The following is a 247,114-nucleotide window of genomic DNA, read 5'->3' on the forward strand; positions in this document are numbered from 1 at the left end:
CCAGCATCACGTGCCCACTCGCCACTTATGCTTCGCATCCACCCTTCGAGCTAAAAGCTCTCGCGACTCCACTCTGGCCGGCCGGTTAAGGCAAGCCAGAGGTGGGGGTCCTGTCCTCGTCAGGCTTCACTCCGACCGGCCGGTGAAGGCGAGCCGGAGATGAAGACAGGGGCCTCCCCCGGGAGCACTCGGTTCCCGCGGGGTCGCTACTCCCCGACACCCCGCCACAAGGTGTCCTGCGGGTTGACTGATTGCACGGGTGGAATATCTATTGTCACGTAAACATTAGATATTCCAACCGTGGGCGATGGGGTCGTCACATCCCTACGCCCTTATTATTATTATTATTAAACAAATTCGTCAAGACATTTTTTTTAAATAAATTGCCATTTTTCTGCAGTGGACTTTTGCATAAAATCTGTGTTATTCAACAATTCGCCTTGGAGTTCTTTTAAAATAATAACTTCTGAATATAAACTGTCCATGTATACTTTTTACATTCATACAAAATGTATATATAGGTATCAAAATATCTCCATACCAAATTTCATGAAAATTGGTTCAGTAGTTTAGGCGTGATTGAAGCGATTGAAGCGGTCAAATACAAGCGGCGCGGGCGCGGGCGTGCCATAAGCGCACCTCTTCAATCTGTTTTGCACCACGTACTTCTTCTACATTTTGTATGAAAGATCTTTGGAAAGGCGTTGAGACGGCACGCCACGGTTGTGCCACGGTTGCGCCGGCAGCACGCCCGAGGCGCGCCGTGCCGCTTGTGTCTGTCCCGCGCCTTAGCACGCTACCAATAGGCCACTGACCTCCATAACTATACGCTGGACTGGCTATCCCATAAAAAATGACAGCTATTTGCTGTGCCGATTCAAAGCGCCCCCGGTGAAAGTTCTGAGAACTAATAAGATTACAAATTTCGTCGCTTCGTTTTGTTTACACCGGTTAACTTCTGGATAATCTGAGTCTGAATCAAAAATAGTGTCGGTAATATTTCTATCATTGTAGTCGATATCAGAAAAGTTTTTATCGATAACAAACCATTTGTTTTACATCACAAGTATTAAAGCATCTACAGACGCTCCGATTTGGTTGGTGCCAACCATATCGGAACCGACAAGGCAACCATTCCAACATTGCTACAGATTGTCCGACGGTTGGCCTTCCAGCTGTCAGTTGACCATAGAGTAATATGTCAGTTGACCATAGTACGAAGATAATGGGCTAAATTCTACTATAGAAATAGAGAAAATTACAGTCATATGCGGCTCTTACAACTTATTTTTTAAGGTTTTTAATGTAGCCGCACTGTCAATTTTTTTTAATACTTCTAACATAATAAAATACGCTTGATTTCTGGCATCTCTATTTGCGTAATCTTTGTTACTTAAGTCCCACAAACAGGGAAAGTCTTTATATAGTTCCAGCAATTTTATTAATATGTCACGTTCGGTGACCGTAACTCCCTCGGCGTTCATGTTGACGTCCTACACCGGCGGCGTTGCGAATGTGAATGAGCCAATTACCTATATTACTCTATGGAATGAGCCGATTTGGTCGGAACAAAGCTTCCAGACGTTCCAATTTGGTTGGATCGGATAGGAAGTTGGTTTGGTCGGTATGGCCGGCGCATCCGACCACGTCAAACCAATATTAATAATAATTATGTCGGACCGACCGCTCTCTACACTTTCCGATTTGGTCGTGGTCGGATGGTTGGCACCAACCAAATCGGAGCGTCTGTAGATGCTATTATAGTCCTTTCCACCTAATAGCATCTACAGACGCTCCGATTTGGTTGGTGCCAACCATCCGACCACGACCAAATCGGAAAGTGTAGAGAGCGGTCGGTCCGACATAATTATTATTAATATTGGTTTGACGTGGTCGGATGCGCCGGCGATACCGACCAAACCAACTTCCTATCCGATCCAACCAAATTGGAACGTCTGGAAGCTTTGTTCCGACCAAATCGGCTCATTCCATAGAGTAATATAGGTAATTGGCTCATTCAGATTCGCAACGCCGCCGGTGTAGGACGTCAACATGAACGCCGAGGGAGTTACGGTCACCGAACGTGACATATTAATAAAATTGCTGGAACTATATAAAGACTTTCCCTGTTTGTTGGACTTAAGTAACAAAGATTACGCAAATAGAGATGCCAGAAATCAAGCGTATTTTATTATGTTAGAAGTATTAAAAAAAATTGACAGTGCGGCTACATTAAAAACCTTAAAAAATAAGTTGTAAGAGCCGCATATTATGACTGTAATTTTCTCTATTTCTATAGTAGAATTTAGCCCATTCTCTTCGTACTATGGTCAACTGACATATTACTCTATGGTCAACTGACAGCTGGAAGGCCAACCGTCGGACAATCTGTAGCAATGTTGGAATGGTTGCCTTGTCGGTTCCGATATGGTTGGCACCAACCAAATCGGAGCGTCTGTAGATACATTATGATGATTCCTGTGACACATCGATTTTTGACACGTGTAGAGATGTCGGTTACTGAAATCGTATCAATTGTTTTCGATAATCGATAATATTCTATATGGAAATGAAATCGATTTTAAGAAAGTACCAAAATTAGTTTTTTCGGCAATTCGCCAACAATTAACTAAGGAAACTTAGCAAACAACAGCAACAAAAAGTCAACAATAACAATTAGAAACAATAACAGAATACCACGTAAAGTATCAATATAAAAATACAACTTGTATACAAGGCTGACGCACTCGTACAGACGATTGACTCGATTGACAAACGATCACAAGATGGGCGCCGATTATATGATTTTCCAACTCTATGATTTTTCAACGATCCATTTCATGTACACGAATTGCGTAGGTATTATATTTTTGTGATATTTTATTTTATTTTTCATTATATTAAACTAAACAATACTGGTTTTGATTTATAAGCTTAAGATGTTTCATTTTTATATTTTTGGTAATAATGCCGCCATAAAATAAAAATATTATGCACTAAAATTATTTTGACTTTTTAAACATAAAATTCGTAATTCGGAACACGATGAAGTGTCACAGGAATCATCATAGGTGAAAAGGCTCAGAGGAATAAACCTATAGAGTACTTGTATCGAGCGTATACAATTTACATATATTTGTTTCTTTCTATCTAAAGAAAACGTCGTAAGAAAGAATGAGATAGCTATAGACTACAAGCTACGTTTCAACATAGTCATGGCACCATTTTTACTATAGGTACGTATTTAGATAGATAGAAGGTGATAGTGATGGGATGTGCTTCAATCGATAAAATCGTGAATGCATTTTGCATTTACGGTTTCGTGAAATAATAAATAATAAAAAAAAACAAAATTAATCATAAATTTCAGTTGAATACATTATTTGTTTAATCCTACGAATATAATAAATGCGAAATTATGCGAGAATGGATAACTTTCTCTTTCACTGCTGAACCGATTACAATGAAATTTTGTACATACACACATAGGATAGGTTTTATACCGGAAATCCCACGTGAACGGGAACTGTGCGGGATTTTCTTTAAAAACGCGGGCGGAAAGCTAGTATATTTTAAAATAAATTTTAAAACTTGAAATATAACTACATAATTTAAAATAAAGATCAATAAAGTTAAAGGAGTGAGGAGAAAGGCACAGTCAGCATGAATTTTAACAAGTTCATAAAAGGACAGTTTTAAAGAAAACATTTTCCTTACATCCTACTAATAAAGCGAAAGTTTGTGAGGATGGATGTTTGTTACTCTTTCACGCGAATACTACTAAACCGATTACAATGAAATTTGGAAAAATTACTTTTGATCCCGTAAATCCCACAGGAATGGGAACTATGCGGGTTTTTCTTTGAAAACGCATGTATATTAAGTATGTATTTCAATAGTAGTTTCTCATCTATGAGAACTGTCATTTAATCAACCGTTTAATTTTCACATAGTTACACATTTATAGTAAATGTGTAAAAAAATTTCCAAATAAAAATTCACTCACACACAAATGTATTTATTATCTAAAGGAACAAAAAAAAACGTAAGCGTAAGATTGCACAATTCTTCTAGAGTATCCATCTTGATAACACGCAGGCTCGAAATGCAGTGAACACAATCTAGCAAATTTCGACGGCGTCCAATCTACACGTCTCATGTTTTATACCCATTTCTTATTTAGCTCTGGAAATCTAAAACAAAATGAATTTATTAATAATCTAAAAGAGAAACAACAAACTAAACAGATAAGTAAAATAAAACAACCACGTGGTATTTTTTATTTTCCTGCTGTAGAAAATTTACATCAATTATTTGCTACAACAACTACATATAAATCTGATATAAGAAACAAAATAAATAAATCAACGTTAATATGAAATAGATTTTTTGTCATAAATCGATAATATACGCTAGATGTGTTACAACACTACGGTGGTAAACAAAATGCCAAACTTGATAATATTGTGACATTTTTTAAAAATTATTTAATTCTTTTGTATTCCACAACCCCATAAAGTGGGTAAATGTTACAGTTACAACATAAACTTATAAAAAAAGCGCTTGATATAACCTTCAAATAGGGTTAGAACATAAATATTTATCAATTTGCTGAAAATCACTTACCGATGGAAAGATATTTTTTCATTGTTTTCATCCAAAACTCCCATTCGACTAGTAATAGCCGGTAGCTAAACATACAATAGTCATTTTAGCACACTGACAAATAAAAAGAAACACTATACACTTTATATTTTCTAAATATTTCGTTAAAAACACTTGACGCACTGAGCCCACCAGCTGGTTGGAAAACAAACTGACTGCCGGCGCGCTACGTTTGAAGATAGTGCAGATACTCTATCGCTATCTCAATCTGACTTATGCTGTTATTGACTAAGAGTAAGTAGATTAGAAAATATGTATTTTGTTCTGTCTCAATATAAGAACTCTATAGGTTTATTCCTCTGAGTGAAAAGGACTATAGTTCCATTCCCCCTCACTGGCCTCACCTCAGAGCTAATAAGTGTATAATCTATGGTCTTTATTATCCCATGTCAAATGTCAATTTGACAAGTTCTTTCAGTCATTTGACACTGGCAAATAGTCATATCTTCTTGCCATTATAAAAAAAAAAAAAAAAAAAAGTTCTTTCAGTCGTGTTTGACAGGTACGAGAAGTACGATTTTGTGGTTTTACACAATTAATCTAAAAATATCAATGAAAAACTAGTGTTTTATTGTGTTATATGCATATGAATTCAATATAGTATTTATATTATTGTGAAATTGGTGTATATTTCATTTTATATTTGTTTTTTTTTCAGCCGGCCGTATCATTCTTCATCATGGTAAGGACAATATTTTGTTTTTACCGTCCATATCTCTTAAAATTAATATTTCTCTTTTAATCATTATAATATGAAATTACTTTGAGTAATATTTCGTATTATTTTTAAATTAGAATATCGAAAATATAATATGTTTATATGAAACATAACCAAAGATAATTCAATAAATTTAATGTTTATTTCAGCCCCGTGAAATAAAAGACATTAAAGACTTCCTGCTCAAAGCCCGCAGGAAAGACGCTAAATGTAAGTATGTATTTTATGGTTTTTGCATTTAATGCAACTCATTTGTTTTATGAATAGGTATTGGTTACATGTGATCCAATCATAGCTTCAGCTGTTGTGTACACAAAGGCACAAGCGGCAAGCCCTGCTTGAATTTGCTACCGAACTTGTTGAAAGTTAATATTCATTTCAAACAATAACGTAATTGAACAAATATATATATATTACTTTACTTATCGCTGTCCCCGGAGAAAAGTTGTTTTTACATTATCATTTTAGATAGGTAACTGCAGAAACGTAACTTTTCAGGAAATATAAAAAACCGATAAGTGACTACCTACCTATAACTTGCTAAGAATAGACATGGAGAGATTAATAAAAATGACTATGTTAAAAAAGAACTGACTTCAAAAGCAGAAAAGTAAAAAATAAAATAAGATTTGATATAATTATTAACTACTACATATTATTTAGATGTTAAAGTCGTTTTTTTTTTAACACATTTATTTTTATTAAATGAATTAATTACTGAGTTCCTATGGCCATCTTCTGATTCCACCATTGGGTCAGCTCTATGTCATGATAATTTTTCATCCTTATCCGATTTTCATACATATAATATACAAAATTTCAGCTCAATTGGTAACATTGCTTTTTTAAAATCATGTACAATTTAATTTTACATTATATGTAACTTATATCTAACTACAAATATGCCAAAGAACTGTCCTGTAAGTTCTTACGCTACAATGGATGGAACCCTCCATGGTTTTTCTGTAGTAGGCTCTCTGAACTAATGCATTTTTTAAATATAGGCCAGTAGAAATCGACACTAAAAAACCCTAAATTCGCAAAGCACGATGTAGTTCTGAATTTTTGGTACGTTTTTTGGATCAGTTAGGGTGATGAAAATCCCAATTTGCAACTTCGAAAAAGTTGTGCTCGCTGCGCACCACGTGATAAACTGCGAAAATTTTGGACTTCTTTCACTTTTTGCTCTAAAAGTCATAAACTATGCGTTTCCGACAAGTATCATTCAGTACATAAATTAAGGTTATTAAATTTGCAACAATTTAAGCCTAATTACAGCTCACTAAACCCTATAACGACTAAACTGTGGCCATTCAAAGATGGTTCATTTTTCCCGAAATATTGAAATTTTTAGTTTTGCTCCTGTTTGAAGCAAAATATTGGCAAAAACCATTGGCAACTGTTCTATGAGAAGGTCGTATAATAAAGTTGTAGTGCATTTAATTTTCTTTCATTAGAGCATAGAACAGTCTGTGAGACAAATAGTACACTCACAATATCTGAAAAACAAAAAGAAGGTAGAAATAGATTTTTAAAGAATTGAAACTGAGGGCATATAAAATCATAAAAAGGATAATACTTTTTCATTTGCAGGATAGGTAATTAACAAAATTACAAAGCTAATTAAATTTGCAAGAATTAAAGCCTAACCGCAGCTCTCTAAACCTTATAACAACTAAGCTGTGGCCTTTCAAAGATAGTCAGTTTTTCCCGAAAATTTCAAATTTTTAGTTTTGCTCCCGTTTGAACCAAAATATTGGCAAAACCGCTCGTTCTTCTCTTAAATCTTTGAGGCCGAATATCTCGGCCATTTTTTATTTTAGAGAAAAGTTGTTCGTATAAAACATGCTTATATTAGCGTAATCTTTACGATAAAACAATTATAAATAGGTGTTATAATGACACAAGTCCTGCGCCCCCTTTGCTTTAGTCCAACCGTTTATGGGACCAATTCGAAACCATTCCGCATCATAAAAAAAAGAATCACGTAAATCGGTTCAGAAACCTCGGCGTAATCTGTGTACATATATAAAAAAATATATATGCTGGCCGAATTGATACCTCCTCCTTTTTTTTAGGTTGGTTAAAAAGGCTCAGTGGTACCAAATATTTTAACCTTTTATTATGCTTAAAAATAGTTTTAATAACTTTATCTAAACTAAAGATAATTAAAATTAAAAAAGTTGTATCATTTAACTGCAATGTGTAAATTTACTAATATACACTTATCATTTTATTCTCGTTAATGTTGGACAAATGCATTATTCGATAATAGCCAATGAACTTTTATTGCACGCCTCATAAGCGAAGCGTTGAGGTGGGTACTACTGTCACTTCGCGCAAAACATCTGATTTTTCAAACTTAAAATGTCTTTATGTATCATACATTGCACTTGTAAGATAATACATACACACACATATTAAGAAAAAACACTATTTTTAACGTTCATGATATTTTTGATGTCATTTTTGTTATTTAAACTAGTTAAAAAACAGTTCAAAAAAGTTCTGTCTTGGACGTCCGTGTGTCTGTATGTGCGGATCCTTTTTCTTGTTAACACGATAGCGACCGAAATACTTTACTAATCGAGTCTTTTTTTTTTCTTACGCTTGAGTATGCTCAGGAATAGAACCCTTTCATTTTTCAGGGTCTGATTCGATGTGGTTTAATTGTTATTAAATAAACAAAAATAATAATTAATAAATAATTATTAAAAAAAAAATATGAGGCGTGCACTTTTGGATTTTCCAAACTATTGTGGGGTTTTTTGAATGAGAGAATGGAATATGAGAGTTATCAACTATTATTATATTAAAAATGAACACAGTTAAAATTAATAATAATCAGTCTTCCTGATCATTATCGTAATCATCATGTAGATGGACTTACCATTAGCGCGATATCATATTTTTACGAGAGTAAAATGATACTTGGCTTTCATCATTATTTCGCCAATTCGTTTTTTCACAAATATTATTGTAAAAGTTATTATCACATGAAGAGTAAGGAAACTTTTTCACTATCTTTTTTTTCTAGTATGAATATGTTCTGGGAAATAGCAGTGAATATTATTGTATATATTTGTAGATTAGAGGAGAAAAATTACAAAAATAATTGTATAGAAGTATTAGGCTAAGTAGGTAGGTTTCAGATATGGTATATTGCACGCCTCATAAGCGAAGCGTTGAGGTGGGTACTACTGTCACTTCGCGCAAAACATCTGATTTTTCAAACTTAAAATGTCTTTATGTATCATACATTGCACTTGTAAGATAAAACATACACACACATATTAAGAAAAAACACTATTTTTAACGTTCATGATATTTTTGATGTCATTTTTGTTATTTAAACTAGTTAAAAAACAGTTTAAAAAGTTCTGTCTTGGACGTCCGTGTGTCTGTATGTGCGGATCCTTTTTCTTGTTAACACGATAGCGACCGAAATACTTTACTAATCAAGTCTTTTTTTTTCTCTTACGCTTGAGTATGCTCAGGAATAGAACCCTTTCATTTTTCAGGGTCTGATTCGATGTGGTTTAATTGTTATTAAATAAACAAAAATAATAATTAATAAATATTTATTAAAAAAAAATTATGAGGCGTGCACTTTTGGATTTTCCAAATTATTTCAGATTATATAACAATAAAACTATGGTAATGGCAGTTATCATTTTATTCTCCGGGGACGGCGTTACGTACTTAATGACCATTTAAACCTGCAACAATTGAAAATATATCAAAATGATTTATTGTATTTAGGGACAACCTGAGTGTTATAGTGTTTACTTGAACTTATTAAAATTTTGAATTTCAGCGGTTAAAATAAAGAAGAACCCGGAGAATGTCAAATTCAAGGTCCGCTGCTCCCGCTTCCTGTACACACTCGTGATCACCGACAAGGAGAAAGCAGAGAAGCTTAAGCAAAGCTTACCTCCCGGTAACTACTTATTATAACCACTAGTGAATCATACAATTAAATTATAAATATGTATGGTTGACTAAGAGCGGGGGCACACGATGCGTTGCGGCGGCGGTGCGGCGCCGGAGCGGTGTCGCTGCGTCGTCTTACATAGAAATATCTGTGGCATGTCACACGATGCGCTCCGGCGCCGCACCGGACTTGTAACCACCAAGACGAGGCGGGGAGGGGTGAATGCGGTGCGACGTCGGAGCGGCACCGCTCAGTTGTTTTCGTCACAAGGAAGGACACGCTGTGCAACGCTGCTACGACGCCGCTGCGACAGAACAACGTTACGGCGCCGCACCACTCGTGTGCCCACTGACACGGTGAAATCTTTGCGGTGCGGCGCCGCAACGCATCGTGTGCCCGCGCCCTTACACTTACTCCACCATAGAACTATAGTATAAACTATTTAGTGTTATAACATTAATAGGCATTGCCCCGGTTTGGCAAAAAGCAAACCAAAACAAAATCTTCTTTCTTTTTAAATACCAGAGATGTTATTCTAAAATTTGAAATCTGATATCTAGAATCGAATGCAATTATAATACTTGAATGAATATCACCATAAATTATTTTTAGTCAATAGTTGATTTGCCAAATCTTTACCAACATCAGCGAAAAAATCATTAACCACATTTACCAATTTGCAAGGAGAAGAATACGATTTGAGAAGATCTTTACTGTGTAATTTAGCTGGTTTAAAGTTGGTAATTTGTCTTATCGATTTCTCTAATAAAATAAAACGCTTGATCGACAGACAAGAACAAAAACTATATTTTAAAAACCGAACATATCAAAACCTAACACACATCTTGCTACATGTCGCTACTAAATAGTTCGTATATGAGTGATATTGTCGATATAAAATAACACCCCTACTTATCACAATATTCACTAAACAATCATATACAAAATTATTCTATACAAACTATGCCAAGAAGCAACATAAATTTATAATGTTTTGCTGAACATAAACTTTTAGTAAGAAAATCAGCTGGCATATCAGCTGTTGGCAAATACAGCACCTTAACAATTTTATCTCTTACTAGATCACAACAAAAATGATATTTAATATCGATATGCTTTGTACGTTTATGAAATGCTGGATTTGCACACAGCTTCTGCGCACCTTGGTTATCATTAAATATGCAAATAGTGTACATCTTATTGGTTATTTCATATTGTAATTCCTTAAGATATAATGCTTCTCTACATGCTTCAGATAGACCAATATACTCTGATTCAGTGCTAGAGAGGGCTACACATTTCTGTTTTCTACACTCCCATGATATTACACCATCAGATAACAAAAAACACATTCCAGTATATGATCTCCTATCTTCAGAGTTAGAAGCCCAATCAGCATCTACATAGCCTGTTATTTCTGAATTACCTTCTTTACAATATTTTATTCCATAACATTTAGTTCGTTTTAAATACCTTAATACTCTTTTTGCATATCCCCAATGCTCTTTTGTGTGACAATTATTAAACTGACTTAAAAAACTTATAGAGTAACTAATATCTGGCCTAGTTAAGACTGACAAGTACATCAAACTACCAATTAGTTGTTGATAGAGCACATGACTATTTGCCCCTACTGGACCTTTATTTACATTTAATTTGACCTCCATCGGAGTATCAACAGTCTTACAATCACTTAAATTAAATCTGCTTAAAAGTTGATCAATATAAGCTTCCTGACTCAAAGTTACATATCCTTTATCTTTATTGAAGGTTACATTCATTCCAAGACATAATTTAGCTTCACCTAAGTCCTTAATGCTGAAATTATTAGATAAAATCTGTTTCAAGTTATTAGTTTCAATTATATCATTGGAAAATATAAAGAAATCGTCGACATAGACTGTCACAATGGTCTTACAATTATTAATATTCTTTGTATACATACATGGTTCTATTTTTGACCTTTTGTAACCATTACTGATCAAACAATTATCAACCTTTTTATTCCAAGCTCTAGAGGCTTGCTTAAGTCCATAAATGGCCTTTTTAAGTTTCAATACTTTATGATCTGAACTACTACTATTATAACAATCTGGCATTTTCATGTAAATGGTTTCCTCTAAATCACCATTCAAGAAAGCAGTCTTGACATCTAAATGGTGAACATCCATACCTAACTTTACAGACAATGCAAATAATAGTCGAAGGGTTGTATGTCTCACTACAGGCGAAAATGTTTCTGTGTAATCTACACCATATTTTTGGGTGAAGCCCTTTGCGACCAAACGAGCACGATAACGCACATTGTTTTCACTATCGTACTTTTTTCGTAACACCCACTTGCACTGCACTATAGTACCATCTTTTGGTACATCTACGAGTTCCCATGCACTATGATTCTCGAATGACTGTAGCTCATCCTGTACTGCCGCTAACCAATGTTCTTTCTCTGGACCTTCCAAAGCTTCCTGCAAGGATATCTCATCCATGAACATGTTGTCATCTTTTATACAAGCACTTGCAAATCCATATCTGTCTGGCTGCTGCCTACGCCGGGGACCAGATATTATGTTGACATTGTTCAATATAATGGAGTCTTCACTGTCTGTTGTACTAGTCTCAGAGCTATCTAATGTGTCTTCTTCACAAGGTACATATAGTTCACTGCTGTCATCTGTGTTCGAGCTCTCTGATTGTTCAAGTGAATCTTCCTGAGGTGTCAAGTCTTTTTCCTCCACTGGAACCATATTCACTTCATCTGAACAATTTTCCTGTACCTTCAGATCACTCTCTGTCTCCATCTTCTCCAACACTATAACATCTCGACTGGTAGTAATGGCATTAGTCTTCGGGTTGTAAATTCTGTACCCTTTGACCTCATTGGAATAGCCGACAAGGATACATTTATCAGACTTTCTGTCCCACTTTAATCTCTTTTGTTTCGGCACATGTACCATGACTGTACTACCGAAAACACGAAGATGACTTACATCAGGCTTCCTGCCTGTCCATATCTCGAAAGGAGTTTTATAATTTAATGATGCGGTCACAGTCCTGTTCTGTAAGTACACTGCTGTGTGTGCCGCCTCTGCCCAAAACCTTTTCTCGAGACCTGCATCAAACAGTAGACACTTGGCTTTCTCAACGACAGTCCGATTATATCGTTCCGAGAGGCCATTCTGCTCGGGAGTGTATGGGTTCGTTTTGTGATGTACGATCCCATGCGACTTCAAAAAATTGTCAAACTTACTGTTGCAGAATTCTGTCCCGTTGTCACTTCTCAAGATCTTTATGCTGCAATTAAGTTGATTCTCAACCTCTGCTTTATACTGTTGAAAACATGTTAATGCCTCATCTTTACTTTTCAAAAAATAAATGTATGTCATACGACTAAAATCGTCTATGAACAGCATAAAGTATCTAGAACCACCTAGAGATAGGTTTTCCATTGGTCCGCAGAGATCAGTATGCACAATATGTAGCAACTCAGTACTTCTGTTACCTTCTTTGGGAAAAGGTAAGCGGCTCTGCTTCCCCTCACAGCATGCAACACAAGATGACTTTGATATATCAGTCTTACTATCAAGTGTCAATCCCTGTACAGCATCTTGCATCTTGTTCAAATACTGGCTGTTGACATGACCTAGACGTCGATGCCAAACTTCACTGGACACCATCACTGCAGCCGATGAACAACACTCAGGCATGTTTAGTTTATACACACCATTCAACAGACTCGCTGTAGCCACTAATACTCCTGCTTGGTTGAAAATCTGACATCCATTATTGTTGAATGAAACTTTGTTTCCTTTTGATATAAGTTGACTAACAGACAACAGATTTGTAGTCAACTTCGGCACGCATAATACATCTTCCACTGTAATATCGTATTCACAGGCATGCGTCTTTGTCGTAATCTGCACATCTCCAGTACATACTACTGGTATTTTATCTTTATTTGCCACGACAATTTCTTTGATCATAACATCTCGCGACACATTTGACAACCATTCTTCGTTCGCGGTAAGATGAACACTCGCCCCGGAGTCAATATACCAGTCACTTTTACAAAATTCACCATTTAGGAACACGGCGCTAAACGCGTTACTTCTTGTGCGTTCATTTTTATTTGTATTCGACGCATTTTTGTCCGAAAATGTACACTGATTGCGATAATGTCCTGTTTGTTTACATTTGTAGCATCTAATGACTTTTGGTTTTGACTTTGACAAGTTTGACATCTGTTCAGTGTTACCAACATTCCGTTTCATCTTATAACTCGCAAATGCTCCACTGGAATTGGAAGCGCTAATGTCTTTGCCATTTCCACTTTCTTCCATGTCCAATAATTTTGTTTTAATGGCGTCTGATGTCAATGGTATGCCACAATGTTCAATCGCCATTATCATAGGGGAATATTTTTCTGTTAATCCCGCTAACAAAAGCGATGCGACCCACTCATCATTGATATTAAAGCCCGTACCGCTTAATTTTTGGCTTGTTTCAATGATTTGTGTCACGTACGAAGTCATTGAAGCACTATTTTCGAGTCGTATTGAAATCAAACTCCTCAGCAAACTGATTCTTCTCGTGAATCCTGAGTCATCAAATAGGTTCTTCAATTTCTTCCACAGCTCATGTGTCGTTTGTACACTTTTTATATGCACATAAAGCGACGAATCTATTGTCATGATCAGCTTAGCTCTGGTTTTCGCGTCACCTGCTGCTCCTATTTCTGCTGGTACAGTCTCCGACTTGATGCAATCAGACAATCCCTCCAGCACCAGAAAATTCTCAGCCGCAAAAGCCCATTCGCTGTAGTTTTCACGTCCTTTCAATTTAGGCACACTAACAAGAAAATTCGTCGTCATTTTCAACTAAAAAATCTGGGTCCATAACCTCTAATAAAATAAAACGCTTGATCGACAGACAAGAACAAAAACTATATTTTAAAAACCGAACATATCAAAACCTAACACACATCTTGCTACATGTCGCTACTAAATAGTTCGTATATGAGTGATATTGTCGATATAAAATAACAATTTCCATAATTCTTTTGAGTTTTTAGCTGCTTTACTTAACATTTCTCTGTCATAATTACGTTATAATTTTTTAATCAAGTTATTACAATGGTTTCTGTAACGTCTGTATGTAAGTTTTAAAATATGGTTTATAGGGTCCGCTTTAACTTTAAGTTGCATTTGATTTCTATTTCGGATACACCTGAGAATACCTGCTGTTATCCACGGTTTAATCGTTCTATATGGTATAACTTAGAAGAGATAATAGAATGCATAATCCTTATTTCATTATTTTCAGTATAGAAATAGAAAATTGCAGATTACGCAGACAAAGCCCCAGCGGAAAGCTAGCATATGAGAAATTAAAAAAAAATCTCTTTTCTAGTACAGACAAAAATCGATCGGCAGGATTCTAACCCAATCTTTTAGGAATTTCGTCTACTTTATTTCAATGATTTACAATATTGTAACAATGAAACGCGGCCTTTGTTGAATTTTATATTTAGTTCTCATTTATAAAGCATTTGAATGATATAATACCAAATATTTAACATGTTTATGAATATTAACTATTAAGTAATGAGCCAAAATAAGACTTGTGTAAGATTGAATAAATGTACTAGCTTTTCGAAAGCCGGCGCCGGTTTCGCCCGCGTCGTCAATGAAAAACCCGCATAGTTCCCGTTCCCATGGGATTTTCGGGATAAAACCTATCCTATGTCCTTCCTCAGGTCTCTAAGCTATTTCTGTACCAAATTTGAAGTAAATCTATGCAGTGCTTTTTAATCCACCAGTCCCCGGAATCACAGACACAATAGATAATCTATTGTGTCGCGCCCCGATCGGGGCGCTCGGTGGTCAATGGGTTGAGATTAGCCCGGACATACATACAGAGAAACAGACAAAAATTCTAAAAACTATATTTTTGGCTTTGGTATCTATTGTATATCACGCCCCAAGTATTCTTTTATAAAAATATTTAATGTACAGTTTTGACTTTCGTACGATTTTATTATATGTTTAGATAACATTATACATAATAATAATGCGCTAATTACATTAACAGACGTTTCTTTTATTATAGTCCGTTTTCTTATGGGAAAAGGTATACATTTTTGAGTAAAGCAATGCCATTTGGTACGAATGTTGTACTCGTCCACCTAAGCCCAAATCGCCTGGTAGCCAGTGTCTACTCCCCGGCAGAAGGGAGGGAGGGGGGGGTTATAGAACAGAGCGCCCGGCGCTCGGAAAAAAAATTCTGGCGGATTCATTTGGCCCTTTGAGTCGAGTTTGGTGTCGTTATCAGGTAACTAGATGATGCCCGATTCATTCCCCATACCAGTTTTTTAGGGTTCCGTAGCAAAATATGTCACAATCTTTAAAATAATAAACTTTTGGCAGTGGCAAAATCCAAACAAACCAGTATATTTTTATATTTTTGTATCAAACTTGGTTTATAAAAAAATACTGTCTGAAAGGCCATTTCATGCAGATTATAAAAACATTAACATGTAACATATATCTTACCATTTTCAATGTGAAATAAATTATAGAAAGTACAGGAACGTTCGTCAGCGCAGCGTAGGGGACGGCTAATAGACCCGAAAAATAAGCAATAACATAAAACAAAAACCAGTCAAGTGCGAGTCTGACTCGCCCATCGAGTGTTTCGTACTTATTTGTCCTATACCATGTTATCTTGTCTGGTAGGACCTGGTTAACTGATACACACACACTTTCGTCTTTATAATATTAGTGTGATTATTAATCATCTTTAAATTATAAATGAACTCAGGTAACATTGTTAAAAATAAAGATATATAATAATAGAACGTTTTTGTATTAATAATAATGACAACCACCTCCACAATTACATAATTCGGTACATTTTAGCTGGCGTATAAAACACTACAATCTGGAATTGCAAGATTTCACGCACCGACATCTTATCAATTCAAAGCTTCTCTTTTCTTTTTATTTCAGATGGGCAAGGAATATTTTGATTTTTTTAGGTCCCTAGATATATACAGCCTGTAAAACTGCCCTTAAGGTGTGTTGTTTAAGGGCAGCTTCTGTGGGAGGCAAATTTTCAATTTTCCTGTCCGTTTTTGTTAAAAATTTGTTTGCGACCCTCATTTACTGTCACAGCGGGGTACAATGTGAAAAACAAACATGTACTTATAAAAATAATAAAAAAATATAAGTTCTGGATAAGAGTATCCTTAAAATATCACGATATTTTAAGGATACTCTTGGAATACATGATATTCTGTACTAGCCATATCTGTCGACTGTTCTTAACATTATTTTGGCTACTACTACTATATCGTGTGTTCCAAAGCTAGAAGGTCTAAAATAACTATAGGTACACCTGCATTTGAGGTATGGAAGGCATATCCGAATGTCACACGAGGATTTGAAGCACTTTACAGTGGCAAATATGCAGACAGTGAAATTGAAAAGTTTGTGATTACAATGCATGATAGGTAAGGACGGTCACGATATTTTAAGGATACTCTTATCCAGAACTTATATTTTTTTATAATTATTATAAGTACATGTTTGTTTTTCACATTGTACCCCGCTGTGACAGTAAATGAGGGTCGCAAACAAATTTTTAACAAAAACGGACAGGCAAATCGAAAATTTGCCTCCCACAGAAGCTGCCCTTAAAAAACACACCTTAAGGGCAGTTTTACAGGCTGTATATATTTAGGGACCTAAAAAAATCAAAATATTCCTGCCCATCTGAAATAAAAAGAAAAGAGAAGCTTTGAATTGATAAGATGTCGGTGCGTGAAATCTTGCAATTCCAGATTGAAGTGTTTTATACGCCAGCTCAAATGTACCGAATTATGTAATTGTGGAGGTGTTTGTCATTATTATTAATACAAAAACGTTCTATTATTATATATCTTTATTTTTAACAATGTTACCTGAGTTCATTTATAATTTAAAGATGATTAAAAATCACACTAATATTATAAAGACGAAAGTGTGTGTGTATCAGTTAACCAGGTCCTACCAGACAAGATAACATGGTATAGGACAAATAAGTACGAAACACTAGATGGGCGAGTCAGACTCGCACTTGACTGGTTTTTGTTTTATGTTATTGCTTATTTTTCAATTTTCGGGTCTATTAGCCGTCCCCTACGCTGCGCTGACGAACGTTCCTGTACTTTCTATAATTTATTTCACATTGAAAATGGTAAGATATATGTTACATGTTAATGTTTTTATAATCTGCATGAAATGGCCTTTCAGACAGTATTTTTTTAAAAACCAAGTTTGATACAAAAATATAAAAATATACTGGTTTGTTTGGATTTTGCCACTGCCAAAAGTTTATTATTTTAAAGATTGTGACATATTTTGCTACGGAAACCTAAAAAACTGGTATGAGGAATGAATCGGGCATCATCTAGTTACCTGATAACGACACCAAACTCGACTCAAAGGGCCAAATGAATCCGCCAGAATTTTTTTTCCGAGCGCCGGGCGCTCTGTTCTATAACCCCCCCCTCCCTCCCTTCTGCCGGGGAGTAGACACTGGCTACCAGGCGATTTGGGCTTAGGTGGACGAGTACAACATTTGAACCAAATTTCATTGCTTTACTCAAAAATGTATACCTTTCCATACAAGCATGCCCATAAGAAAACGGACTATTATGGTTTAATGTAATGTGCCTGTGTTTGGATTACTTTTGTAGATGCAGTATATTGTTGTAACTTGTATTATGTCTATTCAACCAAAATCACAAATTTTAATATTTAATAAAACATTTGTTTGTTTCAGGTCTCCAAGTTAAAGAGGTTAAGTGATGTGACTTAGTTTAAAATATAAAACCATAAAAACCATTTTGTTTTTTATTACAAGATCCCCAAATGGCAGTCAACTTAATTATTTATACTTAGTTAACATAATTCAACATTTGAATATCACATATTTATTATTTTAATGGAAAAATAACGTTTTTTAAAACAATTAATAAATACTACGTTTGATATCACCATAGAAATCTAAATAACAAGACACTTAGTAGTCGTAAGCGCGCGTGAACTTGTCGCCACTCAGGTGACTCACGCCACCAATGCGTTCGTCGCTGTTCAGTTGCTCTCGAGACGTATGTGTGTAAACATTGTGTGTTTCAGTATTTCCCATTGCGGAAATTCTTCCACAAAATTTCATCAGTAAGTTTTTTTTTTTTAGAAATAAGTAATAACGCTCTTTTCCAAAAACATACAGGCGTCATTCAACGTCATATTTTCTTGTTACAATTTAATGGTCATAGTGCAATCTCCAGTGTATTAAATATAAGCTTCTTGGATTAAAATTATAGAATACTAGAGGTCCGCCCCGGCTTCGCCCGTGGTACATATTTTGCATTAAAAGGTAGCCTATGTCCTTTCTCGGGTATCAAAATATCTCCATACCAAATTTCATGCAAATTGGTTCAGTAGTTTAGGCGTGATTGAGTAACAGACAGACAGAGTTACTTTCGCATTTATAATATTATAGTCCTTTCCACCTAAGAGCTAGCGCGCACGAGCAACTTTGTCTCCGCAACTATTTTGTCTCTCCCATCAATTTGTATGGGGAGTTGCGTCGCTACGTGCGCGCACTTTCATACTAGCCCATGGGTGGAGAGACAAAATAGTTGCCGAGACAAAATAGTTGCGGAGACAAAGTTGCTCGTGCGCGCACTGTCTAAGATGATTCGACACATCGATTTTTGACACGTGTAGAGATGTCTTTACTAAAATCATATCAATTGTTTCCGTTATTCGATAATATTTTATATTATGTAAATGAAATCGATTTGAATAAAGTACCAAAATTAGTTTTTTCGGCATTTCGCCAACAATTAACTAAGGAAACTTAGCAAACAACAGCAACAAAAAGTCAACAATAACAATTATTAGTAACAATAACAGAATACCACGTAAAGTATCAATATAAAAATGCAACTTGTATACAAGGCTGACGCACTCGTACAGACGATTGACTCGATTGACAAACGAGCACAAGATGGGCGCCGCGCCGTCGCCGATTATATGATTTTCCAACTCTATGATTTTTCAACGATCCATTTCATGTACACGAATTGCGTAGGTATTATATTTTTGTGTTATTTTCATTTATTTGTCATTATATATTAAACTAAACAATACTGTTTTTGATTTATAAGCTTAAGATGTTTCATTTTTATATTTTTGGTAATAATGCCGCCATAAAATAAAAATATTAGGTATGCACTAAAATTATTTTGGCGTTTTAAACATAAAATACGTAATTCGGAACACGATGAAGTGTCACAGGAATCATCCTAGGTGAATAGGATATTACGAGTAGACTACAAGCCCGCATAGGACAAAAATATGGGTCAAATGAACCACCATGGGACATATTTAGAACGATAGCAGAGCAAAAAATAATAAGATTCATCACTATGCCGTCACTTGTAAGCTGTCCAACTGAGTGCAGATGAGAATTGAAAAGTACAGGTAGACTCGGTAAATTTTGGTCATATATTTTTGTACGGCATTCTTAACCATCGATAGATCCATTAAAAATAATAAGAAACCGCTCAGTGCCGTACAAAAATGGTGGTCCACCAAGTCGGAATTTTTATTTAATTTCCGAGAGTTACCGGGGGTAAATTTGGTCATTTGACCATGTACGGCATCTGTGTCATACTATTGCTTATACTGCTTTTAATCCATTATTCCGCAACGCCGTACAAAAATCATGGAGACAAGGGGAAAAAATCGAGAGATGCAATCCCCTCTCTTTCCCCACTCCAGAGGGTCATTTGACTAAGTACGGCTTCGGTTCCAAAACATTATCTAGCACTCAAAAGTACTATTAAAAGCAATGCCGTCAAAAAATAATTGTTCTTTTAAATGTATACCAATAATCATCTTAATTTCATCGAATTCTTGATATAAAGAGCTGTAAGGTCATTTGACCCTGTACGGGAACTTTTTTTTTAACATGATATTGTAAAATTCAATTGTTGTATAGTATTGCCGTTCAAAAGAAACCGTTCTAAAAAAAGTTATAGAGAAATGCAAAACCAGAAATTTTGTTAAAGTTTAAACATCGTAGATTAATGAAATATAATAGTTTTCTACACTTTATCCGTTGTTTTAAATAGTATTAACATAGATAAATTAGGAAAAAACGATGCCGTACATTTTTGTGCAGACAACATCTTTTAGGCTGATGAAAGCGACGAAAGCTACAATTTTAAGAGTGCTCTAAGGCCATTTGATACAGTACGGCATTAACATATTTTTATCCAACTACGGCAAAGCAAAAGGAGGGTTATGGTTGTTTACAGGTCATGTATGTATGTTCATCTATTCCCTCGTAACTTCTAAACTACTTATCAGAATTCGACAAATGACATATCATTAGAGGCGTCTGAATTGTTCACTGGATAACCAACGACCAGCTAGCTAAAGGCTATATGGGGTTTCACAAAATCTAATGTGGCGCCCTCTAGCGGACAAAACATACAGAGTAAAAAAATAAAGTTAAGATAAATATGCAGTGTTTGGTATCATTTGAAAGCGCTTTACTTGTACATTTTGAATATGTATATATTACTAGCATTTGCTTGTGACTTTACCTGTATTCATGGACTGATTGCATATAATTCACATCTTTTCGTTCATAGCTTTTTTATTAGTTCATCAATTTAACGGAGTCCATTCCACCTGACTCCGACTTTCCAAGGTGATAATTAACCACCTCGAGCTTCTTAATATTAATGTATATTTAGTTATATTTTATTATAAAAATATAAAGCAAATATTTCGTTATAACGTAACGGCACCAGTCTTGTACAGATTAAGGAAAAAATTGAAGTTTTTTACAAATTTCTCGTAGGTTTTTTAACTTTATTGGATATTGTTTAGTTATACCTTTAGTTCAATGTTAGTTTAACGTAACCAATGTTAGAAAAAAGATTACAATGCATAAATAATTAAGTTATTTATAAATTAAAAAACCACTTTTTTGCACCAGTGTTGGACAGTGAAAAATCTAATGATGGACACCCAGTTTTGGACCCAGTTATGAACACCCATTTATGGACTACCTAATGTCGTTTCTCCAGTTATTTACACTTGGAGAAGACTTATAGTTATCAATAGAATCTTGAAAATGATGATTGGAATACAATAAATCGGGGATGTATTTATAAAAAATAGTACTTATTAATTATTTTGCATACTTATAATATTTAAAACAGTCTTAATTTCCATTTTCTATGCAAAAATTGGACAATTCATCGTTAAATACGAGTTATGTCCGTTAAGAAACACCAATATGGTTTTTTTTTCTCAATAATTCAGGGATGAAAAATATAACTAAAAAAATTACTGCCATTCCATCCATTTTGGGACTTCTTCTTCGTCATATCACTCTAGGGGGGTAGATGTTACCCGCTTCACGATGTTCCGCCATATCTCTCTGTTTCCTGGCATTCCGCTACACTCGTGAAGTGAATCGCCAATCTGAATCCGCCAGCAGCCTTAATCTGATCGGTCCATCGATATGGATTCCAAATTGTAGCACGAGGCAAAAAGCTTTTTTTAAACTGTTGTCAAGATGGTGTGGATGAAATTTAAGCGTGTGTGCTATATGGTGGTGAAATTTAGCAGCAGACAGCGATCCAAACAGTTCATCAGAGAACTCTCTATGATAGATGCGTTACAATACGCATAAGTATGCGACTTTTCTACGCAGTGATAGAGAATGAAGCCGAGAACGAGTCGCACAGCACATAATGACCCATTGTTCTAAAATATATTCTTCATGTTTAGATAGATATTATGTTGTTGGACCCATTAGTGTAATTTTAACAAAAAATATCAATGTCCATTATAGGAACCAAAGCAAATCCAGTCATGGACAATTGTTGTTCAATATTGGAACCCTTTGTTTGAAATGGTCGTGATAGGTATATTATTAATCAGAAAGAAAAGACAATACAGAAAAGCGCATGTAATTAATACCTTTAAAAAAAGTTTATTTTCGACATATGTCCATAAATGGATATATCCATAGAATTAAATCCAGTTATGGACACTGATGAATTTTATTTAAACAACATAACCTATCAAGATACTAAATCGTGTAATATTTCGTACACTTAACTACTATAAATAAAAGTAATATAAGATTTTGCTGACATTTATACAAAAATTCTTATAACCAAAATTGTGTCCTCACTTCCTTAAGGATTTTCTTAGTAAAAACGAATTTCTTCGAAACGAGTCGCAGCAACTAAACATAACGTTCTGCCATCTTCAAACATTTTGACCGAATAAGATGAAATGTCGTATTTTGATAGCTTATGAACCAAACTTTTATTTTAAGTATTGCCAAATTATATAACGTTAATTTTGGTCTTAATATTTAAATTTAATATTTATTTTGTCCATTACTGGATGCTTGTCCACCACTGGTGCCGTTACCTGGATTTTTTTCTTTTTCAGATTTTTCCCCTTTGAACCAACGAAAATGTACGGCACATGAAAAAATATTATCTATGCATAAAATACTTTAAAAATAAATTTATTTCGTGTTGTGTCAAATGACCCCCTGGAGTGGGGAAAGAGAGGGGATTACAACTCTCGATTTTTTCCCCTTGTCCCCATGATTTTTGTACGGCGTTGCGGAATAATGGATTAAAAGCAGTATAGAAATAGTATGACACAGATGCCGTACATGGTCAAATGACCAAATTTACCCCCGGTAACTCTCGGAAATTAAATAAAAATTCCGACTTGGTGGACCACCATTTTTGTACGGCACTGAGCGGTTTCTTATTATTTTTAATGGATCTATCGATGGTTAAGAATGCCGTACAAAAATATATGACCAAAATTTACCGAGTCTACCTGTACTTTTCAATTCTCATCTGCACTCAGTTGGACAGCTTACAAGTGACGGCATAGTGATGAATCTTATTATTTTTTGCTCTGCTATCGTTCTAAATATGTCCCATGGTGGTTCATTTGACCCATATTTTTGTCCTATGCGGGCTTGTAGTCTAGAGTGTCACCATAGAAATCTAAATAACAATGAATGTCTCATTCGACCGTTCTTATCAAGAAGCTTATATCTAATTATAAGCTTCTTGGTTCTTATTATCACGTTAAACACAAAGGAGAATGAACAAAAGTGGTCCAAATATCCACCACTAACGCGGTTAGTACACCGACGCATTCGCGTGCGGCAGCGATACAACGAAAAATCTGTCAGTAGTGTGGCAGGATTTCGCATTTGATATGTCTCACTCTAGCACATAGATAGATGAAATAGTTGCGTTCTTGTCAGTATTGTTTCGCAAGGAACTGCGAAATGGCCATTACACAGGCTCATTGCGAAAAAGTTGCGAAAAAATTGCTGTGTACTAACGTTCCGCAGATATGTCGCTACGCAGTAGTTTCGCAGAGATTCGCTGCCGCACGCGAATGCGTAGGTGTACCTACTAACGGCATAACGAGACCTGTTGACTTAGTCCACTAAATATAGAGTAACTTTCAGTTTAGCACAAAAAAAAATAAGCTGTCAGTAAAAAGTTACGACCATATGAAAAATATTAATATTTGTACCCACAACACCGTGTATTCGTCATTCGTCTGCTTGCTTTCTTTACGTACTGTGCGAATTCTTATGTTTAATTCATTGCGACTTTGGCTATTGTAATATCGTTTACTGGACTTTTTCTGATTCTTTACTTGCGACCTAGGCTATATCACTTCGGACTTTCTGTTTTTGCTGATTGTTTTTATTTAAAAGCAAGTGGAAAGAAGAAACTGTGTTTGTTGCAATCATTCATTGTTACGAAGAAGGAATTATCAGTTAATTGAACAGTTTCTGGATAACTACCCGGGAACCGCTGAGCATATTTAAGAACTTTTGGCTGAACTTCCAGCTGCGAATCTAGACAATATTATTGTTGATGATGGTTGAGATAATTTAATCATGTGTTTTAATTAGACACGAATAAAACTATTGTGTTGCTAAGCATTCTTGCGTTTTATTTCTTCCGGGCCTTTGAACAAAGTCTATTTCAGCGAGAACCTAACATGGGACACCAAGCGGTATGACACGACATGTGTAGATTAGTTCAAAATGTCCAATGGACAGAATGATTTTTACGATATTTTTCGCATAAAAAGGTAAAAAAATATGAATTCTCACTCAGTCATAACTTTTAACCGACAGCATATTTTTGATTGCGGTCTGGTTATAATGAATCAGTATTTAGTAGACTATTTTATTACATAGGTCTCGTTAGTGGTGGACATTTGGACCAAGCTCCATACATTTTTGGTCATTCTCCTTTCAACCTTATTTCTTTACGTTTAGGTTTAAAGTAATTATATATAATATCCATTAAATTAACACTCTGTTGTAGAAAAGCCCAATTATTTCATATTGGAGCACAAAGAAAAAAGCAAAACGTCTCATGTAAATAGGGATGTTATTCTAAGATAAACCGTAAAATCGTACGTTGGGATACATATTAAAAGCTGAATTTAATATTTAAGCACACCCCGGACACTCCATACAAAATTATCGTTTTGACAGTCAAACTGTAGAGACTGCAAATTAAATGGTTGGCATGCATTTTAAGCTGGGTCCACATTTGTAGCATTTCGGTGTATCGTATCTCCACAGTGCACAGAAACTAAAGGGAGATATGGTTAGGGGGCGGGGCCGGTGTCGCAGCAATATGCCCAAAAAAAGAACACATGCTGTTTGTTGCATTCAGTTGACGTTCGACCGTCGGCCGGGTATTATTTGACAATGCCGTGTTGTTCCGTTAAAGTTTGTAAAAACCGAAGTGGAACCAGCAACTTGTCAAATGGAATCACATACCATCGGTAAGTACTGAAAATTATACGATTTTCTTACTAAAATTTCAAAAACAATATTACGTAGAGTGATTTCTTGGTTTCTGATCTAAATGTGTAATGTATGATGTAAATAGTTTACAATGCTTCTTCTGTACGTGACTCTATTCAAACGCGGAGTTCGAATACCGCAGTGTATAATGAACATACTAAAGCATTCGATCGTGTAGTACGGCCGCTGCTTGCGGTCGTAAGTTAAGGATGCGGGTCGAGTGTGTCCATGTCGATAAGATTCGGAATTTTACTACCTTACTACCTTATTTTTATATCATAATGTATAACTATTAGCTTAATATCTGATTGTATTATTATTATTTGATAGATACTCGAGCAATAATTTTATAGTAATTATTTTATAGTATTATAAGTAGTTAGTTACATGGATTAAAAAAAGAAGTCACTTATTTCATACTTATTTTACTTTACAATAAGTCAATAGGCAATGCTTTATGGACTTCATCACCATGAATGTTACCATCAAGGTGTCCATTACTACCTAGTTACTGTATTGCCTAAATTTTTTTTTAATTTTAACGTTTCTCATTTTATCGACAAGCAATCCCTATCATAAACGCATATCTTGCGGCTGTAGTGCTAGTGGGCACGTCACTTACAAAGTTACAATCTAGTGTGCGAACGAATAGTCGCTCTCAAATTTTTGTGTGATGACACGAACACAACGCGAAGTATTGTTTTTATTTTGTTTACTGCAGTTGTGTGCGTAAATTTGTAATGAGACACGGTTTCGTACTCAGCGCAAGCGATTGGCATCTCTCTAGATCTCTATGCGTATCTCCGTTGCGTGGCCTCGGCGCGTATCATGATCGCTAGTTTGGACGCAAGATGATACCCGTTGATGATACACGCCGTATCTGATACGGCCCGATCCGCACTAACCGTGTATCATGATATACCTCGTATATGATACGCGTATCACGATCGGTGGTATGGACGTATTTTGATACTGTATTACGATACGATATACGTGATACACCGAACCATCGTGTGTCGGGTTTTCCGCGATCATCAAAGAGGATACACATCGTATCGATCAAGTTTGGACGTGAATGCAATTGATACGCGATCATTGCCTGTGTTCCCGCCATTTCGTGGTTTGTGAAAGAGGAGTAAACATTGAAGATGAGCTGGGATAACGAAAGCGTTTATAAAACTAATCGACGCCTATAAAACAAAATAAGTTTTATGGGTTCCCAAGCACAAGAATTAGTTCAACAAAGTGTTGTAGAAAGATGCTTGGGACGAGCTGGAGGAAGAGTTACAGTTTTAGAGTAACAGAACCGTACGAGAGGGGAAGGTACACTGAAAGAAACGCGTATCAGGAAAAGATCCCATATCTTTTCCTGACATCCGATCCCCAGGATCGGATGAAAACTGGAGCGTCCATTGCCGCCGATACACTGACATGATACAGCATTTGATAAGTATGGACGCGTTTTTTTTCAAGATACGCCTTTATAATACGACATGGACAAACGAGCGTCCATATTTATGATACAAATACTCGATACGATACGACTGATCGTGATACGTCAAGATGCTACAAATGTGGACCCAGCTTAAAGCGCGTCACACACGGTGAAGATACTATAATATTTTATCTTAAGATACTGTTATATTGCACGCCTCATAAGCGAAGCGTTGAGGTGGGTACTACTGTCACTTCGCGCAAAACATCTGATTTTTCAAACTTAAAATGTCTTTATGTATCATACATTGCACTTGTAAGATAATACATACACACACATATTAAGAAAAAACACTATTTTTAACGTTCATGATATTTTTGATGTCATTTTTGTTATTTAAACTAGTTAAAAAACAGTTTAAAAAAGTTCTGTCTTGGACGTCCGTGTGTCTGTATGTGCGGATCCTTTTTCTTGTTAACACGATAGCGACCGAAATACTTTACTAATCGAGTCTTTTTTTTGCACGCCTCATAAGCGAAGCGTTGAGGTGGGTACTACTGTCACTTCGCGCAAAACATCTGATTTTTCAAACTTAAAATGTCTTTATGTATCATACATTGCACTTGTAAGATAATACATACACACACATATTAAGAAAAAACACTATTTTTAACGTTCATGATATTTTTGATGTCATTTTTGTTATTTAAACTAGTTAAAAAACAGTTTAAAAAAGTTCTGTCTTGGACGTCCCTGTGTCTGTATGTGCGGATCCTTTTTCTTGTTAACACGATAGCGACCGAAATACTTTACTAATCGAGTCTTTTTTTTTCTCTTACGCTTGAGTATGCTCAGGAATAGAACCCTTTCATTTTTCAGGGTCTGATTCGATGTGGTTTAATTGTTATTAAATAAACAAAAATAATAATTAATAAATATTTATTAAAAAAAAATTATGAGGCGTGCACTTTTGGATTTTCCAAATTATTTCTCTTACGCTTGAGTATGCTCAGGAATAGATTATAGAACCCTTTCATTTTTCAGGGTCTGATTCGATGTGGTTTAATTGTTATTAAATAAACAAAAATAATAATTAATAAATATTTATTAAAAAAAAATTATGAGGCGTGCACTTTTGGATTTTCCAAATTATTTTATATTACAGTATCTTAACGCATCCGGTATCAGCGTTCGGACCATCATTTTTCTTTTTGTAAGACCCCTGTAGAACCGCCATCCTGTTACAAATGACGCGAAATTTTGTGGGTCATTTGTAACAGGATGGCGGTTCTACAGGAGTCTTAGTACGCAATGACAAAAAGAAAAATGATGGTCCGAACGCTGATACCGGATGCGTTAAGATACTGTAATATAAAATATAACAGTATCTTAAGATAAAATATTATAGTATCTTCACCGTGTGTGACGCGCATCACGATCGCGTGGGGTGAGGTAAGTTTAATTTTGGCGGGAGGCGGAGAGTGTCCGTTCTGTAGCGTTTAGCTACTATCACAGCTACTATTATGTATTCTGTGATTTAAGTTAGTTTTCACTAAAATGAAGCTGTCCAATAAAAGGTTTACTTGTGTGTACTGTTTAGCTAACGGTTTAAATGTGTTGATTTTGGCGACAGTGGTTTTCATACTAATTATTATGAAATTATAGCAGTTCTAGTGTCTTGTTATTTAGATTTCTATGGATATCGCATTTGCAAAAAATAAAAACCTAATATTACCTAGGTACATATTTCATTTCAACAACTGTGCTTAATAATATTAACGCTATTAAAAAGGTTAAAATGTAAATATGTAATTATTAATTTATTTACTTGGATTATGGATAACATAAGTAGACCTGCATTACATATTTAGAATAATAATTATTAATTAGATTAATTAATTAGATTAATAATTAGATTAATTAATAATTATAGAAATTAGTATTGATATATAATACACAATACTTACAACCGATTTTTTTATCTTTTAAAGTAAAGTTGTATTTGTGGTTGTACCTACTCACATTTCATATCTGAACCAAAACTGGTTTCAAACTACGGAATGGATAAGTTATATTATACTAAGATACTATTTCGTTTTAATTATATTTTGTTAACAAAAATGGATATTTTTAATATTTTTGACATTTCAATACCACAATAATATTATATACTAGCTGAGCCCCGTGGTTTCACCCGCGTGGCTCAGCTCCTGTTGGTCTTAGCGTGATGATATTATAATATAGCCTATAGCCTTCCTCGATAAATGAACTATCTAACACCGAAAGAATTTTTCAAATCGGACCAGTAGTTCCCGAGATTAGCGCGTTCAAACAAACAAACAAACAAACTCTTCAGCTTTATAATATTAGTATAGATTATGGTCAATATTACATTGCACCTGTTTTCATGGTTATTTTAGAGATAACCAAGACCCAACTTAAATTGATAATAATATTTTGTAGGCCGCGTTACGATAATGCCCAGTATAATTTCATTCACGATAGAACGCCATCTATTTTCAAAATACGAAACTGAGCTACACGTAGGTATTGTGCCTAAATATTGGAAACAATCTGGGTGAGGCTTGGGTGAAACATCCAAACTTTCATAGATGACGCATATAAATAATTTAATGCTGGCTTTCTACTGCGAAGTGCGACACCCTAATCATTAAATTATTAGAAAAGTTCTTTCGGTGTTATCGAGGAAGGTTATAGGCTATGTATCATCACGCTAAGACCAACCTAGGAGCCGCGGGGAACAGCTAGTTCATTATAAGAAGCACGTGGGACTAACTACTAAAATTATGTTATCTATAATTTCATTAATTACTTAAGGTAACGGCACCAGTGGTGGACAAGCATCCAGTAATGGACAAAATAAATATTAAATTTAAATATTAAGACCAAAATTAACGTTATATAATTTGGCAATACTTAAAATAAAAGTTTGGTTCATAAGCTATCAAAATACGACACTTCATCTTATTCGGCCAAAATGTTTGAAGATGGCAGAACGTTATGTTTAGTTGCTGCGACTCGTTTCGAAGAAATCCATTTTTACTAAGGAAATCCTTAAGGAAGTGAGGACACAATTTTAGTTATAAGAATTTTTGTATAAATGTCAGCAAAATTTGATATTACTTTTATTTATAGTAGTTAAGTGTACGAAATATTACACGATTTAGTATCATGATAGGTTATGTTGTTTAAATAAAATTCTTCAGTGTCCATAACTGGATTTAATTCTATGGATATATCCATTTATGGACATATGTCGAAAATAAACTTTTTTTAAAGTTATTATTTACACGCGCTTCTCTGTATTGTCTTTTCTTTCTGATTAATAATATACCTATCACAACCATTTCAAACAAAGGGTTCCAATATAGTACAACAATTGTCCATGACTGGATTTGCTTTGGTTCCTATAATGGACATTGATATTTTTTGTTAAAATTACACTAATGGGTCCAACAACATAATATCTATCTAAACATGAAGAATATATTTTAGAACAATGGGTCATTATGTGCTGTGCGACTCGTTCTCGGCTTCATTCTCTATCATTGCGTAGAGAAGTCGCATACTTATGCGTATTGTAACGCATCTATCATAGAGAGTTCTCTGATGAACTGTTTGGATCGCTGTCTGCTGCTAAATTCCACCACCATATAGCATACATGCTTAAATTTCATCCACACAATCTTGACAACAGTTTAAAAAAAGCTTTTTGCCTCGTGCTACAATTTGGAATCCATTGTAGCACGAGGGTGCTACAATTTGGAATCCATATCGATGGACCGATCAGATTAAGGCTGCTGGCGGATTCAGATTGGCGATTCACTTCACGAGTGTAGTGGAATGCCAGGAAACAGAGAGATATGGTGGATCATCGTGAAGCGGGTAACATCTACCCCCCCCCCCCCTCAAACCTCATGTTGACCATGTTCGCTCTGACTAGAGTGATATAACGAAGAAGAATAAGTCCCAAAATGGATGGAATGGCAGTACTTTTTTAGTTAAATTTTTCATCCCTGACTTATTGAGAAAAAATAAACAATATTGGTGTTCCTTAACGGACATGACTCGTATTTAACGATGCATTTGTCCAATTTTTGCCTAGATAATGGAAATTAAAACTGTTTTAAATATTATAAGTATGCAAAATAATTATTAAGTACTATTTTTCATAAATGCATCCCCGGTTTATTGTATTCCAATCATCATTTTCAAGATTCTATTGATAACTATAAGTCTTCTCCAAGTGTAAATAACTGGAGAAACAACATTAGGTACAGTCCATAAATGGGTGTTCATAACTGGATGTTGTCCAAAACTGGGTGTCCATCATTAGATTTTTCACTGTCCAACACTGGTGCAAAAAAGTGGTTTTTTAATTTATAAATAACTTCTTTATTTATGCATTGTTATCTTTTTTCTAACATTGGTTACGTTAAACTAACATTGAACTAAAGGTATAACTAAACAATATCCAATAAAGTTAAAAAACCTACGAGAAATTTGCAAAAAACTTCAATTTTTTCCTTAATCTGTACAAGACTGGTGCCGTTACGTTACTCCTCTGACTTCAAACTTTCTGAAGATTTATGAAAGTATCCAATGAAATATTTTCAATCAATAAGACACTGGACACATGATGAATGATTAGAAAAAGATAATAAATAAACAAAATAGCGCAAGGCGCTGTATACAAAAGGCGTCGATCAGACATGGTTTATATAATGATAAGAGTATCATTAAAATCCCAAGTACATTAGGGGCTAAGGCTGACCAGTCCGCGGTTTAAATGCTGTCGTCGCTAGTCTGGACTCTGGTTCTCAGTTCAGTTTTCGTGCAGATGTCGGTAGTGTAAGACGTGTGTGTTCTAACCGATCGCGAGCTTTGAGTCTACGCGGTCATAAGTTGTGCGAGTTTGTCAAGTTAGTGAAAAGTAAATAAGTAACTACTTATTCATCTATTTATTATCTAATAAAATGGTAAGAAATTTGTAATTGATCAATGTTTTTTTTTAATTATTCCAAAAGCTTTGTAGTTAACTAATTTCGTTTATTTTTTATTAAATATTTCTCTACCTAGGTATATGATAAAAAAACGCAATAAGATAGCAAGTGGGTATCATTTTTTTAACGTGAATACTGAAATAACTGAAATTATATCGATTGAATCGTAATTAAAAACAAAAAAGTAATTTCGATTTAGATGTAATTGAATACAAAACGACACGTTCCAACAAAAAGGATGAACATGAATGAGAGATCAACAACATAATATCGCAAAGGTGTAACTGCAGCACACAGCACTCGGGCTGCTGCGCTAATTACCCGCAGCTAATTGCACGGCTGCAGTGATTACTTGTCGCCCACCGTCCGCGGTCCGCCATCCGCCGTGCTTTTTTTTTCTTTTTATTTTTAAGACGTATGTATCTATTTAAATATAAATGTTCACAGAGAACATTGGTAACTTATGACCGAACACCGAAATACATAGGAATGTTTATTGATGTCGCGCATTCGTCTAGCCATGAATTATGCAAGGCGCGTTGCACAGCGCTCTCCACTCATGTAATGCTTTCAAAATATTTACATATTCGCTTGTTTGTGGCGCGCTGGGCTGTTAAGAGCTTCAGCTTTTAAAGGATTCCGCGGAAAGCGCATCAAAAGATACTTAAAACCTAGTCAAATAACGCTTATTAATTGCAATTATGTTGCAATATAGGTATACATAACTATGTATTTTTAAAATTGTCTATAGCTCTGTTATGATATTATCAATTCAATGAATAAAATTAATAGGTTCTTTACAAACACAAAATTTAAAAATACATGTAATTAACTAGTACATACGTGTAATTGTGTAGACTTTTGACTGTAGAGCCTTGTAGAGTTATTAAATAAAAACGATCATATTGTGTTAAGTTTTAATCATAGAGCCGTCTGTTCCTATGGTAGAGTTTTCTTAGATTTTATAAGAATTAATGGCTAATTGCGTTCTAATTGGTATAAGAGCCCGTGGGAGATCGTCCTTCACCGATCTGATAACCAGATGAGACGTATTTTTTATAAACAAATATGCCTATAATTGCTTGCCTATCGAAAAGTGGTCATGGCTATTTTTAATTGAATTAACTTTTATCGATTTTTTTTCATCGCCTTCATACTTTTGATATTTTTTTATCATCAATTAGCGGTCCGCCCCGGCTTCGCCCGTGGTACATATTTCGCAATAAAAGGTAGCCTATGTTCTTTCTCAGGGTCTAAAGATTATCTGTGCCAAATTTCATCAAAATCGGTCTAGTAGTTTATGCGTGAAAACCATACATACATACAAACCTATCCTCTTTATAATATTAGAATAGATACCTACGTCGTCTGTTAAATACAGACAGATAGAAAATACAAAACACGACTTCTACTCTGAATGCATGCATGTCGAGTCAATATAAGACCACAGTTGACAGATATATACACGTACATAATAAGACGAAGGCGGGGTCTGGTCGCTACCAACTAAGCCCATCGGTCAGAATATATAGAGGAGCTGCAATAATTTCCATGCCCTAAAGTCTACCCAGTCTACCCACAATTTCGGGTCATTTGTAACAGGATGGCGGTTCTACAGGGGTCTTTATAGTACGCAATGACAAAAAGAAAAATGATGGTCAGAACGCTGATACCGGATACCTTAAGATACTATAACGTTTTAGTGTAGTTAGTGTCGCGGAAGAATTCCAACAAATACCCGCGGCCCCATCATTAAAGCGGCTCGACGGAACACAGTGGGGTTTTAGTCGGTAAGAATCCGACATAACCCACGGCTCCTTCCCCGGGGGCCGTGGGTATCTTTGGAAGATGGAAGAAAAAAAAAAAAAAAAAAGGGGTCTTATAGTACGCAATGACAAAAAGAAAAATGATGGTCAGAACGCTGATACCGGATACCTTAAGATACTATAACGTTTTACATTAGAGAATCTTAACATAAAATATTATAGTATCTTCACCGTGTGTGACGCGCTTTAGGAGTGTGTATAATATATGTCGCAGGCAAATTGTAATATTTCGCCGTTTACAAACGGTCGGCATTTTGTAATATGCCGAAAATTCGTAATCAGAAATTTTTGGTTTGGATTAGGTTAGGTTCGTGTTTTTTAAAACTACACAGAAATAGGCCCCACGAAGTGGGGCTCCGTCGGCTCGCGACCGTCTTTTTGTAAAATTTTGGAAAAAGACGAATTTTCGGCATATTAAAACAGCTAGCCGTAATTTAATACGGCGGATTATACAATCCGACTGCGACATATACATATATAAATGTTCTTGTTAAAAAATATTTAGCCGGGGGACAATTATTGACAAAGTGTATCATGAGATTGCCCGCGGCCTACAGCGACAGCGATATTCGCGAAAGTTTGCGGCCGTTGCGTTGGGACGAAGGCTGGGAAACGAGGAAAGAGGTTAAAGGAGGAAGGGCTTATCGTAGAGCGATACAAGTTAATTGTTCGTCTCGGGCCTGAGGACATCCTCCGGGGTACTTGTCTGCAAGTACCTTATGTATGCGTAAATACTAAATAGTAAGCAGTCTTACTTTTGCACAAAGTCTGTTTTATATATTATGAGAAGCTTTTGTTGTTTTTGCAATGAAATAATAAGTAATTTCATTTAGCCAAATGTAAAAGCGGTAATTGAGAAAAATAACGTCATTTTTGTCGCGCACAGGCGTGCGGCGTGCGGCTAGGATTATCGCATTTGAATTTCGAGTAGAAATGTGTAATTTAGCAGACAACGTTCTATGATGAAAATGTTATAAATTAACATGCGAATGTCGCGATGAATATAATGCGAGGTACGAGCGCTGTTGTAGCGAATTTGCATGTAGCTCGGTTATTTAGCCGCAACGTAAGCGTGTAGGTACCTACCCTTTTTATCCCTTGTCTAATAAACATCTCTATAATGATTTGTATCGGAACTCCATAATCTCTATTATAATCACAGAACAGTAAAAACAATTATATTTTTACTGTTCTGTGATTATAATTTCTCAAAAATCTCGTAAAAAGTTAATAGGTATGTAGTTAGTGCATCAATAAAGTTGAAGTGTCTGTTAGTAATATTAAAATAAAAATAACACATCTAAATAATTTTTAGTAATTCATAATATCAAATCTTTTTTATTTTTTAATTTTCCGTTTTTGAAGTCGGTTATTTTTAACGTAGTTATTTTTATTTAATACTTTTTTAGTGTATTTTTTCAACACGAATCAAACTCGATAAAGTTGAGTCAATTAATTACTGAGTTCCAATTCCGATTCCATCATCAAATTAGCTTCGGCCACCTTCGGATTCAATCATGTCATGATAATTTTTCATCGTTTACCAATTTACATACGTATACAAAATTTCAGCTCAATAGGTAACCGGGAAGTGCATCAAAGTTACTTGCTAGATTTTCAATTAAGTCATCGAGATCAGACAAAAATGCTCATAAAATAAAAACTACTGGGCCTACCCGAACTAAATTTTTATGGGACCAATTCGAAACCATTCCGTATCAAACAAAAAAAGAATCACGTAAATCGGTTCACAAACCTCGGCGTAATCGGTGTACATACATATAAAAAACATACTGGCCGAATTGATAACCTCCTCCTTTTTTTGAAGTCGGTTAATAACAACTGTTTACTAAATACATATGTTTATTTTACACGGTACATATACCAAAATAGTATTTTTTTTTAATTTTTGGATAACATTCGTTAAATCTGATTTAGTGTTGATACCACCAAACTAGTATCGTTAATAGATATTTCATATTGGACGTTACCGTCACCGTATAAAACATTATAACGTGAACATCTCTTCTTTATATACATTGAGTTAGCATGATCTGTACGTGCAGGGCGCGGGCGTAGCGCAGGGCGCATGGAGCGTGGTGGCGCTAGTGGCGGCGCTGCTACGCGCGGTCGGCGCGCCACGGGCCTGCGCCGCCAACGCGCTCTGTGTGTGTCGCGCTGACCACTTCGCCTGCGACCTCGTGCCCTTCTACAGGTTTCCCGATACCGGTATTCTCATTCAAACAAATATTATCTATGCATTTATCTCTGTATACCTACTTATTCTTTACTTAATATAAAGTTGTTATTGAAGCCTTATCTAGAGCTGAGATAGGGTGCAGCACATTGAATTCAAAGGATGTATTGTAGAGGACGGCGCGGCACACGTGTCGCTGTGGTCGGCGCGACTGGGCGCGCTGGGCGAGGCGGCGCTGGACGCGCGCGCGCTGCGCACGCTCGTGCTGGTCGCCGCGCGGCTGCACCACCTCGAGTCTAACGTCTTTACGTAAGTGACGAATACTTCTATGTATTCAACGACATTCTCATTGTTAATAAGATAACAAAATTGTAATTCATTTGTAGGCCCATGGTTACCACGCTTGCATCGTTAGATCTAGGATACAACGAGTTTACGGATATACCTATTGAGGCGCTTAAACATTTGAGAGTATTGAACTGGCTCAATTTACAAAAGTAAGTCGAGTAAGTGATTAACACCATTTCTATTTTTTTCCTATTTTCGATTGTATTCTTGTTATTAAAGTGAGATTTCAAAAATAGCATACCTTACATTTTTATTTAAATTTTTTCAGCAACTTCATAAGTGACCTAGATTCGGATATAGACTGGGGAGGGTTGTCGGATTCTCTGAGCAGTTTATCGCTCAGTAACAATCAAATATGCGTCATTCGAGAGAACGCGCTCTCGTCTCTGAGACAGCTGGTGCAACTGGAGCTGGATGGGAACCGCCTGAGGGAACTAGAGGCGCGCTCTCTACCACCGAGTATCGTTCTTCTGAGACTTTCTGATAACTTGCTGTCGGCCACGCCCTGCGAAGCGCTCGCTTCGCTTTCGCGACTGCGCCACCTGCACCTGCGCAATAACCTCCTTCGGCCGCTTTCAAATCACTCCTGTTCGACTGAACGCCCAAAGATCGACTCTCTAGACCTCAGCCACAACGAACTCACCGACAGCTCTAACTTTGACTTTAAACACGGCTATCAACTAAAACAATTAATTTTGGACTTGAACGAGTTCACAGCTGTGCCTCCGTTAGCTTTAGAATTTGGACGATTGGAAAAGTTGTCAATGTCTTATAATAATATTAGTGATTTATCGAACGCTATGGTGCACGCTTTGAAGCACAGCTTAGAACGCCTAGAGCTGGATCATAACAAGATTGCAAAACTTCCGCCAAATATCCAGGAATTGGGACGATTGCGATATTTTTCTGTCGCTTACAATGATTTGGAAGATATCGAGTATTTGCCACCGAATTTGCACTCTTTGTTAATCAGCGGCAACTTTTTGTCAAAGTTCCCGAGTGCGTTACAAAATATGACTTCCGCGTCAATAGTGTTCCTAGATCTGAGCTACAACGCGATCTCACAGGTGAGCGCCGACGCGTTCGGGCCGTGGGCGGACGCGCTGGCCACGCTCAGCCTGCGCGCCAACCGCCTCTCGCAGCTGCCCACCGGCTCCTTCCCGCCGCTACCTTTGCGAGAGCTCATCCTCAGCTTTAACGACTTGTACCACGTCGAAAAAGTCGTATTCGCCAATCTCACCGACTTAAAAGTCCTAGAATTGTCTTCCACATTTTTCAATGGAGATTTCCCTGCCGGATCCGGCTTGGAAACTTTGAAATGGTTGAAATTAGATAATAATAACATTCATTACTTTTCGTCTGCGGATTTTCAGAACTTTCCGTCGTTAGAATATCTTAATTTAGATTTTAACAAAATAATTGAATTCCCGAGCGAAGTGACGGAAGTGAGCGGCTTTTATAAATTAAGAGAGTTAAGACTGTCGTACAATTTTATAAGTAGAGTGAATCCGGAGTTTCTCGTTAATTTAGCGGATCTACAAAGTGTCGATTTATCTTACAACCGCATACACAATGCAAGCGAATCGAGCTTTGCAAATTTACCGAACTTGGTTTATTTAAGTTTGGCGGCAAACGGCATGGAGTTGGTCGCCGAGGGCGCATTCAGCGCGCTGCCGCGACTGCAGGCGCTGGAGCTGCAGAATAACGAGCTGGTCGAGTTCTCCACGCGCTACTTCCTCAATGTGTCCGCTGATGATGCGCAGCTTTCCGTAAATGCTAGTTACAACCGTATCGCTTCCTTAATAGGTGGACGTGACGCACACATTCGTGTTCTTGATTTATCTCATAACTTGTTAGAAAGTATTCCTAGAAATTTTTTTGATGCCTTAGGGGCGCACGTTAAACAATTATTTCTCTCACACAATAGAATAATGCATATCGAAAGCTACACTTTTTCATCTTTAATAAAACTGGATATATTGCATCTTCAAAATAATAGTATTAGTGCGCTACGCCGTCGAGCTTTCTTCGAAATGAATTCTTTACAAGTTTTGGATCTATCCCATAACAGCATTTCGCAATTACTCGTAGAACAATTCCACAATTTACAACAACTACGTCATTTAAAACTTAATAGCAACGTTCTACGAGCCCTGCCTCGCGACATCTTTAAGAACACTCTCCTTGAGTACTTAGACTTGGGAGAAAATCAGCTCGCTCTGTTTCCGAGCAGCGCGCTATCTCAAGTGGGCTTCACTCTGCGGCGGCTCGAGCTGCCGGGAAACAGAATCGAGTATCTCGACGTCGCGATGTTCCACGAGACTGCCTTTTTACACGAACTCAATCTAGCCCGCAACGCCTTGACCGTACTCTCGGATAACACTTTTGCCGGTCTACCACAGCTGCGTCGGCTCGACCTTTCTTACAACGCGATCAAAACTAACTTCAAGGAACTCTTTCACAACGCGCCACGGCTTCGCCGGCTTTTCCTGACCGGTATCGGTTTGAAGAGTATACCTCAACTGCCGCTCAATTATCTCACTGAAATAAATTTAAGTAACAATTATATCGCATCGTACGGGGAAACTGACGTGCGTCATCTGTTTAATTTGCGAGCGCTCGACATCTCCGCCAATAAGTTCACGTCCTTGAGACCGGCGATGTGGGCAGGATTGCCTCGATTGATTTCCTTAGACGTATCGCGCAATCCCGTAGTACGGATACAGATAAGCGCTTACGAAAGTTTGTCTCATCTTCTACATCTACGAATGTACGGTCTGCGATATTTAGAAGCGATAGAGCCTAAAGCGTTTCGACCGTTGGTCTCCCTGAGGTCATTGAGTCTCGAATCCCCCGTGATTCCGGGTCGTAATTTGCCTATCGCCGAAATAGTTTCTGCCGTTCCACACTTGGAGGCGTTAAATCTGTTCATACAAGACGGAACGCTGGACAAGCAACTGTTGGAAGTGGCAGTCCCGAAGCTGCGGTCGGTGGAGGTTCACGGGCGCGCCCTGCGGCGCGTGGCGGCGGGCGCGCTGGCGGGGCTGGGCAGGCAGCGGGCGCTGGCGCTGCGGCTGAGCGGCTCGGGGCTGGCGGCGCTGCCGGCCGGGCTGGCCGCGCCGCTCGCGCGCGTGCCGCACCTCGCGCTCGACTTTAGCGATAACCAGCTTACCACTTTTAGTCCAGCTGTGCTTTATCCGAACCATACGGGCTGGAACCGATACGCTACGAGACTGTTACCAGGTAATTGTACTTATAATTATATTATGGTTATATGTCTGTACATCAAAATGAATTAAGGAATACTATATAATGTAAAAAAGTAAAACAATAGAAAGGCAAATAACTTTTAATGTTTCATTAACATTAAATAAATCTTAAAGATTTTAAAATTGTATATGAATATCAAATATTAAGTTTTAACCAGGTGGTTTGTCTCTCTCCGGGAATCCCCTTCGATGCGGATGTTCCTCGTCTTGGGTGGGAGGTTGGCTGCGACGTTGGACTACGGAGGTATTATACTCGGACAATATTTTCCTTAAAATAATATTATAAAAGTAACCTTGCTCTTTTATATTTATAAATTTATGACATTATCCCGTGTTATATTAATGAGGCTGGTAATGGCAAGCAGGTGGGCGGGGACAGCCGCGGCGCGCGGGCGGCGGCCGGCGCCAGCAAGTGCACAAGCGGCGCGCGCTGGCTGCCGCTGCTGGCGCTGCACGTGGACGAGGCCGAGTGCCACGCCAGTGCCCTCTCCAGCCCCTCCAAGAGGACTTTCCCCTGCACACTTCTCTCTTTACTTCCGGTCGTGGTTCTCGTGTATTCCGTCAGATAATGAACAATCTACGTTCAATAGGGCGATAGCGTGCGATGTGACTCTACGCGTGTTCGTAATGATTAATCTTTGTGATAACTCTTTCCTGTTAAGTTTGAAATAATAATGCGTTTTCTGTAGCAAGTTCGTGCGGATTTTAAATTTATTTTTATCTGAATATGTTCCATTGTTTTTAGTTACTTTTTGCTTATAAACGCTGCCTTTCGGCTGTATCTGTATAATTATTGTATTTGACAAAAATTTGAATTGTAATTTAAACTATAGTACAATTTAGCATTTCTTCATATTTCTTGTGAATTGTATGAATAAATAACTTCTGAAACCGTTCTTACACTCTTAAACAAACAACGAAACGTTTTGAACGACATTTTACACAAAATATCACACAAAATCGCTTTTTGATGAGCCAATGATGCTGCGGCGCCGCTCGCGCGCTCGCAGTATTACTATAAATGTAAATAAGATGTAAATATTCAAATTGGTTATTATAAGAGACGAATTAAATATTTTCATAATAAAATGAGCTATTATTTATTGCATTACCTGGGAAACTATTTTATATTACAGCGTTCAAACTACACCTGACGACGATGTTTCGAAAACGATCGCAGGTTTTGTTTATAAATTTAAAAAGTTATTTTTAAATTTATAAACAAAACCTGCGATCGGTTCGTACAGTGAAATAGTTGCATAGGGGAGTGAGGGGAGCATTCAAATATGGCGAGTATATTTTCAAGTTTATGCCGGAAATAAAGGCCTAATACAAAAATATCGGTGTCAGGTCTTAGAATAATTATCCCTGCACTGTCGTTGTGTTTGACAGAATAAAAAATATGGCAGAACATTCTTGAATCAGCTTGAATTCAGTGAAAGTTGCGCCTTGCAATTTAAAACATTTTGTGGGGTCATCAAATCCACCACATACATATAGCTCACTTATATTATTATATTATGAACTATTGAATCGTAAAGAATGGACTATTGTTAATTATTTAAAATAATAATTTAAAAAATATATTCATGAGTTTTCAATCTATAGTGGTTTAAAGTTAACTCAAAAATGGAGCATTTTCCTAAATTTTCTAAAAAATCTTAGAGAAAGTGTACGAAATGTTATAGTATGCTATATATTCGTGATCTACTCAATAAGCTCTTTCATTTGATACCCCACACGGCATGTTTTGGAAATTTTTATTTTTATCTTTGTATGCCATATTTAATTACCGGGGTGGGGAGAGGGGGACCACAAAACTGGTTGGCAACATCTGTCTATAGGATGTCGGGGATCTATACAATATATATCAGAAGTCAGATTTAGGTCCGCTATTTTTGTAAACGAACATCTCCTTGGAGCCTGCTCTACAAGAATCTTAATCTGAAAGCTGCCAGTTACGCATTTAATTCAGAAAAACTTTACATAGCAGTTGTACTCTATAGTATAAATCTATGGTATATACCTATATTATTATATATTTATTTGAATTCAGTACATTCAAAAAAGTTAAAAAACTATTTATTGGTCATTTCGATTTTCTTATAATTTGTAATGTTAATATTATGTATTAGGTACTTTTACTTATCGCATTAATTCACCTGTACATTGTAAATAATATTAATAAATAAATAAAATAATAATAGAAAAGAAAATGGTAACCTAGTATAGTATTATATTATCATCTGTGGTAATACAATGTGTCATAATAATAATTAAGGTACGCAATCTTCCCCATGACTATATTTGACTACGCAGCCGCTACAACTCGCAGTTCGTAGCACGCCTACGCAGTACGCACCTGTCTATGCGTAGCGCGCCGGCCCACGATCGCGGAGAGCGCTGTTCACCGCTTTCACAACAAAGTGCAGTAATTACACGCTGACACGAGCAACCATTACTTACATAAAACGATCGATCATTAAGTCTCTGTCTGCTGCAATTGTTTGGATATTATTATGTTCACTATTTTTTGTTCCTCAATTATTTTAACATGAAGTATTTCAAAACATAAAATTGTTTCGCTGAGTTTTCAGATATTTAAGGGGGTTTTGTACAATAATTAATATATTTACTCTTTATACGAAATTCATGAAAAAATATTTATTCATTTTTACGTCAACCCGTATAAGTCAAATATAGAAAGAAAGAAAGAAAGAAAATACGTTTAATCACAAATACCTTAACAAATACTTTTACAAATTTTCACTTATACCTAATACACTTTTAAGAACAATAAACATTAAAATTTTTAAATCTTAAAATATAATAAATATATTAAAATATTAAATCCGTATTCGTGATTAGTAGTCCACTACAGCATATGCCTCTGTGTATTAGCGGAGAAACGCCGGTTTTTACTTTTTAGTAGTCCATTCGATTTGCTACGCTTGGAGTAAGAAAACTAGTTTTACACCTCTAGTATAGTCACCTATGTAAAGCAGGCGCTAGGTGAGATCGCGTGGGCGGCGCTGGACGCGACAATAATTATGCAAATGTGTCGCAAGTCGCCACCTCGACACCTCGACACTCGCCACACCGACCGCGATAACTGCTGTATTATACATTTTTTTTACATTCGAAATGAAAACGACAGCTCTTGAACGCTAATTAGGTATTCAACGTTTAAGTTAATAAAGGCAACTTTTTCTAACGGCGGTTTAACGTTTGATTTATTGCACAGTTTGAGTTTAATGCTAAAATTGTGTATTTTAGTAGCTTATGTTGCAGTCAGTGAAGGTATAAAGTAGTTAATATACGTAGTTAGGATTTAGTAAACCGTGGTTATACGTAGTTGTTTCGAAACACCTACGAATTACGATAATATCAAGTATATTATGTCGTGGCCATATCGTAGATTTCCTCATTTCATGAAATGATTGATCATTTCACGAAATGGTCGCATTTGGTGGCCAACATAGTTTGACCAGATCGTCAAATCGTCATTGTTTCACGATTCCATCCGCATTTGGCCAGATCGTATATAAAATATAGGCAGTCCATAAAATATTTAGCGGCCGCCATCTTCACACATAAATACCTACAGCGCTAGCGGCGCCTTTACTAATGATTAATGTAACTACTTTACGATATGATCAAATAATTATTATCGTTTCATGAAAAAACCGCGCGTTTAGATGCCCATATCGAGAAACGATTTCTTATCATTGATCTCGAACCACATAATGATGTGGTCAATAGATCAAACTACAATCTCATCATCAAACTACATCTAGTTAAAGTCTACCTCTGGTTATTAGATATAAATGAATGATTATGGGGTCAACGTATGAGTTTAGACAGAGAGGCTAGAGTATAGTCTCGTGGAGGTTAGAGATGTGTGTCAGGAGTCTGAGCGGCCGCAGTCCTCACTCACCTCACGCTCTGATAAGCTCAGCGCTTCCGCTGATACTGTACAAGCTGTTGCCCCCGACGTAGTCAGTGTTTATTTATTTTTGTATATTGGTTCATCAAAGTCCAACATATACAGATATTAGCAGTAGGTATCTATGTTAGACAATTATTATAGACACAGCATACATAAAAATATAATAAACGAGCAACAGATAAATAATTAAAAAGTAACCACTTTTGGCGCTCTTTTTTTCTCGAGATAAACGTTTGATTTTGTCACGATAAAAGTGGTTTATCGCAGATAAAACCAAAACTAAAAGTAATTACACAAAATGCTCTGACAAATATCTTGCAAATGTTTTAATATAATTGTTTATGAAAAAAAAATCATAAGTAATAAGTATTACCATGTCAAGTAGAAAACGTAAAAGTGTGAAAATTAGAGCTAACTTGGTGATTTTTTTTTATCGAGTAAATTTTAATATTTTATGTTTTTGATTAAACAGAATCGTTGAACATAATATCATCTAGTTTGATATATATTTTATTTTTTAGATTTGGTCTTGCATATTACACGTATCATATAATAGAAGATTGGTTATTTTGCTTTATGCGCCCCCTTAAACTTTTAAATTAAAGTAGTGAGATCGTTCGTTGTACATTTGTACTTATATAGTACCTCATAAAACACTTTTTTTTCATTTGTTCAATTACCCAACTAAAAACAATAATTCTTTAATTGTTTCATTCCTTTTCATGTAAGAATAGTGACTTAAAAGTATACACCTTAGATTTACAGTATCCTGTTTAATACATTATTCTATTTAACTACATAATATTGATATGTAATTCTTAATATTCAAATCAGATCCAGTCCAATGCAGAGCTTCACGGTCGCTCGTTAACAACGTGCAGCGTACGCTGCCTTAATTGCCTCTGGCAGCATTGAGTTACGATTAGAAAATATAATCCTATTACAAAAAATCAATATCTTAATTATAACTGATTTATGTACTTTTGGATCGCTATTCCTTATTCATTGTAGTTGAAAGCTCGTAGCTAGCGGAAGTCGCACGGCGTAGTTTCGGAGAACGGCGATACAAAGTTGTAAGTCGTAAAAGTTAAATTGTTTTTATCGGAAAGCCAGCGCTCCTGAGCTCCTGACCCTCTCCCGCATCGTACACATCACACATGTGTGTCTTATGAGGCGTTCGATGTATTATAAAGTGCTTCATAAAGTCCTCCGCAGTATTTCACGCGACACTTTAATGTGTTGGCCATGAATGCCATGATACAAGAAAAATATTATAGATAACGTAGTGACGAGGGCAATACATCGGGGTTGTATTTTGCTAGCTTATGTCCCAGGCTTCGCTCGCATTACTGCACCTTATATCACTTAAATATTATATTTCTACTTACTAAACATCAAAAGTCACTTCATATAATATTATATATATATATATTACGATATTAAATTTTGTATATTAAAACCAAACTGCGGTTACATATTTATATTTTATATACTTAGTTACCTTGACGAATTATCATAATATGAAATTTCATAACCTCCTTATGTTTACAATAAACATAATAGCCAACGAAGTTTTAAACATGAAGTTGTTAGGCTTAGCGGTGTTGTGTTTAATCTGTACACGAAAGAGAAAAGTTTGGCAAGGTACTGGTTGCGGCCGCGTCCGCTCCGGGCCGTACCCCTCTCGCACACACACACGCCCTGTATCCACATCAAAGATCACAATACTTCCTACGGTCTAATCTGTCACTATGATGAACAATATAAACAACACATACCTACTGTTTTTAAGTATCTAATTCGATATAATGAATGAATGAAAGCTTTATTGTACACACCAAAGGAAATTAAAAAATAATACCTATACAAAAAAAATCCTCTTCACTTTGTTGCAAAAGTAAAACTTGAAGCGGTTGAAATATACCTGATCGAAGTGCATAAGAATGAAACACGGGCAGAACTAGTATAAATTATCTCTAAGCTAGTATTTCAAAAAAGAAGCTCGTGTGTGCGCCGGCCGGCTGCCGTCGGTCGGGCTCCGGGCTCGAGCCGCAGGAAGTTTTTTAATAATCGCGCCATAAAACACAACAGAGCTCTCCACTTCCATTCCAACTATTTTATTTCTGGTGAGAGGTTACGCGCCAGTCGTTATGTCATGAAACTTATTAAAGTCGCTGTCAAAGACATGCTCAAGTACGAACATTACAAGATGAAACATTAAATTGAAAATCTAAATGAAAAATGTCATTAATTATTACTTCAATACTTATTACTTTACAATGAATTAGGTAATATGAATTGAAATGAAATGAAACGAATAGTATAATATAAAATAACCTATAATACTATCATTTTCGACATAGACACAGCAGTGGTTTGAAATAAAAAAAAAATAAGTTTACATTGATGTAGACAAATAAAAGAAAGTTAGAGCCCTCATGTTCGGCTCCTAGACGCCTGTGTTGATCTTGAGACGACTGCGACACTCGACACTCCTCAGCGCTCAGTGCTCGCAGGAAGCAGGCACTCGACTCGCGGACGGCGCTGGAACTCTCTTCAACTTTTACCCGAGTTCATTCTACACAGTTGTTTTTCTTTCAATTCACTTCGTAGCTTTCGAAGGGGAATGTCACCAATAAAATACGGTGATTTATGATGTTTGATAAGATTTAACTCAATAAATTAGACTCCAAGTTATGAGCGAAGTTCAACACGCAAATATTGTTGCTAAACTTAACTTGTTTCATGTGATAAGGAGGTATACGCTTACTTTAGCGCACATTGCTTAAAGTTTAGCGCCATTTTGTGTTTAGAGTTAACCTAACAAATAGGTAATAGATTTTGTTTTCACTGATGGGTAACTTCATAATATTATGAATTTCGATATTAAATTTTGTCCAGTGTCTCTCTGGTCTTTATTTTCGAATCGATATAAAATCCTATCCTACTAATATTATAAATGCGAAAGATGAAATAGCACGGATCAGCATACTCTGGAAAAAAATACTAACTGTGACGTTTCATTCTAGTTATAAAAATAAAGTCTCATTCAAATTATATCCAAAATGCTTGAATGTTTAGCGCCATGTTGCTCAGTTATAGCAACATGGGTGTAGACTGTAGAGCGCCAAAATTCAGTTTGTCGGATTGTTCGCATAAACAAACAGGCATATAACGGAGCGGCCATACGTTACAGTGGCGGTTCAATGGAGTCTGTAATATACGTAAATTGACCGACAAAACTGCGTCGTTACATTGTGTAGTCGGCTGCAGGCATGTTCCTACACGCTGCTTACAATCATTATCTGCGTGATGTTCGTTCATTAACTTTGTTGGATTCAATATCATCTACAGTTGCTGCAAATATAAGAGGTGACGTTTTCAAGAGGAAAGTAGCAGGTGATACGTTCATAAAATGGTATATTTTGTTAAGGCATCGCGCTACCTTGTTATGCATTAAAGAGAGCGAAGGCGGCAGATTTCCCCGGAGAGCGCGGCGCCCGCGATATGTCGCCCACTTTGTGACCGAGCTTGGCTGTCCGGTGCCGCGGCGCCATGCGGGTTCACTTCTTTGACGTTCATGGGATCTTGGACATCAATATAATAGACAAATTTTGAAATATAAATTTTTAGATAAATGTAATCTTAGCATAGTGATAGCAATAGTAGATACTTAACTACTTCAAAGAACTAGTAAATTATTGTATGAATTCTTCAAAAATTATGAAAGCTGTAAACAAAATAAACTTCAAAGTAGATAGAAGTTAGTACACATCGGTACACAATTATTTGCTTTGCACAAATATTACTGAGAATTTAAATCGTTCTTTCTATAAACTCGCAGACAATATTTACGGGAGAGAAATTCCGCAGCGGCGCCGGATGCCCGAGCGATGCACTCGCTCGAAGCAGTCTCGTATTGTCCGAGATTTGTGTTGATGTGTTGTTGAAGTGTTCCCAACTTGGAGGACTTTCAAGCGCGTTTTGTATTTACATTTTTACGTTTGGCAGCAAAATTATAAAACAACTTGACCACTTAATTGTAATCTCTACCTCTTAGTTGGTTCGTATTTTATAATATAATTCATTAATTAATACCTATGTATATCTGCGCGTGATTACTGTGGCGTTTCGGAAGTTAGCTGTGAGTGCAGGTGCGCGCAGGAACAGTCAAGTTGACAATCCCGTTGATACCTATAATTGCGTATTGCGCATCGGAACGTACGATGTTCCGAGCTACCATTAAGTTGGAATCGTACTGTACAAGCACAACGAACGAAATGGAGACATGGGGCTTAAATTCGTAACTTTAACTTATTTTACCGATGCACGATGAATTTTACATGATTTCTGGAGAGTAGATTTAGGGACTGCATTCAATTTGCAGTCTAGCTGGCCTTTCGCCAGACAACCCCCCCCCCTCTCCTCTTCCTCTGCAATGTATCGAATCTGCTGGTCGCGCTGTCACCGACCGACGTGTGTGACGCTCATTGTATCAACTTGCAATAACCTTGAATGCAACTAGGTAAGATAATAAGAACTGCTTGAAGTCACCGTGCATGGAAGGTCAAACCCCAAGGCCAATTCTATTGCAATAATCTATTCTATTACTCATCTAGTAAAAGTATTATTTCATGGCTGATAATCAAATTGAAATTAGATAGCTTTTATTTTGGAGCATTTCAAAATATATTTCGATATAACAATGTGGGTACAGTTAGTTACTCTATTTTCTATACAATACTTACGAAAAATTCTTTTGAGGCAAATAAAATTGAAACATAAATAATGGTGTAATATTGCGATGTCGCTTAATCATAGTACTTTAGTAATTTGATAAATTACTTTACCTTTACAAGCACTAAAAGTTCTACTTCATGTTGTAGTACAAGTCCTTGAAATTGTACGGAACATTTATCATCAAGCGAACAAAGAACCAGGCTAGAGTCAGTTCAGGTAAAAATACTAACTATTTGAACATAGCCTTCCATATTTACCTTAGGAAATTAAGTTTTGTTACGTTAACCTGTAAGTAAAAAGTGCAAAAAACCACTAATGTTTGAAAGTTTCAGTCAAAAAGTATTACACAAAAGCTATCAGTTTTACAGACTTCATCAGCAAGTCGTCAAATTATTGGCCTTTAACAGCTTGATGTAGGTATTTATAGAGTTATGAACCTTCTTAGTTGCACGTTGTTTATGTATGAACTTAACAATTGACTCATACGGAACCGAGATCGTTAAAAAATTGCATTACTAGTCGTGAATATGTTCGTGTTACAGCCAACAGGCAGGTAATTGAAAACGATCATGGTAACTTTATAAAACTTATGAATATGAATGCGGGCAAATTGCGCTTTGGTGATTCCGTCGGTGTGGAGGGTTTCCGGGGCGAGCGGGGCGGGGAGGAGGGGGGAGTGCACGTGCGGGGTGCGGACGTGCTACTAATTACATAATTACTTACAAATTAGCATTTACATCCAACTGATTTGTGCTGGTTTCTTACTCAACACGATGTCAACGTGAACACGAACGGTCGTTACCCTTTATATTTTGCCACATTGTATCACGAAATAATTGCAGGAAAATAAATGGAAAAACAGGTTAATTTTGTGCAACAACTAATTTTTTCAGTGAATTGAATGTTCAATTCAACCGTATTTTCTCTGAGTTTCTGATTTGGAATTATGGACAATACATGTAGAGTCGACTATGGAAATGTATAATGAAGTGGATGTGATAGAATTTTTACAGAAGTTTTAATCTTGATTCAATTACTTAATTGTCAATTTTAAACTCATACGAGTATAAAAAAAAATATAATATGGCTGTAGCAACAGCAGTGAGCACACGCACACATATACATTGGTTATGAATGGGAAGCGCGTTATTTTGAAATGAAATCTCAATTTTTGAATGCATTGGATTGAGCAATCATCAGAAACAAGGATAAACGAATTTCGGATGAAATTGAACGAACCAAATTAAGTTTTATGTTTCGTTTTTGCGTATACGGTGGTGTTTTTCTTAATTTACTATATAATTTAATACACAGCGTATATTTTCTTTTATTGTTTTATTTAGATAAAAGATAATTCTATTATTCATATTTTATTCTGCAAATTATAAAATAAGGCAGATTGTTTATAATTAATATTTACTCCACAGAATAGCTTTTACACGACGTCTTCTCATGCTAGGGCATTCGAGTCGACCATCTCATTCTGACGACCTACACCTGCCTGTATGTGTAATGTATGTTCAATGTTGTTATCTTAATGAAACAGTACAACTATGGAAACAATTTACACGCACAGCAATATTGAGTTTGCGGCTGAAACCGATCCGTCAGAATTCAGCGGGTGCCATGCGGGTGCTTCACATGACGGGTGTGTGTGACGTCAGCATTCAATTATGTTCAAGCTTAGTTACTGCCCCTCGCGAGTGTGCCTCGCGTCTCCGCCTCGCGACTCGCGCCTCGCGCCCGGCTCTGCGTGATTAAAACTGCTTTATACAGCTCCGCCTATCTGCATAACAATGACCGGACTTTATAACGGGAATTGTGTTTGCTGCGCTTCGTATGTGATGCACGTTATGCGGAAAATTATTAAAAAAACAGATACAATAGAGGGAATTGTTTGTTTTGTTAAATCATAAATTAACTAAACTTACATACAATATGCGAGTGGGCAAAAGGGTATCTTTACGTACTTTACTACGACTATTGTTCTTAAAACAAAATCATACCTAATTCTTTTGTGTTTTAATTCGTTTATTTTGCATGAGTGTAACTAATATTTTGTTCAATGAGTTTAGACACATATTGTAAAATAAGTGAATGTACATAAGAATTTATTACCTGATCCAATTTTATTTGAAAAAGAATCCTACTCTGACATCACAGTGACATCTTCTTTAAATATACATACTCACCCAAATTTGCATAGGTACACAGGATGTAATGTTTTTGGCAATAAATTTATTTTCTTATTTACTCGACAGTAAAAGTTAAAAAGCTAACAATAATTTAAAATGGGGTGTAATATATCTTGGGAAAGTAGAACTAATTCTCAACAAAAGAAAGCAATCAATTTGTAAGCAATAAAAAGCATCGTCCATTAAGAGGAGCACGATTTGTTATAGTGCGGGCCCTCTGCGCGGAATGTCGTATAAACGTATATTGGTGCGGAACACTGCGCGAGCATCGGTTCGACTCATTGGCCGAGTAAATCCTCTAGTTTACGAGCTTCCTGGCCGCTGGCAGCGGCGGGCGGCGGGCGGCGGGCGGACCGCGGCCCCGCGGGGCCTAGTGCGGCCCTCCAGTCCCAACCTGTGCTTTACGAAACCGTCAAACTTCCGACTGTACTGTGAAACTAGTTAAACTGTTGTGAATGCTTAAATAAAAATAATATTATCCCAGCGAAGCTTGTTAACTATGTAAAATAAAGAGAAAACTTTGTGTAAGCGAAGAAAATTATTTCTAATGGGAACGTAGTTAGAAGTCGTGTCATATTTTAAAAATGATATTTGAATATCTAAATGCAGTTTGCTTTAGCTTTGACTACGTGTTCTAGGAATTCTTGTTTGTATAAAGTTTCTCTGTGAATACATCGCAGTGTGTAAAAAAGGAAATAAAAACGTTTCTATTCTTTTAATATAATGAGTGACATTTTGAATATTCTCTAAAGAAATATTTCTGTATTATACCTAAAATATTTAAAAAAACATCCTTCATCTTACTTTTCAAATAGATTCGCTGTGTTTTAGAAGTGTGTGCCATTTGTAATAATATGAACAATGCACATTTATAGCTCTATTATTTTTCTATATCTCGACCTATTGGATCGGTGCCTGAAGGAGGCCCTAGTCTTTACAGAACAAATACGAGAACGAAATTCTTAGCGGGCGAGTGTGTCACAGCGGGCGAGGCTCATTAGTCGTTAATTAAAGTAGGGTAGACTGGGTACGGTTGAAACGATTTCACTTAAAACGACCATAACTTTGCTTTTTATAACCCGAGCGATGAAAAAAATATGTTAAATTAAAGAGCATGTATCTGTCTACTAATAGGCACTGTGGTTTTAGTTCCAGATGTATTATTTTAAACAGTAGATCAAATTAAAAAAATAAATCCGATTTGTTTCAACCGTCCCCATACCAGGGGCGGTTGAAACAGTGATTAGGGTCAGTTGAAAAATATGCGAATAATACAAAATATAGTATTAAAATATGTTTTATTGATTTTTTATTTTAAATCTAACAATAATTAAGTAACTCTTTTACAATAAGGTCTGCTCTCTCAATATGGTGACATACAAACAAGACAGAAGTACCACTCCTCATCTTCTGATGATATCTCCTCTGCACATTTTTCTTTTTTGCTTTTATGGTGTTTCTTTTACATTTTCCTCCATCAAATTTCTTCCATTTTCCTCTATCCAATCGCTTCTTCACTTGCTTAGCTCTTATTCGTTTCAATATTAATTCTTGCTCTTTTCTTATCTCTTCCTTATCTGGTGTGTCAGTGTAAATAGTAGACTTTCTGATTTTTCGCCTCCTATTATTATACCTTCTATTGTTATATCCTCTATTATATTATTATATTTATATTATTATATTTATTTTCTTGCTCGCCAGAGTCATCTCGCATTCGAATTTACCTTAGAAGCGAATAATCGTGCTTCTCTGCTACTTATCGCAATCATTTTCCGGTTTTCACCTCCTCATATGCGTCTTTGTACTTCGGTAAGTCTATTTGTCTTCCCGAAATCTCTCTTACACGTACTATCGGCATCTAAAAAAACAAAAAATAATTAAAACAATGTTTCAACCGTACCCAAAAAAAATGTTTCAACCGTCCCCAACTCCTACTTTCGGTAAAATACAGTTATAGTAATTGTAACAACAATGATACACAAAAACTATTCACAGTGTCATATTCCACAAGATTCACTTCAAACAAAAACGCACACTTAATACTGTCACTTAAATAGAAACGCCAATAATTTTAAAAATCTCCAAGCAAAAATACTTACTTTTGGTCATAAAAACACAATAGGGTCTTATAAAATCAGCTGAAGCGCGCGGAGATCGACGCAACATTGTGGTTCGTGTTTAGAACAGTTGTGTGCTTCATTTTCCCCTTGGACCCCTAACCCCCCCACCAACGGTTTGCGAGATATTCGTGTTGTTTCAACCGTCCTTTGTTTCAATCGTACCCAGTCTACCTATGTTTGTGTCGCCCGCCCGCCGCCCGCCGCCCGCTCCGTGCTCGCGCGCTGCTCACCGCCGCCGCTGCTGCAACGCTCGCTCTTGGCACCCGTGTAGGATTACAAGCATTTGCAGTAATTTCACTTGAGAATCTTGGCACTGTTTAATTATTATCTGCAACGAAATTTGCATTAGGGTTTAGATCTAAATCTTTGGCTTCTGATGAAATCAACATATACTTATTAAAAAGAGAAAAGGACGAAAGACAGACCCTACTTTATTAAAAAAATTAGTACAGACATTCGTTCAAGTTCCGATATTTATACAATTCAATTACAAGGCAACACAATTCAATTCAAGATGAACTACACGCATGACTCTGGTGTATTAATACTCAATGTTCTAGTCTCACATCGAATTTTTTCCAAATTCCTAAGCACTCAGACTATTTCCCTAAAAGCTCATTATATAATATCATAATGCAATAGAGCAGCGATTCCGGAGCGTATAACGGGTGCTATCTGTTGCCGCACGCCCCGCGCCGTTTCCATAAAGCTGTGAATTCCGTGCGGCCTCCACAGTCCACATGCAACGTGCTGAATGTTCTCTGCGCTCATAGATACGAGTTTTCGTTATTAATGCTTTTAATAAAATACTGTTTCCGGTGTCCGCGCGCAGTATGGAAGTTTGAAGTTATTGCGTTTATTCTTATGCGCGGATGTGGTTGACCTGTGTGCTTGTGTGTGTGTGGAAATCGATACGGGTAAAATCGGGAATGTGATGTAAATTGTCATTTTTCGTGTCGCGTGGACAACCGGCGAGCGCATCTGCATAGTCGCGCTACGCGACACGGTAGTCCGTAGCGCGGCGTAGTTGCCGGCTACGACAGCGGCATACCTAGCCTACGTGATATAGCTTACTATTTAACTGAATTATAATTAATTAACTCTTTGTACATTTTGAATTGTTGATTTAGAAGATTATTTTTCTATTTTAAATAAAGTTTATTCAAACATATATTTGTTATTACTTTTATTATAACTCCAAAATTTACACAATTATCGTCTTAAATAACGAATGGAAACAAATAACTTATATAAATATAATTATATTGAAAACCGGTTTACTATGAAATGCACGGTATTCTTCATACATTTATTAATATACGAAGCTAAGAATAGCACAGTTGTTTGAAAACATATCCAATAAAATTTACAATGAATTTGTAGCAGCGTCTCAGCTTACATGGCAGCCATAACGTATAGAATTTTAAACTAGTTATCGAAGCTGGACAAAGAATAGCTTCGATATTATTTTTGTAATATTATCCGTCCGGAGCGGAGACTTACCGGCTTACCGCCCGCGGCACCAGCTTTACAAACCAGTCACTATTGAAGGACTCTGGACTATATTCATCTATAGAATCCCAATGTTTTCAATATAAAAATGTGTTTTATACATTTATTTTAATCTCACATACCAAACTTGTACAATACATGTATAGTTTTCTGTATTATTTTCCGTGGCCCTAGGTAATCGGTAACATAAATGTTTCGTATTTTAACCTTCGAAATAATAAAAATTGTTCCTAATCCAAGCAACTATACGTACATTTTATAAAATTATGAGAAACAGCAAATGCATACTTAAAGACTTACTGTTACAAATCTAAATGGATGCAATGGCCGCTGGCTGCACAAGTACCCTCGCTGCAGGGAGGTCCTAAGCGCTTTTTGTGGTCGCTGAGAGGCGAGGGGGGAGGGGCGCAGTAACGGAGGAGGGGGGGCACAGCTAGATTTAAAGAAAACACATCGGTAGCGAGCTATTGAAAACTTTTAATTGCAACCTCGTCTGAATTTTGATCGTCTGGTAATTTGAAACACAAAGGTAAAGCTGAATGTTGACGTTCCTACTACAATACAGCTGTAATTGGCTCGCGAGTGTGGGCGCCGTTTGATAGACGTATTAATGAGCTAAGATAAATTGATAAATAACAATATTATTTATGGATATCTCAGCGTTGCGGCCGGTATATTATAATTAATTTACTCAGTCCTGCCTGAATCTCAATTATTTCATGTAGATGCTTGAAAGTCAGAATTTTTTTGCGTGTTTTTTGCGTATTATATGGTTCTATGTATTGATATTATATACTGAATATAAAAACTATCTTTATAAGAACATTGACGTTTCTATATAATAATTAAAGTGAAACTTTTATTACATCGTCTCAAACTTTTTGGTCTGTGTAGCGCATGTCGCGTGACGGTCGGCTGCCGAGTAGGTATAAAACAGTGTTCGGAGTCATTATCGTACAAATACGATAATTTTGTGCCTAAGTTTCACTTTTACCGTGGTTTCATAAAACCACACAACATTTTTTCTAATAAAGTTTTTAAAGTGAAACTTTTATTACATCGTCTCAAACTTTTTGGTCTGTGTAGCGCATGTCGCGTGACGGTCGGCTGCCGAGTAGGTTTAGGTTTTAGGTAAGTTTCACTTTTAACGTGGTTTCATAAAACCACACAACATTTTTCGATTTTAAATTGGAGACTAATTTGTTACCATTAATACTCAACATTTAATACTCAAGTTCATCCTGCCACATCTCCCGAGGATTCTGAAGGTTTCTCATAAATAGTGCGCCTGTTTTTCATTAGAGCACGTCGTTAGAGTGGAACATAATATTTCCACATCAAAGCGAGTCGATATGTTATTTGATTTGAGTGCAAGTGTGTGGGCTGCGGGATTTCCCCGCGGAACGCCGCAGATTACGCCGGGACTCGGGGACGCATTACATATTCCGGGAATGAACTCGCGACCGCCCTTTTGAGTGTGCACTCAAAAAATCATGCGCTGATTTCAAAAACGTATGTAACTCTATTATAACTCGTAACTGGCAAACAAATTCTTATTTCTCATAATTATATTTAGGTACTTAACTTTTAAAAGAATATTATAGTATACTTACCTAACTAGTACACAGGTAGTATATATTATATATGTAGTATATATACCTATCTAGGTAAATATTTATTCGTTAATTTTATATTCAGAAAAGCTCCGATTTGTAAGATACTCGTAAATACTATTAAATTTTAACACACATATCGTAATCATTTAATCTATTATAATTGAAAATGCCTCCGGCCATTTTTTATTGATGAATACTGCAGATCAGGAACTCGGCGTTCGCAGCAATTATTTATGCATTTTCATGTTTATCAATTTTGCTATATCTGATATTGGTTTTGTAATATTTTAAAACCTGGAAAGCTGGAAATATTCTGTTGATAATATAATCATTAATTATGAGTTCTATCATATTGACTTTAATATTTGTTCAATGAATGAAGATTACATTTTTTTCTTACTTTTATTTTCAATGTTGAAAGAAAGGTTTTCGACGAGGCTCACTTTCGCCAATTTAAAAAGTATATTTACTTAGTCATTTATATTTATAATATATTACTTATGTGTTTATTATATTTGTTCAATTTAGTTATAAAATCGAAAAGTATAAACATGAAGATAAAGTAATCTGTGTGAACAGCAACAAATTGGAATGGTGCGTGGGCGGTTCGTTAATATTGCATGTAGCAGATAATTAGGAGACGCGATCAAATTAGTATTCCGATATGTTTGTGTTAGGCTTAGTGAATTGGAACCCGCATGTAGAGCTGTACTAAGTAGAATTTATTACTGCACAAACGTATAATTTTGTTTTAATGTGTTTTCATTTATTCAGTCACTAAATTGAGCTGTATAAGATTATAAGGTTGCGCATATCATTGACTGTACGTAATATATATTTAATTAAGACATTTCAAAGTTATTATTTAATTATCTACATAAAAAGGGACACAAGACTTACTCTCCTCCAATTTACCTACATCACACAATATATTTTGATGACGTGTATTGGGGTAGCGAGTGTTTTATGACAGTATCAGTATTCAAAGTCTCCATTGAGCTGACTGCAGCAACCAGCTCTCCGCCGGCGAGAACAATCAACAAGTGATACTTGTAATCTGTCCCCCCCCCTCCCCTCCGCACCGCTTCCCGCACCGCCTCACACCCGCAGCCCGTGTGTACAATGTGATTTATCTCAAAACCTCAATCTAGTCGGACGCAGGTTCGGAATATCAATGTTATTCATAGCGAGCTTTTATTAAGATAGACGATGTCGGTAAGTGTGGCGGGCGAGTCATAAAATACGTCAGGCGGAAACGAATGGTCTGGGAAAGAACAATCCTATAGAAATTTGGGGAACAAGAGGAGAATTAAAATCCTAATTTTTGAGTACAATGTTCCAGACACATGTAAATTGTCACCACTTCGGAAAGCTTTGGAACAAGCTATATTTTCTTGTTATCTGTTGAAAATCGATGTGGCTATCGATATTCATTTGTATGAGATATTATTCTTTGTTTATCTTTTTTATTTTAGTATACATATAAGTAAAGATGGAAAATTAAAAAATGGTGGGACATATAGGTAAGTAAATATTTATCTTCAAAATAATTATATTTAAAAATTCATAAATATTTTAGATTATCCCTAAGCTATGAAGTTTAAAACTAGGCCATAAAATATCTCGGTAAAAATATGAGAAAAGTAAAAAGCCTTTTAATGGTTTAAAGCAATCCTCGCTCTTACATTTAACAAAACAATATCAGTTCGGAAAATCTGCGAAGCGACTCCGCGCACTAAAGTTTTATCTTCCACTTATTCTTAGAATTGGGATCCTCGATATCTCTGATAAAACACAGCCTTACTTCAAATTTATACCCTGAAATAATAAAGATAGAGTTCAGAATCAGATAGCAGATTGCGAGGTTGATGGTTTGGACCGCAGTGCCCCGAACGCACATAACGGGCACTTATGGGACGCGGGACAGTCCCCGGGGCCAATGGAGCGTTTTGTTTAGCCTTTACGTAGAATTATGCACTCTATTCTATTACAGTTTGGTTAAACGACTGAAAATTGTGTTGTTTAAAAATTGCTTATAGGTACTGGATTTCTTTTATCGCATTTTGCTATCTCTGTACATAAAAGTATTGCGAATTTGGGATAATATTATGTTCGAAATAAGCAATTGAGTTTTAATTGAAATACCTAAAAATATTTCAAAACTATTTCTGAAGTCTTTATATTTTAACAGAGGTGTCACTTATAATAATTTATATCAACGTAAATAGTGATCAAATGTTTACGTGTCCATTTGGGATCAAAGCCGGGACCGATTCTACGATTCGAATTTATTAACTAGATCTTGTTCTCAGGACATGGCATTAAACAATGTGTTCAAGTTTAAACGAAGAACATCACAGTGTAAACAACCACGATATTATCGTCGACGATGTAAAACGTTAAAACATTTATTGTGTTTTATGTGTATCACAGAAAATCCGCTGTGGAGAGAATTATCCAAAATAATGCATGGCGATTGTCCTGTCCGGGCGGGCGTATTTCCAAACTATACAAGGCCAGCACGCAACGGTGTGAAACTAATCACGTATAGTTTGGAAATAACTTTTTTACAAAGTTCTTCCAATCTATACAACAGTAGTACGCAAATACTCGCGTATACTTTGTAGTGAAGCAAGTAAGAATAGCGCTCCAAAAGATACAGCGCCAGTACGCATGCGGACTAATCGTGTATGTTTCGGAGTAAGCACGGCGTCTTTCCATTGCTCCCGTTTATATTATTGTATTGCTGTTTTTAAATCTATGATATATAGATATAGATATACTATGATGTGTAAAGTTTGTATCGTGGATGCTTGCGTCTTCGTTCCCGACTATATTACACGACTTACTTACAATTATTGACAATAGTGCTAAAAATTAAAAATCTAATAAGTCAGTTCGGTTGCCAGGCGGGGCTTCTATTTTTCTGTAGTTAAAAAAAACACGAACCTGACCTAACCCACACCCTTAGGTATCTGTTACCTATTTATTTGCCTAAGATTACCTAATAATTATATTTTTATTCCATATTTTATTGAATCAATAATAATCAAGAATAATAAAAGTAGATAGATGTAACTGTGTACAAGTCTTTGATTACCTATATACATGTTTATTATTTCGTTCAAGCGTAAGTGGTAAGTCGTAGTACATATTTTAGTAGTACATATTTTGCGTACTGATCGTGTATAGTTTGGAACGAAGACGCAAGCATCCGCGTTACAAAGTATACACGATCAGTACGCAAAATTCGTGTATATATTGTAATCACAGACTTAAAAACAGCATTACAATATAATTATACACGAGCAGTTTCCTATGGTTGCGTTCTGGCTATGTATAGTTTGGAAAGTCGCTCCGGGCGGTGCGGTGCGGTCCGGTGCGGCGGAGGGTGAACGGCCGGCCGCGGCGCCTTCGCTCGCGCTGACCTCGTTACCGGATTTCGGAGTTTTCAATTTTAATTCACCCTTTGAAGACTTCCGAAAAACTGCGCCCCAAGCGATATCCGAGCTGATCAGTCAATAATGGAATTTGAAGCGAAAAATTAAAGATTTAATTTTTTGTAGCTAGCTAGAGCTACCTCACTTCGTTTTATATAATTAATGAGAATGCTAATTACCGGCAAAAAATCTAGATGTTTGGACTTTTGGCTCTCTTCCATATTATTTCATTACTTAAAAATTATTCTCATTCAATTTTTTTGTTCTATACAACTGTTCGCCCCGGCTCCGCCTCGGTAGTTTCCTTTTTTATAGTTCAAAACTTACTAACTACAGAAACTACAGAACCGAAAATGTTAGCTTAACAATAATGAAAATCAAGGTTCAAGTATCAGCTGAAAAGATGAGACAGCGCAGTGGTGTGGTAAGTATTGCCAGTACATAATATGTATTACAGCATTTAAACTTTTCCGCTTTTCAGGCCACAAAGGCATAAAGTGACACAATTTAGTGCGTATCAGCCCGTGGTGGCTTATCGCACGTGGCGGGTGTGTGTGTGTGCGCGTGTGTGTGTGTGTGGGAGATGAGTGGCCACTCGCATGGCTCAGCACATTAAAGGAGCCCGCTTTTGTACGTTTTACACTTGTCACTGTATGATACGCTGGCAAAGTTATTTTGGGACTTTTATACTAAATGTATGCGGTTTGTTAGATATTGTGATACAGAGTGTGTTATATAATTTTGACACTTGAGCAGACACTGATAGCCTATTTACATGAAGCATTGAGTAAAGGCGAAGTTGTCTTTACAAAAGACGAAAATTTAATAACGCTTTCAACATTTTTTTACTGTAGAGCACAAGCAAAGGAGCAGGTGAGCCACCTAATGTTAAGTGTGCAACACTTGTTACACTGAAATGTAACAAATTTCACCTGTTTCCAATTAAGATTACAATGTTCCATTTGAATAATGTATTATACACAGCTATTTAAACTTTTTTCAATTAAATTGTTTAAAAACTTTTTTCTATAAAACAAAAAAAAATACTTGTACAATGATGTCCCCGTACCTCCGTGGCCCCGTAGCGCTGGTACCTATAGCTATAGCCAGTAATTAGCCGAGTGCCACAACGTACGACAGACGCAAGTTCGCAGTTCGCGGCGAATTACAACTTTTCCAAGCTCCCTTGCAGCTTCCGATCGGAACACAGGTTAACTTTAGATTATTCGAGCAGATCGAGATAATAAGAATGTTGCTGCGTGTTTAATTATGTGACCATTATTAACTTAAAATTGGCTGTATGCTCTTCGATATTAAAATCGCTCTATTATAAACAGATTCTAGTAGAAGACGAAAGATGGAGAAGTTTCGTTAAATTCCTCTTATTTGTGAGAATGAGACGGGGTAAATTTAAATGTGATGCTTTTCATGTGCACTGTCTTAATCTATGTAGAATATGTTTTGCATACATGTAATATATTAAAATATATCAATGTAATACGAGACAAACAGTGCTACGACGAGGCACCCGACGGCAGGGCAGCACCGCCTGGCGCGCCGCCAGCGCATCTGCGTGTATGCTGCATGCTTCGCGTTTATCTTCATCCGTTTCTTTTACCTTACCTCATTACCAGATCAAACCAACTATATAATAGTTTACTCCAATCCGCATAGATTAGCTTTGTAAAGAATTTGTTAACATTTCACCAACAAAGGCTAAACACTGAAGGAAAGAGTAGAATTATATCATAATATAAACTTCTAATTATTGAAAACTAGATTACAAAAATGACAAAATTCTTATATTATAATGAAGACTCATACTTTACAGTGGGACTGCGGAGGTCGAGGAAACCTTTTAAATATTAATTCATGATTAATTTTGCTTCAATCTGAAAGTACATTTTGTAACAATTTTTGCTTTGTGTACAAATTAGATTAATTATCAGTTATTTAATATTAATTTATTCGTAAACGAACAACATAATTAACTATACAAATTCTCTCATTCATGCAAATTACACGTATTGAAATAAATTTGGAACGATCTCATTACGATTCGGGCATAAAAGATAAATTTTAAAATGGCTGTTAAACTCAAATTCTCATAATGTAGCCGGTAAAGAGAAATATTAATTAAGCGACGTTATTGTTCGTGAAGTCGGGCCGAAATAAAGGAGAGATGCAATCAGTTCAATTGTGAACAGTGCCTTCCTGACAAACTAGGAGTTTTGACATAGTTGCGAAATTATCTCGACCGGAGGAACTTTGTCAAAGGCGCCGAAGAATATAAAGTTTCATATTTAGGGCTCCGGCGTACAGGCGGCTTGCAAACGACGACATTTTACATAATTGTAATATCTACCATGTCACCCAGATAAGCATTTTTGAAATAATGTAAGAGCAATAGTTTTTATTAAAATTATAATGTTACCTATCCTATCCATACTAATATTATAAATGCGAAAGTAACTCTGTCTGTCTGTCTGTTACTCAATCACGCGGCACGCCTTAACTACTGAACCAATTTGCATGAAATTTGGTATAGAGATATTTTGATACCCGAGAAAGGACATAGGATAGGTATTATCCCGGAAATCCTACGGGAACGGGTTTTTCCTTGAAAACGCGGGCGAAGCCGCGGGCGGAAAGCTAGTTTATTATAATCCTTATCCGTAACAAAATTCCAGTTAACTTTATAAATAAAGAACATTGCTGCGTAAATACCGAAAAGTCAAAACCAATCCGTGAAAGTATATTGTTTAAAGAAGCTCCATACTATGTTGTCGCTAGACCACTTGCAGCCTTAACGAAGTCTACAAAGTTTAATATTTCAACCGTCCTTTAGAGGGAATAAATTATGTGAACGTTACTTGGCCGCCGCTCAATTTCGCTGCACTTTATATTTTAAAGTTTGCTCTTGATGGAGTCTCATCTGCCCGCCGCCTACCTGCTTACCAACAAGTAACAACCTCCCCCGGAAACCCATACAGCTTATTAAAATATTCTTGAGATATTATGTTATTTAAAGTATTCCAATATTACTGTTGTGTTGTGTCAGTTACTTGTGCTAGCCATATAAATCTAGTTGATATGTATATGTTACCGGAAATGTATGTAATCCGTCATTGTATACAATTCCTAGGAAATGTATGTAATTCCTAAAATCGCACGGAAATGTGTGAAATAAATTGTTTTATACACATTTCCTAGGAAATCTATACATTTCCTAAATAGCTATCGGAAATGTAAAACATTTAAGATATTGATATGTCGCAGGCAAATTGTATATAATCTGGCCGTTTACATACGTTCGGCATTTTGTAGTAACTATGCCGATAATTCGTAATCAGAAATTTTTGGTTTAGATAAGGGGGTGAGTTAGGTTAGGTTCGTGTTTTTTAAAACTACACAGAAATAGGAGCCCACGAAGTGGGGCTCCGTCGGCTCGCGACCGTCTTTTTGTAGAATTTTGGGAAAAGACGAATTTCCGGCATATTAAAACCGTAATGTAACCATATTAAGCCGTAATGTAATACGGCGGATTATACAATCCGACTGCGCCAAATATACGCGGGGACAGCGGGACGAGGAGACTGATTACTTGCCAAAGGAATATAAGTTCATTATGTGATATTTACGTTAAAAGTTAGATAGTTGATTTTTAAAATATTAATTAGTAAGATACTAATATGAACATAATATTATTATAATTTTACGGTATGACTGTTACCCGATTGCATCAATAAGAGCTATAATAAAAAAAAAGACGAGTTGCACTCCGGGAGTGCCGGCAGAAGTGAAAACTTGATTATTAACGTTCAGCATGTTTGATATTTTGGAATGGTATCCGTCTTACGCATGGAATATAAGGGCTAAAAAAAACATCCGTCTTACGCTTTTTCGATCAGGCCACGTGTCCTGACGCGAGTTTAAGATTTTATACCCAACGCCGCTAAAGAAGTTTTCACTTCAAAAAAATAACAACGTGTTTTATTACAGAAAGCATTTACTTTATACATTTCCTAATACGATATTGGAATTGTATACAATTCCTAGGAAGATTATACATTTCCTAGGATATGCATGCATTAAATAGTTTTTTTAAATACTATTTTATACATCTCCTAAATGCTATCGGAATTGTACACATTTCCTAGGAATTGTATACAATTCCTTGATTTCATACATTTCCGGTAACATATACATATACCATTCAGTTTGTAACATTTTATATATATATCAATACGTTTTATTAGGTATTGGTTTATATAATTGAAACATTTTAATTAAAATTGAGTTAATCGACGCCATTTTTGTGTTTACAATTTGGTAATAAACGTAAGTCGTAAACGGTCTGCGAATCGATTCACAAAGCCGACCGCGGCCGCAGGCGCGCCGTAATTATGCCGGTCAGCTCATCTATTTGTTCATACGTGATATGTAATTAGTAAACGCGATTAAATTTGCCAATTTGTTAACAAAGGTGTAATATATCAAGATATTTCGACTACTGAAGCGATACTCTATACTACTTGTATAAAGCTCTAACTCGCAGTACCCTGTACACCCAACAGCTTTCCAACTTTTTCAATAGTTTTAAATCAGCCCAAGCACGCAGATTTTCTCTAAAGTCTAAACGTATATGAAATCCTTAGTGTTAAGAAATAAATGTACTATTTCTTTAATAAATAGAGGATTTACAACTAAATCGATTAGGCAGTTTGGATATTGAATCCTTAAATGTTTTAATAACTGTGTCAATTTAATTAATTTGAAATTAACAATATCCTAAAATTATAATATCTTCTCTCTGCATTCGTAACGCAATAAGCATCTACGGTACTTTTCTATGTTATTTTATATGGTTTCAAATTATGAACTCCAAGATTCAAAATATGTTTAGTATATGCAGCATGTTTTCCCGATATATTTAAGTAGGTATGTGGTAGGTATCCACCGCGGTATATTAGCCAGAACACCATACATGTACATATTAGCTGAGACAATGTATGCAAGTCGGCCGCAATATATTCATAGCGTTATCAAAATTCAGATGTATTCTATCCGATTACAGCGAGCTACACAAGTACACAACAGCCCAGCGCGGGCTTGTGTCGGAGACTGCAACCTTCGAGATCTTAACTGTAATCTTATTCCTACCTATACCGTAAAGAAAAAAATACAATGCAATTTATATTAAGTACAAACTAGAAAGATATTTTTCCAGATATAATAAAATGTACTATTGAACGTCGCAGAACTGCGGTAGCTGGTCGCCACTATCCATTTATTAGTTCCTTAATCTATAATAAACTCAATCAGGTTTTAAATATCTACCCACTCTGTAATTTTAAACTTAAAAATATAGTCCTTGATTGGCTTTTGTCCCGTTCGTATGAAGAAACTGAAGAAATTATTAAATTTACAGTCTAAAACTTGGAAAAACCCATACACACTGGCACATACTCACACACACACACACTCACATACTCACACACTCATATACTCATACACTCACGAATACACATCTTCAGTCTCACAAACACACCTGCTGTCTAGAATTTTGTACTACTTTTTTTTTTTTTTTTTTTTTTTTTTTTTTCTATTTTAATAGACTTAATTTGCATTTTATTGTTAAACTTGTTACATTATTAAGATGGAACTTATTTTATGTATGGAGGTGGGCGTTGGCATCCGTGCCACAGCTCTTATGCTTTTACGGATGTCATCGTAATTTAAGTTTATGTACAATTTGTTATTATGTTCCAAATAAAGAATTTTTGAATTTTTTTTTTTTTTTTTTGAATGATATATTCGGTACTGCGTCAAGCAAAAAGTAATTAGGCATATTATAATAATGTACAAATATTTTTTCGTGGAGCTTCATTTGTAAACGTTTGAATACATACAAGCGAAACGTGTAGATGTAGATAGTTTTATTGGGTACTTGGAAAGTGTAAAATGAAGGAAAGGAAACCGAGCAAAAAATATCTTTCACTAACGATACTATCTGATGCAAACTTTTTCTTTTAAAGTGTGAGGAAGTTAGTTACTTTTCGATGAAAAGCTTTTATAAAGTTTTATGTTTCCTCAAAAAGTGAACTTATAAGAATAAACTATATAGGAAATGTCCATCCATGCAATGCTCTACATTTTACAAAGATAAAAGGTATATAATAAAAAGAGTCATATATAAAACTAAATTTAATAATCTTTTAAAAAATCTGACTTATTAGGCTTAGGACATACTTACAACTTATTGTGAAAATAATTTAGTTTAGTTTCCATATGACTAATATATAATGAGAGACACAGCAAGTCATAAACTAAGATGGTCGTGCGAAGTGTTGCTACTTATTTCTCGTAATAAAACTCGAGCTGGCCATGACGGATGTCGCGTAATATATCCAGCAGATGGGTCGTTAGCTAGCGGCGACACAGCACTGGGGCACAGCCGGCGGCTGGCTCACAGCCACACACACACACGCACACACACAACCACACTTCATAATATTTGAATTCAATAACCGTATCGTTTAAGGCTGAAAGCTAAAATTCAGTTTTATAACCAATGGAGAATTTATTTGTTCGTAAGTTTTAAAGACATAAAATATATTGGTTTGTTTGATACTTGGATTGTGGCTTTGATGCACCCAATTCGAAGTCGCTACGGTAGAGTTTAAAATAGCTTAGACTTGAGAGTAATAATTTTATATGATGAAAGCATATGAACCTCATAAACTTTTGATTTGTGGTAGTATTAATATAGCGAAATATACATATACAAACTAAATTTATATTAAAACTGTGCTGTTTGACAGTGCAGTGGCGTGATAATCGTTGAGCAAGCCGCTTTCCGCATGGCCCGTAATGTGACGCGACTGCACGAGTAACGATCACGACACGATGTCGTCTCGACGACTTTAGCGCGCTGGGGTGGTGCTACAGCTGGCTCCTTCATTAGCAGGATTTATATGATAATTACTTGGGGATTATGAAGATACTTAACACGCTATAAGGTGTGTTATTCTAGTTAAGTTTATGAATAATGTTATAGTTGTTATTATAGTGTTAAACTAGCGACCCGCCCCGGCTTCGCACGGGTGCAATGGCGGCCGGCCGGTACCGCCGCAAACGCTACGTCCCGCAATTTTTAAATCTGTAAGTAATATCTTCGAAAATATTCACTTAAATCATACGGTGTAAAGGGCCATATAGATCTATATTAAATGAACATTGTATTCAAGGTATTTAATTGGTTAAGGATTAATGCTGTATTGGTTAAAATCGCTTCGAAAATTAGCCATTATTTGTCGTAAAAAGTAAATGACAAAAAAAAGTTATTGTGGGTTATCCATAAGAGATAGACATATACCATCACGGACTTTTCTGTAGACCTTTTCAATGTGTACAATATTTAGTACATTATTTTGATAAAACTCGTAGGGTTCAGCCTGCGTTTGCAATGTAAGCGGAAAAAATGTAATTATTTACGACATCACATTAGAAACCTCAAAAATAACAGTACTTCTCCACTATTTAATGGATGTTACTATACATATAAACCTTCCTCTTGAATCACTCTATCTATTAAAAAAAACCGCATCAAAATCCGTTGCGTAGTTTCAAAAATTTAAGCATACAAAGGGACAGAGAAAGCGACTTTGTTTTATACTATGCAGTGATGATAGTGATAGTGATCATGAAGTATTTGGAAAACAAATGAACTACCTTTTTACAGTAATGGAAATTATTACCTAGTTTCAATATGACCCATTAAACATAGGATAAAAAACATGAATGAATATTTTGATCAGTATATTTATACGTTTTCGCACGTGTTCACGGGGCACGGGGGTCGGGGCATTCAGACAAACACATGAAGTAAGTAATTACTGCAGAAGCGGCTCGTTGGCCGGGCGCGGGGCGAGGGGCGCGCTGCAAACGGCGCATCTGCCTTATTGTGTTACGTGTAGCTTTGTTTGCGCCTTCTTTGAGACTTCAGCACATGCTGTCGATGTAAAATGTTAGCTCAGGAAATTGTGTCTAACGGCGCTGAAACTACTTTATTAAAATGCAATGTTCTTTTAGGAATATTATGTTGCATGATGGCGAGGTTTTGGGGCGAAAGATTTATCAAGAAATATAGAAATAGGAAATAAATTCAGGACAAAATAGGGTAGAACACAAAAAAAATAATACAAGAGTGTCAGATAACGTAGTGTGTTACAGTGTTAAGTGTACTTGTAGAGTAGGAAGGTAATTGTAGAGTTTTTATTTTAGAAGGAATTATACTAAATAATACAATTAATAAAACGTTTTACATTTAATTAATTTCGAATAAAAATTACAATAAGTATGTATAAGTAGATGGACACAAAGCTTTTTTCAATCCAGACATTTAGCCTCTGTGTGTTGATAAAACACACTATTGTATTTACATTTATAAACTAAGTGTTTATGTAAATGAAAGATAATGGAGGCGTACTCGTATAAGTAATTACAGCTACTGTGCTAGTTGTATACTTATATTAACCAGAGAAGATACGTAACTTACTCTGTCGGGTAAATTAGGCCGATAGTCTACTCATTTAAAGTAAAACACTTATTATAGAACGTCTGATTCCATTAAATTATTCGTCGTCTTAAATGTGGCGAACATAATGTTGTAAAATAAAATTAAGTCCTATATTGTGATTAAGTTGTACGTATATACTTTGTACATAGACTTAATACTCTAGCATAACTGAAAGTACAGTAGAGCGGTGCCAATAAGAAAACTGATTCTTAATTTATCCCAGTTTTTTGGTGCGAGGAATATAGGACATGAAAACATCTATATTTCATCCATCCGAGTCATTATCTCCGCGCACGTTCACTTGACGCAGTCGCGCGGCAAATTTCCATCCGCTTTATCAGTCTCTTCATGTTTTATTTTCGCAAATGGAAGTTTTATTAAAAATAGTTCAGATAATTGGTCATGGAAAGGGAATAAATAATCACATTTTCGCACAAAAATAACAAAAATTGAACAAAATGAAGGATAATTGTATACCCTGAAAAAATCAAGTAATGTTGCGGGAAGGAATTCTTGGGAGTTCTCGCAGCGAGCGCCTGCAAACGTATGGAATGGTAATATTAAACTAATATTTGTGCAAAAGCCTGTGTTTTCGTAACATATGTGATTACATTCCGCGCCTTATGCCTCCTCGGTTTATCTTCGTTAAATATTTAGATACGTATAATTCCACGCCGTTAAGTGAAAAGAAATAAATCCAACATCAAATACAGTCTACGTCTTATTCATATTTCATAGGGCTTATCTTTATGGCTCGTAGTGTGAACTATAATTAATATCGTCGAGACAGCGTGTTTGTGATGGCTTCGAATTGTTTTATATTCTCTACATATAGCTTAAAACGGATTTAAACCACAAGGTGAAAGCAAATAAGGTTAAGGCTATACATTAATGAGCTAGGAAGTAGAAAACTTGATATTGATGAGATTTTGTTCAATTAAATTCTTCAAATAACTGCAAAAATCAATTTAATTTCCTGCACGCTCTACTGGTCTCGAACCCCCGTCTTATCGATTTGAAGTCTGAAGTCCTCACCACTGAGCCACCTGCCATTTGTATATGCAGTCTATTGTAGAGGTATTATGAATTATCTCCCCAGTTGGAAAGTTCTCAATCGATATAAGCCGCCGTTGCCGATACACGGTCGGAGATTGTTTTTTCTACTTATTTATTCGGCAATTTAGCCAGCCGAGTTGAAATTTTCACGAAAGCTTTTAAAGTATTACATAAGACTGGCGTTTATGGGCTTTTTCTGAACTTTTTAACAGATTTCGCCATAAAGTCGAAGATTTAAAGAATTAGTTTTGTATTTTGTTTATTAAATCTTCTTATTGTTATCGTTATACTATTATATATTATACTATTTATTTCTCAAAAATATGAAAGCTTTATTAAATACGTATAATATATAAATAGCTATAATGGTAGGTATGTCTGTGCGCTAATTGCAGTCGGTTTTCATGTTTATTTCCCTGTTCCTGGCGTATCGGGTCGGGCTCTAATTAAGACACGCGTCTGGGAAACGCAAACAACGAACGTGTTGGCGTACAAAGTGCTCTGTTGCTCTCTACTTCTCTACCACTCGCTACATTCTACAAGACACTGTTAACGGGTATGTTTCAGAAGTCTTATAAATTATGGTTCGCAATATTTGAAATAGACGAGATAATATTAATGTTGTTCGTATGGTTGCTTCTGTGATTGCTCCAAAATATAGTTGAATCGTTTAATGAATTATACGCTTTTGGTACAAGACACAAAAGATTTATTTATCAGATACGGATTTATACGTATGTAGATCTTCAAAGCAGCAATAAAACGTAATATTCGTAAAACTGAATAAAAAAGAAAAGATTAACATAAATTAAAAGAATTTCATACATCATGTAACATACAGTCGAGTTAAATGAGACGAAACTTTGCTAGTGCAGAAAATGTTAAATAAAATTCGCTTTGCCTCTTTGTAATTTGTTTAATCATAAATGTGAACATTTTGTTAAACAGTAAATTGTAAAATAGAATATATAAGCTTTAACATACACTAAAACAGTAAACGGACTGAATTCATATCTCTGCTAAACCGTTAAAGTTGGTCAATTAATATGTGATATGCATTCACATAGCTCTGGGATTTTAACTTTTTTGATACTCTGATAGTAAACTAGTTTTCGTGGCAGCAACTGCGCTACACAAGCGATCTAAGCTGTGGGATATAAGCTAGGTTTCGGAGCGCCCACGCGGGGATCCCGCCATTTAGCGTTCCGCAACTCCCCGTATTCATATTTGATCTCCCGCGAGACAGCCGTCACCCTAATTACGCGAACTTATTGTGGCCAAGTTCGCTCCCAACAACACTCGTTATAAGTTCTAAGAACATTCGCCTCGTTACAAAAACAGTTATTCAGCGTGCGGGAAGTTAATGTAATGCCATTTAATTGGGAAACTTTGCTTTCTTCAAATTAATATAAGTATAAAAAGTAAAAGGTTAACTCGAACGAAACGTGACTCTATCAGAATAGGTGTATTTTTATGCCATCTCTATAATTACTTTAAAGACTTCTAGCTTGTGTAAAATATATTTTTTATTTCCATCTAGGTATATTATTTTCGTGCAAAAATTTCTGTGGTTCTATATGTAAAGCGATAAAATACCTCCTCTTAACCTGCTTTCAAACAATTATTATTTTGAAAATGTGAGTTAACCTTTCGACCATATAATCTTAATAAAAATATTCAGAGAAGAATATCGTCTATGTAGGTAATATCGGTGAACCACGTCTGAAAATATTTGAGCATTCTTAAGTGACGTGTGGCATGTTAATCAGTTGAAGAGAAGCATGACTTGCATTTCTCTTTCGTAATCTTTCAGAAAGTACATTACAAAATATGCCGGCCACTGCTTGTCTAAAAATGTAGAGTCAATAAGACTAGTGTTAACAGCACACTCATTTCACACTAAAGCGCCTCGCACGGAGCGACGAAGTGCATAACTTTATGAATTTTACTACAAATTTAAAAACTTTAGAAAGTTTAAACGAAGAGGAAAATGATTCGTGCAGCACGCCCGCGCCGCACGCGGACGCAAGTTATCGCACTTCTGTCGCACAGTTTGATATTTGTTGCATGTTAATCACGCTTGGATTTATATTAATGTACTTTTTAATGTGGTCCATTCGTACGCAAGAGATACTAAACATTAATAGCATGAGTGCTCGCATAATTAATAACAATTTTCCAACTTTTATTTATACAAATTGCAATGAAACTTATTAGTTATTATTAATGCGTCCTCATTTTGTTCTGTGAAAAGAGCTTCAAAATTTTATAGAAATTGATGATGACATTTTTGAGTAATTCATTTACGCATATTTTGAAGTTACAATAAATCAAAATGTAAATAGTTGTGGAATGCTATTAAACTGTAGCAATACAACTGGATCCATGTGCTTCACTAACTCAGTGAACTAACACGGCCAGCGCTCGAGCACAAGGAGAGACACAAAATATTATGACTCAATAACCGAACCGAATCTTCAAGCGAAGAGTGAACGGGTACCTTCTAGGGAAGCGCGCTCGCTCCATCATAGGCCACATCTCAGCTTACCATCAGGCGAGATCGTGGTCAAGCGCTTCCCTATCACACAATAAAAAAAAAAACCATTTACCAAATTTAATACAATAAATAAAACCAGAATAAGTATAACAATAACACAAAATAAAATATAATAGATGCCTAACCACTTTACCACGTAAAGTGCTGACATAATCAGCACGGTCAAGTGACGAGCGGAAGCGATAAACCAGCGCGACTGTTGAAGTGTGTGTCCTGTCACGTGTGTGCACGAGGTAGAGTTGCGCCGGTGTGGGTACGCCGGCGCATGTGTGCAACAAGGTGTCGCGATCGTCGGCTGGATTAAAGTGTAGCGCCTTGCGAGTGTTATTTGTTTATTAGCAGCGACGGATACTGAGCCCCCCCCCCCCTCCGCCGAGCTGGCTTCGCTCCAGCACGCGAGCCTTCCGCTAGCTTACGTCCGGCTTAACTGTGCTTCCACTAAACGAGCGTGTTCATACTTATCTATGTTTCACTTGATAGAATTTTATTCAGATTAAATTGTTCGAATGGAAAGGGGCTTTTTACAATTTGGGTATTATTTACCATAATAATGTATTGTCAGCGAAGTGACTGCATATTGCAGTTTGGTTGAGAATAGCGATTGTATTTATGCGTGATCTTCCAATCTTATACCATACGATCAATAACCGATGAGTTTTTAAAAATGATTTCGATGATGATGAGATACATAGCGTTGGCAAGCTAAAGTCGCTGCAGCCGTGGCCATATCGGCAGAGAAATGCATTCGGGCAAGTTAAGCCGTAAGGATGCAACGGTTAAGCTATTGCAGCTCCCTCCCCCCGCGCACTCCTCTCACCGCGCACTCCCCCGCCCGGATAACTCTGGGAAAATTGTATCGCTTTGACGCCCGCCCGTTGTTTACGTCGACAAATATATTCGCGCTAGATACCTGCGCCCCAGCCCCGATGCCGGAATTTACAATTTAAGTACGAATTCACTTAGCCGGCTCGTGTTTTACGAGGATGCTTTAAATTATGCTTTGTGCTTAATCGTTTGCTGCAGGCTCTGCGCTCGTTCCACTGATTGTGTTTGTGCATAGATAATTGACTGTCTTGCTCCCCGCAGCAAATCACTTGATTTATTATTTCATCCAACCCTTCTTGGATTGCAGAATGCTGCTGTGATTATTTATTTATTTACTGTACAGCTGGTGCCTCAGACTATGTCACGTAGACTTTATGGTAAAGTTTTTTGACTTGGTGTTCCTATATTCGGTACTAGCTTTCCGCCCGCGGCTTCGTCCGCGTTTTCATAGGAAAACCCGCATAGTTCCCGTTCCCGTGGGATTTCCGGGATTGCGTCATTTTTCCGGCATAAAAAGTAGCCTATGTCCTTTCTCGGGTATCAAAATACGTCCATACCAAATTTCATGAATATTGGTTCAGTAGTTTAGGCGTGATTGAGTAACAGACAGACAGACAGAGTTACTTTCGCATTTATAATATTAGTATGGATGCTGCTTCCTGTATTAATATTTATATAAATAACTTATAATCATGGTGCGAAATAATCAAGTAGGACCTCAAGCTATATAATATTTATATTATCATATTTACATTTCATCAATACATATTTCTAATAAAAAGCAATTCTGGATAAAATCAATCAATTAGTAGTAAACACGAATACTCATAATAGTTGATAGAACAATATTTTTTATATCCTCTATTACTGGGAATTGATTTGAAAAAATGGAGGCAGTAAATACCCGCACAATAAGAGTTATTTGCTTTAAATTATGGAGAAATAAAAATAAGAATAGTTTAAACAAGCGATTTACAAGCTCGTAGCGAGCGTGGGAGCGCGCACCTGCCGCCGCGCGCACGCTACAAGCACATTACACCCTGCCTCGCCCACACTCACGATTTTCCAAAAATATCTATAAACACAACAAAATATAGAAAATTATAGGAAAAAAATTAACTCTATCGTGTTGTAGAAAATAAAGATTACACAACTGTTTTCTGCTGTACGCTCTTTATACAAAACAAAACCTTCACTGCCTCATTCGCATCTCTATTCTAAACTCTGTGTGCGGTTACAGGGTAGGTTTTTGTAAGTAAAATTTTAGAGCACATCGTATCTACACAACAATATAATTTTATCCTTTGATTTAAAAAATCTTTGCACACAATTAGGACTGAAAAATAGATAGTTCATTTTAACATCTCAATAAAGTTTCAAATCTATTTTAATGTATTAGTCTATTTTAAAGTTCGGTGAGAATGTAATAGAGGCATTATAATATTTTCGCGTCAGCAAGAAATTCGCGAATATTGCGGCGAGCGCGGGGCGGGGCGGTGCGGGGCGGGGGCGGCGGGGGCAGCGGGGAACTGGACATAAATCACTGTCCTAGTTCGTTTAACTTTAATTTACAGTTATTATCGATGGAGACTTCTTGTCGCAAACATTTTCAAACTTTGACCGAGCTCAGGAATTTTGGATGTGTGATAAGATGATAAGCTTACCCTCGAGCTTTTAATCAAGATTCTGAAACTTGCTTTACAATTATCAATAATTCTATTTCAGAATTTCATTCGTTAAAGATTGATTGAAAATTAATTAATAATTATTTTTAGTCCCAAATTCTAGTTTTATTATTAGGGCACTAAAACGTCATTAAAATTTTATTTTGTTAAATATTAATAACTAGCTTTCCGCCCGCGGCTTCGCCCGCGTTTTCAAAGAAAAACCCGTTCCCGTAGGATTTCCGGGATAAAACCTATCCTATGTCCTTTCTCGGGTATCAAAATATCTCTATACCAAATTTCATGCAAATTGGTTCAGTAGTTAAGGCGTGATTGAGTAACAGACAGACAGACAGAGTTACTTTCGCATTTATAATATTAGTATGGATAATAGGTAATTCCATAATTTATGAAAATAAACAAGCCAATTTCATACACATTCTATGACAGTTCCTTGATTGCAGCTTTCACAAATGCTGAATGCAACGTTTCAAAATATCGCTTCTGTGACCAGCCTACAAATAGCAGAACACCATCCTACTTAAATATCGATTGGCTCTAATAATATGTAAATGGTCTCGAATCTGCGTGACAAACGTTTATTAATTAAATTCAAGTATCGCAGTCGGGAGCCTAAACTTAGGACCGTAAAAATAGTTGGAGAGCTTCCAGCTTGCACGTGACAGTCTGACAGACTCTTCAAACTTGTCACTGAGTTCTCACTTTTAACTATTCGTTGTTTTATCCGACTATTAAACTACTACAAGCCTAACTTTTAGAAAATATATAATAATGGGATAATCAAAATGCAAGCAAAAGTTAGAGCCAAAAGGGTCATTAATCTTATGTCACTTATGTGAACACAAATTGGTTTCAATTATGGCTTATTTATTTCAAATCTTTCTCAATTATACACAAATTATACATCAATACATGTTTCGATTAACTTATGATTTGTTTATTCTAAAAATAGTCATATAAAACTCACTGCCATTTTTGTTCGTCCGAAAATTTGTTTGTATCGAGGCGGAGGCACCTGGGGCCGAGTCGGGGCAGTAACGAGCGCATTGTGTCGAACAAACACGCGACAAATTGCACTGCCCTACACAATGCGTGTTTAGCGCGACCATTGTTTCGCGCTCTTTCCGAAAAATGTTGATAAATGGATGTCCTGCATCGTTTGACGCCTGGCGCCGTGAAATTGTCTGTGAGCGATGATGCTTCACGTGGCACCCTCGTTATTACGTTCTTTGTTTCATAACTATTTTCTTTATTTATTATTTTTGAAATAACAAAATGAATTATGTATCTTAAAAGAATAATTTAATAAAAGAGGTTAAATGTAAAGATTCAAATCGCACCTCAATCCTCATTATTATTAAACGATGTCTACAATATAATATGATTTGGTCAATTTTGAGGTGCTTTTGTTCTTCATTATCGCTGTAAATTTAATTTCGAAGTCTTTTATCAAATTTTCTTAGTATTTATTTGTGTGGAAGTAATATTCGCAATCAAACAATGGTTCCAGTGTCGACTTCAAACACAGCAGCAATTAAGTTATAATTAATAGAAGGAGCTGACGTAAATGACCAATATATTGTCTTGTTGTGGACTGCGGGCCTGCGGGGCCGCGGCCGGCTGAAATACCGACGTCTCCAACCGCACTTATTGTAAAAATTAATGGGTGTATTGCAACGAATTATGGTGTTCACTAACTAGCTATTAGTATTTAAAATGGTATTAAGTATTTTATGTTTATGTAATGTAGAGCTTGCGTGTGCGTGTGCGAGTATTTTATAGAGATAGATATAGCATCCATCCATCTGTCACCGAGCTGTATCTCATTAACCGTGATACATAGACAATTGAAATTTTCAGAGAAATAACAAAAAAAATAAGCTAAGTAACGCAAAGTCATAAATTGGATGGGTAAAGAATTTTTAGGCAACTGCTCTTTAACTTATTATTTTGTCACTGAAATTAATTTCGTAATTATAAATAGCTTCATTGTTATAACTATAATTTACATCCGTACAATATTAAACGAGTTACACTATGCCAACACAGTTTTAACTTTGCTCCGGATCTCGTCGAACCGAAAAGCTGTTACATATTTCCCAATTTCCTCAAACGAGTTTCAATTTTAAATTGACGCCTGAGCGGGCGAGCGGGTGAGCGCCGAGCGGGTAAGCGCGAGCGGCGAGCGGCTGAGAGGTTGTCGTTTTGCAGAAAGTTAGCCCGGTCATCGCAATAAGTTTAGTTTTAAGAAGGGACATCCAGCAGAAGGTGGCGTAAAATATGAAAAATTAAAATATTTTTTGGTCCTATACTTATTTATTTATTTATTAAGCCAAACCAACAGTAAATACTTACAAATCTTGCAAGCTTAAATCTAGAAGTATATAAATGGTAAGGATGTATCCACCAATTATAGGTAAGGACAATTCATTTATAATATCATAAACTTACTTAAATTGTACCAACTAAATCAACATAGCGCTTCTTATGTTAATTTATTGTTATGACTAACGTCATATTAAAGTATTTGACTAAGTAACTAAAATGTATTTAATCATATTTAAAGTAATTAACAATATTTTTAGAAAAAAATGAATACGAATCAAAGCAAATATCCACCAAACTAGGCTTGAGACTACTTCAAACATAATGGTCACAAATTAAATTAAGCTAAATTGTTCAAGTAGTATATTACAAATAAACAGCCGAAATATGTGAAAAACATTGCTTCATGAGGCCCGTAGCCGCATACTATAGGTACTGCAGCCTACGCATAACTATTGTATACGGCATTATATATACCCTATGGATGGATGACTTCAGCTGAAACATAAATTTTCAACCAGATTGACCCGTAAATGCAAACAATGGATCATAAAATAAATAAGAGCTCGTAAAATGGCACATCGTTAAGTGTTTATATCGACGTTATAGTTCGGTTAATGCTACTTTTCTTAGAATATGGTAAAATAACTATTCTAAACATATTCTAAACGATATGACCCATATTATTTTTTTGTGTGTTGAATAAAAAAAAAATATCCTGGGTTGCAGTCGAAGTCCCTGGTGGGCTCCGTGCAAGTTTGTGCCGGGGCGGCCTGCACTGATTTATAGTGCCGCCCTCGCGCCGCATTCTTGTAATAAGCGATAAATTCGCTAACATACGCCTAGCTTTAAATTTTAACCTACAAATAAATGATACTATCCGCTAGGCCGTGCTTGATAAAACGCTTTAAACAACTACCTATTTCAATACAAAGTTACAAAAATATATTGCGATGGAAAAAATGGAAAGCCACCGCAAAGCGGCGTAATTCGTACTCGTATAATGAAAAGTGTGTGAGGGTTCCAATCAAATATATGTGTGAGATTAATGCAATAGTTTTTCAAACAAAACTTGCCCACACATGAAAATTATTAAGAGATTATACTATACTGAGGGTTTTACATTGCATCGTCATTTCCTCAACATTCCAAATTTAATTACATTATAGAAATACCAGCTGTTAACTACAACGTTATTATTGAGTTAATTTTTTGTATAAAATGAAATGAACGCACAAAAGCAGTGCGTCATAGTAATTCCAAACATAATAATCTCAACCATTCGCTTACCAATTTGCCGCTCACCGCGGCTTTTGTGCTCAAATCTATTTGGTACTTTGTATCAGTGCTAAAATGAATTCCGATATACAGGGCACTTGATGCCGTAATTCAATGTTCGCGTAACAAACGAGGCGCGCTCACGGGCGCTCCGCCCCCGGCCGCCCGATACCATCGATATATTAGCCGATATTGCGGTGATAAGCGCTCGCACCTTGCCCGCCGATAATCACCTCTGAGCCCAGGGAATAGAGCCGATAGAAACATATACCCTGCCCTACAAGCTCGCACCCTGTAGAGAGCTTTTGACAGGTCGAACGGAAGAGTACTAAAGTATTTTAGCATAAGAGCTTACCACGATAATAAGGTTTTATACTGATGAAGTGCTGGGTAGGGAAGGCGCTTTATGAAGCATTTCTAACAAAAGCATCTTAAATATTTGTTTAAAATTGTTTAATCGATAAAAATGTGCCCGTATCTGTACCTATAGAAGCAATTACGTACATTTCTTAAAGTTATTTGAAACGGGAGGTCTAACAAAGCTCTCTTGCTTACTGAAGAAAATATACTCATTTAAAATGTTTACATCACCATTTTAATTTAAATTCGCAATTTATATGAGCGTATTATCTTTAATTAAATGTTATTTATAAAAAAGATAACAATTACAAAACTATTAGCATCAAATGGAATATGTATTATCATAATATGACTAATTATAGCTGTTCGTAAAATACTGCTGAATTAAATAATGCGTAGTGTAGGTATAATGTTTTATTAATAGCTTTGTTTAATTTTCATAGATTATTTTTCCTTTAAGAACATGAATTTACGATATTTTTGTATTTCGTAGCAAATATCCATAATTGCATGTGGTACACAAATATTAATTTGTGTTTACAAATTGATCTTACCTATCAATTTTGTGATTTTGAATCATAATGAAAACAAAAACAAATATTGTCATAAACAGTAAGTAAATAAATTATCAATACTTGAATATCATAAGAAAGAAATATTAAGGGAAGAAACTCTATCACGCAGACTCTATGAGAGAAGGTATATCTCTAGGCTCTATGCTATCATAGATCCAAGATATTATGGAATATATGTACATATTCTAGAATCTCATAAATTACAATAATAAAGAACCTCATTGATCACTTTTTTCTTGTTTTGATTATATTTCATACACTTCTTCAATGTTAATGTAGAACTCTGACAGAACCTCTCCTTTACAGAGGTCAGTCATTTGAAACTAAAATCAACATTACAAACATTAATCGTATAATTAGCCTTGGTTTAATTACAATCATCAAACATGATTTATTAATGATTGTATTAAATTATTATTATTCATTTTAATTTGCATGAATCTACATGCAAATACAACTATTTATCAACTTATATTTTCTTTTAGATACTTATAGTTTCCTATCCACGAATCCATATTTTTATTTTACTAGCTGTACCCTCCATAAAAAAAAATAATTATAGCCTGTATTTTTCCGAGGTCTGATAGCTACATCACAAAAAAAGGTTCTAACCTATGCAGAACTTAGGTACATCAATTTACATTTTTTCTCATAAGTCTTCTCACTACTGTATACAATTCATAACTTATTGCGATTTAAAAGTAAAACTTGTAAGATCCATCATAAATATGAGCGCGGAAATTGAACGGCGTCGGTTCCGCTTCGCTTCCGCCCCGCTCCCGCCGCGGAACGCTCTCCTTCCGCCATGTCCACGCTTTCGCTTATAAATTTGAAGAAGACAGTTACAAAGTCGAACTCTTAATATAGTGATTTTATTAAATTAAAATGAATTTTGGGTAATCGATTTGAACTTATTCCTTTCTTTCATGGTAAGATAGCAAAACTAAATATTTTATAACGGTAGAGCAATAGAAGCAATATAACTACACTAGATGTGAATGTCCTGGAACCAATTAGGTTTTACTGCTTTAACTGCAAGAGCATTAGGTACCTATATTGCAATAATTCATATAGTTGTATTTCCTAATCTGTAACCCTCATTGTTATAGAACATAAGTTGTTTCATCTGTCAGGTCCCAAAGTAGGCCATGTTATTATACAAAAAAGTAACAAGAATTGTTAATCTATATGCTCTTCAACAACGCATGAGCTTATAAAACCACGGAAATATCTTAAAAGTTTTACATTGTTGAAAAACTTAGACTATGAAGATAGTTTCCCGGCTTGTGGCAAGTGGCAGGTACAGGCGAGCGCGAATTGAGCAAGTTATATTGTTGTGAGGACGTGATGTGCGAGATGCCTGAGCTGTGAACTGTGGACTGTGCTGCGAGATAAATCGTGCTACTCGATGTACTCTTATTGTTTTGCGTGTGCGACTGTACTGACTGCGGCCAGTCGGGTTCAGCATCATCCGAGCATTCGACAAACGGATATACAATATATTATGGTACAATATATTATAAGGTAATAAATATTAATTAATTTTAATCAGACTGCAAATAATATATAATTATAGCTTGGATCGGAAATATTATCTTTTTACATTAGGTACATAGATCCTAAAAACGAGACGTAAAAAAGGTGTATATTGTAGTTTTATATTCTGGCGCGTAATTCAACGGAACATCTATCTATTATTTATGCCCCGTCGGCTGCAGATTGATTTATTAGACACGAGGAGTAAACATTCGTGTAAAATTTTATTATATTATGGCTTTGCCCGTGCTAAACAAGTATCTTAAGATTACAACCCCTCCTTGTATGAAATATAGACCGTATAATGTATCTTTTTGTAGAAATATAGGTACACTTTAACATTTTATAAGTGACATAAAACAAACTATTTCACGATACAATAGTTTTTAGAATATTTAAACTCACGTAAATCAAATAGAAAAGGCCTTGGCTCATTATAATGAGAGGCTACCTATTAACACTAAGGTAGATATTATCGACAATAGAATAAGATAAAAATACTTTAATAAGTTTAGTAGGTACATAGAGTGAAAATAATAAGTAATTAACATAAGCAAAAAAAATTGAATATGACTTATTCGAAGGGTAAAAATACAATGATAATATCTTACAACTTTAAGATCTTTATAAACACAGGTTCAGTCGCTTCCTATTTTTTTAAAGTTGTTTTTAATTAAATTCCTATTAAAGCGTTATTGGCAATTTTCTCTCACTACTTACACGCTGTTGGCTGGATTCCTTTAAATATTATAATATTGTTCTCGTTTGCGCTCGAGCGGACGTGACGTCACTGCTGATGTCCTGCTTAGGATTGTGTTATTATAACGAAAAAAAAAAGATAATTACTTAACCTACCTATCTACTACCGACAGGGCACATTGTTTGTAGGTATGTTGCCCGGGAAAAAAATGAAATACCCAAAACCAACGTTCTGTGGCCAAAATTATTTTCGTCCAAGATTTAGAAATTACACACATTATGTTACGAAAACATTTTTTTTTCTTACTAAACCAGGGTATCCACAAGATCTTCGATAGCTTCTTAGAAACCAGTTATGGTAAAACTTTTTTAACAGCCCAAGATTATAAATGACAATAGATTTATCTACACGTTCAACAATGAAAATGGAATTCACGTACAAATTAGATACAGATTATGAACTAGCTTTTCGCCCGCGGATTCGCTCGATATCGTGATTATCTATATGATATATCGTGAATTTTCGAATTTCTGACAAAACAGAACAGTTAGAAATGAAGAAAAACAGTTATAAACGTTCATTTCTTCTTCTTCTTCATTTAATTACATAATCATGAAATTATTTTTTTATACCCCACATGTAGATAGAATTTTTTTTTTCAATTTTGCATTCATACCTAATAGAAATGTTAATAAGTATTTAAATATAGATCCAAAGTCTAGTCAAACAAGGTATTGGCAGTTCATTTACCGCAGATTATATCGTAGGGCTCATCACACAAAGCGGCCCGGTAACGACACGACTGATTCACGATAAAGCCTGAATTTTGTAATTCCGCTAAATAATCACTTTGATACAGCAAGACGTCGCTTTTCGCATGATCATGCTAAAGTATTTGCTAATTTGTCCTTCCTTCGTGCAAATTAATATTATCTAACCATGTTTTTTGTCAATAACGACGTAATAAGATTACGTTTATACCCTCTTCACTTGCAGCAAAAACTCATTTACAGTAATCATGAATACAGAAAGTTAGTTTGAAGATATTTTTTTAAATCAAAGTTCAAAATTTCCAGCTGTAGTAAGTTAAAATTTTGGATATTATTAAGATGATGATTTATGCCCATTATGTTAAACATGAGTTTTTCACTAGATCTGTCCTTTACACGTTTCGTGTGTTTTGTCACGTCGCGATCGCAATCGTGTTGTGTTCCGCGTCGTCGGTTTTGTCGCGTCGCGATCGCAATAGTGTCGCGTGCGGCGTCGTGTATCGTGTCGTGTCGCAGTCGTATCGCGTGCCGCGTGGTGCCGCGCGCTGCCACGGGCCGGCACCGCGCTGCACCGTGAATAACCCAAGAAGCTGAATGTTTTCAATTACTTTCGCGATCACCGACGCTGATAGCGGCTGCAATAAAATGTTGCCGTGCCTTCACGCGACTGCAGTCCTAACAATATTTGTGCGGTATTACTTATTATACAGGGTGTAATCGTTAAGTGTGCACAGGCGATTTTTCCGTAAGTATTACAGATAACAAAAAACTTTAAACTGATATCGAAAGTACTTAACCTAATGAGTAAAATGACCGTAATAAATTTTTTAAAATAAATCGAGAAATATCAAAAAAATTATCTTTACACCCTCCCATACATTAAGTATGAAATATGAATATCCCATAGACATTTTATATGAAAGATTTTAGCTTTCTTTTTCTTTTTTGGTTTTCTGATTTAATTACTTCGCAAATTTGAAGTGGCATTTCTCAGGCATTTTCCGGGGATTTTCCAGGCATTTTCCGGATATTTTCCGGACATTTTCACGCATGTTCCGGACATTTTCACGCATTTACCGGATATTTTCCGCACAATTTCACGCATTTTCCGGATATTTTCTGGGATTTTCCAGACATTTTCCAGGGATTTTCCACGGTTTTTCCGGAAATTTCCACGCATTTTCCGAGCATTTCTCAGGCATTTTCCGGTTATTTTCCGGGAATTTCCCAGGCATTTTCCGAGCATTTCCCGGGGATTTTCCGGATGTTTTCCAGACATTTTCCGGACATTTCCCTGGCATTTTCCGGGGATTTTCTGAGCATTTCCCGGGGCTTTTCCAGACATTTACAGGCTATGTCAGGGAAATGTCCGGAAAATGCCTGGAAAATTCCCGGAAATATCCAGAAAATGCGTGAAAATGGCCGGAAAAACGTGGAAAATGTCACTTCAAATTTGCGAAGTTATTAAAGCAGAAAACCAAAAAAAGAAAAAGAAAGCTAAAATCTTTCATATTAAATGTAGGTATATGGGATATTCATATTTCATACTTAATGTATGGGAGGGTTTAAAGATAATTTTTTTGATATTTCTCGATTTATTTTTTAAATTTATTACCGCCATTTTACTCATTAGGTTAAGTACTTTCGATATCAGTTTAAAGTTTTTTGTTATCTGTAATACTTACGGAAAAATCTCCTGCACACACTTAACGATTACACCCTGTATATTGCTGTCGTGCTATGCTCCAAGCCTCTCCCGTAGAGCGCGACAGGGACAACTGCAGCTTGGGCCGAAAATACCAAGGAAATTTACGCAAATTCGACGTTCCGTAGTCCCCTGGTTCCTCCTCCAATACTGGACCGATTTAATTACTTTTTTCATAATTTAGTAGAGAAAAGTATAGGCTATGTTCCTACGTTTTGCTTTTTTTATATAATGTTTTATGGAAGACGGAACATAACGGAAACTCTGTCCTATTTCTTACGTTTTGAAAGATTCATATATTTTTAATAATTAAGATATGACAAAAAGGAAAACGTAGGAACATGGCTAAAGTTACCATAGATTAATAGTAAAAAATATATTGCTCTAGTGGCACAATCCAGGGAGGAAACAGGGGACTACGTTTGTATGGAAAAACGGCTCTTTTGTTTGCTCTTAACTGACAAACATCTTCTATTTATTTCTGAGAATTGTAGACGTCGATACTCAGTATCTGCGTCACATAAATGTATTCATCGCTCCACCAATTACAATTTTATTTTTATTTTATTACCAGTAAAAATAAAAATATAATATGTACACTGTACAGATAAACATTATGGAGAGCTACTTCTCAAGAATATTAGCAACATTAAAACACTTTTTATTGTGTTGTACAATGTTTTTATCAATATCATTTGACAGATATCAGGTAATCGTCTCGTTAATGTACTAGTTAACACGTTTTATGTACAAATAATATAGACATGTAGACGCACATTTACATTTTAACCCTAGAACCGTACCCTGGGGTACAAATGAAAAAAAATTCAGAAAATCTTCTATATCTTTTTTTCTAAACAACGGTTTCTTTTGCGCGTTCGTGTATTTGTCGGGGATGAGGAGACACGTAGATACCGTATTCGATCAGTGGTCAAGCTATTGAGAACACGTCGTACGAACCTGTCGGGGTACTCCAGTACCCCTGGGTACTACGAACGTAAGTATTTTAAGGTTCATTTATTTTATTTTTTCGCCTTTTGGTCGTTTTATTTTATATTTTTTATTGATAAATTTAATGTACAATTATAAGTTTACTTTACATTCATGTTATATACATACTGTTATTGTTAAATAGTGTAGGAATTTGTATTTTCAACAAATTTATGATTTGCTGCATGATTTGAATACCTGAGTTATTCATTTTCTTTTTTTGATGGCAAATGATGGATGAATTTTTATTTTTTGTGGGAGGTGGAATAACAAGAAGAGCTGGTACTTGGTGAGGCATCAAAATATGAACCTGACGAAAAAATTTTAATTTTTTATTATAAAAAACTTCACCTAGAAGAACGATTTCAGTACATAACTTTGCCAATGTCTCTACAAATAAGTAATGGAGATATTTTAGGACAACAATTACCAATAACTGCAGGGACCACTGCTGTTTCAAAATCTGAGATGTAACTGTGAATATCCACGTTAAAATTCCGTCAGTCCCGCACACAGTGCAGGAAGTGAAAACTTTTAATACATTTTGATCACCAACGTAAAGTGTGTGTAAATTGTAGAAAAAATATAAAAATGCCATGATAAATTAAATTATTAGGACCTAAATGAATGTTAAGATGACCTTAATAAGTCAACATTTAATAAAAGTTAATAATCTTTTTGTAATCTTGTTTTTTTCATAGGGGTACACTTGTACCCCTGGGTACCGTTAATGAAATTTTAATATGGGTACGGTTCTAGGGTTAATTAAACTTTTTAACGTGATAATATTTACCCAAGTATTGTCGCAACTTCAATGTTTATATTATGTTAATAATGAATATACCTACGTATGAATTGTAACTACGGCAGGGAATAAAAGATTAAAAAAAAGAAATTTCATTTTTATGTCTGATTGGGTTCTTCGAATGGTATACTTAATTTGGAAAAGATCTGAAATTTTGCTATTTCTCGGGGTACCTAGTTTAGGCATGCCAAATGCTCAATGCCAAATAAAAATTACTTGTTTATAATAATCAGCTAAATATCGAAGATAAAAAATATAATGAAAAAAATATAGAGGAAGTATATATAAAGATGACACTACTTAGACTACACGTAAGGCCAAGCGCGCACCACGATTTTAATTTTTGCGACACGATTTCAAAATCGCGCTGTAGAAAATCGCAGAGAGTACGGTGCGCGCACAGCGATAATTTAATAGTGATTATTACTCACTTCATCATTGATTTCGTACAAGTTGCTTGTCTTTATTTACTACTTCTTCTATAAGAAAAAAAAAGAAAATTCGTCAATATTGGACTCATCCTTTTACAGCAGATAGAATTGTCAATGGTTTCTTTTATCAGAAATACAATGAACTTCGGATGTATCCCAAAAAATCCTTTGGCTATTATAGAATGAAAATTCCGCCAAAAGGCCGCCCATTGCGCTTTTTTTTATTATTGTAACCTTTATGTACTTAGTTATATTTTGTTTCTTGCACAATAAAGTGTTAAATAAATAAATTCAAACTTTTGACAGATTACTGAGTTCATGTTTACCAAACAGTACCTACCTATATAACTACGATGTTTACTGTTGGCCAGACGAAACACAAGTGAAGTGCCGGCCGGGCCCGAGTGTGCGATTTTATGATCGCAGTGCGCGCGGTACCATACAATTTCATATTCTGCATTTGATTTTCGCGACAATCGCGTCGCGAGCAGTCGCAGCAAAATGTGACAAATCACAATTTTAAAATCGCTGTGATTATTTAATCGCATGTGCGCGCATTGTCATAGTAACTCATACGTTGTATTTCTGCGATAAAATAATCACGCTGCAGAAAGTCGTGGTGCGCGCTAGCTCTAACAGCACGCAATAGAGTCCTATAACAGGCGACTTATAATTTTGGCTATCACTCTTTATAAAAGCTATTTCTTAAGTGTGAATTACGTGAGAATTTAAAAGAATTCTTATGCAACAATATATTTATTTATATAAATATTAGTGTCCGACCGAAACTGGTTTCCAGGCCGAAACCGAAACCGAAACCGAATGTTCGGCCGTGGCTTCAGTTTCGGCCGAAACCGAAACCGAAACCGAAACTCACGTGGTCTAGTATGAAATTTCTAAAAATACTGAACTTTGGTGCATTTTACCTATTATTTTGCCTTAATTAGGGCATGAAAGGAAAACACAGTATATTAAATTTGTTGTAATCATTTATTTTTATAAATTTATATTTGTTGTAATCATTTATTTAATATAAAATAAAAAAAATAATATTCTTAAAATATTAATAATAACAAATTTAATTTTTATTATTTTTTCAAATTAAGTTCTCGGTAAAATCAGTCATCTAAATCAAATCAGTAATTGTTACTGTTACTTTAAATACTAAGTTTTGGTATTTTGAGATCTTTCTCTTTATTAAAGAGTCTTTAATACTTTGGATTGGTATTTGTACTTAGAAGAATAATAAGTCTCTTTTAGGTACCTCTTATATAAAAATAATAATTATTAATTACAATTACACCCAGTTCCAATCTCAACATAGATAATCAAAAATTGTTTCCACCAGCGTGGGTCAACCAACGCTTTGACAGCGTCCGTCAAAGCGTTGTTCACAAAGTTCACTGAACTTGCGAAATAAGTTTCGGTTTCGGCAAAAGTTTCGGCCGATTTTGGCCGAAACCGAAACTGCGGCCGAAACTTGATTTTTGGCCGAAACTCGGCCGAAACCGAAACCGAAACCGAAAGTTCGGTCGGACACTAATAAATATATTATATCTTATACATTTTGACACATACTTGTATCGAAAACCTTTCTGCTCAGAAAGTCGTTTGTGAATACAGAAATTGACCTTTTATTTTACATCATCAAAGAATGAATCATTTGATGTATTATTATTTTTGTATGTTTGTACATTATATCTTTGGATAGATAGATAAATTAGATTGATAATAATAAATTGCGCTCTTTTCTTCATACACACAGAATCGAAATTAAGGATTTTAAAGTGTTTCAAATGAAGAATTATAAATTCCGTCGTGTTTTTTTTTTTAATTTTTTAAGCAGCACAATACTCAGGCATTCAATTTGCATTTTAATGTCCGTAAAGATTATAATTGAAGATAATACCTAATATAAATAATTGTAATCATTTGACCCACTTTTTTACAAAGTGAGCTCAGTCAGGTTTTCCATCCCGCCGAATACAATACATTGATCATTTATGATTTAAGTATAACCGACATAAAATATAACCAAATGTTTTGGCCAACTCTAGCATTTATTTGGGTGTTAGATTCAATTTAAGTTTATCTATTACCCTTGCGTCAGTAGAAACCAATTATAGAAGTGTAATAGTACTATTTTTTAATTATTTATGAACTATATCTTTGAGGAAGGACACGGACATTCGGTAAGTTAAAAACATTGTTTATACGTTATTACTTATTAAAATGTAATTGTTTCTTTTTTATTCGTGAAGTTCCGTGTCAGAAGTTTTATTAAAATAATAAAATTGTATGATTGTAGATATTGAAATAATTTTATATTTAACAAACTGTGCAAGTAGGTACTAATTAAAATATTATAAAACACAAGCACCGTCATTCTTATTATTCGAAATTTAATTAATCAGCTGCAATAACCTTTAAAAGTACTTATTAACTGTTATACATAATAAATTAATTATTTCACTGCTAAACCTCCGCTCATGAATTAAAAATGAAAATATTTAAAAATACAAACTTAAAGATGGAAATATGTCTTATCATATACCTATCGTATTAATTATTTATCAGATATTATATAAAGGGGTTAAAACAGAATGATGAGCAGCCAAACATTCAGACCATTAAGTCAATCCACGAAGCTGCGTTGCTAATTGGTGAGAAGGATCTCACGTATTCCAGGAAAAACAGACACATGTGTTCCAAGCTTAGCTTTGTCTACACTAATATTATAAAGTGGAAAACTTTGTTTGTTTGTTTGATTGTAATGAATAGGCTCATAAACTGCTGGACCGATTTTGATGAAATTTGACCTTTTATTACGAAATATGTACCACGGGCGAAGCCGGGGCGGACCGCTAGTAGATAATACTACGAACTACGAACTACCTATGACTAGAACACAACAATTAGAGACTTTCCTAATTTATCCTTATCATAATATATTAAAAAGGTGATACATTTGAACTTTGAAAAAATACTTATATGTTATAATATAGGCAGTGTGATTTGCAATATATTAGTTACTAATAATTACCATGATCTAAAAAAAGCTTACTGCAAACATCAAATCTTTCCACTTTAATCTTTATATTATAAATAAAACCTGTCTCTCCATGCTGATGTTGATTTATATAGCTATTAAATTTACTAGCTGCGCCCCGCGGTTTCACCCGCGTTGTTCCGCTCCTGTTGGTCTTAGCATGATGATAATTATATAGCCTTCCTCGGGCTATCTATCGAAAGAATTTTTCAAATCGGACAAGTAGTTCCTGAGATTACCGCGTTCAAACAAAAAAACCAACAAACTCTTCAGCTTTATAATATTAGTTATTATAGGTAGATAACAGTTAACTATCCCATCCGATTCAAGTTCAAGTTTTGAATATGATGCTCCTTTTAAATTTTGCCTTAATGACCTTCATGTAATTTTATAACATCAACGTAGTTAGTACGATATATGATAATAAAATAGATACATATAAATTAAAACCTTGAGAGATTGAAGAGTGTTTCCTTTGATCAAACTGTTACCACACCGTAAACAGCCTTGGATCTTATTACAATTATTCATTTATGCATTGGGATTACGATGTTTTTTGTATTAAATTAATGTGCATGTTTGTTTTTTCGGTTGTGCTTAATTTAGAGCTGTGAAGTAATAAGCTCACCATACATCTTGAAAAGTTACGATTTTTTTTATTAATTATAACATTGCTAAAATCTCGGATATATTACTTATATATATGTATTATTCATAATAACCGTGTTGACGTAGATATATTATTACCATACATGTTTTTAACTAAATTATTCACTATTCATCGCCCTATGAATAATTAACTCAGATAATTTTTATAAAAAAGGAAACCAAATATCCATAGTTACGTATAACTTGTCTCCATTAGGACAAGGCCTAAATAGTAATTAAGTACATGTCACACTGGACTACTCCGAGATTTGCAGATAATTAAGTCGTAATTTTTAAACCAGTTCCAAGTGGAGGCTTTTAAATCAAATCAGCTTCATTATCCCTTTCGCACTTGAATAACAATGGCATATATTTTGCTGGACGATCTTTATTTCATTTCGACGGTCGTTTTTTTGAACGTTCTTGTGATTTACTGCGCCTGCTGGTGGCGCGCGCGCAGTACTGAAAAACGTTCGCCGAAATGGGCGGAAATTACCGTATAATATTATTATCGTACGTATTTGATAATGATAGTTTAAATTGTTATGTGTTTCGACTTGGTGTGGCAGTGAAAGTGAAGAGGCTCTGATAGCACAACGCGACGACTGAAAAAGGTATTTAATAAACACTTCGTAACTGTAACACGTACCTATAGTCTACTGCACTTAATGCAATAAACAGAAAGTAATTAAAACATTTTCAAATAACTATTAATTGTTTATTATTATTTATAGTAACAGGCTTCCCGCAAGTAAAGATATCTTGTATCGTCAATAAGTGTCATGTTCTATTGATGTTAATTTTTATTATTACCTATATAATAATTATATTCCATATTTTATAATTTATACCTAATATAAAGGCAAATTAATAATGTTATAAAGTGTTAGTCATAACATTATTATTAATAATTATTTAATGATAATATTATGACTAACACTTTATTTTAAACTATAAAATATAGTAGTATACGAGTATAGGTAGTTCTACTATATTATCATAATAATATGTGCCCTAAGTTTAATGCGAATCATTTCGACCAGAAAATTTTAAAGACTTTCATACAGGAAATTGTGAGTGTTTTCTTCGTAGATGATTGTTATTACTCTTAAACAAATGTAAATACCGCAAAATATACTAACATAAATATGGAAAAACTCGTGTAATCCAAATTTATAAATTACTAAACCTTTTCTGTGAAAACTGATAAATTTTCACACGCCGCGGCTCTGCCCACTGCCTGCTCTCTTTCGTGGAAATCAGAGGCGGCTCGTGACAAAATTTTATGTGTGTTCACTTGAAATAAAACACTGAAAATACATGGTGTAAAGCAGTACATTTATCAAAAAAATTACTTATAAAGGAAATACATACGTCTTTCTTTTTGGTGTGCAAAAATATCTATAACTTAAAGCGACAAGACATTCGTAAATGTCTGTTGTTGCTTTCATCACAACCACACAACCACGGTGTTTTCACATAATATTGTTCGGATTTAAACACACGCGTATATGTTTTCGTTTTTGTCGTACATTTTTGCGTAAGGTCAAGTTCAGGCCGTGGCAGTCCCTTAGCTTTCAATTCAAGCCGAATTTGTAACGTTTTAACACACTTTTTAATGAACGCCACATTATAATTGTTCATTTTCACACTCACAAGTAATACTGATAACTACAGACTATTTCAACACGTATCTTATGATTTTAATTAGAAAATTCCTGAATTTGCATTCGCGCGCGTGCATTGAAGTTGACTCGAGAGTGGAGTGTTTGTTTAATGTTTATAATATAGAATTCGGTAAAAACGAACCGGCAACGTTTGCGGGAGCGGCGCTCCGAATTTTGCTATTTTTCCATAGAAAATCTTCTGTTTCACGCGCGCAGGGCACTGGCAAACCCTCTCTTTCACTCCTATTGGATTTCGTATTAGGAAATGTACTAAATATTTTTTCATTGGAGCGCAATCGTGAGCGCGCCGCTTCGCGTGTTACTGTATAATACAGTATTATTCAGGTGAATGGAATGATGGAATGATGGATATATTCATTGGTATTGACAGTAGTTTTTTACGATTACGATTGATTTTAAATAGTAATAATTAATATTAATAATGAAATTAAGGAGTATGATTTTATTATAATTATTTATGGGAGTTCACTGCACCAGCGCTCCTTAGGGCGAGCCGCCTCTGGTGGAAATTAAATACTCTTCTCAGTACTTGCTACTATAAAAGACCTAAATAAATATAGGACCTACAAACTAAAAAAAACGTTTAATAAGATAAGCACATTACATTATTATATTGTCACCGATTCTTGATTTGTGTTCCTTGAGTCTAAAGAAGTCGGTAACATACAGACATAATATGAAACTATAGCGTGTTAAAAAGTAACAAGGAGTCATAGATTATGTAACATTCTATTTTTTTGTGGATTTTTATAAGTATTCGATTAAATAACTACACTTACCTACTCTCAAGGATAAAAATAAAGATATAAATAATTGGAAAAAGTAAAAAAGTCATGGATATGATAACAGTTTCAAAAACAACGAATCGTATAATGAAAAAGGTAAATATTCTAAAACAAATTGTAAAATTTCAGTAGCAAGCACTATTTGTTTAATTGTCGTTTATTGACTATTACAAAGCAAGTATTTACCCCTCAGCTATGTTCACATGTTATAATAACAAATACTTAATAGAAATAGGTGTTTGCTCTTATAAATAAGCGTAATGGCAAATAGTATCATCTTTCAATATTTATTTAACCCATTGACCACCGTAAGGCCCGATCGGGGCGCGACACAATAGATTTTCTATTGTGTCTGTGATTCCGAGGACTGATGGATTAAATAAATATTTTCCATTGTGCAAAACATCAAAATTTAAAAATTATTTCGCTATGTTTACTCAAATGAAATTCTTTTATGTATATAATTATTGTTAAGTTGGAGCTCTCTACTTAGGCTTCTTTATAGAAAATCTAAGTAGAAAATTGATAAACAAATTGAAATAAAATGATGTCACTTCTTAAGACAAGAGTTTAGGCCAGCATAGTTATAGGTATATGGATAATTTTATGCACGAATGCGTCTCACTTATTTTTCGTGGTATGTACACAATCATTACTTATGAGTGAACATGCACTAAGCTTAACAGATTTTTTGTGCCTATTGGCTAGATCTGAGAATTGGCCAACAATTATTACTAATCACATAAAAAACTAGTGCAAAACTATGCGTCTGGTTTACTTTTGTTCCTACATATGTACTTATTTTATTAATTCTACTAGCTGTTGCCCGCGACTTCGTCCGCGATTCGGTCGTTTTTCGTCATTCGTCGTTTAAAAAAATACGTGACACTTTATTTTTTAATGTTCTTAATTGTCCCTTATAAAATTTAACTACATTAAAATTGAATACTCTGATAAGAAAATCTTAAAATCATCGAAAATCATAGACATCGAATATCTGAGGAAAACATGAATGAATGTGATTTAAATTCCACATTTCTTAGTAATTAAAATAATAATCTAAATTAAATGTATATTAACAGTTTGAGCGCACCATTTTAGAATATGTACCTAAGTAATAAATTACGTTAGTTTACATAGTAACTTTACTAAAAACACGATGACTTTCTTTCGCGCTCGGTACCACAAACTAAGCATGTTTGTGGTACGTGGCCCGCGTCACTTTACCCCCCACGAGTTCCCCTCCGTTGCTATGCGAAAATACATTCGTCGCCCTACTGTAGGAAAAATTGTAATACTGTGGCCTGGGCGTTATAACACGCTCAGGGAATTCCTGAGTGCTGATAGACTTCCGTCTATCGGCATTTATACCAATTTTATATTAATATCACCATCTTGAGGAAAAGCTTCTAATGTCGATTTAAAACGCATATATACGGATTAACCTGATGAATTAACATGTTCTAAAATTGTGAAATGAGTTCAGTTTTAAATTCGAGAAATATTGATTTCTTGTATTCGATTATTCGTCGTAGTCGAATACAAAATATATTTAAAGAAACTTAGGTTGGCCTTCAGGCAAAAGGGATCCTATCAAATGATAAACTTGACCTTGTATCTTAAAAGTAAGAATGAAAGGAGCATCTGATAATTGTTGAGCACCAAAGGATTATTTAAAACGCAATACTATAAGAGCTAATATTGTCTAAGAACTGTTTAGATTGCACATGTTCCTCTAAAACTTAAAAGTAGTGATTTCAAAGGTTCCGGCGTATCTTCAAACGAAAGCCGACTCCTTACTCCACTTTAAAGCATTACAAAAAGAACATACTACGTTAATATCGCCTATACAGAAGATGATCTGTAGGTAATCAATTGTGAGGTTATAAGCAAACCCACTTTTATATTTGTCGGACCACACCACCGAATTTGTAGATTGATCTTCTATGTTTACCTCTAAGTCATTAAGACTATGTCGAAATCTGTCTGCAGTAAGACGGGCCTCTCGCTATTCGTCCGTTTCAAGAGACCAATAGTTTCAATTCTTAATCTTTCATTAAACAAACTTATTAATCGTTCTTGTCTCAAATAATGGTAATATTCGCGTCCCTACTCTAGTCATTGCTTATGCTCATGTTCATCTTCGAGAGATCGAATAATATTATGGTGCACCCTATTATTTGTCAAACGATCTTCATATTGAGTAAAAGTTTCAGATTCTCGAGACAAAATATGACGATCGTGGTCAGCTGTGAGACGTAATTCCCTCTCAGTGAGGGTTTCGGTCTCACGGGATAGTACAATATGCCATTTGCGATCAGCTGTGAGACGTTATACCCTCTCAGTGAAGGTTTCGGTCTCACAGGATAGTACATGCCGTTCGCGGTCAGCTGTGAGCCGCAATTCTCGTTGTGAAGCGGTTTCAGGTTCGGCATAACACATGTTGTTTTCGGTCAATAGTAAGCCTCTTATCTCTAACGATCCTTGAGAACTCTTATTTCTCATTTTCTTAACTTTGCTCGAATTTCGATATAAAGATTTTTTAGGTGGCACTGATGCGGGTGAATAAAAATTAAGTTAAAGCCTGATTCCCACGACATGTTTGCTTCACAAATCCGACCGCGCCACACCACACCACATGCCATGGGAATCGGCGCGCTTGTCGCTCGCCAGTGCTTGCCATACGCACACATGCCGTGGGAACGCTCAGTTCAAATCGCGACGGATGGCGACAAGCGCTTGTCGTCTGTCAATGCTTGTGAAGCAATACATATAATAAAATTGTGGAAAAGTGATGTCTGTACAATTAAAATATGTAGAAAAAAATTAGCAGGTGTTATTATTATCGAGAAATCGAGAGAAACCATTTTTTTTCTCTTAAAAATAAAATAAAATAAATAAATAAATAAAAGCTCCCCCCCCTCCCACTTCCCGAACTCCAATTGACCGTAATTTATTTTTCCTTACATTTTTATCATATCCTTTTCTAATGGGTTTCATCCTACTGCGATTTTTTTTTGTTTCAAAAATTATGTACCCTGGTGTATAGGTAAATTTTCCACATAAAATGTCCTTTAAATTATGTCGTATTATATTTTTAACCCCCGACGCAAAAAGACTGGTGTTATGTGTTTGACTGCTATGTATTTCTGTGTGTGTGTGTGTGTCTGTCTATGGCACCGTAGCTGGCTAACAGGTAAACCGAATTAGATGCGGTTTTTTTTGTTAGGCAGAATATTTTCCGACGCTGGTTCTTAGATAAAGTGTATCAAAATTGGTTCATCGACTTATTATACCTACATAGGGGTAAAAGTGGGAATGAAAAAAATGAAAGTTATAATTTATTTTTAAAGATCGTCGGGAAGTTTATGAAATTATTTATTCCTTTTTCTATACACTTTTCTTCGTCTAAACGGTTTAGTTACGTGCTCTCTCTCTCTTCTCAGCCTTTAGTTACGTGCGTGAGACAGGAAAGATCTAATTTGGATTTGTTGCTGGATTTGATAAAAACTGAGTATCGATTAAGCTGATCAGTGGCTACACCATAGATTATTAAAAACATCCGTTTAAGAAAGGAAGGAAATAGAATTTGCTCCTCTCCCCCCCCTGGTTCCTAAAAAATAATATGACATAATTTAAAAGAAATTTTACGTAGACGTACACGTACGTAGAATTAGTTAGGCATTTCTTTTTTGATTTTCGATATTATATACTAATCATAATTTTTTATTACATTATGTAGTAACTATTTGGTATAGGTTAGGCATTTCATTTCTTGATTTTCTTTAATAATTTGGTACGTAAGTTTTTTAGCTCAGTTTAGTAAGAAATTTTAATAACAATTCTTTTAATTATTTATGGTAAAGTCCGGTCGCGGAGCAGGAAGAATTTCGTACATTAACCTGTCACTGTCACTCCCTTGTAAAAATAATGTGTCTTGCTCGCACAGGTGCAATGACCGCCGTCCTTAGGGATTGTAAACCTTTAACCTGAGAGCGTAAGGTTTGTGTTTGCTTGATTGGTGTCAGGTGTTCAATTATGATTTTGTGAATTCAAAATTTATAAGAATAAACCTCAAACTCTTTATGTCCAATCAAAATCCGCCTAAGTCGAAATTAGAATAACGTATTTCTGTAATATTGTACCTACATAGTAAATTATTTTTTGAAAAATAAGGTCATAAAGAAGTTTCACTTCTTATGTGTGTACACGCACACTTTTTTTTATATAATATATCGTTGTTATTGAAAAAGTTAAAATGTAACTAACTAATAAGTATTGTAAATGAATAGAGGACATTTATTTAATAAATTAGTAAAAAACATTTTCTCCTCCAAATATTTCATGTAAACTGCACTTCATTCAAAAATGTTTGTGACCACTGTCAGTAGGTAAAGAGGTCATTGTACGAAATTCTTTCTGCTTCGCGACCGGACTTTAGTACGTATTTACTCAATAATTGTATCTTAAGTAGTAATTCAGCATGGGCGTAGCCACGGTGGGGCTGGGTGGGGCGCTTACCCTGGCTTTGATCTGGTAGGTACTAATTGTGAAGGAGAGTGGGCGTGGGCGTGGGATTGGGACTGAACGTGGCATATGGCGTGGGAGTGCGAGTGGGCGCGGGAGTGGGAGCATGAAAATAAAAATGATTTTTTATTGTTGCCCCACCCTGAGCCCATGGTCATAGGTCCCATAGTCACTATTCCACGCGAAAGAAGTCGCGGGGACAGCTAGTAGACAAATATAATCGGAAAGCTTTGAACTCCTAAGCTCAACCATAAAAGATAGACATTTATGATGTCGGGAGATATTTTTTATATAATATGGAGAACATTTCTTTCATACTTGATTTCTGTGTAGCTTTAACCATTAAGATACACGCATTAAGAACGCACACGCGACGAAAGCTTAAAAATGGAGTTGCTGCTCTGCTCACGAATATGAAAAATAATAGTTATTTAGGAAATATATTTCATGTGCAGAATTGACCTCTACAGATTTAATATAAGTAGGTATACATATATTTAGATTCCAATTTCCATGTAACGTTAAATTCGACCATACAATAACTAACAGACAACGCAGATTACTCTCGTTTCCGTAAGTTGAGGCGGCTACATATTCGGTCCTAATAACATGACTTTTTGTGAACGAAACGACAGCGCGGTTTAATTCGATGGCAACACCATCAGAAAAAAGGAAATATTTCTAACTTTGAAAAAATATTATGATTTACACTATTATTAATACTATTTTAACATTAACACAAAATATAAGACTGTGAGGTGTAAAAATAAATCCAGCTAGTTTCACATCACACTTATGTTTATAATTAGGTATACGACATGAAAATATATTAATTACCAAGCAATAATCATATAGATAAATACTGAACAAAAGTATTAACAGTCAAAGTATATTATTTTTTACTAACAACATGTAAATGATGAAGGAATAATAATTATCAACGAACTAACCTTTTTGTATTAGAGTCCCGCCTCGTGATCGAATTATTAAAACACGAAGATTTTTAAAAATGTAACCAATGAACACAATCAATATTAGATTAACTGTAATGGTGTCTAGTTTGACTTAAAATAATATACATCTACCCTCACTTTTAAAAATGTAGTATATTCACACGAATTATAAGCGCACCTTATAGGGAAGGGAAGATTTATTATGGGTTAAAGAGTTAAATAAATAACTAACATAATTATATTTAAATTATTAATTTTTAACATTGTGTTCAGTAGTGTTAACATGTAAATTGATTTGATTTTTACGAAATCTCATAGATGGCGCTGAATCAAATTTGTCTTTATAGTACTAAGATTCATTAAACAGTTTCTCTGCCCAAATTACGTAAATGACGTAGTTTTTATAGTGTAAAGCTAGATAATAGCATGGCTTACTCAAAAACAACATTTAAACATGAGTCTTTAGATTGTACGCTGTCGTAGTACACGGAATACGTAAGAAAAGTAAAGGTTCACAGCTCCTCCCCCGGAGGTGATAGCATGATAATATGTTTAAAAAAACCTCACTCGACCTGTTAGTAATATTCATGCAAAATTTGAAGTCAATCTATGCAGTACTTTTCGAGATTAGCTCGGACAAACATACAGACAAACAGACAAACAGACAAACAGACAAACAGACAAAAATTCTAAAAACTATATTTTTGGCTTCTATATCGATTATAGATCATGGAATATGTATTCTTTTAAAAAAATATTCAATGTACAGTTTTGACTTTCCTACGATTTTATTATATGTATAGATAGGTAACGAAGAATGGACGCAGCAACCGCAGTCGCGGGCGTGCTAAAGTTGCAGAACGCATTCGCCCTGCTCTCCACATTGGCATTCACAGCATATCTCTTCCCTAGACAGGGGGAAGTATCGGGTACGTGTTAAATATACTAGCGATATTTTATTTTACGTAAATATCATCATCAGCCTATAGCTGCTGTTCCCACTGCACATGAAAGGTGCAGGCAAATGCACCTATTATTCCATCACACAGGTTATGATTGTACAATGATAAAAAAAGAATTTATCATGATATTTAGTAATTTACTATCGCTCTATCTAACGCTCTTCTATATGATCTTCACTGCACTATACCTAAATATTGCATTAAATAATATTATCATCTCGTTCTTAGATGATGGAAGTTCATTTGCAATTTTGCTATTCAATAAAGACTCAATGCGATGTCACCCATATTGAAACATTGCTAATTAGTAATTAAATGTGATACAGTTAATTATTCTTGAGTGAGAATACTTGAACAAAATCAATTTCAGATTCTAATAATTTATTTGAGGGATTGCTCTCATCTTCAAACAATCACAGAAAGTTATGATATTAATTATTGATTAAAAACAACGTTACTGCAACCGAGTAAACATATTTTCTATATGCTTTAGATCTGGATGACTTCGACTTCATAATAGTGGGCGCGGGATCGGCGGGCTGCGTGCTGGCTGACCGGCTGAGCGCGTGCGGCCGGCGCGTGCTGCTGCTGGAGGCCGGCGGCGACCCGCCCTTCGAGTCCGTTGTGAGTTAGCGCGTTACTCACGAGTTAGCGCCTTCTTGTGACGACATAGCTATGTATTGAATCCAATAGATAAGAATATAGCCGCTCTTTGTAAGTTTTTTTTGTCATAAGTTCATTCATTGTTAATCATTATATCATAAGTTATCTCAACCATGTAACAAACTGTATTTCTGTGTATGTACAATAAAGAGTATTCATTCATTCAACATAGGTTATAATAAGGCAATTAATTTTTTATTTTAATTTAATTTAGTCAGACAAGATAAATCGCTAACGATGACGATATGCAAATAGGTATTGGAGCAATAGGCCAGTAGAAATCGACACTAAAAAACCCTAAATTCGCAAAGCACGATGTAGATTTGAATTTTTGGTATGTTGTTTGGATCAGTTAGGGTGATGAAAATCCCAATTTGCAACTTCGAAAAAGTTGTGCTCGCTGCGCACCACGTGATAAACTGCGAAAATTTTGGACTTTTTTCACTTTTTGCTCTAAAAGTCATAAACTATGCGTTTCCGACAAGTATGATTCAGTACATAAATTAAGGTTATTAAATTTGCAACAATTTAAGCCTAACCGCAGCTCTCTAAACCTTATAACGACTAAACTGTGGCCATTCGAAGATGGTTCATTTTTCCCGAAATATTGAAATTTTTAGTTTTGCTCCTGTTTGAAGCAAAATATTGGCAAAAACCGCTCGTTCTATGAGAAGTTCGTATAATAAAGTTGAAGTGCATTTAATTTTCTTTCATTAGAGCATAGAACAAAGTCTGTGAGACAAATAGTTCACTCACAATATCTGAAAAACAAAAAGAAGGTAGAAATAGATTTTTAAAGAATTGAGACTGAGGGCATATAAAATCATAAAAAGGATAATACTTTTTCATTTGCAGGATAGGTAATTAACAAAATTACAAAGATAATTAAATTTTCAACAATTTAAGCCTAACCGCAGCTCTCTAAACCTTATAACAACTAAGCTGTGGCCTTTCAAAGATAGTCAGTTTTTCCCGAAATTTTCAAATTTTTAGTTTTGCTCCCGTTTGAACCAAAATATTGGCAAAACCGCTCGTTCTATGAGAAGGTCATATAATAAAGTTGTAGAAAATTTAATTTTGTTAATTACCTATCCTGCAAATGAAAAAGTATTATCCTTTTTATGATTTTATGTGCCCTCAGTTTCAATTCTTTAAAAATCTATTTCTACCTTCTTTTTGTTTTTCAGATATTGTGAGTGAACTATTTGTCTCACAGACTTTGTTCTATGCTCTAATGAAAGAAAATTAAATGCACTACAACTTTATTATACGACTTTCTCATAGAACGAGCGGTTTTTGCCAATATTTTGGTTCAAACGGGAGCAAAACTAAAAATTTGAAATTTTCGGGAAAAACTGACTATCTTTGAAAGGCCACAGCTTAGTTGTTACAAGGTTTAGAGAGCTGCGGTTTGGCTCAAATTGTTGCAAATTTAATTAGCTTTGTAATTTTGTTAATTACCTATACTGCAAATGAAAAAGTATTATCCTTTTTATGATTTTATATGCCCTCAGTTTCAATTCTTTAAAAATCTATTTCTACCTTCTTTTTGTTTTTCAGATATTGTGAGTGAACTATTTGTCTCACAGACTTTGTTCTATGCTCTAATGAAAGAAAATTAAATGCACTACAACTTTATTATACGATCTTCTCATAGAACGAGCGGTTTTTGCCAATATTTTGCTTCAAACGGGAGCAAAACTAAAAATTTCAATATTTCGGGAAAAATGAACCATCTTCGAATGGCCACAGTTTAGTCGCTATAAGATTTAGAGAGCTTTAATTAGGCTTAAATTGTTGCAAATTTAATAACCTTAATTTATGTACTGAATGATACTTGTCGGAAACGCATAGTTTATGACTTTTAGAGCAAAAAGTGAAAAAAGTCCAAAATTTTCGCAGTTTATTATTTGCGTATAATCTTTTTTCCTACTTTCCCAAATTTTGTAATTTTGTTAATTACCTATCCTGCAAATGAAAAAGTATTATTCTTTTTATGATTTAAATGCTCTCAGTTTCAATTCTTTAAAAATCTATTTATACCTTCTTTTTGTTTTTCAGATATTGTGTGTGAAATATTTGTCTCACAGACTTTGTTCTATGCTCTTATGAAAGAAAATTAAATGCACTACAACTTTATTATACGAACTTCTCATAGAACGAGCGGTTTTTGCCAATATTTTGCTTCAAACGGGAGCAAAACTAAAAAATTTCAATATTTCGGGAAAAATTAACCATCTTCGAATGGCCACAGTTTAGTCGTTATAAGGTTTAGAGAGCTGCGGTTAGGCTTAAATTGTTGCAAATTTAATAACCTTAATTTATGTACTGAATCATACTTGTCGGAAACGCATAGTTTATGACTTTTAGAGCAAAAAGTGAAAAAAGTCCAAAATTTTCGCAGTTTATCACGTGGTGCGCAGCGAGCACAACTTTTTCGAAGTTGCAAATTGGGATTTACATCACCCTAACTGATCCAAACAACATACCAAAAATTCAAATCTACATCGTGCTTTGCGAATTTAATGTTAATTTCCACTGGCCTACAAATAGTATTTTTTATGTGACCTTTGGACGTTCCTATTCTTAGTTGGATCGCATAATGGATTTTCGGCATGATTTTCCTTTTATCTTAACTAGCAGATCTCCTGCATCTACGTAGTTGTTAAAAAAAATAAAATAAAATAAAATAACATTTATTTGCCAAATATCTAATACTTAATAGAGAGTACGAATAAAATATTTCAATATTAACTAATTTATTTAAACTTTTTTGTTTCGACCAGTTTGGTGCTATTATATTATTAATTATTATATTTTGATTACAAAAGTGTTGCTAAACACAACGATAAATCCTAGAAGGCTCTATGTAAGTTTATATTTGTCTAATTAGTGTAATTTTTATTTCAGAAACCAGGATTATTCAATTACTTGCCTAGAACACCTTATGATTACAATTATACTTCAGAAAATGACAACTTTGCCTATCAAACTCACAAAATAAAAGCCCTGAACCTGACCAGCGGGCGTGTGCTTGGCGGCGGCAGCAGCGTCAACTACATGATGTACGTGCGCGGCTGCCCGGGGGACTACCAGCGCTGGGCACAAGCCGCGAAGGACAACACCTGGAACTGGAAAGGCGTCTATCCGTACTTCATCAAGAGCGAAAATCTGCAGAGTCACGATTTGCGCCACTCCCCGTACGCGCAGTATCACGGATTTAAAGGCCCTTTAAAAGTTACGAGAGAGACGAATCAGGACATTTTTAGATTTATAAACAGTTTTGAGGAAATCGGAAAACCGTCCGTCTTCGATATCAACGGTCCGTTCACGCAGGGCTACACGCCTGCCTTGTTTACTATAGCGGATGAAGTTCGACAATCAACAGCCTATGCGTTTATACCGAGAATGAAGCGTAGGCCGAATTTAGTGGTCCGGAAGAACAGCTTCGTTACTAAAATAATAATCGACGACGACAACGTGGCAATCGGAGTTGAGTTTGAGACGCAGGATGGAAAAAAGTTGCGGGCGTTAGCACGGAGAGAAGTGATAGTGTCAGCAGGCTCCTTCAACAGCGCACGCCTCCTCATGCTCTCCGGGGTGGGCCCGCGCGACCAGCTCGAGCCGCTAGGTATACCCATCAAGAGCGAGCTCCCGGTCGGGTACCACTTACAAGACCACGTTATCTCTGTAATATCGATTAAGACGGAGGAGTCCCATGCCCCGCCGCCTGACTTAAATATAAATAAGCTCCCGTTTCCCCTTTTCGCTGGCTACGTATCGCTCGACGATAACGAACGGTGTCCACAATATCAAGCCGCAGTTTTCGACGTGCCGAACGACAGCCCTGCGCCGCTGCAGCTGTGCGCGTTCAATTTCGGATTCGAAGATTACATATGCAACAATCTGTTCAACGCGAGCATCGGTCGAAACACACTCTTTACGAATCTCAATGTCTTACATCCAAGATCAACCGGTCGCGTGAAATTACGCAGCAAAGATCCAAAGGATCCGCCTATAGTCGAACCCGGAACGTTCTCAGATGAAAGAGACCTCGATGATTTGGCGCGATACGTCGAAGATTACACAAAAGTTTTAAACTCGACTTACATGAGGAGCATCAACGCGGAGTTCGCCGACTTGTCGTTTCCAACATGTTCGCAGTACGAGTACGGCAGCGCGGAGTTCTGGCGCTGCTACGTGCTGGCCACGGCGACGACGATGTACCACTACGTGGGCACGTGCCGGCTGGGCGAGGTGGTGGACGCGCGGCTGCGCGTGCGCGGCGTGCGGCACCTGCGCGTGGCCGACGCCAGCGTGGTGCCCTACCTGCCCAGCGGGAACATCAACGCGCCCGTCATCATGATTGCAGAAAAGGCGGCCGATTTTATTAATAGCGACCACCGTTGTTTGCATTAATTGTGAAGTTATATTCTGCGTATCATAAGTGATAATTTACCTATATTACATGATAATTTATATTTTACATATTTTAGTGATTACAGTATTATTTATTAAAATATGTTTTATTTTAAATCAGATATCTCACTCTTTTGTAATTTGAAATCCCTTTTTCCAATCACCAATGTACTTATACGCCAAACCTACCTACAGTCAACATTTTTAACTAAAGTAGTATATTTAAAGAAAACGTTCAGTATTATTATAACATTTAATACACTAAATATTCTAAAACAACCTACTCCACTCTGCCATAATATATTATATTATACCTATTACTTATAGAGACAAAACTAGATAGTTATTATTTATTTACTGCAAACTAATAAAATATGTTTCATTTTACACGTGCTATTAATACATATTATAAACAATAAAATAATAACAGTATAAAGCAAGGCCAATCGCAAAGTGCAGGAAATAACTGAAGAGATTATTACATTCTCTTAAATATGTAGGTATGTATACCATTTAAACATTTCGACAATAAAGGTTGAATTTTAAATGAACCTTGAAATTTGTTTACTTCGTTTTAACCTCAAATATTACTTATTGTATCATAGAATATTTACTTTATGATAGAAATAATTTAAATTTATAATACATATCTATAAAAATGAAGGTTTATTAAATAGATACGTTACACATATCACATTGAAGTAAAGTAAATTAAAGATATAATAAAGGGCACGCTCCATTTATGACCGTGATCTTTACATTGAAAGTACGGACGTATTTAGTATTATATTCATTCTTAATTAATATCTCAATAGATCGTGTTTAAATATATATTTAAGTATTCCTATTTCCTAAATATAAATTACATTAATGGTATGAAACCACAGAAGTAATATAATTTCCAATTTCAAATTCATTTGAATATCACGGGGAATCCCATATTATTATAGGGAGTAATAAAAAAAAAAGAGTGTTAAAAATTATAATAACACGGGTATATATACCCGCAAAGTAGCGAGGGCTCTAATATAATATTAAGTCTATTCGAACCACTGAGTTACTATGATTATACTCAGTTGTTCTAATGATTAGAAAAGATTTAAAAGTCAGACCGCGACCTAAACTAGAGCAACATTAAATCTACTTCAGCGTAGATTTATCGTATGATCCAAAATAATTTGTAAAATGATTATCTTTTAACTAAATTTTAATAAATCTGTATGATCCAATAGAAGGTTATTGTTGGTAAAAAATCACTGTAGGTATAGTGTATACGTATAACTTTAGTTAGTACATGCACGCCATATTGTATTCTCCGCTCGCGCCGCACTGTGAGCCGCAAGCCTGTTGGCTGTTACATCAATGTCTCAAAGTGTAAGCTCTACAGAGCTGTGTCAAAGACTAAAATTCCTGAATAAATAGGGCTGCTGATCATCTGTTTATAATTTAGGTACCTAAGTAATGAACTTTATCTACTTTTACGAAGCATTTTCTCTTTACTTACATTTCGCCGTTTGTTGAAGACTGCAGCCCTAAGAAGAAATTTGTTACATTTTTCATATGAACTGGGAAAAATGTCAATAGTTGCAAGATGTGGGCCAGTAACCAATTTTCGATACATAGTTATATTATTTGATTATTTCCCTATAATTACTATAGATAGCAGTAAGCTCAAACGTGAATTACATAATGTCATATATTAAATAAAGTTTTACAAGTCACATAGCGGTTTGCATGTTCTAGCAGTTGGAAGCCCTATAAATAGAGTATATTTATTTAGATTTCGGGTATAACCCCAACATCATACTTCAAAGCACAAAAGCCCGCGCTCGTGTCCAATAAAGGAATATATCCTCGGATTTTGTCATTTATTACTCAGGAAATAGAGGCGAGAGTCCTGTAGACACAATATCAAAAATGAGATGCATTTGAGATGCGATGTAATGCTTTGACGTAAACAAATCTTTAAGTCCGGAGCGCTGGCCATTTGTTTAGTAGAGTGTCTGTTCATTATGCGGCTTCACGTTGTCAGTTTTTCGAGCAAATTTGCGACTCTTGACCAGAGAAGATAAAAGATGAGCAGACTGCATTTTACTGTTGGTATTCCCAACTCTATGTGATAAACGCAACTGTATTATCTTGTGATTTAGAATAAAATGCACATAATATGCACTCAAGTCGTACTATCCTATAGTATTAATCATCGTTTTAAATGCCTCATTTGTAAGGCAAACATGGCGCTTGGGTCGTCCTGGTTACTGAGTTCACCATATAAAGTTAACAATAACGTCCCATTCATGTCCCATTTGTAACGATAAACCCCTTGAGATGAGATTATATTGAATATGTCTACATGGAAACACATCCCCCATTGTCTACGTGTTATGTAATAAAATTATGATTTAAATTATAATTTCTTTAAAAATTGTTGAATATAATAATTAGGAAGCAGATAATAAGATCTTATTGTAACAGGTACAGGTTTCAGAAAAACATCTCGACACACAATAATTGTTAAACAACGTTAACGATGATAAACTAATTAAGTTCAACCGAAAGCGATAAAGTAACAATGGCTCAGTAAACCAATTGTCGAAGCCGTTAGTATTGCAATCCGTGCACTTTAGCGATCGGCTTAATCTTAAGCCAGTGAGATAACTGTCGGAGTAGCAGACCGTTAAGTGCACATCTCGTTGCTAAGCGGGGCTTCCCCCACACCTGACTAACTGCAGGCTAACTGACTCCAACTGCAGCTCATGAATTCACAAGTTTCATAGTCCATTATGGTAATAGACTAAGTTTGCCAACCCACTCGGATGGAATCACAATATATCATTTTTCTGATCCTATTTGAAAAGGAGTTTTGGTTCCATGCCGATACACCGTGCTCTATATTATTATGATATGTTATTAAACTAGGAGTATGTTGAACATAATGCACTAGGATTGAATCAAATACAAACAGAATACAAATCATTTATTAAGTAACAATACATTGAAACATTACACGATAAAGCAGGTGTACCGTGTAGGCTATTCTTGATAAAGAATAAAAGTTTATGAAATATAGGTTAGGAAAAACGTGGGAAGAACATATAGCATATTGCAACGCAATTCGAACCCAATAAGAATCGTTAAGAAATCGTTTTTATATGTAATTCCTTGGACGTTACAGTCAATCTCCAGTATTGCATATCGATGAGATTGGAGATGTCGTTACAGAATGCAATTTAGGGTTTTCAAAGTGGAGACGAGCAAAAAGTCCTACTTTTTTTACGACTTTTTTTTGCTAGATTTACTTATTAGAAAATTCAGGCAATATTGTTATCAGAATGTATGGTACTGCGAGGCAAATAAATTATTAATAACGATATCCAAATATAGAGCCTCAATGAAATTTAATTCATCAATCTCTGGTAACTAAGTACCTTCTGTACGCGACTGTTGTACTGCAAAGTTATCAGCTGCATGCCACATTTCTCAAGAATGAAATCGGTGTCTCTTTCTATTAAAGTATTGTTCTTTTGTTTGTATTTATTTTCCTTGTTTGATAGCAAACAATATACATTATGTCAGTAACGACAACCCTAGCAGCGTCCGTATAGTACCGTAGAGCAGATGATTGCGCCCAATTGGACTGTGAACTGATTTACAAACTGTTGCTCCGAGTGGAACTGGTTGCCGGAACTGGCCTGGCGCACTGCATCACAGAGCGAGCACAACTTGCAAATTATATTATCATCAATCAGAACTAAGCTTTTGTTTGCATGATTGCATATATTTGTTTATACATAATATGCACAATTGCCATGCATTTGCATCTATTGTTAGAAGAATTACTAGAACTGCAAAAAAAATATTCTTAAAAGAAGCAACGTAAATTACGTATTGAAAAGAATAGAAAATTCGTCTGAGGACATTTTTTTTTTCACGTATAATTATGTCAACTATCTGCATGACGATTTTCATCAAGATAAATGCAGAAGTTTATGAAAATGTTATCGACTCAGACATACATTAACATTAGCATTAAAATATATCAGAGCTCACAAAGTAAAGGTAAAACAAAGGATCAATTAAAATTAAATTGCAAGCGAGGTTTATTATTGAAAGTTTACAGTGAAGTGTTTTTGTCCAACGAACAATACCGGCATGTTCTATCCTTTCACCCTTTAAGGACATGTGAGCCAAAGCTCTTTTATTAAATCTTATCCACGATCACGTATGCCTTTCACCGGTCCCGGCAGCCGGCGTGTGATGTTATTATCTGAACAGACTGAGGGCAAGATACAAAGGATGCGATTAAAATCCGCTTAGCTATCGACTCGATATCGATAGAACAATCGCTTCCGTGGTAGAAAACTTGCTGCGAGAGCGTTTTGCAAGAACGCTGCCCGGAACAGCCAGCTTCGGCGAAATTTAAAAATTGTGGAATTGGATAAACCACGTGTGAGTCTTGATAACCGGAGCTAAATTAGTTCTAGATGCATTAGGACTAGGCGGCTGAAGTTTTGAATTACATATTTATTAGTTGTCTTTCAGTTTCAAAGAAACGATCCGGCAAGTAAGAATATAATCGCACAAATTCCTATTTCAAATGACGCTTTGGTTACAATTTATTACACACACAATGCTTATTGAATATATTTTGAAAAAAAAAAATATACCTGCATAAATGAGCGAAGCCTCCTTACGACAACAGAAGACCTGTAATCATTAAACATAATATAAACATTGGAAATGCATTTTTTAGATAAAACATTTTTTATTTATAAAGAGGATGACATATAATAATTATGTTTTACAATTACTATAGCCGTAATAAACGATACCCTTTAGCACCTTCGGAAGAATTACGCAAAAAAAATACGATTCGTCAATAATTACTGCAACGCAATGACGCACAAACTGATAAAACGATTAAAGTTATTGTTCAATCAATCACTCAATATAATTCTATGCATTTTATTTTCTACTATAGCATTATTTTAATCACTTACATACAATAATACCAGTCAATCGTTGTGTTTACAATCTGTTTACAATGGACAATGTGTCTATATCCCGCCCCCGCCCCCGCACGTCCTAGACCTCTTGTTGTGCGTTTCGTGCGGCGCAGCTTGCGCGACGAACTATTGAAGGCAGCACGGGTACGACGCGGGGCAGACACATCCGGGACCGATATACCAGGAGAGACAAGGCGGTTTTATGTAAACGAACGTTTGACCTCCATTAATCGGCGCCTATTTTACCTTGCTAGGGAAGAAGCGAATATTAAAAATTGGCGCTTCATCTGGACGCGAGGTGGACGCATTTTTGTGAGACGCGATGCGAAATCGTCATCCCATTGGATACGGTCTGAAACTGAACTGCGCAAGGTTTTTTCCTCGTTTTCCAATTAGATTTTTCTATTGAAATTGAAAAACATGTAATAGATGTTAAAATGTTATGTATTACTTTTATTTTTTTAAGCAAAATAATAAAAATAGTGTTATTTTACTGTCTAAATATTTTTAAGTATTGTTTTTGTAATCACATATTTTGTGCACAAAAATATTTTGGTAATTTTAAAATTGAATTTATATGCCATATTCTGTATTTTAACTTAGAAACTTTGGTTGGAAACTTGTTTGTTGTGCCCTCATGTAACAATAGATTCAATTACAAGATTTGTCATTCTAACTTACCTAGTAGTCATAGTTTAATTGTCTGTAGCGTAATATGTGTGGTCGTGTGCCGGTTTGCCTTTATGAAAGCCCCCCCAAATACTTTCAATAAATATATTTGTATTTCCCCCGTATTTATAAATATTAAAAATGCGGTTTTAAAAGTATTATATTTATGTACTGCTTATTATATCTTAGTTACATTTATATATCTATATTTATTTAATGATGAATGGGAATAATTTGAAAATTGGTTTTCTCAATCCGGGTTCACTGGGAACGGGGCATGAAGAGTTTATCGTTGCCGTAGGGCGGCATAATGTAGATATTCTGGCACTTAATGAGACCTGGCTGCGTGCGGGAGAGGAGGGGCGAGCGCCGCGAATGCCTGGCTATCGGCTCAAGCACATCCCTCGACCAGCTTCTATACGAAATCGGGGAGGTGGAGTTGGGTTTTATATCAAGCGAGGTCTAGCAGTCGCGTTGCTCTCCCATCCCCCCAATGATCTTGTGGAACAGATGTGGATTAAGTTAGCTGTCCGGGGCAAGATCCTTGTTATTGGTACTGCCTATAGACCGCCTTGGTTGGATAGCGATACATTTTTTGACGCTATCAGCGAATCTCTGGCCTCGTTTGTGTGGTCCGATAAGGTAATATTATTGGGTGATTTCAATATCAATTATTTAAATACACAAACTTCTAATTCAAAAAAGTTATTACATTTTTTAGATACTATGAATCTTAATCAGTATGTTACAGAACCTACTCATTTTGTTGATGAAACCCAAACACTACTGGATCTAGTTTGTAGTAACTCTCCTATAAAAAAAGTTATAGTTGACTATATTCCGAGTCTCAGTCATCACGCTTTCATATGTTCTGTTATAAATGTCAAAAAGGAGAAACCAGTACCCAGATGGATTACTTTCAGACCTCTCAAGGATATAGACTTTGTGGAGTTCAACCGGTTCGTCTCCAATATAAACTTGGATTTCATACGTTGTCTATCAAATGTTAATGAAATGGTAAATGCTTTAACAAATTTAACACTTTCCATTTTTGATTACTATGCTCCTAATAAAACTAAATATTTAAAAGAAAAAAGCTATCCCTGGATAACATATAATATTAAACTGATGATGAGGCGGCGTGATGAAGCACATGCCAGGGCTAGACAAGGCGCTGAGTATAGGACATATTATAATGAGCTAAAGAAATATGTGAAAGAGGCTATTGTAAGAGAAAAAAATGTATATTTCGACAAATACATTAATTCCAATTTTGATTATCCTAAGATTCTATGGAAGCACATAAAAGATCAAGTTAATATTAAGGAAAGCAATGACGCTGATCTGCCATTAAATATTTGCGATCCTGATGAAATTAATAACCATTTTCTTAATGTACCGGGTAATAGAGATATCCAGCGGAATATTATCGATAATTTCATTGCAAAACGCTATCAGGACAGTGATACGATGTTTCATTTCACTAATATATCGGAAGAAAACGTTATTCAAGCACTGAAGGCGCTTCATTCGAATGCAATGGGTGTCGATGGTATATCGTTGGATATGGTAAAGCTAATATTGCCCATAATTATACCAGGAATGGTACAAATAATCAACACTTCTTTTAGCACAAGTACATTTCCTGAGCTGTGGCAAGAGGCGATCGTGCGACCGATAAAGAAAACCAGTAATCCTGTTGATTATTCGGGGCTTCGTCCAATTAGTCTGCTACCCTGTCTCTCTAAAATAGTTGAGAAAATTGTACATCAACAGATTACTGTGTTCTTGGAAGCAGAAAATATATTGCCTCATCTGCAGTCAGGATTTCGAAAAGGACGAAGTACAACAACAGCCTTAGCCGATGTTGTCGATAATGTGCTGGCCTTACAAGACCAGGGTCAAGCCACAATTTTAGTCTTACTCGACTACTCACGGGCATTTGATACCATTAATGTACAGCTTTTACTTTCCAAACTAGTTCATTATGGTTTTAGTCCGCAAGCAGTACTGTGGTTTGAAAGTTATTTTAGCAAAAGATATCAGTCTGTAGTAGTCAATGGAGAGGATGGCAAAGCGCGTTATTCGCAACGCAAACGGCTTACCCGAGGCGTTCCTCAGGGTTCCATTCTGGGACCGCTGCTCTTTATTCTCTATACGTCGGACATTACAAATTGTATACTTAACTGTAAATACCATCTTTATGCTGACGATATCCAATTGTATATTTCTTTCCATCCTGGAGACACGCAACTGGCTATTGATAGACTTAACTCGGACCTTGATCGGATAGCTGATTGGTCCGAGCAGAACGGTTTGTTGCTGAATCCGGGGAAGACTAAGTATATGATTCTTGGCACTCCTCTTCTTATAAATAGAGTAGAATTTTTGCTTCAACCGGTAGCTATAAAGGGAAGATCGTTGGAGCGTGTAAGGGAAGCCCGTAACCTTGGCATTATTTTTGATGAGTCTCTCAGATTCGAGAAACATATAAACAAAACAATATCTATGCTTTTATCGACTGAAAGTACTATATCGCATAAGAGATCACATTGCACCATCACTAAGGGTAAGGCTGTGCGATACCTTAGTATTATCGAAATTTAATTATGGTGATGTCGTATATGGTCAGCGAATGCTTGCGCGCTCAAGGAATGCAATCCAGCGTGTTCAAAACGCGTGCGCTCGCTATTGCTGGAACATACCTGCGAGGAGCCACATTACGCCTTACCTAAATGATGCCAAGGTGCTGAACATGGAGAGTCGTCGGAAGTTACACTTTGCGGTTTTGCTGTTCTCGGTTATACGTTCCAGGGTTCCCATCTATCTGTATGATAAACTTTCTTGGTTAGGTGACTCAGATTCAACTTATAGGACCAGAAACACATTTGTCAAATTATCTGTACCAAAACATCATACCGCAGCTTTTAGAGGCAGTTTTCGTTACAGCGCAACGAAATGTTGGAACAATTTACCACCTCCTCTGCGGGAAACAAAAACCGTCACTACTTTCCGGTTAAAATATAGGCAATTTGTTTTGAAACAGCAAGTTCCACAGCTTTCGATGCGTCTGTAACGAATAAACTAATAGTACCTAAGTATCCATTTTGATTACTTAGATTAATTCATATTATATATTCATATATATAATATTAATTCATATATTTTATTACATATTACATATCCATTCATATCTTTTATTACATGTAAGTTTATTTATTAAAATATTAGCGTATTCATTAAAGCATTATGGTATCTTATTTGTGTACTCCACGAATTATATTTATTTATCACTTTGTCCTTATTTATTATTATTATCCAGAACTTAAAGCAGCTGACATTCTGGATGTCATAAGGGGTCACTGAAAATCAGTGCTGAGGTATTATGCCTCAGGTATCCTGAGTGGCTTCCTTTTTTAGCGCATGCAACCACACATATATTTATGTCTTCTATTACATATTATTTAAAATTTACAATGCTATTTTATATGTGTGTTGTGTGTGTTGGAATAAATGTTTTTTCTTTCTTTCTTTCTTTCTTTTTTCTATATTTAACAATAACGGAATATACATATTATATACTCTATATTTTATTTCTTTAAACTTTATTTTCCTTGAGAATATAATATAATGAATTACAGTGATAATCTATAACATCATAAATACAAATGTGTCTCTTTCTCTCTGCTTCGCTTATACGGTTACTATCGATTTTCATGTAATTATGAATGAAAAGTAAAAAAAACCTACCTACGATCAAATATATAACAGTGGTCTTGCCTATAGATCAAACTCGGCTAATATGTAGTTCGAAATAGCTTAGTATATTATCATAATACATTAGAAGATCATATTGAATGGCATGTAGGTATGATATTACATGACGCAGCGATTGGGATTCAATATTTATTATTTACACTATCTATTACCAATTTTTTTTATAAAAATTAATGTATGATAATATGAATTATTTAGTAATTACTCCTTTAAATACTTTAATAATAGATACTCACAGTAATTTGAAAGGCGTGCCGCCGTCGGTGGATGTAAATACTTATGATAATTACCAATACGAAACCCTCATTCAATATCTATTATTTTAATTCTTATGTTGTAATTACGATTTGCTAATTTGCAGGCAAATAGTTATAGGTATTAGTAACGCAAGCAATAATAATTAATAGTTCTAAGATTTTATACATTTTAGCACAAGGTAAGTTACATTATTATCTTATAATATTTATTATTATATTCAGTCGTATTCCAAACGTAGTCTCGTCTCTTGTTGGATAATATGTATACTACGAACCAACATTCTAAGTAAACTTTTCTTCTCTATAAAGTTACCATTATGTAAGTTTAAAATTTTTAATTACCAACAGTATTAATTCATGGATTATAGTTTTTCTTATTCGTCCCATTAACTTCTTTAATTTATTGCCTAACAAATTTTTTATTTAAAAACACCGCTCTCATCGTCGATTTGTGTACGACTTTATGAACATCTTGTATAATTTGAGTCAAAATAACAATTTAATTAAAAACTTTGAATTCAAACATGAAGTCGGTTAAAAATAAAATTCTACAACTAATCGGGATAATAAATTGGCTTTTGTAGAATGAGTCTTTCCCTATCTGTGGTAAGTATGCATGAATATAAGTCCAGAGAATAACAAATGTGTAAGGTCGGCCATTCAGCCGCAGAGGCACGGCAGAGGTAAATCACATACGGCCGCGGTTTCAGACGGCAACCGTTTTTGTGTAAACCCCTGACCTGGAATATCCACAATTTTTCAGTCCAGCTATCAAACTTTTTTGTAACTTGTGTTTTTAGAAAATATTAAATTTTTCTGGATTGTATCCATTGAAATGCCCTGGTTGATCCGACCGGGAATATATTCCCAGATATATTTTTTTTGCTTTGAATGCTAAATTTTCAAATGACACGTTTAGACAAAGATAATCACTTATTCATAAAATCGGCGCAGTTAAATCAAAGCAAGTTCTCCAAACGCTACTTGTCTTAAAACAAACGATGCTGCATTCGATATTGTAACAATATTAGTATTCAAGATGCGCCGCAATTAGCAGACACAAACAGTAACGAGGTCCGTCGCACAAGTGCAAACAATCGAAACTTTTCTCGAATAAATTCGCGAGTTAACGACGGTGTAATATCAGTTAGGCGGCAGTTAAGTAGTTGGGCGGATGTTGCGCCTTTAATAAGTTTCGGTGCACTGGCGCCAGTGCTAAACTTGTGTCATTAACCATAGCTGCAGCGCGGTAGAGCGCGGCGGCGCTTGCGAAACGCGCGCCATGGGAAATGTTATGATTTTCTTTATGATAAAAGCTATGTCATTAGACATATAGAAAATAGATGCATAATGAAAGTTGAAGTCACAGTATTTAGATTTAAGAGTGCTTTCCCTTCAAAATTCCACTCAGTATTTTATGAATTTTAAAATTGTTATTAATAACAATTAAATGTACCATCGAACTTCTAAAACGTAAAAACTTATGACGTTACAAATTATTCACATAAGCAGATATGAGAAGGACGAGTCCGCCCGTAATGCCCGTAAAGAACCTTATATTTTCCATATTGCATTATTAAATTTAACTAAGTATGTACCTACTGTTTTAAAGAAATATTCAATTAACAATATTTTGTAAATTTCAGCTGAAGTTTAGACCTGTGCTTTATGGCCGCGAGGGCTGGCCCAGCGCGCAGCGGGCATCGCGGAGGCGAGTGCCGACTGCCGAGTGGACAAAACTATTGTTTTAAACGAATGTTAACTTTTCAATTGTGCGCCGATCCCCGCCGCTCTCCGCCTGCTAACGTGCTGCGAACCAACTTTTTAACTCGCTCTTATGAAACTTGTTTGAGATTTACGAATTCATGTTCAATTTTCTTTCACTCGAGAATTTCATTGTGTTTGAATTATCCTCTCCACCTCCTCTTGTAAAATTAAACTTTACGTGAGTTTTCAGAGCGGGATGCTCCGCATTCAGCTAAGTTTCAAACTCAAAATTGAAATTGCAACAGCTTTCTATCAGCATTCGTAATTGATAGCGCAAAACTTGAACAAAACTCAGTAAAATTAATATCGTTTCCGTGATGCAAAAGAGTCGTACTTTACTGAAGGCCTAATAGCAGTAAAAACATTATGATAGGAATATAATATAGAAAGACTGAACTATACGATTGATATTTATTCCTATATCTAGCATCCATTTTCTTGTTCTTGCGAAAGCTATCTCTTTAATACAAATTGTAGGATATAAACAAACGTCGTAGCTGGCAGACTTCCTTACTGCGAAATTCAAAACTTATTGCACAGTTATGGCCTCGTACACTTTATACTGTAATTTATTAGTGAGCATTACACGCCATGCAATATCGAACGGTCGGATATTCATAAGTGTATCTGGTTAGCTCCGATGGCTCAGACTTATGAGGTCAAAGTTCCCAGCTCAGCCGAGCAAGATTAACGTTTCCACACAATCAATGAAGATTTCAAATTAATGTACGATATTGAGCTTCGAGCAGATTCCCGCCATTACCGAGACATGAGGAGTCGATTTCTCGAGGGCATGTCGCTCTGCTGCGTCTCACAACATAATAGTTAGGTACCTATTGTACTAAATTAAAATTACTTGTCACAAAAAACAATTAATTTGCAAAAGACATGGCATTTTGTATATGATCGGTCTCCGAAACGTTTTAATTAATTTGTTAATTATTGTTAGCAAAAAAATATGTAATGCAAAATAATATATAAGATTGGTTGGTCAACTTCATTAACGATGACGATATTTTTATAAGAATTTACACGTATGATCTGTTGATACTTCACCAGACATGCCAACAGCAACTTTAATTGTTCCAGTTTGTTACATTCATGCAATTAGCTCAAAAAGAAATTAAAGTTCATGTTCAAATGCTCATAAGACACCAATCTGCATAGGTTATCTTAAAAAATACCTTTCGATGTTTGGTATAAGCTTAAATTTGTAATTGAAGATAATTTTCAATATTCACTTGCTCATAATATTTATTATATCTATTATTAACACTAACACAGCCTTTGCGCCAAATCGCAATATTTATAAACACGGTGGAGACAAGCTGGCCGGCGGCCAGGCTTTAACCAAATTGTTTATACAACATTGAATTTGATCATTTAATATGTGTTTAAGCTTTACAGACGAGCTAGCTAATGTAAAATGTAGCTACATTTTGACTTTAAAATTAACAAGCTTCAGAGTAACTGATTTATATTTTTATGCAATTTTTTTTCTTAATTTTTAAATTTACTTAAATTAAATAGAAAACTAGAGTAACAAAATAATATGGTCAAGTTGTTCGCAAACATTTACGTATTACCTAACGCCAGGGAACGTGGACATTTGCTCCTGTTTTTCTGAGAACGCCGCAAATGGCGAGCTGCGGGCGGGCGGCGGGCGGCGGGCGGCGGGCGGCGGGCGGCCAGAGGGCGACTATTCACTTTCTTTACACGTATTCCACGTATAAGTTGACCTAAATGGGCAAACCTGTATCCATTTAGGTTAACTTTAAAAGATTCTAAAATTCAAGCGGTCTTCTTTGTGATATTTTTAAATACATTTTAAAATGTTACAATTGTCTACTTTCAAAGGTAAAGAAAATATTAATTTCCGTGTAGACAATGAAAATTTCTAAAAATCCTACAAGAACCTAAGATAAAATGGAGTTTTGTATAGTCAGAACATATTCACATTAAAAAACGTGTAATCCAAACGATATTTTATCCAGCATATTACCGCTCATATTCATCCTTAATTATACACTACCACACAAAGCTTTCAAACAAATCTCTACAATTTGCAAAATACTCAAGTCCACAAAAGAACAAACAAACTATCTCGTAAAAGAGCAAAGAAAATAGGAACAGCGATTGAATAGAGCCGGATATTTACGAAGTACAGGCAGGTGCAGTCGGACAGTTTATTCGGTCTCCTGAATAAGGGCCATTAACCGGCGCGTCGATAAATCAGCAGAACAAAACATCGGCGGACTGCAGGCGAGCAAACACTCGCACTGCGACACAGCACTTTTTAAGCTGTCACTGCGTTTCCATTGTTAGTACAGTCGGCAGAAAGTGCCGGGTAGATTTGTTCCGCGCCAGCTTCGCGTATTTACTTGTTTCAGAATATTATCTTAGTTTGTGTTTACTACATAACTTTTATACAACCTCGTAGTCGTAACAGCTAATGTTGTTGTTATTTCGTTGTGAACCATTGAATTGATATTATCGATGCTCTTTGTTCACTAATTGTATTATTTCACATAATAGAATCAGCTATCGTCTTATAGGATAATGCTGCACACAAAAGATATTTTTGTATTAGAATAGTTTCTTATTGAAAAATATGAGATAGCGCAATGCATAAAATAATTCAAGAAATAGTATTATACTGTATCAGTTTTATTTGCTGACGGTCCATTTCTCGATGTTCAAAACGACAGCTTTATAGATTTCCTAGTTCTCCGTTGCGCTGTTTATATATTTACACTTTAGCTTCGGAACTTAATGTTGCTTAAATTATTAAATGTAAATTCGAAATAATATTTATTAGAAACGTTATCTGTTCGCGTGAAAATTCTTCTTGCAATAACACACTCGTTGGAAGTACCTACAGTAAAATAAACGTTGTAATTATTTCGAGCTAAATGGTCAGATACGTGGTCCGAGGATGTGTTAAATCTTGCTTGCAATACTAATCCTCGCCAATCCGGGAATATATTAGAGCGGTTACAACAATTAGAAATTTAAATTGCATATCTATTGCTTTGTATCTAACATTTGCAATCGATTATATAAAACAAAGTCAGGTGGTTTTCTCCGCGGTACGAAGTTCGCCGGGTCAACTAGTAACTCAAGATTATAAATGTGTTAATAAACGTTTTTTAAATTAATATTAAAAGATAATTTTTTTATTAACTTTTATATTTATAATCCAGTTTATAACAATGATGATAATCTTAATATGGGCTTCTTTTTTATAAACTGTCTGTAAATTATGTCAATCACTAAAGGAAACTTTTTATCCGTCCTTATTGGACAAAACAGCAATATAAATATTATTTATTACGGTTAATCGCATTTGCCAGCGCCCAATCCGTCATTCGCCCAAACATAACCGCCGATAGAGCCTATTATCCGGAGATATACTCTGTACTCTGTCCCCATTTCGCCAAGATATCCAAAGTCGTAAAGAATATAAGAATCGTAAGCCCATAATGCGAAAAGTACTTAAGTGGTGTACTTATTATAGACAAATTGAATTTTTTCGTTGAAATTAAGTCGAGAAAGTTTCCCACGAATGGTTTGTTTGTGTCTCCGTGCGAAGTCGAAGATGATCTACTGAAGTTTTCTCAATTTATTCATAGACATAACATTGTGAGCGCGAATAATGAAATATGAATTTGTAACTTGGAAACGTTTTTATTATTTCGTTAAGTGTTAGTGTCTTGGGCGCTTTCTTTAATTCTTACTTTTGGTGGCTCCTAACTATAAGCCAAGTAAATATGTCTAGACGAGAATTGAATTTTAGTAAGTAAAAACTATTTAAGTACCTCTGTGAAGTACCTCTATAGCAATTTTAGTGAATGTAAATTGACATTTTTTACACAACAAAGATGACAATTGCAAAATGAGTAATTTACTCAAATCTAAAATTCAATTTAAGACATGCGTGTTGACCTTATGCCGTCTCAGCGGAATTATTTTCGCCTATCTATTTTTAGCATATTTAACTTACGAATTAAATTCGCTCTACCGAAACCCCTTGTACGGAATTCCCGGTAAATTACAAAAGTACGTTGTGTACACACGTCTTTCAGATAACATTCAAATTAATGTACATAAATTAAGAACCAAATTGGAATTGCTAAATAAGGAGCGATATATCTTCAATTCGGATAATTTTCGAAGCGTGGAAGACGACACGCCCGTGCTGGTGGTCCAAGTGCACAGAGACATCCAGCGGCTGCAGTACTTAGTGCTGTCGCTGGCTCGGGTGCGGGACATAAAGGACGTCCTCGTTGTTTTCTCACACAGCTACTACGACGAAGCCATAAATCAACTCATAAGGAGCATCGACTTCTGTAAAGTGATGCAGATATTCTACCCACATTCCGTTCAATTACATCCACACAAGTTTCCAGGTGTAGATCCGAACGACTGCAACGGCAATGTCACAGAATTCTGCCAGTACCGCGACGCGCGAATAGCGGAGAAGAAGCAGCACTGGTGGTGGAAAGCGAACTTTATTTTTGAGCAGATGAAATGGTCAAGTAAATATGAAGGTCTCGTTTTATTTTTGGAGGAAGATAATTATGTGGCACCTGACTTGTTACACGTGCTACGATATATACAAAAGTCGTTCTGGTATTTTCCTCACGTAGATGTAGTGTCATTTGGAAAGCCGTATAGACGGGGTTCGAGAAGTGATCTATTAATACTAGAGCCGTGGCAGCCCCCGTTTCACGTCGGCCTGGCTTTCAACGCGAGTGTCTGGAAGCGAATCAAGTTTCAAAACGGAGATTACTGTATGTATAACGATTACAATTGGAATTATTCGCTCCTTAACATGTTCCACAAGTTTCTGAAAGGTCACTCGGATATGATCGCTTGTCAGACTCCCCGAGTGCTATCGACGAGAGAATTCGAAAGTAAAGAGCACTTCTTGAAGAATATTAATCAGGTTGTGAAGAATGTGGAATGGTTTCCAGAGAAGATGCAGGTGGTGTACGTGTTCGGACCGAAGGGTCGCGTGCAGCCGGAACTGTCGGTGCCGCGGCGCGGCGTGGGCGGCTGGGCCGACATCCGCGACCAGATGCTGTGCCTCGATGTGCTGGCCGTCACCACCACTGAAGAGTCGCGGTTTTATGAAGAACATTATGAGCATAAATCAAATGGAAATGAAACTATAATGTAATATTGTCGTAAATAATTATATATTTTATAATATGAAATATTTTTGAATATTTTGTGAATAATCTGAAAAGTTATCTCAGATTAAAAACTTTTTTATCATACAGGCTACTTTTTAATTAGGATGTTTTTTTTTACTAATTTTTAATAATACTTATTTGAAAGTTTTAAAGTACCTACCTGTACATTTCGACATAATAACAACATAATATTATAATATTAAGGTCTTACCACAAAACAATTTAAACACAGTCTTCACAGTCGTCTCACAGTCACACAATTTTAAACCAGTAATCTGTCACTTTAATAGTTGTTTAAATAGTTGTTTGTACACCACGATCAAATCGTGTCGATTTATGTGGTGTTTCTTCTGTATGTATGTTTATTTTTTTTCTATCAATACTTAAAAATGGTTTAAAAAAAAAGTGAAATACGACAAAACCAGATTCAAGAGAACCGGCGCTTAAAGTTAAACCCTGTCTAAAGTTTTTTGTGCTAAGACACTAAATACTTAAACGAATAAATAGTGCACTAAATAATATAATTAATTTCACTTGCACGTTCAGGTTTCACTAGCGCCACCTAGTTGAGGTAAGTATATATTAAAAGCGCACATGAACTAGACTAGTAATTTCAAACAAAAAATGTACCGCAATGCATAATAATTAAATTTTTGTATCATAATCATTAATCAATTAAATTAAATTTAACACATTATTACAAAGCTTATCAAGTAAAAAATTATTATGTCGAGAATTCAGACGAGATTAGATTCTAGCAATGAAAGTATTAATTATTCAACTTCACAAGAATTTATTCGTCCTAGACAGCAATTAAAACAAAACGCGGCCTTTACCCATGTACTTGTCAAGTTAGGATCTCGCATGAGGTAGCCGGGAGCGTGTTAAACCTCGGATGAAAAGGGTCTACCTGAAATCGACCAAATTCTGTGTCTTATTATTTAAAGTACCAAATCATTTTACAACCTTCTCTAACAGGCTTCTAAGGTATACGTTGGCGTAAAAAATAAAACTAATTTATTATTAAATTTAATTTTAGTGTCGACTTGGCTTCCACTCTCGCCACGTTATCGCGTGTTAACCGTTTTTCATTAAATTCACCATAAATTTAACATCATCCAAGTATTATTTCAGCCTTCAAGTAGTATTCACGACAAATAGTACTATGTATAACCTTTGCTTATGTGAAATTGTATCAAAATCGGTTCGGTCATTTGAAAGCGGAAAAAAAACAAATCTTGTCGGAATAAAAAATCTTTTATGCTAAAAAGTACCTGTATTATTTACTTAAGTACCCAATAAACAGAATATTAATAATTCGTGCTATCTAAGTCTGCATTTATGTAGTTAGATCACAGATAATAGGTACTTTCATACTATTGGTTTTAATAATAATAATTAATAGCGATGTACACTTCATGATATATTGTATAACACCATAGAAATGTATATACTTCGTAAATATAACACTTTAATTTAATAAATTAAACTAGATTAATCTACGTAAAGTGTTGCAAAGTGCATACTTAACTATATTATTTTATATTTTAGTACAAGTTGCTGTTTTAATTTTAAGTAAAAAGTAGTATTGTTTCAAATGAATACTAATGAACGTAATAAGAGTATAAAATAAAATAAATGATCAAGGATCAACTTAGAATAACACAGTAAATTATTAACCAACACACAGTTTTAATATGGCAATACTTTGTACTCGTTCGGAAAACTGCGTAATTTGTTTACAATATAAAGTTGTCAAAATTATTATTTTTACTTTTAAAATATTCCACATTTATATGTTTAGTATTCATATCTTGTAAAAGCTATAATATATAAGAATTTTATAACGATTAGTTTGACCTAAAAATTGCATGTATGTATTACCTAGTTATTGTTGTATTGAACTGATATCTGTCAGCTGTATGAACTATGAAGGGAGGGATAACAAGCTGTCAGATGGTGAATAGCAAAGCGGAGCGGTAGTGAGAATTATTTTAACAAATATGTATTTTTATTTTCAATATCATACACATAGGTAATCGCCGCACCTAGTATTAAGCTTTAGGGTAATCAAGAACGGGAGCCAGTACCGGAGCTGCCGCAAAATGGGCTCCAGGGATAGGGACACTAAGTCCCTTCACGACAAGTTGAAAGTGTTATTCAAGAAAGGGGGCTCTGGTACGTATTCTTTATGTGTTTTATAGAACGGTTGAAGTAGATATAGCACAGAAACAATGTCTTTAATTACGCTTTTTTTGTTCAATATGCAGCGCCCGTAGCTGCACAAAACGAGCTGGTGGTAACACCAGAACTCCGACGGGAACTCAGCTCTGAGGTCCCGTTACATCGACGTCTCCGTGCTATCAAGGAATTGTGTGAAAAAGTGCTTCATATTCGTGTGCAGGAAGTAAGTGTCTGCTGACTACATTGAGTGTTGCCTTTGATGACAGAATATTTTTCTTACACCATAAAATGTTTCTATATTTATATTCCAATATTGTGGAGCTATGGTACTAATATATGGAATAAACAAAGCACTGCAAATTATATGTTAAAAATATCTTCTAGTACTCTTAATTGCTCCCTAAGTTTTCTATGATGAGCCTTGCGGTGATACTATGAATTCTCTTCTTTGTCCCCTTTTATTAAATATTGTATTACATGTTGCTTTGCATTTTGTACATAATTTTCCATTTGCCTTTTTAACATACTCTTGCTTTCATTTTAATAAAGTGTATGTATTCCTGAAAGTATTTTTGAATACAAATTTATTATATATTTATATATTATATATTTAAGATTTTATAATATAATGTACACAGCCTTTCTTTATGCAGCATTATGCTTTATTGTTTTAACATTTTTGGTTATTTAGGGCTCATGTTGTTGCATATAATGTATCTATGAAAAACAACTGCTAACATTATGCAAGGATTTGTATGTATTTCCTAGATTTATTCTACTAACTATCATAACTATGCTATCTTTCATCTACTACAATAACTAATACTACCTCTTTAATAATTAAATATTAATGATGTTGTTAGCAGCATTTAGATTCTATTATTTAAATAGGAGTCTTCTCACAACCCCCACATTTAAACTACCTCATCCTGAATATGAAATTTCAATTAAAAAAGCAGATGCAGTCTATGCAGTACAAATACAAATACACTGTATATACAAGCAAATCATATGTTGTAGTATATTTTATTTTCATAAAACATGTAAGTTGACAGCTATTTGTTTGAACACTGTATTCTATATTGAATAATATGTCATACATGGACATTGTATAAATCTTTCAGGGTGGAGTAGAAAAAATATGGTCCACCACTAGAGACCTCCTAGAGGAGCCATCAACGGAGGCTCGGCACGCAGCACTGGGTCTCCTCCGCTGCATCGCCGAGGGGCAGACAGAGCTGCTCATCATGCGCACCATCCTGTTCCGGTACCTGCAAGAGACGCGACCCTCGCACCACCCAGAGGACTACCAGCTACGGTTCAAGCTGCTACACACTCTGACTAACACTGGCAAAGATATTAAGTGCTTTGAAGAAGAGGTTACTAGTTTTCTATAGTTCAATCTAAAAATATATTAAATAGTAAAGCAAAGCAAGGTTAACATATGTGTTTAACCTATTCTTTGTCTGGATAAAACATTACCTTACACTAGGATATCTATAACACCTATACCTACTGCCACACTAGTGAATAATTTGATTTGATTTTCAGATTGGTCCCTTTCTCCTGGAGTGGTTGCCGCAGCTGCCGGGGCCCGCTCAGATCATAGACTTTGTACAGCTCATCACCAATGTTGTCAAGTTTAACGCTGTGTATCTCGATGAAGAAATTGTGCATGGAATTGTTAAGTATGTATAATTTATTAATTTATTTTACAAATTGCTTTGTAAAATTCCTATTTCGTACTATTGCTTTTTAAGTAAATTCTGTGGTCATTCAATGAACGCGCTCATTCAACAATATGCCGAGAGTAATATCTGTTCTGTCCAAAGGGCTATGTTACAATCTGCTAACTAGATGGACAAATCATTGTTCGGCTTAATCATTTAATCGAATGTTATTCAATGAATGCGCTAGTCATTCAATCAAATAGCAGATTGAACCAAACGACGGCGACATATTAATACTGGTTGCGTGGTTCCCAGCAACGCGTGCCACCTGTGCGTGTACTCGGCGGAGGCGGGCGTGGTGCAGGGCTGCCTGGCGCTGCTGGAGGCCGTGCTGTCGTACTCGCTGCTGCCGCGCGCCGCGCTGCGCACCTTCGTCGCCGCGCTCTGCCGCACCGTCAACCTGGAGCACTACTGCCAGAACAGCTGGAAGGTGCGTGTCATTGTAAATAACGAGGTTTCCATGGCATACACATTTTGCCAGTTTAACAATATCATAGTTATGTGTTTTTTCAGTTACAAGTTTGTATACACTTCTGGAAAAATGTGGTATTTTTTTATTAATAATGGTTGTTCTTTACACTGTGTTTATGCAAAATACCTCAAAAAATAAAAATATATCATTATTCAATCATCAAAAGGTTTCCAATAAGTTTTTTGTTTGTAACAACCACAGACATAGATAGACTACGCAAGTACCGCGATCTGTATGAAAACCAAGCGTGTCATATTTTTTGTACTGACCTTGACGCGTTATGACGTCACGAGCGCTTTTTAGTGATGGTAATTTCATTTTACGCTAAATCGATTAGGACGCCACTCGCGCGGCGATTCTAGTATCGTCCTATCCCATCGAAGTAAATCGAAAGAAATCAGATCAAACTAGATCTATGTTTAGGAGGTAATTAAATAAATGAATCGTAATCGATTACTAAATCGATTCAAGACAGAAAAATGATAATTACCATAGACAGAGGAATGATAAAATAAATTTATAAACCTTTTAATATTCTAACAAGTAAACTAATGTGTTTTAGCTTTTTCTTACATATGCCCATTGAGTTACCGTGTACTACGTACTAGAGAGGCCATCGAAAGAAAGTAATGAAACTGTCAATCAATCAATCTTTATGTCCCGTTGCATCATATATCTTTTATCTTTATATCTTTTATGTTCGGGTTACTTGGAAAACTGAAAAAACAAACATAGTCTAAGCAATAAGGAGTTTTGACAAAAAAATCTATGCCTTTTTTTTCTGAAAAATTGCTCCTTCAAATTATCATTTTTCTGTTCGATTATAAAATCGATTAGAATCGAGAACTGTTGCATCAAATGAACATCACTAACCACAAAATTGGACAGAAAAATGAGAAGACGCTATTCATTGCTTGTTATCATACGACTCGATCTTTACCGTGCCAAGTAAAAGCCGCAATGTATTCCGAATCATTTCGTATGATTTGGTATCCGTGTTTGTCACGATCGTTTTCCACAGATATTCTTTATTTGATTTTAAAATAAATAGTGCATATTCTGATTAGAAAATTACTTACCGGTGGAAGGAAACATCTCTGCTAACTCGGCCACTCACAGCTGTGGAGTTTCTACAGTTTATAACGGCGTAATTCGGCATTTTACTTTATTCAGCTTCACGTCTTTCCTTGGCGAACTGCAAGCGCGGACTGAGTGTAGGCCAGCGTCAAGTAAGTTTCATAAACTTAGTTTGGACACGGGAAGTACATACACTCGCTTAGTCTATCTTGATACATGTCTGTGGTAACAACCCTACTAAAATTAGTTAGAAATTTACACGTTGTGAAGAAGCTTCGTCTCTGTACTATTTATTGACTCATGTGACGTGTGTCGCAGCTGATGCGGTACGTGGTGGGCGCGGACATGGGGCACGCGGCGCTGCAGGCGATGGTGGACATGGTGCGCGAGGCGGGCGAGGTGGGGGGCGCGGGGGCGGAGGGCGAGGGGGACGCGGGGCTGGCGCGGGGCGCCGTGTTCTACATCAACATGGCGCTGTGGGGGCCGCGCCGCGTGCTCACGCTGCACGTGTCGCACCTCGCCGTGCTACCCGCCTTCCTCAAGGTACTCCCACACATAAATGTACACATAACAATAAAAAAAAGATCAAATTCTGTTCATTGAAAACATTGAATTTTTTTTAACACCAAGAAAAAAAATGCTGTTTTTTTGCTTTTCTATTGTGACCACAGAATTTTTTTGCATATTTTAAGAAAAAATAAATGATACAAAAGTGATACTGGTGAAGTTGTTGAGAGTTGAGGAATAAAAGTGCTTTTGCCTATTTTTGACAAGACAAAAAACAAAAATATTGTGACATCTGTATTACTGTAAATTTTACGGTAACATTATAAGCTGAATAATTTTATGTGAATAAACTGGAGGTAAAAGTATCCGAAAAGACTTGCGATTGACTATGATTATGATTGATATTGAGTATGTTTGGCCTGGGTTAACTATAAGGTTCCGCTCCACACTGGCAGGCGCTGAACGGGCGGCAGCCGGTGGTGACGTACGAGGTGGTGGTGGCGCTGCAGAGCCTGGTGTCGCGCGCGCCGCTCGACCTGCACGAGGTGTCCTGGGACGTGCTGCTGCGCATCGTGCGGGAGATCCTCGACCAGGATAGTGAGTGCACGTCATATTTGAAATATGGTGTTTCATGGATAGGAAAAATCTAATTTTTCTGTTAAATATTGATGGTGATTTTTTAAGCTAATACTATTAACGGAAGTAATTTCCTTCACAAAAAAATAATTGTCAAATTATTACTATTTTTTTTTTCAAATCAAATTAATTTTATTTGATGAAGTTAGTTGTCTAGATAGTAGATAAAGTGTTCTTTACATCCAACCAAATGACTCAGTCAAATAGTCAACATGTTTGTCGAGAATAATATAGTTCTATACAATAACGTTTCAACAAATTTGCAGAGACGCTGGAGCCACCGAACGAGCTGATCCACAAGCAGGTGCACGCGCTGATCACCAGCATCGAGCAGCTGCAGGAGGCGGGCCAGTTCCAGGGAGACCCCGACGCGCTGCTCGACCTGCTCGACTACTGCGGACACGACCGACCGGTTCGTAGCATACACACGCGCGCATACATTGAAATTAAAAACAATAATCATATTGCAAAGATCGCAAATGCGTAGCTATTCCTATATATAACTTGGAATTTTGCAGCCACAAATGCACTTTGCCATAAAATAGGATTTTAATTTAGAATGTTTGCTATGTTTCCACCGATATTCCCATTGGTCCTTCGAGACAGTAAAGTTTGCACGCATCATGTCCGCAGGAGGCGTCGACGATGCGCGTGATCACGCAGCGCGGCGCTATGCTGGGCGGGTGCGGCGAGGCGGGCGCGGCGCTGGCGCTGGCCGAGCGCTACCTGCGGCTGGAGCCGCGCCTGCCCGTGCGCCTGCACACGCTGCACACCGTGCTGGCCTACATCCGGCGCGCCAGCGTGGGCGGCGACGAGGCGCTGGAGCGCGTGGGCGCGGCGCTGGCGGCCGCGTGCGCGGGCGACGCGGAGTGCGCGCTGCGGGCCGCCGCCGCGCGCGCGCTGCCGGTGCTGGCGCGCGCCTGCTCCGCCGACGCCGCCATCGACCTCGTCGACCAACTCGAGAAGGTACCCACCACTCGCACACTGCCCCGCATAGTACAACACAATGTGTGTCGCATACCACACTACACGACATCATACCGTTACACGCTATAACACGCCCTCTCACGCTATAACACGCTGTCATACGTTATAACACGCCCTCTCACGCTATAACACACTGTCACACGTTATAACACGCCCTCTCACGCTATAACACACTGGCACACGTTATAACATGCTTATACACGCTATAACACGCTGTCACATGTTATAACACGCCCTCTCACGCTATAACACACTGTCACACGTTATAACACGCCCTCTCACGCTATAACACACTGTCACACGTTATAAAATGCCTATACACGCTATAACACGCCCTCTCACGCTATAACACACTGTCACACGTTATAACACGCCCTCTCACGCTATAACACACTGGCACACGTTATAACATGCTTATACACGCTATAACACGCTGTCACATGTTATAACACGCCCTCTCACGCTATAACACACTGTCACACGTTATAACACGCCCTCTCACGCTATAACACACTGTCACACGTTATAAAATGCCTATACACGCTATAACACGCCCTCACTCGCTATAACACGCCCTCACACGCTATAACACGCCCTCTCACGCTATAACACACTGTCACACGTTATAACACGCCCTCTCACGCTATAACACACTGTCACACGTTATAAAATGCCTATACACGCTATAACACGCCCTCTCACGCTATAACACACTGTCACACGTTATAACACGCCCTCTCACGCTATAACACATTGTCACACGTTATAACATGCTTATACATGCTATAACACGCCCTAACTCGCTATAACACACTGTCACACGTTATAACATGCTTATACACGCTATAACACGCCCTCTCACGCTATAACCCACTGTCACACGTTATAACATGCTTATACACGCTATAACACGCCCTCACACGCTATAACACGCTGTCACACGTTATAACATGCCCTCTCACGCTATAACACACTGTTACACGTTATGACACGCCCTCTCACGCTATAATTCACTGTCACACGTTATAACATGCTTATACACGCTATAACACGCCCTCACTCGCTATAACACGCCCTCACACGCTATAACACGCCCTCACACGCTATAACACGCTGTCACACGTTATAACACGCCCTCTCACGCTATAACACACTGTCACACGTTATAACATGCTTATACACGCTATAACACGCCCTCACACGCTATAACACGTCGTCACATGCTATACTTAACACGTCGCCACACGCTATAACACGCCATCACACGCTATAACACGCCCTCACACGCTATAACACGCCCTCACATGGTATAACACACCGTTACACGCTATAACTTGCTGACACACGCTATAACACGTCGCCACACGTTATAACACGCCGTATACGACTCACCGCATTACATGTTACAACACAATATGAGTCGCACACTACACTACACGCACATTTATTGCACTGTAAGTTCCCTGCGTTTAGTGACGTAAGTGGTTGCTTGTCGCAGATCCTGAACCGGCCGTTCGAGATGTACGTGTCGGACGTGCCGATCCCGGCGGAGGCGGACACGAGCGACCTGGCGGCGGCGGCCGGCGGGCTGCTGGAGCTGCTGCACGAGCGGCTGCTGCGCGCGCCCGCCGCGCCCGCCGCGCGCGCGCTGCTCGTGCTGCTCGACCACCTGGACCTGCACTACCGCCGCCCGGCGCTCTGCCGGCACCACCCCGACATCCGACTCAAGGTGCTTGTTCTATAATGTCACTCTATAATGATCATCATTATTCGTATCGTTTCTTTTAATAATCGTTTGCACGTGTCCGTCTGCAGATCTTCGACATGCTGTTCGGGCTGCGCGCGAACGCGTCGAACTGCGTGGGGTTCTGCTACGACTCGCGCGGCGCGTGCGTGTGGGGCGCGGCGGCGCTGCGCGTGCGGCCCACGTGCTCGCCCTTCCTGCTGGCCGAGCCGCCGCTGCCGCGCGGGGCCGCCGCGCCGCCGCCGCCGCGCGCCGACCTGCCGCCGGTACCTGCAGCACACACACACGCACACGCACACGCAGCAGACACACACGTAACGCTCGGGTTGTTGTCTGTGCAGGGCGCGTGCGTGATCCCGGTGGGGCGGTTCGCGCGGCTGCTGACGCTGGCGCTGACGCGCGAGAGCGAGTGGGGCGTGCTGGCGCACGTGCTGCGCGCGCTGCCGCAGCTGCTCACCGCGCGCGCGCTCGTGCTGGGCCGCCGCGCGCACGACATCGACCAGCTCGCCGCCACGCTCTGCTCCATGGTAACATTCTTTAGAATAGATGCTGGATGACATGCCACGATCCACACATATTAAAAATAATTGAGTAAAATACTTAAGATTGAAATGTATATGTAATAATTTCGTTAACCCATTAAGCCCCGAACGGCCCGATCGGTCCACGACACAATAGATTTTCTATTGTGTCTGTGATTCCGGGGCCTGAGTTATTAAAAAGATATTTTTAATTTCATTTAAATTTGATTTACAAAATTACTGTATCATAAATCTATAAAATGTGGTATAACTCGTCGGTTTGCGTGGCAGGTGTCGGACCGCAGCGCCACGTTCCCCGAGTGCTCGCGCGCCAACAGCAAGCTGCTGGTGTCGGAGTTCCACGCGGCCGTGCTGCCGCCGCTGGCCGCCATGGCGTCCTACAACGCGTACCTCGAGCCCAACACGCAGCGCCACGTCGTGCGCTGCCTGCTCAAGCACGGCATGGGTGAGCCGCACACACACACACACAATCACATTTTTACTAAGAAAAAAAAACAAATATTATTTACTTACCATCACTCGAACCGAGCTGTTCGGTGGCCCACTTTGACATAAAAAAGCTTTCAATTGTATATCTAGATTCATAGACAAAGCGATTCGCAAAGTGCAACATTGCTCACACTTCTTACTTCCCACCTAAATTAGTTGTTTAAAATGAATGAAATAATGTTTGTTGTCAGTGCTCCGCACGCCGCAGCCGTACATCAACGCGCTGACGCTGTTCACGCTGGAGACGCGCGAGACGATGGTGCGGATGCTGCCCGAGGTGCTGCTCGACCTGTCCAAGATCTCCGACACGCAGGCCATCGCCAGCCCCATGCTCGAGTTCCTCTCCAGTGAGTGCAATGCCAAAAAAACCTCAATAATCTCAATTTCATTTATTTTGGTGTAGTGCACTTATTTGTTTCAACTTTCAATCTCTTCACTACATTATTATAACAAGGCATTGTTCAAAATTTTTAATTAGAAATTTAGTTTACAAATACAACAATAAATGTTTCTATTTAATTGTTGGTAATTTAATCGATAAACATTCCATTTAATTGGTAACAACATTTGATTTCAAATTCCATTATAACAAAGTTGCTAGTTGTGTTCGAACTGGTCCTTCGAGCCGGATGTATCTGTAACTGCGCGGTGGGCGGTGTTGCAGCGCTGACGCGGCTGCCGCGCGTGTTCGCGTCGTTCGTGGAGGACCAGTACATGTCGGTGTTCGCGATCCTGCTGCCGTACACCAACCCGTCGCGCTACAACCACTACGTGGTGTCGCTGGCGCACCACGTCATCGCCGCCTGGTTCCTCAAGTGCCGCCTGTCCTACCGCCGCAACTTCGTGCGCTTCATCATACACGTGAGTGCAGCTGCCGTACACCAACCCGTCGCGCTACATTTATTATTTTAAGATCCCAAGTACTTTCCCACACTACCCACATATTTTCTATTTCTCAACTTTTTTATGATCATGTTTTTGTTAACAAAAAGTAAATCAAAATCATCGTGGTTGTGACAAATAATTATGTTGCCTCAATTGATAAATCGTCAAATGTCAATAAACTTTTTATCTTGCAGGGTTTACACAACTACATAATAATGCCGTTCGAGGAGCAGCTTCAATGCAAAACGAACAACTTCCACCAGAATTCTGTTAACGAAGACTCGTCGAATAGGCAACGAAGTTCCAGTTTGGTGAGTGCTTGTGATTTATAGATTATAGAGATGCGGTTGTGGTGCATAACATGTCAAAATATTAACATTGACAAAAAAAATTTGTCTGAAACTTTCATTATTATGACAACACCATCGAATTTTTTTTGTATTGACTGTTATGTTTTTGTTTTCTTAATTTTTTAAATGAAAGTTTGATTTTGCAACCCTATTCATTTTTAAGGGTTGTGTCCGATTGAATTGTCATTTTTAGTCGTAATTAAAGTATCATACAAGCAAGACGTATTTTTCTTTATAAAATCATCGTTCAGTATATCGCAATCTAAATTGAACCCTAGTGACCGAACATATGGCCTATATCGAGCCGGATAGTTTTGCGATAACGAGAACAATAGTGCATCGGCCGGTGAGCAATCCTATACAGAAAAAGTTGTTTACGAGTTACAAGTTTGCGACGCTTTGTTACAATTGATGTCAAGACAAAAGAAGTTATAATTAATTATTAAAAACCGAAGATTTTGAAGTGAATCGTTGCATTTATAAAGAAGATAATATTTTAGAATATAATTAACCATAATGGCTACTTCTATTACTTCCGAACAAGAAAGTTATATTAACATATTAGAAGATTTAGCATCGAAGTTACAAAAGACACAAATTAACTTTAAAAAATCACCTAAAGTCAGATTAACGGAGGGCTATATTAAAGCACGTTTGGAGTGTATGGAAGACTATTGGAAGTTATTTAATGAAGCACATTTACAATTATCGAAACGTACGACGAGAGATCAGCGCGGCGTGATTCCTTATTTTTTAAACGAAGAATATTATAAATACGAAGATGTGTATATCAACTTTAAAGCGGACATGATAGATTTATTGGGTGCGAATAAAAACGTGATGCAACAAAGTGAAATGGGTGTTTCAATGGTCGAACCGTATATTTCGGGGGTGAAACTTCCACACATCGAGTTACCTACTTTCTCAGGAAGATACGATGAATTTTTATCATATCAAGATTTGTTCACTACACTTGTGCATAATAATTCGTCATTATCAAAGGTACAAAAGTTACATTATCTTAAGTTAAGTGTTACCGGTGAAGCCGCATCTTTATTGAAACATATTAGTGTAACCGAAAATAATTATGAACAAGCTTGGGACACTTTAAAGAATCGTTACGGTAATAAAAGGATTATTATAAACTCCATATTTAAAAGATTTTTTGGCATACGTAAGGTAAATACACAAACATCCATACAAATTAAATTCATTTTGGACACAACTAATGAATGTTTAAATAGTCTACAAAATATGCAAATTTGTACCGATACATGGGGTCCAATTTTAATTTATATTATACTACAAAAATTAGACCAGGAGACACACAAATCATGGGAAGAATATATTTATCAACAAGAATCGGAAGAGTTGCCTAGTTGGAAAGATTTAAATAAATTCCTTGAGTTAAAGTATCGCACCTTGGAAATGATAACATCGAACAATCAACAAACGATAAATAAAGATAGATCGTCAACACAAAAATCATTCCATGCCGCTAAGAATATTAAGAATTCACATTTAATAAGTAACAATCAGCCGATGTGTATCTTTTGTCAACAAAATCATTATATTTATCACTGCAACGAATTTTCTAAACATACTATTGAAGACAGACATCAATTTGCACTCAAGAATAAGCTTTGTTTTAATTGTTTAGTTCCCAATCACACCGTTTCACATTGTAAACAACAAACGTCTTGCAGAATTTGTAGAAGAAGACATCATTCCCTATTACACTTAGACAAGAAGCAAGGGATTGATTACACAAGCACAACGACTCCAACAAGCGCACCAACATCAGAAGCACAAGTCACAGCGCATTACTCAAGCGAAGCACAATCTAGTAGAAGGGTTCTACTTGCTACGGCGATAGTCTACATACAAGGCAAGTCAGGTGAACTTCTCCGTTTTCGTGCACTTGTAGACCAGGGATCAGAAGCATCTTTCATCACGTCAAGAGTTGTCGATTTACTAAACCTAAAGAAGAAAAGAGTACATGGTACAGTTTCGGGTATAGGTGAAGAAAAACAAGATTTGAAGTATAAGGTACAATTGTCATTAAACACTAAGTCGTCGCCTATTGAAATGGAAGCTTACGTGATGAAAACAATATCATCGATTCTGCCTGCCAAAAAGATTTCACTGCAGATGGAAATAGAAACTATTGATTTAGCTGACCCTACTTACGGAACACCTGGCAGCATTGACCTTCTACTAGGTGTAGAAGTTTTTACAAGAATTATTGAAGACGGCATCATACGCCTACACAACGGTTTAGTAGCCCAAAAGACTAGTCTGGGTTGGATCTTGTCTGGCCAGACTACACATGCTGACCGTAACAACACGAAAACACTAAGAAGTATGTTCATCAGAGAAGACAATGACTTACTTAAATCTTTTTGGGAAATAGACACGTTCTTATACAACAAGAAGAAGATATTTACAAAAGAAGAAGAAGAATGTGAAGATATATATACAAAAACAACCCAAAGAGATCACGAAGGAAGATATATAGTACAACTACCTTTAAAGCAAAGTTTAGAAGAAACAATTGAACGAATAGGAAATACTAAGGATACTGCAACAAAGAGGTTCAAACAATTAGAAAGAAAATTTGCTAAAGACAAATCACTAAAAGAAGAATACGCTCAGGTTATAAAAGAATATATTAGTATGGGTCACATGAAGAAGTTAGAAGATGATGATGACAAGAACACTATATACTTACCTCATCATGCTGTCATTCGACAAGACAAAGAGACTACAAAGGTCCGTGTAGTCTTCGACGCTTCAGCTAAGGGCTCCAACGGTTTATCACTGAATGATTTAATGCGAGTAGGTCCTGTTCTACAAAGAGATCTTCGCAGTCTTATTACTTTATGGAGAATTAATAAAATTTGCTTCATTGGAGACATAACAAAGATGTACAGAATGGTTAAGATGTCTGAAGACCACTCAAAATTACAATGCATTGTTTGGAGAGACAATCCAGACGAGGTATTAAGAAGTTATAAACTTTTAACAGTGACGTTCGGAACGGCCGCAGCACCATTCCTCGCCGTCAGAACACTGAAACAATTAGCAAATGATGAAATGCTAGATTATCCTGAAGCTGCTAATGCGATTCAAACATCATTTTACGTTGATGATCTAATGGGAGGTCATGAAGATATAGAAAAGGCAAAGAAGCTCTGTGAAGAAATAAAGATTGTATTAAAAAGGGGAGGATTTAACATGCAAAAGTGGTCCAGTAATGCTGAAGAAGTCATACAATACATAAAAGAAGATGATAATACAATAAGAGAAAATTTAGAAATCAAACTAGATAAAATAATAAAAATATTAGGCTTAACATGGGATAGAAGAAGTGATACATTTAAAATAACTATAGACTTACCTGAATTAATACTTCCTGTGACAAAAAGGTCTATTCTTTCCGATGTTGCACGTTTGTTTGACCCTTTTGGGTGGTTATCTCCTGTAGTAATAGTGGCAAAGGTCATGATGCAAAAACTTTGGCTTTGTAATAAGGGATGGGATGATGACTTACCCTGCGACATAATAGAAGAATGGAAATGCTATAGAGATGACTTACTTGAATTACAATCGCTTGAAGTCCCACGATGGTTTCACACAGCTCCAAGAAGTAAAGTGGTGGAGATACATGGTTTCGCAGACGCTTCAACGAAATCATACGCAGCTGTCGTTTACCTTAGAGTCGTCGATGAAAGAGATGATGTCTATGTTACCATGATAGCATCTCGCACAAGAGTTGCTCCGTTGAAACAGCTTACCGTACCTAGACTTGAGTTATGTGCAGCAGCCCTTTTGGCAGAAGTCATTGAAGAAACATCAAACCTACTTAAACTGGCGAACACGCAGATATACGCTTACACAGATTCAATGGTAGTTTTGTCGTGGCTGCAGTCTCACCCAAGTAAGTGGAAGACTTTTGTCGCTAATCGAGTGGCAGATGTTTTGAGAGTTGTGGACTGCTGCAGATGGAATCACATACGATCCGCTGAGAACCCAGCAGATATCGCGTCAAGAGGAATTAAAGCTTGCGAATTGAAGAGTGCGAATCTTTGGTGGAATGGACCAGAATGGCTGAAAGATAAAGGTAACACTATCACAACAAAAACGGATATTCCAGAAACAGATTTAGAATTGAAGAGTTTATACAACACAAAGGAAGAAGATTTTGAAGTACCAATTTGGGAAAGATTTTCAAGTTTATCGCGGATGAAAAGAGTTTTGTCGTATTGTAGAAGATTTTGGAGACCTAAGGAAGAATGTCAGAAAGAAAGATACATACAAGTAGAAGAAATGGAAGAAGTATTAAAGATGTGTATTAAATACTATCAAGGACTTGTTTATAAAAAAGATTTGGATGATATAGAGAAGGAAGGAAGAGTTAAACCCAGAAGTACACTAGTCAAACTTTCTCCATTTTTAGATGAAAATGGGATCATGAAAGTTGGCGGAAGATTACAGAAAGCAAATATAGAGGAATCTACAAAACATCCCATAATCATACCACAGAAGGTGCATTTAGCTAAATTAATAATACAAGATGCTCATGTTAGAACGTTACACGGTGGTATACAGTTAATGATGTCCTTTATACGTACCAGATTTTGGATCATTAACCTTAAGGCTGCTGTAAGGCAATGCATTCGAACTTGCAAAATTTGCATAATTGATAAAGCGAAGATTAGAACTCAGAAAATGGGAGAACTTCCTGCAATGAGAGTCAATCAAAATAGAGCCTTTTTGAACTCAGGTGTTGACTACGCAGGCCCTATTTATTTAAAAACATCGAGAGGACGAGGTCATCATTGCACGAAAGGCTACATCTGTTTGTTTGTTTGTATGTCGACAAGAGCAATACACCTTGAAGCCGTTACAGATTTAACTACACAAGCATTCATTGCAGCATTTCGTAGATTCGTGGCTAGAAGGGGTCACTGTGAAAATTTATGGAGCGATAACGGCACCAATTTTGTTGGTGCCGCTAAAGAGCTTAGAGAATTATTCATTCAAGGACAAGCTAACATTACAAATGAAGTAGCAGCTATATTGGCAAATGATGGAACTATATGGCACTTTATTCCACCGAGGATGCCAAATTATGGCGGTTTATGGGAAGCTGGTGTACAATCTACCAAGAGACACTTGATAAGAGTAAACAAAGACGCAAAACTAACATATGAAGAAATGTCTACACTATTGGCCCAAGTAGAAGCGTGTCTTAATTCTCGCCCACTTTGTCAACTAGACGAGACTATCGACACACTAACACCACTCACACCTGGACATTTTCTTATTGGCGAACCATTGATTGGTGTTCCTGATGTTCATTATAAGCAGGCTGATGCTGGCCTACTCACAAGATGGCGATGTATACAAAAGATGACTCAGGATTTTTGGCACCGCTGGAAATCTGAGTATTTAAACACATTACAACAACGAAGTAAATGGCACACCAACATTCAGTCACCAAATATTGGAGATGTCGTTGTAATTAAGGAAGAGGATTTACCACCTACTAAATGGTTATTAGGTTGCGTGAAAGAAGTCCATCCTGGCTCAGATGGTTTAGTACGAATAGTAACAGTAAGATGTAAGGGCAATAAAGAGTTAAAAAGACCTTTATCAAAGTTAGTTTTACTTCCAAATAAAATTGATTAAAAAGAATGAGTTACGTATTTACAAGCTAAATTAATATGTATTGTTTATTGTTATTATTGAAATTAAATTATTTTTCAATAAAAAAGCATAAAGAAGATATTAAATTGTAAACACATTAATTTAAAGTTATTTCTTTGTATTAGTTACTTTACAAAAGGTTTGAAAGTTATGCTGAGAATTGTTTAAGTTTTAATTGTTTGAAGATCTAATGTATGAAGTAAAAATGTTTATTTACCTAAAGTTAATGTAAGATTTTGCATAATATTTTGTTACTTTCTTCAATGTGAAGTTTGTAAAACACTTTGAAATGTATTCCTGCCAAAACATAACATAATGTTATATAGCTATGTACAATCAAGTTTTTAAGTAAGTAGTTAATTATTTATAGTTTTACAGTTATACAGTCCACTGTACTCAATCATAATTGTTAAGTTAAAGTTTTGTTATTTAAATGCTATCGTTTATTTTTGTTAATGAATTTAAGTTGAAAACAATATGTTTTGGTGGGCGGTATGTCCGATTGAATTGTCATTTTTAGTCGTAATTAAAGTATCATACAAGCAAGACGTATTTTTCTTTATAAAATCATCGTTCAGTATATCGCAATCTAAATTGAACCCTAGTGACCGAACAGGTTGAATATTTTCTTTTCTGTAATTTTGAGTTCTTTTTACTCATATTATCTGATCATTATTGGAAATTTGTTCACGCTGTTTATATTTGCGTACAGGGATCGAAGGCGGTATCCCGCGCACCACTAGCGGGTCGCGGCGGGGGCTCGCGGGGCGGGGCCGTTAGCGGGGCGGGGGGCGGGGGGAGCAGTGCGCCCGCCGCCTTCCACGTGGAGCTCACCGAGACGTGCGTCGACCTGCTCGCCAGATACACCTTCACGCCCTGCAGCGTCAAGCCGCAGAGGTGAGCCCACTAGTCACTACTTGCAAACATAACTCGTTCGAACTTTGCAGTAGAAAAGATCACGCTGTGTATAATGTTATGTGTGACTATTAATTATTATTGCAATATTATTGGAATTGATTATAATTTGTTAACGAATATAGTCAAACGAAAAATATGGTACCCAATGTGAATTTAGCTATAACTGACTCGATCCATTTAAATTTTAATGAAAATTTCGATCATAATTTGGCAAAACGAACAAAACTTGAGATATTATTAACTTCATAATATGTAAAACCAACAAAAGTATATCATTAACGATTGTTTCAGAAGCGATACGGCAGAATTCCTGTTTAAAGGCGGACAGTCGACGACGTGGCTGGTTGGTCACAAGCTGGTTACCATCACTACTTCTGGCTGCTTACAGAACTCCATCAAACAAGGACTTTGTGAAAGGTAACACAATACATGCTTATATCACACTAATATATCAAGAGGTAATATTTCATATGCATCTGCACATGCATATGAAATATATTACCTACCAATATTATAATAGTTTTCACATTGTTTTAATCGTTTGTTTAATAATTTGTTGTGTATTCATTTTTTATAGCAAATTTCGACAGGACACAGACATTCTGGTTTTTACAAATTTTATCAGACAGAAGATATTAAATATTCAAATAGAAAGTGACAAGTATATAATATCATAGCGACATGTATCGGATGTATATTGTCACGTAGCCTGTAGATCGCTACAAATATAAATGTGTGTGTGTGTGTGTGTGTGCAGGTGCGCGTCGCTGTGCCGGCAGCACGCGGAGAGCGCGGCCAGCCCGCTGCCCAGCGCGCCCGCCCCGCCCGCCCCGCCCGCGCCCACCGCACCGCCCGCCTCTGCCGACCTGCCGCCGCAGGTAACCCCCTCCCTATACACATAAATGATAATTCTAAAATATTATTTGCGTTTAAGTCAAAAGAATCCCCCATTTTTATTACTTCAGTATCTATCAAATATTTAAAAAAAAAATCAATAACTGTGTGTTCTCACAAAAAAATATTGAGTAGAAAATTGAGTATAACAAATTATACTCTGTCCATTATATTATTTGCTTTTTGACAGCTTCACGCCTATGTATAATTGTATTGTCTATGTTAAAATGTCATACAAATAATTATCGTACTTCATGGACAGGTCCCGCCCACTTAGTGATGCCTACACAGAATTATTCAATGATGGGTCGATAGATTAAAATAATCGATAGAAATACTCTGTAAAATATATCCGATACAGAAAAACTCTTCTATTGTGTTATATAATTTAAACGTAAAGACAACCAAATTGTAAGATAGAAACCAATAAATAATAAAATATTAGTTTAGTTTAGTTTTAACATACAATGCATAGATATGTGGTCTTATTATTACATATCTTATTAGTACGTTTACGTTGTAATTATTATTTACGTACCTGATTCGATTTATGATAATATTTTGAATTTATAATTGAAATGGTATCACAATCGATAATCTTTTGAACATCACTGCTGGTATCACCCGTCGAGCTGTCAAAAAGCAATTCTTATAGTGGACAGACTATAAGACAAATTTTTCACAAAAAGGAATGTCGAACTACGTTGAAAAGTAACTAAGTTCCATATAAAACCATTTCAGGTACAAATTAAAGACAGTTCAGAAAGTAATTCTTCGTCGTCGAACAATCACCTGCAAGTCAATTCACACGGACAGAATAACCAACCGGAAGTCAAAAGGTATAATTTTGTATTTTATAAAATTTTTCTAAAATATGAAAATACAAAAACACTTGAGGTGGGGATCTATATTGATTGTAAACCTGAATCATCTCTTTTCCAGCCATTTACTATACAACATGTTATTTAAAAAACGCAATCCTTTTTACTTATACCGTTTACGTTTTAAAAGAATAATGTAACTAAAGTTTATTTCGATTGGTAAATTATTATCAACTAAGAATTGCGTTCGATACTTTGCACGTTGTATATTAAGCTTCGATGCTTCCTGAAATAAAATTAATCAACTTGTTTTTATTAAAATTTATAGCGAGGACTAATCATGAACTAACTTGACTTGATTTTGTTTGCTTACCAAAAATAATACTTCCAAATTTTGGCTTGAAAACTAACACGGTATGCTGGATTTTGCCTACTAACATGTATGTGAATTGTGCTTTGAGCAGTGTGTCCAATGGGGCAGGTTTTCGCAGCTATACCCTTTTGCCGATTAAGCTAGCGGGTAAATAATGATCACTTGAAAGCTATGATTAAAAAAAAACTTTAAGAACATTCCTGGAAGCTTATAAAAGGTCTGGTGACTGACAATAAAAAAGTATATATATATAGATATCACTGAAGATCTTCGCATCATTCATCTTAATTATAAAAAAACAAGGGGTTAACAAAGAAAAATCGTACGTGTGTTCTGTGTGGCCTGCCCAGCCTATAACAACCACGCTAATATACATAACTTATCAAATACATGCACGTTATGTATGGTATCAATGGGCGGGTGAGTACGCGAGGCTAAGAGCGCGCGTGTGCAGGTACAGCAAGTGGTCGCTGCAGCACAGCCGCTCCACCGAGACGTCCTGCTCCTCCCTCTCCATCTCCGAGCTGCAGCCGCCCTCCAGCGGACACGTCTCCAGGTCTGACCCCAACTCCGAAATGTCCTCCTCCGAAATATCCTACTCTTTTTGTTTATTCCCTGAATATTATTCTCTACAGTGACTGGAAAATTTCGAGATTTTTTTCCTTTTAGAGGAGAGATTTTATCGTTATTCCGTTTTTCAAATTATTTTCTAGATGCAATATCACATACAAACAATTTTATGTTCACTGTAAAATAGAAAAATTCTTCTAGTCATTCTTTAAGCATCCTGCCCATCCTTTCCTCCAAAAAAATGTCAGCTACGTCTATGTATGCCTACTAACGCTAAGCTTACTGCAGCTATAGTTTTGCCTTCGCTTGTGTACCTGGTGGCTTACGAGTGTATGTGTGTATGCGCTAAACGAACTCTTCGCTCTGCATATCAGTGGTCTTTCTAGTTCGATGTTACTCACCGTGTATCTCAAGTGTACTATAAATTTGTATTAAAACTATTTTGATTTGAAATGCGAATGGAATAAATGGGTTATGTTCGTCCAAAAGTGTAAAATAATTATTTTCTTAATGTCCACGTTTGTTTAGATAATAATGCACTATTTATGTTTATTAGCTACGTTTATGTTTATTTGCTAAAGAGTATAAAATGTAGATTCAAAAATGAACACTGAGCTTTATTTTTATAGCAAATAAAATTGCAGGCAAAACTCGTCAGAGAATAAGTCGACAGACCCCCTAGCAGAAGTACTCAATCAGTTCACACAACGAATAGAAAGGATATCCAAAGAAGTGGTAAGTGAAGACAGTTTGGGAAAAGAAAAAGAATGTTATTTATCATTTATTGTGATTTTTGTTATAATTTTTTTGAGATAGGATAACAATAAATATTGTTTTAAAGTTACCAATTAACAAAAATGGAAAATAATCATGAAAATTTAGTTGGCATGGATAACTGAGTGTATGTCGTGTCGGTTAGGAGAGCGAGGAGGGCTTGTGGTGGCGCGTGGGCGGGCTGGCGGAGGCGGGCGCGTGCCCGTGCTGGTGCGCGCGCTGGGCGCAGCTGCACGTGCGCTCGCCCACCGGCGACGTGTCCTGGCTGCTGCGCATGCAGAACCACGTGCGTACACATCACTCCTCGAACATTATATACACACACCACATGTGACAGAACACAACTTCTCCTTTTAACATTAACGTTTGAAGTACAGAATTAATTTATTTTGTGTTAAATTATGTTATTAATTTTATTATTACAACACACATAATTTCTATGTTTAGACCACAGATACTTTTCAATGCTAATTGTGACTACAACATTGTAACGTGTACACAGATAAACTCAGCGCAGCTACAGGAGTGGCCGCTGCAGGACGTGCTGGCGCTGCTGTCCCCGCCGCTGGCGACCGGCCTCGACCCCGGCGCCGCACTCGGCACGCAAGCCGCACACGCCTCACAAGCCTCACATGCCGCCTCCGCTACTGACCTGGTTAGTGTAGATGAGATTACTACTTCGATCTAACAAATAATACTTACATTTTTATTTAGATTTTTTTCATGAAACAAACTCGTAGTAAAACGTTATTTCAACTTTCAAATGTCCAATTATTTCCTCATTAACTTACTATTATCGTATACAGGCTTCAGAAGAATCATCTCGATCGAGTCGGTCGCAACACGCAGCCGACTTGCACAAATCCAGGTTCGTTCATATTTATACATATCTAGATGATTTTATATATGTAAACATTTCTTTCTATTTTCTTATCTGTTATACACTATATTTATGGTACATTATACAATTTTAATAAAGAATACAAAACAACTTTATAGTATAACCAAAGTCTCGTTAATTCCGATAGGATTATTGATAACAGATCGTTGGATGTGTATTTGATGATATCCGTTAGTAAAGTCCAAAGTGAGCAATGTGTGTGTGATGTAGCTCGGACACGGTGGTGGCCGGCGAGCGGCGCGCGCCTGCGCACTCCGCACACCAGCCCGCCAGGTAACGCTGCGAACGATCTACATTTACAAATATTCTCATCCATACATTTTCTAACTAATAAATCATCGAATAACTAAATTTTAAAATTTGCTTACTATATCATTGTTATTAAACTTATGCTTCTACTAGCAACGGATATGTATAAGATCTGAAATCGATAATGTTGGTCGTGGGGATGTTACTGAATTTGAGTGATGAGAATTTTTATCAAACTTTAACACCAAAAGTAAAATCATACCATCGCGTCGTGATATAGTTATTTCATGTTTAACAAAAACATTCAACTTTAAATACGGCTTTTCACACTGTTTTGTTTTAATTTTTGGCCTCAATCATTTTTTAATGTTACAACGAACGGTAGTGAAATGACAAAATTATATATAAAGAACAAATTTTATCAGAATGAGCACACAACCTATAAACATCCCGGGGTCGCCGCAGCGACAGAGCTCGTCCAGTACGACAGGAGATGATGATATGCTACTTATTGTACCTGAAGTGAGTTTTTATACCATCAATAAAAATGATTCTACTGAATTTGATATTTTAGTTTTACAGTTTAAAATGCTTTATAAATAAAAAAAAATAAAGAATAGAAAAAGTCGATTACGGGACGGGAATTGAACCTGCGTCTTCTGCCTAAAAAATAATTGGTTCAATACATTGTTGAAATAGACCGTTTTGTAACACATGTTTTAGTACTGCTTACTTTTATATCCATGACATCATTTGGCATTGTTGTAGGTCAGGATATCTTCTTATATATAAAAATGAATCGCAAAATGTGTTGGTAAGCGCATAACTCGAGAACGGCTGAACCGATTTCGATAATTCTTTTTTTATTATATTCCTTGAAGTACGAGGATGGTTTTTATGTAGAGAAAACGTAAATATGTACCACGGGCGAAGCCGGGGCGGACCGCTAGTTTTATATAATATAAGGTCCGTTATATCTTCAATCAATCTAAATTTATAAACTACCTGTTAATATTATTACCAGCGTAATCTTACGGACTCTGGTATATAAATACACTAATGTCTTCAAAGTGTACCCTTATTGCTATAAAATAATGTATAAATATGAGCGTGTGCCCCCAGCAGGGCAAGAGCCGGCACCCGGTGCGGCGCTCCAACTCGTCGCCCGAGATGTCCTCCTCGTGGAAGGTGCCCGTGCGCGAGCCCGCACCGCCTGATGATGAACTGGCGCCAAATGTGGATGAGATGATCCTGCTGCCCGTTTGTGAGCCCACGTATGTTGACCAATAACACGTTTGTTAAAATAAATCTATTGTCCGTACTTTGTAGATCTACCTTATCTGATCAAAACTTCTTTTAAAGCCGGTCAAAAGCACTTCATTTTTATTTTTATATACTCGTAAAAATCCTAATTCAGTAAAGAACGATTTTTAATCACGTGATGTAAACTTTCTAAATGTTGAACGGCTTCCTATTACTTTAGTTTAATTTACATATGCAATAGTTACAAAAACGGCAAATAGTTCTAAAACATTATTGTTTATTTTTACAATAGGAGCACATCAATGACAATGCATGCGAATAAGAAAGCAGCCAAAAAAAGCGACATGCGCGTATCCTGCGAAGCCATCCCAGAAGAGACGGGCACATCACCACAACCCCACCACGTGGCGCCGCACAACCCGCAAGTGCCACAGAACCAGCAAGTGCCGCTCAACCCGCCGGTGCCGCATAACTCTCAGACGCTGAACCAGCAAGCGCCGGTCGAGCAGCCTCAGGGAACACAGAACCACCACAAGCCGCACCTCATAACTTACAATTCAGATCCAGGTAAGATTATTAGATGGACCTTATCCGTTCAAAATATGTAATACATAATATTTCATCACTACAAATATTTTGTGTTCTAAAATCTTCTAAATATGAAATAATCTTAAAAATTTTCAATCGTCGATAGTTTTGTACATGGTCCTTCGAGCCGGTTATAGAACAATATGTATTAACACTTCAAAAGATTGTACTGTCGTAGGTGCGGTGGGATCAGACACAGAAGTAGACGATAACTCAAACTCGGACGGACTGAACGTTGTACACGTACACCATCAATTGCAGAAGGTCAATAACTTTTCTTTTTTAAAAGGTCTTTTGAAATATGTAGTTCTTGTTATGGCAATAATTTTTCTTCTCTCTACTCTTTTACCATAATTTTCACCAGAATCAAAGTATTTTCTTAAGAGCAGTGCAAAATTTGATTTTTTTTTTTTCATTTGTAGTAGAACTGTCTTATAATAAGCTAGTATGTAAACAGACAAGCAGCGACAGCACGGTAACGACGGGCGCGGGCGGGGCGGGCGGTGCGGGCGGGGCGGCGCGGGACGAGCTGCCGCCGCTGGCGCGCTCCAAGCGCTCCAACACCATCTCCGTCATGAGCCCCACCGAGCGCGCGCGCTACCAGACCGCGCGGTACGCGACCACACACGCGGGCTATACGCATATACACCAACACATACTTAGACATACGCATGTACACAAATAACACGCATATTCATGCATACGTTGTTGATGATATTTAAAAAAAAATATTTATTTATTTATTTCAGATTAATTTAATATCCATATATTTGCTAGTAAAATGGCCTTAAAAAACTATGTTAGTATTATAATTCTATTTAATATGTGTGATGTATAAAATGTGAGATGGGTAAAAAAAATTGGTTGTTTGTAAAGTAGGTTTACGATCAAGATGTTTACATGATAACATAATGCAGTGGCAAAGCTCGAGATGAGACGGGAGATCAGTCCGTCTCTCTCTCGTTATACCTGCGATCGCGCTCGTGAGGTTTTGGTGTGACACAAGTTTCTGAACATGTCACCCGACTAAAACGATTTTAAAAACGTTATCACGTTAAAAACATTTTTTTTATATTATTTTTAACATTTACATTTTATTTATAAGCAGGGACGGTGCAGCTCGCGCGAACAGCAACGCGTCGAGCGGTGGAGGGGGTGGGGGAAGTGCCGGTGCAGGGGGCGCGGGAGGGGGGGTGTCGCCCTCCTTCGTGTTCCTGCAGCTCTATCACAACATGAGCACCTACCCCATCTCTCCGCCCGTGCCCGGTACGCATACACCACACACACACACACAAACATACGCACAATTCTTTATTCATGAGAGAAAACTTTTTCTTTCATGAATAAGTAGTTTCAGTAGACGGTGATAAGGTAGAAATTCACAGTTAATGAAAATTTTAGAAAGTAACAATAATGAAGGCAAAATTTTATCTCAAATCAACTCGACAAAATATAGCTGAAAGTGAAATATGACGTACTTCTTATAATTTATATACAAGATTTTGTCCGCGACTTCGCTCGCGTTTGAATAGTAAATCAGAATAGAAAGAAATGTACTCAAATAATGACAGCAATAAGTTATGCTAGAAGTTCTGTTCTGTATATGTACAGGGGAAGTGCCAACGCAGCTGAGCGCGGGCTGCGAGCGGCCGCTGAAGGTGTGCGGCGCGCAGCACGAGCGCACGCTCAAGAACATCGACCTCATGCCGCCCTTGGAGACCTACAAGGTATTGGGGATTCTGGTCCTTCGAGCCGGATCTTGCATAGTTTTCAATGGATGGGGACGTAAGGTTGATTTAAAAAAAAATGAAGAATTGTACGAAATGTCTTCTATGTATCCCTTATTGTAGTATTGTATTGTGTGTGTTTTGAATTGAAACACAATATGTATGTATTTTTTTGTTCAGGTTGGCGTACTATACGTAGGGCCGGGACAACAAGATGACGAGGTCGCTATTTTGAAAAATGAATATGGCAGCGTCAGGTAAGTTTTATGTAATTTCCTTTAAAATAATTATTCTTCAATGTTTGTTGACATTAAAACTTAATTATTTTTACAGATATTCAGAATTCCTGCGCGCTCTTGGTACACTAGTACCGCTAGAAGGCGCGGATGAACCTAACTTATTTCTCAACTTAGAAAAAGGCGGTAAAGACGGCCGCTACACTTACGTTTGGACAGACGACATTATGCAGGTACCTACACGTTTCTTAATGTCATATAAAAGAACGAGTGTTAATTGTATAATATTTCAAGATTAAAAAAAAACAGTATCTCTTGGGGGTGAAACCTTGTGAAATGCACCTAGAATTTATTTATTTGTGCAGGTGCAGTTCCACGTGGCGACGGCGATGCCGAGCTGTGCGCGCGACCCGCACTGCAACGAGAAGCGCAAGTACATCGGCAACGACTTCGTGTCCATCGTGTACAACGACTCGGGACACGACTTCAACATACTCACTATTAAGGTCAGCCACTAAATACTTACACTTATACACACACTAATTATACGCACTCCAATTTTTTATAAAAAAAAATCTCATATATGATGGAAATGGAAGTTATAAATAACCAATCAGGGACTCGAAGGACCAACAATGCTGAACTACCATTCGAGATCTTGTGTATAGTAATAATAAAGATAAAAATGGTGTGATTGTGGTGTTGCAGGGTCAGTTCAACCTGTGCGTGGTGGTGGTGGAGCCGATGGAGTGCGGCATGAGCCGCGTGCTGGTGAAGACCAAGGACGAGCGCATCCGCAGCAAGTTCCTCGCGCACCTGCAGCCCACCGCGCTCTCCGACACCAGCGTGCCGCTGCTGGCGCGCCAGCAGGCGCTGCACTGCGCGGTACGCACACACACACACACACACGCCTCCATAGACCACTTCAATACGCAATCAATTTATATATATTTGAGGCTAAAATGCAAAGTGATGACGCGGCCCGTATGTTGCAGCTGGCGTCGCAGATCAGCCAGTCGCTGGAGACGGCGGGCGGGCAGCCGTACGCGTCCAACTGCCTGGAGCGGCTGCGGCTCATCAAGCGGCTGCGCGCGCGCATCGAGGCGGAGCGCCGCTCGGCCGCCGCCCGCGCGCCGCCGCCCTACCACGCCTCGCCGCACTCCGCGCACGCCCAGCGGCGCGTGGCCATCGACGACTTCAACGACTACACGTAGCCGCGCCCCCCTCCCCCCCACCACCACCACCACACACTGGACGAGACACACGCGCGATGACGACGCGGCATAACAAACTGTCGTTGCTATTGTCACTATCGGAGTAACAAATTGGAAACGCCGGCTCTAATAGTTGTAAACTTAACGCTAATGTACAGAGTGAACTGAATACAGATACACATGTGACACCCACACACAGCTGTAAACACGTATGTGGTGTATAAGTGAGAACATCATAACAATGATTAAAACTAAAATAATTGTTTCAACATGTATGCTCTCTTTAAATTAATTTTTTGTTCACTTTATAGGGTGCGTTCAATAACAATTATGAAAACAATAAAAACATAGACACTCTTTGTCTATATACATATATTGAAAACTTAAATAATTTAACAAAATTATACAACTTTGAATTTCATTTCAATGTTACATCAGTATGAAATGAGGAATAATATGTTAAGGTTATAAAATCTCTAATGATTTAAATAAAACTTATAAAGTAAGCATAATACGTCATTGTTAATCATTGTGTATCGACTAAGGAGTATGCAAGATCTTGAATTAGATCGCTAAAAAACGATTATTTAGAAATTTTTAAAATTTATAGCTTAATAAATACCAAGCGGGTTTGAAAAGAAGGTTATTGTATATGTGACTGTGATTTCTCCTTTCTTTGTTAGTTTTTTTTTTTATTCATCCTTCATCATTGTTTTTACTGCCTTTTTCCAAAGTATGTAGGTATTATGTTTTCAATTTCAATTTTAAGCTGTTATAAGATATATTCGCAAATTTTATGTTACAAACATCCGTCATAGGGCAGCTAAAGTATTAATTGTTAATATTAGACTGAAGTCACATATACAATTAGGATAGATAGTTATGTATTTGCATGTATTATACGCTCGTTGTGATTCGTAGATCTGTGGCTTATCTGCTATCGGTGTTTGAGTACAAGTGAGCCGCTATGGCGCTCACACTCCCGACTGAACTAGCGGGACATTCTCAGTCTTACTGCTACCGTATATAAGGGCACCTTCACCGCAGTAGGGAACGTTAACGTGACACTGTTTGTTAATATTCATCGTGTATACACTCGTGTAAATTGGAGAGGACAGGAGTCCGATAAATCAACGACATATGTTACTTTAGTGTTTATGATGTAATTAATGTTGTAAAGAGTAAGTGCGCCGCCCGAGAGACGCGCCGTGCGGGTGCAGTCGTGCCGTGCTGTCGCGGTCACACGTCCCCAGCTGGGCACCGGCACACGTCCCCAGCTGGGCACCGGCACACGTCCCCAGCTGGGCACCGGCACACGTCCCCAGCTGGGCACCGGCACACGTCCCCAACTGGGCACCGGCACACGGCACGACGCCGGCCGGCTCTGTTCCCAAACTGTTCACGCGCGAGTAGCGCTCGCTCGACATCTCGTACTCGCAGACGCACACCGTCTCCGCGACGATTACATAATTTTTTATAAATTTTTGTGACATGTGATAATAGTTTAGCGATAATTCTATATACATATAATAAATTACTATAAAGCTGACAGTTTTTCTACGATTCGCTTAGCCGGTTTTATTGGCGCTACGCTTGTACAGATAGGTCGAGACACGCAGTGGCCTACCGGAGGCGATAGACTGGCGCTCACGCCTCACTCTGAATATTGTTCGCGAACGGGTGGCCTTGCGAGTTGACGAAAGTGATCTGGAGCTTACACTGCACTAATTTTTATTGAATGTTAATGAGTACACATAGTTTTCGGTTTGTTGTCAGAGTTCTCTGTGGCTTAGGTGTTTATTTTTATGTCAGATATTGATATTGATGTGTAAACGAGTCTTGAGTTTCTGTACTGCCTTCAGACTATGTATACACATTGTTGCCTATTATTCTAGGTATAATTTGATGATATACAGTTAAGGTTTTAAACAATGTCCTATTGCCATGTCGGTCCCATTTCCAGAAGCAGGTGTTTTTAATTTTAAGTAATGAAATGAAGTTGGTAATCATGGCTGTATTGTCTAGTCCAGATTCGCAGCTCTTTTGGTAACACATAAAGTGGCCTGCTTGTGGAAATGGTGTCGCAGTTTGTCAAAACTTGAGCTAGCGAGAGTGCTTAGCTCCTATATTATATGTAACAAAACAAAGTATATGGCAGAGAGTGGAATTCAAATGTTGAAAATATTAGGAGTTTAACCTCAATTAGTCAGTAAAATATCTACACTTGTGATGGAAAGGTGCATAACATTTAATGGTTATGATGTCACTCTCTGCCGTTTGCTTGTAAAGCATTGAGGCATTTCTTGTTAAAATATTTTATGTAGCAATTTATTTCCTGACAAAAGATTTTGTAATCAAAATAAATGATGGCTATTATTATTTTTTTGTTTTATTTTAATATCTCTACCTCTGCATAAAACTATCAACTATCTCTGAAAATAACATTTGATTTCCTAATGAGCAGAAAATGCAGATTCATAAAATTAATGACTGTTTTATTAAAAAGATTAAACCACCACTATATTTATCTAATTATAATAATCTTAGGTCTGTCGTCAATAAAAATAAACATTCATAAAATTTGTTTATTAGACTAATGCTATTAACTAAATTTATAAATAAAATTGACATTATTCCTTATTTTCATTGTTCATATGTCGCCTCCAAACCTTAACTTTTCCACGTAACGCGCGAAGTCGCTTCATTTCCTCCACAAAGTCTTGATGCTCGTCTCTGAACAAACCATACTCTCGCAGCTTCAACATGAGTGCGTGTGTCTCTATGTGGCGCGGATAATAGTGGAGGATCTCTTCGTTTGTATGTAAAGGTCGAGCCGCAAACATTTTTACTACCTTTAAAGAGCTAGGGTTCGTTTGCGTCGCCACTTCTCCGAAAATACGATTGGATAACCTCTGCATTCTTCGCGCATAGTTACTAGTGCCTTTTATTAATTGGGCATATTTTACGTAGTTCGTTGCCATTTTAATATTCAAAGTTTATATATTAATTAAATTTTGTTTACACGATTTCTTTGCTTTTTTCTTTTATACCAATTTTATACGAATCAAAATTCTTTGGCGATATTTTGACACTTGAATTTCTAACTGACAGATGAGTTTACACCCAAAAATAGAATGAAAGAATCAACGTTACAAAATATATCAAGTGGTTAGTAAATAACATAAAATATAATCTACCGAAATTGCCTAAATTGCTTTTACCCACCTGAAAAAGCTTCTTACACGTCATTATTCAATTTTTTTTACTACAGAAAATCTAAGGCAAAAATGTATAATATTTTTTATATATTAAAAAATATATAATTTTCGGATTAATTTAATAATGTCTAAATCTAAAGTTTAAAATATGTGACTATCACAGAGCAACGACGTTGATGTAGAGTGCTAGATCTGTGATGTAGAATAATTATTTAAGCATAATTTAGGAAAGTTTGATTACCGTCCTAAAATTTGAACTGTGATTTCAGATTTGTGAACAACACTCAAAGAGTATAACAATATATAGGGTAATCAACACTTGAACACTGGACATCCCTGATTGGTGACGGTCCATAACTCCCTAGAGTATATTTGTTCTGTGGTCCATAATAATAAATCAATATTGATTTCATACATAGCATCTAAGCATAGCATAAATATAATGCTGCATACACCTACACCTACGCTTTATCGGCAAATATAGACATCGTTTCAGTTTTTCTCTGGATTTACTGCATAGAGAACTTCTCGGTCAAAACAAATTTGTAAGTTTTTATCAGCCAACAATCACAATGAAAATCGACATCGGCTTGAATTTGAAAGCTCAGAAAGAGTTGGACGATGTGGAGATTATTGGAAAGAACGTGGAAAAGGAGCTTGAGGCGAATAAGCTTCCTGAAAAGCAAGATATTGATAAGATGGAAGTCAACGTGAAACCTGAAAAGGCGGTGGTTGAAATTTATGATCCTTCGAGCCCAGTACCAATACGAATAGTAAGTTCTATTTATTTCTAATCTTTGTTTATTGTTTTTTTGTTCATACGTTTGAAGAAAATATAGATGTACATGTAGATAACAATATTGTTCCATATATAATTCCAGGACATGAACATAACTCTGACCTGGCAACAGAAACTGAAGCTCACTCTGCTGATAATATTTGTTATCGTCTACATCGGCTTCCTGGTCAGAGGCCTCATCTATGAGATCAAGAGAATAAGGGAGGTCCAGCACATGGTAATAATTGTTATTGTTACAGCTTTATCCTTTACTTGTATGTTAATAATAATTATACATGAACAAATATCGTAATTTAAGTATTATATTTTGTTCAATAGATTAATCGCATGAAGCCCATCATTGCTGCATTATATGAGATGGATAAAAACGTCGCCAAAAAGGTGGAGATAATTGTTAACTCATACAGCTTGTACGACCGGCCCATGCCACCAGAAGATCAGCTTTATGACTAAGCATTCCATAATTTTAATATGTGTGTCTAAGAATAATCTAAATCGTCGAGAACTATAAACTTATTGATGTCTGTCTTGCAGCTTTTATATGTATTTCTTATTGTTATTTGAGAAAAGGCAACAACATGATAAGTGGGTGATTGAAATATGTACAGCATGATTATTAATTATAGTCAGTATTAATTTTTTTACATGTATATGTATACCTTGCTGGTCTTGGGGAGGCAGCTGGCTGCCACTTATTACTTATTAGTTATTTTCTAAATTAGCCATTAGGCTGGACTATTGCCCTGGTCCCAAATTATACAAAAGACAACAGGGTTACATTTTTAAAATCATAAAGGCAAACATAAGTCTATATTTATTGCCAATTATATGAGGTGCAGTACTTTACTATTGTACACTTTTGTTAATATTGATTTGTTATTCTTGAATGTGGGATGCATACAAATGTATTTTATGTAAAACTAGGTGTAGGAACTAGAATGAGAATTTATAAGACTTGAAGACTCGAATGACTTGAGAATACTTTGTTTACTTTTTGCATAGTTTTATAGGACTTTCTATTTTGTCATTTTGTGATATTATTTTAAGTAAGTACAGCTTATTAACAAAGCAAAATGGTCTAAATGTGGTTATGTTTATGTTAGGCATCTTTATACGTAACTTATGCACAAGGATATTATTTTACTGCTACAATATTACATTTACATATTATTTCTAAATTAGATATATTTATATTGATCTCATTTTTATTGAAGGTTGTGTTTGCTTTTTGGATTACCTATGTTAAGAACAGCTGTCCGCAATGTACTTGATGTATGATATTGTATGTAATCTCAGAAATAAATAAATGAAAACTCACACTTGTTTTAATTATTTAACTTTATTTAATTTCATGATAAAAAGTGTTAACAATATAATGTTGAATACTTATTCTAATTAAAATTTGAGATATATATCGACTTATAACAATTAACAATCTTTTATACATATAAGTAGGCGTAGGGTACGTAATTTTTCCAAATCTATAACAAATTCGCATAAAATAAAAAATACAGTTTGTTTTAAGCATAGCATTTTTAACAATGGGAGCAAGATTTTAATGAATTACTTGGGTTATGGATAATATGAAACTCCATATGTTGATAATGTAAAAAATAAAATATCTTACAACCATTTCGTATCTCCTATTTTCAAAGTTAATTATTTTAAATCTTATTATCACAATAATTATTTGTGGGTACATTTTATCCATATAAAGTGTTTTTTTTCTATAAATACCTAAATAATTCGACAAGTCTTTTAACTGATATTTAGATCTTTTGTTATTTTCATAAGGAATTGAATAAGAGATAAAATGTCCACTATTCTTATGAGTAATAACTTATTACTATTCTGATTCAACATGACATAATATTATATCAATGCATCATCCATAATTCTAATTATTTTAATAGATTATCTATATATACCTATCATAGGTACCTACTCTTATGGTAAATACTAAATATATAAGGCACCGATAAATTCGGTCACCAATTAAATTATAATCAAGGCAAGATAGAGTTTAGAACGTGAGGTATAAAAACATACCAGTCATTTCGAAAATGAATTGGTGTCAGCAAAAGCTAAGAAATAAGAATACTATACACATAACACACTATAATGTAGTAGGTATATTATTAAGTATCAAATAATGAGAAAGTCAATACCGTTATTTCAAAATAATAACTACATTCTTCTAATATGTATATTTGAATCAACGATTTACTAAATTACATATCTTAAATCTTGTTCACCTATCACCATAGTGCAAGTTTGTAAAAATAACTCTACATTTGTGCATCAAGCAAAATTCCTATAAAAATGATACATTTCTTTGAGAAAAAGTCCTAAATAGTCTTAGAGAGTGATTGTAGCTGCACAATGATCAGTGCTTGTGATAGTGCATGAGTCCGTTGTCGAGCGCGCGGCAAACAGCGCTGTCCGCGTGCTCGGGCGCGGCCCGCTCGAGCACGGCGTCGGGCGAGCACAGCCACGGGTCGCGCGAGTCGCGCTGCCAGCTGTGCAGGCGCTCGCGCAGGGTGCGCTCCAGATCCGCTACTGACGGCTTACCTGCAGTAACGTTAAAGCGATTCATTAAATTACGGTGATGTCTTCACTGCAGGCAAACTAGCTGGTAGGTCACCTGATGGTATGAAGAGAAACTTACTTGTTTAGTTTAATTGTGTATTGTTATAATACAGAAATCAGTTCGTAGAAATAAAAAAAAAAGTACTTACCACTGATTCTATTATGAGGTAGGATTAATAATTTTGGAAATATTTATTAAGTAGCTATGTACATGTAATTATATGTCGATTGCTGACAAAGAGCGATCATTTAGAGCGGTGTGTTACCGTGCAGGTTATGCAGCTCCTCGGGGTCGGCGTGCAGGTCGTAGAGCTCCCACTGCGGCCGGTAGTAGTGCTGCTTCAGCGTCTTGTACCACGCCAGCGGCTGCTTGCTGCGCGTGCGGTTCAGGATGTCCTGCGCCAAACGGAATTATAAATTATAATATTATTCATTCAAAAATTCTAATAAAGATATTTTAATAATTTATATGTTTTCATTTATCGTGAAGCTATCCCAGTGAACAAGTTAAAATTTATATGTATTAAGTACCAAAAAAAATGAAGTTTCTGCGCAAAAATTTAATTTTAGTTTGAATGAAACGAACTTGCCAAATACGTAAATTTTTAGTAATTATACGTTATTCAATTTTTATAATTACCTCTTTTCTTTATATTATGTATGTGTGTGTGTACCTGGAAGGTAGGTGAGACGTAAAGGTCCTGGTCGATGGGGAAGGGCATGGCGAAGTTGAGGTTGTGCAGCAGCTTGTGCGTGCGCGTGCGCACCGCGCGCATCGGGAAGTACATCGTCACCTCGTGGTGCGTCTGCGACAGGAATACCGCCTCGCTTGGGGACGCTGGTGGCTCTACACGATGTTTTTTTTATTTAAATTAAAAAAAAATATTTATTCTGCCATATTATTTTTATTTAAAACCAAATTATATGCAATATATTATGTTTTATGCACGTGGTCAAACATACAATTTTTACTGAAAAAAAATTTATATGATGTGAATGGAAATTTACTGCATACTTATATTAACTAAGTTTTGAAAGGGAATATATGAAAATACCTTTTTCCAATATAGGCAGCAAGCTCTTGGGTTTATCATCGTGCCAGATATCGTTAGTGCTATCCTCCTCCCAGGGGACGCCGAACCAGTCCAACACCGTGGGGAAGATGTCCAGTAAGCTGACCATGGTGTACGAGACCTGATTCTTCCTTGCACCAGCTTCAGGCGAGGAAATGAGCAGCGGCTCTCGGACACCAGGGTCGTAGAAGTTGGTGCGACCTGACGGGAACGGAATGCCGTTGTCTGACGTGTATATGACTAGAGTGTCGTCCGCGTGACCAGCTGCTTCTAGTTCTTTGAGGATCAGCGCTACTCCTGTTGTAAATAAAGAAAATATATATATTTTTATAACGTCAAATAACAAGCTAAATTTTTATTTCCTTGTATCAGTAATAATTAACAGCTTACCCTGATCGAGTCTTGACATTGTGGTATACTGCGCTGCAATATCACGCCGAGCGGCTTCCGTGTCCTGTAACAACAATACGGTATATAACTTTAGCATTCATTTAACAAGTTTCGTGACATGGAATTGGTTAACGTCGTGGACCAGTGAATAAAATTTACGTGAAATAAGAAAAAAAAATATGTTTTCTACTTTCTGGAAACAAGAAAATAATTCGAAGATTCGGTACAAGAGCGTGTATCACCTGAACGTGGTAGGGCAGCTGCACCTCGTCCCACTGGTAGTACCAGGGCGTCCAGTCGGCGATGCGGCCGGCGCCGGGCTCGCCCGACCCGAAGCGCTCGCAGAACGCGCCCAGCTGCGGCTCGCTGTGCCCGCACCGGTGCGGGTCGTGGAAGCCCACGTATAGGAAGAACGGCCTGACAGACATTCATTGATTAGTAAACAATGTTTGCAGTTTGCCACACAAGTCAAATTACTTTAATTTAATACACTAAGTACGCACATAATGGTGACACAGATATTATTTAATTAGGAGAGTACGGTAGAGCAATGCAGCAGGACTCCGCCCGCTATACCAACAAAAATACGAGAATTAAAAAACTAGACAGCAAAAATAGACCATCCATCACACAAATGAAACGAAATAACTTATTTAAGAAAATCAAAAGAAAAAGAAAGGAAAGCAATTTGGCATTTCCAGCAACAACAGGTACTCACGTGTTCTTGTCATTGGCTTGCTTGAGGAACTCGCGCGCCAGCAGCTTCATGTGGGTTATGTTGCGGCCGACCTGGTTGATGTGGTTGTTCTCCTCCGTCTGCTCGTAGTCAAACCGGTACACGCTGCCCGGCCCCACGTGCTTCTTGCCGATGATGCCTGCAGTTTATACAAATACTTCATCCTTATACCTACTTTATTTCTTCTTCTTAAACTGTATAATCACGTAGTTTTTTTTTATTAAGTGCAACTTTGTCCTTAACATACCGCTGTAAATTCCATGATCCCTGAGCAAATTCGGTAAGCTGGTGACGTTGTCGAAAGAGCTGAAGTGGTGGATGCCGTGGTGCAGCCCGTACATGCCATTTCGGTGGCTCGGCTGCCCAGTCAATAGAGCCGCGCGACTAGGAATTCGAATAAAATTTAATAAATATATAAAGAAAACCTTGTTATCACATTTTTTATAATTTTTATGAAACAATGCGACATACCTGGGCGAGCAGCTGCTGACAGAAGTGAAAGCATTGTTGAAGATGACGCTGCGCTGCGCTAGAGCATCGATGTTTGGTGTCTGACAAATTTTGTTACCGTACACTCCTAATTCGAACCCACCATCGTCCGCTGGAGAAGAAATTCAAAAAGCATTTAGAGCCTATACATTAATTATTTTTAGGTACTTATTAGAAAAAAAAAATTAAACACACAATCGTGTTCTTTATTCTCTATATTTTTTATAATATAATATTTTTCAAATGGTCAGAATACCTATAACATAGAAAAAAAAGGATCATCAAAATCCGTTCAATCCAAAGAGTAAGTATAGTAATATAGGTTCAATCTGTCTCACTGGTTCGATTTGAAAAATTCTTTCGGTGTTAGATAGCCCATTTATCGAGGAAGGCTAGGTATAATAATATTATAATCACGATAGGACTAATGTGGGACCAATAGGAGCAGGGCAATGCGGGTGAAACCGCGGAGCACAGCTAGTTAAAAAATATAATTCAGATTCAAATGTTGTAACTGCATTCTTTCAAAAAAATATAGGTACCTAATTATAATTTAAATTAAAAAAAATTGAAGTGATAAGTATAGAAATAAAAATGCCGAACTTACATTTTGGTCTCTAGATTTGGTTACACCGAGTTGTTGTACCTATCATTAAACAGACAATAATAGTACCGGTAACTATCACGGGTTTGATTTCCTCTCAAAATCAGGGCAAAGACTGGCATTTGCAATTTGAATTTTGAACGTGATTTGAACAGCGAGCTGCGAGATGCTTAGCTACAAGAAGACAAGTAGTTTTCACAGAGCAAGTGATATAGTAGTTTTCATTTTTAGTTATTTATTTGTGTTCGCTATGATTTTATGCTTTCTCTTTTATTTATGTTAGACATATGTCTATTTTAGAATATCTAAAAAATATAAAAATATGTAGGTCTACTTAATGGAGGCACATCTCTTATCATTAATTGATAAGGAAAGTCATTGCGACTATCAGTAATGTCAGCAAAATATATTATTGCTTTGTTGATAAAACATAACCTCCCAACTGTCAAATTGCATTGTCCACAGTTTGCGATTAATTTATGAAGGAAATATACATATTTTAAATACAATACTTACCCAATAGTATAAGAACATTTTTACTTTTATTGGAAAGTACAGTTCTTGTGACAAATACATATAATAAAAGCACATAAACGACACTCGGTACATTCGCCATTCCTAGTACTAACTACTAAGTATCGATGCCTGACTTTCTGTCAGTTCGCTGACTACGTGTACGTGTCATCGAAGTGTTAGCACTCGAGGAACGCACAGTCGCACACACGAGCTGCTATACACACCACAGAGCAAGTAATATAGTAATACACACTGACTAGTCACAGCTGACTAGTGACTACAGAGCTCACAGCGGGTGCCGGCTTCCTGGTTATTGACCGCAAAGCGCAGTGGGAGCAACATTATTTCTCTGACGCAATCGGTTTAGCTCCAAAATTCAAAAGTAAGCATTAAGAATATAATTATTTTTCTCTTGACAAACGGAAAATGGCAAATCGGAAAAATACTTTATTATTATTTGATGTCGATGGAACGTTAACGAAACCCAGACAAGTAATAACAGAAGACCTAAAACAATTTCTTCTCAAAGAAGTTAAGCCGAGAGTGTCCTTAGGAGTCGTGAGCGGCTCCGATTATGAGAAAATTGTGGAACAAATGGGCGGCAAGGATGTCACAGACCAGCTGGACTATGTATTTTGTGAAAATGGAGTCATGCAGTACATGCAAGGAGTGCTGAAGAGTGAGCAAAGCATCCTCAACTACATAGGAGAAAAAACATTACAGAAAGTTATTAACTTTGCGCTCGGTTACATGTCCAAATTAGAGTTACCAGCCAAGCGAGGCAATTTTGTAGAGTTTCGCAGCAGTATGATCAACATCTGCCCCGTGGGCCGCTCCTGTACTCTCGCTGAAAGAAATGAGTTCTCTAAATTTGATACTGAACATCAAATAAGAGCAAAATTTGTTGAAGCTTTACAAAATGAGTTTAAAGACACAAAGTTAAAGTTTGCTCTGGGCGGACAAATATCTGTGGATGTGTTCCCACACGGCTGGGACAAGACATATGCTCTGGATCATGTTGCAGATGCAAAATTTGAACAGATACATTTCTTTGGTGATAAAACTATGGTAGGAGGAAATGACTATGAAATTTATAATGATGAGAGAACTATCGGACATAAGGTGACTTCGGCTGAGGATACCAAAGAACAAGTAAAAAAGCTCCTCAGTATAGAATAATAATTTATTAAAATAAATTGTAAATAACATGTTTTTTATAAAAATATAATTATCATTGTTGAAATGTTTATCAGTTTTATTTCGAGTCAGATTACAGATATATTATCACTTGAACTATAAGAAGACTCAATATGATGCAATCATTTATCATATTTCATGAATAACAAATTATCTTATTACACAAAAACAAAATGTCAAAAACATTATCAGTAGTAAACTTGTACAAATATAAAATATCCATAAAATTCTTGAATGATATTATAAAAAATGTTTATAAGACTAATGTCCTTTGTATTGTGGCTTTCTTTTCTCAATAAAAGACAGCATCCCCTCTTGCCGATCCTTAGTTGGAATGTTTATTTCGTAGCACTTCTGTTCCACCTCATATCCATCTTTGATGGTGAGCTGGATGCCCTCGTTGATGGCTTGTTTGGCACATCTCAGAGCGATGGGGGCATTAGAAGTAATTTCGCGAGCTAAGCTTAAAGCTTTATCATAAGCTGCAGTATTTGTGCTGTTCTGTGGTACCGAGTGGTTGACTACACCTGGAATATTTTAAGACAATGCAGTTATTATACATATATCGTTTTAATTTGTACATATTTTAATGTGTAAATATTATTTCAAATCCATAACTAACCTAGTTGTTGAGCTTCTTTTCCACTTATAATTCTAGATGTGAATATTAGTTCTTTTGCAATATTAGTGTTAACGACTCTTGGCAGTCTTTGAGTGCCCCCAGCACCAGGTATGAGCCCTCTCCCCGTTTCAACGAGACCAATCTTTGCAGTATCTGCTGCAACTCTGATGTCACACGCTAGGGCTAGTTCCAACCCTCCTCCAACAGCTACTCCTTCTATTGCAGCGATTGTCGGCATCGGAAGATCCTCAACATCTATGAAGACCTGCCTCAGTCCCCTTACAAAAGATGCAACTTCATTATCACTCATTTGAAACCGCTCTTTCAAATTAGCACCTGCAAAGATATTTATAATTTTAAACAAAATCCTTTAGATTTCTTGATTACCTACACCTAGAGATTATTACTAACCAGCGCAAAATACACCTGGAACTAGGCTATGCAGTATCACAACTGAGATTTTTGTATCTTCTCTGAGAATCGAATTCACTTCTCTCATAGCAGAGAGGAGTTCAAACCCGAGCGCATTCTTTTGCTTAGGGCTGTTCAAACCGTATATGGCGATACCCTTGTCTTCGCCAGTCAGACGTTGGAATACAACTGGCCCTACATTTTCTGCATTCTGGAATTGGGTAGACAACCTTCTCAAACTTTGAGAGTAAGTTAAAACTCGCGAGCTAAATTTTAACATTTTCTCTAAAGCACTTTAATTAAAATCTCATCAAAAAACATGCAAAAAACTTGAATAGAAATCTTCAAATTATTTCATATATAACTGTTCAAATTATCTTATCGCGGATGTTGCGTTATCATAATATCATGTGTACATATTTTTGTATCTAAACTAAATAAAAATAAAATTGAGGCACTTGTGAATTACTAAGTTCTATTAAACATGTTCATCAATAAATAATTCGATAACAAATGACGCACTAGTTCAAATAAAACGCATTGTCACGCTACGAGTGTTAAAAGTTAAAACTCCTATTAATTTAAAACTCCCTAGCTACTGCCTAGTTTCAAACACAGTTTCAAAAACACTGATTATTATTTTGTGATTGAAGTTTGAACTACATGTTCCGGTGTTATATTATATCCATACATATCCATATATCAGGCGGTGAGGCGGGATACATATTACATTTAACAATAAAGACGAATGATATTGTACTTTATTCACCTGCATTAAAACAGAAAATTGTATAAAATTTCTCAACTCAAATCAAAGTCAATTCAGACATGACATTATTTAAAAATTACTTTCTTCGTGGCAAGAAGATTAAAAAATATACACCACATTTTGAAAAACTTTTTTAAGGCTATTATGGGGTGATAATGGGCTATAACAAGTAAAAATAATAATAAGTAAGTAGGTAGGTAGTTATTTTTTCATTCATACTCAGCAGTCAGCTGTTGTAAATGCAATATGTCAGTTCACGCCTCACTGCCTCACGGTTGTCAATTGTCACTGTAATTGACATTGTTCTTTAGAGGTTATGTTGTCAATAGAATCGCTTGATTGTTTACATCTGTTTATTTTAGCTTTTTATTAAATATGGGAGAGATACGTTCATATTCCCTGGACTCCGATACAAAAATGAATTTGAAAATATCTCTCTTTAAAAACGTTCAGAATGTCGACATAATCAGAAATAATATTGTAAAAGGTGTGTGGAATTGTGCAGCCATCAAACCAAGTCTTGTAGTAGATCCTCTACAAATTGCCGTGGCAGCAAACCGTGCTGTGGTCGCCGAAAAGGCAGGAAGTATGGTTACGAGAACAGTGTATGGCGAAATTTTGTATAATTTATCACTTTCAAAAAACATATCACAGAGCCTTAGTAAGTTCGGCGTGGAAAAAGACAATGTTTTATTAATGTGTTTCCTCGTAAACGAAAAAGATGAAAGTGAAAATATTATAAGCCAAATACAAGGAGAGCTATGTCCCATTAGCGATTTACATAAGTTTACCAATATGAAAGAAGTAAAAAATGTATACAAATTAAACACAATAAAATCTGATTTTGATTTATTAGATATAATTGTGAGCCGTATGGTAACAAAGAATTTTGTAACCTACTAGTTAGCTGATATTGTGAAGGACTAAGTTTTTTCATCCAATATGTTTTTATAGTTACAAACTTACAAAACATGTTAATGTTATGTTCATTTTTTATATTGTGATTTATATGTACATGGAAAGCAATATTTTGTTTTGTGTTTTTATAAGAAAATACCTGCAGTCATGTTTAAATGTCTAAAATATTGTAATAAAAAATGTTGCTCTTTTTATGAGGTAAGTATAAAAAATAAAAGCCATACAATTTGTGTACTGTTTTATTTAACAACAACAAGTAATTATGTAAAATGTACAATTAAGTTACTATATATATCATATGTAAAAGCAATCAAATTATAGACAAAAGTCATTGGACACATTGCCCGAGTCACCGCTTGGTTCCCACCGGCCGGTGAGGACCAGCTCCACACATGTATGCAGACACAACTTACAATTTGTTCATCTCTGGGTGACCATATACACGCGATTGTCTATCACATGTCACATTTATATTTGTGTCACAAGAAACCTGCTAGACTAACTGTGGCAGGTTTGAGGTTCTGTTCCGTATAAAATCGTTAGCGGGCAATCGCTTCCCGCTTTATTTACTTCAATGCCGATATACATACTTACAAATAAAAGCAAGATAACCGCTTATACACAGCCACCCCGCTGTATTACCATATACTTATATTCAAACAATGAAACCCATGATACAATAACATTAATTAATCTACAATTAAAGAACACATTGTCAGCTGGTAAATAAAAACTAAATTAAACATAAAAATGGCATCTACTAACTATTGAGTGTTAGGAACTTTCTGATTTCTACATCACAATCTATACGAAAACAACTTGAAACTGTGTCGAAACAAACTTACAAGTAACTAATAATAAATAACTTAACCGTTATAACATTTCATGCACGTTAAGAATATTGCTCTCTGCGGTAATTGGATATTACTACATAAATCTTGTCAAAAGTTTAAGTAGGTATAAACTAATTTGCTTAACTTATTTATCAATTAATTAAATCATAATTTCGGTCTTATTTGGAATCATCATTTCATAATGTTAAGTTTTCCTAATTAATTAATTAGAACGTTTTATAACATGGTTTTTATACATCGAATTATATTACTAATCCAACTACCGGAGGGCAAACAATCGAGCGTAGCTGGGAGTAAATCTAAATCGTATAATATATCGTGTAGCACCTCTTGAACACCTGATTGAGACGTGCCACGTAGCGCTAACGTTCGCTATGTTACGTACATACGTCACTACTCGTTTATCTACTCCCTTTCAAATATGTTCACCGCTTATTGCGAATTTGTATGTCTTACTGATTATTAATAAATGCTGCAATGTTTCAAAGATAGTACATAAACGACTGTACCGATATTAATATTGCGAGACCGGTACGCCGACGCCGCGGTATGTACACAGTATAGTTACAATAACTTAAAGCGTAATATAAAATATTTCGTTCGATTTATACTTTCTATTTTAATATAAATGAGAAGCGGTTTCAAATTTATACCCCACGATAATATATGTATGTACTTTAATATTTGTACAGATGTGTATATTTCAATATATTTAAATTATTGTTAAATATGAAAATTAAATAAAATTTTAAGAATAAGTGGAAGTTTTATTTATTTTATCATGTAAATTTGAAACATCTTCCTCGGTGATACGACATGATAATGAATTAGTTCTACAAGCATGAATTACAGATTAATAATAACAAATTCCGTCTTAAACATATTGCAGGATATATATTATTATGTTGTTACTAGAATGTCCTTTAATAATGCTAAATAATGTTGCAATATATTATAAATAATTATAAGTACTATGTGGGAATTATTTTGTGTTAAACAATATAAGAAATACCGGGTCATGTCTGCTATTTTAAATGTAAATAAAGGAAATTTAAATGGCACAACTATTCGGTGGGAAGTTTGTAAACGACTGCAGAAAACATTGAACAAGTAATAAACGCACAGACCTCAGTACTTCAACACAGGGCTATCACAATTCGCTTTTGTATCAACAGTTAGGGCTGCCAACAAACCTCATATATTTCGCGATGTCGAAATATCTTTTCTTTCATGTCTTAACATTTTCGTTCAACCACTGTATGTATAGATACACAGATAAAATAACGAACTAACAAACAGACAACATTGTAAAACATTTATATAGTGAACAGAAACAAACTTTACTTAAACGTTAAAAGCTTTCACAACCATAATATGAAAACGTTTAAATTATAGCAAATAGCAGACATGAATTAGTAAATAGGGAGTTATGAACAAAATCGCTTATGCCTTTAGCCACAAATTAAGGGTAAGGGTTGTACAGGAAGCGATACTATGGTGAGCGACTAGTGTATTTTATATTATATACGTATTTATAGTTGATGTAATGATCTCGCTCCACTATCGAACTGATGGTGTGTTTAGCACAAGCTGAAAAAAATAACTTTTTTAAAAATATGTTCTTTAATAAAACAAATCTTTTAGTCCTGTGCCTATTACTCTACAATACAGTTACATTAATTACTATTCAAAATATGTATGTCCAAGATGTAGTAAATCGTATTTTAATAATGCAAAATTACTAAAAATTATTTGTTATACTTGCTTGTATCAAACTATACAACGCGGTAATCCCGCTCTATTATACAACATTGGCTGCTCACTCTGCTTGCGCATTTCGTCCTCGCTGCGGGCGCGCGGCGGAGCGAAGGCGTGGCGGGGCGAAGGCGTGGCGGGGCGAAGGCGTGGCGGGGCGAAGGCGTGGCGGGGCGAAGGCGTGGCGGGGCGGGTGTCAGTGCGAGAAGGGCAGCGGCAGCGCCAGCCCGTACAGCGAGGGTCACCGCCGCGCCTCCGACACGTACACCGACACCGTAGAGTCCTTCGAGCCCACGCCCATCGCGCACCTGCAACACACCGACGTTATTACTGTGTTACTATAAGACCTCATTCACACGAGAGTTAAAAAAGCGTTGCGTTAAAACCCGGCGTTGGCGCTTTTTAAACGTTCTCTCTGTGGTTGTTCATACTAACGCTTTAAAATCACTCATGTCTCGTCTCTGGCTTCAGTAAGACGTGGAAATGGTTTCTGCTAAAATAATTACGTAATGTCAGTTGCGTAATATCTTTATGATATTTATATTATTATATTTGCTTAGAATTCCTCGGAAAGTTTGTTCTTAATAAACCACTTGTAGGTACCTACTTAGGTATTTGTTCAAACTCGTCATCGATAAACATGTTACTTAAAGGAATATGATAAAAATACCTACTGTTTTAATTTTTATATGTTAGGTATATTTGAAAGAAAGAAAGAAAGAAAGATTGGCACTAGCGATTTGTGTTATTAAAAGACGAAAAAGAAAACAAAAGGCATTCTGGGTACATCCTCTGAATGAACAGAGATATACTTAAAAGGGCAGTTTGTGACACTGTACGAAGAGTTAAGGCAATACCCCGGAATTTTTTTAATTATTTTCAAATGTCTATAACGATTTTGAATACAGGAACGGACGAGACTCCACATCTATAATTAATAGTTCGGGATCAACAATCCACGACATCGTATCGATTTTCTGATGATTATAAGCACAACAAACACGTGCTACCGCTGAGCGAGCGTGCGGCATACTGAACGCAGCGCCGGCCGCCGGCGCTTTTTTAGCGCTCGTCTGAATAGTAAGAAGTTTCCTGTGGTCTATTTTATTTAACGCCCAACGCCGAGCGTTGAAAATAGAACACTGCGCGATAAAAAAGCGTCGCGCTTTAAAAGCGCTGACGTGTGAACATATACTTGGGAATGCATTTGTTCTATTTGGACGCTTTTTTAACGGACGTTAAAAAAGCTCTCGTGTGAATGAGGTCTAAACGTTTGTGTGGGTAGCACGAGGTTGATAAAATTATTCAATTAATTTTATATATAAAGTATAACAGTGATACAAATATTTTCCTATGTCTAATTGAAAACGTAAATATAACAATTTGGGTAAGTTTGAGCTGTAGTATCCAAATAAATAGTGTAACTAGTATACCTGAGCGGGTGGAAGGTGAGGCAGGAGACGGGCCCGATGCGCGCGCCCATGAAGCCCTCGTGGAACTTGATCGTGTTGAGGTGCGCGGGTCGTAACTAGTATACCTGAGCGGGTGGAAGGTGAGGCAGGAGACGGGCCCGATGCGCGCGCCCATGAAGCCCTCGTGGAACTTGATCGTGTTGAGGTGCGCGGGTCGTAACTAGTATACCTGAGCGGGTGGAAGGTGAGGCAGGAGACGGGCCCGATGCGCGCGCCCATGAAGCCCTCGTGGAACTTGATCGTGTTGAGGTGCGCGGGTCGTAACTAGTATACCTGAGCGGGTGGAAGGTGAGGCAGGAGACGGGCCCGATGCGCGCGCCCATGAAGCCCTCGTGGAACTTGATCGTGTTGAGGTGCGCGGGTCGTAACTAGTATACCTGAGCGGGTGGAAGGTGAGGCAGGAGACGGGCCCGATGCGCGCGCCCATGAAGCCCTCGTGGAACTTGATCGTGTTGAGGTGCGCGGGTCGTAACTAGTATACCTGAGCGGGTGGAAGGTGAGGCAGGAGACGGGCCCGATGCGCGCGCCCATGAAGCCCTCGTGGAACTTGATCGTGTTGAGGTGCGCGGGTCGTAACTAGTATACCTGAGCGGGTGGAAGGTGAGGCAGGAGACGGGCCCGATGCGCGCGCCCATGAAGCCCTCGTGGAACTTGATCGTGTTGAGGTGCGCGCCGCGCAGGTCGTAGATGCTGATGCACTGGTTCACCGACCCGCTGCAATATGATACACAATATATTAGCACGCAACGTCAAGTCTAACATTATGCGCAAAACGTAGCCGTCTTAGCACGTGACACGCAAAATGACACGTTATACACGCAAGACGTTAGTATAAAGCAGCACATTTTTATAATACCGTGAATTACATCCACATCACGACGGTATAATAAAATTGATAACAGCATCAACGGTAAAACATTATTATCGTATTGCACACACAACACATTATAAGTGTATGTTAAACAGATCAACATTTACCAGGTAGAATTATTTAAATTTAACTAAATCAGCTGTAGTGTCATATGTAAACAATATTATACGAAACGGTCAAAAAAACATAATAAGTACGTTTAGTGAAAGATATACGACTGTTAGGCGTCGGGTATATGATACCGGTTTAGAAATCCGAATATTTATATCGTGTGGAGAGTATACAGTGGAATCTATAGTGGTAGAGTGTTATGTGTGGTGTAAAGTGTATGCTGTAATCTGCATCTGTTTGGTGTAACTATAGAATGATCGGTATAAAGTGCGTGTTATATCCTTATATCGTATACAGTATGCGGTATATGCTACTTGCTACTAATATTGTAAATGCGAAAGTTTGTGAGGATCTGTGTGTGTGTGTGTTTGTTATTCTTTCACGCAAATACTACTGAACCGATTACAATAAAATTAAGCACATATACAGGGTGTAATCGTTAAGTGTGCACAGGCGATTTTTCCGTAAGTATTACAGATAACAAAAAACTTTAAACTGATATCGAAAGTACATAACCTAATGAGTAAAATGGCGGTTATACATTTTTAAAAATAAATCGAGAAATATCAAAAAAATTATCTTTAAACCCTCCCATACATTATGTATGAAATATGAATATCCCATATATTTACATTTAATATGAAAGATTTTAGCTTTCTTACTTAATTACTTCGCAAATTTGAAGTGACATTTTCCACGTTTTTCCGGATATTTTCCGGGAATTTTCCGGACATTTCCCAGGCATTTTCGGGGGATTTACCGTACATTTCCACGCATTTTCCGTACATTTTCACGCATTTTCCGGGTATTTTCGGAAATTTCCGGAAAAACTTGGAAAATGCCTGGAAAATCCCTGGAAAATGCGTGAAAATGTCCGGAAAATGCGTGAAAACGTCCGGAAAAAATCCGGAAAATGCGTGGAAATTTCCGGAAAAACCGTGGAAATGCCTGGAAAATCCCTGGAAAATATCCGGAAAATGCGTGAAAATGTCCGGTAAATATCCGGAAAATGCCTGAAAAAACCCGGAAAATGCGTGAAAATGTCCGGAAAATGCGTGGAAATTTCAAGAAAAACCGTGGAAATGTCTGGAAAATCCCTCGAAAATTCCTGGAAAATATCCGGAAAATATCCGGAAATTGCGTGAACATGTCCGGAAAATATCCGGAAAATGCCTGGAAAATATCCGGAAAATGCGTGAAAATGTCCGGATAATATCCGGAAAATGCCTGGAAAATCCCTGGAAAATATCCGGGAAATGCGTGAAAATGTTCGGAAAAACCGTGGAAATGCCTGGAAAATCCCTGGAAAATATCCGGAAAATGTCCGGAAAATGCGTGGAAATTTCCGAAAAAACCGTGGAAATGCCTGGAAAATCCCTGGAAAATATCCGGAAAATGCGTGATAATGTCCGGAAAATATTCGGAAAATGCGTGAAAATGTCCGGAAAATGCGTGGAAATTTCCGGAAAAACCGTGGAAATGCCTGGAAAATCCCTGGAAAATATCCGGAAAATGTCCGGAAAATGCGTGGAAATTTCCGAAAAAACCGTGGAAATGCCTGGAAAATCCCTGGAAAATATCCGGAAAATGCGTGATAATGTCCGGAAAATATTCGGAAAATGCGTGAAAATGTCCGGAAAATGCGTGGAAATTTCCGGAAAAACCGTGGAAATGCCTGGAAAATCCCTGGAGAATGCCAGGGAAATGCTCGGAAAATCCCCGGAAAATGCGTGGAAATGTCCGGAAAAAGCGTGGAAAATGCCACTTCAAATTTGCGAAGTAATTAAAGCAGAAAACCAAAAAATAAAAAGAAAGCTAAAATCTTTAAAATAAATAAATAAAATAATAAATAAATAAATAAAACATTTATTGATAACAAACGAAAAAAGAAAAAGATGTACAAGCCACACAGAAACAGAAAAAAAGTAATAAGAAAACATGGTAAAAAAACTTAAAACTAACACAAAATAATTACACAATTAAAAACTTACAACCTAAAAATAAAAAACAAGTACTGTGCGGCAACGTCTGTTATCAAAAGGGGCTTCTCAGTATAAAGCTGCAGTGACTTTTGAGTCAACTGGCAGCACTGATTTTCAGAAACCCCTGTTGACAGTCGGAGTTACAGCCTGTGTGATGTGTGTGCGTGTGTGTGTGTGTGTATGTGTGGGTGGGTGTGGGTGGGTCGGTGCGTAGATATATAAATAAAATAAACGTAAACATATAAATAAGTACGAACTATATAGGATTCAATACGACAAGAAATTAAAAATAGATATATATCAACTATAAAATACTTACTATACTTACAATATTATCAGAGATGAAATATGGTGACAGACACTACAACGGGTACTAAGGCTGATTCGTAGAATTTAGGATGTATTTTCGATACTTTCATATTAAATGTATATGGGATATTCATATTTCATACTTAATGTATGGGAGGGTTTAAAGATAATTTTTTTGATATTTCTCGATTTATTTTTAAAAATTTATTACGGCCATTTTACTCATTAGGTTGAGTACTTTCGATATCAGTTTAAAGTTTTTTGTTATCTGTAATACTTACGGAAAAATCGCCTGTGCACACTTAACGATTACACCCTGTATGTATAAGGAGTAACTTGGATTAACACATAGGATAGGTTTTATCCCGGAAATCCCACGGGAACGGTATGCGGGTTTTTCTTTGAAAACGTGGGCGAAGCCGCGGGCTACATCTAGCGTGGTATAAAGTATAACGTGTTTGGTACCAGGCGAGCAGCGGCGCGCGGGGGTGCACGTCGAGCGCGGCCAGCGGGCCGGGCGCGCGCACCACCACCACCGCGGCCGACACCTTGCGCGTGTCGTAGATGCGCACCGTGCCGTCCATGCTGCAACACACGTTGTCACACGTACAGTGTTCTATTCTAATTTATAGCTTTTTATTGTAGTTTCATAGTAGATGCGAATAAATGTTTCGTATCCATACTTCATAATTTTTTTACGCGTTTTTCTCACTAATTGTTAATTGAACACTAATACAGGTTCATTTATCGAATAGGACCGATCGGAACACTATCCTTAGAATAGAAAAAAATCATCAAAAATTTTGACGTCACAAACCGAATTGAGAATTTTTTCCTTTTTTTGAAGTCGATTGAAATTACTTAAGGTAAATATGTTCTAAATATTCCAATAAAACGTGTATACCATCCGGTGACGATGGCGTGGTGGTCGTGCCTGGGCGCGGCGGCGAGCACGGGCGCGCTGTGGTCGCGCAGCGCGTACAGCGCGTCGCGCGGCGCCCGCTCGTCCCACGCGCGCACCGCCTGCTCCCTATACACACACATACCAGCCCGTGACGATGGCGTGGTGGTCGTGCCTGGGCGCGGCGGCGAGCACGGGCGCGCTGTGGTCGCGCAGCGCGTACAGCGCGTCGCGCGGCGCCCGCTCGTCCCACGCGCGCACCGCCTGCTCCCTATACACACACATACCAGCCCGTGACGATGGCGTGGTGGTCGTGCCTGGGCGCGGCGGCGAGCACGGGCGCGCTGTGGTCGCGCAGCGCGTACAGCGCGTCGCGCGGCGCCCGCTCGTCCCACGCGCGCACCGCCTGCTCCCTATACACACACATACCAGCCCGTGACGATGGCGTGGTGGTCGTGCCTGGGCGCGGCGGCGAGCACGGGCGCGCTGTGGTCGCGCAGCGCGTACAGCGCGTCGCGCGGCGCCCGCTCGTCCCACGCGCGCACCGCCTGCTCCCTATACACACACATACCAGCCCGTGACGATGGCGTGGTGGTCGTGCCTGGGCGCGGCGGCGAGCACGGGCGCGCTGTGGTCGCGCAGCGCGTACAGCGCGTCGCGCGGCGCCCGCTCGTCCCACGCGCGCACCGCCTGCTCCCTATACACACACATACCAGCCCGTGACGATGGCGTGGTGGTCGTGCCTGGGCGCGGCGGCGAGCACGGGCGCGCTGTGGTCGCGCAGCGCGTACAGCGCGTCGCGCGGCGCCCGCTCGTCCCACGCGCGCACCGCCTGCTCCCTATACACACACATACCAGCCCGTGACGATGGCGTGGTGGTCGTGCCTGGGCGCGGCGGCGAGCACGGGCGCGCTGTGGTCGCGCAGCGCGTACAGCGCGTCGCGCGGCGCCCGCTCGTCCCACGCGCGCACCGCCTGCTCCCTATACACACACATACCAGCCCGTGACGATGGCGTGGTGGTCGTGCCTGGGCGCGGCGGCGAGCACGGGCGCGCTGTGGTCGCGCAGCGCGTACAGCGCGTCGCGCGGCGCCCGCTCGTCCCACGCGCGCACCGCCTGCTCCCTATACACACACATACCAGCCCGTGACGATGGCGTGGTGGTCGTGCCTGGGCGCGGCGGCGAGCACGGGCGCGCTGTGGTCGCGCAGCGCGTACAGCGCGTCGCGCGGCGCCCGCTCGTCCCACGCGCGCACCGCCTGCTCCCTATACACACACATACCAGCCCGTGACGATGGCGTGGTGGTCGTGCCTGGGCGCGGCGGCGAGCACGGGCGCGCTGTGGTCGCGCAGCGCGTACAGCGCGTCGCGCGGCGCCCGCTCGTCCCACGCGCGCACACAGCCGTCCGCGAACCCGCACACCGCCTGCCAGCGCCCGCGCCACAGCGACGTCGCCGCCGCCTCGGTGCCTGCACACTCACACATGTGTAGTCACAGTATATTAACAAAAAAAAAAGACGGGTTGCACTCCGGGAGTGCCGGCAGAAGTGAAAACTTGATTGTTAACGTTGAGCATGTTTGATATCCATCCGTCTTACGCTTTTTCCATCAGGTCACGAGTTTATACCCATTACAGAAAAAGTGCTCAACGCCGCTAAAGAAGTTTTCACTTCAAAAACTTGAAGGAATGGAGCGAATTTCTTTTATCTATGAGAAAAGAAGAGAGACACAGAGAAACACGCGCACGCTGCACAACAAAAGCAAAAAGTGTCGATACAACTATTCCGTCTAGCCACCTTTCGCAACGCGCGATAAGATACTTCATTCCTATATTAGCTTAGCAAGAAAAAATATAAATTAATCAATTGATAAAGAATACAATCTTTTATTAAATGATATTAAATATCAATACGGTCACATTTTTAAAGATAATAAATTATAATATGTTTGAAATGAGTAGGTAGATGAAAAAAATAGTTCGATATACCATATTATTGGCACTATTTATTTAATATTTTATCTGTCACCGACTATCTGTCATCTCACCGGCAGCAGCACACTTACCCGTGTCGATGTCGGCCTGCAGCATCTCGGCGACGGCGTCCCACAGGCGCACGGTGGGCGCGGGCCCGGCCAGCGCCAGGCTGCAGCGGCGCGCCGCCCAGCGCAGCAGCGTGCCCGGCGGCGGCGCCGACCAGCCGCCGCCCGAACCGGTACTCACACCCACTGCGACACACACACAATACTTTACTAGTTGATTGACTATATAACAATACTATGATTAGTAGAAATCCAACTCGAAGGACCAAAAGGAAAAGATATCAATATTTTTTGGTCTTTCATCTTCATCATCAGTGATTTATTCATGCCATTAAAAATGCATAAAATTTTAAAACAATAAGCAGTGATGGAATCGAGTTGTATTTATAAAAATGAAAAAAAAAAAGATAATTACATATCATACTGCAATCATGAATGCACTTATCTAAATGCTAAATTCTAGTTACTCTTTTGAGCCGTTTACTACGAATGCCTACACTAAACTAATAGATGATAACTAATTTAATGAACTAAACTACACGCTAATAATATTTATAGTAATACGCAAAAACAGGAAGGAAGTGAGGAAGCCAAAGAAATAGAACAGCTGATATCACGCACTACAGCAAACAACGTAAAATGAATCCTACTACATGCAAAACATGCAAAAGCACAACTACCCACATTTTGTCAAATCAATCGGAAACCCGAATATACAGTTTTACATAGTTAACTAATATCTGGCCAAGCGTATCCAAGAACAATACAAGCTTATAGTTCAGTCAGTAAGTAAGTAAGCTTGCGAGTGTTACGCGTGGGCACTCACGCTCGGCGTCTGCGCGCGCCTTGCCGGCCGCGAGCCGCTCGTCCGCCGAGCTGAACTGCTCCGACACCAGCTGCGCAAGACCTGCACACGCACACCACTCACCACCCGGACTGACCTAACCTAACTACCTAACCTAGCTTTATCAGCTAGGTCCAAGCTGATAAGGTGCCCTAACACGTCCCCCTTTAATGCATGGGTAGTAGCTTACTCACATCAATGGCTTTAGCCGCTATTTGTACTATGTGCATGTATTGTTTTTTTATATAAAATACTCTAAACCTAAAGTCTAAATCATGACCGATGTTTGTCTAAGATGACTTGTAACTAAATCTATGGAGAATAAGTCAAATTGCGTTTGAATATGAAATGCTCATAACTTGAACTTTGAACAAATATTTGTGGTACATATAAAATGTTGATCAATGCGTTTGTACATTCCGATTAGTGAGAAGCAAATGAGTACGATCACAATGCACACCCCACAGGCCACAATGTTAACACAGTACACAAATATCTTACATTTTGATAAAAAAAAAATTGGTTTAAATATTAAATACCCTATTAGTAAAAACATCTATGTGAGGAACATAAACAAAAAATCACGAAGACTTCAAACATTTAAGATTACGAACAAACATGCTTTATCTTGTGTTTCTAAAAAAATGTCAAAATAATAACAGGACGAGTGTGTGCAACTGGATTCTTTTAATTTGAATGAACAAACTGTGCGTAGTGTATGTATGCTTGTGCACTTTGGTATGTGTAGGTTCTTGTGTGTTTGTGTGCGTAATTTTATCCATCTTTTTATGTGAATTTTTATTTTTGTTTTTGTTACCATATGAGTAGGTGTATGTTTGCGATCATATTTTGATTGTAGACTGAATACATGCCGTACGTTGTATGCGTGCGTATGTGTATATACCGACTGTATTAATTGCACGTACGCGCGTGTGTGTGTGTGTATGTGTGTATATGTTACAGTCAAGACCCTGAACCAGTCAATAACCTTATTGACCGGTAAAATTAGTCAATAACGTTATTGACTAAGGGCGTCGGTCAATATCCTTATTGACTGATTTTTTACCTTATTCAGTCAATAAGGATATTGACCGATTTTGTCAGATAAAATCAGTCAATAAGGATATTGACCGACGCCCTTAGTCAATAACGTTATTGACTAATTTTACCTATCAATAAGGTTATTGACTGGTTCAGGGTTTCGACTGTAGCATATATAGTATACTGACTGTAGATGGGCTGCGCGGGCGGCGGGCGGTAGTCGGGCGCGGGCCGCACGTCCAGCGCGCGCCACGCCGACACCAGCTGCGGCTCCATGCTGCTGCCCGACGACGACGGCCTGCCACCGAGCACAACAACACGTTATTTTACATGTCAGCTGAAAGAATTACTCCAATAACAAAAAATGGGCTATCTAACACCGAAAGAATTTTTCAAATCGGACCAGTAGTTCGTGAGATTAGCGCGTTCAAACAAACTCTTCAGCTTTATAATATTAGTATAGATTGAATATTGGAGTGTTTTTTGTATGAATTGAAGTGGATCAATGACGTTTCTACATATTATTTGCTGAAGGGGGCTGTTACCGGTAGATGGCGAGGTTGCCCTGGTGCGAGGCGACGGCGAGCGCCGTGTGGTGGTGCGCGTTGAGGTAGGCCAGCGCCGTGATGCGGCCCCACGTGCGCCGCCACGTGCCCACGCAGAGCTTCGCCGCAGTGCCCCAGTCCCATATCCTGCAAGAAATATGTATTATTAATTAATTATGAAGATCCTTCTCATGACAATAACGACCATATCTAAATAAGAGTTATCGAAATCGGTCAAGCTATCCACGCGAGATGCCGTGATCAAGGAGGAAATAGTCATTTATTTTTACATACAGACATAAATTGCATAATTTTCGAAACTATTGTCTGGGTGTTAATTATCTATAAAAGTATTTATTTAAAATTATATAATATGTATGTTTATCTGCCATCTGGTTTCCATAACACAAGCGAAAGCTTAATATGGGATGAGATCGTGCCGTGTGTGATAATTGTCCTGAAATTGATTTGCTAACGTTACTATCGTGTGGGCCTCACCCGAAGTTGTCCTTGGAGGCGACGGCGGCGTGCTGCTCGTACGGGTGGAACAGCACGACGGCGGGCGGCAGCGGGCAGCGCGAGTGGAACGCCTGCGTCTCCAGCCGGGACACGCGGCTCGTGCGCAGCGCTAACACACACACATTATATCGTTACAATGTGGTGTGGGCCTCACCCGAAGTTGTCCTTGGAGGCGACGGCGGCGTGCTGCTCGTACGGGTGGAACAGCACGACGGCGGGCGGCAGCGGGCAGCGCGAGTGGAACGCCTGCGTCTCCAGCCGGGACACGCGGCTCGTGCGCAGCGCTAACACACACACATTATATCGTTACAATGTGGTGTGGGCCTCACCCGAAGTTGTCCTTGGAGGCGACGGCGGCGTGCTGCTCGTACGGGTGGAACAGCACGACGGCGGGCGGCAGCGGGCAGCGCGAGTGGAACGCCTGCGTCTCCAGCCGGGACACGCGGCTCGTGCGCAGCGCTAACACACACACATTATATCGTTACAATGTGGTGTGGGCCTCACCCGAAGTTGTCCTTGGAGGCGACGGCGGCGTGCTGCTCGTACGGGTGGAACAGCACGACGGCGGGCGGCAGCGGGCAGCGCGAGTGGAACGCCTGCGTCTCCAGCCGGGACACGCGGCTCGTGCGCAGCGCTAACACACACACATTATATCGTTACAATGTGGTGTGGGCCTCACCCGAAGTTGTCCTTGGAGGCGACGGCGGCGTGCTGCTCGTACGGGTGGAACAGCACGACGGCGGGCGGCAGCGGGCAGCGCGAGTGGAACGCCTGCGTCTCCAGCCGGGACACGCGGCTCGTGCGCAGCGCTAACACACACACATTATATCGTTACAATGTGGTGTGGGCCTCACCCGAAGTTGTCCTTGGAGGCGACGGCGGCGTGCTGCTCGTACGGGTGGAACAGCACGACGGCGGGCGGCAGCGGGCAGCGCGAGTGGAACGCCTGCGTCTCCAGCCGGGACACGCGGCTCGTGCGCAGCGCTAACACACACACATTATATCGTTACAATGTGGTGTGGGCCTCACCCGAAGTTGTCCTTGGAGGCGACGGCGGCGTGCTGCTCGTACGGGTGGAACAGCACGACGGCGGGCGGCAGCGGGCAGCGCGAGTGGAACGCCTGCGTCTCCAGCCGGGACACGCGGCTCGTGCGCAGCGCTAACACACACACATTATATCGTTACAATGTGGTGTGGGCCTCACCCGAAGTTGTCCTTGGAGGCGACGGCGGCGTGCTGCTCGTACGGGTGGAACAGCACGACGGCGGGCGGCAGCGGGCAGCGCGAGTGGAACGCCTGCGTCTCCAGCCGGGACACGCGGCTCGTGCGCAGCGCTAACACACACACATTATATCGTTACAATGTGGTGTGGGCCTCACCCGAAGTTGTCCTTGGAGGCGACGGCGGCGTGCTGCTCGTACGGGTGGAACAGCACGACGGCGGGCGGCAGCGGGCAGCGCGAGTGGAACGCCTGCGTCTCCAGCCGGGACACGCGGCTCGTGCGCAGCGCTAACACACACACATTATATCGTTACAATGTGGTGTGGGCCTCACCCGAAGTTGTCCTTGGAGGCGACGGCGGCGTGCTGCTCGTACGGGTGGAACAGCACGACGGCGGGCGGCAGCGGGCAGCGCGAGTGGAACGCCTGCGTCTCCAGCCGGGACACGCGGCTCGTGCGCAGCGCTAACACACACACATTATATCATCATTTCCTAAATAATAAGCCTAAAATTTAGTTTTTGTTGTGCTCTTCGAAATGTAATGAGATACTTTGATAATTTATTATTATCAATGTTTGTAAACAAATAAACAACATGAAATTAGTTTTCTTTCTACCTTTTAGTAAACGACAACCAGTTAGTTATAGTACATTTTTAGTTACATCCGACCCCCAACAGACCAATCTCTTAGTCTCATCAAAAAAATTTTTTTTTTCAAATAAAATAAAAGACACGCTTTAGGCATCAAGAAGATTACACATCGTATATGTTTTGCTGACCGATCTCATCTATCCAAAACAATGAACAAAATATAATTATTTTATCATCGAAATTGTCATTTTTCCAGTAACATTGAAACCAAAAACAGCGCTTCACTAACCGCGCGCCTCCCTGCGTATGCTCGTGTTCCGCGCGCGTCGCCACAGCCGCTCGTGGTGCGCGCGGCACTCCACGTCATCATCCCCCCGCGCCCCGGCCCCGTCTCCCCCCTCCCCCTCGCCCACGCCCACGCCCACCCCCTCCGCCGCGCCCCACGCGCCGCGCGCGAACTGCGCGCTCGCCCACTCCACGTACTGCGTGCTCACTATCGGCTTTTTAGCTGATTGACCTGTAACGCACACAATACACATGTTATTGAAGTTATTTTACAGTTAACACAGTTTAATGCATCGTATTTCACAAGAAAAATGTAAAAAAAAAATATGCAAAATAGCTATAATACGTAGAACCAGCTCGAAGGACCAAATATTTTGGTCATTGATAATGTTTTTTTACAGAACAATAAACAAAGATAAATGAATCCCCATAATAAATTGCCAAATTATCATTAGAGAAAATTTCTGGTATTCAACATAATATACCTTTCAATATTTCAATTTATTAACTAACAGTTTGAATCCACTTCTAATAAAATCATAACAAAATTAGCATTTTTTTACAGTATTCGGCCAAGATTGAAAATTAACCCCTTGACCACCGAGCCAGACACAATAGATTTTCTATTGTGTCTGTGATTCCGGGGTCTGAGGGATTAATACTCACTGGAAGTAGAGGAAGTGGAGTCTCGGTCTCGATGCGCCACAGAGTCCTCAGAAATAGTGTGCGGCAGACCGGACTTGCCGCGGCGGTGACCTGCAGATAACATAAATTTTTACCATCCAAAGTGTGTTTAGTGTTTAGTGTTATGAAATGAACATATACAACAGGCTGTTAGTTTAAAAACCGTTATCTTTGAAACCAGTCGTTTGGTTTCGCTTATAAGAACGTAAATTCAATTAATATTTTTTTTCGTCAAAATGATTTCACCCTATTGCGTGCAAGGAGACGGAGCGCGGGAAGCGGCGCTTGATCAGACACCATCACCGATCACACACAACAGGCCGAGCCTGGCTGTAGCCTCGCTTTCGAGCGCACGTAACGCTTTAATTCACAGCGCAACGCCGCACAATCGTCAGCATTTCATGTATCTTGAATTTACGGACGGTGCCGGACAATTTTTTTTTCGTTTTTCAAATAAAATAACGTTTGGATTATTGAAATTTATCGAAAATTTGAACTTATTCGCGTATGGCATGGTATAGTTGTGTGTACGCACCGAGGTGCGGCGTGTGCGCGTTGGGCGGCGGCGCGGGCCGCGTGTTGGGCGACGGCGGCAGCGAGCTCGACCCGCTGCTCGAGTGCCGCTCCGACACCTCGCGCCCCACGCTGTCCACCTGTGAACCGATCAAGTACTTCAAAAAAAATACAACAACCAAATTGATTGTAAAGGTAGGTAAAAAAAATAATTTGACAAAAAACAACCGCAATATTTCCTTTTTTAATAATAATTGATGAACCCAGTGTCACTTTCATAATCAAACAAAAAAAATTCACATTTACGCCATAAAAACAAAATATCTTCTATGTCCAGAGATATTAAAAAATTTAAGACACGAGATCATTCATTTTCAGTATGGAATTAAAACATTTCGTTAAATTATTTCAAAATGTAAACAAAATACAAAATCCCGTTACCTGATTGGCTATATACCCGATGACGTCATTGGCCATCTGCGACAGCGTGGGGTGCGGCTCGCGGCACATAGCGCACACGCAGCCCCACAGCTTCATGTACACCGAGCCGAAACCTGCAAAATAACGCAAGTGACAATGTACCTTATGTTCTAGGCGTTAGAGTTTATATAAGCATGTCTTTGTTTGTATATTGTGGTCTTTTTTCTGCGTGACTCAACATTATCATCGATTATACAGTTTGAATAGAAAAAAATCTAAAACTTTTACAAACAAGATAAAGGAAATCACATAGCAATCAGTTTTTAGTTTGATTATAACAAATTAAATAAAGAGCGTTGCGTGGTGTAGCGTGGTGTGGTGTAGGGTCGCGTGGTGTTTCATCAAATAAATTCTTTATTTTCTGAAAGTGGTGGAAAGGTAAGTGTTAGTGTAGTGGTGGTGGTGCTCACCGATGGCGGGCAGCGCGAGCGAGTGGTGCGGCGAGGAGTGCCGGGGCGGGCGGCCCCCCGCCAGCGCCTCCTGCCCGCGGTCCACTTGCCCACCTCCCGCGCCGCGACCAGACTCCCTGCACACATACACGTTATTATAAAGATAAATTTGACGAATTAAAATAAATACGTACATATTATGTAAATGAAATTAAAAATTATATTTTTTGTCATTGTCGTAAAAATTCAAGTGTAGAACATTTTGCAAAACTTACCTATCACTGCGTCGCATTCGCTCTTGAATATAAACTGCTATGAAGTGTTGCTCGAATATAAGTACCACCCATTGTAATGCTGAAAATGAAAAGTCACAATGAGCAAGGCAAAAATAATTAAAATTAATATGATAAGAAAATATTTTTTTTTCTAATAATTGTATTATTGTGCTGCACAAATATAAAATCCAAAACTAGTTTATGGCTATGACATTCGACTGTGCAGATTTATAGATGTATTATTGTGCGTACGGTGCGTGCGTATGCATGCATGTGTACGTATGGGGTGTCGGCTCACCGGCGAGTATCTCGGCGCGCGGCAGCGGCGAGGCGTCGAGCGCGAGGCGCCGGGCCAGCAGCACGGCCACCTGGTGGTCGAGCGCGTTGGCGTGGTCGGTGCGCGGCGCGGCGGGCGCGGCGCCCACGAAGCAGCCCAGCGCGAAGGCGGCGGCGGCGCGCGTGTCGGGCCGCGCGTGCGCCAGCAGCGGCGCCAGCTTCTCGTGCGCCAGGTCGCGCGCGCCGGCCCAGCGCGCCGCCTCGCAGCCGCGCCACAGCCGGCCCAGCCCCACGCAGGCCCACTGCTGCAGCACGCCCTCCCCACTCCCACTACCAGCGCCCTCCGCCTCGTGCAGCTGCTCCAGGCACGCTGATATCATTGAGCCCTGCACACATACAATAGACATCAAGTACCCACAAATAAAAAAAAAATATTACACATGCAAACAATAAAAGAAAATAACTTGCCCACAATTAAGGCACTTTAATTATTATTCTTTTATTTGAAAATTAAAAACAAATTTTATTTTCACTCTGCAAAACAAGTAAATACTACTACTTATCAAAATAAGAGACGAATTTTTTTCAATCTCCAAAAAACTTAATATTACTACGAAAAAACCATTAAACAAACCTGCAGCGCAGCCTCTTGACCCGCAGGATAATTGTCCACAATCCCCGCCAACACGAACGCTGCTAGCGTGCGATGTTCCGTCTGAAATGTAAAACATACATATTATAGTCAAGTCAAAATAACAGCAAAAAAAATAGTTAAGTGCTATGTTAAACTTACATCAACAGACGGGTCTTGAAGAATTGCAAGGAAATATTTATGACCTTTTGCGTTCACCAGATCTACTTGACAACTCTGTAAAATAAAGTGATCCATAGATAATGCAAAATGATGACACATAATACTTATTGTTACAAACACCAAATAAGATATTATAAATTATTTTTTATTAATAGTGACAAAGCAGTGTTATGATATTAAGTTTCGTATTTTGAGTATTTATACAATTTTTTATGTTAATTAACATATCCCTAAGTATGTATATTACATATATTAAACATATTTAATCAAGTTTATAATGACCGGATCGACGGCAATAATCTTGGCCCATATGTAGAGCATGGCGGGGCGCAGGTCGGGCGCGGAGGCCTGCAGCAGCTTGAGCATGTAGGGGAAGATGCCGACGGCCAGCACGGCGCGCACGGCCCAGCGGCCCAGCGCCAGGAAGCGGCACAGGATGTGCAGCGCGCGCACGCGGTGCAGCGTCGACAGCAGCACCTGCAGCACCATGGGCAGCTGCTCCGGCGGCGCGCGCGACACCGACCCTGCCGCCGACACCACACTCAAATATTAATACTATTTAGACCGGGAGATACTGACACAAAATTTCGAGTCATTTGTAACAGGATGGCGGTTCTACAGGGTTCTTAGTACGCAATGACAAAAAGAAAAATGATGGTGTGAACGCTGGTACCGGCGGCTTAGTCGCATGGGCGTTAGTCGAACTCATCGGAAAATAGCGAAAGTCAAACGATTTGTAACAGTATGGCACTTATTTTTCCTGTAAGTTTGAGGATCAACGAATATAAATACAAAATTTCAAAGATCTAGGTGTTGGAAATCTTCACTTATATAAATTAATAATAAATTTATTTTTCAAGTATGACAGCACTTTTTCCCCCTACTAGAAGTATGGCAAATATAATAATGGTCACATTTTATCAAATACTCTCCAAAAAGCCAAATGCAATACTGGTACAAAAAGATAGGCGAAATAAAAAAAATTTGCAGATTTTCGGCGGTATGGCGACCATTTGGAATCGTCCGAAAAGTATGGCATGGCGACTTTCGTAAATGGCTGCACGACGATGGTTACCTGTGCAAAAGTTAGCTTGGTACAAATGGTTGAATAATTGTTTTTTTTAAATCAACACATTCGCGTCGGTATGGCGGGCTGTAAGTCATACCGGAAAAGTATGGCATGACACTACCGCCTACTTCTTTTTTATGGGCTATCGGTAAATTCTAAAATTTTTGTGTTACAAATCGTTTGACTTTCGCTATTTTTCCGACGAGTTCGACTAACGCCCACGCGACAAACCCACCGGTACCAGCGTTCACACCATCATTTTTTTTTTGTCATTGCGTACTAAGACCCCTGTAGAACCGCCATCCTGTTACAAATGACTCGAAATTTTGTGTCAGTATCTCCCGGTCTAATTATAAAGGCGAAAATTTGTAAGTATGGATGTATGGATGTTTGTTACTCTTTCACGTAAAAACTACTGAACCGATTACATTGAAATTTAGCACACATATAGAGGGTAACTTGGATTAACACATAGGATAGGTTTTATCCCGGAAATCCCACGGGAACGGGAACAATGCGGGTTTTTCTTTGAAAACGCGGGCGAAGCCGCGGGCGGAAATGTAGTATTTATTAATTCAATTACACTTCTTCTAGAAGCACTTTCGAATCGTCATTACATATTTTCAACATTTACCACCGATTCGTTAGCAGTATCTATGAAGAAGAACCGGCAAGAAATTCCATAGTTGCTCTTTTGAAAATGTAATGAAAATGAAAAATTATTTATTTCAGCAAAAACACAGTTACATAAATTTAACAATATAAGAATTTGCTGTCGCTTATTATACACTAGCTTTTCGCCCGCGGGTTCGCCCGCTTTGTCTAAAACTTAATAAATTATATACTAAAATCTTCCTCTTGAATCATTCTATCTATTTAAAAAAAACCGCATCAAAATCCGTTGCGTAGTTTAAAGTAAAGATTTAAACATACATAGGGACATAGGGGCAGATAAAGCGACTTTGTTTTATACTATATAGTAATTATAATAAATAATATAATTATTATTAGGGGGTACACGTACACTTGCCCAGGTCGAGCCACAGCTGGAAGGCGGTGAGCTGGTCGCGGAAGAAGGGCGAGTGGCGGTAGGGCGGCGCGCGCTCGGCCAGCAGCGCGGGCAGCTGCGCCAGCGCCAGGTCCAGCGTGTGCTCCCACGCGGCCCACAGCGGGTGGCGCGCCAGCGAGGGCAGCGCGGGCGACGACACCGGCGTGCAGTTGTACGACCTGCAGCACACGTGTAGCAACGTGGAGCACGTTCCAGTCATTGCAGTGCATACTAATACTTGTTATAGGAACAAATTAAAAGAAAGACGGGTTGCACTCCGGGAATGCTGGCAAAAGTGAAAACTTGATTATTAACGTTGAGCATGTTTGATATCCATCCGTCTTACGCTTTTTCGATCAGGCCACGTGTCCTGACGCGAGTTTAAGATTTTATACCCAACGCCGCTAAAGAAGTTTTCACTTCAAAAAAAGAAGTTCAAATTCAACTGTACAAGCAGACCAATTTAAATAGGTACGCACTGCTAATGACAAATCGAAACTGGTCGTTTAAAATCGATGCAAGCTGCACTGCAATGAAATGAAAATCTACAGACAAATCATTTACAAAAATTAAATTAGGAAATTTCAAAAATAGCTCAGAGACAATCGACATAATTCCAAAGCAACATAGTAAGACTATATTATTAATATAATGACCTCATGATCCTATCGGCGAGCAGGAAGTTCCTGCACAGACTGGCTGTGAGGAGATCAGCGCGGAACAGCTGCTGGAACAGCTCGGCCGGCAGCGAGCTCCACGCGATCGTGTCCGTGATAGCCGTGAAGATCCAGTTCAGCTCGCCCAGCATCGTGCGCCGGTCCGTCACCTGACCGGGGATTCTGGAACGACGCACGTAATAAATGCTAACATTTTGAAAAATATATCAAGTGTATCTGTAAATATACTTGACATTCTAGTAAAAGAAATTAATATGACTTTACTGTTTTATGAAAATTTTTAAACCTAATTCAATACATATTCAGCTAAACTATTCATGAAGGTGATCAAATTGGAAATTTCAACAATACTATAAAATAATTAAAAAGGTTATTTTAAAATTAAATAATTTTAAAATTATATTATAGTTAACAGAGTGTGTAATTCATGCCATTGCGTTGTTTAATGATTTCAATAGAAATCATTTTATTTGTTTTATCTAATCAAAGCTACTTTTAGTTCAAACATAATATAATTAAAGACATCCGGCTCGAAGGACCATACTTACTTGTCTATAAGATCAATCAGGTCCGCTCTGGCCGAGCGCAGACGGCTCCGCAACACGAACCACTTCATGGCCATCTTGACGGGCGTGGTGAGGCAGGCGGTGAACAGGTCGGCGGGCAGCTCGGGTGACATCGGCAGGCTCTGGCCCGCCGCGCACGCCGCCAGCTGGATGCAGTTCTTGTACGACACCGGCGGGCCGGTCGCTTCGCCACCCTTGCTGCTCACTTGCATCTGGAAGCAATAACCGGACACAGTATAATATTTGTTCATACAAATCGAAAGGCAATACAGAGGACATATTATTCAGTGTAACATGATAACATACACATGCTTATGTTATTTATATTAGAAAAAACACCATAGAACAAAAGTAAGTACTCAAAATTACCTGTTTTTTTTGTGTTTAATCATAATTAAAAATAATCACATCAAATAATTCCTAATAATTTTCATAAAATAATGCCCAACTTGCATAATTCAATATTTTGAGATCTATAACTATTTTTCTAAAATATCAATACAACATTAAGCCAATAACACATACCTCATAATCCCGCTCATGCTGTTCAGCAAACTGCTTGAAGTTCTCCACAATAACTCCAGCATTGGAGCAGTCGTACACGTAGAGCGAGGGCGCGCCCATCCACGTTTGTAGGTCGTACATCGATAGGGGGATGTACTGTGTGTACGCCTATAAGAAATAATTAAGTTTTTAATTTTTTATTAGGATTATTTAATTAGAATTATTCTTTTAAATGAAAAATGTTACCTACCTTATTAAACACCCATATCTCTCCCTGCGTGGTCGGCTTGGGCACGCCATGCCCGTTGTAGTGGAACAGCACGCGCTCCTCCTTTGCGTTGCGACGGAGTGAGCAGCACAGCTTCTTGATCTATTAATAGCGGAAATATTTTATAAGATCTTATAAGACTTTTTATTTTTAAAGTGAAACTTTTATTACATCGTCTCAAACTTTTTGGTCTGTGTAGCGCATGTCGCGTGTATCGCGGCTGCCGAGTAGGTATACCTACTCGGCAGCCGACCGTCACGCGACATGCGCTACACAAAACAGTGTTCGGAACCGTTCGAACAGTTTCACTTTTACCGTGGTTTCATAAAACCACACAATATTTTTGAATTACATAATTATGTTAATTAATTTTGCAAAATTAAAGCTGAAGCTTTTTATTTTAACCCAACATAAAATTGGAAGTCATATTTTTTTTGTATTTATGATTTGGCTATGATTTGTAATACATATTATTATGTTATATTTAAAAGCATGCTAATTTGTAGTAAACATAATAAACACATAACTATCTGGAATACATACACTGAAAAAGGGAAGGATAAACTTTTAATTCCCATTTCTGTTTTTCGCGTTTGACGTAAATTTAATTTAGGTAAAGATGTCTGCATTATTTATTATCTATCTCCAAATTATCTATATCATTTTGCAGCATTTAGATCTATTGACTATCCAAATTTGCATGTCAAATTAATATAAAACATACGAATTTAATGTCCTAACAAAACTGATGACATCAGCGGATGTACAGTTAAATTAGGCGAAGTGAGCTAATCCGACATTGGCCCAATTCGCACTAAGGTCGCACTGGCCGGCATTCAGTGCTTCAGTCTGAGCTAATTACCTCATTTGCGTTACTCATAGCCATTCAATACAGCTGCTGTCTGATTCGATTCGTTAATTATACATTTGTAAGAATGTTGTCTAATTTGTTTACTTTATGTAATTGATTGATAGCATTTTCAGTAAGGTTATCATTTAGGTAGCAAAATGATAACTTAGCACAGCTTTAATTGAACATAAAATAATCATTATTCAGAAAAGTCGATAAATAACTACTGAAATAAAAAAAAAATACATTTAAATTAACTTACGATACGATGTTTACGCACCAAGCACGATTTACGCTATAAGGGCAATTTCTCTCTGTATTTCATGTAGATTCTTTACAAAAATGCTTTACGGTAAATTATAAATAAGGGTCCGTAATCAGTAATCCTTACTGAAAATTTTATGATTATGAATGTTTGTTACTCGGGCACACAAAAAATGTGTCTACTTTACACATATCTTTTATTTGTCAAAGCATTAATTCCAACTGATCACCTCATCACTCGTAGGGTCGAGCGACTGCTTGTAGCGCGCGCGCGGCTGCCAACGCTCGTACTGTGACTGCAGCGCATGACCAATTGTCTCCAGAGCTTTGGTTGGGGACAGCGAGTTTGGATCTGTATATAAAATTCAAATTCAAAACTTATTTATTTTTCACAATGTATAATATAAATTGTAAATCCGTGGAAAATAAAAATAATATAAAATGTTCGATCACATTTCAAACTAGATGAGGAGACATTTATAATATTGATAATAAATTAATCCTGTATTATTTGGTCTATCTGCTTCATAATATTAACAACTGAGTTTACTGCAATTAAAAAAAATGAATAACAAAATAATAGAAACTTCACATTTACTGACAATTTCCAAAAAAAATCATTTAATTTAAACTGCTATATAAGTATGTAATATCTCTAGTTTAACTGTGAAAAAGTAAATGTTTTTCTACATTCTTGCATAAACAAAAATAATAGAAGGACACCATAACATACCAATCCAGCACTCAAGTCTCGCACAAGGCTGTGTCTTCACAACATCTGGTGGGTCCACACCCACATTGAGGCACAGGACCAGCGCCACACAGTGTGTTTTGTACTGTAAACATATTCAAAGCAATGAATCCTTCATATATTCTTAACTGGTTCTTCAGCACAGTAGATACTGTAAAGTATTAAGCCTGGGTCTACTTTACAATTGAATTAAATATAAAATATTGAACAGTATTCTTCACCCTGGGCTTGAAAATGATGCTGTGGGTTATGTCACATTTCAGATTTTTTTTATTTTGGCTCATCAAAGAAAAGTTTACCTTGAATTGTAATTTATATAATCCATACTAATATTATAAATGCGAAAGTAACTCTGTCTGTCTGTTACTCAATCACGCCTAAACTACTGAACCAATTTGCATGAAATTTGGTATGGAGATATTTTGATACCCGAGAACGGACATAGGCTACTTTTTATTGCGAAATATGTACCACGGGCGAAGCCGGGGCGGACCGCTAGTTTATTATAAAATTAAAATTAATATAATTTAAAAAATTAATGTCTATATTTTAATGTGCAATGGATTGACATTTCATCAATATAATATTATATCAAGGTAAAGGTAATTTTTAGGGTTCCGTAGCCAAAATGGCAAAAACGGAACCCTTATAGTTTCGTCATGTCCGTCTGTCCGTCTGTCCGTCTGTCCGTCTGTCACAGCCGATTTACTCGGAAACTATAAGTACTACAGTGATGAAATTTGATGGGAATATGTGTTGTATGAACCGCTACAAAAATATGACACTAAATAGTAAAAAAAAGAATTGGGGGTGGGGCCCCCCATACATGTAACTGAGGGATGAAATTTTTTTTTTCGATGTACATACCCGTGTGGGGTATCAATGGAAAGGTCTTTTAAAATGATATAAAGTTTTCTAAAAAACATTTTTCTTAAAGTGAACGGTTTTTGAGATATCAGCTCTCAAAGTCGTAAAAAGTATGTCCCCCCCCCTCTATTTTTATAACTACGGGGTATAAAATTCTAAAAAAAATAGAGGTGATGCATGCTAATTAACTCTTTCAACGATTTTTGGTTTGATCAAAGTATCTCTTATAGTTTTTGAGATAGGTTGATTTAACTGTAATTTATTATATTTGCTGCTACGGAACCCTTTGTGCGCGAGCCCGACTCGCACTTGGCCGGTTTTTGATTTATAATGTATTTGAAGGACATCGTAACACAAGGTGGGACTTGTGTGATTGTGGAGGTGAACTGCCACCAGATTACAGGTATATTTTAAATATTTATATATTTATTAAATTATGAATTACTGAGATATTTTGTAAATTACTTTTTATAATCAAACAAGAAAAAAAAGTGTTTTAGCTTACATTAACAAAATCATAACAAATTCAGACAAACTTATAACTCTAGAATATTTACATTAACCCATTGACCACCGAGCGCCCCGATCGGGGCGTGACACAATAGATTATCTATTGTGTCTGTGATTCCGGGGACTGATGGATTAATTGCATTCTACACTCCCATTAATTTAATTGAAAATGATTGACAACAATCAATGTAAACAATGAGAAATAATAAACAAACTTTTTAAATTTATAAATCATACCTTACATTTATCTGATTATAAGTTTTTAATTTTTTATAAATACAATACACAATTAATCTTTTCTCACTGTTACTCATTTTAATTTTCTATAAATACATATATCCTTTATTTTATTTCGAAAATAAAAACAACTATACAGTAAAATTTACATTTATTGAATTATTTACAAAGTTATAACCAATGTTATAACTCGAAAAAATATAGGTGAAGTTTTTTATTGTTCTCCAATAAGATAAATGTATTATTCACTTGTTTACAATTAAGGCAAACCACAAAACATTGGAGCTCCATGTGCGTTTGTTTTCATGACATCGTGAACCTGCGTGTTTTGTTATGCAGCTACGACGCAGTAACCACATCTACTACTGGTTTCCTACCTTCTCCTTCACTCTCCACGTGTGTTCTTCTCGTTCAGCACCTTTTATTGGCTCCGTATGCCTGGGCTGGTTAAAACATAAAGGTAAATCATCTTCATAATCCGAGGAATCACTATCAGTCTGATCACTGTTATTCTCCTCATCATTAACTGCGAGATAAGGAGGCATTTCTGTCATTTTCACTTAACACTTTTAAACAATCACTTGAATTTTTAACCATTAACGCATGTAAACAATAAAGAAAAACATTTTCAAAACCTTAGAGAATCATGTGCGCGTCCATTTTTCGACACCACATGGGAATAAACAATAAATGCGCGTTTCAATTTACGCACAAACAGTCACTTCAAGATTTGTATATAGATAAAAAATATGTCATAACGCGACAAATATTTTATTAATTAAACTAATAAATTATTTATACATTTAATCTATTGTATTTGTTATTTATGAATGAATATCAAACCTCGAATATTATTATTAGGAGATAGCTTTAGCGTGGCTCTAGAGTCTAGGTTACCATATGCGGGCGCGCTGTCACTGTCCGTGTGTAACACATTATATTATTTTGAAATTCGCTGGAATTTTTTAAATGTAAATTGCTAATTTAATTCCATCTCCGTCGCATACATGTAAATCATCACTTTTATTCTTAGATCATTAAGTAATGGATGGAGTACGCTGGCAAATGTTCTAACTAAACTTTCTGCTGATTTTGGTGCGGGGAGGGCAACTCACACTATTGAAACACAATCACACATTCACAAAAATAATTTGTGTCACGAACTTGTCACGAAAGTCGTAAAAATTTACGACCTTTTAAGCGACGAGTTTTTAAATTCAACTCTATCCCTAAGTTTATAAAGATTAAATTTGTATTTCATTCCAAGTTGTCTCGTGGGGAGTGCGGTACAATATCGCGTTCTAAATTCAACTTTATAACTTAGCTCATAAAGATTAAATTTGTATTTCTTTAAAAGATAGTCTCGTAAGGAATGCGGTTCATTATCGCGTTTTAAATTCAACTTTATCTCTTAGTTCATAAAGATTAATTTGTATATTTTCTTTCCATGATAGTCTCGTGGGGCCGCATCAATGATCGAGTAAACATGACTCGATTATTTGTCTTTATCATATCGCTAAACGATACATCGACGATTATAAGAAATTGCATTTAATTAGAAATGTACGTTAAAAAAATAAAAAAATATACACAAATGAAAGGTTATTCCATCTTTTTTAATATTCGACATGTTTGAATTGCTTCTACAAGACTTGACAGTGCAAAACGGCATTTTTAGCGGAGCACTCGCAGACGTCCTTTCTATGTTTTACGAATACGCAGAGTGTTTGTAATCGATTACGCAAGTAGTTTTTATGAAAGCATAAGATTTTTCGATTCGAATAATCTTATACCTCGGCAAAAGGGGAAACGCCTGCGAGTGTTATCCATTACTTAATGATCTAAGCTTTTATTTTTACTACTGATAAGAACGGTCGAGATTTGAAATATACCTACATATTTTTTGATAATCACTCATTTTGGGTAAACTCAAACAACTTTTTAATTTGATAAGGTTTATTTTAGTTTTTAATGATGTTTGTTGAGGAAAAATATACAAGCCACCTCATTTCATTACAAAAGCACCATAATTTAAGATAATGTTTTATTTGAATAAACTAAAATTAACATAAATATTGCAATAATTAGGTACATTAATGGAAAAATACTATTTTATATAATTATATGAGTCCTAATTAAGTTTGAGCAGATTGTGGGTCACATTTTAACAGCACTGCAAACACTACAGGTGTTGCATACACCGTCAGGCAAGCATTCTATATGAAAAGAATGTCTACAATTATAAACAACTAAGTCTGAAGCATTTGAAAGGTCCCGCATTATGATTCTTCCCTGGCAGACACAGCACATAAACTCGTCAGTTACAGATATACCTCGCTGTTGATTCATGATTAATTTTTCATGCAAGTCAAAATAATTCCTCAACGTAATTACTTTACAAGCCTCTTGTACAGACATTTGTAAATGGTAATCGCACATCATTTTCACAAGTGACTCTTTTAGATCCTTTATCTCACATCCAGGTTGTATGTTTTGTATGAGCATCCTGGGATCTACGTAATTACCTATCCTCTTTAGCAGCAATGTAACACATTCTGGTTTATCAACAGTTTGTTTTATCAGATCAGTCCAAAGTTCCTTATCATTATGTTCCTGGCAGAAGTTGATAGCTTGATTTATGTCTTGTAGCTTTTCAATAATAATTTGTAATGCTTCCCTCGTATTTCCTATTCGGCCGAGTAGAAAAACCATTTCAGGATAGAATTCATTGCTTTGACAAACGTCTAGAGCTTCTTGGATGGGATAGTTATCACTGCATTTAAGAAATGGCAATAATTTTTCTCGAGCATACTTAGCATACAACTTGACAAGCTTTCCGTGATAACGTCCGTTTGGTTCTACTTTACTGTAAGCATCCAGGTATTTAAAAAGGTATAAATCATGATTTTGGAGTTGCTTCTCTACAACTTCAACGGGTACCTTTGTCTTGTCATATAATAAAAGTGGAATAGCAGTATCACAGTCAAGGTTCATCAAGTCTAGAATTTTGTCATATATCACAGAGTACATGTCGTGTTTTATAATAAGCTTAAATACGTCTTTGTGCTGGATCTTTAAGTATGCAGTTAATGCCTTATCATACTTCTTTTGGTAGCAATAAAGTAGAGCTAATGCTTCCAAATAAATATTCTTATCAACTTCAGTTGTCAACAAATGCTCCAAAACTTCTTTTATAATAACCCCAGTTTTATAAAGGCAAGGATTCCATTCTTGTACTAATTTAAGAAATCCTTGAGGATCGACTTTTAAATACTCGTAAAATATTAATTCGTACATGTGCGAACTTAAGGCTTGATCGGGATTTCTAGGCACATAGGGACTTATCGTACGGAGTTGATTGACTTCTGCAAACTTAAGTATTTGGTTCTCCCATAAAACTTTGTCATTTTTGCATATTCTTGCACACAAAATTGCAGCTTCTTCATACATATGCTCAAACATTAAATGGTCTAAATACTGGACTCCAACCGTCACCACTGAATGCTTTGCGGTCTTCCCGCCGACTTCCTCCAAAACGGTAATCGCTTTTTCAAATCTTCCATGTTCTGTTAACCAGTTGACTCTGTCATCAATATCGTAAGGACTGGCTATAACAATGTCTTTTGGCGATACAATGAAAAATCGGTTCTCTTCGATCAAAATATCCAAGTAATAGTCATTACATGAGTACTCTTCATACCCCCGAATATTTAAGCTGTCCGTGGAAACTTCACAGAAGTCACAATCCTTATAATCTGCAACTGACAATACAGGTCTTTGAGCTTTCCCACTTTCAGCGTCGGGTTCTTTGGGCACGCCTAATAATACGAGTTGATCTTCGAGAGGACCCAGGCCACTGATAAAATAGTCCGTTTGAAATGTGTAAACAGGATCAACTAAGTATTCAGTTACATCTCGTGTTTGTAGCTCAATTTGGCTTCTTTTTCGTATTACACATATGCGTACTGTATCCACCCAACCTATCATGAGGGTTTTTGGTGCAGACCATAGTAAGTTACAGCGAAAGTCTTCTATGGATCGATTTGGAGCTTTCTCCCATTGGATGAGACCTAGAGAGCATCTCGGCACTAAGTCGTACACACGAACACCAACCTCGCTGGCCCAGGCGACGAAACGATCATGCCATGCGATGGCTTGCACATATCCTTCGCACTCACAAAGGACAGTGCTACGTAATCGGTTCAAGAATGTTTTCTCATAAAGTGTTAATTTATTATCACCTGAAATCAAACAAATACATATATTTAATAACAAAACAAGTTATACCTACCACATTTTTTATTTGGTAGACTCTCTGCTATATTTTCATGACTGGATCAATGAACAAAATTGTTAATACATATGAAAGGAATATTTGTGTAGAGCATGTTTTTACTGTGAATACAAAATCTTGATTATTTAAACTAGAAATATTGTAATGATTATTGTACTTATTTTAATAAATGGATAGAGATTTGAATTAAAATGTAGATAAACCATAACAATTCAATTAAAGCAAATAATATGAACTAGTGAGTCATCTAATCGGTCAACTAAGTGAATCATAAGACTTTTTTAAGTTTCATTGAGAACTTTAACAGATAAAAGTATGAATGTTTAGAATTATTCTCATATTAATATGTTGAAGAATTTTTCTTCTGTAAAATTCAGTTTGTAAGTTAATCTTCTGAATATCAAGATATGAAGAACCCCAAATTATTCTTAGATATTATAAAGAATATCAATCAGTTTTTTTTTTTCATAAACAAGAGGTTTTTTTGTAAACAAGACATTAAAATATATGGATTTAAATTGCTGGATTGTTGTATAAATCTTATTGGAAAAACCACATTATTACTTACTAGCTTTCCGCCTGCGGCTTCGCCCGCGTTTTCAAAGAAAAACCCGCATAGTTCCCGTTCCCGTGGGATTTCCGGGATAAAACCTAGCCTATGTTACTCGTGGATAATGTAGCTTTCGAATGGTGAAAGAATTTTTAAAATCGATCCAGTAGTTTATGAGCCTATTCATTACAATCAAACAAACAAACAAACAAAGTTTTCCTCTTTATAATATTAATTAATAATTAATAAAAATAATAATAATGTAGATGTACATTATTATAACAAATTATAGTAGAATTGTTATGAAATACAAGGTGATTTTTTCTACTCTATCTTATAGGAAATTATATTTATTTTTTGATTGGCTAATTACCAGTAAGAAACCTTCTTCCAGAGCCTGATTTGAAATAATAGGGGTCTAAGGCGACAGACTTGACTACACGACCGAGGGTCAAATTATGAGTATTATCATCTGTGTATAACCCATACACCAGCACTTTGCCGTCGTCGGAGCAGCTTGCGATGTAGTCTCCATTCACATCCACAGATATTTTGTTCACGGCGATCGCGTGAGCCTGTAAATCTTTCTGATTGTTGTCCATGGATATCGGCACTGTATTTCCTTCGTGATCCAATAGGTGTATTACGCCCCATTGCGTACCGAGACATATAAACTTTGTGTGCACACAGATACAGCTCACGGCATCTTTTAATAGTATATTTTGAACGTCATTACCCATTCTATCATATTTTAACTTTGGCTCCTCGTCAGGAGGCAAGCTGTCGCAACTTTCCAGGTTCAACGCCATGTTATTTCGTATATGTATCTAAACAGTGATAATAATTACATATTTGATTAAAATTATGCGTTTGCTTGAACGATCTAGTTTCTGTATTCGCCTTTGTATTTCCACATAAATATGACATTTAACGCTGTTTGCTAATCAGTCAATCAGATGGCATTTGACACTTGACATTACAATGAATTATTGACAATTATCAAATACCTAATCTAAGCTACTGACGGCCTTCGTTTCGATTTACTCAGTGTACAGTGTAAAATTCTTTACGATTATTTTACTTCAATACCTCTTATGGAAAAAACTAAGGATGCAATATTTATGCAGTTTATTTTGCACGGTCTGTAATGAATAAAATTTGAAGATAAAATTTGATGTTCATAATATTATAATCTTAACAACAATAAAAAAAAACATTGACAAAAAAAGCGGGAAAATCAAACGTTTTATTTTATTGCAATTGCTTGGACGCATCACGCAACTGGAGGTTTCAGCAGAAGTTAAAGCCCATTGATTTACGAATATACTGTGCACCGTAGACAGAGCTGTGCACCATCTGTGCACCTTTAATTTCATGAAACATGTATAAACGAAATAATATGAGAAATAAAAATTTTACCTATTATAACGAATATTTGTCAGCGTTTGGTCAAAAAGTTTTGTCTAATTTAATTGATTTTCAAACTGGTAGGGACATGGTTTTTGTTAGATTATGTGATAAATTTAATTTCTCACTATAAGTTATTCATTTTTTTAGAGCGCAATCGCAGATTACGTCCGTATGCTGAAGAAACTCTAATTGGAAGACAGACGCAAACCCAAACGCAAGTCCATAAGAAACGAATTATTACGTAAGTTACTTTTGTATTTTATAGTTTACTAGCTGAGTTTTAAAGCATTTTAGTTCTTATAAAATTATAAATATGTATATATTTTTTAGCTTAGCGGCCTGCACCGTACCGCTAACCGCTTAGACAGCCTCATGATAGTAGATACATACTAGTCCTTTCCACCTAAGATGATTTCTGTGACACATCGATTTTTGACACGTGTAGAGATGTCGGTTACTGAAATTATATCAATTGTTTCCGATAATCGATAATATTCTATATGGAAATGAAATCGATTTGAATAAAGTACCAAAATTAGTTTTTTCGGCATTTCGCCATCAATTAACTAAGGAAACTTAGCAAAAAACAGCAACAAAAAGTCAACAATAACAATTAGTAACAATAACAGAATACCACGTAAAGTATCAATATAAAAATGCAACTTGTATACAAGGTTGACGCACTCGTACAGACGATTGACTCGATTGACAAACGATCACAAGATGGGCGCCGATTATATGATTTTCCAACTCTATGATTTTTCAACGATCCATTTCATGTATACAAATTGCGTAGATATTATATTTTTGTGTTATTATATTTTATTTTTCATTATATTAAACTAAACAATACTGTTTTTGATTTATAAGCTTACGATGTTTCATTTTTATATTTTTGGTAATAATGCCGCCATAAAATAAAAATATTATGCACTAAAATTATTTTGACTTTTTAAACATAAAATACGTAATTCGGAACACGATGAAGTGTCACAGGAATCATCCTAGGTGAAAAGGACTATAGATAGATACTAGACTTGTGGAAAGTCTAAGTAAAATTATAAAGTATGAAAAATGTAACATATTCTATACTAGCTGCGCTCCGCGGTTTCACCCGCGTGGTTCAGCTCCTGTTGGTCTGGTTGGTCTTAGCGTGATTTAATAATATATAGTCTAATGACTAATGCCTTCCTCGATGAATGTGATAATATACTAACACGGAAAGAATTTTTTAAATCGGACCAGTAGTTCCTGAGATTAGCGCGTTCAAGCAAACAAACAAACTCTTCAGCTTTATAATATTAGTATAAATTATCATCAAAATTATGAAAAATAACTTTGTAAATAAATAATAGATTATTTTAGATTCAATGATGGACGTGACTCTCAACAACAAATTCACGAATATCAACATAATACAATTCAAACGATTAGTCCCATTAAAGAAAAATGTACAGATGTAGTACCAATACCTACGAACATGGAACTAATAGAACCAGCAATTGGTGTAGCCATTCCTGAAACTTTTTCTATTCCACTGACCACGAGTAATGTTTTAAGTGACAATTTAATAAATAATATCAATGGAAAAACAAATGAAGTTGATAATACAAATACAGTGGATTGGAATAATTTCATTGATACTGATCTATTATCAGAGTTTAATATAAATTCAAATGCATATTCGATCACGGATATTCCTAATAACAATGCTCCTCTATTTAAACTTCACTTTACTAAAGATAAGGCCCGTACAAACATTAATTCTGAAAATGAACAAAATGTGAAAGAAAAACGAACTAAATGTAAAACTGCAGTAAAAAATTGTGATACTAATAAAAAAACAAAAGTCGAATCAGATGTGGCATTAGTTAAGAAACCAAATTTTAGAAAAAAGAAATACACAACTGCAGTTAAAGACTGGTTAAAAGATATTGATTGTGGTAATGTTGATGATCTCGATCGTGGTTTTGATCAAAATATTGCAATGAATACTCATGATGATCATGATGATGGTATTGAAAATGTTACAAAAGAAATAACAATAGAAGAAGTACCTAAAAATAATAAGAAAAAGAAAACAATTCAAGCACAATTAGCCAATAAAGATGGTATTATGAAGTATTCAAAACCGAGAAATAAAACAAATAAAAAGGTCGTTGAGGACACTATCAGTACGATAAGTGATAAAAATGAAGTAGAAAAAGAAAATGATGTTGATAAACAAGTGAACGTTAATGTTACAAAAACACCTAAAAAGTCTAAAGATGATAAGGTGAAAGATAGAAATATTAAAGCTAAGTTTATAGCGCCGATAAAATCCCAAATTCCTGTAAAAGACATTACATATGACATAACTATTGTAAATGAAAACAATTTAGATGCATGTTCAATTCAGTTTAATATTATAGAGACACAAGAAGTTGTAGTAACTTTACTATATGGGTAAGATAAACATTTATTACTAACAAAAGATATTGCATTACTATTGTTATATTTATGCGGTAACGGGTAAGGAATTTGTCCATAATATAGGCATCTTTATTCTCAGCAATGGATTTTCTCAACTGAACAGTCACCACACCGACGATAGTTGCACAGCTGAAGGACTCATGTTTTTGATTAATGACAATTTTTACTATTTCAAAGGAAATGATAAAAGCTTTATGTATGTTTCGTGGTTTGTTACGTTTATTGTTGTTATAAGTAATCTACTTAATACATTTTGTTTTCAAATCAGTGTTTTTAATTTTTTCAGAAAAATTATCAATGAAATACTGAATACGAAAATAGTCAGCTATGATGCGAAGCATGTGTTAATTTACGTTATTTCAAGTTTCGATATTCCAATTGGAAAATTGGATTTAAATATATTTGATACTAAGGTTAATACTACATTCTGCACTATATTTTTCAAAATCAAAACATTAGATATATTAATAGTCGTCATAATGATTTCAAAATAGATTGGTGCGAGTTTAATAGAACCGGACAATACCCCGGAGAACTTCTCCGACCTGCAGAAGGTACTAAACTTCAAGGCAGAGTACACGATCGCGACAGACTGCGCTCTGCAGAAGTGTGCGTGGTACATGACGTCACTGGCGCAGTGTGCGGAGACATTACAGAGGGATCTCGTTGAGAGAGAGCTTTGGAAGCTCTTTGTGGATGTGGAAATGCCTGTCCTTTCTGTTATTGCAGGTAGGAATAGAAGAAATGGATAGATTTCAAATATAGGGACGTAATTAAAAGTAGCTTGTCGAAATGACGGCATATTTTCAGATTTCTTTGCTTAGTAGCAATTGGAGTTAAAGATAATACGGATTTTTTTACATATTGATTCAATCATAATCTCTTCCTTTACCGTCTCAAGTTAGTTTGGGGATCATTGTTTTATTTTTATTATTTCATTATGTATAATGTAACGTTCGAATAAGAATACTAATTATGATAATAATTCTACTAAGAAATGGAACATCGCGGTGTCTGCGTGGATCTAGAGAGGCTGAAATCCATGGAGGGCGTGCTACTGAAACAGATGAAGACAACAGAGCTGGAGTGCCACAAGGCAGCTGGGAAGAGCTTCCAGGTGAACTCCGCTGTGCAAGTCAGAGCTATACTATATGATGAGCTCAAGTTGGACACACAGTGCAATGTTAAGATTAGAGAGACGATATGTAAGGGAGCTAAGTCTACTTCGGAAACTATGGTGAGTGATACTGATACGACTTGAAATAGGCGTGTTTTTTTTGTTAATAAAGTCTTTTAAAGTTTAAACATCAGTTTTGGTTTTGGATTGACTACAATACATGAAAACTGAAAAGTTTATAAATTATAAAAAAAAAAAACATGTTTGCAATAGAATTTATGGACATTTTTCATCACGAGTCGTACATTCGTGTAGTAATCAAGTATTGGCTTGGCTGTTATAGTTACGCAGTCTGATGTCAGTACACCCACTGCCCCGGCTGATCCTGGAGTACCGCCACCTACACAAGGCACATGCCACCTTTTTAGCTGGTATCGTGCCGCACGTTAGAAATGGGATCGTTAGACCTACTTGGTAGCGTTATTTATAGTCAATTATTTATTCCTGATTCGATAATTTTAGACAATTTAAATATATATTCATGACCCAAAATAAATTTCTTTTTATTAATTTTGGCTGTTCGTTATTACCAAATTATAGGATACAAACAGCAGCAGCTACGGGTCGCATCGCATGCAGCAATCCCAACTTACAAGCAATACCTAAAACACCTTTCAGTTTAGTTCTCTTCCCGCAGGAAAAAGATTGTGGTACCTACATAGTATTTCATATTTACTGTAACTTTAGTTCCATAAACTTAATTTCTTATCAAATATTTCCTAACACAACTGTCCCATTAAATTAAATTGTTCAAATTTATTTCAATCATGTTAAATTCCGTTACCAACTAGACAATCTTAAAACAACCCTATGAAATTCCTCTATTCATAAGATATCGAGACCGACACGCTAAAGTTCCGCTCAGTATACACGGCTCGATCTGGCTGCACACTGCTAGTGGCTGACTTCAAGCACGTGGAGTGCCGCGTGTTCGCGCACCAGGCGGCTGACACTGGCCTGCTGGCTGCACTCGCTAGCCCCGATCTGTTCAGGGAGCTGGCTGCTAAGTGGTGAGATTTATTACCACACGTCTAGGTGTGTGGTATATTTGTTAATTATTATTTAAAATATTGATTTAAAGTTAAAGAGAAGATTGATATTGATATTTTCTATAACTAGAAAGTAATAAGCTATTCGTTCGTTTAGTGTTCACTTACTTCAATACTTTATCATTATATATCAACATAAATTCAATATTTATATAATTTATAAAGGCTAAACAAGTCACCAGAGAGCGTGGTCGCGGAGGAGCGCGAGCGCACGAAGCGCATCGTGTACGCGAGCCTGTACGGCGCTGGCAGCAGGAAGCTCATGGAGATACTCGATGTTTCCTATGACCATGCGCTCTCCATTGTTTCAAGCTTTAATCGTAATTATAAATTTAATAAAATTTAAGGATATTACCACTTTTATACATAAGTAATAGTTAGTGCCCTAAGGTTGATCCCTGCGGCACTCCAAACACATTTCAACAAAAATTAAACGATCAAACAAGTAAAGGTTAAAATGACAAAAAAATAGTTTCATTAATCTAATTATTTTACGGATGTATGATAATTACGTTAATACAACCTTCCAAGTCTGAAATAAAGTTTATATTGAAGCTATCAAACGCTTCACTCTATTCTTGCTACATATTTGAATTTGTGATAGTTCCAATTTAGATGATTAAATAAGACTGGTTCATATTCTCTCCCTAATTAGTTGTAACTTCTTAAACCTATAATTTAATTATTCCAGGCACATTTCCCGCAATGAAAACATTCGGCCGATGGGTAGTAAGTCAGTGCGAACAGAATAACGGTCGCATACGAACCGCCAGCGGTCGGACTAGAACCTTTCCCAATATTAATAGCAAGGATTTCGCGATCAAGTCACATGCGGAGAGACAAGCTATTAATTTTGTAGTTCAAGGTAAGGAAAAGTGTTGCCATAGGTAGATGAGAGTGGGATTGGTGGAAGGGAAAATATAGCTGTGTCGATAAGAAAGTTGTTTAATTTATATCTGACCCCTCCATAATTTTACTGTACAATAAAAAAAACTTTAATAAATTTGGTTGGTGAAAAATCTAGTACTTCCATAAATAAACGGATCTGCATTACTAGCAAATATCCATCATACTACGACCGAGAAATCTATACTAACATTATAAAGCTGAAGAGTTTGTTTGAACGCGCTAATCTCAGGAACTACTGGTCCGATTTGAAAAATTCTTTCGGTATTAGATAGCCCATTTATCGAGGAAGGCTATATATTATCATCACGCTAAGACCAACAGGAGTGGAGCACTGCGCGTAGGGCACAGCTAGTAAATAAATAAATGACACTAGGGCTAGCGGCAGACATAACCAAGTTAGCGATGTGCCGCACGGCGCGGGTCGCGGGCGCGCCGCTGCTGCAGATACACGACGAGCTGGTGTGGGAGCTGCCGCACCACCACGTGGCGACGGCTGCTGGTTGGCACTTTTTATTTAAATATATTTATTTGGTATAATAGGGTGATATATAAGTTGATTTTATTACTAAAAAAGGTAATTAAAAATTGGTAAAAAGATAAATGGTAACATAAAGTTTAAAATTGTATTTAGAAAAAAGTGCACAAAAACAAAAAATTACATACTTAATACTCATAAAATAAATTCATTCATTTAAACAGTCAGTAACAGCATGGACCAATATATATGAGTATATTGGTCCATGATAACAGTTGTATACGTAGTATATTATTATTAGTCTGTGGTAACAGTAACATTTTAATATTCATTCAAAAGATTTATTGGCATATCTATTTTTGATAAACATTCACTAACATATATTTTTTATTACAGCAATAATAAAAAGCACGATGGAGGAATGCGGTCGAGAGTTCGGCATTAGTGTACCTTTGCCTGTCGCATTGTACCATGGGCCAAGTTGGGGAGAATTAACCGAATTCACACTCGATGATATTAACCACTAGTGAATAAATTTATTTTATACAAGTGAAAAATATGAAATAAAAAACAATTGACTTTATAATGTATTTTATTTCTCACTCAAGGGGATTATGCAACATGATTATGAATGGTTATACACAAATACAAATATTCCTGATTTATGTAAAGAAGGCATTACAAACACTACAAATATAATCAGAGTAACGTCGGAAAAATGTAGCATACATGTATTGATTCGTAATTCGTATTCCATTAATAATATCAAAAATTATACTTTTAGAATCACAAGTACATTCTTCCCCATTCCTATATTTCGTTCAATTCATTTACACGCTATACAAAATCACTTAAAAGCAAATATTTTAAAAACCTTTACATGGTGTAGAATAAATAAATACACACTTGAAAATATGAAGCTAAGTGCATTACATAAATATTTTTACAAAATAGTATGCGTTACAATATAGGCTTGATATCTATGATTAAAATGTATCAAAAATGTAACATGCTCTAAAAAGTCACCATCTTATTTTAATTTCATTTAAACAAAATCACTTGATTTAATTGCCAATTTCAATAAATATTCCGTAAAACGGTGGGACTAAACTAAAATAAAGTGAAAACGATTTATTCCATTGTCTACTTAAACTAACCTGAGCATTGAACAATTAGCTCCTAAACCTTACATTCTAATAGTATTTCTTAAATACGATTTTAGACTAGAAAGCTATGAGATTATGACCGTTAAATTAAATGTAGAAGCCAATAATGTTATGTGTACTTATTTGAAGTACTAAGTTAAAAATATTTTATATAAAAAAATCAAACTTGGGCACAATTTAAGTATCAAAATTAAGCTTAAGATTGCAAGTTTGAAAAACTTGAAAACTATGAGCTGATTCAATAAAAAAAATAGTTAAAGAGTATTTGTACAACAGCTGTTATGTTTAACATTACGAATTAAATTCCCCTAAAGACAACACTAAGATTGTCTTCCATTTCTTAAAATTAAAATAAATAATAAGCTAACTTAATTTAAAAACATTTCGATTTAACTAGCTGTGCGAAAGACATCACAATTACAAAAATATACATATAAAAAATCAATACAAAAACACATTTGATTGAAGACATGCACCTAAAAACGTTATTCAATAATTTCACTTGATTTCATGTTTTTGGTAAGTTTTTAACTAAAAAAATAAAATTTAATATTTAAAATAAAATTTAATAGTGAGCATCTGGGCACTAAGTCGTACACACGAACACCAACCTCGCTGGCCCAGGCGACGAAACGATCATGCCATGCAATGGCTTGCACATATCCTTCGCACTCACAAAGGACAGTGCTACGTAATCGGTTCAAGAATGTTTTCTCATAAAGTGTTAATTTATTATCACCTGAAATCAAACAAATACATATATTTAATAACAAAACAAGTTATACCTACCACATTTTTTATTTGGTAGACTCTCTGCTATATTTTCATGACTGGATCAATGAACAAAATTGTAAATACATATGAAAGGAATATTTGTGTAGAGCATGTTTTTACTGTGAATACAAAATCTTGATTATTTAAACTAGAAACATTGTAATGATTATTGTACTTATTTTAATAAATGGATAGAGATTTGAATTAAAATGTAGATAAACCATAACCATTCAATTAAAGCAAATAATATGAACTAGTGAGTCATCTAATAGGTCAACTAAGTGAATCATAAGACATTCATTTTTTAAATTTCTTTGGGAACTTTAACGGATAAAAGTATGAATGATTAGAATTATTCTCATATTAATATGTTGAAGAATTTTTCTACTGTAAAATTCAGTTTATAAGTTAATCTCCTAAATATCTAAATGTGAAGAACCCCAAATTGCTTATATATATAAAAATTACTTTTAGATATATAGAATATCATTCACAGCTTATTTCCTAAACAAGAGGTTTTTTTTGTGAATGAGACATTAAAATATATGGATTTAAATTACTGAATTGTTGTATAAATCTTATTGGAAAAACCACATTATTACTTTAATGTACATTATTATACCAAATTATAGTAGAATTGATACGAAATACAAAGTGATTTTTTCTACTCTATCTTATAGGAAATGAATATGTATTTTTTGATTGTCTAATTACCAGTAAGAAACCTTCTTCCAGAGCCTGATTTGAAATAATAGGGGTCTAAGGCGACAGACTTGACCACACGACCTAGGGTCAAATTATGAGTATTATCATCTGTGTATAACCCATACACTAGCACTTTGCCGTCGTCGGAGCAGCTTGCGATGTAGTCTCCATTCACATCCACAGATATTTTGTTCACGGCGATCGCGTGAGCCTGCAAATCTTTCTGATTGTTGTCCATGGATATCGGCACTGTATTTCCTTCGTGATCCAATAGGTGTATTACGCCCCATTGCGTACCGAGACATATAAACTTTGTGTGCACACAGATACAGCTCACGGCATCTTTTAATAGTATATTTTGAACGTCATTACCCATTCTATCATATTTTAACTTTGGCTCCTCGTCAGGAGGCAAGCTGTCGCAACTTTCCAGGTTCAACGCCATGTTATTTAGTATATGTATCTAAACAGTGATAATAATTACATATTTGATTAAAATTATGCGTTTGCTTGAACAATCTAGTTTCTGTGTTCGCCTTTGTATTTCCACATAAATACGCTGTTTGCTAAAATGCTAATCAGACATCAGTCAATCAGTCTATCAGATGGCATTTGACACTTGACATTACGACGTTTCGATTTGCTCAGTGTACAGTGTAAAATTCTTTACGATTTTTTTACGTCAATACCTCTTATGGAAAAAATCTTGGAAAAAAATAAGGATGCAATATTTATGCAGTTTATTTTGAACGGTCAACGAAATAACGAATAAAATTTGATGTTCATAATATTATAATCTTAACAATAATAAAAAAAAAAATAAGAAAAATAGCGGGAAAATCAAACGTTTTTTTTTATTATGCTTGGACGCAACTGGAGCCTGGAGGTTTCAGCAGAAGTTAAAGCCCATTGATTTACGAATATATTGTGCACCTTTGATTTCATGAAGCATGTATAAACGAAATAATATGAGAAATAAAAATTTTACCTATTATAACGAATATTTGTCAGAGTTTGGTCAAAAAGTTTTGTCTAATTTAATTGATTTTCAAACTGGTAGGGATATGGTTCTTGTTAGATTATGTGATAAATTTAATTTCTCACTATAAGTTATTCATTTTTTTAGAGCGCAATCGCAGATTACGTCCGTATGCTGAAGAAACTCTAATTGGAAGACAGACGCAACCCCAAACGCAAGTCCATAAGAAACGAATTATTACGTAAGTTGCTTTTGCATTTTATAGTTTACTAGCTGAGTTTTAAAGCATTTTAGTTCTTATAAATATATATTTTTGAAGTGAAAACTTCTTTAGCGGCGTTGGGTATAAAATCTTAACCTCGCGTCAGGACACGTGGCCTGATCGAAATAGCGTAAGATGGATTTTTTTTAGCCCTTAAGTATATTCCATGCGTAAGACGGATACCATTCCAAAATATCAAACATGCTGAACGTTAATAATCAAGTTTTCACTTCTGCCGGCACTCCCGGAGTGCAACCCGTCTTTTTTTATTTCTGTCTTAGCGGCCTGCACCGTACCGCTAACCGCTTAGACAGCCTCATGATAGTAGATACCTACTAGATAGATACTATCCACAAGTCTAAATAAAATTATTAAGTATGTAACACATTCTATACTAGCTGCGCTCCGCGGTTTCACAAATAAATAATAGATTATTTTAGATTCAATGATGGATGTGACTCTCAACAACAAATTCACGAATTTCAACATAATACAATTCAAACGATTAGTCCCATTATAGAAAAATGTACAGATGTAGTACCAATACCTACGAATATGGAACTAATAGAACCAGCAATTGGTGTAGCCATTCCTGAAACTTCTATTCCACTGACCACGAGTAATGTTTTAAGTGACAATTTAGTAAATATCAATGAAAAAACAAATGAAGTTGATAATACAAATACAGTGGATTGGAATAATTTCATTGATACTGATCTATTATCAGAGTTTAATATAAATTCAAATGCATATTCGATCACGGATATTCCTAATAACAATGCTCCTCTATTTAAACTTCACTTTACTAAAGATAAGGCCCGTTCAAACATTAATTCTGAAAAAGAACAAAATGTGAAAGAAAAACGAACTAAACGCAAAACTGCAGTAAAAAATTGTGATACTAATAAAAAAACAAAAGTCGAATCAGACGTGGCATTAGATAAGAAACCGAATTTTAGAAAAAAGAAATACACAACTGCAGTTAAAGACTGGTTAAAAGATATTGATTGTGGTAATGTTGATGATCTCGATCGTGGTTTTGATCAAAATATTGCAATGAATACTCATGATGATCATGATGATGGTATTGAAAATGTTATAAAAGAAATAACAATAGAAGAAGTGCCTAAAAATAATAAGAAAAAGAAAACAATTCAAGCACAATTAGCCAATAAAGATGGTATCATGAAGTATTCAAAACCGAGAAATAAAACAAATAAAAAGGTCGTTGAGGACACCATCAGTACGATAAGTGATAAAAATGAAGTAGAAAAGGAAAATGATGTTGATAAACAAGTGAACGTTAATGTTACAAAAACACCTAAAAAGTCTAAAGATGATAAGGTGAAAGATAGAAATATTAAAGCTAAGTTTATAGCGCCGATAAAATCCCAAATTCCTGTAAAAGACATTACATATAACATAACTATTGTAAATGAAAACAATTTAGATGCATGTTCAATTCACTTTAATATTATAGAGACACAAGAAGTTGTAGTAACTTTACTATATGGGTAAGATTTGTTTTTCGTTTATTATAAACATTTATTACTAACAAAAGATATTGCATTACTATTGTTATATTTTTGCGGTAGCGGGTAAGGAATTTGTCCATAATATAGGCATCTTTATTCTCAGCAATGGATTTTCTCAACTGAACAGTCACCACACCGACGATAGTTGCACAGCTGAAGGACTCATGTTTTTGATTAATAACAATTTTTACTATTTCAAAGGAAATGATAAAAGCTTTATGTATGTTTCGTGGTTTATTACGTTTATTGTTGTTATAATCGAATACATTTTGTTTTCAAATCGGTGTTTTTTATTTTTTCAGAAAAATTATCAATGAAATATTGAATACGAAAATAGTCAGCTATGATGCGAAGCATGTGTTAATTTACGTTATTTCAAGTTTCGATATTCCGATTGGAAAATTGAATCTGAATATATTTGATACCAAGGTTGATACTACTATGTGCACTATATTTCTCAAAATAAAAATATGTATTAAATATATTAATTATAGTCGTCACAATGATTTCAAAATAGATAGGTGCGAGTTTAATAGAACCGGACAATACCCCAGAGAACTTCTCCGACCTGCAGAAGTTACTAAACTTCAAGGCAGAGTACACGATCGCGACAGACTGCGCTCTGCAGAAGTGTGCGTGGTACATGACGTCACTGGCGCAGTGTGCGGAGACATTACAGAGGGAACTCGTTGAGAGAGAGCTTTGGAAGCTCTTTGTGGATGTGGAAATGCCTGTCCTTTCTGTTATAGCAGGTAGGAGTGGAAGAAATGCAAGTAACGCAATTAAAATTGCTTGCCGAAATGTTGGAAGATTCAGCTGGCATATTTTCAGATACCTTTGCTTTGCAGCAATTAGAGTTAAAGATAAACAATAAATGATGCGGTTTTTTTGTGTATTGACACAGTCATAATCTTTACTTACTTACTTTACTTTACCATCTTTATTTAGTTTGGGGATCATGGTTTTATTTTTGTTTATTTCAATAAGTTTAATAAAACGTTCGAATATGAATATTGATTATGATAATTCTACTAAGAAATGGAACATCGCGGTGTCTGCGTCGACCTAGAGAAGCTGAAATCCATGGAGGGCATATTACTGAAACAGATGAAGACAACAGAGCTGCAGTGCCACAAGGCAGCTGGGAAGAGCTTCCAGATGAACTCCGCTGTGCAAGTCAGAGCTATACTGTATGATGAGCTCAAGTTGGACACACAGTGCAATGTTAAGATTAGAGAGACGATATGTAAGGGAGCTAAGTCTACTTCGGAGACTATGGTGAGTGATACTGATACGACTTGAAATAGGCGTGTTTTTTTTGTTAATAAAGTCTTTTAAAGTTTAAACATCAGTTTTGGTTTTGGATTGACTGCAATACATGAAAACTGAAAAGTTTATAAATTATAAAAAAAAAACATGTTTGCAATAGAATTTATGGACATTTTTCATCTCGAGTCGTACATTCGTGTAGTAATCAAGTATTGGCTTGGCTGTTGTAGTTACGCAGTCTGATGTCAGTACACCCACTGCCCCGGCTGATCCTGGAGTACCGCCACCTACACAAGGCGCATGCCACCTTTTTAGCTGGTATCGTGCCGCACGTTAGAAATGGGATCGTTAGACCTACTTGGTAGCGTTATTTATAGTCAATTATTTATTCCTGATTCGATAATTTTAGACAATTTAAATATAATATATTCATGACCCAAAATAAATTTCTTTTTATTAATTTTAACTGTTCGTTATTACCAAATTATAGGATACAAACAGCAGCAGCTACGGGTCGCATCGCATGCAGCAATCCCAACTTACAAGCAATACCTAAAACACCTTTCAGTTTAGTTCTCTTCCCGCAGGAAAAAGATTGTGGTACCTACATAATATTTTATATTTACTGTTACTTTCATTCCAGTTAAGGTGGAGTCTTGTAATTGCAACTAAAAATATTGGAGTCATTACTTCATCTCAACATAATTCTATAAATATACGGAAAAAAATATTTCTTAAAAATTTGTGAATAAGTAAATTTAATGCGGATATTATTTCACCGTCATAATCACGAAAAACTGTGAAGAATATAAAAAAGTATTTCCAAAAGTTCTTAAAAAGACAGCAATAGTTGCAATTACACGTCCTGGCGGGTAATTGCAACTAATTGCTTGTTTTACTTATTTTTCTATGTGTGTTTTCTGCGCGTGTATTTTAATAACAAGCTTTGAAACATATTCATAGGATTATGATATCTAGGCTCTTGAAATAAAGACCAATTTCGCAAAAAAATACTTTTTAGCTGTGGGGCGGGATATTGCAACTATTTTCTCAAAAATAGTGATGGGAACCTTGTCGTAATTTTATCGACTGCCATGGTAGCAGAATTAAAACTCAGGGATATACTGTTTTATATATATTTTAATTAGAATATATCTAATCACATAACAAATTCTTAATTTATTTAAATTAACGAAACATTTTAAACACAGTAGGTACTTAACAATTATTTAGTAATGAAAAAGTCTGAAGAATTTAGAAATAAGAGTAAAAACTCTTATTTCTAAATTCTACACTATTTTTTTAACTTTATTTGAAACACACTAAAAGCCTTTTAGTTATCAAACAGTCTTATTTTACTCTTCCTTTGAACTCTTTACTATTTTTCCTAGCTTCATTTTAATTAATTAGAATAATTAAATCTCAATCAGAATACCTAATCAAATTTCCCAACAGAAGAACTCCAAGTACTTGTTTACTTACATTCAAATATCTCTACCTTGTAAGGAAAGATTACCATGTCTTCTTCATTTATCACAGCATCGGGTAATCGTGAGATCACATCTTCTTTTTCTATAATGGAAATACTTATATCAATAAGTCACTGAGTAACAATCATCGAAAAATAGCAATCAGGCGTTTTATAATTTAAGTTTAATATCATTGGGTTGTATCGACCTCATCGACATATTTATGTCCACTGTCACATCACTAACATTTTCATACTTCATACAAAAACTGTCAGATAATTGCAACTAACCTAAAAATAAAAAAATAGTTGCATTAATAAGACTTTTCATATTTGGTCTGGTAAATGTAACTGCACAGAAAATTCGGAGTAGAAGCATCGTAGAATAAAACAAGCACGTACAAAACGACTTACCGTGGTTGATTAATACACTCCTTGTAAAAAAACCCGCGAAAAACCACAAAAAACAGTATTTTTGATCAAATTACGCACCGCGTGCATTCAGCGCTGGCAATAACAAAATGGTGGAATGACAAAAAGCCCTGTCACTCACACAATTCTTGACCGATGAGCGCCATATATATTTTTTTATTAATATTTTTACTAGCAGAACAATATCACGCCTGTTGTTGTGCAGAACAGCAATCCTAGAGGGCGTTATTTAAGATAGTTGCATTAACCAGATAGTTGCAATTACAAGACTTGACCTTACTTAATTTCTTATCAAATATTTCCTAATATGTCCCAATAAATTAAATTGTTCAAATTTATTTAATCATGTTAAATTCCGTTACCAACTAAACAATCTTAAAACAACCCTATGAAATTCCTCTATTCATAAGATATCGAGACCGACACGCTAAAGTTCCGCTCAGTATACACGGCTCGATCTGGCTGCACACTGCTAGCGGCTGACTTCAAGCACGTGGAGTGCCGCGTGTTCGCGCACCAGGCGGCTGACACTGGCCTGCTGGCTGCACTCGCTAGCCCCGATCTGTTCAGGGAGCTGGCTGCTAAGTGGTGAGATTTATTACCACACGTCTAGCTGTGTGGTATATTTGTTAATTATTATTTAAAATATTGATTTAAAGTTAAAGAGAAGATTGATATTGATTTTTTCTATAACTAGAAAGTAATAAGCTATTCGTTCGTTTAGAGTTCACTTACTTCAATACTTTATCATTATATTATATCAACATAAATTCAATATTTATATAATTTATAAAGGCTAAACAAGTCGCCAGAGAGCGTGGTCGCGGAGGAGCGCGAGCGCACGAAGCGCATCGTGTACGCGAGCCTGTACGGCGCCGGCAGCAGGAAGCTCATGGAGATACTCGATGTTTCCTATGACCATGCACTCTCCATTGTTTCAAGCTTTAATCGTAATTATAAATTTAATAAAATTTGAGGATATTACCACTTTTGTACATAAGTAATAGTTAGAGCCCTAAGGTTGATCCCTGTGGCACTCCAAACAAATTTCAACAATAATTATACGATCAAACAAGTGAAGGTTAAAATGACAAGAAAATAGGTTTCATTAATCTAAATATTTTACGGATTTATGATAATTACGTTAATAAAACCTTCCAAGTCTGAAATAAAGTTTATATTGAAGCTATCAAACGCTTCCCTATTCTTGCTACATATTTTGAATTTGTGATAGTTCCAATTTAGATCATTAAATAAGATTGTGCCATGGTTCATATTCTCTCCCTAATTAGTTGTAACTTCTTAAACCTATAATTTAATTATTCAAGGCACATTTCCCGCAATGAAAACATTCAGCCGATGGGTAGTAAGTCAGTGCGAACAGAATAACGGTCGCATACGAACCGCCAGCGGTCGGACTAGAACCTTTCCCAATATTAATAGCAAGGATTTCGCGATCAAGTCGCATGCGGAGAGACAAGCTATTAATTTTGTAGTTCAAGGTAAGGAAAATTTGCCATGGGTAGATGTGAGTGGGATCGGTGGAAGGAAAAATATAGCTGTATCAATAAGAAAGTTGTTTAATTTTTATCTGACCCCCCATTATTTTACTGTACAATAAAAAAAACTTTAATAAATTTGGTTGGTGAAAAATCTAGTACTTCCATAAATAAATGGATCTGCATTACTAGCAAATATCCATCATACTACGACCGAGAAATCTATACTAACATTATAAAGCTGAAGAGTTTGTTTGAACGCGCTAATCTCAGGAACTACTGGTCCGATTTGAAAAATTCTTTCGGTATTAGATAGCCCATTTATCGAGGAAGGCTATATATTATCATCACGCTAAGACCAACAGGAGTGGAGCACTGCGCGTAGGGCACAGCTAGTAAATAAATAAATGACACTAGGGCTAGCGGCAGACATAACCAAGTTAGCGATGTGCCGCACGGCGCGGGTGGCGGGCGCGCCGCTGCTGCAGATACACGACGAGCTGGTGTGGGAGCTGCCGCACCAACACGTGGCGACGGCTGCTGGTTGGCACTTTTTATTTAAATGTATTTATTTGGTATAATAGGGTGATATATAAGTTGATTTTATTGCTAAAATTGTAATAAGGTAATTAAAAATACTTGTAAAAAGACAAATATATATGGTAAAAAATTATCAAACTACGCCTACAATGTGTTCAGTGGTTCAAAATTATATTTAGAAAAGATTTTTGATAAACATTCACTAACATGTATTTTTTAATACAGCAATAATAAAAAGCACGATGGAGGAATGCGGTCGAGAGTTCGGCATTAGTGTACCATTGCCCGTCGCATTGTACCATGGGCCCAGTTGGGGAGACCTGACCGAATTCACACTCGATGATATTAACCACTAGTGAATAAATTTATTTTATATAAGTGAAAAATATGAAATAAAAAACAATTGACTTTATAATGTATTTTATTTCTCACTCAAGGGGATTATGCATAGTGACATGATTATGAATGGTTATACACAAATACAAATATTCCTGATTTATGTAAAGAAGGCATTACAAACACTACAAATATAATCAGAGTAACGTCGGAAAAATGTAGCATACATGTATTGATTCGTAATTCGTATTCCATTAATAAGATCAAAAATTATACTTTTAAGTTTTAGAATCACAAGTACATTCTTCCCCATTCCTATATTTCGTTCAATTCATTTACACTCTATACAAAATCACTTAAAAGCAAATATTTTAAAAACCTTTACATAAATAAATACACATTTGAGAAAATGAAGCTAAGTGCATTAAATATTTGTACAAAATAGTACGCGCATTATAATATAGGCTTGATATCTATGATTAAAATGTATCAAAAATGTAACATGCTCTAAAAAGTCACCATCTTATTTTAATACCATTTAAACAAAATCACTTGATTTAATTGCAAATTTCAATAAATATTCCGTAAAACGGTGGGACTAAACTAATATAAAGTGAAAACGATTTATTCCATTGTGTACTTAAACTATATCTGAGCATTGAACAATTAGCTCCTAAACCTTACAATAGTATTTCTTAAATACGATTTTAGACTAGAAAGCTATGAGATTATGACCGTTAAATTAAATGTAGAATCCAATAATGTTATGTGTACTTATTTGAAGTACTAAGTTAAAAATATTTTATATAAAAAAAATCAAACTTGGGCACAATTTAAGTATCTAAATTCTAAATTAAGCTTAAGATTGCAATTTTGAAAAACTTGAAAACTTCGAGCTGATACAATAAAAAAAAAACATATAGGTTAACGAGTATTGGTACAGCAGCTGTTATGTTTAACATTACGAAATTAAATTCCCCTAAAGACAACACTAAGATTGTCTTCCATTTCTTAAAATTAAAATAAATAATAAGCTAACTTAATTTAAAAACATTTCGATTTAACTAGCTGTGCGAAAGACATCACAATTACAAAAATATACATATAAAATATCAATACAAAAACACATTTGATTGAAGACATGCACCTAAAAACGTTATTCAATAATTTCACTTGATTTAATATTTTTGGTAAGTTTTTAACAAAAAAAAAACTTTAATAGACGAGAGAGACATAGTATACAAAATATGATTAATTTTTAAAATCATACTAAGGCCTATCGGGTTCTTTAATCGCCTACATTAGATTTACTTGCACTTCATTATTTTCGATTCACACTGCTTCATTATTATTTTACAACTGTCCAAGAAACACTTTATTCCCAAGATATTCACATAGTGTTTCACTTAAGCAACAATCAAGTCTTGACACTAATTCTCGTGAACAGCGGATGCGCGTGAAGCGAAGCGAGGTGGCGTGCGGGCGAAGCGAACCCGTCGCGTGCCGGCTTCGTGTGCGCCATGATGTGGTGCCGGTCCGTGTTCTTGGGCTCTTGCTTGTGCACTAGCATCGTGTAGCGCGATATGTCGGGCGGGAATCTGGAAGTAAATATCATTTAATTTATAATCATGTTTTTGTAGACCATAAATGCAGATTTATTGGGGACAATAATGTGTATTTGAACTTTTAAACTTAAAATTAAAACATTTATTCATTCACTAGAGATTGTTTAGAAGTGCTTTTGAATCATCAAAATAAATACAGAAAAATAATAATTTACTACCAGTTCGGAAAACTGTTTCTACGCAGAAGAAATTAACAGGATAACAAAATGATATTTTAAATATTCTTTTTTACTTTAGTGAATCTGTGAATAAAAAAACTTGTCAAATGATTGATAATTTAATTAAAGTATAGATAACATACTGTGTAAGTCATGGACTAGCATGGTATGGCATAGAAAACATCTACTAATCAAGTCATCCATATATTGTGAGCAAGGTTCACAATGCATATTAAATACTTTATTATATTATTGTTGTTATAGTGCAAGAATAGTTCATATGTGCCATATTTTATTGATATTCAAATATTTGATAGGTATTAAGAGGTATTGTTTAAAATATATATGTTTATGATGCAAGAATATACACATACACTATCAGAATTTAAACAAATAATAATTTGCTAAGATAGCAGTTGAATTGTACTTATCTACAATTACAATATATATAAATTATAAGTATTGTGAGGCATATTAGGCACAATAATCATTTGGTATCATCATAATAATTTTCCAGAGAATATTGAATAACAAAATAATTTATTAAATTTTCTACAGATATTTAAAACAGCATTCAATTAGAAACAAGTAACAACTTTAAAGTAACAAGCAACTTAAAAGTAAAAACATATTGCATTTTAAAAGTAACCGGTGAACCGATAAATAAAATGCTTACCTCAAAATATCAAGATTATGACTCTTAATCCTTGCAGCAAATTCATCATCCTCTCCTCCCCATCCCTTGAACTTATTGGAAAATCCATTGAGATCCACATATTGATCCGATCTAATTGCCAGCACGCCTCCAACCAACGTCTTATACGGCAGAACAAATCTGAACTTATCGATAATAGCGCTCATGTGCCGAGGTTGTTGCAGACAGACATACAGATTTGCAGCATTCAAGGGTAATAGGTCCACATCATGGTGTATGAGGCAGGGGAACTTGTCTGCGATGGCCTGTTTAGCTCCAATGTTGTATAGGAGACCTTTGTTGAATGGTTTGTCATCTTGCTGTTCAATTATGTAGATTCTGAAATTTTAATGCTGTTATATGAACTTAATTCATATGAGCTCAGTTAAAACAATGCTATCTTTTAAGGCCTAAGGTGAAAGTTGTTATTTCTTATGCTTTTGTGCAAATGAGGAAAAAAGTTAACTATAAACAATAGCAAATATTTATTCTCATGTAAGTGACTTATTGTCTTAATGGGAATAAATGTCTTTAAACCTTAAATATTAAAAATGTACATAATTTAAGAAAATTTGTAAACAATACATAATCTCAAAACAAATATTGTATGGGAGACAGTATGAGAAAGCATTAGTCATGTATATTAATCCATCAGGCCCCGTAATTACAGACACAATAGAAAATCTATTGTGCCGCGGTCGGATCTGGCCGCTCGGTGGTTGAGAGGTTAATTGATTAAAATGTGCATATTTGCATTTTAAAGATAAGGCTAATTTTATGTTTATGAAAAATATTAAAAAAAGTTGTTTTGATTAATTATTATCTATACAGTCTTTTGTGTTCTCTCAGTAAACAATGATCAATGTGTACAAAACATATTTTTAGAATAATATGTCCTTCCAGCTTTCCAGTCCAAAATATCATTGATGCCAGTTTTTTATATTTTCTATATAATTATAAAATATTTTTATTTAGTTAACAACATGGTGACGAAAATAAAAAAAATAATGATTTTATTTTAATTTACCATGGAGCAAGATCATTCAAGATGAAATAAGCATGAAATTTAAAACCAGTAAAAAAACTTACATCTGCTCCACAGATGTTAGCTTTTCAATACATGTGGAAGCCGTTATATATATTATATTGATTTGAATGTAGAAAATGTTTTTTTTTAATTTAGTCCATTCAAAATTCCTCAGTAAAAGATCAAGTTGTGAAATTGTTACATTTTTATGAAAGAATGAAAACATTATGAGAAGGCATACATCATGAAAGATATCTTAAATTTTAATCAATTTATTACAAATTCAGCAGATACTTTTGGCAGAATATTTAAAACTCAGATTAATGTTTTATTATCTCCCAGAATGTTTTATAATAGGGAAATCCCAATAAGTCAGAAGGTGATATTCATTATTCTAATGTTCACAAACAGGATGGAATAATCATCAACAATTACTCCTAATTACTTATTGCTTGTTTATAATAAAAACTAGCATAAAAATACTCACTTATAATGTATTTTCTGTTTCCTCAAGAAATTGTGTATAAAGGGGATGAACACATCCAGCTGGCTCTGTCTATTTCTATATGTAACCAGGATAGCAACACTGAACAATGGGTGACAATCTGTCGGCACAAAGCTCCCATTTGCAATGCCGCTGGGCACAAACTCATTTACTTGCTTCCTTACATCCCAGTTGTCTGGGAATACCTTCTCATATATACTCACATACTCACAATCAGTTTTTGACTTCCTCACCAAATTTGGGTTCACATGTTTATAGAGATGCTTATCTATCTCTTCCTTGGGAATATAATCATATTCATAATATCCATAGTAAGCAAACAACTGGATGATAGCGATGAGACATAGTATAATTATGATATAATTGCTGACGCGAATTTTTTGTAGCCTGTTCAGAGGCAGCCATTTAAGCATTTGGTTGTTAGAACCTCCTCTGTTAGATTATATAGATTACATTCCTTGTAAACCTGAAAGTAGAACAATCAATTTTGAAATTTAAATTAGTTTTACACATAACAAAGAATAATATCTTATTCAAAATTATTTGTTTGATTTTTCAAAACATTAATGTTCTGATTTAGTTACGGCTATAGGACCGCCTTATAGAAATCACGAAATTGCAAAATTAACTGTAAAAGTGTTATTTATTGTCCGTTTATTAATAAAGCACGACACTTAACGAGAATCGGATGTGACCTGATTGCTACACCTGTATAATGCGCACAACTTGTAAAACACACCTTTATAAAAATCGTAGGATATCTCCCGGCACTAAATTTGATTAGTTGATGAGTTTTTCATATATAAATGATTTTAATTGTTAAAAATAAAAAATATGAAAAATTCACGAGCACTATACCGGCAGCAAGTTACGAGACAACTGTCAAGTGTCATCTGTCGAGAGTCGCAGCTCGCAGGTCGCTTTGCGTGACGTTCGAAGACAGTAATCGATTGGTGTGTTGCCAGAAATTGCGGCTGATTTCAGTACAAGATTAATAATTTATAATATGAGTTTGTAAAAACATATACGATTAGTATTTCGAGCAAAAATAGATGATCGAAAATAAAATTTGGTAGAGTAAGGGTACAGTGATCGATTATAATCTGGATGAGCAGATAATGCTACTTTTTATCTGGGCACAAAGTGAAAGCTAGTAATTACGTAATTATAATAACAAAAAACACAAACAATAGAAATACGTACAAAAAGGTGGGCTTATCGCTAATACAGCGATCTCTTCCAGGGAACCTTAGGTCAACGATCACGAGAATTGTAGACATTATGTCCACAAAATCTAGTTTAGTTTCTGATGGTATAACACACAGGTATAACAGTTTAATTGCCTGTTCAAACAGGATAATAAGGAATGATGGAAGTAAACTTAGGTCATTATTATGATGGGAAGACTTTCATGTTATTTCAAAATAGAATATACTATTTTGTATTAAATAGTTTAAAGCAACACAAAATATAACACTGAACTTTTCTGCAGTGAGGCTGTACATTCATTCTTTATAATTATTTCTTGTATATTACCATGACCTTAAGATAATCTTATACTTACATAATTATGAATAAAATCACAATTAATATGTAAGTATACGCAATTTATTATTTTTAAGTGTTTTAAGTGTGTATTTTTAAGTGTGTATTATTATTCAGATCATAAAAAGCAAAGTATGTAATAAAATTTAAATACTGATTTAAATGGAAAGGAACTGAATAATTTATTTCTTCATATTACCAGCATCTCTCTTGAGAAATTGTGGATGTAAGAAATTCTTTGGATATACTTAGTCTCTGGAAATATTATAATATAATGTCATTAGCATTGTACCTCTTATCTAGTTTCATTTTATTGTCTAGTAATCCTTGTCCCATGGGAAACAAGTGCTTTGTTGCAGTACAAACGTTATCAAATGTTGCACACTTCCTCAGCCCTTATCACAACTAGGACAAACTAGTGTAACTAGTGCTTTGTTCCATGTGTTGTGTTTACATAAATACCAATAATAACAGGATCAGCTGCAGTTTCAAAGAAAGACAGCTTATGTTCAAGTTTTATTTTATTTATTCATAAATTTCCCTTAACAATAGTAAGTGTTATTTTAATAGAAGTAGGTGGGTACATAGAAAAATTAATACTTATTGAAGACTATGGTGATATTAGTGCTATGTAAACCGGTTGAATAATTTAAAAGGTACTTATTATGCTAGAAGTTGATTATAAAGAACAATGATTCATTGCAATTATTTATATTTATGCATGTTATTTATTAATATTATTTTAAACCAAAACTGAATGGTAATAAAGTCTCTAATATTTGTATGTTGTGTGCCAATAATGAGTTCGTATAATCATAAATAATTGTGAGTATGATTATTGCCCTAAATCTGCAAATGATTAGCATACATTATGAATTTAGAAATTGAAATTGGCAGTCGCGTTTTTATATTCCCGCCTTTAGTTATTGTAGTTGTCAATGTCAGTGATATATGTAAACAAGATAAAGTTTAATTTTTATCTGAATAAGTTTTAACTATTTATAAATGTAAGCAGTCTCCTTTGATATATAGTTAAAGTGTAAGTACCTGTTTTATTTATTAGAACAACACTAACACAATGGCAGAGAAGAAAATTTGGATGCAGCGAGAACTAACCTGTAAGCCACTTGATTCATATGAAGAGATTTTATTATTCTTACAAGATCCACCACCTTGGAGAACACTTTGTAAGGAATTAAAGCCGCATAGTGAAATAGCAATAAAGAACATAAACATCAATAAATGTCCGGAAAATAATATTTTGCTTGAAAGTCCACAAGCCTTCTGTCATTTTGATCCGGATGCGGAAGATGTCAAGCGCGAAGATAAAAAAATATTACCAAAGACACTGGTGTGCCATGATATGGCCAATGGGTATCACGATGACAGGTTTGTAAATTGTATAATAATTATAATTAATATTTTTCAATAATGTTTTATCAACTTTTACATTTTTCCTGTGTTTTTTCCTAATTGACTTCTAAATATTTTTTTTTACCTATTTTTTAACACTTTGTAAAAAAGCTTAAAACTTAGTTGTTATAATAAAGTAGCTATGCACTGTGCTTAAGAAATTCTCAAACGTTTATAGATTTTTTATTTTGTTTTATAGTATTATCGATGGCACTGGTAATTACGAAGCTTATACATTTTACAACTGGGCCGGGATAGACATTTTTATTTACTTCAGTCATCATTTGATCACGATTCCACCTCTCGGCTGGATCAATGTGGGTCACGCGCATGGAGTCAAAGTACTAGGTGATTATTTTTAATTTTTTCAACAAGCAACATCGGAGCTATAAAAAAAGATATTTTTTTTTAAATATTCCTTTTTCAATTTTTAAATTTGGAGTAAATGGTAAAAATGCAGTTATCAATTGGATTTGCGGGTGAACAGTTTGTTTGAAATCAGTACCTTTTTAATTCATTAGTCTTCAGAATTGGGAACCGTAGTGTCTTCGACGTAGTAAATATAACTTGTTCACATAAAACTTTATACATCACGTTAAAGGTACTGTTATAACGGAATGGAGCGATGGGGTCGTGTTTTGGGATCGGGTGCTGCAGTCCGAGAGTGAGTGGCAGAACCTCGCCAGCGCGCTCGTGGCCATTGCAAAGACGCTAAAGTTCGACGGCTGGCTGCTCAATATTGAGAATAAGGTTATTTATTTTCCGTACTTTAGAAAATTTGTCACACTTATTACAACTTACCATAAATAACTTTTTCCGATCTACCCTCCATTACCTAAGCGAAGAAACAGGGCCGGATTTAGAGGTCCAGAGGCCTCGGGGCAACAAAGGAGTGGAGGCCCCCCCGCCCCAAATTATTTTCCAAATAAAATGAACAATTTTTCTCAGTCGAGTTTTTCAATAAATAATTTATTGTGAAACCAAGTAGATTCTCTTAGTATTTAACAAACGCATATAAATATAATCGGAAACATGAATTATCTGAACTAAATTTTAGTGATAACGAACGGAACCTTTCGAGCTTTTTTTGCCGAAAAACCGTTGATGATTTCGCTGAAATCCAGTTCTCGGAGTATATCGCTTTCAATGCTCAGGAGAGAAAGCTTTGATAGACGGTTTTGTCCCATAGTGGTTCGAAGCCTATTTTTTATAATTTTCATTTTTGAAAATGAGTGATAGGGTCGCTATGTTTTCACAGTTTTTCTGTAGTGTATTTAGTATCAGCATTGCACCCGTGCGAAGCCGGGGCGGGTCGCTAGTATCTTTATAAATGGATGAATCAGGATTCGCTTTCATAATAAGACTAATCAATTCAAATAATATCTTTAGAGTAAAAATAGACGATTGAGGCAATTTTGAATATAACGTTACTAAAGTCCGGTCGCGGAGCAGGAAGAATTTCGTACATTAACCTGTTATTACCTGTCACTGTCACTCCATTGTAAAAATAATGTGTCTTGCTCGCACAGGTGCAATGACCGCCGTCCTTAGGGATTGTAAAACTCAAACTCAAACATTTATTTATTCAATTAGACTTCTTCTAGAAGCACTTTTGAAACGTCATTAAGTACATGTTTTTAACATTACCACCGATTCGGAAAGCAGTATCTACGGAGAAGAATCGGCAAGAAACTCCATAGTTGCTCTTTTTAATCATGTCAGATTTACAATTTTACAATTAATTACATAATATGTAATATCATAATATATTATCATAATATACCAAAGAACTGTCCTGTGGTTTTTACGCGACAACCCTCCATGGGTTTTTATCTTCCATATATTCCTTAATACTGTAATAGGCTCTCTTGACAAGTACATTTTTTATATAAGATTTAAATGTAGAACTACTAAACTCTTTAATATTATGAGGAATTCTGTTGTAAAAGCGTATACCTTGGCCCATAAATGAATTTTTAACTTTAGCTAGCCGGAATAATGGCATTTCAATTTTATTTCTGTTTCTTGTGTCATAACAATGTCTATCTCCTACTTTTGTGTGTAAGTAAGCGTTATTATGTACATATAAAATATTATTAAATATATACTGCGACGGTACAGTAAGGATACCAGTATGCTTAAAGAGATCTCTTAGTGAGTCTCGAGCACGCAAATTATATACAGAGCGTATGGCTCTTTTCTGTAATATAAATATAGTTTCTATATCTGCAGCCCTGCCCCATAGCAGGATTCCATAGGACATTATGCTATGAAAGTAGCTAAAGTAAACCAATCTAGCCGTTTCTTCATCGGTGAGATGCCTTATTCTTCTAACTGCATATGCAGCTGAGCTGAGCTTAGCAGCGGTGGTGGTAACATGGGCCCCCCATTGAAGCTTCTCATCTAATGTCAAACCAAGAAAAACAGTCGATTCCACAGGGTATAATACCTCCCCGTTTAAAATAATATTCCTTTGCACCTTTTTTACATTTGGGAGGATAAATTCTACACAATTTGTTTTTTTTGTATTTAATAGTAAATTATTAGCATTAAACCAATTGGATATGCGTAAAAGAGCAGAGTTTACTTCGTCAACATTTGTGTCATGTCTATCCACATTAAAAATTAATGAGGTGTCATCTGCAAACAGTACTATTTCACACATATCCTGCAAATAATAAGGTAGGTCATTAATATACACTAAGAACAAAAACGGTCCTAAGATAGATCCCTGCGGAACACCTATGTTAATCGGCGCACCGCGAGATTTCTCTCCATTAACGACAACGGTTTGTACCCTGTTCTGAAGATATGAAGCTATGAGATCCTGAGCTAAGCCTTTGATACCATAAAAATTTAGTTTCCGTAATAGAGTGGAATGTTCTACACAGTCGAAAGCCTTAGAAAGGTCGCAGAATATCCCCAAAGCATTCTTTGAATTTTCCCATGCTTTGTATATACAGGGTGTCCCAAAAAGTAGTGATGAACGGAAGCTGGGAGGTAGAGGACCTAGAGAGCTATCCGAATCACCCCCATGTATGTTATGCGATTTTTCGTATTTTCGGAGTTATGACATTTTTTTCAATTTTTCATCTATCGCTGAGTACGATGAGATTTTTATTTATGGTGACGTGACTTATTGCGCTAGATGCTTGATTTTTTTTTGTGTGGTAAGCTGAAAGATAGGCCAATTCAGTATGGTAACATTTACTATCGTTAGATCTTCGAATGGAATAAAAAAAGAATTAAATGCCAAGAAAGATAAAATTACCCAGTATGTTCACAACTTCAAGGGCCCATAAAAAAATAAAATCACATAAAAAAAGTTTTCCATTTGGCTTTTAAAAACTCGCTCTATCTATCAGGTAGCTACCCTAAAAATTTCATTTTATTATTCAGAAGGCTTCAATCGAAAAATTGAAATCTAAATGTGGTAAGTGCAAAAATTTTATTAACATGATGATCATTAAAATCAAATTAAAACCCATAAATAGGTGTTTAATTACCAGAAATTTTTAAAATAACCCCGCTGTTGCTCAATGCAAGTGCGACATCACCGTAAAAAGTTGTCTTTTAAATGTCTGAATGCCCTTTTATCATTTTTAATGGTTTCTTCTGCTACTATGAATTTCCGGGTTATTTCGTCCAAATTGTAGCATTCTCTCAAGTAGCCGAGGTCTTTTTAGTATCCCCATTGAAACAAATCAATGGGGTTTAGGTCGAGGGACCGTGCAGGCCAGGCTTTAAGGCAGGCGTCACCAGCGCATGCGCAGGCTGCAACGACCAATCCATCTTTCAGGGTATCTTTGCCCTTTAGCCTGGCCTCGACGGTCCCCGGACATAAACCCTATTGATTTTTTTCCGTGGGGATACTACAAAGACGAGAGACTGCCACAATTTGAACGAAATAACCTGGAAATTCATAGTAGCAGAAGAAACCATTAAAAATGATAAAAGGGCATTCAGACATTTAAAAGACAACTTTTTACGGTGATGTCGCACTTGCACTGAGCAATAGCGGGGTCATTTTAAAAATTTCTGGTAATTAAACACCTTGTTATTGGTTTTAATTTGTTTTTATTAATCATCATGTTAATTCAATTTTTGCACTTACCTCATTTAGATTTCAATTTTTCGATTGAAGCCTTCTGAATAATAAAATGAAATTTTCAGGGTAGCTACCTGATAGATAGAGCAAGTTTTTAAAAGCCAAATGGAAAACTTTTTTTATGTGATTTTATTTTTTTACGGGCCCTTGAAGTGGAGAACATACTGGGTAATTTTATCTTTCTTGGCATTTTAATTCTTTTTTTTATTCCATTCAAAGATCTAACGATAGTAAATGTTACCATACTGAATTGGCCTATCTTTCAGCTTAGCACACAAAAAAAATCAAGCACCTTCCGCAATAATTGACGTCACCATGAGTGAAAATATCACCGTACTCGGCGATAGGTGAAAAATTGAAAAAAACGTCATAACTCCGAAAATACGAAAAATCGCATAACATACATGGGGGTGATTCGGATAGCCCTTTAGGTCCTCTACCTCCCAGCTTCCGTTCATCACTACTTTTTGGGACACCCTGTATGTGATAAAAGAGCTACTCCGGCATCAGTGGTAGAGCGCCCCTTTGTGAAACCATACTGTTTGGCGTGCAGTAAACCATTTGATGCAAAATGACTATTTAATTGGTTTAAAATTAGTTTCTCGAAGACTTTGCTCAAAGTTGGTAATATGGAAATTGGCCTATAGTTATTACTGTCTTCTTGGTCACCACTTTTAAATAAAGGAATAACTTTGCTAAACTTTAGTAAATCAGGGAAAATACCACAGTCGCAACACTGATTAAATATAAACGCTAGTTGATTGGCAATGTTTTCTATGATATTATTTACTAAATTTACAGACATACCCCAGAGATCACATGTTTTTTTTAAATTTAATGTTTTAAAAGTTTTAACAATTTCATCAGCAGTCACGTGTCGCAATTCAAATAATTTGTTACACTCAGCAACGTGATCCCTCAATAAAGACTCTGCAAGCGCTGAAGACGAATTTAAATTCTTAGTTAAACTAGCAGGGACACTACTAAAGAAATCTTCAAAAGCAAGCGCAACATCAGCACTTTTGTCAATGACCCTACCAGAGTTGACAAGTTTTATGGTACTATCGTTTGATCGGATTTTGCCCAATTCACCATTAATAATTGTCCAAACCGTTTTAACTTTATTGTCAGAGTTGCGTATTTTGTCTCTGATATACAAACTCTTGGCAGTGAAACAAACTTTTTTAAATGTTTTTGAATAATTTCTAACATAACTAAGAAATGATAAGTCTTTGTTATATTGTTTCATACCATATAACTCGTAAAGAACGTTCCTGCATCTGTGTATACTAGGAGTTGCCCATTGGCTGAATGGTAAATCCTTGGTAATAGTTAAAGATTTAATTTTAAATATTTTTTCATATTCACTATGAATTAACTTAAAAAGATTTGTAAACATTTCACAAGGATTTTTATGAAAGGATTGATTATTCAGGTCAGGTAGTTTATTATCAATATTATTTCTAAATGTATGAATGCCTTTTCTAGTTATAGGCCTAACATTAATTCTTTTGAATGTAGGTATGCAATCCCATTCAAAAACTACTTTCTGGCCACAGTGATCCGAAGTTAGCGTGTTGAGAATATATTTTTCTAAACATTTGCAATCACAGTATATATTATCAATACAAGTTGCAGAAGTAGGTGTTATTCGTGTAGGCTCATCAAAAAGTTTATACAGATTAAATGAATGAAACAAATTAACTATTCGTGTTGCCGTTTGTGTGTGTGAAAGTAAATCAATATTAAAATCACCACATACTATTACCTTCTTTTTACTCCTGCCTAAACGCTTTAATATTTCTTCCATGACTGTCTCAAACAAATTATAGTCACTGGAAGGAGGTCTGTATACGCAAACAATAATGTAACGCTCAAGCTCAACACAGGACAGTTCAATGGTGCGTTCTACAGAAAGGCTAACAATGTCAGTTCGTTCCTTGCATTTTAAACTATTGTGTACAAAAATAAGAGAACCTCCATGAATAGCATTTGTCCTAAAGTATATACTTTTTAATTTATAATTATCAATATTTATTAACAACTGACATTGTTTAAGCCAATGTTCTGTTACACAAAATATTTTAATTCTATTATGATTTAAAAATAATTCTATTTCTAATAATTTGCTAGCCAAGCCTTGAATATTTTGATGTACAATGGAAAAAGGCTGCTTAGCTGTTGTCTTACATACTAGTTTAAATCTAGCTTAGGGCTAGTTTGTCTATCAACACTTAACCTAGGTTGATGTATATAATTACTACTACATAAAATTATAGTAGATCGATGGTCTGCTACTGAACATGTATCAGACTGGTTAATAATTTTATATGCTATTATCATAGCAAGTTCTCTCTTATATCTAGATGGCAGATACACTGTATTCTTTGTCAAACAAAAAGATTTTATACAAGAATTTATGTCAAAATATATAAATGCATCACTATGATGATTTGTTAAATTATATAATTTTAAATTGATATTATAGATAAATTTGTTTTGATTTTGTGTCAAACCAGGCAAATATGGCAATGTACACAACATAAATTTGCATTTTGTCTCACTACTAATTTTCAACATTTTTTGAAATCCTATATCAATGTCATGTTTTTTTAAATTAAAACTATCTCCGTATAATATACAGTGCGACACAAAAGAGATGAAAATAAATGAGGGCGCCACCGTCGCTCATATAGCAACACTGATACTGCGACGCAAACGATCTTGATACTATAGAATAAAAATCCAAAAATGTATATAATATAATCTAAAATAAATACCGCGATTTAAACCGTTATAATTGTTTCAGTGTAGCAATAGTGTAATTTAAGACAAAAATACATTAGTATTTTAATTGACCTACCTAGGTCAAATTTTACTTAAATGTATTTGGAATTAGTTATTTTATAAAAATCGGTCAAGTGTTTAGACTGCAGAGGCGCACATAGAATCAAACATACAAACAAACAAGCATACATGCAGCTCAAACACATTACCCTCTTTCTGGGTCCGTCGGGTAGAAAAAAACAAGGCGATTTGAAAACCACATATTTTTATTTTTTTGTAGATAAATTTTGTACATTAATATAATTCATCAAAATCTAAATATTCTACTCCTTCAAAGGACTGATCATCACTCTGTTTCGAAGTACTGGCAAGAGGGTACGGGGCATCTTCAGTATCTGTAAATATGATACAGTAAATATGATTTTTTTTCTTATGGTTTGATTGATTAAAAGATAGATAGCTGTATGAAAACAGTTATCACTATACTATGTAGTAAAATCTAAACTAGGTACTTTATTTGAGGCTGGTTGGATTGGATATAACTTCTTGACTCAAATTGTGCTGGTCGCACTATAAAAACTAGTTTTTGTTTACATACAAATAACCTCAAATTAATTTGCGAAAACGTAATAATCGCCATACATACGTACATTAAACACTCGTTACTAATGGAATATTCTATTTTACGTAGTACTGAGCAAAAATAAATGGAATCTAACCGGTATATTCTGCTGTACGTTTGTAAACGTTTTCCAAATCAGTCAATAAATTTCCAGCTTGAAATTCGGACAAACACCGAATAAAAACTTTATACACCACATCACGGACACCGCTAGGTTTAACCTTTTTCATGATGTCTCCTTTTTTATTTAAATTTCTTGTTCTAAATAACAATTTTATCTCAATAATTCTCCACTTCACGAAAAAAACAACAAATTTTTATTCAACTTGACAGCTACATTGCCAATTCAGGGTTGCCAGGTAATGAAAAATGAATTAGTTCCAAAATAATTAATTTCATCTCTTTTATGTCGTACTATAATAACAATACTATTTTCCTTAAAACTAAAATTATCTAACGAATTCATGATATATGTAAATGAACTATTAGGAGTGCAAAAATTGGTTACTTTATTAATTATTTATACTTAATAAAGTAACCAATTTTTGAAATATATTTAATATTTATACATTCTTCTTTCGATCTTCGAGAATTTTGTAGTAAAATAGTTCCGGCGATTGATCTTTTCCATAGTCCTTTTTGTATGAATCAATCAAAGACACAAATTGAACCAACTCATTACCAAGACTAGGCTCTAAATCATCCGTATACACTTTCACCAATGCCTCTGCTGCAGCGTGCAAATTTTCACGGAATCGAATACCCAACCTCCGAGGTTGCGGGCAAGTACCACCCCACTGAGCCATTGAGCCATTGGGGTATTCCCTCAAGATGGGTAGTAAATTGGAAGTGCTTATCAGGGCCATTTGAGATTTTGATATTTCACTGATTGCCTGATTAGAGTGAACAAATATAGATCAATGATTTCTGTTAATATTTAAATTCAAATTCAAATTTCATTTATTTACAAGAATGTAGTTACAAAAAAGGTGTTATTACTATGTTAACGCGCTAATACATTCTACCCACTTTCTGGGTGTGCAAATATTTAAATGGAAATAAGTTAAATTACACTACACCAACACTACGCAAATTCTTCGCGTCACTAATCACTATTGTTAAACGTCACTAATTTTTCCTTGTCACAGATTCTATATATATGTATGTATATTCAGTACAGAATGTAAGATTTATATAATTAAGATTAATATAATCAACTAATCATGTACTGTAGGTAAAGGTAAAAGTGAAAAAAAATATCAAAGGAAAAGATGTTGTTTTACTAGTTGGAATTTGAAAGATTTTTTTTCCGAAGTCTCTATTGTGGGGGCCCCCTGCTTGTGGAGGCCCCGGGCCTTCGCCCCGTTTGCCCTCCCCTAAATCCGGCCCTGCGAAGAAAGCGGTAAAATTTAAAATTCAAAGCGAACCCATCGTAGTTGCTGGCTAGCGATTAGTCCTTGATGCTATAACATAAGTAAAATATCTGTCGAATAAACTGCAATATCGCAATTATACTTGTTATAAATACGAATTAACTATTAACTATTGTTAATACATATTCCTTTAGATATCAAAACCAGACGTGCTGCTACAATTCGTGCGGTACCTGCACACCACGCTTCATCAGGAGCTCGACGATCCGGTCCTTATTTGGTACGACAGTGTTACTGTTGAAGGGCATCTCAATTGGCAGAATGGACTTAACGAGAAAAACAGGTATTTTTTGTTCTAGAATAGATTTTAGCTTGATGTTAACTTACGTATAAAATACTGTTTGTATGGTGTTGATGGGATTCTATAAACGTGTTGTTACCTTACTAATACGTATTTCATTTTCTATGAGTTTTAAAAAATATCAGAAAATTCCCGCTTATTGTTAGGTGGAAGTCTTCTGTATTCTGTTGTTTCATTTGTAAATAAACATAATAACTGTGTATATTATTTATTTTCATTCATCCTTATCCTCTCAAAACTTAAAAAAAACGATGTGGGTATTCCAAAAACACTTGTCTATCGCCAGAGCGTTCTTCGACGCATGCGACGGGTTATTTACGAACTACTCGTGGCGCGAGGAGGACGTGTCGGCGAGCGCGGCGGCCGCGGGGGACAGGCGGCACGACCTGTATGTGGGGGTCGATGTGTGGGGCCGGAACTTCTATGGCGGGGGGCAGTTTAACACACAGGAGGTGGGTTGGAGACAGGGAGAGAGAATTCTTTTTTTTTTTACTTGAGAGAAAGAGAGAGATAAATGAAATTTTATAAGATATTAGTTGGGGATAAGGGCAGCCTTTTAATAAATCACATTATACAACACGTTTTATCTTAATTATTTTTCAAATAGTTGTATATTTATTACTTCTGTAATTGCAGGTAATCGCTAAGTTGGCTAGGCACTCGTTTGCTTTTTTAATAATGATGAATGATTCCATGATGATAATTTGATTTTTTATGATTATCTGTAGATTTGAAAAAAAAGAAGTTTCTTCTGTAGATAAAAAATTACTCTTTATTTTAACCAATAAACTAAATAATTCTATTTCATTCCCAGGCAGTGCAACTGATCCACAGCTACGACTGCTCATTAGCCATATTTGCACCCGCCTGGACACACGAAGCCATGTCCGACGAGGAGGGTGACCCCAACACAGTGGCTGATGCTGCTGAGCTGGAGGTCTACCAGCGGTTCCTGCTGCGGGACAGAGCCTTCTGGTGCAGCGTGTGGCCCTTCCTCAATACAACGCTGCCGAGTTGTTTGCCCTTCCAGACGAGCTTCTGTAGGGGGCAGGGGAAGAAGCGCAGGATGTATGGAGAGGTAATTTACTTGGCCAACATTTCATAAAAATTTTTGTTGTTGTTACGTACGTTAAATAGCGATATATTGGGAAGAAAGATAATTTGTTTTCCTTTGGTAGACCATTCATATTATCATGATTCATGACGTTCAAATTTAACATATGAATTATATGTATAGTAAATTATTATTTAGAAAATTGTTTCTTAGTCGAATTACTTACAATAACGAATATTTTGCACTTCACCACGATATGTTTGCAGGTGATATGTCCAGTACCGTGGTATAACTTACGGCATATGCAATACCAACCGAACTCATCCCTGGGCCCGCACGGCTACCTAATCTCCAGCGCCGCTAATATTGCGGGGCTCTCGCGTTTAGGGCTCCTACGCACAAGGGACGGCATCCTCAGATATCGACGATCGGTTGAAGAAACCAGACAAGACACTGATGAATCCACCCAGGAAATAGTCCTAGCCCTTAAAGCGGACAGCGTTGGGGATATACAAGAAGAAGTGGTCGAAGAAACAACGGTTAACGAAAGGAAATCCGTCAAAAGGAAAATGACCAGAGTGCTCCGACATTTCTTCAGGATAAAGTCGCCGAAGACAGAAGATCGGGAACATACAGCAGTGCATGAAACGGAGCAGGATTCGAAGCCCAGCAGTAGCACGATGGAAGTTAGAGGCCGGTCTATGGTGCAGATGTCCATTAACTTACAGCTTGGAAATAAACAAGTGAAAACTAAATACGCGCTAGGCTATGTGGCCAATGAGCTGGAGTGTTTGGAACAATTCTATGAAGACAGCTTTATTGGTGGATCCTGTCTTAAAATCAATCCTTGTGATGAAGTGACACCAGAACATAGGTTTTCTAGATTGTTCTTCAGTGATTTCTACGTGAGGAACTGTTTGATAGCATGCGTCGTGACAAAGACGCTGCCTGGACATGAGAGCCAGTTTTTGAATGTCATTTTGAATGTTGAATGTGGCGGTAAGAAAACAAAGGTAAGGTTAAGTTATTTGCGTTATTTAGAAAAAGTTATGGTTTATCGTAACTACACTGTTGATAATATTTTGTTATCGTAATATAAGTTTAAGAGAAATCAATTGTAAATGATAACCGATAACAGTTTCCTTGAAATGTATCTCACTACGCTACTTCACATTCAGTATTTTTAGGCATGAATTGAGTGGCTTGTAGTAAATATTATTTTACTACGCTAATAATAATAATATTATACGAACGTTATAATTTGAATAAAAAAATGCTTTCTGAAATACTTAGTACACTTATTCATAATTGTACCTATTGTAATTTGTATGCTATATGACCATTAATTAATCTATGAATATATGTCGGATATTTAATCCGACAGTCTGATCCGAATGTCTGATCAGAGTGTATGAAGGCACGTTCCATACATTTGGTAAACATTTAGCCGTTTATTGCACGCATACGTAGAGATTTTACATTTTCTTACAATTTATCCATATACGTAGGTGAAAAAAACTTAATCTAGTAGAACGTTTCTATCCTTAGATGTCGCAATAAAAAAGTTGACTTTATTTCTTCTTAATCTTTTATTATATTATATTTTACAGGTAGTTCTAGTAGGCAGAAGTATCCCGCATCACCACGAAGCATGGTCTGGTTCAGAAGTGGTGAACGAGTACCCACTACGCGAGTCGGAGCACGAGTTGCGCAACTTGCAGCGCCACTTGTTGCTCAACCAACCCGGATTTTATGTACCCGTGGAGAATGCGTATGGATGGGTGGTTAGGTACATTATATTGAGATTTTTTTGTTGATAGCAGCTATGCGAACTAAGAATAGGAACGTTAATTTATGTGTCAATTACGTGGCAAATGTCATTTGAGAAATACGATTTAAGTACTTAGAAATCCTTTTTTGCACGGTTTATTATTTTCGTTTGAATTAATAACTATGGTATCACAAAATGGCGCAGAATCGATCCTATTTTGTGTTTCTTAACTTTAAATCTTTAAACTTTACATCTTAACTATACGAAGCAGTTCCATCAAGAGGTATAACACATATAAATTAGTTGGTAGGAAACTAAAACTTGACTTTTCTCGCTTCTCCAGTTATAATCAAACTGATTTTGACTTAATATGAAGAAAAAAAAAATATCACTGCAGTATTCAGAATTCAGAAAAAATTATAATACTTGAACTTGATGTTGTGTAAATGATAATTTTCTATTTCTCTTAATTTTTTCTATTTAATTTTTTTATGAATGTATTCATCTATATCTATCTTCCAGGTACTATGATATCGAGGTTCCAAATTCGTGTGTGACGTCAGTGAGTGTCCGCACCGGGCTGGACGTGGGGCCTGTGCTACTCGGACACTTTGGCCTCTGCGACAAGTTGATAGAATAAATAACAAAATTGTATTAATAAATTGTGTTGAAATTAAAAAAATGTCCCAAAAAATCTTTGAAAACGGAACAAATGGTCACCCTATTCATGATTTTATTATAATATAAGGAAACGTAAAAAACCTTTGTTTGAAAAGTTATAATGTAATTTGATTAAGGGCCGATTTTTCAATGCTTTGATAAAACTTATCCGTCCAATAAAGTAATACACGATAATACTGTCAAATACGGGCAATTATACCCGGCGCGGCGAATGATAATCCCTATGACAGTTCGTCTTAGTGATTGCTCGTATGGGTCGTGTCGATACTTTACTATTTTATAGGCAAAGGCGTCGTTTGCTTTCAGCCACGTCGGTAAACATGTTTTTACAATTAATATTATAAAATTTTTAACGTCTAATATTATGTTGTTGTTGTATTAATTTAAGTTTTTTAGCATAGATTAAGTAGGTAAGTAAAACGAAAGTTTTCCAAAACATAAAAATGTGCCTTATCATTTTCACGTCATTTTAACCCGTTTAACACAGTGTATATTATTTTATCATGAAAATGGAATCCCCTATATAATTTGTCTAAAAAACTTATATTATCATAGGTAAGTAAATTAACGCGAACGGTAATTAATTAATTAACTATGCTGCGATCTTCTGTTCCATTCAATAGTGTATGAACTAAAGTTTAAGCATGGAACAAATGTGAACTCGTTTGCATTATCGAAATTTGTTTATCGATACTTTCCGCACTAGTCGATAAATGCCAACGATGTAAGTTTTGAAGGAAGTAAACGTAAAGTCAAATTGATATAATTTCTCGTAAATGTTAAGAATTGATATAATTCCAACGGAATATCATTGTTATGGCATAAAGCTAAGTAAAAAATAATAAATGCCATTTTTAGACGCCTCCAATACGTTTCTTATTTAATGGTGACGCCATTACAAGTTTGTCTCTTGAGAATAACTGTCAGTGTCATAGGAATCATCATTCGCCGCGCCGGGCATAGAATACGTTTTTAAAATGGTAGCTTTATACATTACTAGCTGCTCCGCGCGGCTTCACCCCCGTGACTCCACCCCTGTTGGTCGTAGCGTGATGATATATAGCCTATAACCTTCCTCGATAAATGGGCTATAACACCGAAAGAATTTTTCAAATCGGACCAGTAGTTCCCGAGATTAGCGCGTTCAAACAAACAAACTCTTCAGCTTTATAATATTATTATAGATTCGACGAATAAGTTTTATCCAAGCATTGAAAAATCGGCCCTTAAGAAATAAAAAAACGTGAATAAATGTTTTAAAAAAAGCTATTACTGAAATATCAAATCTCCCTGACAATATCTAATTAATGAACTGACAAAAAAATTACCTTAACCTTTTCGTTAGCGTTTTTAAAAACGCAGTATTATCAACTATCGTTTTAAAAGGTTTTAAATATTTTGTTTATGGCCAAATACCTACTGATAATCTTTTGATCACTAACCAAATATAAAGATTTTCAACTATATAAACAACGATTCAACTATAATAATACGAAAAGTTATGATATATCCACCTTAACTGTGGATATATCATAAGGGAATCCTCAAATCGTTCGTCAACCCGTTGCAACGACTGACCCACTCTTCGTTTAACCGATAAGTAAGTCGCACAGTAAATTATAAATATGACCGATTGCGAGCGACCTTAATTACAATACGTAATTGTTTTTATCAGTGTACGCTCTGTTATGTTAAATATCAGTTTTTAAATAGTTTTTATTTTCTATAATACGTAGGGGATATAATTAATATAAGCTGTTGTTACTGTTTACATAGCAATCTTTTGCAGGCTTTCTATTTTTTTTAGTGGGGCAATACATTCTAAATGTCTATGGTTATCAATTTTTTTGGCAAAATTGCCAGATAATGTAATTAGTTTAAGAAATTGATAACTGTTATCGTTAGGATTTAACTTTTTTTATAAAGTTGTAAATGCGTCAGCCAACATAAAAACACTAAAAAGTTCCTAAAATACTTACAAAAAAAAATAATTATGATAAAATGAAAGACTCATTGTTTACGATTGTTGCTAATTTAATACGAATTACGAAATTATGTGTAAGTAATTACTACTGTCGTGTTTATGTCGAAGTATTATGTAAGGACAAGATACATGTAAGAGAGATTGTAATATTTAAAAGAATAAAAATCTTCAAATGCATTTGTTTGTTTTTTATTTCAAAAGATGTTATCATACACATTTGTCTACAAGAGGGTCTAGAGACCCCACCTTAGACGCTTACCATCCAGCGACCCACACAATTTTATTTATCTTATACCTACTTGTAGAGCTCACTTGGACTCTATATTTGTAGAGTTTGGATGCCTATAATATATGCGATGCGTACCTCGCAGTACGTAGTTGTAGAAGTGATCAAGTAATTAGAGAGAGTGCTAGAGTACTTATTTTAGAATAAACTAGTATGGCATAGTGATTGAGTGATGACTGATTGATCCTTTTGGTCTTAGGATGAACTAGTTGGTCCTGAAATCGGGTTTGGCCGGTAACATATTGTGTATTATGTAATAATGAATAAAATGATTTACAAAGGTCTTAAAGTCACAATTCACAAAGTTTCATAATCTCTCGCATTATCTAATGATCGTTGTTTAATAGGGTAGGAATTACAAATCGATTTTGTATGCAAATGCTTAGAGAGTAGTATGTGTATATTATGGTGCATTTACACCATATATTTCTAGCGAGGCAAATAACTAACACGCATATTACCTACCAAAACAGAGCAATCGGCTTGAGATTCGCGTTATGGTGCATTTACACAAGTGCGCAAACAGCGAGGCTCATGTGTAAGCAGTGCACACTGCACATGCAATTCGCATTGAAATTCGTGTAATCGTGTTCAGACAACTTCTGCTTTTCAGACCATCATGTGTACAAAGGTTCGCGACGACACTCGTATAAGAATGTTTTATCTAGTGACGAAGCGAAAGCGAACACGAATGTGTAAATGCACAGCGAAGTTTAATATTTATATTGTTTAAACCTGGTTGTAACAAAATGTATGTACCTGCAAATTAGATCTGTATATTCCATGTGTTTGTGTTTCTGACTCAAATAAATTTTATTTTATTTATTTACATATTTATATATTTTAAGGCTTTAGGAACATTTGCAACCCCGTGTCTTCTAGCTCTTTTGCATAGAAAGCAGGTGCAACACGTGACCGACTTGACCCCAATACGAACAGCAATGCCCTTAAACTTGCTATCGGTCAAGCCCCTCTCGTCCCCTTATGTAAAATCGATCAAATCTGATAACGCGATTTTCTTGTCTCGTTGTGTCTCGTGACTTTACTCTTTGCATTTTACGGATAAAGGAGATTGTTTAATGTTGAGCCAACTTTGTTTTGTTAATGTTTAGTCAACATTTGGTCAATGGAACAGGGATTAAAATTGATTAGTTTATGTAATGGGAAAAGGTCGACTAGAGTTATAAATATATATTAAGCTCTTTTGCTCTATAGCTCTTCCTCTGAACGAAAAAATTACATTATAATGTATTTTTTAACGTCCTTTCTGTACAAGAACATGCCTTACTATCTATCTCAACGTCCAAAACAGTGGAAAAGAGAAAATCATTGTTACTTTACAATAATCATTTTAACCGTAGATTATTTATTGTCAAGAGAACTTGTTCTATATGGATTGACTTGGTAAAATTTACAGTTTTTCCTTATTACAGATGCTTAGGGAAATCCGTTACAAAACAATTATTTTTCTATACGGACACATGGACAATTTTCAACAATTATTACTGATTAAATTACGATAGAAATATTGTAGCGTATTACAAACTGCTAGTAACGTAGAGTGTTTTGACTTGTGTTTGGTATTTTGTTATGATGATTTTTAATTTTAGGTAAGTATTAGTATTATTTCGTATACGTTATTTGTTTTCGGAGCACGATGCACGTTTGTGCGCATTTTGGGACGTTCTTGGCCGATTAAAACAATTATGATTCATATGTATAATCACAAAAACAACAAACAAAAACACAATAGAATCATTCCGTGTGCATATAATATTTTTCCCACTTGCCATAATCGTATAGATAAGGACGATAATGTGACTGCAGGTTGTCTTACATATAAGAGAGCAGACTGTTAACATCTGTTGTTGTTTTCATGAAGGTGCATACGTACCTACTGTGATAAATATTACGTAAATATTACATTATCGAACGTGTTGGGGTAAGTGTACACAATATGTGGTTGTATTCTAAGAACTATTTATAAAAGATTGCTTTTATCGTACATTCCACAATGTTACATAAATAGATATACTAATGAATTACGATAGTGTTTTCCGATTGTGGAACTATGGAATTAATGAAGGCATCATGATTGTATGGTTATCTTATATACTTCTAAAATAAGAAAAACTAACTAAAAGTTATAAAAAAACATGTGCTATGGATAGGAATAAACTTTAGGTATTGGTGCAGACATTCATATCCTATGATTCGAAATCGTTTGAGATAAATATTGTGAGACGTTACAATTAAATAAAGTGGAATTTGTTGAATGTGGTAAAAATAACTATTACTCAAACGTATCATTAAATCAATAAATATACAGATTACAGGATGATTGAAACATCTTGTATGGGACTAGGGAGTGGCGCGGTGGGTGCAACAATCACTGCCACGTTGCAATTCTTTGCAGCCTCCCAGTGCCTGCTGCAGGACTCCTGGCCGGAGCATGCTAATCTTGAGAGTAAGTTCATGTTCTAAAAGTATTGGGATAAGTGTCAGAAAATAAATACGTTAAGAAATAAGAAAGTGTACCTCTGTGTACCTTATTTTTGAGAATTGCGCTTCAATTTTTTTAAATTAATTGGCGTATTGATAAGATTCAATACTTTAAAAATGTAAATACGTTTCGATCGTATTAAATTAGTGAATGTCTGATAACGACATTGATATGCCAATAAGTCAAGCTGTTTTAGCATAACATAGGAATACATGTTTGCTATTCTATTATGTAGGCGTGAAAAGTTTGTAGTCTGTGCGACAAGTTTTGAATGTTTATACTTTATAAGTATACAAATAATGTTTCAGATGGTACCAGTTTTGACTTTATCGTTGTGGGAGGAGGAACTGCCGGAGCTGTGGTAGCTGCTCGACTCTCCGAACTTCGCGATTATACTGTCCTTTTAATTGAAGCTGGAGGGGATCCACCGCCAGAAAGTGTTGTACGTAAAATTTTACTACCTGCAAATAAATTCTTGATATCTATTAAATTTCAGTCACACATGTAGCGCACCAATTACCTATATGTTCTTATATTTACAATTTTCAGATTCCAGGCTTTAGGAACTCGATGAAAAATAGCAAGGTGGATTGGAACTTTACAACAACGAATGATAATTATTCTAGTCAAGCTCTACAACATGGCAGGCAGCGTCAGCCGCGGGGAAAGATGCTGGGCGGTAGCGGATCTATAAATGACATGATTTACGCTAGAGGCTTTCCCATAGATTATGACGAGTGGGCGACTACACTCGGAGATGAATGGAGTTGGAATAACGTACTCGAATACTTCAAGAAAACAGAATACCTTACGGATGAAAGAATTATAAATGATCCACTTCTTACTGAACTCCACGGTTTTACAGGTGAAATAGAAGTTACAGGATCTTTAGAATCTACGCGAACTACTGACAAATTGCTTGAGGCTTTCGATGAAATGGGTTTTAATATTGTTAAAGATATGACAAATCCATATGTTATTGGAGCTGGAAGGTTCTCTCACACAATACGAAGTGGAAAAAGGGAAAGTTCTGTGACAGCCTTACTAAATAAAGCTTCAAAAAGAGATAATCTATATATTTTAAAAGAAGCTGTGGTTACTAAAATTCTCGTCGAGAAAAACAAAGCTTATGGAGTTAAAGTTCTAATGGATGATGATGTGTTTTATTTCTACGGAAGTAAGGATATAGTGATATCTGCGGGTACATTTAATACGGCAAAATTGTTGCTATTATCGGGTATAGGTCCCAGAGAACATTTAGAAGAAATGAATATAGAGGTACACGCAGACTTACCAGTTGGTGAAAACCTTCATGATCACGTTATGGTTCTAACGTTCTTAGCGGCTGACGAAGGTACTTGCACCGTAGATGAAAAAGAGAATTATTTTGAGATGATAAAATATCTCTATGATAAAAGTGGATTCTACGTAAGATCAAGTGACTTAGCTGCCTATATTTCTTACAATAGCTCTATGAAGAACGTACCTGATTTCGGCTTGTATCCTACATGCATGGGGATAAATGAGGGGTTTTACGACCCATGTGTAAAAACATTAGGATTTAAACCTTATATTTGTGAAAAAGTTGCGGCAGTGAATCAAGAAAAGGAAATATTCATTTTTCCAGTAGTCAATTTAAAACCTAAATCAAGAGGCAAAGTTTTATTGAAATCAACAGATGAATTAGTTGCACCATTAATATATTCCGGCGTATTTAGTAATCAAGAAGATTTAGTTCACTATCCTGAAGCTATGCGAACTGCGTGGTCTATAGTAAATACAACATATTTTAGTGAAAAGAATACTCATGTAATAGATCTTAATGTAAAGGAATGTAGAGGTCTAGGTGGTGATGACTTATTGACATGCATTGCTCGTTCGATGGCGACATCTGCTTGGCACGCGGTTGGGACGGCTTCAATGGGGACCGTGCTCGATTCCAAACTTAGGGTTAAAGGAATAAGAGGGTTAAGGGTGGCGGACGCCAGTGTGATGCCCGATGTTATACGTGGAAACACAAATGCTCCAGTTGTGATGATTGCAGAAAAGGCAGCCGATTTTATAAAAGAAGGACTTGTATAAATGTATAGACATTGAATATAGATTACAAATTGTACAGAACAGTATTATTTATGTTACATGGTGTTTGTTCTATTGAATAAATTATGTGATATTTAAAGGCTTTTTCGTTAATTTGACCAATTAGAAATCACTAGGATGTATTGATGAGGCTTTATCGCTAACGATAAAACTAATTGTATAATTTCCTCCGTTTACAAACGGCGTCCGTCACTTTACTGACGATTACTTTTTCCAAACGTCCACAAAATGACGGTCGCGTAATGAAGGCCCCGAGTCTGTGTAGTTAAAAATACAACGAACTAACCTAACCCACCCCCTTATCCCAATCAAAAAATTCATATTACGAATTCTCAATACAATGAAATAAAACAAACAGTGCATTTACATCAAACGAACATAGAGCTACAGCCAACGCTAGAGCAAAAGTATTCTTTCGTGGATTTTTTAATGTAAACGAAAACTCGTATTTAATGTTATTCAGTATAAGAACATCCATACTAATATGTATTATAAATGCGAAAGTAACTCTGTCTGTCTGTCTGTTACTCAATCACGCCTAAACTACTGGACCAATTTGCATGAAATTTGGTATGCAGATATTTTGATACCCGAGATAGGACATAGGCTACCTTTTATTGCGAAATATGTACCACGGGCGAAGCCGGGGCGGACCTCTAGTTGCATATATAATCTTTTCGAACGCACTAAGGACAACGAAAGAATGCTATTTTGTTGTACAATTTACCTGCGACAGATTTGATATAAGATATCTTAGGATTTTTCCTCCTGGTAGATTTGTCATAGCAAATTATTGTATGCTTATAAAAGCACTACCACTTTACGAGATCCAATAGTTTTTCACCAGAAAATATCAGAAGTACGAAGAAACTAGTCAAAGTAAATTATTATAAACTAATTTATTGAATTCATCATTGCAAAACCATAATAGAACTATTACAATTAATAGCATGCAAATTTTTTGGTCCCTTGTAAGCAGGAAAAGTTACGCATATTATACAACATTATTAACAAATCAAATGAACAATCAATGGTGTCAACATCACTTACACGGGACATCGATATATATGGTTTTCACCCCAGGAATGGCGCGGTACCTACGTAACCGCGACGTGGTCGTAACGCGACCGTGTCGCACGTGCTGTGTCAACGACATGGGGTGTCGGTTATTTAATATTGTGTCCCATGTATGATACAACACGTTTATGGCTGTATGACACGGAGAATTCTTAGTCTTTTTTTAATAATAATTAATAATCAAGTAATTACGATTATTATACAAATTTTTTGGCTGGTGGTAGTGGATTGCTATAAAAGGACATTTCTTGAACTGTACACATATAAAACGCTTATGCGTGCGGAAGGATAATCTTAGCTAGGAATTAATTGATTACCAGTTAATGTTCTCTGGGTAATAAATAAACCACGTGATATTCGACGTTTTCGCGGAATTTTTAGTGAAATCGAGTAATAAATTATCAATAAATACAGTGATAAAATCGACATCTTCTTCCATACACCCAACAAGCTCCGTTCTATAGTGAAGGATATATACAAAAATTGAAACCTTAAATTATTGTTGTCATCATCCATTAATTAAAAATTCTTATTCTTTTAATAATAAAAATAATTTTGTATTGTACTCTTAAGCGCGTCACACACGGTGAAGATTTTATCTTAAGATACTGTTATATTTTATATTACAGTATCTTAACGCATCCGGTATCAGCGTTCGGACCATCATTTTTCTTTTTGTCATTGCGTACTCCTGTAGAACCGCCATCCTGTTACAAATGACCCACAAAATTTCGCGTCATTTGTAACAGGATGGCGGTTCTACAGGGGTGGGTGGTACGCAATGACAAAAAGAAAAATGATGGTCCGAACGCTGATACCGGAAGCGTTAAGATACTGTAATATAAAATATAACAGTATCTTAAGATAAAATATTATAGTATCTTCACCGTGTGTGACGCGCTTTAAGATATAGTTAGCTCTGTATAATTGGCGCATGCTGTGTTAACCTCTAATTATTTGTTACTTTATCGCAAGAACTATATGTTATATAATAATTATATTTAAGAATAAGTAAACAAATGTTGGTTGACCAAATCAATAAATAAATAAATAAACTTACATATATCTAATATATAAAATTCTCGTGTCACAGTGTTCTTTGCCATACTCCTCCGAAACGGCTGGACCGATTCTCATGAAATTTTCTGTGCATATCGGGTAAGTCTGAGAATCGGCCAACATCTATTTTTCATATTTACCACGGGCGAAGCCGGGGCGGACCGCTAGTTTTATATAAGTTATATTGTAGGTGTAGTTACGATATAATCAGTAAACGTATAATATCTTATTTCCAAGATGAGTCAGATGCATTTCACATTCATTCATTTATCACTTATTGATCAATTTTCTTTGCGGTTACTCACATCGAGTACAGATAAATAGGTAAACATACTTATTAGCTTCTTCTGTATTTGCTCTACCAGAACAAAAACATACCTTACTACTAGGAGTCAATCAGTACTAAATATGTGCTGTTTCAAGTGTATATTTTATATTCATATACTTATAATTTTTTAGCATTTCGTGTAACGAAACACTAGAATTTTATTTTAACTGCACAGGAATATTATGCAGTTACTAAGATTTCAATAACAAATATCTCTCTCTCTTTCGTTTTCAATCAACGTTAACAGAATAGTCCTCATCATCATCATCATCATCATCATCATCAATCAATACATATAATAAAATTCTAGAAAAGTGGTGTCTGTACAATGAAAATATGTAAAAAAAATTTAGCAGGGGTTATTACTAAATCGATCCCAAACCCAAAACTGTCGTTAAATTTTTTTTGTCTGTTTGTCTGTTTGTCTGTATGTTTGAACACGCTAATCTCAGAAACGGCTTATCCGATTTAAATGCGGTTTTCACTAATATATTTTGGTAATCTTCATTTAACATTTAGTGTTTATTTCATGTCAATCGGTTTATAAATAAAAAAGTTATTACCATTTAAGTATTCACGGCGAACATTTGCTAAGGCATTCTATGGTACACTATTATACAGTGTACGATAAAACGTAAGTTATCTGTTATACGCTACAGTTATTTCTGATGGTGGGGGTGGGGGTGAGGGGGTAAGCTGAGGTAGTAGGGGGGGAGGGGCAAATTAAAATTATGCTTATTTTTAGGTAAATTTTATACATAAAATGTCCTTTAAATTATGTCGTATTACATATGGTCCGGGAGCCAGCAGCAGATTTTATGACCAAGTTCCTCTCAAGCGGTAATTAGTAAAATGCATCAAAGTATAGTATTATGAAGCCTCGTGAACGTCAGCTGGAGCTCGGTTGGGGGGAAGAGCGGTTGTAGCCTCCCGTATCAGCTGAAGGTTTTTCCACCAAGATACAGCCAGCTGACATATATATTTATCCACAGATACATATAAGGTATCATCAGGTAAATTTTTGTTTGAGAGGAAATAACGGAAAATAAATTTTTATTTAAATTTAACTTTCATGTTCGAGACACCAGCTGACGTATAATACACCATGTTGTAACCAGCTGACTATTTTTTTTCGTTGAGATATTGGGTTAGCTACAATTTGACAAATTTTTAGCTGAGAGGAAATGAATGAATGAATGTATTTTTTTTCCTATGTGCGTGGGAGGCACCCCCCCAACCGAGCGCCAGCTGACGTTCACGAGGCTTTATAATACTATACTCTCATGCGTCTGACGAATTATCTCTTGAGAGGAAATAGTTAACCAAATTTGCACCTGGCTCCCTAACCAATATATTTTTAAGCCCCGACGCAAAAAGATGAGTGATAAGTGTTTGACCGCTATGTGTGTCTGTGTGTGTGTATCTGTTTGTTCCACCGTAGCTCGCTAACAGGTAATCCGAATTAGATGCGGTTTTTTGTTAGGCAGCCTATTTTCCGACGCTGGTTCTTAGATAAAGTGTATCAAAATCGGTTAATCCATTTATTATACCTACCTATAGGGGTAAAAGTGGGAATGAAAAAAATTAAAGTTGTCGAATCTAAGTCATATATATTAAACTAGATTTCCGCCCGCGGCTTCGCCCGCGTTTTCAAAGGAAAACCCGCATAGTTCCCGTTCCCGTGGGATTTCCGGGATAAAACCTATCCTATGTGTTAATCCAAGTTACCCTCTATATGTGTGCTAAATTTCATTGTAATCGGTTCAGTAGTTTTTACGTGAAAGAGTAACAAACATCCATACATCCATACATCCATAAATCTTTACAAACTTTCGCCTTTATTTAGTATTAAGTATTTAGTATTAAGATTAAGATTAAGATGAAAGTGAACGTTTTATCAAAATCGGTTCATCCATTTATTTGATATAGGGGTAGAAGTAGGAATAAATAAATGAATTTTATCTGAGGAAAATTCGTATAAGTCAGGAAAATTTTTCCAAGTCCGGAAAATTTCCATACGCCAGGAAAAATTCTATACGTCGGGAAAATTTATACAGATGAGGAAAATTCGTATAAGTCAGGAAAATTTTTCTAAGTCCGGAAAATTTCCATACGCCAGGAAATTTTCTATACGCCAGGAAAATTTCTTTATGTCGGGAAAATTTAAACAGATGAGGAAAATTCGTATAAGTCAGGAAAATTTTTCTAAGTCCGGAAAATTTCCATACGCCAGGAAAATTTCTATACGTCAGGAAAATTTATATAAGCCAGGAAAATTTCTATACGTCAGGAAAATGTTCTATAAGGTGGAAAAGGATAGGTTAGGTTAGGTTAGGAAAATTTTTCTATGTCTGGAAAATTTCCATACGCCAGGAAAATTTCTATACGTCCGGAAAATTTATATAAGCCAGGAAAATTTCTATACGTCAGGAAAAATTTCTATAAGGTGGAAAAGGATAGGTTAGGTTAGGTTAGGTTAGGAAAATTTTTCTAAGTCCGGAAAATTTCCATACACCAGGAAAATTTCTATACGTCAGGAAAAATTTCTATAAGGTGGAAAAGGATAGGTTAGGTTAGGTTAGGTTAGGTTAGGTTAGGAAAATTTTTTTAAGTCCGGAAATTTTCCATACGCCAGGAAAATTTCTATACGTCCGGAAAATTTATATAAGCTAGGAAAATTTCTATACGTCAGGAAAAATTTCTATAAGGTGGAAAAGGATAGGTTAGGTTAGGTTAGGTTAGGAAAATTTTTCTAAGTCCGGAAAATTTCCATACACCAGGAAAATTTCTATACGTCAGGAAAAATTTCTATAAGGTGGAAAAGGATAGGTTAGGTTAGGTTAGGAAAATTTTTCTAAGTCCGGAAAATTTCCATACGCCAGGAAAATTTCTATACGTCCGGAAAATTTATATAAGCCAGGAAAATTTCTATACGTCAGGAAAAATTTCTATAAGGTGGAAAAGGATAGGTTAGGTTAGGAAAATTTTTCTAAGTCCGGAAAATTTCCATACACCAGGAAATTTTCTATACGTCAGGAAAATTTATATAAGCCAGGAAAATTTCTATACGTCAGGAAAAATTTCTATAAGGTGGAAAAGGATAGGTTAGGTTAGGTTAGGTTAGGTTAGGTTAGGTTAGGAAAATTTTTGTAAGTCCGGAAAATTCCCATACGCCAGGAAAATTTCTATACGTCCGGAAAATTTATATAAGCCAGGAAAATTTCTATACGTCAGGAAAATTTTCTATAAGGTGGAAAAGGATAGGTTAGGTTAGGTTAGGAAAATTTTTCTAAGTCCGGAAAATTTCCATACGCCAGGAAAATTTCTATACGTCAGGAAAATTTATATAAGCCAGGAAAATTTCTATACGTCAGGAAATATTTCTATAAGGTGGCAAAGGATAGGTTAGGTTAGGTTAGGTTAGGTTAGGTTAGGTTAGGTTAGGTTAGGTTAGGTTAGGTTAGGTTAGGTTAGGTTAGGTTAGGTTAGGTTAGGTTAGGTTAGGTTAGGTTAGGTTAGGTTGGGAAAATTTTTCTAAGTCCGGAAAATTTACTATTTTTCGATAATATATTACCCATGTTTTATACCTAACCTAACCTTAACACACGCACACACACACACAAACAGAAACCTAACTATTAGTACATTGAGGTACCTATTTTTGTTGTTGAATAGCCGAATTTTTTTTCGAATTTTCTGAGAAAAGAGAAACGAAACAGCATATATATAGTTTTAAAAAATTACTGACCTAACCTAAACACAAACCTAACTAATAAATCGTAACACAGAAACCAAACTATTAGTACATTGAGGTACCTGTTTTTGTTGTTGAACAGCCGAATTTTTTCGATTTTGAAAAATTTCGAATTTTCCGAGAAAAGAGAGACGAAACAGCTAATATTATATATATATAAAGCTACACTACCACTGACTGACTGACATCGCTTTTCTCGGAAACTACGTGGAAAGTGGGGGGGATAACGACGTGATCGTGTAGAGGTGCGCCGAGCGACCAGAGGAAAAATATAGCGATTTCGATCATCTTCGAAAACCAAGTGGACCCCTGGAGGTGCGCAAAAACGGTGGTACCTGGAGGGGGGGTGTCTGAACAAAAAATGCTCGGAACTGGTGGCGATTACCAGGGGTGGTGGAAAAATGGGGATTTTCGCGAAAACAAGATGGCCGCCGTACTTTGCCAAAATCGCCGTTTATGAATCCTTACGTCTCAAATTTGGCACACGTGCTCTGTTCGAGCCGGCGAATCGATCGGTGCCCCGTTCGAGTGGCTCCGGGCCCCAGTTTCCGACTTCCATACAACGTAAAATCCAACGGCCCGCGGAAACGGTGCGAGTTGGGTGGGGGGACCGGGAACTAAAAATGATCACCACCCTGGGACGCTACCAGGGAGCCATAGTGGGTCGCTCGATTTTGGAATTTTTCCATTTTTGGCGCAAACATAAAAACGTAAATTTAGACGAGGTGGCGCAACGGAGAAACACACCAATGATGCATTCATACTCGCCCAGCTCCCAGGATATCCAGAAAAATCCGAAATTTTGAACTTTCTCACAGCCCGCGGAGACGGTCAACGGCCCGCGCAAACGGTAGCAGCTACATCTGGGGTGCTCAAACTAAATGTGTAGTAAACCTCGAGCAATTACCACGGATAGTGAAAAAAATTCAAAATGGCGGAAAAAATGGCCGCCGCCATACAAATGCTAAAACGGCCATCGCTGGTCCGATCGCGCTGAAACTTGGCACAGGGGCTTTAATCGAGCCTCACATTACGTTGGCATACTCATCATCGAGTTTCCATCGCTGGTTTCCGAGTTTCATACAACGCGAAATTCGACGGCTCTCCGAAACGGCGCCAGATAGGTGGGGGGTGTAGAACTAAAAAATGATCAGGAAGATGGGGTGCTACCAGGGCAATTGAGAAATTTCAAATTGGACGTAATTTTTTTTTCAAAAATGGCCGATTTTTCGAGGCAAGATGGTGGCGCCGGTTACTTTACGATCGGTCTGAAAATTAACTTTTGTGCTCTGATCGGCCAGATTTACAAAACTGCATACTCAGAATTTCTCTCCGACCCCCGGTTTCCATTTTCCATACATCACATAATTCAACGGCTCTCTGAACCGGTGGCAGGTAGGTCGGGGTCGCCAAAGTAAAAAATGCTTCAAAACCTGGTCCGCTTCCAGATATATAAAAATTTTTGTTAAAAAGCGAATTTTTTTTTTCGAAAATTTTGTATGGAAATTTCCATAGTAGGAAGGGTAATAGGAATATAGCAACGGAAAAAGATGGCACCGCGGGCTGCTTGCTGCCCGCGCACCGCGCAACCTCGAAGGTCGACAGCCTCCCGGAGCAGAAAATATTTATTAACTTTTGAACTACCGCACGAGCCAAGCGAGCGAAGCGAGCGAATCACGGCAGCGGCCGGCGTAAATATTCAAAGAAGTAGCGAGGAGCGAAGCGACGAGCGAGTTAGGTTAACTTTTGAACTACTGCACTAGCCAAGCGAGCGAAGCGAGCAAGTCACGTCAGCGGCCGGCGTAAATATTCAAAGAAGTAGCGAGGAGCGAAGCGACGAGCGAGTTAGGTTAACTTTTGAACTACCGCACTAGACAAGCGAGCGAAGCGAGCAAGTCACGTCAGCGGCCTGTGTAAATATTCAAAGAAGTAGCGAGGAGCGAAGCGACGAGCGAGTTAGGTTACTTTTGAACTACCGCACTAGCCAAGCGAGCGAAGTGAGCAAGTCACGTCAGCGGCCGGCGTAAATATTCAAAGAAGTAGCGAGGAGCGAAGCGACGAGCCAGTTAAGTTACTTTTGAACTACCGCACTAGCCAAGCGAGCGAAGCGAGCAAGTCACGTCAGCGGCCGGCGTAAATATTCAAAGAAGTAGCGAGGAGCGAAGCGACGAGCCAGTTAGGTTACTTTTGAACTATCGCACTAGACAAGCGAGCGAAGCGAGCAAGTCACGTCAGCGGCCGGCGTAAATATTCAAAGAAGTAGCGAGGAGCGAAGCGACGAGCCAGTTAGGTTAAGTGAACTCTTTAACAGTTTATTATGAAAAGTCACTGCCCGCTATCGATTAGACACCTCAAAATGATGAAATTCGGGGATCACGTTTCAAGAATTTAACCAATATTTGAATAAGTAATTTATAAACAGTTTCGACTGACTGTAGAATCGCTGTTAGCAGATGTAACAAATGGACAGGAAATTCAAATGCATTTTCAAATGACTGAAGATTTCTGCCCTGGGATGAGCCGCGAGCTGCTTGCAGCTCGCGCACCTCGCACCCTCGAAGGTAGACAGCCCCCCGGAGTAGAAAATATTTGAATGGGAAATTTATAAGCACTTCTGATTGACTGTGGAATCGCTGTTAGCAGATATTAACAAATTGACGGGGAATTTTTATGCATATTCAACTGACTGAAGATTTCTGCCCTGGGATGCTTCGCGGGCTGCTTGCAGCCCGCGCACCACGTACCCTCGAAGGTGGGCAGCCTCCCGAAGTGGAAAATACTTGAATGGGGAATTTATAAGCATTACCGACTGACTGTAGAATCGCTGTTAGCAGATGTAACAAATGGACAGGAAATTCGAATGCATTTTCAATGACTGCCCTATTGCTTCAACCCAGAGGCAAAAGAGGCTCGCGGGCTGCTTGCAGCCCGCGCACCACGCACCCTCGAA

The 247,114-nt window shown here is 36.5% G+C and overlaps 19 protein-coding genes, 1 long non-coding RNA gene and 1 pseudogene across 30 annotated transcripts; 13 read left to right on the plus strand and 8 right to left on the minus strand.

Moving 5' to 3' along the window:
- Positions 1-4,002: 4,002 nt before the first annotated feature.
- LOC149906199 (uncharacterized) lies at positions 4,003-4,948 on the minus strand. The gene is made up of 2 exons (XR_016457033.1): positions 4,627-4,948; positions 4,003-4,193 (listed from the first exon to the last, which is right to left on the minus strand). It is a non-coding gene; the product is annotated as an uncharacterized LOC149906199 (long non-coding RNA).
- Positions 4,949-5,144: 196 nt separating this feature from the next.
- RpL38 (ribosomal protein L38) lies at positions 5,145-18,202 on the plus strand. The gene is made up of 5 exons (XM_090104818.1): positions 5,145-5,167; positions 5,324-5,347; positions 5,533-5,593; positions 9,201-9,323; positions 18,141-18,202. Exons 2-5 carry the CDS (start codon positions 5,345-5,347, stop codon positions 18,164-18,166), a joined length of 213 nt encoding a protein of 70 aa, XP_089960944.1. The 5' UTR covers positions 5,145-5,167; positions 5,324-5,344; the 3' UTR covers positions 18,167-18,202.
- A 216-nt stretch (positions 18,203-18,418) lies between these two features.
- On the plus strand, positions 18,419-40,430 carry LOC149906201 (uncharacterized; the record flags this gene model as incomplete). The annotated part of the gene is made up of 7 exons (XM_090104394.1): positions 18,419-18,535; positions 35,626-35,788; positions 35,930-36,065; positions 36,143-36,253; positions 36,373-39,347; positions 39,532-39,617; positions 39,739-40,430. Coding segments are annotated over 7 exons (3,792 nt in total), but the record flags the coding sequence as incomplete, so codon positions are not given.
- A 38,624-nt stretch (positions 40,431-79,054) lies between these two features.
- LOC149906202 (ecdysone oxidase-like) lies at positions 79,055-102,856 on the plus strand. 5 transcript variants are annotated; one of them, XM_090104279.1, is made up of 4 exons: positions 79,055-79,116; positions 97,582-97,703; positions 98,230-98,360; positions 101,310-102,856. In XM_090104279.1, the coding sequence occupies exons 2-4, from the start codon at positions 97,592-97,594 to the stop codon at positions 102,816-102,818; spliced, it is 1,752 nt and encodes a 583-aa protein (XP_089960405.1). In that variant the 5' UTR covers positions 79,055-79,116; positions 97,582-97,591; the 3' UTR covers positions 102,819-102,856. The 5 variants fall into 5 exon arrangements, with proteins under 5 accessions (XP_089960405.1, XP_089960407.1, XP_089960404.1 ...); XM_090104281.1 differs by lacking the exon at positions 79,055-79,116 and adding an exon at positions 79,558-79,694; XM_090104278.1 differs by lacking the exon at positions 79,055-79,116 and adding an exon at positions 87,089-87,316.
- An 18,574-nt stretch (positions 102,857-121,430) lies between these two features.
- On the plus strand, positions 121,431-149,714 carry gig (TSC complex subunit tuberin). Its single transcript, XM_090104209.1, has 38 exons — positions 121,431-121,670; positions 121,763-121,899; positions 122,801-123,055; positions 123,228-123,364; positions 123,662-123,836; positions 125,274-125,498; positions 125,918-126,059; positions 126,365-126,510; positions 126,732-127,064; positions 128,584-128,814; positions 128,901-129,095; positions 129,171-129,356; positions 129,642-129,816; positions 130,052-130,207; positions 130,525-130,721; positions 130,940-131,056; positions 137,520-137,704; positions 138,017-138,142; positions 138,483-138,603; positions 139,361-139,458; positions 140,268-140,369; positions 141,028-141,118; positions 141,303-141,443; positions 141,660-141,812; positions 141,964-142,025; positions 142,269-142,331; positions 142,733-142,829; positions 143,430-143,581; positions 143,863-144,137; positions 144,337-144,422; positions 144,616-144,770; positions 145,267-145,424; positions 145,770-145,885; positions 146,066-146,142; positions 146,219-146,354; positions 146,487-146,627; positions 146,830-147,006; positions 147,117-149,714. Exons 1-38 carry the CDS (start codon positions 121,598-121,600, stop codon positions 147,333-147,335), a joined length of 5,811 nt encoding a protein of 1,936 aa, XP_089960335.1. The 5' UTR covers positions 121,431-121,597; the 3' UTR covers positions 147,336-149,714.
- On the plus strand, positions 132,416-137,417 carry LOC149906204 (uncharacterized). The gene is made up of 2 exons (XM_090104302.1): positions 132,416-135,754; positions 136,469-137,417. Exons 1-2 carry the CDS (start codon positions 132,524-132,526, stop codon positions 136,787-136,789), a joined length of 3,552 nt encoding a protein of 1,183 aa, XP_089960428.1. The 5' UTR covers positions 132,416-132,523; the 3' UTR covers positions 136,790-137,417.
- Positions 149,715-149,906: 192 nt separating the features above from the next.
- mRpS33 (mitochondrial ribosomal protein S33) lies at positions 149,907-150,510 on the minus strand. The gene has a single exon (XM_090104208.1). The coding sequence runs from the start codon at positions 150,314-150,316 to the stop codon at positions 149,966-149,968; it is 351 nt and encodes a 116-aa protein (XP_089960334.1). The 5' UTR covers positions 150,317-150,510; the 3' UTR covers positions 149,907-149,965.
- A 476-nt stretch (positions 150,511-150,986) lies between these two features.
- LOC149906206 (uncharacterized) lies at positions 150,987-152,669 on the plus strand. Its single transcript, XM_090104210.1, has 3 exons — positions 150,987-151,326; positions 151,435-151,569; positions 151,671-152,669. Exons 1-3 carry the CDS (start codon positions 151,126-151,128, stop codon positions 151,803-151,805), a joined length of 471 nt encoding a protein of 156 aa, XP_089960336.1. The 5' UTR covers positions 150,987-151,125; the 3' UTR covers positions 151,806-152,669.
- Positions 152,670-153,544: 875 nt separating this feature from the next.
- Sgsh (N-sulfoglucosamine sulfohydrolase) lies at positions 153,545-157,858 on the minus strand. The gene is made up of 10 exons (XM_090104212.1): positions 157,750-157,858; positions 156,612-156,741; positions 156,388-156,524; positions 156,123-156,279; positions 155,647-155,821; positions 155,405-155,468; positions 154,997-155,311; positions 154,616-154,788; positions 154,208-154,337; positions 153,545-153,923 (listed from the first exon to the last, which is right to left on the minus strand). The coding sequence occupies exons 1-10, from the start codon at positions 157,847-157,849 to the stop codon at positions 153,739-153,741; spliced, it is 1,566 nt and encodes a 521-aa protein (XP_089960338.1). The 5' UTR covers positions 157,850-157,858; the 3' UTR covers positions 153,545-153,738.
- A 120-nt stretch (positions 157,859-157,978) lies between these two features.
- Positions 157,979-158,992, plus strand: Pmm2 (phosphomannomutase). Its single transcript, XM_090104223.1, has one exon. It carries the CDS (start codon positions 158,176-158,178, stop codon positions 158,926-158,928), a length of 753 nt encoding a protein of 250 aa, XP_089960349.1. The 5' UTR covers positions 157,979-158,175; the 3' UTR covers positions 158,929-158,992.
- Positions 158,993-159,059: 67 nt separating this feature from the next.
- LOC149906209 (enoyl-CoA hydratase domain-containing protein 2, mitochondrial) lies at positions 159,060-160,639 on the minus strand. The gene is made up of 3 exons (XM_090104222.1): positions 159,980-160,639; positions 159,569-159,904; positions 159,060-159,473 (listed from the first exon to the last, which is right to left on the minus strand). The coding sequence occupies exons 1-3, from the start codon at positions 160,257-160,259 to the stop codon at positions 159,208-159,210; spliced, it is 882 nt and encodes a 293-aa protein (XP_089960348.1). The 5' UTR covers positions 160,260-160,639; the 3' UTR covers positions 159,060-159,207.
- A 406-nt stretch (positions 160,640-161,045) lies between these two features.
- On the plus strand, positions 161,046-161,896 carry LOC149906210 (EKC/KEOPS complex subunit Tprkb-like). The gene has a single exon (XM_090104225.1). The coding sequence runs from the start codon at positions 161,124-161,126 to the stop codon at positions 161,649-161,651; it is 528 nt and encodes a 175-aa protein (XP_089960351.1). The 5' UTR covers positions 161,046-161,123; the 3' UTR covers positions 161,652-161,896.
- Positions 161,897-164,385: 2,489 nt separating this feature from the next.
- raptor (regulatory associated protein of MTOR complex 1) lies at positions 164,386-188,727 on the minus strand. Its single transcript, XM_090104227.1, has 27 exons — positions 188,426-188,727; positions 186,417-186,519; positions 185,914-186,035; positions 184,552-184,671; positions 184,323-184,469; positions 183,780-184,009; positions 183,211-183,393; positions 182,531-182,733; positions 180,720-180,961; positions 180,417-180,491; positions 180,258-180,338; positions 179,646-180,009; positions 179,348-179,426; positions 179,094-179,209; positions 178,645-178,757; positions 178,226-178,343; positions 177,673-177,762; positions 177,011-177,238; positions 176,464-176,593; positions 174,391-174,537; positions 174,034-174,143; positions 172,787-172,867; positions 171,985-172,128; positions 171,203-171,389; positions 169,486-169,605; positions 166,333-166,461; positions 164,386-164,583 (listed from the first exon to the last, which is right to left on the minus strand). The coding sequence occupies exons 1-27, from the start codon at positions 188,600-188,602 to the stop codon at positions 164,517-164,519; spliced, it is 3,906 nt and encodes a 1,301-aa protein (XP_089960353.1). The 5' UTR covers positions 188,603-188,727; the 3' UTR covers positions 164,386-164,516.
- A 1,351-nt stretch (positions 188,728-190,078) lies between these two features.
- lt (vacuolar protein sorting-associated protein light) lies at positions 190,079-193,838 on the minus strand. The gene is made up of 2 exons (XM_090104215.1): positions 193,266-193,838; positions 190,079-192,289 (listed from the first exon to the last, which is right to left on the minus strand). The coding sequence occupies exons 1-2, from the start codon at positions 193,699-193,701 to the stop codon at positions 190,206-190,208; spliced, it is 2,520 nt and encodes an 839-aa protein (XP_089960341.1). The 5' UTR covers positions 193,702-193,838; the 3' UTR covers positions 190,079-190,205.
- Positions 193,839-193,910: 72 nt separating this feature from the next.
- LOC149906213 (DNA polymerase nu-like) lies at positions 193,911-211,419 on the plus strand. Of its 2 annotated transcripts, none has more exons than XM_090104213.1 (14): positions 193,911-193,948; positions 204,156-204,249; positions 204,711-205,784; positions 205,909-206,025; positions 206,108-206,234; positions 206,323-206,557; positions 206,842-207,083; positions 207,305-207,435; positions 207,565-207,674; positions 209,385-209,562; positions 209,770-209,924; positions 210,303-210,476; positions 210,891-211,037; positions 211,239-211,419. In XM_090104213.1, the coding sequence occupies exons 3-14, from the start codon at positions 204,826-204,828 to the stop codon at positions 211,367-211,369; spliced, it is 2,706 nt and encodes a 901-aa protein (XP_089960339.1). In that variant the 5' UTR covers positions 193,911-193,948; positions 204,156-204,249; positions 204,711-204,825; the 3' UTR covers positions 211,370-211,419. The 2 variants fall into 2 exon arrangements, with proteins under 2 accessions (XP_089960339.1, XP_089960340.1); XM_090104214.1 differs by having other exon boundaries at positions 210,891-211,016.
- On the plus strand, positions 197,260-198,113 carry LOC149906214 (uncharacterized). The gene is made up of 2 exons (XM_090104226.1): positions 197,260-197,503; positions 197,770-198,113. Exons 1-2 carry the CDS (start codon positions 197,395-197,397, stop codon positions 198,033-198,035), a joined length of 375 nt encoding a protein of 124 aa, XP_089960352.1. The 5' UTR covers positions 197,260-197,394; the 3' UTR covers positions 198,036-198,113.
- Positions 198,247-200,911, plus strand: LOC149906215 (DNA polymerase nu-like). Its single transcript, XM_090104402.1, has 7 exons — positions 198,247-198,365; positions 198,492-198,601; positions 198,784-198,961; positions 199,166-199,320; positions 199,692-199,865; positions 200,283-200,408; positions 200,781-200,911. The coding sequence occupies exons 1-7, from the start codon at positions 198,247-198,249 to the stop codon at positions 200,909-200,911; spliced, it is 993 nt and encodes a 330-aa protein (XP_089960528.1).
- On the minus strand, positions 202,078-203,589 carry LOC149906216 (vacuolar protein sorting-associated protein 41 homolog pseudogene; annotated as a pseudogene). The gene is made up of 2 exons (XR_016456986.1): positions 203,039-203,589; positions 202,078-202,289 (listed from the first exon to the last, which is right to left on the minus strand). The product of XR_016456986.1 is annotated as a vacuolar protein sorting-associated protein 41 homolog pseudogene (transcript).
- Positions 211,420-211,422: 3 nt separating the features above from the next.
- On the minus strand, positions 211,423-218,153 carry LOC149906217 (beta1,4-N-acetylgalactosaminyltransferase B-like). 2 transcript variants are annotated; one of them, XM_090104221.1, is made up of 4 exons: positions 218,020-218,153; positions 215,341-215,824; positions 213,809-214,165; positions 211,423-212,947 (listed from the first exon to the last, which is right to left on the minus strand). In XM_090104221.1, the coding sequence occupies exons 2-4, from the start codon at positions 215,769-215,771 to the stop codon at positions 212,767-212,769; spliced, it is 969 nt and encodes a 322-aa protein (XP_089960347.1). In that variant the 5' UTR covers positions 215,772-215,824; positions 218,020-218,153; the 3' UTR covers positions 211,423-212,766. The 2 variants fall into 2 exon arrangements, with proteins under 2 accessions (XP_089960347.1, XP_089960346.1); XM_090104220.1 differs by lacking the exon at positions 218,020-218,153 and adding an exon at positions 216,098-216,251.
- Positions 217,228-231,186, plus strand: ENGase (cytosolic endo-beta-N-acetylglucosaminidase). Of its 4 annotated transcripts, none has more exons than XM_090104219.1 (10): positions 217,228-217,479; positions 217,967-218,292; positions 218,516-218,664; positions 218,918-219,066; positions 227,401-227,549; positions 227,854-228,019; positions 228,382-228,645; positions 228,888-229,634; positions 230,232-230,410; positions 230,915-231,186. In XM_090104219.1, the coding sequence occupies exons 2-10, from the start codon at positions 217,982-217,984 to the stop codon at positions 231,030-231,032; spliced, it is 2,232 nt and encodes a 743-aa protein (XP_089960345.1). In that variant the 5' UTR covers positions 217,228-217,479; positions 217,967-217,981; the 3' UTR covers positions 231,033-231,186. The 4 variants fall into 4 exon arrangements, with proteins under 4 accessions (XP_089960345.1, XP_089960343.1, XP_089960342.1 ...); XM_090104217.1 differs by having other exon boundaries at positions 217,228-217,454; XM_090104216.1 differs by having other exon boundaries at positions 217,229-217,559.
- A 4,034-nt stretch (positions 231,187-235,220) lies between these two features.
- Positions 235,221-237,928, plus strand: LOC149906219 (ecdysone oxidase-like). The gene is made up of 4 exons (XM_090104499.1): positions 235,221-235,285; positions 235,673-235,810; positions 236,155-236,288; positions 236,396-237,928. Exons 2-4 carry the CDS (start codon positions 235,681-235,683, stop codon positions 237,926-237,928), a joined length of 1,797 nt encoding a protein of 598 aa, XP_089960625.1. The 5' UTR covers positions 235,221-235,285; positions 235,673-235,680.
- Positions 237,929-247,114: the final 9,186 nt, after the last annotated feature.

Source organism: Colias eurytheme, chromosome 8, assembly GCF_061535395.1.
Source record: "Colias eurytheme isolate Ceu_HAF_F1 chromosome 8, ilColEury1 Martin Lab GWU primary, whole genome shotgun sequence".
NCBI lineage: Eukaryota > Metazoa > Arthropoda > Insecta > Lepidoptera > Pieridae > Colias > Colias eurytheme.

Coding starts and splice junctions, on each gene's coding strand:
- RpL38 (XM_090104818.1), top strand. Junction 5,594..9,200: donor CCGCAGGAAAGACGCTAAAT/GTAAGTATGTAT, acceptor TTTGAATTTCAG/CGGTTAAAATAAAGAAGAAC. Junction 9,324..18,140: donor TAAGCAAAGCTTACCTCCCG/GTAACTACTTAT, acceptor TGTTTGTTTCAG/GTCTCCAAGTTAAAGAGGTT.
- LOC149906202 (XM_090104279.1), top strand. CDS start 97,592: ATGGACGCAGCAACCGCAGTCGCGGGCGTGCTAAAGTTGCAGAACGCA. Junction 97,704..98,229: donor TAGACAGGGGGAAGTATCGG/GTACGTGTTAAA, acceptor TATATGCTTTAG/ATCTGGATGACTTCGACTTC. Junction 98,361..101,309: donor ACCCGCCCTTCGAGTCCGTT/GTGAGTTAGCGC, acceptor TTTTTATTTCAG/AAACCAGGATTATTCAATTA.
- gig (XM_090104209.1), top strand. CDS start 121,598: ATGGGCTCCAGGGATAGGGACACTAAGTCCCTTCACGACAAGTTGAAA. Junction 121,671..121,762: donor ATTCAAGAAAGGGGGCTCTG/GTACGTATTCTT, acceptor TTCAATATGCAG/CGCCCGTAGCTGCACAAAAC. Junction 144,138..144,336: donor AACTTACAATTCAGATCCAG/GTAAGATTATTA, acceptor GTACTGTCGTAG/GTGCGGTGGGATCAGACACA.
- LOC149906204 (XM_090104302.1), top strand. CDS start 132,524: ATGATAACATCGAACAATCAACAAACGATAAATAAAGATAGATCGTCA. Junction 135,755..136,468: donor TTTGGATCATTAACCTTAAG/GCTGCTGTAAGG, acceptor CATTATAAGCAG/GCTGATGCTGGCCTACTCAC.
- mRpS33 (XM_090104208.1), bottom strand. CDS start 150,316: ATGGCAACGAACTACGTAAAATATGCCCAATTAATAAAAGGCACTAGT.
- LOC149906206 (XM_090104210.1), top strand. CDS start 151,126: ATGAAAATCGACATCGGCTTGAATTTGAAAGCTCAGAAAGAGTTGGAC. Junction 151,327..151,434: donor GCCCAGTACCAATACGAATA/GTAAGTTCTATT, acceptor ATATAATTCCAG/GACATGAACATAACTCTGAC. Junction 151,570..151,670: donor TAAGGGAGGTCCAGCACATG/GTAATAATTGTT, acceptor TTTGTTCAATAG/ATTAATCGCATGAAGCCCAT.
- Sgsh (XM_090104212.1), bottom strand. CDS start 157,849: ATGGCGAATGTACCGAGTGTCGTTTATGTGCTTTTATTATATGTATTT. Junction 155,469..155,646: donor AGCTGCCCTACCACGTTCAG/GTGATACACGCT, acceptor TTGTTGTTACAG/GACACGGAAGCCGCTCGGCG. Junction 154,338..154,615: donor ACGTCTCACCTACCTTCCAG/GTACACACACAC, acceptor CGTTTGGCGCAG/GACATCCTGAACCGCACGCG.
- Pmm2 (XM_090104223.1), top strand. CDS start 158,176: ATGGCAAATCGGAAAAATACTTTATTATTATTTGATGTCGATGGAACG.
- LOC149906209 (XM_090104222.1), bottom strand. CDS start 160,259: ATGTTAAAATTTAGCTCGCGAGTTTTAACTTACTCTCAAAGTTTGAGA. Junction 159,905..159,979: donor TCCAGGTGTATTTTGCGCTG/GTTAGTAATAAT, acceptor ATATCTTTGCAG/GTGCTAATTTGAAAGAGCGG. Junction 159,474..159,568: donor AAAAGAAGCTCAACAACTAG/GTTAGTTATGGA, acceptor AAAATATTCCAG/GTGTAGTCAACCACTCGGTA.
- LOC149906210 (XM_090104225.1), top strand. CDS start 161,124: ATGGGAGAGATACGTTCATATTCCCTGGACTCCGATACAAAAATGAAT.
- raptor (XM_090104227.1), bottom strand. CDS start 188,602: ATGACAGAAATGCCTCCTTATCTCGCAGTTAATGATGAGGAGAATAAC. Junction 184,672..185,913: donor TCGACCCTACGAGTGATGAG/GTGATCAGTTGG, acceptor CGCTATTAATAG/ATCAAGAAGCTGTGCTGCTC. Junction 171,390..171,984: donor GCAGGCCGACATCGACACGG/GTAAGTGTGCTG, acceptor GTGAGTGTGCAG/GCACCGAGGCGGCGGCGACG.
- lt (XM_090104215.1), bottom strand. CDS start 193,701: ATGGCGTTGAACCTGGAAAGTTGCGACAGCTTGCCTCCTGACGAGGAG. Junction 192,290..193,265: donor TGGAAGAAGGTTTCTTACTG/GTAATTAGCCAA, acceptor GTTTGATTTCAG/GTGATAATAAATTAACACTT.
- LOC149906214 (XM_090104226.1), top strand. CDS start 197,395: ATGACGTCACTGGCGCAGTGTGCGGAGACATTACAGAGGGATCTCGTT. Junction 197,504..197,769: donor TGTCCTTTCTGTTATTGCAG/GTAGGAATAGAA, acceptor AATTCTACTAAG/AAATGGAACATCGCGGTGTC.
- LOC149906215 (XM_090104402.1), top strand. CDS start 198,247: ATGTCAGTACACCCACTGCCCCGGCTGATCCTGGAGTACCGCCACCTA. Junction 198,602..198,783: donor CCCGCAGGAAAAAGATTGTG/GTACCTACATAG, acceptor TCTATTCATAAG/ATATCGAGACCGACACGCTA. Junction 199,866..200,282: donor TATTAATTTTGTAGTTCAAG/GTAAGGAAAAGT, acceptor AAATGACACTAG/GGCTAGCGGCAGACATAACC.
- LOC149906213 (XM_090104213.1), top strand. CDS start 204,826: ATGGAACTAATAGAACCAGCAATTGGTGTAGCCATTCCTGAAACTTCT. Junction 206,558..206,841: donor TGTCCTTTCTGTTATAGCAG/GTAGGAGTGGAA, acceptor AATTCTACTAAG/AAATGGAACATCGCGGTGTC. Junction 207,436..207,564: donor GGGATCGTTAGACCTACTTG/GTAGCGTTATTT, acceptor ACCAAATTATAG/GATACAAACAGCAGCAGCTA.
- LOC149906217 (XM_090104221.1), bottom strand. CDS start 215,771: ATGCTTAAATGGCTGCCTCTGAACAGGCTACAAAAAATTCGCGTCAGC. Junction 214,166..215,340: donor AAACAGAAAATACATTATAA/GTGAGTATTTTT, acceptor TTAAAATTTCAG/AATCTACATAATTGAACAGC. Junction 212,948..213,808: donor CATAATCTTGATATTTTGAG/GTAAGCATTTTA, acceptor ATTTACTTCCAG/ATTCCCGCCCGACATATCGC.
- ENGase (XM_090104219.1), top strand. CDS start 217,982: ATGGCAGAGAAGAAAATTTGGATGCAGCGAGAACTAACCTGTAAGCCA. Junction 219,067..227,400: donor TGCTCAATATTGAGAATAAG/GTTATTTATTTT, acceptor ATATTCCTTTAG/ATATCAAAACCAGACGTGCT. Junction 228,646..228,887: donor AGCGCAGGATGTATGGAGAG/GTAATTTACTTG, acceptor ATATGTTTGCAG/GTGATATGTCCAGTACCGTG.
- LOC149906219 (XM_090104499.1), top strand. CDS start 235,681: ATGATTGAAACATCTTGTATGGGACTAGGGAGTGGCGCGGTGGGTGCA. Junction 235,811..236,154: donor GGAGCATGCTAATCTTGAGA/GTAAGTTCATGT, acceptor ATAATGTTTCAG/ATGGTACCAGTTTTGACTTT. Junction 236,289..236,395: donor ATCCACCGCCAGAAAGTGTT/GTACGTAAAATT, acceptor TACAATTTTCAG/ATTCCAGGCTTTAGGAACTC.